The 255,810-nt window shown below is 32.2% G+C and overlaps 25 protein-coding genes and 3 non-coding genes across 40 annotated transcripts; 17 read left to right on the forward strand and 11 right to left on the reverse strand.

The window, feature by feature from the left end:
* Positions 1–5,507: 5,507 nt before the first annotated feature.
* Positions 5,508–25,899, reverse strand: LOC135139760 (hexokinase type 2-like). The gene is made up of 9 exons (XM_064070091.1): positions 25,772–25,899; positions 25,577–25,713; positions 7,599–7,761; positions 7,194–7,549; positions 6,579–6,678; positions 6,325–6,517; positions 6,070–6,278; positions 5,794–6,020; positions 5,508–5,744 (listed from the first exon to the last, which is right to left on the reverse strand). Exons 2-9 carry the CDS (start codon positions 25,601–25,603, stop codon positions 5,652–5,654), a joined length of 1,368 nt encoding a protein of 455 aa, XP_063926161.1. The 5' UTR covers positions 25,604–25,713; positions 25,772–25,899; the 3' UTR covers positions 5,508–5,651.
* A 12,031-nt stretch (positions 25,900–37,930) lies between these two features.
* On the forward strand, positions 37,931–40,243 carry LOC135139737 (BLOC-3 complex member HPS1). Its single transcript, XM_064070064.1, has 8 exons — positions 37,931–38,173; positions 38,220–38,366; positions 38,413–38,525; positions 38,570–38,812; positions 38,859–39,523; positions 39,591–39,736; positions 39,790–39,989; positions 40,036–40,243. Exons 1-8 carry the CDS (start codon positions 38,054–38,056, stop codon positions 40,211–40,213), a joined length of 1,812 nt encoding a protein of 603 aa, XP_063926134.1. The 5' UTR covers positions 37,931–38,053; the 3' UTR covers positions 40,214–40,243.
* LOC135139739 (BRISC complex subunit FAM175B-like) lies at positions 40,230–41,527 on the reverse strand. Its single transcript, XM_064070066.1, has 2 exons — positions 41,315–41,527; positions 40,230–41,267 (listed from the first exon to the last, which is right to left on the reverse strand). The coding sequence occupies exons 1-2, from the start codon at positions 41,396–41,398 to the stop codon at positions 40,395–40,397; spliced, it is 957 nt and encodes a 318-aa protein (XP_063926136.1). The 5' UTR covers positions 41,399–41,527; the 3' UTR covers positions 40,230–40,394.
* A 233-nt stretch (positions 41,528–41,760) lies between these two features.
* Positions 41,761–49,120, forward strand: LOC135139736 (kelch-like protein 5). 2 transcript variants are annotated; one of them, XM_064070061.1, is made up of 6 exons: positions 41,761–41,863; positions 41,911–42,205; positions 42,268–43,104; positions 43,153–43,347; positions 47,830–48,140; positions 48,189–49,120. In XM_064070061.1, the coding sequence occupies exons 2-6, from the start codon at positions 41,940–41,942 to the stop codon at positions 48,425–48,427; spliced, it is 1,848 nt and encodes a 615-aa protein (XP_063926131.1). In that variant the 5' UTR covers positions 41,761–41,863; positions 41,911–41,939; the 3' UTR covers positions 48,428–49,120. The 2 variants fall into 2 exon arrangements, with proteins under 2 accessions (XP_063926131.1, XP_063926133.1); XM_064070063.1 differs by having other exon boundaries at positions 41,779–41,863; positions 41,918–42,205.
* A 5,039-nt stretch (positions 49,121–54,159) lies between these two features.
* LOC135139746 (putative ATPase N2B) lies at positions 54,160–55,158 on the reverse strand. The gene has a single exon (XM_064070074.1). It carries the CDS (start codon positions 55,156–55,158, stop codon positions 54,160–54,162), a length of 999 nt encoding a protein of 332 aa, XP_063926144.1.
* LOC135139734 (helicase POLQ-like) lies at positions 55,058–76,449 on the reverse strand. 2 transcript variants are annotated; one of them, XM_064070058.1, is made up of 14 exons: positions 76,369–76,449; positions 75,964–76,091; positions 68,928–69,847; positions 68,603–68,876; positions 68,339–68,541; positions 59,050–59,195; positions 58,876–59,000; positions 58,153–58,830; positions 57,945–58,102; positions 57,801–57,896; positions 57,328–57,750; positions 57,194–57,282; positions 55,309–55,463; positions 55,058–55,222 (listed from the first exon to the last, which is right to left on the reverse strand). In XM_064070058.1, exons 2-14 carry the CDS (start codon positions 76,073–76,075, stop codon positions 55,158–55,160), a joined length of 3,444 nt encoding a protein of 1,147 aa, XP_063926128.1. In that variant the 5' UTR covers positions 76,076–76,091; positions 76,369–76,449; the 3' UTR covers positions 55,058–55,157. The 2 variants fall into 2 exon arrangements, with proteins under 2 accessions (XP_063926128.1, XP_063926127.1); XM_064070057.1 differs by lacking the exon at positions 76,369–76,449 and having other exon boundaries at positions 75,964–76,274.
* On the forward strand, positions 55,647–57,158 carry LOC135139738 (ribosomal RNA-processing protein 8-like). The gene is made up of 4 exons (XM_064070065.1): positions 55,647–55,774; positions 55,915–56,579; positions 56,630–56,866; positions 56,917–57,158. Exons 1-4 carry the CDS (start codon positions 55,709–55,711, stop codon positions 57,125–57,127), a joined length of 1,179 nt encoding a protein of 392 aa, XP_063926135.1. The 5' UTR covers positions 55,647–55,708; the 3' UTR covers positions 57,128–57,158.
* A 53-nt stretch (positions 76,450–76,502) lies between the features above and the next one.
* Positions 76,503–87,296, forward strand: LOC135139735 (erythroid differentiation-related factor 1). Of its 2 annotated transcripts, none has more exons than XM_064070059.1 (6): positions 76,503–76,592; positions 76,745–76,950; positions 76,993–77,501; positions 77,548–79,478; positions 79,536–79,848; positions 86,586–87,296. In XM_064070059.1, the coding sequence occupies exons 2-6, from the start codon at positions 76,748–76,750 to the stop codon at positions 86,978–86,980; spliced, it is 3,351 nt and encodes a 1,116-aa protein (XP_063926129.1). In that variant the 5' UTR covers positions 76,503–76,592; positions 76,745–76,747; the 3' UTR covers positions 86,981–87,296. The 2 variants fall into 2 exon arrangements, with proteins under 2 accessions (XP_063926129.1, XP_063926130.1); XM_064070060.1 differs by having other exon boundaries at positions 76,506–76,592; positions 76,692–76,950.
* A 60-nt stretch (positions 87,297–87,356) lies between these two features.
* LOC135139811 (alpha-L-iduronidase) lies at positions 87,357–100,547 on the forward strand. Of its 2 annotated transcripts, none has more exons than XM_064070152.1 (10): positions 87,357–87,510; positions 87,603–87,743; positions 87,932–88,098; positions 88,144–88,239; positions 88,288–88,585; positions 88,643–88,846; positions 88,892–89,273; positions 100,024–100,226; positions 100,278–100,390; positions 100,444–100,547. In XM_064070152.1, exons 1-10 carry the CDS (start codon positions 87,392–87,394, stop codon positions 100,545–100,547), a joined length of 1,827 nt encoding a protein of 608 aa, XP_063926222.1. In that variant the 5' UTR covers positions 87,357–87,391. The 2 variants fall into 2 exon arrangements, with proteins under 2 accessions (XP_063926222.1, XP_063926223.1); XM_064070153.1 differs by lacking the exon at positions 87,357–87,510 and adding an exon at positions 87,797–87,846 and having other exon boundaries at positions 87,682–87,743.
* On the forward strand, positions 87,796–87,867 carry Trnah-gug (transfer RNA histidin (anticodon GUG)). The gene has a single exon. It is a non-coding gene; the product is annotated as a tRNA-His (tRNA).
* An 11-nt stretch (positions 100,548–100,558) lies between the features above and the next one.
* On the reverse strand, positions 100,559–120,118 carry LOC135139812 (cytoplasmic dynein 2 intermediate chain 2-like). 4 transcript variants are annotated; one of them, XM_064070155.1, is made up of 8 exons: positions 119,909–120,118; positions 104,946–105,030; positions 104,681–104,902; positions 104,190–104,629; positions 101,237–101,421; positions 101,033–101,187; positions 100,782–100,984; positions 100,559–100,724 (listed from the first exon to the last, which is right to left on the reverse strand). In XM_064070155.1, the coding sequence occupies exons 1-8, from the start codon at positions 119,926–119,928 to the stop codon at positions 100,637–100,639; spliced, it is 1,398 nt and encodes a 465-aa protein (XP_063926225.1). In that variant the 5' UTR covers positions 119,929–120,118; the 3' UTR covers positions 100,559–100,636. The 4 variants fall into 4 exon arrangements, with proteins under 4 accessions (XP_063926225.1, XP_063926226.1, XP_063926227.1 ...); XM_064070156.1 differs by lacking the exon at positions 119,909–120,118 and adding an exon at positions 105,181–105,266; XM_064070157.1 differs by lacking the exon at positions 119,909–120,118 and adding an exon at positions 105,181–105,264 and having other exon boundaries at positions 104,946–105,055.
* On the forward strand, positions 105,418–106,374 carry LOC135139814 (protein ARV1). The gene is made up of 4 exons (XM_064070160.1): positions 105,418–105,572; positions 105,625–105,744; positions 105,788–105,959; positions 106,012–106,374. Exons 1-4 carry the CDS (start codon positions 105,459–105,461, stop codon positions 106,353–106,355), a joined length of 750 nt encoding a protein of 249 aa, XP_063926230.1. The 5' UTR covers positions 105,418–105,458; the 3' UTR covers positions 106,356–106,374.
* Positions 120,119–120,388: 270 nt separating the features above from the next.
* On the reverse strand, positions 120,389–122,270 carry LOC135139813 (probable proline--tRNA ligase, mitochondrial). The gene is made up of 5 exons (XM_064070159.1): positions 122,126–122,270; positions 121,830–122,081; positions 121,330–121,776; positions 121,065–121,280; positions 120,389–121,014 (listed from the first exon to the last, which is right to left on the reverse strand). Exons 1-5 carry the CDS (start codon positions 122,243–122,245, stop codon positions 120,673–120,675), a joined length of 1,377 nt encoding a protein of 458 aa, XP_063926229.1. The 5' UTR covers positions 122,246–122,270; the 3' UTR covers positions 120,389–120,672.
* Positions 122,271–122,316: 46 nt separating this feature from the next.
* Positions 122,317–123,017, forward strand: LOC135139815 (V-type proton ATPase subunit e 2-like). Its single transcript, XM_064070161.1, has 4 exons — positions 122,317–122,522; positions 122,578–122,625; positions 122,684–122,771; positions 122,825–123,017. Exons 1-4 carry the CDS (start codon positions 122,425–122,427, stop codon positions 122,846–122,848), a joined length of 258 nt encoding a protein of 85 aa, XP_063926231.1. The 5' UTR covers positions 122,317–122,424; the 3' UTR covers positions 122,849–123,017.
* Positions 123,018–127,864: 4,847 nt separating this feature from the next.
* On the forward strand, positions 127,865–129,432 carry LOC135139782 (glutamine synthetase 2 cytoplasmic-like). The gene has a single exon (XM_064070116.1). It carries the CDS (start codon positions 128,299–128,301, stop codon positions 129,430–129,432), a length of 1,134 nt encoding a protein of 377 aa, XP_063926186.1. The 5' UTR covers positions 127,865–128,298.
* A 15-nt stretch (positions 129,433–129,447) lies between these two features.
* LOC135139780 (aldehyde dehydrogenase family 16 member A1-like) lies at positions 129,448–138,600 on the reverse strand. The gene is made up of 7 exons (XM_064070114.1): positions 138,361–138,600; positions 138,080–138,306; positions 137,857–138,032; positions 131,137–131,293; positions 130,839–131,088; positions 130,363–130,788; positions 129,448–130,279 (listed from the first exon to the last, which is right to left on the reverse strand). Exons 1-7 carry the CDS (start codon positions 138,451–138,453, stop codon positions 129,494–129,496), a joined length of 2,115 nt encoding a protein of 704 aa, XP_063926184.1. The 5' UTR covers positions 138,454–138,600; the 3' UTR covers positions 129,448–129,493.
* Positions 138,601–138,687: 87 nt separating this feature from the next.
* On the reverse strand, positions 138,688–156,577 carry LOC135139783 (uncharacterized protein). Of its 3 annotated transcripts, none has more exons than XM_064070118.1 (4): positions 156,361–156,576; positions 155,833–156,311; positions 155,235–155,403; positions 138,688–139,162 (listed from the first exon to the last, which is right to left on the reverse strand). In XM_064070118.1, exons 1-3 carry the CDS (start codon positions 156,440–156,442, stop codon positions 155,245–155,247), a joined length of 720 nt encoding a protein of 239 aa, XP_063926188.1. In that variant the 5' UTR covers positions 156,443–156,576; the 3' UTR covers positions 138,688–139,162; positions 155,235–155,244. The 3 variants fall into 3 exon arrangements, with proteins under 3 accessions (XP_063926188.1, XP_063926189.1, XP_063926187.1); XM_064070119.1 differs by lacking the exon at positions 138,688–139,162 and adding an exon at positions 153,606–154,931 and having other exon boundaries at positions 155,833–156,307; positions 156,361–156,577; XM_064070117.1 differs by lacking the exon at positions 138,688–139,162 and adding an exon at positions 153,606–154,931 and having other exon boundaries at positions 156,361–156,575.
* Positions 138,751–153,782, forward strand: LOC135139781 (cytochrome c oxidase assembly protein COX15 homolog). Its single transcript, XM_064070115.1, has 6 exons — positions 138,751–138,906; positions 138,961–139,093; positions 139,305–139,437; positions 139,588–140,042; positions 153,139–153,407; positions 153,457–153,782. Exons 1-6 carry the CDS (start codon positions 138,751–138,753, stop codon positions 153,586–153,588), a joined length of 1,278 nt encoding a protein of 425 aa, XP_063926185.1. The 3' UTR covers positions 153,589–153,782.
* A 3,581-nt stretch (positions 156,578–160,158) lies between the features above and the next one.
* Positions 160,159–173,401, forward strand: LOC135139725 (sulfite oxidase, mitochondrial). 2 transcript variants are annotated; one of them, XM_064070044.1, is made up of 12 exons: positions 160,159–160,305; positions 160,618–160,708; positions 160,761–160,930; positions 160,984–161,104; positions 161,161–161,342; positions 161,484–161,643; positions 161,683–161,872; positions 161,924–162,055; positions 162,100–162,292; positions 162,343–162,543; positions 172,783–172,955; positions 173,231–173,401. In XM_064070044.1, exons 2-12 carry the CDS (start codon positions 160,689–160,691, stop codon positions 173,354–173,356), a joined length of 1,668 nt encoding a protein of 555 aa, XP_063926114.1. In that variant the 5' UTR covers positions 160,159–160,305; positions 160,618–160,688; the 3' UTR covers positions 173,357–173,401. The 2 variants fall into 2 exon arrangements, with proteins under 2 accessions (XP_063926114.1, XP_063926115.1); XM_064070045.1 differs by having other exon boundaries at positions 160,159–160,708.
* Positions 173,402–173,438: 37 nt separating this feature from the next.
* Positions 173,439–174,004, forward strand: LOC135139727 (uncharacterized). The gene is made up of 3 exons (XM_064070048.1): positions 173,439–173,523; positions 173,573–173,707; positions 173,809–174,004. The coding sequence occupies exons 1-3, from the start codon at positions 173,496–173,498 to the stop codon at positions 173,985–173,987; spliced, it is 342 nt and encodes a 113-aa protein (XP_063926118.1). The 5' UTR covers positions 173,439–173,495; the 3' UTR covers positions 173,988–174,004.
* On the reverse strand, positions 173,989–175,445 carry LOC135139726 (protein preli-like). The gene is made up of 4 exons (XM_064070047.1): positions 175,008–175,445; positions 174,747–174,960; positions 174,544–174,699; positions 173,989–174,496 (listed from the first exon to the last, which is right to left on the reverse strand). Exons 1-4 carry the CDS (start codon positions 175,097–175,099, stop codon positions 174,320–174,322), a joined length of 639 nt encoding a protein of 212 aa, XP_063926117.1. The 5' UTR covers positions 175,100–175,445; the 3' UTR covers positions 173,989–174,319.
* A 62-nt stretch (positions 175,446–175,507) lies between these two features.
* On the forward strand, positions 175,508–175,579 carry Trnaq-cug (transfer RNA glutamine (anticodon CUG)). Its single transcript has one exon. It is a non-coding gene; the product is annotated as a tRNA-Gln (tRNA).
* Positions 175,580–186,366: 10,787 nt separating this feature from the next.
* On the forward strand, positions 186,367–186,439 carry Trnak-uuu (transfer RNA lysine (anticodon UUU)). Its single transcript has one exon. It is a non-coding gene; the product is annotated as a tRNA-Lys (tRNA).
* Positions 186,440–186,814: 375 nt separating this feature from the next.
* On the forward strand, positions 186,815–210,765 carry LOC135139728 (insulin-degrading enzyme). Of its 2 annotated transcripts, none has more exons than XM_064070049.1 (15): positions 186,815–187,010; positions 187,064–187,269; positions 187,319–187,696; positions 187,796–187,918; positions 187,964–188,166; positions 189,058–189,396; positions 189,449–189,552; positions 189,599–189,701; positions 200,261–200,356; positions 200,401–200,510; positions 200,569–200,713; positions 200,761–200,871; positions 200,922–201,042; positions 201,091–201,797; positions 210,090–210,765. In XM_064070049.1, the coding sequence occupies exons 1-15, from the start codon at positions 186,934–186,936 to the stop codon at positions 210,318–210,320; spliced, it is 3,054 nt and encodes a 1,017-aa protein (XP_063926119.1). In that variant the 5' UTR covers positions 186,815–186,933; the 3' UTR covers positions 210,321–210,765. The 2 variants fall into 2 exon arrangements, with proteins under 2 accessions (XP_063926119.1, XP_063926120.1); XM_064070050.1 differs by having other exon boundaries at positions 186,817–186,954; positions 187,011–187,269.
* LOC135139729 (probable histone-lysine N-methyltransferase set-23) lies at positions 188,161–188,968 on the reverse strand. Its single transcript, XM_064070051.1, has one exon. It carries the CDS (start codon positions 188,951–188,953, stop codon positions 188,174–188,176), a length of 780 nt encoding a protein of 259 aa, XP_063926121.1. The 5' UTR covers positions 188,954–188,968; the 3' UTR covers positions 188,161–188,173.
* Positions 210,766–211,042: 277 nt separating the features above from the next.
* Positions 211,043–225,293, forward strand: LOC135139748 (uncharacterized). The gene is made up of 5 exons (XM_064070075.1): positions 211,043–211,150; positions 211,198–211,827; positions 224,953–225,024; positions 225,072–225,161; positions 225,243–225,293. Exons 1-5 carry the CDS (start codon positions 211,043–211,045, stop codon positions 225,291–225,293), a joined length of 951 nt encoding a protein of 316 aa, XP_063926145.1.
* A 9,095-nt stretch (positions 225,294–234,388) lies between these two features.
* On the forward strand, positions 234,389–243,267 carry LOC135139768 (dnaJ homolog subfamily C member 10-like). 2 transcript variants are annotated; one of them, XM_064070102.1, is made up of 10 exons: positions 234,389–234,682; positions 234,738–234,950; positions 234,999–235,209; positions 240,667–240,881; positions 240,934–241,362; positions 241,414–241,540; positions 241,598–242,083; positions 242,129–242,402; positions 242,451–242,655; positions 242,711–243,267. In XM_064070102.1, the coding sequence occupies exons 2-10, from the start codon at positions 234,768–234,770 to the stop codon at positions 242,918–242,920; spliced, it is 2,340 nt and encodes a 779-aa protein (XP_063926172.1). In that variant the 5' UTR covers positions 234,389–234,682; positions 234,738–234,767; the 3' UTR covers positions 242,921–243,267. The 2 variants fall into 2 exon arrangements, with proteins under 2 accessions (XP_063926172.1, XP_063926171.1); XM_064070101.1 differs by having other exon boundaries at positions 234,758–234,950.
* Positions 243,268–247,815: 4,548 nt separating this feature from the next.
* LOC135139775 (uncharacterized) lies at positions 247,816–249,141 on the reverse strand. Its single transcript, XM_064070108.1, has 6 exons — positions 248,975–249,141; positions 248,738–248,864; positions 248,483–248,686; positions 248,309–248,417; positions 248,129–248,263; positions 247,816–248,074 (listed from the first exon to the last, which is right to left on the reverse strand). Exons 1-6 carry the CDS (start codon positions 249,072–249,074, stop codon positions 247,955–247,957), a joined length of 795 nt encoding a protein of 264 aa, XP_063926178.1. The 5' UTR covers positions 249,075–249,141; the 3' UTR covers positions 247,816–247,954.
* Between the last annotated feature and the right edge of the window lie 6,669 nt (positions 249,142–255,810).

Genomic DNA, 255,810 nt, shown 5'->3' on the forward strand with positions numbered 1-255,810 from the left:
ATGCATGTAGTTCATAAATCACTAAATTGGCATTGAGGTTTAGAAGGAATTAGAGGAAATTATCGGAGGCGATACAGTTAAAAAAAATAATAAAAGGATTAAGTGGGTGGAAAAATCTGTCACAGTAATATTTTCGAAGCGATTTTGAAGATGTAACGATGTTTCGATCGTATCGGTTTTTTATTGTTGCAAAATACGACGACTTGAATGCGAGATAAGTGTTTAGAGAGGAAATTAGAGGACGCGACACGCATGATAATTTTATTTGTTTTTAAGCGATTATAAACTGTTTCATAATACGGTTGTAAGTGATAGCCCACGATTACCTGGTGGAATTTTAATTCTTACTGTTCCGTTCACAATAATCTATTGATTCCCAGTTGATCAAATATCTATAACTCCCTACGAAAAACTTTGTGGAAGGTTATTTTCCCTTTACTAAATTTTGTGATGATGTCATCATTTTTGCAAGGACATGTACATCAGTTTGGATAACTGCAGTGTGATACTATTAATAACACCTTGAGTTCCCAAATTTTCGGATTGACTCATTCATTAATTTTTTTCGAGTCACTTGTATAAGCAATTCTAAAAATTTTCGAGAGGATTTATTCGGCGAAATTTTTATTTTTTTCACAAAAATTCAACACGGACTCATAAATCACACATACATGTTATTTTATAAAATATTTGAGGATTTTGGTGTTTTTTTGGCGGTTTGTTTTAGGTCTCGTTCCTTCAATAACCCTGGCCGTTTTTCCAGAATTGCCAGATGAAATATCGAAATTTTTAGAGATTTCAAAAAATTCGAATTTCATGTACAATGTTTCGAAAATATTACTTCCATTCCCATAAAAATTGTATATTTTTGGAATTAGCACATCGGGAACTATATTCCTGAATTTTTTGAGAATTTTTGAGGCAACTTTGTCAAAAATGAAATCCATATTCCTAATTGTCTCTCTAGTCACGTTCGATGTTGCTTAATATCCATTACAAATATTTTGATGACTCTAACTTAAAATATTTTTTTTGTGTTTTACTTTCAGTCGTTTATTATTTCAATGTCAAAAGTTTTGTATTTTTGTATGCGCTTCTTATGAGCTAATTTTTAAGTTTAAATCAGTGTCAGGTTCGCAATTTATTCAATTTTTATTTCGTTGCCGATATTTTTTCATTACAGTTTTCAAAAAAATGTTATTTCGTTTGATATTAGGAAAGTGTCGATAGTTCACAATTTTAAAAAATCTAAAAGTTGAAAAATCGTAAAATTGAACAATCGAAAAATTGAAACATCAAAATCTCGATAAATCGAAAAATCAAAAAAAAAGAAAAATCGAAAATCAGCATTTTAAAAATCGAAAAATTCAAAAATCTAAAACCAAGAAGAATTGAAAGGCGCGAAATCGAAAAAAAATGAAAAATATAGATTTTAAAAATTGGAAAAATTGACAAATAAAAAGATCGAAGAACTGAAAAATCGGGAAATCGAAATATAAAAATTCCAAAGATTTAAAATCAAAAAGTATAAAATTTAAAAACCGAAATATTGATAAATCCAAAAACTGAAATATGTAAAAATTGAAAAATCAAAATCGAAAAACTGAAAACTCCAGAAACTGAAAAAAAATCACAAAATTGACATGTTGAAAAATTGTGAAATCGAAAACTTGAACAATCGAGAAATCGAAAATTCGGAAAATTAAGATATTAAAGAATTTCAAAATCACTCGTTTCTTTCGTAACTCCAACCGCTTTGAGGATTTTGATGTATTAAAGATTTGAAGATTGAGGGATTTTGGTATTCTAAGGATTTGAGGACTTTGATGTTTTGATGATGTTGGGATTTTAGTGTTTTAAGAATTGATTACTTTGGTGTTTTGAGGACAAATCCTTCAAAAAGACTGTGGTGTTTTGGAAATTTGAGGATTTGACGATTTTGATATTTTGAGTGTTTGAGGATTTTGGTGTTTTGAGGATTTGAGGATTTTGGTATTTTGATCATTTGAGGATTTGAGAATTTGTGGATTTTGGTGTTTTGACGCTTCAAGAATTTTGATGTTTTGAGAATTTCAAGATTTTGGCATTTTGACGTTTTGAAGATTTTGATGTTTTGAGAATTTCGGGATTTTGGTGATTTGAGGATTATAGTGTTCTGAGGTTTTGAGGATTAAAGTGTTCTGAGATTTGAGGATTTAGGTGTTCTGAGGATTTGACGATTAAGGTGTTCTGAGGATTTTGGTGTTTTGAGGATTTTGATATTTTAAGTATTCGAGGATTTGAAGATTTTGGTGTTTTGAGGATTTAAGGATTATGGTATTTTGACTATTTGAGGATTTTGGTGTTTTGAGGCTTCGAAAATTTTGATGTTTTGAGAGTTTGAAGATTTCGGTATTTTGACGATTTGAGAGTTTTGATGTTTCAACGATTTGACGATTTTGGTGTTTTAACAATTTGAAGATTTTGGTGTTTTAAAAATTTGGGGATTTGAGGATTTTTATATATTGAAGATTTGACGATTGAGGGATTTTGGTGTTTTAAGGATTTATGGACTCTGATGTTTTGATGATGTGAGGATTTTAGTGTTTTGAGGATTTGAACACTGTGGTGGTTTGAGCATTTCAGGATTGTAGTGTTTTGAAGATTTGAAAATTTTTGTGTTTTGAGGATTTGAGGATTTTTGATATTTTGAGGATTTGAGGATGTAAAGTTTTGAGCACTTGAGAATTATGGTATATTGAGAATTTGAGGATTTTGGTGTTTTGCGAATTTGAGGATTTGAGGATTTTGATATATTGAAGATTTAAGGATTGAGGGCTGTTGGTGTTTTAAGGATTTGGGGACTGATGTTTTGATGATGTGTGGGGATTCTAGTGTTTCGAGGATTTGGGGACTTTGGTGTTTTGAGGATTTGAGAATTGTAGTGTTTTGAGGATTTGAGGATTTTGGTGTTTTGAGGATTTTAGGATTTTTAATATTTTGAGCATTTAAGGATTTGGGGAATTTGGTATTTTGAAGATTTAAGGATTTGTGGATTTTGGTGTTTTGAGGCTTCGAGGATTTTGATGTTTTGAGAATTTGCAGATTTTGGTATTTTGACGATTTGAAGATTTTGATGTTTTGAGGATTTGGGGATTTTGGTGTTTTGAGGATATGGTTCCTTTGGTCTTTTGAGGATTTGGGGACTTTGGTGTTTTGAGGACTTGAACACTGTGGTGTTTTGAGGATCTGAGGATTGTAGTGTTTTGAGGATTTGAGAATTTTGCTGTTTTGTCAATTTGACAGTTTTGGTATTTTGAACACTTTTGAATTACGGTGTTTTGAGAATTTGAGGATTTTGGTGTTTTGAAAATTTGAGGATTTGAGGATTTTGATATATTGAAGATTTGAGGATTGAGGGATTTTGGTGTTTTACGGATTTGAGGACTTTGATGTTTTGATGATGTGGAGATTTTAGTGTTTTGAGGATATGATTACTTTGGTCTTTTGAGGATTTGCGGACTGGTGTTTTGACGATTTCAAGGCTGTGGCGATTGAGAATTTAAGGATTGCAGTATTTCGGGGATTTGAGGATTTGGGGATTTTGATATTTTGAGCATTTAAGGATTTGAGGAATTTGGTGTTTTGAAGATTTAAGGATTTGTGGATTTTAGTGGTTTGAGGCTTTGAGGATTTTGATGTTTTGAGAATTTGAAGATTTGGATATTTTGACGATCTGACGATATTGGTGTTTGAGCATTTGAGAATTATGCTGTTTTGAGAATTTTGGGATTTTCGTGTTTTTGGCGATTTTTTAGGCCTCGTTTCTTCAATAACTCTAATCGTTCTTCTAGATTTTCTAAAATTGAAAACTCCAGAAACTGAAAGAATCCCAAAATTAACATGTTCAAAAATCGAGAAATTGAAAACTTGAAAAATCGAGAAATCGAAAATTCGAAAAATTGAGATATTAAAAAATTTCAAAATCATGATATCACTTCCGATTTCATTTCTTCCATAAGTATTTTGAGGATTTTGGTATTTTGAGCACTTGAGGAGTTTGGTGTTTTGAGGCTTCAAGGATTCTGATGTTTTGGGAATTTGAAGATTTTGGTATTTTGACCATTTGAAAATTAAAAATTGAAGAATTGAAAAATCCAAAATCAGAAAATCGAAAAGTTGAAAAACCGTGAAATCGAAAAATCAATTCATGGAGAATCTGAAATTGAAAATTGGAAAAATGAAAAAATCGAAAATTGAGGAATAAAAAATTGAAAAATCGTAGACTGAAATATCGGATAATTGGGAAATCGAAAAATACAAAAATTGAGAAAACGAAAATTTGAAAAATAGACGAATTAAAAATTTGAAAAATCCTAAAACTGAAATATCGAAAAAATGGAGTTATAGCAAAACTGAAAACAGAGAAATTAATAAATTGAAAAACTGAAGAATCAAAAAACCCAAATTCGAAAAATTGAGAAATCGAAAGTTGAAAAATTGAGAAAACGAAAACTCTAAAATTTGAAAAATCGATAAATTGAATAAAAAAACTGAAAAGAAGAGAAATCGAAAAGTCGAAAAATTGAAAAATTGAAGAATTCCAAAACCGAGCATCGAAAAATTGATAATTTAAAAAATCAAAAAATTGAAAAATCAAGAACATGAAAGATCTAAAATTGAACAATTCAAAAATCGGAAAACCGAAACATCGAAGAATCGAGAAATTGAGAAATGGAAAAATAAAAAAATCGAAAAGTTTTGGGAATTTGAAGATTTTGCTATTTTGACCATTTGAAAATTTTAGTATTTTGACGATTTGAAGATTTTGGTGTTTTGAGAATTTGGAGATTTTGGTCATTTGAGGATTTGAGGATTGTGGTATTTTGAGGATTGTAGTGTTTTCAGGATTTGAAAATTTTGGTGTTTAGACGATATGACGGTTTTAGTGTTTTGAGTATTTGAGAATTATGGTGTTTTGAGAAGTCGAGGATATTGGTGTTTTGACCATTGGAGATTTTGACGATTTTTTTCAAGCCTCGTTTCTTCAATTAACTCTAATCGTTTTTCTTTCAGGATTCGAATCTCACACCGAATATTTCGAAAATATTGCTCCGTTACCACAAAAACGCTATATTTTTGAAATCAGCACCTCGAGATCTATATCCCTGAATTTTTTGAGAAGTTTTGAGACAAAAAAAATGAAATTTTCGAAATTTAACTAAATACATTTAGATTCAGAGCCGCAGAATTCACTTCCGATTTCGTTTCTTCCATAATTCTAACCGCTTTGAGGATTTGGGTTTTTAGAGGATTCGAAGAATTTGGGGTATTGAAAATTTGGGGATTAGGGGATTTTGATTTTGATGTTTAGGGGAATCGAGAATTTTGATGTTTTTAAGGATTTAGGGTGACAAAATTTTGATCAGTTTTGTAGGGGGTTGTAAACGGTTAAATTTAAATAATGATCTGATGACCTTAAAAAAGTTTACAATACTACCTTAGATTACGGAATTAAAAAACACCCCAATAATAAATTATCTTTTATTAATCACATAAAAATGATCTACAAAATGGTCTAGACATTAGGAACCTTACTATTACAACGAATCAAGTCATGCCACACAGTTTTCGAATCATCCACAACTAATTCAAACTAACTACAATTCACGTCATTTTTTTTGCTGTTGCTCAATCCGAGACGCCACCGCCGCCACCAGCGCCGCCCCACGTCCACTCCCATCCTCAGACAGCATTAAATCGAACTATAAACAAACCATTAGAACCTCAACCCAATCTAACCCTCAAACCTACATTAATTCCCGGATTAATCATCGTGGAAATCCTCTCCATCATGAGATTATGGAAATGCGGATGGTATCTATACACCGACCCATCGATAGCCACAGTGACCCTCGGCTCGTTGATTTTATTCAAAAGGGTGGCTATCCCACTGGAAACCAAATCCGCAGCCCTCCGACTTACACACTCGCAGACGTACCTCACGTTGTGGCAGTCCTGGTCCGTGGCGTGGGGAATATCTGGAAACCGATTTTAAGATAAACCGGTTGACTGAAACCAAATAATTACCCAATTCTTCTACTAGTATGTCTTTACAACTGGTGATGGTTCCGGGTGGGTCACCCTCGATTTCGGATACGTATTTGGTGTAGAATTTCCCGCGGGTGAATAAGGCTTCGGATCCTTTACCCCCGAACAGGAGACCTTGTTTGGTGAATTTCTCCAGAGCTAGTCGAGTGATTTCTCCCATGTACATTCCAGAAATCATTTTTTCGTGTCTGGAATTTTTCTATTAGTTAGGGTTGTGTGGTGATTAGGGCGTACAATTGTCTCCCTGGATTTACTGAATTTGTGTCTACGTCACGATCGTAGTCGGTTCTTATAAAGTCCAGACTTCCGTCGTCCCCGAAGGCCCCCCATTCCAGGTTTATTAACACGTTTCCAGAGCCTTTGTCTGCGTCGTCGAACAATTCGGCATTTTTTTGTTTTTCTACGTAACACGCGTTGCTCCCAGTTCCTAAAAATTGGTCGAAAAAAAAAATCGTGGGTTGGGGTTGGTGGCGGAGGTAAAAACGTACCCACAATAAGCCCAATTCTGCAATAGGGGTTTTTCCAGGCACAAGACATCAGAGTTCCCGTTGTGTCGTTAAGAATGGCACAGACTTTAATTTTAACGTCCTACAAATCAAGTTCACTTCAAAATTTGCCAAAAACAATACATATTTATCCACAATAATAAAATAAAATTAACTAGAACTTAGATTTAGTTAAACATGTCAGTCCTCATGATTAAAAAAAAGTTAATAGATTTAATAACTGCGTACTTCTCCCAGGCGATATAGTTGAGGTCCGACCGCCAACAACGACCCCACCTTACACCTCTCCTACGTCATCGAGCTGCCTCAATCCGCTAAATTTAAACTTTAAGCGTCAGGTTAATGCTTTGACGTAACAGTAAGCATTTTAAAATTTAGTTTATTTTTACTCATGCAAAGCTGAACCACGTACTAATTCCGACTGACTCACCAACTATAACGCCAATTCGACAGCACGTAGCTACTGACATTAACGTTCCTGTAGAGTGATTTATTCGATTCGCAAATCCTGAAAGATCTACTGTTTACGCAAAGCTCGAATTAGAAGCGGCAACTGACATCGCTGGTTACGGACAAAATTACCCGACGCCGACTCACCCCGCGTCTGGCGATGGCGTCCTTGAGCAGCTGCACCACGTCGTTCCCGACGCAGTTGGAGCAGTTGAAGCCCTTGGTCCAGCGCTCGAGGTAGCCCTTAGTGAGTCCTTTTTGGGTCAAAGGGAAGCTGAAGGTGAAGCCTAGGGGTAGCGTCTCGCTCATGACTTGCTCCTGCTTCATGAACTGGGCTAGACAGTCGGCGATGTGGTCGAAGAGTTGCTCGCCTGAGCCCAGCATGATGTGCTGGGGGATGGCGTAGATTTTTGAGCGCATTTCGAAGTGGTCTTTGCTTAGTTCGATTAAGAGGACGCGGAAGTTGGTGCCGCCTAAGTCGAGGGCTAGGAATTTGCCCTTTTCTGGAAATCGAGGTTTGGCTACGCGGTTGCGAAGGGTTTGGAAGGTTACCTGATCCATTGGGGAGGTCTTGGACGTAGGTCACGAAGCACTTGACGATGGAGCTGGGATGGGTTTGTTTTTTGAGGCCCTTGTGGACGTCGGCGAGGAAGCGTTTTGACAGTTCTTGCAGTTGGGAACTGTCAAAAACCAGTTCTTTGCAGCCATCTCGTATCTGGAAAAATTGGTCGAAAGTTTTTTTGAAAAATTATGAAAATTTTTGTGATTTTTGTAATCTTAAGTAAAGTGCAGTGGCTAAATAATTTGAAACATCGGAAAAATCAAGAAATCAAAAAATTTTTAAAATCGAGAAATTGAAAAATTCTCAAAATTGAAATGTTGAAAAATTGTGATGTTGAAAAACTTGAAAAATCGAACACGAAAAATGTTTAAAATGGAAAAACGGAATTGTCTAGAAATCGAAAATTCGAAAAAACGAAAAATCGAAACATTCCAAATTTAAAAAATCGAAACTGAAAAATTAAAAAATTGGGAAATTAATAAATTGAAAAATTCAAAAATTGAAATGTCGAAACATCGAAAACTTGGAAAATCCAAAAATCAAAAATCCGAAACATTGAAAAACCGAGAAATCGAAATATTTTAAGATTTAAAATTAAAAAAAGTCGAAAAATTGAAAAATCCAAAAACCGAGAAATTAAACAATCGAAAAATCGAAACATCGAAATCTTAATAAATCGGGAAATCAAAAAAATTGAAAAATCGAGAAATTGAACTACCCAATAATTTAAAATCGAAAGTTGAAAAATTAAAAATTCGAAAAATTGAAAAATCGAAAAATTGAAAAATCCGAAATTTAACATTTCGGAAAATTGAAGAATCAAAAAACTGAAAAATCGAGAAATCGAAACTACAAACAACTGAAAAATAAAAAACTGAGAAATAAAAGTCGAAAAATCGAAAAATCCAAGAATAGAAATCAGTATTGAAAAATCCCAAAACTGAAACATCAACAAATTGAGAAATCGAAAAATTGAAAAATCGAAAAAATCAAAATGTCAAAAAAATGAAAAATCGACTAACCAAAAACTTAGAAACGCCAAAAATTGAAAATTGGAAAAGTGGAAAAATTAAAAATTTTTGAAAATTGAAGAATTGAAAAATTGAAAAATTTAGAACGAAACTGATTCTCTGAAAATCGAGAAATCGAAAAGTAAAAAAAATGAGAAATCGAAAATTCGAAAATTTTTAAAATCGTTAAACTGAAGAATCAAAAAACTGAAAAACCGAGAAATCGAAAAATTGAAGAATTTAAAAGATTGACATCGAAAAATTGAAAAGTTGGAAAATCGAAAATTTAAAAAATCGAAACTGAAAAATTAAAAAATTGCGAAATTAATAAATTGAAAAATCCCAAAATTGAAATGTCGAACCATCGAAAAATTGGAAAATCCAAAAATCGAAAATCCGAAACATTGAAAAACCGAGAAATCTAAATATTTTAAAAGATTTAAAATTTAAAAAAGTCGAAAAATTGAAAAATCCAAAAACCGAGAAATCTCAATAAATCAGGAAATCAAAAAAATTGAAAAATCGAGAAATTGAACTACCCAAAAATTTAAAATCGAAAGTTGAAAAATTAAAAATTCGAAAAATTGAAAAATCGAACAACCCAAAAATCGAGAAATTGAAAAATCTGAAATTTAAAATTTCGGAAAATTGAAGAATCAAAAAACTGAGAAATAAAAGTCGAAAAATCGAAAAATCCAAGAATAGAAATATGTATTGAAAAATCCTAAAACTGAAACATCAACAGATTGAGAAATCGAAAAAATCTAAATGTCAAAAAAATGAAAAATCGACTAACCAAAAACTTAGAAACGCCAAAAATTGAAAATTGGAAAAGTGGAAAAATTAAAAATTTTTGAAAATTGAAGAATTGAAAAATTGAAAAATTTAGAACGAAACTGATTCTCTGAAAATCGAGAAATCGAAAAGTAAAAAAAATGAGAAATCGAAAATTCGAAAATTTTTAAAATCGTTAAACTGAAGAATCAAAAAACTGAAAAACCGAGAAATCGAAAAATTGAAGAATTTAAAAGATTGACATCGAAAAATTGAAAAGTTGGAAAATCGAAAATTTAAAAAATCGAAACTGAAAAATTAAAAAATTGCGAAATTAATAAATTGAAAAATCCCAAAATTGAAATGTCGAACCATCGAAAAATTGGAAAATCCAAAAATCGAAAATCCGAAACATTGAAAAACCGAGAAATCTAAATATTTTAAAAGATTTAAAATTTAAAAAAGTCGAAAAATTGAAAAATCCAAAAACCGAGAAATCTCAATAAATCAGGAAATCAAAAAAATTGAAAAATCGAGAAATTGAACTACCCAAAAATTTAAAATCGAAAGTTGAAAAATTAAAAATTCGAAAAATTGAAAAATCGAACAACCCAAAAATCGAGAAATTGAAAAATCTGAAATTTAAAATTTCGGAAAATTGAAGAATCAAAAAACTGAGAAATAAAAGTCGAAAAATCGAAAAATCCAAGAATAGAAATATGTATTGAAAAATCCTAAAACTGAAACATCAACAGATTGAGAAATCGAAAAAATCTAAATGTCAAAAAAATGAAAAATCGACTAACCAAAAACTTAGAAACGCCAAAAATTGAAAATTGGAAAAGTGGAAAAATTAAAAATTTTTGAAAATTGAAGAATTGAAAAATTGAAAAATTTAGAACGAAACTGATTCTCTGAAAATCGAGAAATCGAAAAGTAAAAAAAATGAGAAATCGAAAATTCGAAAATTTTTAAAATCGTTAAACTGAAGAATCAAAAAACTGAAAAACCGAGAAATCGAAAAATTGAAGAATTTAAAAGATTGACATCGAAAAATTGAAAAGTTGGAAAATCGAAAATTTAAAAAATCGAAACTGAAAAATTAAAAAATTGCGAAATTAATAAATTGAAAAATCCCAAAATTGAAATGTCGAACCATCGAAAAATTGGAAAATCCAAAAATCGAAAATCCGAAACATTGAAAAACCGAGAAATCTAAATATTTTAAAAGATTTAAAATTTAAAAAAGTCGAAAAATTGAAAAATCCAAAAACCGAGAAATCTCAATAAATCAGGAAATCAAAAAAATTGAAAAGTCGAGAAATTGAACTACCCAAAAATTTAAAATCGAAAGTTGAAAAATTAAAAATTCGAAAAATTGAAAAATCGAACAACCCAAAAATCGAGAAATTGAAAAATCTGAAATTTAAAATTTCGGAAAATTGAAGAATCAAAAAACTGAGAAATAAAAGTCGAAAAATCGAAAAATCCAAGAATAGAAATATGTATTGAAAAATCCTAAAACTGAAACATCAACAGATTGAGAAATCGAAAAAATCTAAATGTCAAAAAAATGAAAAATCGACTAACCAAAAACTTAGAAACGCCAAAAATTGAAAATTGGAAAAGTGGAAAAATTAAAAATTTTTGAAAATTGAAGAATTGAAAAATTGAAAAATTTAGAACGAAACTGATTCTCTGAAAATCGAGAAATCGAAAAGTAAAAAAAATGAGAAATCGAAAATTCGAAAATTTTTAAAATCGTTAAACTGAAGAATCAAAAAACTGAAAAACCGAGAAATCGAAAAATTGAAGAATTTAAAAGATTGACATCGAAAAATTGAAAAGTTGGAAAATCGAAAATTTAAAAAATCGAAACTGAAAAATTAAAAAATTGCGAAATTAATAAATTGAAAAATCCCAAAATTGAAATGTCGAACCATCGAAAAATTGGAAAATCCAAAAATCGAAAATCCGAAACATTGAAAAACCGAGAAATCTAAATATTTTAAAAGATTTAAAATTTAAAAAAGTCGAAAAATTGAAAAATCCAAAAACCGAGAAATCTCAATAAATCAGGAAATCAAAAAAATTGAAAAATCGAGAAATTGAACTACCCAAAAATTTAAAATCGAAAGTTGAAAAATTAAAAATTCGAAAAATTGAAAAATCGAACAACCCAAAAATCGAGAAATTGAAAAATCTGAAATTTAAAATTTCGGAAAATTGAAGAATCAAAAAACTGAGAAATAAAAGTCGAAAAATCGAAAAATCCAAGAATAGAAATATGTATTGAAAAATCCTAAAACTGAAACATCAACAGATTGAGAAATCGAAAAAATCTAAATGTCAAAAAAATGAAAAATCGACTAACCAAAAACTTAGAAACGCCAAAAATTGAAAATTGGAAAAGTGGAAAAATTAAAAATTTTTGAAAATTGAAGAATTGAAAAATTGAAAAATTTAGAACGAAACTGATTCTCTGAAAATCGAGAAATCGAAAAGTAAAAAAAATGAGAAATCGAAAATTCGAAAATTTTTAAAATCGTTAAACTGAAGAATCAAAAAACTGAAAAACCGAGAAATCGAAAAATTGAAGAATTTAAAAGATTGACATCGAAAAATTGAAAAGTTGGAAAATCGAAAATTTAAAAAATCGAAACTGAAAAATTAAAAAATTGCGAAATTAATAAATTGAAAAATCCCAAAATTGAAATGTCGAACCATCGAAAAATTGGAAAATCCAAAAATCGAAAATCCGAAACATTGAAAAACCGAGAAATCTAAATATTTTAAAAGATTTAAAATTTAAAAAAGTCGAAAAATTGAAAAATCCAAAAACCGAGAAATCTCAATAAATCAGGAAATCAAAAAAATTGAAAAATCGAGAAATTGAACTACCCAAAAATTTAAAATCGAAAGTTGAAAAATTAAAAATTCGAAAAATTGAAAAATCGAACAACCCAAAAATCGAGAAATTGAAAAATCTGAAATTTAAAATTTCGGAAAATTGAAGAATCAAAAAACTGAGAAATAAAAGTCGAAAAATCGAAAAATCCAAGAATAGAAATATGTATTGAAAAATCCTAAAACTGAAACATCAACAGATTGAGAAATCGAAAAAATCTAAATGTCAAAAAAATGAAAAATCGACTAACCAAAAACTTAGAAACGCCAAAAATTGAAAATTGGAAAAGTGGAAAAATTAAAAATTTTTGAAAATTGAAGAATTGAAAAATTGAAAAATTTAGAACTAAACTGATTCTCTGAAAATCGAGAAATCGAAAAGTAAAAAAAATGAGAAATCGAAAATTCGAAAATTTTTAAAATCGTTAAACTGAAGAATCAAAAAACTGAAAAACCGAGAAATCGAAAAATTGAAGAATTTAAAAGATTGACATCGAAAAATTGAAAAGTTGGAAAATCGAAAATTTAAAAAATCGAAACTGAAAAATTAAAAAATTGCGAAATTAATAAATTGAAAAATCCCAAAATTGAAATGTCGAACCATCGAAAAATTGGAAAATCCAAAAATCGAAAATCCGAAACATTGAAAAACCGAGAAATCTAAATATTTTAAAAGATTTAAAATTTAAAAAAGTCGAAAAATTGAAAAATCCAAAAACCGAGAAATCTCAATAAATCAGGAAATCAAAAAAATTGAAAAATCGAGAAATTGAACTACCCAAAAATTTAAAATCGAAAGTTGAAAAATTAAAAATTCGAAAAATTGAAAAATCGAACAACCCAAAAATCGAGAAATTGAAAAATCTGAAATTTAAAATTTCGGAAAATTGAAGAATCAAAAAACTGAGAAATAAAAGTCGAAAAATCGAAAAATCCAAGAATAGAAATATGTATTGAAAAATCCTAAAACTGAAACATCAACAGATTGAGAAATCGAAAAAATCTAAATGTCAAAAAAATGAAAAATCGACTAACCAAAAACTTAGAAACGCCAAAAATTGAAAATTGGAAAAGTGGAAAAATTAAAAATTTTTGAAAATTGAAGAATTGAAAAATTGAAAAATTTAGAACGAAACTGATTCTCTGAAAATCGAGAAATCGAAAAGTAAAAAAAATGAGAAATCGAAAATTCGAAAATTTTTAAAATCGTTAAACTGAAGAATCAAAAAACTGAAAAACCGAGAAATCGAAAAATTGAAGAATTTAAAAGATTGACATCGAAAAATTGAAAAGTTGGAAAATCGAAAATTTAAAAAATCGAAACTGAAAAATTAAAAAATTGCGAAATTAATAAATTGAAAAATCCCAAAATTGAAATGTCGAACCATCGAAAAATTGGAAAATCCAAAAATCGAAAATCCGAAACATTGAAAAACCGAGAAATCTAAATATTTTAAAAGATTTAAAATTTAAAAAAGTCGAAAAATTGAAAAATCCAAAAACCGAGAAATCTCAATAAATCAGGAAATCAAAAAAATTGAAAAATCGAGAAATTGAACTACCCAAAAATTTAAAATCGAAAGTTGAAAAATTAAAAATTCGAAAAATTGAAAAATCGAACAACCCAAAAATCGAGAAATTGAAAAATCTGAAATTTAAAATTTCGGAAAATTGAAGAATCAAAAAACTGAGAAATAAAAGTCGAAAAATCGAAAAATCCAAGAATAGAAATATGTATTGAAAAATCCTAAAACTGAAACATCAACAGATTGAGAAATCGAAAAAATCTAAATGTCAAAAAAATGAAAAATCGACTAACCAAAAACTTAGAAACGCCAAAAATTGAAAATTGGAAAAGTGGAAAAATTAAAAATTTTTGAAAATTGAAGAATTGAAAAATTGAAAAATTTAGAACTAAACTGATTCTCTGAAAATCGAGAAATCGAAAAGTAAAAAAAATGAGAAATCGAAAATTCGAAAATTTTTAAAATCGTTAAACTGAAGAATCAAAAAACTGAAAAACCGAGAAATCGAAAAATTGAAGAATTTAAAAGATTGACATCGAAAAATTGAAAAGTTGGAAAATCGAAAATTTAAAAAATCGAAACTGAAAAATTAAAAAATTGCGAAATTAATAAATTGAAAAATCCCAAAATTGAAATGTCGAACCATCGAAAAATTGGAAAATCCAAAAATCGAAAATCCGAAACATTGAAAAACCGAGAAATCTAAATATTTTAAAAGATTTAAAATTTAAAAAAGTCGAAAAATTGAAAAATCCAAAAACCGAGAAATCTCAATAAATCAGGAAATCAAAAAAATTGAAAAATCGAGAAATTGAACTACCCAAAAATTTAAAATCGAAAGTTGAAAAATTAAAAATTCGAAAAATTGAAAAATCGAACAACCCAAAAATCGAGAAATTGAAAAATCTGAAATTTAAAATTTCGGAAAATTGAAGAATCAAAAAACTGAGAAATAAAAGTCGAAAAATCGAAAAATCCAAGAATAGAAATATGTATTGAAAAATCCTAAAACTGAAACATCAACAGATTGAGAAATCGAAAAAATCTAAATGTCAAAAAAATGAAAAATCGACTAACCAAAAACTTAGAAACGCCAAAAATTGAAAATTGGAAAAGTGGAAAAATTAAAAATTTTTGAAAATTGAAGAATTGAAAAATTGAAAAATTTAGAACGAAACTGATTCTCTGAAAATCGAGAAATCGAAAAGTAAAAAAAATGAGAAATCGAAAATTCGAAAATTTTTAAAATCGTTAAACTGAAGAATCAAAAAACTGAAAAACCGAGAAATCGAAAAATTGAAGAATTTAAAAGATTGACATCGAAAAATTGAAAAGTTGGAAAATCGAAAATTTAAAAAATCGAAACTGAAAAATTAAAAAATTGCGAAATTAATAAATTGAAAAATCCCAAAATTGAAATGTCGAACCATCGAAAAATTGGAAAATCCAAAAATCGAAAATCCGAAACATTGAAAAACCGAGAAATCTAAATATTTTAAAAGATTTAAAATTTAAAAAAGTCGAAAAATTGAAAAATCCAAAAACCGAGAAATCTCAATAAATCAGGAAATCAAAAAAATTGAAAAATCGAGAAATTGAACTACCCAAAAATTTAAAATCGAAAGTTGAAAAATTAAAAATTCGAAAAATTGAAAAATCGAACAACCCAAAAATCGAGAAATTGAAAAATCTGAAATTTAAAATTTCGGAAAATTGAAGAATCAAAAAACTGAGAAATAAAAGTCGAAAAATCGAAAAATCCAAGAATAGAAATATGTATTGAAAAATCCTAAAACTGAAACATCAACAGATTGAGAAATCGAAAAAATCTAAATGTCAAAAAAATGAAAAATCGACTAACCAAAAACTTAGAAACGCCAAAAATTGAAAATTGGAAAAGTGGAAAAATTAAAAATTTTTGAAAATTGAAGAATTGAAAAATTGAAAAATTTAGAACGAAACTGATTCTCTGAAAATCGAGAAATCGAAAAGTAAAAAAAATGAGAAATCGAAAATTCGAAAATTTTTAAAATCGTTAAACTGAAGAATCAAAAAACTGAAAAACCGAGAAATCGAAAAATTGAAGAATTTAAAAGATTGACATCGAAAAATTGAAAAGTTGGAAAATCGAAAATTTAAAAAATCGAAACTGAAAAATTAAAAAATTGCGAAATTAATAAATTGAAAAATCCCAAAATTGAAATGTCGAACCATCGAAAAATTGGAAAATCCAAAAATCGAAAATCCGAAACATTGAAAAACCGAGAAATCTAAATATTTTAAAAGATTTAAAATTTAAAAAAGTCGAAAAATTGAAAAATCCAAAAACCGAGAAATCTCAATAAATCAGGAAATCAAAAAAATTGAAAAATCGAGAAATTGAACTACCCAAAAATTTAAAATCGAAAGTTGAAAAATTAAAAATTCGAAAAATTGAAAAATCGAACAACCCAAAAATCGAGAAATTGAAAAATCTGAAATTTAAAATTTCGGAAAATTGAAGAATCAAAAAACTGAAAAATCGAGAAATCGAAACTTCAAACAATTGAAAAATAAAAAACTGAGAAATAAAAGTCGAAAAATCAAAAAATCAAAGAATAGAAATATGTATTGAAAAATCCCAAAACTGAAACATCACAGATTGAGAAATCGAAAAATTGAAAAATCGAAAAAATCTAAATGTCAAAAAAATGAAAAATCGACTAACCAAAAACTTAGAAACGCCAAAAATTGATAATTGGGAAAGTGGAAAAATTAAAAATTTTTGAAAATTGAAGAATTGAAAAACTGAAAATTTAAAACAAAACTGATTCTCTGAAAATCGAGAAATCGAAAAGTAAAAAAATGAGAAATCGAAAATTCGAAAATTTTAAAAATCGTTAAACTGAAGAATCAAAAAACTGAAAAACCCAGAAATCGAAAAATTGAAGAATTTAAAAGATTAACATCAAAAAATTGAAAAGTTGGAAAATCGAAAATTTAAAAAATCGAAACTGAAAAATTAAAAAATTGGGAAATTAATAAATTGAAAAATCCCAACCATCGAAAAATTGGAAAATCCAAAAATCGAAAATCTGAAACATTGAAAAACCGAGAAATCGAAATATTTTAAAAGATTTAAAATTTAAAAAAGTCGAAAAATTGAAAAATCCAAAAACTGAGAAATCTCAATAAATCGGGAAATCAAAAAAATTGAAAAATCGAGAAATTGAACTACCCAAAAATTTAAAATCGAAAGTTGAAAAATTAAAAATTCGAAAAATTGAAAAATCGAACAACCCAAAAATCGAGAAATTGAAAAATCTGAAATTTAAAATTTCGGAAAATTGAAGAATCAAAAAACTGAAAAATCGAGAAATTGAAACTTGAAACAATTGAAAAATAAAAAACTGAGAAATAAAAATCGAAAAATCGAAAAATCCAAGAATAGAAATATGTATTGAAAAATCCCAAAACTGAAACATCAACAGATTGAGAAATCGAAAAATTGAAAAATCGAAAAAATCAAAATGTCAAAAAAATGAAAAATCGACTAACCAAAAACTTAGAAACGCCAAAAATTGAAAATTTGAAAAGTGGAAAAATTAAAAATTTTTGAAAATTGAAGAATTGAAAAACTGAAAAATTTAAAACAAAACTGATTCTCTGAAAATCGAGAAATCGAAAAGTAAAAAAAATGAGAAATCGAAAATTCGAAAATTTTAAAAATCGTTAAACTGAAGAATCAAAAAACTGAAAAACCCAGAAATCGAAAAATTGAAGAATTTAAAAGATTAACATCGAAAAATTGAAAAGTTGGAAAATCGAAAATTTAAAAAAATCGAAAAATTGAAAAATCCAAACATCGAAAAATCGAAACATGGAAATCTCGATGAATCGGGAAATCGAAAAATTGAAAAATCGAGAAATTGACCTATCAAAAAATTTAAAATCGAAAGTTGAAAATTTAAGAATGTGAAAAATTGAAAAATCGAACAACTCAAAATCGAAAAATCTAAATTTTAAAATTTCGAAAAATTGAAGAATCAAAAAAATGAAAAATATAGAAATCGAAACGTCAAAAAATCGAAAAACAAAAAACCGAGAAATCTAAGTTGAAAAATTGAAAAATTCAAGAATCGAAATGTTAATTGAAAATTCCCAAAACTGAAACATCAACAGATTGAGAAATCAAAAAATTGAAAATTCGAATCATTGAAAATTGGAAAAACCAAACAATTGAAAAATCAAAAAAGCGAAAATTGAAAACTCAAGAACTTGAAAAATGTAAAAATTTAAAAATCGAAAAAATGTCAAAAAACGATAAATCGAAAAATCGACTAACCGAAAACTTAGAAACGCCAAAAATTGAAGATTGGAAAAGTAGAAAAATTAAAAATTTTTGAAAATTTGAAACTGATTCTCGGAAAATCGAGAAATCGAAAAGTAAAAAAAAATGAGAAATCGAAAATTTGAAAAATTCAAAAATTGAAAAGTCGAAAAATGGAAGAACTGAAAAATGGAGATGACGAAAATTCGAGAAATTGAAGAATTTCAGAAATGAACATCGAAAAATTGAAAAGTTGGAAAATCGAAAATGCAAAAAAATCGAAAAACCAAAAACCTGAAAATTCTAAAAGTTGAAAAAAAGGAAAATCGGAAAATTCAAAAAGCGTGAAATCGAAGAAAAATCGAAATTTGTGTGAAATAATAAATAAAATCGTAGAACTCAAATATCCGAAAATCGAGAAATCGAAAATTAAAAAAAAAACTGAAAAAAATTGAAAAATAGAAAAATTGAAGATTTGAAAAATCCCAAAAGTAAAATATCGAAAACATGGAGTAATAGAAAAATTGTAAATAGAGAAATAAATTCAAAACTCGAAAAACTGAGTAATCAAAAAACCAAAAAGTTCCAAAACCGAAATGTCGAAAAATTGAGAAATTGAAAGTTGAAAAATCGAGAACTCGAAAATGAGAAAAATCAAAAATTGAAAACTTAGAAACGCAAAAAATTGGAAAATGTAAAATTGATATAACGGAAATCAAGAAATCGAAAAATAAAAAAATTGAGAAATCGAAAAATTGAAAAATCGAAGAACCGAAAAATCAAGATAACGAATATTCTAAAATTTTAAAAGTCGTGAAATCGAAGAACCAAAAAACCTAAAAAACCGAGAAATCGAAAAGTCGAAAAAATCGAAACATTGAAGAGTTCCAAAAATGAACACGAAAAATTGGAAAGTCGGAAAATCGAAAATATAAAAAATAAAAAAATTGAAAAATCAAAAACCTGAAATTCTAAAAATGGAAGAATTGAAAAATCGGAAAATCGAAAATTTCAAAAAGCGTGAAATTGATTCATTGAGAAATTGAAATCGAAAATTGGAAAAATGGAAAAATCGAAAATTGTGGAAAATAATTGAAAAATCGTAGAACTGAAATATCGAAAAATCGAGAAAAAGAAAAATAAAAAAAATTGGGAAAACAAAAATTTGAAAAATAGAGAACTTGAAAAATTGAAAAACTGAAGAATCAAAAAACCAAAAAATTTCAAAACCGAAATATCAAAAAACTGAGAAATCGAAAGTTGAAAATCCAAAACTCGAAAATAAAAAAATTAAAAATTCGAAAACTTAGGAACACCAAAACTTGAAAATTGGAAAATGTACAACTGATATAATAACGGAAAATCAGGAAATTGAAAAATTTTAAAAATTGACAAATCGAAAAATTGAAGAATCGAAAAATCGGGAAAATGAAAATTCCAAAGTTGAAAAATCGTAATTGAAGAATCAAAAATTGAAAAACCGAGATATCGGAAATTGAAGAATTCCAAAACTGAACATTGAAAAATTGAAAAGTCGGAAAATCGAAAATTTAAAAAATCGCAAAATCGAAAAATTGAAAAATCGAAAAAATTAAAATGTCAAAAAAAAAAAGAAAAATTGACTTACCGAAAACTTAGAAACGCCAAAAATTGAAGATTGGAAAAGTGGAAAAATTAAAAATGTTTGAAAATTGAGGAATTAAAAACTTTAAAAATTTACAACTGATTCTCGGAAACTCGAGAAATCGAAAAGTAACAAAAATTGGGAAATCGAAAATTTGAAAAATTCAAAAATTCAAAAATTGAAAAGTCGAAAAATGGAAGAACTGAAAAATGGAGATAACGAAAATTCGAAAATTTAAAATATCGTTAAACTGAAGAATCAAAAAACTGAAAAACCGAGAAATCGAAAAATTGAAGAATTTCAAAAATGAACATCGAAAAATTGAAAAGTTGGGAAATCGAAAATATAAAAAAATCGAAAAACCAAAAACCTGAAAATTCTAAAAATTGAAGAATCGAAAAATTGGAAAATCGAAAAATTGAAAAAGCGTGAAATCGAAAAATTGAAAAAGCGTGAAATCGAAAAATCGATTCATCGAGAAATTTAAATTGAAAATTGGAAAAATGCAAAAATTAAAAAATCGAAATTTGTGTGAAATAATAAATAAAATCGTAGAACCCAAATATCGGAAAATCGAGGAATCGAAAAATAAAAAAAAATGAAAAAACAAAAATTTGAAAAATAGGGAAATTGAAGATTTGAAAAATCCCAAAACTAAAATATCGAAAAAATGGAGTAATAGAAAAATTGAAAACTCGAAAAACTGAGTAATGAAAAAACCAAAAAATTACAAAAAATCGAAATGTCGAAAAATTGAGAAATTGAAAGTTGAAAAATCGAGAACTCGAAAATGAGAAAAATCAGAAATTAAAAATTTAGAAACGCCAAAAATTAAAAATTGGAAAATGTAAAACTAATATAACAGAAATCAAGAAATCGAATAATAAAAAATTTGAGAAATCGAAAAATTGAAAAATCGAAAAATCGAAGAACCGAAAAATCAATATAACGAAAATCCTGAAATTTTAAAAATGTCGTTAAATTGAAGAATCAAAAAATTGAAAAACCGAGAAATCAAAAAATCGAAAAATTGAAGAGTTCCAAAAGTGAACACGAAAAATTGGAAAGTCGGAAAATCGAAAATATGTATAAAAAAAAAAAAAATTAAAAAGCAAAAACCTGAAATTCTAAAAATCTAAGAATTGAAAAATCGGAAAATCGAAAAATTCAAAAAGCCTGAAATCGACTTATCGAGAAATTGAAATCGAAAATTGGAAAAATGGAAAAATCGAAAATTGTGTAAAATAATTGAAAAATCGTAGAACTGAAATATCGAAAAATCGAGAAATCGAAAAATAAAAAAAATTGAGAAAACAAATTTGAAAAATAAAGAAATTGAAAAATCGGAAAACTGAAGAATCAAAAAATCAAAAAATTTCAAAACCGAAATATCGAAAAACTGAGAAATCGAAAGTTGAAAATCCAAAACTCGAAAATAAGAAAAATAAAAAAATCGAAAACTTAGGAACACCAAAACTTGAAAATTGGAAAATGTACAACTGATATAATAACGGAAAATCAGGAAATTAAAAAAATTTAAAAATTGACAAATCGAAAAATTGAAGAATCGAAAAATCGGGAAAATGAAAATTCCAAAGTTGAAAAATCGTAATTGAAGAATCAAAAATTGAAAAACCTAGATATCGGAAATTGAAGAATTCCAAAACTGAACATCGAAAAATTGAAAAGTCGGAAAATCGAAAATTTAAAAAATCGCAAAATCGAAAAATTGAAAAATTGAAAAATCGAAAAAATTAAAATGTCAAAAAAAAACGAAAAATCGGCTTACCGAAAACCTAGAAACGCCAAAAATTGAAGATTGGAAAAGTGGAAAAATTAAAAATGTTTGAAAATTGAGGAATTAAAAACTTTAAAAATTTACAACTGATTTTCGGAAACTCGAGAAATCGAAAAGTAACAAAAATTGGGAAATCGAAAATTTGAAAAATTAAAAAATTCAAAAATTGAAAAGTCGAAAAATGGAAGAACTGAAAAATGGAGATAACGAAAATTCGAAAATTTAAAATATCGTTAAACTGAAGAATCAAAAAACTGAAAAACCGAGAAATCGAAAAATTGAAGAATTTCAAAAATGAACATCGAAAAATTGAAAAGTTGGGAAATCGAAAATATAAAAAAATCGAAAAACCAAAAACCTGAAAATTCTAAAAATTGAAGAATCGAAAAATTGGAAAATCGAAAAATTGAAAAAGCGTGAAATCGAAAAATCGAAATTTGTGTGAAATAATAAATAAAATCGTAGAACTCAAATATCGGAAAATCGAGAAATCGAAAAATAAAAAAAAATGAAAAAACAAAAATTTGAAAAATAGAGAAATTGAAGATTTGAAAAATCCCGAAACTAAAATATCGAAAAAATGAAGTAATAGAAAAATTGAAAACTCGAAAAACTGAATAATGAAAAAACCAAAAAATTCCAAAAAATCGAAATGTCGAAAAATTGAGAAATTGAAAGTTGAAAAATCGAGAACTCGAAAATGAGAAAAATCAGAAATTGAAAATTTAGAAACGACAAAAATTGAAAATTGGAAAATGTAAAACTGATATAACAGAAATCAAGAAATCGAATAATAAAAAATTTGAGAAATCGAAAAATTCAAAAATCGAAAAATCGAAGAACCGAAAAATCAATATAACGAAAATCCTAAAATTTTAAAAATGTCGTTAAATTGAAGAACCAAAAAATTGAAAAACCGAGAAATCAAAAAATCGAAAAATTGAAGAGTTCCAAAAGTGAACACGAAAAATTGGAAAGTCGGAAAATCGAAAATATAAAAAATTAAAAAATTTAAAAATCAAAAATCTGAAATTCTAAAAATCGAAGAATTGAAAAATCGGAAAATCGAAAAATTCAAAATTTATTGAGAAATTGAAATCGAAAATTGGAAAAATGGAAAAATCGAAAATTGTGTAAAATAATTGAAAAATCGTAGAACTGAAATATCGAAAAATCGAGAAATCGAAAAATAAAAAAAATTGAGAAAACAAATTTGAAAAATAGAGAAATTGAAAAATCGGAAAACTGAAGAATCAAAAAATCAAAAAATTTCAAAACCGAAATATCGAAAAACTGAGAAATCGAAAGTTGAAAATCCAAAACTCGAAAATAAGAAAAATAAAAAAATCGAAAACTTAGGAACCCAAAACTTGAAAATTGGAAAATGTAAAACTGATATAATAACGGAAAATCAAGAAATTGAAAAATTTTAAAAATTGACAAATCGAAAAATTGAAGAATCGAAAAATCGGGAAAATGAAAATTCCAAAGTTGAAAAATCGTAGTTGAAGAATCAAAAATTGAAAAACCGAGATATCGGAAATTGAAGAATTCCAAAACTGAACATCGAAAAATTAAAAAGTCGGAAAATCGAAAATTTTAAAAATCGCAAAATTGAAAAATCGTGAAATCGAAAAATCGATTCATCGACAAATTGAAATTGAAAACTGGAAAAATACAAAAATAGGAAAATTAAAAAGTCGAAAATTGAAGAATAAAAAATTGAAGAATTGTGTAACTGAAATTTCGGAAAATCGAGAAATCGAAAAATAAAATAAATTGAGACATCGAAATTTTGAAAAATCGAAAAATCGAAAAACCGAAAAATCGAGAAAATGAAAATTCTAAAATTTAAACAATCGATTAAATCAAGAATAAAAAAACTGAAAAACCGAGAAATCGAAAAATGGAAGAATTCCAAAACCGAACATCGAAAAATTGAAAAGTCGGGAAATCGAAAATATAAACAATCAAAAAATTGAAAAAAATCAAAAACCTGAAAAATCTAAAAATTGAAGAATTGAAAACTCGGAAAATCAAAACATCGAACAGTCGAGAAATCGAGAAATGCAAAATTCGATTCATGGAGCAATTGAATCTGAAAACTGGAAAAATGGAAAAATTAGAAAATCGTAAATTGAAGAATAAAAAAATTGAAAAATCGTACAACTGAAATATCGGAAAATTGAGAAATCGAAACATTTAAAAAACATTTATTTCTACAATTGTAGAATGACGTCATCAATTTCTGGAGGGGCATGAACGGATAAATTTTGATTCCCGGTTGACCATGCTTCCGATAACCTTAAAAAGTTTGCAGATTTCAAAGCATTCTATTTTCAAAGTTAAATCATAAAATAATGTTACATAATTTTTTCCCTAAAAACCTGGATGCCTAGACAGACAGACAGACAGACAGACGGAAACGTCGACTCGATTACAATATTTCTTTAATTTACGATTGAAAAGTAGAAAAATTATTGACAAATGCATTTAGAAAAAAATCGTGTACAACTTGTAGGGAATGGCGGTCGTAAATTATATAATTAATTAATTAATCAGTACGGTACCTTGACAAATCATTAGGTAATCGCAGTTAATTATAATTATGTCAAATTTACTAAAATTAATTAACATTAATAGCCATTTAATTAACAGTTAACTGTAAATAACTACATATAACCAAATAAAATTTTTCCTTTTTTTTAAACTGGTAAATAAGATGTTTTGCTGTGGTCAACGTTATGTAATTGTTTGTTATGAGTGTTACGACGAATTTATTGTGGTGCTAATTCTGTCATATTTAGCAGTTTAACTGCGAAATTTGTCTCTTGTTGACCTCTCGTGCAAAATACTTTACGATTGATCTTCAGTTTATCTTATCGTAATTTAAAATTAGCTCACTGAATTACTAAAATTTTAGCTTGTCTATGCAATTCTTGATACACCTATAAAAAGTGTGTTGTCTAAGCAATTTCAAAATTTATTTTGTCTATCTTTCATTTTTCAGCGTTCGATTATTAATAAACATGTTTAGGTAAAGACACAAGAGCATAAAATAAATATTAAACAATAATAAACAAGTGGTTACTATTTTTTTGTAACGTTTTATTTTTAGCTTGTTGACACTCGACGAAAACATTTTTCCAAGTATTATTGGGGATTAAGAGCCTAAGATAGCCACGCAAATCCTGTAAAATTGAAGTCTTGATCCATCAATGGATAATCTCGAGCAAACACACCACTCATCCCTATATTGTTTTATTCAATAATAATTGAGATTACATCTAATCTAATCAAAATCAACACAATTATGTCATGTGCAAAATAAAGCTTACGTGGGATGAAACCACCAACTTTATTGCTAAACGCATAAAACGGAATCTTATACAAAAATGACAATAAAAAAATTGCTTTAAATTATACGAGTTTTACGTAACCCATTTTTCGTGCTGTGGTTTAGAAAGACTAAAGATCAATACCAGGAAGTGCGTTCGTATCAGCACCAAAAACACGAGTGCTGGTAAACATTTTCGTAGATAGTAGGGCTTGTTCGGTTTTTATTGTGAGAATCTAAATGAAGTGATTTGTTTGCCCACAAGGGTATCTGCCTATTTTAATAATAATTTGAGGACCAATTTTAGATAAGCCGCATTCTAAAAAACGTTAATCAGGCAACAATGTCGCGTACATAAATATTTATTTTTACCTGAAAATGTAGCAACTGTCTGTCATCGTCGTTACATAATGACGTTTCAACACTTATTTATACAGACTAGAGATTGTTACTGCAAATATCGCTCAGAAATGCGTAAATGAATGCCGCCACAAAGTCAACCACTACGTACGAATTTCGCGTAAATTTCTTGAAATGTTAAAACCACGATAACGATGTTTTCTCAGCCGTGATGCAATTATTTGGACTACCTCCTCCAAACAAAAATAACTCGGAACGTCACACTTAAAAGGTTAAAAATACAAGACAATCTTACTTAGCTTAAGTCAGGTATGAAAACTCACCGCTGGGTCCACCTTTTCAGCTGCCATTGGTCAAACTAAGAACGAAGCGCGTAGTGTGTCTTCGACAAAACATGAAATAATCTCAAAAATGAGTCTCTGTATCAGTATTTATAGTTTGGGGTCGTCTTGTTCACCTTCTGGATATAACAGAGATTAAGTCAGTCAAGAACTCGTCTCCGAATCAAATAAACGCACCGCCAATGCAACCGTTTAGCACAGAGTCGATCTCAGTTGTGTCAAAAATAAATTCCGTTCTTAAAATAACGAACGCGGATTTTCTAGCCTGCGAACTCATTCATTATCACCTAATGTGTATCTGTAAAGTCAGTTTACTACGGTTTTATAGTAGTTAGGGGGTTTATGGGCGGGTTTATTTCAAACCGCGATTTGATTACGTAACGTGTTTGCTTGAGGATTTTATTAGCGGTTGATTAGCTAAATAAGCAAACATTTTGAATCATGATGACGATTTAAATTCATTTTGTAGTTAATTGGAGAAGTTGTAAGGGCGAGATGATCACACTGTTTAATTTTTCAATTGAAGTTGGAAATTCCGTAAAATAATACTTTGATTAGGTGATGATCATTTTCCTGTTTAATGGATGTAAGGAAATGTCTCATAAATAGCAACACTTGTAAATGCACTTATCTCATTGCATGGTACTGATCCATTTGGGATTCCCCAGTGTTTGTTACATGACTACCCAGAAATTTCCAGGAAAATATAGGTAATTACTTATGTAAGTGGCATTAAAGTAAGGACGTAAGACTATTACTTCCCGAGCGTGAGCAATCGTCGTCGGCCGACTCTCTTCTTTTGCATTTTCTCGACCTATCATGACCCCTATACCAAAACCGAAATGTTGGAGATGTTTTAAAGTTATCATAAGCATGGTAAATTTTTTATATTTCCTCATCCCCCCCTAAAACATTGATCACGTCACCCCAAAATTTTTCCGAAAAATGCTATCTTAAGTGTGCATTGCGCAAAGTATGATGAGTCTATAATTGTGGTTTATCACTGCATAAATATTTTTTAGATTTGCTTATACGGGTTATGTGAAAACAATTAATGCCTGAAGTCATTTTATTTTATTGATTAAACCAAGAATTGCAAAAATGAATACTTTGAAATCTTGACGTTTTGAAGTTATCGTAAGCATGGTAACTTTTTAATGAAAATGTATCTGTTTATCAACCCCAAAAAATTGATTACGGCATCTCAAAATTTTGCCGAATAAATTCTTTCGCAAATGTGCAAAATATGACTTTTAATCACTGCATTCATATTTTTTAGATTTGCTTAAACAAAACAGGTGACTCAAAAAAATTAATGAATCAGTCAATTTATTATTGATCAAATTAAGAACGAGCCACCCCATTTTAATAATAACAATAATGTATTTATTGTCTAACAGAACATAATTCCACTAATAAGACAACCAACCCAATATAAATAAATATATACATTAAACTTATAACAAAAACTAAACAAATTTAGCCTAGAACTTTTCCGATTTTTCAAATTTTTCGACTTCTCGGTTTTTCAGTTTTTCGATTTTTCAATTTAATGATTTTTTAAATTTTAGAAATATCGTTTTTGCGATTTTTCGGTTCTTTGATTTTTCGAGTTTTCGATTTTTCGATTTATCACTTATTCAATTTTTAGATTGTTCAAGTCTTGATTTTTAAATTTTTTTGTTTTTTTAAATTTTCTGTTTTCCGACTTTTCAATTTTTTGATGTTCAGTTTTGGAATTCTTCAAATTTTCGATTTTTCGATTTCTTGATTTTTCAGTTTTTTTACTTTTCAATTTATCGATTTTTGAAATTTTAGAATCTTCCAGTTTTTCGATTTACCAATTTTCCGATATTTAATTTTTGGGACTTTTACGATTTCTCAATTTTTTGCTTTTCGATTTCTCTTTTAACCGTTATATTTATTAGTGTTACATTTTTCAATTTTTCGATTTCTCGTTTTTTTGACATTTAATTTTTTTGATTTTCCTATTTCTCCATTTCTCGGTTTTTCGATGTTCCGATTTCCCGATTTTTCGATTTTTCAATAACTCAATTTTTACATTTTTTAATTCTTACATTTTTTCAAGTTCTTGATTTTTCAATTGGTTGAATTTTCTAATTTTCGATTTTTTTGATTTTTCAACTTTTCGATGTTGAGTTTTGAAATTCATCAGTTTTTCGATTTTTTCATTTCTCGGTTTTTCAATTTAATGATTTTTTAAATTTTAGAAATATCGTTTTTGCGATTTTTCGGTTCTTTGATTTTTCGAGTTTTCGATTTTTCGATTTATCAATTATTCAATATTTCACTTTCGAGATTTTTCAATTCTTGAATTTCTCTATTTTCGAAAATTTTGAATTCTCCGTTTTTTTTTAATTTTCAATTTTTCTATTTTCGGATATTTCAGTTATTATACGATTTTTCTATGTATTTATTTATGAATTTTCGATTTTTTTACTTTACCATTTGTCCAATTTTCAATTTCAATATCTCGATGATCGATTTTTCGATTTCACGGTTTTCCAACTTTTCGATTTTTTGATTTTTCCATTTCTCGATTTTTCGACTGTTCGGTGTTTCGATTTTCCGATTTTTCAATTCTTCAATTTTAAATTGTTCAAGTTCTTGATTTTTAATTTTTTTTGTTTTTTTTTTTAATTTTCTATTTTCCGACTTTTCGATTTTTTGATGTTCAGTTTTGGAATTCTTCAAATTTTCGATTTCTTGATTTTTCAGTTTTTTTATTTTTCAACTTATTGATTTTTTAAATTTTGGAATCTTCCAGTTTTTCGATTTACCAATTTTTCGATATTTAATTTTTGGGATTTTTACGATTTCCCAATTTTTTACTTTTCGATTTCTCTTTTAAGTTATATTTATTAGTGTTACATTTTTCAATTTTTCGATTTCTCGTTTTTTTGACATTTAATTTTTTTGATTTTCCTATTTCCCCATTTCTCGGTTTTTCGATGTTCCGATTTCCCGATTTTTCGATTTTTCAATAACTCAATTTTTACATTTTTTAATTCTTACATTTTTTCAAGTTCTTGATTTTTCAATTGTTCGAATTTTCTAATTTTCGATTTTTTTGATTTTTCCACTTTTCGATGTTGAGTTTTGAAATTCATCATTTTTTCGATTTTTCGATTTCTTGGTTTTTCAATTTTTTGATTTTTCAATTTAATGATTTTTAAAATTTTAGAAATATCGTTTTTGCGAGTTTTCGGCTCTTTGATTTTTCAAGTTTTCGATTTTTCGATTTATCAATTATTCAATATTTTATTTTCGGGATTTTTCAATTCTTGAATTTGTCTATTTTCGAAAATTTTGAATTCTCCATTTTTTTTAATTTTCAATTTTTCTATTTTCGGATATTTCAGTTATTATACGATTTTTCTATGTTTTTATTTTTGAATTTTCGATTTTTTAACTTTACCATTTGTCCAATTTTCAATTTCAATATCTCGATGATCGATTTTTCGATTTCACGGTTCTCGATTTTTAAATTTTTTTGTTTTTTTTAATTTTCTATTTTCCGACTTTTCAATTTTTTGATGTTCAGTTTTGGAATTCTTCAAATTTTCGATTTTTCGATTTCTTGATTTTTCAGTTTTTTTACTTTTCAATTTATCGATTTTTGAAATTTTAGAATCTTCCAGTTTTTCGATTTACCAATTTTTCGATATTTAATTTTTGGGATTTTTACGATTTCCCAATTTTTTACTTTTCGATTTCTCTTTTAACCGTTATATTTATTAGTGTTACATTTTTCAATTTTTCGATTTCTCGTTTTTTTGACATTTAATTTTTTTGATTTTCCTATTTCTCCATTTCTCGGTTTTTCCATGTTCCGATTTCCCGATTTTTCGATTTTTCAATAACTCAATTTTTACATTTTTTAATTCTTACATTTTTTCAAGTTCTTGATTTTTCAATTGTTTGAATTTTCTAATTTTCGATTTTTTTGATTTTTCAACTTTTCGATGTTGAGTTTTGAAATTCATCAGTTTTTCGATTTTTCGATTTCTCGGTTTTTAAATTTTTTTGATTTTTCAATTTAATGATTTTTTAAATTTTAGAAATATCGTTTTTGTGATTTTTCGGCTCATTGATTTTTCGAGTTTTCGATTTTTCGATTTATCAATAATCAATATTTTATTTTCGGGATTTTTCAATTCTTGAATTTGTCTATTTTCGAAAATTTTGAATTCTCCATTTTTTTTAATTTTCAATTTTTCTATTTTCGGATATTTCAGTTATTATACGATTTTTCTATGTTTTTATTTTTGAATTTTCGATTTTTTAACTTTACCATTTGTCCAATTTTCAATTTCAATATCTCGATGATCGATTTTTCGATTTCACGGTTCTTGATTTTTAAATTTTTTTGTTTTTTAAAATTTTCTATTTTCCGACTTTTCAATTTTTTGATGTTCAGTTTTGGAATTCTTCAAATTTTCGATTTTTCGATTTCTTGATTTTTCAGTTTCTTTATTTTTCAATTTATCGATTTTTAAAATTTTAGAATCTTCCAGTTTTTCGATTTACCAATTTTTCGATATTTAATTTTTGGGATTTTTACGATTTCTCAATTTTTTACTTTTCGATTTCTCTTTTATCCGTTGTATTTATTAGTGTTACATTTTTCAATTTTTCGATTTCTCGTTTTTTTGACATTTATTTCTTTTGATTTTCCTATTTCTCCATTTCTCGGTTTTTCGATGTTCCGATTTCCAGATTTTTCGATTTTTCAATAACTCAATTTTTACATTTTTTAATTCTTACATTTTTTCAAGTTCTTGATTTTTCAATTGTTTGAATTTTCTAATTTTCGATTTTTTTGATTTTTCAACTTTTCGATTTATCAAGTTTTCGATATTTCACTTTCGGGATTTTTCAATTTTTGAATTTCTCTATTTTCGAAAATTTTGAATTCTCCATTTTTTTAAATTTTGAATTTTCGATTTTTTAACTTTACCATTTGTCCAATTTTCAAATTCAATTTCTCGATGAATCGGTTTTTCGATTTCACGGTTTTCCAACTTTTCGATTTTTTTATTTTTTCACTTCTCGATTTTTCGATTGTTCAAGTTCTTGATTTTTAAATTTTTTTGTTTTTTTAAATTTTCGATTTTCCGACTTTTCAATTTTTTGATTTCTCAATTTTTCGATGTTCAGTTTTGGAATTCTTCAATTTTTCGATTTTTCGATTTCTCAATTTTTGGATGTTGAGTTTTGAAATTCATCAGTTTTTAGATTTCTCGATTTCTCAGTTTTTCAATTTGTTGATTTTTCAATTTAATGATTTTTTAAATTTTAGAAATATCGTTTTTGCGATTTTTCGGTTCTTTAATTTTTCGAGTTTTCAATTTTTCGATTTATCAATTATTCAATATTTCTATTTTCGGATATTTCAGTTGTTATACGATTTTTCTGTTTTTATTTTTGAATTTTCGATTTTTTAATTTTACCATTTGTCCAATTTTCAATTTCAATTTCTCGATGAATCGATTTTTCGACTGTTCGGTGTTGCGATTTTCCAATTTTTCAATTCTTCAATTCTTAGATTGTTCAAGTTCTTGATTTCTAAATTGTTTTGTTTTTTTAAATTTTCGATTTTCCGACTTTTCAATTTTTTGATTTCTCAATTTTTCGATGTTCAGTTTTGGAATTCTTCAATTCTTCGATTTTTCGATTTCTTGATTTTTCAGTTTTTTTATTTTTCAACTTATTGATTTTTTAAATTTTAGGATCTTCGTTTTCTCGGTTTTTTGGTTCTTCGATTTTTCGACTTTCCAGTTTTTCGATTTATCAATTTTTCGATATTTAATTTTTGGGATTTTTGCGATTTCTCAATTTTTTTACTTTTCGATTTCTCTTTTATCCGTTATATTTATTAGTGTTACATTTTTCAATTTTTCGATTTCTCGTTTTTTTGACATTTAATTTTTTTGATTTTCCTATTTCCCCATTTCTCGGTTTTTCGATGTTCCTATTTCCCGATTTTTCGATTTTTCAATAACTCAATTTTTACATTTTTTAATTCTTACATTTTTTCAAGTTCTTGATTTTTCAATTGTTTGAATTTTCTAATTTTCGATTTTTTTGATTTTTCAACTTTTCGATGTTGAGTTTTGAAATTCATCAGTTTTTCGATTTTTCGATTTCTCGGTTTTTCAATTTTTTGATTTTTCAATTTAATGATTTTTTAAATTTTAGAAATATCGTTTTTGCGATTTTTCGGTTCTTTGATTTTTCGAGTTTTCGATTTTTCGATTTATCAATTATTCAATATTTCACTTTCGGGATTTTTCAATTCTTGAATTTCTCTATTTTCGAAAATTTTGAATTCTCCATTTTTTTTAATTTTCAATTTTTCTATTTTCGGATATTTCAGTTATTATACGATTTTTCTATGTATTTATTTTTGAATTTTCGATTTTTTTACTTTACCATTTGTCCAATTTTCAATTTCAATATCTCGATGATCGATTTTTCGATTTCACGGTTTTCCAACTTTTCGATTTTTTGATTTTTCCATTTCTCGATTTTTCGACTGTTCGGTGTTTCGATTTTCCGATTTTTCAATTCTTCAATTTTAAATTGTTCAAGTTCTTGATTTTTAATTTTTTTTGTTTTTTTTTAATTTTCTATTTTCCGACTTTTCAATTTTTTGATGTTCAGATTTGGAATTCTTCAAATTTCCGATTTCATGATTTTTCAGTTTTTTTTATTTTTCAACTTATCGATTTTTTAAATTTTAGAATTTTCCAGTTTTTCGATTTACCAATTTTTCGATATTTAATTTTTGGGATTTTTACGATTTCTCAATTTTTTACTTTTCGATTTCTCTTTTATCCGTTATATTTATTAGTGTTACATTTTTCAATTTTTCGATTTCTCGTTTTTTTGACATTTAATTTTTTTGATTTTCCTATTTCTCCATTTCTCGGTTTTTCGATGTTCCGATTTCCCGATTTTTCGATTTTTCAATAACTCAATTTTTACAGTTTTTAATTCTTACATTTTTTCAAGTTCTTGATTTTTCAATTGTTTGAATTTTCTAATTTTCGATTTTTTTGATTTTTCAAATTTTCGATGTTGCGTTTTGAAATGCATCAGTTTTTCGATTTTTCCATTTCTCGGTTTTTCAATTTTTTGATTTTTCAATTTAAAGATTTTTTAAATTTTAGAAATATCGTTTTTGCGATTTTTCGGCTCTTTGATTTTTCGAGTTTTCGATTTTTCGATTTATCAATTATTCAATATTTCACTTTCGCGATTTTTCAATTCTTGAATTTCTCTTTTTTTTTGTAAAATTTTGAATTCTCCATTTTTTTTTAATTTTCAATTTTTCTATTTTCGGATATTTCAGTTATTATACGGTTTTTCTATGTTTTTATTTTTGAATTTTAGATTTTTTAATTTTACCATTTGTCCAATTTTCAATTTCAATATCTCGATGATCGATTTTTCGATTTCACGGTTTTCCAACTTTTCGATTTTTTGATTTTTCCATTTCTCGATTTTTCGACTGTTCGGTGTTTCGATTTTCCGATTTTTCAATTCTTCAATTTTTAGATGATTCAAGTTCTTGATTTTAAAATTTTTTTGTTTTTTTAAATTTTCTATTTTCCGACTGTTCAATTTTTTGATGTTCAGTTTTGGAATTCTTCAAATTTTCGATTTCTTGATTTTTCAGTTTTTTTATTTTTCAACTTATCGATTTTTTAAATTTTAGAATCTTCCAGTTTTTCGATTTACCAATTTTTCGATATTTAATTTTTGGGATTTTTACGATTTCTCAATTTTTTACTTTTCGATTTCTCCTTTATCCGTTATATTTATTAGTGTTACATTTTTCAATTTTTCGATTTCTCGTTTTTTTGACATTTAATTTTTTTGATTTTCCTATTTCTCCATTTCTCGGCTTTTCCATGTTCCGATTTCCCGATTTTTCGATTTTTCAATAACTCAATTTTTACATTTTTTAATTCTTACATTTTTTCAAGTTCTTGATTTTTCAATTGTTTGAATTTTCTAATTTTCGATTTTTTTGATTTTTCAACTTTTCGATGTTGAGTTTTGAAATTCATCAGTTTTTCGATTTTTCGATTTCTCGGTTTTTCAATTTTTTGATTTTTCAATTTAATGATTTTTTAAATTTTAGAAATATCGTTTTTGCGATTTTTCGAGTTTTCAATTTTTCGATTTATCAATTATTCAATATTTCACTTTCGGGATTTTTCAATTCTTGAATTTCTCTTTTTTTGTAAAATTTTGAATTCTCCATTTTTTTTTAATTTTCAATTTTTCTATTTTCGGATATTTCAGTTATTATACGATTTTTCTATGTTTTTATTTTTGAATTTTAGATTTTTTAATTTTACCATTTGTCCAATTTTCAATTTCAATATCTCGATGATCGATTTTTCGATTTCACGGTTTTCCAACTTTTCGATTTTTTGATTTTTCCATTTCTCGATTTTTCGACTGTTCGGTGTTTCGATTTTCCGATTTTTCAATTCTTCAATTTTTAGATGATTCAAGTTCTTGATTTTTAAATTTTTTTGTTTTTTTAAATTTTCTATTTTCCGACTGTTCAATTTTTTGATGTTCAGATTTGGAATTCTTCAAATTTTCGATTTCTTGATTTTTCAGTTTTTTTTATTTTTCAACTTATCGATTTTTTAAATTTTAGAATTTTCCAGTTTTTCGATTTACCAATTTTTCGATATTTATTTTTTGGGATTTTTACGATTTCTCAATTTTTTACTTTTCGATTTCTCTTTTATCCGTTATATTTATTAGTGTTACATTTTTCAATTTTTCGATTTCTCGTTTTTTTGACATTTAATTTTTTTGATTTTCCTATTTCTCCATTTCTCGGTTTTTCCATGTTCCGATTTCCCGATTTTTCGATTTTTCAATAACTCAATTTTTACATTTTTTAATTCTGACATTTTTTCAAGTTCTTGATTTTTCAATTGTTTGAATTTTCTAATTTTCGATTTTTTTGATTTTTGAACTTTTCGATTTATCAAGTTTTCGATATTTCACTTTCGGGATTTTTCAATTCTTGAATTTCTCTATTTTCGAAAATTTTGAATTCTCTTTTTTTTTAAATTTTGAATTTTCGATTTTTTAACTTTACCATTTGTCCAATTTTCAAATTCAATTTCTCGATGAATCGGTTTTTCGATTTCACGGTTTTCCAACTTTTCGATTTTTTGATTTTTTCACTTCTCGATTTTTCGATTGTTCAAGTTCTTGATTTTTAAATTTTTTTGTTTTTTTAAATTTTCGATTTTCCGACTTTTCAATTTTTTGATTTCTCAATTTTTCGATATTCAGTTTTGGAATTCTTCAATTCTTCGATTTTTCGATTTCTTGATTTTTCAGTTTTTTTATTTTTCAACTTATTGATTTTTTAAATTTTAGGATCTTCGTTTTCTCGGTTTTTTGGTTCTTCGATTTTTCGACTTTCCAGTTTTTCGATTTATCAATTTTTCGATATTTAATTTTTGGGATTTTTACGATTTCTCAATTTTTTTACTTTTCGATGTCTCTTTTATCCGTTATATTTATTAGTGATACATTTTTCAATTTTTTTTCGAAAATTTTTAATTTTTCCACCCTTCCGATTCTCGATTTTCCGATTTTTCGATTTCTCGGTTTTTCGTTGTTCCGATTTCCCGATTTTTCGATTTTTCAATAACTCAATTTTTCGATTTCACGGTTTTCCAACTTTTCGATTTTTTAATTTTTCCATTTCTCGATTTTTCGACTGTTCGGTGTTTCGATTTTCCAAATTTTCAATTCTTCAATTTTTAGATTGTTCAAGTTCTTGATTTTAAAATTTTTTTGTTTTTTTAAATTTTCGATTTTCCGACTTTTCAATTTTTTGATTTCTCAATTTTTCGATGTTCAGTTTTGCAATTCTTCAATTTTTCGATTTCTTGATTTTCCAGTTTTTTTATTTTTCAACTTATCGATTTTTTAAATTTTAGGATCTTCGTTTTCTCGATTTATCAATTTTTCGATATTTAATTTTTGGGATTTTTACGATTTCTCAATTTTTTTACTTTTCGATTTCTGTTTTATCCGTTATTTTATAATTTTCGATTTTTTTGATTTTTCAACTTTTCGGTTTATCAAGTTTTTGATATTTCACTTTCGGGATTTTTCAATTTTTCAATTTCTCAATTTTTAAAATTTTCCATTTCTCATTTTTTTTATTTTTCGATTTCTTGATTTTCCGTTATATCAGTTTTACATTTTTCAATTTTCGAAAATTTTGCACTTTTTCGAATTCTCAATTTTTAGACTTTTCGATTTCTCATTTTTTTGAGTTCTTGATTGTTCAATTGTTTGATTTTTCCTATTTTCGATTTTTCGACTTTTCAATTTTTCGATTTCTCAATCTGTCGATGTTTCAGTTTTGGAATTTTTCGATTTTTCGATATTTCAGTTTTGGAAATTTTCAGTACATATTTCGATTCTTCAATTTTTCAATTTTTTTGACTTAGATTTCTCGGTTTTTTATTTTTCGATTTTTTGAAGTTTCAATTTCTCGATATTTCAGTTTTTTGATTTTTCAGTTTGTCGATATTTTAAAATAAAATTTTTTGAGTTCTGCGATTTTTCAATTATTCGTCTTAAATTTTCGACTTTTCGATTTTTTTAATTTGTCGGTTTTTTAAATGTTAGATTTTCCTTCCTCCTTTGTCCTTCATCCTTCGTCTTTCATCGTTAATCTTTCGTCGTTAATCCTTCTTCCTTCATCCTTCATATTTTATCGTTCGTCCTTTATCCTTCGTCCTTATTTGTCATTCGTCCTTTGTCCTTCGACCTTTGTCCTTCGTCCATTGTACTTCGTCCTTTGTCCTTCATCCTTCGTCTTTCATCGTTAATCTTTCATCATCAATCCTACATCCTTCATATTTTATCGTTCGTCCTTTATCCTTCGTCCTTTATCCTTCGTCCTTTATCCTCCGTCCTTTAGCCTTCGTCCTTTATCCTTCGTCTTTCATCATTAATTCTTCTTCATTCATCCTTCATATTTTATCGTTCGTCCTTTATTCTTTATCCTTCGTCTTTTGTCCTTCGACTTCTGTCCTTCGTCCATTGTCCTTCGTCCTTTGTACTTCGTCATTTGTCCTTGGTCCTTCGTCTTTTGTCCTTTGTCCTTCGTCCTTTGTCTTTCGTCCATTGTACTTCGTCCTTTGTCTTTCGTCCTTTGTACTTCGTCATTTGCCCTTCGTCCTTTGTCCTTCATCCTTCGTCTTTCATCGTTAATCTTTCATCATCAATCCTTCATCCTTCATATTTTATCCTTCGTCCTTTATCCTCCGTCCTTTAGCTTTCGTCCTTTATCCTTCGTCCTTTATCCTCCGTCCTTTAGCCTTCGTCCTTCGTCCTTTGTACTTTATTCTATGTTCTTCGTCCTTTGCCCTTCGTCGTTTGTCCTTCGTCCTCCATCCTTCGTCTTTCATCATTAATCCTTCTTCCTTCATCCTTCATATTTTATCGTTCGTCCTTTGTCCTTCGACTTTTGTCCATCGTCCATTGTACTTCGTTCTCTGTCCTTCGTCCTTTGTCCTTCGTCCTTAATCCTTTATCCTTCGTATTTCAGCGTTAATCTTGCATCATTAATCCTTCATCCTTCATATTTTATCATTCAATTAAAAAATGAAAAATTTTCTGGAAAATGTGAAAATACGCTCGTCTTTATTGCAATAAAATAATGATAAGGTAAGAATTATAATAATAACATTCAGAATATTTTGTTCAATGTAAAACCTTCTTGGGGGCCCCAAATGTATTTTTTTTAAGAATGTGAAACCTTCTCGGGTGTCCAAGTTGTCTTTTTTATAAAAATAAGACCTTCTCGGGGGCGCCAAATGTTTTTTTTTAGAATATGTAAAACCTTCTCGAGTGCCCCAATTGTCTTTTTTAAAAACATAAAACCTTCTCGGGGGTCCCAACAATCTCTTTTAACAATGTAAAACCTTCTCGGGGGCCCCAAATGTATTTTTTTAAGAATGTAAAACCTTCTCGGGAGGCTCCCAATCGTCTTTTTTAACAATGTAAAACTTTCTCGGGGGCTCCAAACATATTTTTTTTGTAGAATGTGAAACCTTCTCGGGGGCCCCAAGTGTCTTTTTTTAAGAAGGCGAAACCTTCTTTTTTTCTATTACACTGTGACTAGTACCTTCTACATTGTTATCACGAAGAATAAAATTCCACTAAATCAAATTTTATAATTTTTCAGAGCAGTATTTTTTCCAAAACCCTCTAGTGTCGTCGTGTATTTTGGGTTGCCTACACCATCTGTCACTCCGCTGTCATCCGTCATCCATACGTCAAAACAAAAAACTCCGGTAATTATGTAAATCCGTCTGTATTTGTGTAATAGACTATTGTTTGATAACAAACATTACAAATTTACTTAGAATGAAGTGTTTATTAGTGTTTGATCACCTCAATGATGTAGTTTACACAAACTACGATAAAGAATTTTCGGAGCACGTCTGCGAATTTGCGTCTTTACAAGGTTTCACAAACGCCCCAGAAGTACGTAAAAATTAGTAAAGTACGTTAAAATAGGCAATAATTGTAGAATGCGGATAAGTCATCCATCGATGATAATGCACTCGTTCAGATATTTTCCCCCATAATCACCTCCCAGAGGATCATGAGTTGCCAATTCGGGAATTCGTACACATCCATACAGTGTGACGATGGTTTGAACATGTGTTTCGATGAAGTAAGTGGAATTAACGCGGAAATAGTAGTCTAAATTTTCGTTGTAGTATATGGGGTACTTGTTTGTAAGTGTAGCAAGAGAAGATATTCCCAGTATAAAAAAATTCCTTAGTATTTGTATAACAACAGTGCGGTATTTATGTGGACCAGATGTGTGTCAGTAAGTATGTATTTTTCGCTCGGTAAAAACTAATCAAAATCCAGGCTTAGATCCAAAGAGAAGAATTCTCTAGCGACAAGATTGATAGACAGTTGGGTGTATTTGCAGAGTAATGATCAAGCTGTGTTTGTCGAGGCTGTGGAGCAACTAGTTGTCAATTCAGACGTTAGTTCCGTCACTCTTCAAATTCTGCGCAAATCAGTGGATAAATTAGTAACAATGACCGACTGTTCAAAAATACATGCAATGGTGCTTGTAAATAACAAGTTCCTGTCTTTATTCTCTAGGTAATTCTATACCAACCTAAACACCACTCTACGTATTTTTTTTTAGTCAAAACGCCAAAGAATTGTCAGCTTCTGACATTCTTTTCTCCACTATCCTGTCTCACAGTAGCAGCCCAAAGTTTGCCGAGTCCGAAAACCCCCTAGACAGTCTCCAAATCCTGCTAGCAGGCTCTGATCAAACCCCCTCGTGTTTATCCCACGTCGTCCATATCATTCCAATCTGCGAAGGCATCAACCTTTTATACCTTTTAGAAGTCGGAAACGTCGCAATTTCCTCCGGTTTATACGAAGTTTTCCACCATTTGCACGCCATGCAGTTCGTCCAAATCCAACGAAATGTAGAAACTTTAAGACCCGCTTTCGAGAATTTAGATTTAGCGATGAAAAGACTGAACGACGCCCTCAAGAGAAATAAAAGCGGCGCGAGCGAGAACTGCGCTAAGCAGCTAATCAAGAAATGGGATATTATTAGGAGGAAATATCTAGATTTTATTAAAACCAACTCTGATGAGGCGCTCTTGAGGGCAGAAACGTTGGCGTTGGGGTTCCTGGAGAATTTGAAGCAGCTGCTAAGTCTGACTTCCATTGATGAGAAGATTATTTCTTTGTCGCAAAAACAGACACTCGAGGTTGCGAAAATGGTGTCTGATAAGCTGAACACTTACAATGAGTTTTTGAAAGTCAAGTCAATTAGGAATTTCACGCTTGGATCATATCCTTTTTGTTGCTGTTGTTTTGATATGACTTAATGTTTGACATAGTCCTTAATCGCGTTGCACTAGAGATTCCCTAACTATTAATAAGTACTTGGAGGAGTTTCCTGGGTTGGTTCATTTTTTGTATGTGGATCGCGTCAGTCATAGGGTGACAGCCCCCACTTTGGACTTCAGTGCAGACGAAACTAACAAACTCACTAAAAACAAAGTAAGTACATAACTAGAAAAACAAAGTCAAATATATGTGTAACTGTGTTGAAGATTTGGGCGATGATTAAATTTTCGCGGAACCACCTACAAGAAGGTAATTTGTCGCTCATGTGGAAGGACACGATTTTCAACTACGCCTACTTTTTGTGGTTTGAAGACACCAGCGGTACCCCCATGAAACCTCTAGTTTATCCAACAAACTCCACAAAAGCTCTTCCTTTACCAAGCCTCTTGGGTAGCGATTTCTACCAGTAAGTAAAACATTGTTTTCACACAAATTTTAATCAATACTTTCAGGAGACTAAAAGAAGTCTGTTTTCCAAAAATGCCATCAAACAAAATCCGGTGTTATGAATTATTCTGTGTACATTTAGGATTAGTCACTGCCTCCTGCGTCTTAGAACATACACGAAGATTAGCGGCCACGATTTGGGAACTGAGAGGACTCAAAGCCCACCCTATCGATCTGTTATAAACTTATTAATAAAACGTTCTTCACGAAAAATGTTGTGAATTTATTGTTAGTAAAAAATGGCCACTGAAGCTAAATTCACCAACTAAAAAAACCATGCATTTATAACAATACAAAAACAAATTTCATTACTTATAATACACCAAGGCATTTACGATTAATATAAACTATTTATATTTGAACTTTAGACTTTTTTCTTTGATCTGGTGAGGATTTCGCGTCCGCCGGGACTCGTCTTCTTCGCCGGACTTTGACTGTTTCTCTTTGGTGTCCTGTTAACGGAGTTCGTCTTCCCTTTCCCGCTGTTTTTCACAGGGGTGGTGACCGGACTCATCTCCGAATCCGTGTCCATCGCCACATCGTTCAACTGGTTCTCGTTCGAGGCACTGAGGTCCTTCTTCGCCGCTTCCTTCCTATGCCTCACTTCGTTCTCCAGCTGAAACAACCGCGCCTCCACTTCGGCCAGCTCGTCCACGACCTGCTCTGTGTGCTTCTGTAAGGCATTTTGTATCTTTGTGATGACGTTGATCCCCTGAGATTTTTTGTAATTGAGTTTGAGCGCGCTCACGATGTCCCTGAACGTCTCTGAAGTCTGCTCTGGAGTTTTGTACGTTTTGCTTTCGTCACTTAGGTTTATTATATGTAGTGGTAACTGTTCATACTTGAGGTTACAATACCTCATGAAAGTTTGGGTGAAAGAATGGGTGGAATTGTTGTCCGAACTCTCACTTATCAGAAGACAACAACTGAAGAACTCTGGTGGTAAATTGAACAATTCCGCCAACTGCCTGTGGATGATTTTCTCGCGGAACGTGATATTGAAACTCGAGGATGGTTTGTACTTATACCACGCCACTACTTTCGGCGCTAGGTCACCCAAAAAGGTGCGGATTTTCTCCACGTTGATTCGACCAACGCCGTCGTAAAAGCGGAAGAACTGGGGGCATGGCACTGCACACTTGATTCGGATTGTTCGCGCGATGTTGATTTGTTGCTGGTCGTTGTCGGTGATGGTTTTAGTTTCTTTCTCGACAAACTCGCCTAAGAGAAAACCCTCCTGTAAAAGCGTCTTCAATGATGTAATCTGGACGTGTCGCAACCTACCTGAGAGAATTTGCTCTTCAGATTTTCGTACAACAGGAAGGAAAACGCTGGACCTTGGAGCGACACCGACAACGTTTCAACCATTTTCGGGGGTGGTAAATATCGTAAAACGTGAATTCCTGAAGAGCGTGAAGCAATTTACAAGCTTGTTATCTCGTTTTCCTCAAAAAACGCATTTATAAATCTGACTCATTTCTGACAAGTGCAACGCTGCATTACAACAAACAGGTAACAGGGGTGCCAACGGTGAAAAATTTAAGCGGGAAGTTACTAACTTAAAATGCGAATTGCGACGATCTCGACTTGTTGTAATTTTATTCACTGCGACCGTCGTCACTTTTACGTTCTTTGAAATAACTCAAACCACTCACTTAGCCCGTATTTGCCGAAAACGCAAATTTCTGGTGACTTTCTCAAATGTCAATGCCCGCCATACGTCACTCCGTCAAATGTCAACAACACCGACTTGTCAAAACTTGTGATTGTTGGTTTCGATGACTGTCCGTTGAGTTATTTATTGTTTACGCTGTGCACGATTTTCCATTCTGTGTAAGTTATTGTGGTCACTCGTGACTGGTCACTATTATCTCCGTCAGTTTTTAGAGACGCAGAAAAAATTCCAGTGATGTCAGTGGTGGGAAATTTGGGAAGCCCCTCCAAAGACACGGTTTCGACTAGCGGAAGTTTAGTCGAAAGCGAGAACTTACCCAGAGATTTCAGCCGCTTGTCTTTGTTTTCGTCGGGCTCGGCCACCTCGCAAGACGAACAATTTCGGTGTGAAGGCCATGCAGAGCACAGTCTTTCTTGTATGCAGAATTATCTACAAGCCGGGAAATTGTGTGACGTCACGCTTATCGCCGGCAGTAATGGAAAAAAAGTGCAGGCTCATAGGTACACCGGTTATCAGACGTTTTTATTTTTATTTTTAGTTACAAACAAGTTGATAATTTCAGGCTTGTGCTATCAGCTGCTAGTGAGTACTTCGCCGCTATGTTCACTGGGAGTTTACGCGAGTCGGGCGAATCTGAAGTGACTCTGGGTGATGTTAGTGGCGACGTTCTCCAGGCAGTCGTAAATTATTGTTACACGGGGGCCATCGACATCCGCGAAGACAACGTGGAGACTCTTCTGGCCACGGCTTGTTTGATGCAACTGCACGAAGTTGTTGAAGCCTGTTCCCGGTTCTTAGCTCACCAACTGCACCCCAGTAACTGTCTAGGGATAGCGGTCTTCGCCGAACACCAAGCTTGTACTAGTCTTCTGCAAGAAGCCAACGCTTACACTAGCCAAAATTTCATGCAAGTGATACGGAATCAAGAGTTTCTCCAATTAACCGTCGACCAGATGACGAGTCTCCTATCAAATGATGATCTTAACGTCACTTCTGAGGAGCACATATTCCACGCCCTCATGAGTTGGATCCAGCACGACCCCACCACCCGTAAACCTCTGGTCGGGCGTCTCCTCGCCTTCGTCAAACTCCCCCTCCTCACTCCCGAATTCCTAACCGACCAAGTGGAGCCGGTGGTGGGGTGCGACCCCGCCTGCCAAAAACTCATAATGGAAGCTTTCAAGTGGCATCTGCTCCCGGATCGCCACCTCCAAATGGCGAGCACTAGAACCCGCCCCCGTAAAGCCACCCTCGGGCGGCTGCTGGTCGTCGGCGGCATGGACAAGAACAAAGGCGCCACTACAATTGAGAGCTACGACCCGCGGTCTGACGCCTGGACTGTGGCTCACCACATGAGCGGGCGGCGTCTCCAGTTCGGGATCGCCCTCCTGGGAGACAAGTAAGCTCTATCCCCACCCCTCACCCACACTCACCCGTTTTGTTTCAGATTACTAGTGGTAGGCGGGCGCGACGGGCTTAAAACCCTCAACACCATGGAATGTCTGGATATGGAAACCGGTACCTGGACGCAGTTATCACCCATGAACACCCACAGGCACGGGTTAGGCGTAGCCGTACTAGGCGGCACGCTATACGCAGTGGGCGGTCACGATGGGTGGAGCTACCTCAACAACGTCGAGCGGTAAGTAGGCGGAGCGAGCGGATAGTTGTAACGGAGCATTGATTAAATACATATAGATAGACCCATGCTATTGTTTGGAGCGAACAAGAGATGGCGCACCAACAGTCGGCCGTCAAACGCCGGCGAAAAGCTTGGACACCAATCGCGCGCGTAGATAACCCAAATCGCAGCAACAATACATTTAATAAAGCTACCACTCGACAGAGGGCGACGAAAAAAATGTGTAAAAATCTCATAGTAACCATTTATATAATTTGCAACGTTGCCAGATGAGCCTAGCACAACTTTGCCGTTATTTCTAGTCGATTAGATTTTATTTCGTTTAAAAGTTTCTGGTGAATAAATGGAATTATTATAATGAATAAACAATACAAACAAATTATTACTTGTTATTTTAAATACTTGTTAGTGTTGATGAAAACATAAATGGTAATTAAAGTTATTCTAAATACGGTCCGGTCCGGTAGCTCAAATTTTAGAGTACGAGTGATATGTTTCAGGACGAGTAGGTAGCCGAGTCTTTAATTTCGAAACGAGTACTGCGAAAAGAGTTACCGGACGTATGTTGTTATGTATTTTATTTCATACTGTCAACATACTTTTTTATTCGATAAAATTATTATTATTTTGAGAAAAAATCCAAATCGAGTCACTTTTTCTGACATCGTTAGCAACCGCTCTTTGGTAAATGTTTTAATTTGTTTATTCGTGCAAATCAGCATCATATGTTTAAACACATAGTACTTATAACACTTTACAGGACTTATTGTTTTGTATAATCCGACTCGATGGACGAATGTTTTGTGCAATCCGTCTCGAAGGACCAATGTTTGTGCAACTCGGCTCGTCCTACCAGTATTTTTTGTAATCTGGTTGATACGACAATGTGATACCGAATTGTACTTTGATATTGCTCCAAGGACCTTTGTTTTCTTGCGTGCGAGATAATAGACAGCGTTCGGTTTCGATGTTTAATACAGGACGGTTACAGAAATACTAAATTTACATTTGTATTTACAATAACAGGTAAAGCAAAAGAGACCCAAAAGTGTCAGTGGCCGCTTCCGGAAATGGAACACTTGTCCTTTTTGGCTCAATTTTATCGGACTTGTCCGTTTTTTTGATTTTACCGGAATCGTTCGATCCAGTAAAACGTCAAACTTGACATAGTATAAAGTAAAATAAATAAATTTTATTCAATTTTGACATGTAAACAAACGTTTATTTTGCCGTCAGTAGGCCACTAAAGCTTTGGTTTATCCGGTAGCACCATAAAATTTTTAAACCGCTAGCGAAATAAAATTTTTATTTTGCTGTTTTAAAACCATGGTTACCATTTCTGTAATTTCTCCAATACCTTGCTGCTCTTTCCATCTAAGGAACTTTTGATACACTTTCTGATTTGCTCTTTTTTGGGAGCAAGTTTTGCCGTTGGAATCTTGCATGATTTTGCAATTTTTCGATAATTTTAGTTTGCTTAAAATAAACAAACACCGTCGCCAGAGTCACATACTACACACACACACCTGATATTGTAACCTAAATTCTACGCATATAAAACTTTTATTTGGTCGCTGTCAATTCTGACGTTTCTCGAATGTGAACTTTGAATCACCAATTTTTTCACAATTTGGGACTTGGGGTTGTCAAAATTGAATAAAAGTTTGTATTACACTCGCGGTTAAAATGAATGTGTAACTCGTGGTCTTAAGGCGCTCGCGGCATACGCCGCTCTCGCCTTAAACTGGCCGCTCATTAAACATTCACTTTAACCGCTTGTATAATAAATAACTATTATGATGTAAATACAATTAAGTATATCGATAATTCGCTACTGAAAATTTATTGAAATATAATTTGTGTTAAAAAAAGATTTTTGTGGTTTTATGGTTTATTAACATAATTTACTTATTTGAAATTAAATATTTTTAATACATAGCACAAGTTCTTGATATTCTTTATTTTTATTCCAAGTAATAATTGTGTTTCCTTTAGTTTTAGTCAAGAAAATTTTTCGGTTATTATCTAACATACTTTTGTACATTAAGAAACTCCATTCCACGTCACAGGACGTTACAGGACAATATTTAAATAAATAAAGAAGTCGTTTTATGTGTTTTAAAATTCACTCTGATTTCCGGACTTTAGACTTTTTGGTGTTTCACTTCGGCACAAGAACTAGTCGTATCTCAAAGAAAACAAACAGTGGAATATACCGTATTGTACCTATATTTCATAGTAAAAATGTCTAAATTTTTTTATGAAGAGACAGACTGTTCTAGGAAACTTTACTAAATCTTTTCATTTACGAGCTATTGAAAGTCCGCCGGTCTCACTGATACTTCTTACTTGGCTCCTACGAATGAAGCGAAAAATGCACAGATTGAAAATATAGTAAATGGGGTAGTATGTATGCGTGATATGTCGTTAGACATTAGGTATTTTGCAAATAAAATTTATTTCATTGAAAACAGAAACAATAAAAAACATATCTGTACAAGTTTGGAATCGATATGGCCAGTTGTTTAGAATATGCAAATATGCTTTTGTTCGTATTTACAATTATTACGAAACAGGTTATCAAATAATCTATTTTCACATGGCGAGACTTTCAAGCGGCCGAAGAATTAAAAACCATAAATTTTCATTGAAGAAACAAACTCTTCCAAGAAAATTACCAAATCTTTTAGTTTACGCACTATTGGACGAGCACTCCTTAAAACGGTCAGTATACCTAATCGCATTATTCCATTGATACCTACCTACCGAAAACGTTGCCAGATGAGCCTAACACAAATTTGCGGATATTTCTCGTCAACCAGATATTATTTCATTTAGAAGTTTCTGGTAAATAAATGGGATTATTGTAATGAACATATAAAACAAATAAATTGTGATTATTATTTGTTGTTTTAACCCATTAGACGCTTATAGGCTTATAAGCATACTTTTCTTGAAAAATCGGTAATAAATTCAGTGAAACATCTTTGTGCCTTAATTCCTATTGGTAAACTGGGATTTTGAATAGAGGTCGCAGGAAAATTTTGTATGGTTTTATGGTTTATTTACATAATTTTCTTATTTACAATGAATGTTTTTGATATATAATACAAGTTCTTGATATTATTTATTTTAATTACATTTAATAAACCATAAAACCACAAAAATCTTTTTTTAACACAAATTATATTTCAATAAATTTTCAGTAGCGAATTATTATCGATACACTTAATTGTATTTACATCATAAAATTTATTTATTTTACTTCATACTATGTCAAGTTTGACGTTTTACTGGATCGAACTATTCCGGTAAAATCAAAAAAACGGACAAGTCCGATAAAATTGAGCCAAAAACACGGAGGTAGAAGAGACACTCTTCTACCTCCGTGGCCAAAAAGGACAAGTCTTCCATTTCCGGAAGCGGCCACTGACCCTTTTGGGTCTCTTTTGCTTTACCTGTTATTGTAAATACAAATGTAAATTTAGTACTTCTGTAACCGTCCTGTATTAAACATCGAAACCGAACGCTGTCTATTATCTCGCACGCAAGAAAACAAAGGTCCTTGGAGCAATATCAAAGTACAATTCGGTATCACATTGTCGTATCAACCAGATTACAAAAAATACTGGTAGGACGAGCCGAGTTGCACAAACATTGGTCCTTCGAGACGGATTGCACAAAACATTCGTCCATCGAGTCGGATTATACAAAACAATAAGTCCTGTAAAGTGTTATAAGTACTATGTGTTTAAACATATGATGCTGATTTGCACGAATAAACAAATTAAAACATTTACCAAAGAGCGGTTGCTAACGATGTCAGAAAAAGTGACTCGATTTGGATTTTTTCTCAAAATAATAATAATTTTATCGAATAAAAAAGTATGTTGACAGTATGAAATAAAATACATAACAACATACGTCCGGTAACTCTTTTCGCAGTACTCGTTTCGAAATTAAAGACTCGGCTACCTACTCGTCCTGAAACATATCACTCGTACTGTAAAATTTGAGCTACCGGACCGGACCGTATTTAGAATAACTTTAATTACCATTTATGTTTTCATCAACACTAACAAGTATTTAAAATAACAAGTAATAATTTGTTTGTATTGTTTATTCATTATAATAATTCCATTTATTCACCAGAAACTTTTAAACGAAATAAAATCTAATCGACTAGAAATAACGGCAAAGTTGTGCTAGGCTCATCTGGCAACGTTGCAAATTATATAAATGGTTACTATGAGATTTTTACACATTGTTTTCGTCGCCCTCTGTCGAGTGGTAGCTTTATTAAATGTATTGTTGCTGCGATTTGGGTTATCTACGCGCGCGATTGGTGTCCAAGCTTTTCGCCGGCGTTTGACGGCCGACTGTTGGTGCGCCATCTCTTGTTCGCCGGCCGTTGGCCTGTTCGCTCCAAACAATAGCATGGGTCTATCTATATGTATTTAATCAATGAACGGAGTCACGCAGGTGGGACCCCGTGGCCCGGTCGTGGAGCTACGTCACACCAATGCAAAGCCAGCGTTGCTCAGCGGGCGTGGCCGTCCTCAAAGGGAAGCTATATGCGGTAGGGGGGCGCGACGGGGCGTCGTGTCTGCGCACGGTGGAGTGCTACGACCCGCATACTAACAAATGGACGATGTGCGCCCCCCTGGCCAGGCGCAGAGGCGGCGTGGGGGTGGCGGTAGCCAATGGGTTCCTGTATGCGCTGGGGGGACAAGACGCGCCCGCCAACAACCCAGCGGCGAGCCGATTCGACTGTGTGGAGCGCTACGATCCGAGTAAGTTCAGTCATTTCCTCAATAAATTAAACAATTAGTTTATTATAGGTACGGATACATGGACGGTGATTGCGTCTCTATCAAGTAAGCGGGATGCGGTGGCGGCGTGCTTATTCGGCGACAGACTAGTGGCAATCGGCGGCTACGACGGCAGCCACTACTTACGCATGGTAGAACAGTACGATCCGAACACGAACGAGTGGAGTTCTTTAGCGCCTCTGATTACCGGGAGAGCTGGAGCTTGCGTGATAGCGGTGTCAAACGCGCATGTGCAATCAGCCGATTAACGAACGACTCACTTTCGCATTTACTGGCTTTAAAAAAATATTCTCATTGTAGTAGTGTAATGACTCGATTTTTGATAAATGGCGCGTGCTTGTGAGCGTTGTCACGAGTGGCAACACTGTTTTTTAATTAGAGTTCGTAAGTTTCAGTATTACATAATAAAGTAGATATTTTCAGAAACGGTTACAGACACTTAAGATAAACTTACTAAGTAATGTGTTCCATATAGTTTGCATATCTGGTTAGCCTAACTCTGAAAACTTTAAATTGAGACTGATATTTCATTTTTACATCTGCTTCAAGACTGACGATCCTTCCATCACGTTGTGAAATTTAATTTTACTTCACTCAAAGGTTTTGATCATAGTTTGCACGAGAAACCGTTGTTTACCAAAATTACAAGTTAAGGTTGCATTTCTCTCTTACCTGTGAATGTGAGTAGGGTTTTAATAGTAGTTTGTAGGACGATCCTATGCATTTGTACTTTGTGATTATTTTTGAAATTTTCTGCAAGGAATAGGGTAAGACTAGTGTAATGTAAATTGTGCTTTCAGAAAACAATCTCAAAAATGTGTCCTGTGATAATGATCGTTATTTAGCGACCTTGCAGAAAAATATTAATGTGAGAACATGTGATAATTGTATTGATACGAAGTGTAACACTTTTTGCAAATAAACTTTCTCAATTTTTTAAAGGTTGTTTTTTATTAAGAGCCGATCTCGCACTTACATCCCCGACGTCGAGAAATCCGGAATTCGAAAAACTGAAAATTCAAAAAAACGTACACATTTTCTTGTAGATTGCGAGCTCTAGAATTCACTTCCGACCTTGTTTCTCTGATAACTCCAACCGTTTTTCTAGAACTGGCCGTTAAAATATTGAAATTTTTAGAATTTTAAAAAATTTTAAACAGAAATTGAATTGTGAACAGACAAGCGGCAGAATCTAAAATTTAAAACAAAGTAAAAACTAGCCCCACCCACCCACCCCCTAGTCCGTTTTCATGACCCATTTTATTAGCTCTGAAGCGGAAGTTGGATTTTATATTAATAAATAATAGAATCCAGGTCTGCATTATAATTGAATAAAAGTTTAATTTTTAATTGAAAAACGACTTTGCCGTATATTTTGTACATTTTAAATAGAATTTATCCGGCAAAATGTTGAAATGACGTCATCAATTTTTTGGAGGGGATAAGCAAATCTATTTTGATTAAAACATTTTTTTTAGGTTTAGTTTTGCTCTAAAACCTAGAAAATCCCTATATCAACCGTCTACAATATCGAAATTTCATAGAATGACCTTTTCTGAAAGAATCTTCTGCCTCCCCTCAATCGTTTCGCCCAAAATCTATTGCATTTCCCATTTTAGATTAGAATCCTCCTCGAATATCACTTTAGATTTTCTTTTACTCCAAAATCCCTATCTTGATCGTCTACAATATCTAAATTTCTTAGAATGATCTTCTTTTCGGGAAGAATTTTCTGCCTCTCTTCAATCATCTCGATCAAAAGCTATTACTTTTCCTGTATTAGATAAGAATTCTTCTCAAAAGTCAGTTTCGATTTTTTTTTGCACTCGAAATCCATCGAAAGTCCCTTATTGGTCATCTACAATATCTCAATTTCTTAGAATGGTCTTCTTTTCGGGAAGAATTTTCTACATTTCTTCAATCGTCGTATGTCATTTGCGAAAATCAGTCTTATCTTACCAAGTACTAGCCCCGCCCACCCACCCCCTATTTTCTCAGAGGATATGTCATTTGCCAAAATCAGTCTTATCTTACCAAGTACTAGCCCCGCCCACCCACCCCCTATTTTCTCAGAGGATATGTCATTTACCAAAATCAGTCTTATCTTACCAAGTACTAGCCCCGCCCACCCGCCCCCTATTTTCTCAGAGGATATGTCATTTGCCATAGTCAGTCTTATCTTACCAAGTACTAGCCCCGCCCACCCGCCCCCTATTTTCTCAGAGGATATGTCATTTGCCAAAATCAGTCTTATCTTACCAAGTACTAGCCCCGCCCACCCACCCCCTATTTTCTCAGAGGATATGTCATTTACCAAAATCAGTCTTATCTTACCAAGTACTAGCCCCGCCCACCCGCCCCCTATTTTCTCAGAGGATATGTCATTTGCCATAGTCAGTCTTATCTTACCAAGTACTAGCCCCGCCCACCCGCCCCCTATTTTCTCAGAGGATATGTCATTTGCCAAAATCAGTCTTATCTTACCAAGTACTAGCCCCGCCCACCCACCCCCTATTTTCTCAGAGGATATGTCATTTGCCATAGTCAGTCTTATCTTACCAAGTACTAGCCCCGCCCACCCGCCCCCTATTTTCTCAGAGGATATGTCATTTGCCATAGTCAGTCTTATCTTACCAAGTACTAGCCCCGCCCACCCGCCCCCTATTTTCTCAGAAGATATGTCATTTGCCAAAATCAGTTTTATCTTACCAAGTACTAGCCCCGCCCACCCACCCCCTATTTTCTCAGAGGATATGTTATTTGCCAAAGTCAGTCTTATCTTACCAAGTACTAAAGCGCCCACCCGCCGCCGTATGAAGTACAAATGTAAACGCCTTCCCTCTTCTCTACACCAATGAAATGGTTTAATGAGGAGGAGCTTCTAATAGTAGGAGGAGCTTCGATAATATTATTTTCTAAATACATATAATTCTCACGTCTGATATGCTGATAATTTGGTTAAATTTATCTATTTTCTCCCCAACGGTTTAACAGATTTGTCCAAGGTTCTAATAAGATAATAATGTTGACATTAATTAACAATATTGGAACTGGTCACTAGAATCAAGAGTGGGGTGGGTGGGCGGTGCAATTGCTTTCTTAGACTCTGAAGAAAAAAGGTAAACTTAGCTCCGCCCATCCCTTCCTTTATTTCACTGACTTCATATTTTATTTAGTGTAAAATAGGAGTTAAATTCTGAATAAACAAGCGGTAGAATCTAAGATTTTAAAACAAAGTAAAAACTAGCCCCACCCACCCACCCCTACTCCGTTTTAATGGCTTATTTTATTGACTCTGACACAGAATTTGGATTTCATATGGACAAATATAGAATCTAGAACTACTTTTTTTTCAATGAAATTTTATTTTTATTCGAGAAACGACTGCTGTATCATCCGAGGTACAAGAGTAAACAATACTCCTCTTCTTCGAACCAATGAAATGATTTATTAAGGTGGAGCTTCTGCTAGTGGGAGGAGCAATATTGCTTTTTAAATATAATTCTCACGTCTGATATGATTATTTAACACGTCCGGAATATTTTCCACACTATTTATTTACAGTTCATCTACTTTTTCAGCAACGGTTTACCAAATTTGCCGAACATCCTAATAAGATAATAACGCAGCCATTAACTAATAATATTAAGGGTGGTCACCAGAATCAAGAGTGGGGTGGGTGGGCGGGGTAAACTTACCTTATAAGAAAAGGTAAACTTAGCTCCGCCCACCTCCTTTCTCAATCTCACTTGTTTAATATTTTATTAACTGCAAAATAGACATTGAATTCTGAACTGATAAGCGATAGAATCTACGATTTAAAACAAAGTAAAAACTAGCCCCATCCACCCACCCCTACTCTATTTTGATGACCCATTTTATTGGCTCTGAAGCGGAAGTTGGATTTTATGTTAATAAATAATAGAATCCACGTCCACATTATAATTAAATAAAATTTTAATTTTTAATGGAAAAACGACTGCCGTATCATGAGGTACACATGTAAACGCCTCCCTTCTTCTCTAAACCAATGAAAATGGTTTAATGAGGAGCTTCTGATAGGGGGAGGAGCATCGAAAATATTATTTTCTAAATACAAATAATTCTCACGTCTGACATGCTGATGTAACAACCGCTTAATTACAATGCCACAAAATTTGTTTAAATTTATCTGTTTTCTTCATAACGGTTTAACTGATGTGTCCAAAATTATAATAAGATAATAATGTTGTCATTAATTAACAATATTGGAAGTGGTCACTAGAATCAAGAGTGGGGTGGGTGGGCGGGGCAATTGCTTTCTTAGACTCTGGCGAAAAAAGGTAAATTTAGCTCCGCCCACTCCCTTCCTTTATTTCACTGACTTTATATTTTATTTAATGTAAACGTGGAGTTGAATTCTGAATGGACAAGCGGTAGAATCTAAGATTTAAAACAAAGTAAAAACTAACCCCACCCACCCACCCCTACTCCGTTTTGATGACCCATTTTATTAGCGGAAGTTGGATTTTATATTAATAAACAATAGAATCCAGGTCTACATTATAATTAAATACAATTTTAATTTGTAATTGAAAAACCAATGAAATCATTTAATAAGGTGGAGCTTCTACTAGTGGGAGGAGCCTTGGTAATATTGCTTTTTAAATATAATTCTCACGTCTGATATGCTTATTTAACACGAACGGAATATTTTCCACACAATTTATTTACAATTCATCTACTTTTTCAGCAACGGTTTACCAAATTTGCGAAGATCCTAATAAGATAATAACGTAATCATCAATTAAGAATATTAAGGGTGGTCACTAGAATCAAGAGTTGGGTGGGTGGGCGGGGCTATTGTTTGCTTCCAAGATAAGACTGTAGAAAAGATAAACTTAGCTCCGCCCACCTCCTTTGTCCATCTCACTTATTTACTATTAACTGTGAAATAGAAATTGAATTGTGAACAGACAAGCGGTAGAATCTAAGATTTAAAACAAAATAAAAACTAGCCCCACCCACCCACCCCTACTCCGATTTGATGACCCATTTTATTGGCGGTGACACAGAAGTTGGATTTTATGTTGACAGTCAATAGAATTTAGGATTATATTTTTTTAAATAAAATTTTAATTTTTATTCGAAAAATGACTTTGCCGTTAGCTTTTACATATAATTCCGGGCCAATGAAATGACTTATCAAGGTGGGGCCTATGCTAGTGGGAGGAGCATCCGTAATATGGCTTTTTAAATATAATTCTCACGTCTGATATGGTTATTTAACACCCACTTAATATTTTCCAAAAAATTTGTCTACAATTTATTTATTTTATCTCTCAGCACGTCGAGATCTACATTCCTGAATTTTTTGAGAATTTTTAGACAACTTTTTCAAAAATGAAATTTTCCCCTGGACAAATGTCGACCAATTTTCGACGAAATTTTGGAAATTTAAGTAAATACATTCTGCAAAAACGATTAAAGTTATCGAAGAAATGAGGTCGAAAGTGACTTCGGAGGCCCGAAATCTACAAGAAAAGTATTTAGTAAAATTTCGAAAATTTTTTCGAAAATTGGTCGTAATTTGTGGTAGGGTTTTTTAAATTCGATAAAAGGTGGTAAATTTACCTAAAATCCTACCTGAACATGGTTTTTCTATGAAAAAATCCAACTCAAACACAACACAGACACCATTTTGAACAAACTTGGTTTTGAAGTTGGCTCGATCTGTCAAAGTTGTTATGTTACCAACCAAAAATAAAAAAATCGAGAAATCGAAAATTTGAAAAATTGTTTACAATTTTGAATTCTTTAGCTTACGCTCGGTAAAAAGACGAAATAAAAAGGCAACATTACTAAAAAAAAGACAGTTTATTTAAATAACTTAAAATAATAATTTCAATTAATAGAGACAACAAAATAAAATATATAGAGTGTACACTTTAAGTACTTAACAATTATGTGAATACTGTGCATCTACCAACGCTCATTTCGTTCACCTCTTGCCATCCTTCTTCCAATAATCATCAGTTTGCATTTCCGTCAATCGCGACAGCGTCCGATCGAACGCAAAAATCTCCTCATCCCCTGTGAAAATATTAGCAGTGGCGTCCTCCTTCCCGATTTTAAGATCGTCCATCAACATCCTGCTTTCGTCGCTAATAACATCGTCGGGGATCTGTCTCAAAAAAAGATCTCTAATGGCAACATCAGCAGTTATTATAACTTTAGTCCTGTGGTCGTAAAACGCATCAATCAACGTGATAAATCGCCTCGCTTGCGACTTCATTTTCAAACTCATTTGGGGCACATCTCGAATGATAATAGTGTGAAAGAACTGCGCCAAGTGCAGATAATCGTTAGCTCCGACGGGCCGATCGCATAGCTCTTCGAACGAAGTCTCCAGCACGCCCCCACAAGCCCTCCTAAAGGTCACGTCCCTGCCTTGGATATTAAAAGTGCGACTGCGCACAACGTCGTTCTCTTTTGAACACAGAAACTTAAAAATCTGCTTAATCGGATCCAGCTTGTGTTCAGACTTGACGAAGTAGTTTGATTTGGTGCTTTGCCCCTTCAATCTGTAGTCAATCCCCGACTCCAGACTGATAATCTCACAATGATCCTTCAGGACTTGAATAAAAGGAACAAAATTCGACCTCTGCAGCCCGTTCTTGTACAAATCGTCCGGCTGCCGATTACTCGTCGCCACCATCATAATCCCGTTCTTGAACAACTCCGTAAACAACCGCTTCAAAATCATAGCGTCGGCAATATCCGTCACTTGAAACTCGTCGAAACAAATCATCCAGGCTTTCTCGCTGATGCGCTCCGCCACCGGCGGGATCGGGTCAAACGGCTTGGAATCCCGATCCGAGAAATCCCTCACCACTTCCTTTTTCGTTTCGTGGATTTTCTGGTGCACGTCCACCATGAATTCGTTGAAATGAACTCGAGATTTTTTCTCAATATCACAGGTCTGGTAGAATAGGTCCATCAGCATGGTTTTGCCGCCCCCCACGGCTCCGTAGATGTACAGACCTTTTGGGGCTCTCTTGCGGCTAGAAAAAAGTTTGCTTAACAAGTTCTTTTCTGGGGGTCGATAGGTTTTCGTTTCCTCAAAGATTCGCTGAAGAGAGTTACCTACTTTGAGCTGGAGCTCGTCGCGGAAGAGGGTGCCGGAGTCGATTTTTTCGTTGATTGCCGCCATGGGGCCTTTGTAGAGTATGAGCGATGTGGAGAAGGGGCAACGGTGGGGCTTGCGGCCGGTGGTGCTCAAAATTCGTAACATATTGACGAACACTGGACAGTTGGAACGGTAAACTAAGCGTCAGTATTTAATTTTCTCTAATGGATTTTTGGTTTTCTTACTGAGTAACTGGTATGGGAACATCGGTTTTTAATTCATTTTTAGTTTCCCTTTACGTAATTCCATTTTGGGGTTAGCTGTCCGGGATTGGTGGCATTTGACAGTTGACAATTGAGTGACTTTAGACACCGCGTGTGTGGTCGATTCTTTTTAAATTATTTATAATTTTGTTTGTACAATGTTCCAAGTGGCAAAGTTTGACCGAAATAATGAAGCCGACTCTGTCTGCAAAGAGTTGTTTAAGGTAAGAAATGTGAAACATCGACGTAAAATTTGTCAAGTTTTGAGGTTATGTAGCACACACGCCGGTGCCTAAAATCACAGAAAATATATACAGCGTGACCCTAAAAATTTCGCGTAACGCAATATGTCAATATTTTACAGGCAAAAATTCAGTCTTCAAAGAAAGAAACGAAAATAAAGAAGGGAAAAATAAGTAAAAAGAGTCCAAAGAAGAAGAATGCGTTTAAAAAGAACGACAAAATTAAAGATGAAATCAAAAACATACTAAATAACAATTCGGGCTTGGTGCATCAAACGAAAATCAAAAGAAAAAAGAAAAAGCCTCAGGTCCACCAAGATAAACGAGTAGAACCAAAAATGAACACACCAATTTTCGCTACACAAAATAAACAAGAGTCAAATACTCACACAGGACGTGTCAAGAAGCAAAAACGAAAAAAGAAAAAGCGACAACAAAAAGAAGAAACAACGACAGATGAGACTAATAAAAAACCACTTACACCAAAACAACGGAAAAATAAAGAATTAAATGAAAAACTTTTGAAAACATTACAAACTCCACCTGAAACAAAGAAACACCAGAAATCAAGGGACCTGTCTTTACGAGAAAGAATGATGCAGCGACTTCAAGCCGCCAGATTTAGATACATCAATGAGCAGATTTATTCCAATGACAGCAAAGAAGCGCAAAAATTGTTTAAAGACGACCCGGACGCATTTACAGCCTACCACGAAGGGTACAGACAACAAGTCAATAAATGGCCGCTCAACCCACTAGACGAAATCATTAAAAACATCCAGCAGTTGTGTGTACACGTCACATATTTTAGAATTCTAACTTATCGCTACTTTTCAGACCTAAAACATTCGTCGTTGCTGATTTCGGTTGCGGCGACGCGAAATTGGCGCAGTCGGTTGTACAAAAAGTCCACTCTTTTGATTTGGTTGCTGCTAATAATGACGTCATACCGTGTGACATGGCACACGTACCTTTACAACCTTCAAGTATCGACGTGGCCGTGTTTTGTTTATCTTTGATGGGGACAAACTTGCACGAATATCTCCTGGAAGCCAACCGAGTTTTAAAACCCGGGTAAATTTCGTTGTTCGCTTTTTAATAAAGTTTAACTTGCGTTGTTTCAGAGGGATTTTGAAAATCGCAGAAGTCGAAAGTCGGTTCGACGACGTGCAACAATTTATCGAAGCCGTGGAACGCTTCCGCTTCAAAAACACTTTCAAAGACCTGTCCCACGACTTGTTCTACTTTCTGGACTTCAAAAAGGAGTCAAATATCAAAAACAAGAAACGTCTGCCAACGCTTAGTTTAAATCCTTGTTTGTATAAAAAACGGTAACACTTATTCTATCAAAAACAGTTATTGCGAAATTCGAAAATACAAAAAAACTAAGATAATACTGACTGGTTGAAGAACGGTTTCGGATTTTCGACACCGTCGAGCACATCCTCTGCTTCCTCCCTCAAGTTTTCCACTTTCTCCAGAAGCAACATCTGCAAACACACGGTTATAAATTGAATTTTTGCAAAACGGTGTACCTTAGCAGCCGCGATCATTTGTTTAGCGACTCTCCTCGGCATGTGCTCTATATTTTCCACTAGACTTTCCACACTTGCTGCCGCTATACTCCGGATGCTTTTATACCCGGCGTTGAATAGCTGCCTCGCCCGACTCTGTTTGACAGCCGGTAACTCCATCAACGGCAGCAACTCCCTGACACAACAGTGCGACAACCTTTGGTTCATACCTTTGAGAAGACTAGCGAAAGTCCAAAACTCCTCCAACTCCTCACAAAAATGTACAACGTTGGACGCAAAAGTGGCAGCACTGGTGATTAGATTTTGCACGATCCCTCGATTAATTTGGAATTTTTCGGAAACCTCAAACACGGGTTTTTCGTTCCATAGGTCGTACAACATCAAAGTTAAATAAAATCGGTTTAAGATGCGTTCAGAAACGTTCTACAAGTAAGTGCGTTAAGTAACTACAATGACAAAACATACTAAGTTACTTTGATTGGTTGATTGGCCAATAGTTTCATGGCTACGGCGTCGTCTATACCCAGAATTCGCGCAGTGTGAAGCTCGTTCGGGCCAAGTTTACAATACTACAACGACAAAACAGTGAAAAAGTCAAAAATAACGTAATAAATTACGATATTGTAGTAGTCGTTCTTATTTGGTTTAATTTGTTCAGCGAGGTCATACGGGGTGACTAGAAACAACAAATGTAGACAATCTAGTAACACGAGATTCTTCTGCGCTTCGTAAAGATCGTCGTACAGTAAGTGTGCCCTTGACAACTCAAAATTCCCTAAAAATGACGTTCACTTGACGTTACAAACCAATGTTGCCACACCTCACCTTTGATGGCCGCGCAACCTAGCTTACTTATAACTAATTTACTATCACTTTTCAGAACAATTTTTCTTTTTTTAGTAGTAAGTTGCTCCAAAGTGTCACAGAAACTGGAATTCCCCGAGGTGTCCATTTTAACTGTGACGTCACAACTGATGTGATTCTCCGACTTCGACAAATCCGCTTCTTGTAGCGCACCCAGTTTAAACAAATCGCTCAGTACTTTGTCAGTTAACTTTTTCAAGTTGACACTTAAACGCTCACTCTGTATATTCAACAAGCTGCATTTTGAGACCGCTTGCAACTCCGCTCTAGTTGTTGCAATCCCCAGACTTATACAACTCAGAAGTAGGTGTCTTAACCCTCTTCCTGTGTTTTCGTGCATGCTGGATAGCGCTTCGTCCATAGGTGACTGCAGCAATTTTTTAACTTTAGGCAAATCCGTGCAACTACAAATTAAAATACTGTCTCCTGTTTCGCCTAGTCCGGCCCTGCCAGCCCGTCCCACCATTTGTTTATACTTCGACAGACTTATAAAGTCCCTACCGACGTAAGGCTGCCTCAAAATAACCCTCTTAGCTGGTAAATTCACCCCCGCTGCTAAAGTCGAAGTGCAACAAATAACAGAAATGATTCCTGCTCGAAAGGCGTCTTCTATAACCTTGCGCTCCTCGTTGGTTAAACCTGAAACCACGAACTACATTGTGTACTCAAACCCCGGCGCAATACCTGAGTGGTGGTACGCAATACCCAGCTGAATCGACACGCTAAATATTTTACACAAAGCCCCTCCTTCGTCCCTCAACGCGTACTTAATTTGCTCCTTTTCCTCTTTTTTGTGGTCCAGCAACTTCCTGAAACCGTCGCTGTTACTAGTAGCCACGCCCAGCCCCGCCCCCTTACTTATCCACCAATCGGGACAACAAATACGCCACGTTTTCGCAATTCTTCTTTGAAGCACAAAAAATGAGACAGGAGTCCTGAGGGATCACTTCCTTGACTAAGGCGCCCAGTTTGTCAGGATCGACGCTGTTGACGCTAGCCGGAAACTGAATTTTGATTGGAAAGTGGGATTTATAAACTTGCAGTGGCTGTTCCCGCTGACGTTGCCAAGTTGCCGTTGATAGTAACTTTTTTTACCATTTTAGATATGTTTTAAGTTTCTTCTTGTCGAAATAAGTCTACACATATTAAGAAAAAAAAGGAAAAATGGAGCCCCGCCCACCCACCCTATCTCTATTGTGATGAATTTTTTATTCGTTGCCAGATCTAGGGGCGGGGCTTAATTGCAGGATCCATTTTTGTCTACTAGACATTTTAAACATGTTTTAAGTTTCTTGTTCTGAAAAGACGACTACGTATATTAAGAAAAAAGGCAAAATATAAGCCCCGCCCACCCGCCCTATTGCAATTCTGATGATTTTTTTTATTCGTCGTGAGCCAAAGGGGCGGAGCCTAATTGCAAAATCCGTATTTCCTGACAAAAATTTACCATTTTAAATGTGTTTCAAGTTTCTAAGAATAAAAAAAATCATCACAATTGAGATGGGGTGGGCGGGCGGGGTTTATATTTTGTCTCTTTTTCTTAATGTACATAGTATTTTTTTAACAACACGATACTTAAAAACGTATTCTTAATTTGTTGTCAAGAAATAATTATTTTGCAGTTAAGCTCCGCCCTCTTGGTTCACGGTGAATAAAAAAAAATCATTAGAATTGAGATAGGGCGGGTGGGCGGTCTTACATTTTGCCTCTTTGTTTTAATACATGTTTAAAATGGTAAATTTATATAGGGAAACATCGATTTTGCGATTACGCCCCGCCCTTCGATCTGACAACCACTGAAAAATTCATCACGAATTGAGAACGAGGCGGATGGGTGGGGCTTCTCTTTTGGTTTTCTTTTTTAATTAATACATTTAGGATTTTTGTTTGTATAACACGATTACTTAAGAACATATTTCACACGGTAATTTCTCGTAGAAAACTAAGAATTTTGCAATTAAGCTCCATCCCTCGGCTTAGGACGAATAAAGAAAAATATCAGAATTGAGATAGGGCGGGTGGGCGGGGCTTATATACATGTATATTTTTTCTTAATATACATAGCCATCTTTTTACAACAAGAAGTTTAGAACATAAAAAAAAATATGGATTTTGCAATTATGGGGCGGAGCCTAATTGCAAAATCGATGTTTCCTTATACAAATTTTTCATTTTAAACATGTGCATGTTTCGATTTTTCGATTCCTCGTTTTTTCTAATTTTTTCACTTTTCGGCTTTTCGATTTTCCGAATTTTCATTTCAATTTTGGAATTTTTTAATTTCTCCATTTTTTAGTTTTTTGATTCTTCAATTTTTCAATTTATCCACTTTTCAAATTTGGAATTTTTCGTTTTTTCTACTTTTCGGTTTTTCAATTTTAAAGTTTTAGATTTTTAATTCCTCGGTTTTTTTATGTTTCGATGTCTCAATTTCTCGAGTTCTCAGTTCCTCGATATATCAATTTTTTAATTTTTCGAATTTTCTATTTTTTTATATTTCAATAGTATTTAATTTTTCAGTTTTTAAATTTAACATTTCTGAGTTTAATTTATTCGACTTGTAAAATTTTGGATTTTTCGTTTCCTCAATTTTTCAACTTCACGGTTTATTTATTTTTCGACTCTTCGGCTTTCAATTTTTCTGTTTTTCAATTTTTTGATGTTTCGATTTTTCGAATTCTCAGTTTTATATTTCTCGAAACAAGTTTCATGTTGTGAAAAGAAGTCAACACATTGAAACAAAAAGGCAAAACGTAGCCCCGCCCACCCGCCCACTCTTAATTGTGATGACTTTTTTTTATTCGCCGTGAACCAAAGGGCGGAGCTTAACTGCAAAATACCTATTTCTTTACAACAAATTAAAAACATGTTTTTGAGTATCGTGTTGTTCAAAGAATACTATGTATATTCAGGAAAAATGGCAAAATATAAACCCCGCCCACCCACCCCATCTCAATTGTAATGATTTTTGTATTCTTAGAAACTTAAAACACGTTTAAAATGGTAAATTTTTGTACGGAAATATGGATTTTGCAATTAGGCTCCGCCCCTAGGTCTGGCAACGAATGAAAACTTCATTATTATTTAGATCAGGGCAGGAATGGGTGCGGTTTTAATGTTTCCTTAATATACATAGTATTCTTCGAATGACACGATACTCAAAAACATGTTTTTAATTTCTTGTACAGAAATAACGATTTGGCAGTTAAGCTCCGCCCTCTTGACTCACGACGAATAAAAAAAATCATCAGAATTGAGATAGGGTGGGTGGGTGGGGCTACATTTTGGCTCTTTGTTTTAATATGTGTAGACTTTTTCATAACAAGAAACAAACCATATTTAAAATGGTAAATTTATATAAGGAAACATCGATTTTGCAATTACGCCCCGCCCCTCGATCTGACAACGATTGAAAAATTCATCACGATCGAGATGGGGGCGGGTATGGGTGGGGCTTCTTTTTTGGTTTTCTTTTTTAATTAATACATCCAGGAGTTTACTTTGTATAACAAGATTACTTAAAAATATATTTCACACAGTAATTTCTCGTAGAAAACTAAGGATTTTGCAATTAAGCTCCGCCCCTCGGCATACGACGAATAAATAAAAAATAATCAGAATTGAGACAGGGCGGGTGGGTGGGGCTTATTTATATATTTTTTCTTAATATACATAGCCATCTTTTTACAAGAAGCTTAGAACATAGTTAACATGTTACATTTTTGCAAGGAAATGTAGATTTTGCAATTATGGGGCGGAGCCTAATTGCAAAATCGATGTTTCCTTATACAAATTTTCCGTTTTAAACATGTTCATGTTTCGATTTCTCGTTTTTTCTAATTTTTCGGCTTTCCGATTTTCCGAATTATCAATTTTTCGATGTTCCGATTTATCAATTATTCGATTTCCCAAATTTTCAATTCAATTTTGGAATTTTTTAATTTCTCGATTTTTTAGATTTTTTATTCAATTTTTCAATTTATCCACTTTTCAAATTTGGAATTTTTCGGTTTTTCAATTTTAAACTTTTAGATTTTTAATTCCTCGATTTTTTTAATGTTTCGGTGTCTCGATTTCTCGAGTTCTTCGATATATCAATTTTTGTGTCGAAAAATCTAAAACCTGAAAAATTGAAAAAAAATTGAAGAATCCAGAAACTGAAAGTTTGAGAAATCGAAAATTTGAAAATATAAAACCTGAAAACACCGAAAATTCGAGAAATCAAAAAGTCGAAAAATTAAAGAAATATCGGAAAATGGAGAAATCGATAAATAAAATCGCGAGAAATCCCAAATTAAAGAAAAAACGCGAAATTGAAGAAAAATTATTACAATACTAACTGTTAGAAGTATTAAATTTTATAAAATAACATACTCCTTCATGTAATTTATCAGTTGGGTTTTTACTCTAGCCAACCAGATTTTTGTAAAAAAAATGTGTAATAACATATTACAATTTAATTTTAAAATTGCAAAATTGCTTTGATGTTCAGAAATTCATACAATTTTTCGTGTTGAATTTTTATCCTAGGCATGGAGATTTTGGAAAAAAATCAAAATTGTCCAAGTGTTTTTCGATTTCCCGATTTTTCAAATTCCGACTTTTCAGTTTTAGGATTTTTCGGGGATATGATTCTTCAATTTTTCAATTTCCGATATTTATTAATTGACTTTTCGACTTTTTGATTTTTCCTTTTTTTGATATTCCCATTTCTCGATTTCTCGAATATTCGGTGTTTCGATTGCTCAACGTCTCGATTTGTCGATTTTTCAGTTTTTCAATTCTTCAATTTTTTAATTTTTCGATTTTTCAGGCTTTATATTTTTCAAATTTTCGATTTCTCGATCTTCAATTTTTTTTTTCTATTTTTTAGTTTTTGATTTTCGATACATATTTTAGTTTCAGGATTTTTCAGTTAATCCATTATTTAATTTTTCAATTTTTCGATATTTCAGTTTTTTGATTTTTCAAATTTTCGATTTTTCGACCTTTCCAGTTTTTTCATTCTTTTTCAGTTTTTAAATTTAACATTTTTGAGTTTAATTTATTCGACTTGTAAAATTTTGGATTTTTAGTTTCCCCAATTTTTCAACTTCACGGTTTATTGATTTTTCGACTCTTCGGCTTTCAATTTTTCTATTTTTCAATTTTTTGAAGTTTCGATTTTTCGAATTGTCAGTTTTGTATTTCTCGAAACAAGTTTCATGTTGTGAAAAGAAGTCAGCACATATTGAAACAAAAAGGCAAAACGTAGCCCCGCCCGCCCACCCAATCTCAATTGTGATGACTTTTTTATTCGTCCTGAACCAAGAGGGCGGAGCTTAACTGCAAAATACCTATTTCTTTACAACAAATTAAAAACATGTTTTTGAGTATCGTGTCATTCGAAGAATACTATGTATATTCAAGAAAAATGGCAAAATATAAACCCCGCCCACCCACCCCATCTCAATTGTGATGATTTTTTTATTCTTAGAACTTAAAACACCTTTAAAGTGGTAAATTTTTGTACGGAAATATGGATTTTGCAATTAGGCTCCGCCCCTAGTTCTGGCAACGAATGAAAACTTCATTATTATTTAGATCAGGGGGCTTAATCTTTGGCTTTAACGTTTTCTTAATATACCTAGTATTCTTTGAACAACACGATACTCAAAAACATGTTTTTAATTTCGCGTAGAGAAAAAAGGATTTTGCAGTTAAGCTCCGCCCTCTTGACTCACGACGAATAAAAAAAATCATCAGAATTGAGATAGGGCGGGTGGGCGGGCCTTCTATATATATATTTTTTCTTAATATACATAGCCATCTTTTTACAAGAAGCTTAGAACATATGCAATTATGGGGCGGAGCCTAACTGCAAAATCGATATTTCGTTATACAAATTTTCCATTTTAAACATGTCCATGTTTCGATTTGTCGTTTTTTCTAATTTTTTCACTTTTCGGCTTTCCGATTTTCCGAATTATCAATTTTTAGATGTTCCAATTTATCAAATATCCGATTTCCCAAATTTTCATTTCAATTTTGGAATTTTTTAATTTCTCGATTTTTTAGTTTGATTAAATTTTTCAATTTATCCACTTTTCAAATTTGGAATTTTTCGTTTTTTCTACTTTTCGGTTTTTCAATTTTAAACTTTTAGATTTTTAATTCCTCGATTTTTTTTATGTCTCGATGTCTCAATTTCTCGAGTTCCAGTTCTTCGATATATCAATTTTTTAATTTTTCGAATTTTCTATTTTTTTATTTTTCAATTTTTTGATTTTTCAGTTTTTAAAATTAACATTTTTGCCTTTAATTTATTCGACTTGTAAAATTTTGGATTTTTCGTTTCCTCAATTTTTCAACTTCTCGGTTTTTTGATTTTTCGACTCTTCGGCTTTCAATTTTTCTATTTTTCAATTTTTTGATGTTTCGATTTTTCGAATTCTCAGCTTTAGACTTTTCGGTTGTTCAAATTTTCGGTTTTTAAAATTTTTTATTTTTCGATTTTTTCAATTTTTCAAATTTCCAGTCTTACATTTCTCATGTTGTGAAAAGAACTCAGCACATATTAAAACAAAAAGGCAAAACGTAGCCCCGCCCACCCGCCCAATCTCAATTGTGATGACTTTTTTTATTCGTCCTGAACCAGCTTAACTGCAAAATACCTATTTCTTTAGAACAAATTAAAAACATGTTTTTGAGTATCGTGTTCTTCAAAGAATACTATGTATTAATGTATATTAAGAAAAAAATAAAGCCAAAGATGAGGCCCCACCCATAACCCGCCCCATCTCAATTCTCAATTGTGATGAATTTTTCATTCGTTGTCAGATCGAGGGGCGGGGCTTAATTGCAAGATCCATATTCGTCTACAAGAATTTACCATTTTAAACATGTTTTAAGTTTCTTGTTCTGAAAAGACGACTACGTATATTAAGAAGAAAGGCAAAATATAAGCCCCGCCCACCCACCCTATCTCAATTGTGATGATTTTTTTATTCGTCGTGAGCCAAGAGGGCGGAGCCTAATTGCAAAATCCTGACAAAAATTTACCATTTTAAATGTGTTTCGAGTTTCTAAGAATAAAAAAAATCATCACAATTGAGATGGGGTGGGTGGGCGGGGCTTGTATTTTGTCTTTTTTTTTTTATATACATAGTTTTTTTTTAATAACACGATACTCAAAAACATGTTTTTAATTTCTTATAAAAAATAAATATTTTGCAGTTAAGCTCCGTCCCCTTGATTTACGTCGAATAAAAAAAATCATTACAACTGAGATAGGGTGGGTGGGCGGGCTTACATTTTGCCTCTTTGTTTTAGTATGTGTAGACTCTTCACAACATGAAACTTAAAACATGTTTAAATTGCAAAAATTTACCATTTTAACCATGTTTTAAGTTTCTTGTTGTCGAAATAAGTCTACACATATTAAGAAAAAAAAAAAAAAGGCAAAATGTAGCCCCACCCACCCACCCTATCTCAATTGTGATGATATTTTTATTTGTCGTAAGCCAAGAGGGTGGAGCATAATTGCAAAATCCTTATTTCTCTACAAGAAATAAAAAAACATGTTTTTTCACTAGCAGCCTGGACGCATGCAAATGTCGACTCATTTAGTGGTAGCAAATTCAACTTTTGCTACCACCGGTTCAAAAAGAAAAATTGAGGTTATGTACGCAATGTTTGATGTGATTATTTCTTAAAAAATGAACAAATGTGTGCTACAAACATTACTTGAGTAAACGCATGGTAGTTGGTAGATGGTACAAGATAAAATGATTAACTCAGCGACAAATATAAACGGTTTTCTTTGTGTTGAAGATTTAGATTAAGTTTGATTAGAAATCAAAACAAAATCATGTTGTGTCAAAAAATGGAACGTTTATTTTTCAGTTTATTGTCTTATGGTTTCTACTAGTGAAAAAAATAGTATATTAACCACGGTTGCAAAGCCACTTCTAGACCTCGCACTTAGAGCCCTCGACGCTGCGCGTCTCGGGTTCTAATTTGTGCTCGGTCTAGAATGCTTGGCTCTGCAACCTTGGCTAATAATATACTATTTTGAGTCTCGTGCTGTTCAAAGAATACTATGTATATTAAGAAAAAAACAAGCCAAAAATTAAGCGCCACCCATATCCATCCCAAGCTTGATTGTGACGAATTTTTCATTCGTTCTCAGACCGAGGGGCGGAGCCTAATTGCAAAATCGATATTTCCCTTTACAAATTTACCATTTTAAACATGTTTTAAGTTTCTTGTCGTGAAAAGATGACTACACATGTTAAGAAAAAAAAAGCATAATGTAGCCCCGCCCACCCACCCTATCTCAATTGTGATGATTTTTTTTATTCATCGTGAGCCAAGAAGGCGGGGCTTAACTGCAAAATCCTTATTCTTCCACGAGAAAATTAATTACATTTTGCCTCTTTGTTTTAATATGTGTAGACTTTCTTTTCACAACAAGAAACTTAAACCATGTTTAAAATGGTAAATTTATATAGGGAAACATCGATTTTGCTATTACGCCCCGCCCCTCGGTCTGACAACGATTGAAAAATTCATCACGATTTGAGAACGAGGCGGATGGGTGGGGCTTCTTTTTTGGTTTTCTTTTTTAAATAATACATTTAGTTTTTTTGTATAACACGATTACTTAAGAACATATTTCACACGGTAATTTCTCGTAGAAAACTAAGGATATTGCAATTAAGCTCCGCCCCTCGGCTTGCGACGAATGAAAAAAAATCATCAGAATTGAGACAGGGCGGGTGGGTGGGGTTTATAATATTTTTTTTCTTAATATTCATAGCCATCTTTTTACAACAAGAAGCTTAGAACATAGTTAAAATGTTACATTTTTGCAAGGAAATATGGATTTTGCAATTATGGGGCTGAGCCTAATCGCAAAATCGATGTTTCCTTATACAAATTTTCCATTTTAAACATGTTCATATTTCGATTTTTCGATTTCTCGTTTTTTCACTTTTCGGCTTTTCGATTTTCCGAATTATCAATTTTTCAATTTATCCACTTTTCAAATTTGGAATTTTTCGTTTTTTCTACTTTTCGGTTTTTCAGTTTTAAACTTTTCGATTTTTAATTCCTCGATTTTTTTTATGTTTCGATGTCTCTATTTCTCGAGTTCTCAGTTCCTCGATATATCAGTTTTTTAATTTTTCGAACTTTCTATTTTTTTATTTTTCAATTTTTTGATTTTTCAGTTTTTAAATTTAACATTTTTGAGTTTAATTTATTCGACTTGTAAAATTTTGGATTTTTCGTTTCCTCAATTTTTCAACTTCTCGATTTTTTGGTTTTTCGACTCTTCGGCTTTCAATTTTTCAATTTTATGATGTTTTCGATTTTTTGACTGCTCAGTTTTAGACTTTTCGTTTGTTCAAATTTTCGGTTTTTAAATTTTTTTATTTTTCGATTTTTTCAATTTTTCGGTATTTAAATTTTTCAATTTTCCAATTTTACATTTCTCGAAACAAGTTTCATGTTGTGAAAAGAAATCTGCACATATTAAAACAAAAAGGCAAAATATAGCCCCGCCCAATCTCAATTCTGATGACTTTTTTTATTCGCCGTGAACCAAGAGGGCGGAGCTTAACTGTAAAATACCTCTTTCTTTACAACAAATTAAAAACATGTTTTTGAGTATCATATTATGCAAAGAATACTACGCATATTAAGAAAAAAAGATAAAATATGGACCCCACCCACCCACCCCATCTCAATTGTCATGATTTTTTTATTCTTAGAAACTTAAAACGCGTTTAAAATGGTAAATTTTTGTACGGAAATATGGATTTTGCAATTAGGCTCCGCCCCTAGGTCTGGCAACGAATGAAAACTTCATTATTATTTAGATCAGGACAGGTCTGGGTGGGGCTTTAATGTTTTATTAATGTACATAGTATTATTTGAATGACACGATACTCAAAAACATGTTTTTAATTTCGCGTAGAGAAAAAAGGATTTTGCAGTTAAGCTCCGCCCTCTTGACTCACGACGAATAAAAAAAATCATCAGAATTGAGATAGGGTGGGTGGGTGGGACTACATTTTGCCTTTTGTTTCTGAATATATGTCGACTTATTTCGACACCAAGAAGCAACGTCAGCGGGAACTTCAACGTCATCAGTAAGTTTTACCTTGCTGTCGTCGATCCTCCTCACCACTTTCAACAACTCGTCCTTTTTGTTGTAGCTGATTTTGGCGATTTCAGGGCCGCACTTGACGTACTCGGTCAATTCGACGGGCCTGAAATTTTGAGTGTAGATTTCGGCGTCCAGAAAAGTACATAAATCTTCAACGTTTCCTATAGTTGCACTCATCCCGACGATTTGTACGTCAGCTATATGGAGAGGGTGAAGCTATTATTATTATTTTTATTATTAATGATACGCGATAATCACCTTTAATGAACATCATCTTCGTGAGGAGGGCTTCCAGAGTGGAGCCTCTGCCTTGCTCTCCCACTAGATGCAACTCATCTACTACTATAAGACCGATTTCGTTTATTCTTCCGGTTTCTATGAGACTGTTCAATAAACCTAAGGCTTTTTCAATAGTGGCTATGTATATGGAATTTTTGCGGCGGCGTTTACGAGGGGGGTAAACACCCTTACTGGCCGCATATTCTTCGACTAAGAAATCTAGAGCGACGGCAAAGGGTGACAACCCCCACACCTACAAAAATCGCATCAAAACAACCCCAAAAAACAATCGTCTCTTATTTACCTTCTCCTGTACTATCGCCACATACGGTAAAATAAACAGGGTGTTCCTTTTATAACAAATCACCTCCCTCAACATCAAAATCTCAGCCACTAGAGTCTTCCCCCCACTAGTTGGCAACGCGTAGATCAAATTTCTGCGATTCTTAACTGCAGGAAGATTCAAACACTCGTCTTGCCAGTCATACAACTCCTCGATTCCTTTATACATCATTATAAGTTCCTTGACTCTCAACGGTAACCCATAGAAGGGTCCCGCTTCCACGAACCTAACACCCCCATCATGCACCACCGTCTCGTTTGAAATTTTCGCGGGAACTTTATCCCTGGACATGTTCGCCAAAAACACCTGCTTCAACGCGCTCACAAAACTGGCGTTAATAGAAGACACAGAAACGTCTTTCTGGGTCGCTTCACGCACACTCTTATCCAAACTCACGTTCTGAGTGGCGAACAAATTCTCCAAAATTTTCGTAATGTTTTCGTCGTTTTCGGCCTCGGTGCCGAGACTGCTCACCGAGTGTTCGATTCGGTTGAAGAAGTCCTCGACTTCGCCTCGGTTGCTCTCGTTGAGGAGGTCCCCCAGGTTCTCCGATTTGATTTTCTGGAGGAGGGTGGACTTTTCGCGTTTTTCGGGTTCGATTTTGAGTGAAGTGTCTTCGAATAATTGGGATAATTGACTGGGGGTGGTTTCTATGGTATCGTTGAAGGGGTCGTCTGGGGATTTGGAACGGATGCTAGTGGAGACGGACTTTTCAGTGGCCATTATGATCTGGGTTAGGTTGATATCGTCAAAAAGAGCGTCTTCTAGGGGGTTTTGCTCGATTTTGAATTTTTTGTCGACGGTGTTAAGGTCTTTAGAGTTTAATCTTTTGAGTGATGTGCTTGCGCGAGTGGGGGAATCGTTGTCTTCGTTTTTTGTTCCTTTAAAACAAAACTTTAACTTATATTTTATTGTACTTTAAAGGCGGGGAAGTTTTGACAGTACAATTATGCTGCGCTCATGTTACAATGTAATGACTCAGTATGTCAAAAAAAACTCTTACGGGTACTGACATAACCTATAAAAACTTTATATGTGACATTGTTTTTCGGTACTTTCTAGCAGTACTACATAGTAATAGCAGAGAACATAGAGAAGCGTCATAGTTTAAATTAAATGACGGTTGAGGACCCCTCGACTTATGTTGACAACAGTGTTTTTTCACTTTAATTCAGGTCACATAAATTACAGTTCGTCGTCTGAGAACTTGTTTGATCTACAGACCAGAGCGCACTCAGGCCAATGTCGACTCTAAGCGTTTCGTGGTCTCATACACATCCTAACCGGTTTCGACCATAATTTCTGGACTCTTCAGTTTACTCCTACTTATTATTCAATTTTTGGATTTTACAATTTCTCAATTTTTCAATTTCTCGGTTTTCAGTTTTTCTCTTCAATTTTACGATTTTTAAATATTTCGATTTTTCAATTTTTGACTTTTATAAACTCTTTATTTGTCGATTTTTCAATTTTTCTATTTTTTCAGGTTTCGATATTTTGACTTCACTTTTTTGATTCTCAGTTTTTCGATTCTTTAGATTCTCAGTTTCTGGATATTTCAGTTTTTCTTTCATTTTTCAGTTTTTCGATATTTCAGTTTTGGGATTTTTCAATATTTCTGTTCTTCGACTTTTCCATTTTTAATTTCTCAATTTTTTGGTATTCTAATTTTTCAATATGTAAAATTTTTTATTTTTCGATTTGTCGATTTTTCATTTCAGCTCTTCCATATTTCAATTTTTCAAATGTTTCGATTTCTTAATCTTTCGATTTTTCGACTTCCCGGTTTTAGGTTTTCAGTTTTTCAATTCTTCGGTTTTTAAATTTTAGATTTTTCAGTTTTTTGATATTTTCATTTTTCAAGATATAAAATTTTCGATGTTTTGATTTCTCGATTTTTCATTTCAGTTCTTCGATATTTCCGTTTTTCATGTTTTCGAAAAATGTTTTGATTTCTTAATCAATCGATTTTTCGACTTCCCGGTTATAGATTTTCTGTTTTTCAATTGTCGTTTTTTCAAATTTTCGATTTTTTAATTTTTCAAATTTGACATTTATAAACTGTCAATTTTTCGATTTTTCAATTAATCGATGTTTTGATTTTCCCATTTCTTGTCTTGACTTTCGAGGGTTTCCATATTCCTGTTCTTCAATTCTTTAATTTTTCGATTTTTCAGGTTTTTGATTTTTTATTTTTTTAAGGTTTCAATTTTTCGACTTCACTTTTTGGATTTATCTATTGCTCAATTTTTCGACTTTTTAGGTTCTCAGTTTTTGGATATTAAAATTTTCGGATTATTCAGGTTTTCCATTTTTCAATATTTTGATTTTTCGACTTTTCAATTTTTTGCTTCTGGATTTTTCGATGTGTCGATTTACTTTTTCGATTTTTCAATTTTTAGATTTTTAAATGTTAGATTTTTAAATTTTTTTAGATTTTTCGATTTCTCGATTTTTCATTTCAGTTTTACGATATTTCAATTTTTCAAGTTTTCGAATTTTTCAAATGTTTCGATTTCTTGATCTTTTGCTTTTTCGACTTCCCGGTTTTAGATTTTGTGTTTTTCAATTGTTATTTTGTCAAATTTTGGATTTTTTAATTTTTCAAATTTGACTTTTATCAACTCTCAATTTTTCGATTTTTCAATTAATCGATGTTTTGATTTTCCCATTTCTTGACCTTCCAGTGTTTCCATTTTCCTGTTCTTCCATTCTTTAATTTTTCAGGTTTTTGATTTTTCAATTTTTCGATTTTTTTAAGGTTTCGATATTTTGACTTCACTTTTTTGATTCTCAATTTTTCGATTCTTTAGATTCTCACTTTCTGGATATTTCAGTTTTCTTTCATTTTTCACTTTTTCGATATTTCAGTTTTGGGATTTTTCAATATTTCTGTTCTTCGACTTTTCCATTTTTGACATCTGGATTTTTCGATGTGCCGACTTTTTACTTTTTCGATTTTTAAATTTTAAATTTCTCAATTTTTTGGTATTCTAATTTTTCAATATTTAAAATTTTTGATTTTTCGATTTGTCGATTTTTCATTTCAGCTCTTCCATATTTAAATTTTTCAAATCTTTCGATTTTTCGACTTCCCGGTTTTAGATTTTCTGTTCTTCAATTGTCGATTTTTCAATTCTTCGGTTTTTAAATTTTAGATTTTTCAGTTTTTGGATATTTTCATTTTTCAAGATATAAAATTTTCGATTTTTCGATTTCTCGATTTTTCATTTCAGTTCTTCGATATTTCCGTTTTTCATGTTTTCGAATTTTTCAAATGTTTTGATTTCTTAATCAATCGATTTTTCGACTTCCCGGTTTTAGATTTTGTGTTTTTCAATTGTTATTTTGTCAAATTTTCGATTTTTTAATTTTTCAAATTTGACATTTATAACTGTCAATTTTTCGATTTTTCAATTAATCGATGTTTTGATTTTCCCATTTCTTGTCTTGACTTTCGAGGGTTTCGATATTCCTGATCTTCAATTCTTTAATTTTTCGATTTTTCAGGTTTTTGATTTTTGATTTTTTTCTTTTTTTAAGGTTTCAATTTTTCGACTTCACTTTTTGGATTTATCTATTGCTCAATTTTTCGACTTTTTAGGTTCTCAGTATTTGGATATTAAAATTTTCGGATTATTCAGGTTTTCCATTTTTCAGTTTTTCTTCCATTTTTCAGTTTTTCGATATTTCAGTTTAGGGATTTTTCAATATTTTGATTTTTCGACTTTTCAATTTTTTGCTTCTGGATTTTTCGATGTGTCGATTTACTTTTTCGATTTTTCAATTTTTATATTTTTAAATTTTAGATTTTTAAATGTTAGATTTTTAAATTTTTTTAGATTTTTCGATTTTTCGATTTTTCATTTCAGTTTTACGATTTTTCAATTTTTCAAGTTTTCGAATTTTTCAAATGTTTCGATTTCTTGATCTTTTGCTTTTTCGACTTCCCGGTTTTAGATTTTGTGTTTTTCAATTGTTATTTTGTCAAATTTTGGATTTTTTAATTTTTCAAATTTGACTTTTATCAACTCTCAATTTTTCGATTTTTCAATTAATCGATGTTTTGATTTTCCCATTTCTTGACCTTCCAGTGTTTCCATTTTCCTGTTCTTCAATTCTTTAATTTTTCAGGTTTTTGATTTTTCAATTTTTCGATTTTTTTAAGGTTTCGATATTTTGACTTCACTTTTTTGATTCTCAATTTTTCGATTCTTTAGATTCTCACTTTCTGGATATTTCAGTTTTTCTTTCATTTTTCACTTTTTCGATATTTCAGTTTTGGGATTTTTCAATATTTCTGTTCTTCGACTTTTCCATTTTTGACATCTGGATTTTTCGATGTGCCGACTTTTTACTTTTTCGATTTTTGAATTTTAAATTTCTCAATTTTTTGGTATTCTAATTTTTCAATATTTAAAATTTTTGATTTTTCGATTTGTCGATTTTTCATTTCAGCTCTTCCATATTTCAATTTTTCAAATCTTTCGATTTTTCGACTTCCCGGTTTTAGATTTTCTGTTCTTCAATTGTCGAATTTTCAATTCTTCGGTTTTTAAATTTTAGATTTTTCAGTTTTTGGATATTTTCATTTTTCAAGATATAAAATTTTCGATTTTTCGATTTCTCGATTTTTCATTTCAGTTCTTCGATATTTCCGTTTTTCATGTTTTCGAATTTTTCAAATGTTTTGATTTCTTAATCAATCGATTTTTCAACTTCCCGGTTTTAGATTTTGTGTTTTTCAATTGTTATTTTGTCAAATTTTCGATTTTTTAATTTTTCAAATTTGACATTTATAACTGTCAATTTTTCGATTTTTCAATTAATCGATGTTTTGATTTTCCCATTTCTTGTCTTGACTTTCGAGGGTTTCGATATTCCTGATCTTCAATTCTTTAATTTTTCGATTTTTCAGGTTTTTGATTTTTGATTTTTTTATTTTTTTAAGGTTTCAATTTTTCGACTTCACTTTTTGGATTTATCTATTGCTCAATTTTTCGACTTTTTAGGTTCTCAGTTTTTGTATATTTCAGTTTTCGGATTTTTCAAGTTTTCCATTTTTCAGTTTTTCGATATTTCAGTTTAGGGATTTTTCAATATTTTGATTCTTCGACTTTTCGATTTTTTGCTTCTGGAGTTTTCGATGTGTCGCTTTTTTCACTTTTTTGATTTTTCAATTTTTCGATTGCTTAATCTTTCGATTTTTCGACTTCCCGGTTTTAGATTTTCTGTTTTCAATTGTCGTTTTAAATTTTTCGATTTTTCAATGTTTTGATTTCCCGATTTAAGTTTCCCATTTTTAAGTTTTCTTTCATTTTTCAGTTTTTCGATATTTCAGTTTTGGGATTTTTGACTCCTGGATTTTTCGATGTGTCGATTTACTTTTTCGATTTTTCAATTTTTAGATTTTTAAATTTTTTTAGATTTTTCGATTTCTCGATTTTTCATTTCAGTTTTACGATATTTCAATTTTTCAAGTTTTCGAATCTTTCAAATGTTTCCATTTCTTGATCTTTTGCTTTTTCGACTTCCCGGTTTTAGATTTTGTGTTTTTCAATTGTCATTTTGTCAAATTTTCGATTTTTTAATTTTTCAAATTTGACTTTTATCAACTCTCAATTTTTCGATTTTTCAATTAATCGATGTTTTGATTTTCCCATTTCTTGACCTTCGAGTGTTTCCATTTTCCTGTTCTTCAATTCTTTAATTTTTCAGGTTTTTGATTTTTCCATTTTTCGATTTTTTAAGGTTTCTATATTTCGACTTCACTTTTTAGATATTTCGGTTTTAGGATTTTTCAATATTTCAATTCTTTGGCTTTTCTATTTTTGACTTCTGGGTTTTTCGATGTGTCAACCTTTTTACTTTTTCGGTTTTACAATTTTTGGATTTTTCAATTTTAGATTTTTCAATCTTTTGATGTTTTAATTTTTCAATATTTTTTAATCTTTCTATTTTTCGACTTCCTGATTTTAGATGTTCTGTTTTTCAATTTTTCGATTTGTTAATTTTTCATTCCCGATTTATCGAGATTTGATTGTTCAGGTTTTCGATTTATCAGTTTTTCAATTTTTTATTTTGGCCTATTTCGGTTTCTCAGTTTTCCAGTTTTCCATTTTTTCGTTTTTTGATTTTTCCGCTTTTCCAATTTTTCTACTTTTAACTTTTTGTTAGTCGATTTCTCTATTTTTCGATTTTTCGACTTATAATCTTTCGAATTTTTAAGTTTTTTGATTTCTCGATTTATCGAGATTTGAACTTTTCGATATTTTGATTGTCAATTTCTCAATTTATAAATTGTTTAATTTTTAACTTTTCGACTCCACGATTTCTTTATTTTTCGTTATTCGGTTTTTAAATTTTAGATTTTTGAGTTTTACTTTTTTCGATTTTCTGATGTTTCATTTTTCGATTATTTTTATTTTTCATTTTTTTTCTCACTGTTAATATCATACAAAAATTGTCACTAAAAACATTTAAAAATTCATAGAAAATAGGACACAGTGTTTACAAAACATTTTCCCGAAAAAAATCCATTGGGTTATTACGATTTCAACAATATTCTTAGTTTAAGACGTTTTGCTAGTATAAAACACAAATAAAGAATTAATTCTTAGTTGAACAAAATATGTAAAATCATCTAAATATGTACCAAAAATATTCACTTAGTCGTTATGAAAACCGACCAAACAACTATTTCCCGCAGAAATTATAGTCCAAACCCAACCGAATCGGTCCTGAACGCTTAGAGTCGACATTGGCCTGAGCGCGCTCTGGTCTGTAGATCAAACAAGTTCTCAGGCGACGAGTTGTAGTGAAACAAGTTTTTTTATTGGCATTGACTATTTAAATTTGGCGCTTGAGGACTCCAATGTCAATAAGAGTGGTTTTGCAAAATCAGCCTGTATGTCGCATCTATATTAATCTATGGTAATAGTTCTCTCACGTCCATTGGTCTATTAAATAAATTTGAGACACCTGGTATATTTCTTACCTGTGTTATATTTCTTCAGTGGCAAGACCGGGACTTTGTCACCAGTGTTTTGAAGCAGTTTGCTTTTGGTAGTAGCTTTCATGGTGCCACTTTGGGGTTGGGAGAAATTCATGGTTCGAACATGTTTCCTAACCATCGACAGAAAAAATATTAAAAGACCGAATTTACACAACCATGCTTCTTATTCATGGTACGAATCATCAAACAACATATTTAATAAAGGTATCACAAAATTATCATGCATTATTATTATTATTATCACACAAACAACTTTTGAAAAGGCACTTTTGACAACTTTGACAGACTTGTGCTGCCAACCTAAGCGCACAAAACAAACATTTTGGCCACCTAGTTAAAACCATTAACGTATTTTTTAACTAAATACAACAATACAACGTTTATTACCTCTATTTCTGTCTCAAAAACAACAATTTAATTTTTATAAACTATTTCGTCCCACTTTCGACTTTCCATCGACAAAAAAGTTGGCAGCCCGACTTTCTGACAGTCGGCGTAGAATGATTTCCGCAAATGTCAAAAAATTTCAAAAGTGTCTCCAAAACATGTTTTTGGTTATTTAAAACGAAAAATACAGACTAATTCACCGAGCCGCAGCCCCCAATATCGAGGTAAGATCAAACCGGACCCGCACAACCGCGCGTCATCGCGCACACTTTCAAAACCGAACCTTCTAGAACTCGGTCTCATGAGTTTGTGTTTTGTATTAGAGCCTCAACAACCCGTGGTCGCACTCTTTACTAACCCACCGCTCCGTTCACAGAAAATGGAAGACGACGAAAACGACCCGACCGAAAACGAAGAAGTCAAATCTACAGCTGTCGTGAAATATTCCGTTCCAAATCCCGCAAAGTACTTGAAACTTAAGTGTAACACCGATTTAAATTTGCCCCCGTCGAACTGGTTGAGTAGTTCGGCGGATTCGTACGGGCTGCAGCATGTTTTGTACCACCGCAAAGGTTTCTCGAGGTGAGTTGTTGCCTTGATTAAATCCGTTTTTATTTGTGTTAGTTTCCGCATGGCGCACATGTTCCCGGACTGCGTCGGCGAAGTCGACGTGGTGTCGGACGCCGAAAACATCAAAAACTTGCTGAAGCTACCATACTCCAAAGCACACATCAGCATGCTTGTGCATAGGGTTGAAAACACCCTCCTTCTGGACGACTTTGACATTTACAAACACTTATTGAAGACTTCGGAGACTGAGTGGAAGTGGCTGAAGGAGTTTTTGTATGACGCCGTCAACCACGAGACCGTCGCTTCGGATAAAAATTTATATACGAAAAGTCGGCGCCGGGAAGCTTTGCAAAAAAAGAGTCTAGTGTCCAAGTTTTTGTACCACAGTTTAGTCGAGGGTGACGTTAAGGACTCACCATTTGAGGCTCAAGGCACGTTGCCGATACCTTTACATGGACCCCCGTTACCTGAAGCCGTGTCTGCAACCCCCGATCCGTCGCCCTTTGACCACAATTACAACAGGAACGTCGTGTGGACCTTTGAAGACATTGAAATGTTGATTGGTAAGACTGTTTTTAGTTGGAAATTTGGTTAAGTGTGGTTGTGCAGGTACGGACTTGCCGATTTTCGGGGGCGGGACTCACCCGTGCATTTCGCTGCGCCTGCGTGACGTCAGCAAACCAATTAACGTGCTAACGGGGATTGACTATTGGTTGGACAATCTCATGTCCAATGTACCTGAGGTGGTGATGTGTTACCACCTCAAGGGGATCGTCCAAAAGTACGAATTAATCAAAACTGAAGACTTGCCCCGGTTGGATAATTCCAAGTTTTCGCCTAAACTAATCCGGGACGTCGCTCAAAGCATTTTATCATTCCTGAAATCGAACGCCACTAAAGCTGGTCACACGTATTGGTTGTTTAAGGGTAAAAACGAAGATGTTGTAAAATTGTACGATTTGACGTCATTGTGTTCGGAGAAGGAGGACGTGAAGAACCCGTTTACCATCCCTGTGGGGATGCTCCTATACAGGGTGGCGCGCAACATGAAACATACGTCTGATCGCCAACCCGGTACTATTCGAATGTTGTTAAAAAACTCAATCAAATTGTTGCCTGAGGGCGAATATCCCGAAATCGTTACATCGTCGCACTATATGTTATCAGATTTGTACGTTCCCGCGGGAACCAACCCCGAAAGTCCCGGTTTAGAACAAATGGAAGTGGACGACGAAAGCATGATGTACGACGACGATGAAGACCTCCTCGACAGCGATAAGGATCCAGGGATGAAGGTTTTAGTTTTGGACCCAAATGGGTGTGTCCAAAAATTTAAAAACCACTACAGGAGTCCTCCACCCATCAACGGGACGGTCGAAGAACGGTGTCTGCAAGCCTTACAACACGTCGCTTTAGGGTTGAAGTGTTTGAAACACTTTCAACAAACCAAAGAGACTTCAAAGCAACAAGAAGAGGAAGTTTTGTTTGCCAAACCGTTCGAACCGATTCCGATGCCGTACGGGACTTTAAACGAAACGAACGACGCTCAAAAGAAAAAGAAAAACAAAGAAAAGAAGAAAAAGGAGAAGATTGGGGATAAAACAGACAGCGCTTTGTTGTTGAAAAATAGCAACGAAGCGCAGACTTGGCAGAACCAACAAAGTAGTAACATTTCGTGGAAAGATCACTTGAAAACTTTGCTTTATGAAAAGGCGGTTTTGGTCTACGCGACGCTGTCTGAGCAACATTTCGTATCAGGTTGTTATGGTAACAGTTTGAGAACTATAGGTTTGTTGGCGAGGTGCCAACTCATCATGAACAAACTCCTCTACAACTATCACGGTTTGGAAGAAAATTGTCTCCTGGGTCGAGCTGGTGACTGCTGCATTATGATGGTCCAACACTGGGATAAAGTCGACCCTTATAGACAACAATTCCAAGCGAACACTGAAGAAGATCTAAAAATGTTGGGACATCTGGAAAAAGACGAACAATCATATAACGTTAGTATCGGCGAATCGAATATGAAAGTCGTTTTTATTTACGACATACGAACGATCGAGCAGATGTTGCTTAAGGGGGTGGAGTGCTACGACGAAGCTCTGAAATCGTGCGAAAACGAAAGCATTCTGCGCCGACTGGGTAACAGCTTGAACGAAGTGGCCTCTTTTTACTTAAACAAAGCCAAGTCTGCGTCGGACGTGACTGAAGAAATGTGCAACAAAGCGGAAGCGTACTTAATCAAGGGACTTAACGTCTTTGAGAAAGTTAAAGATGATGCTAATATAGCGCTGCTGTATACGAACATGGGGCACCTGCATAGGTTGCTCGCGCATGCCAACACTCCACAAAATCGGGGGGAGTTGAGCCAGAAGGAGAAACTACACTACAACAAGGCGTTCATTAATTATAAAAAAGCGTTACAGGTTTTGGGGGAGAGGAAACATTGTCCGGGGATTTGGGACGCGGTGAGGTGGGAACTGTCGACGGCGTTCTTCAATATGGGGACGATCATGCACGAGAACCCGCCGTCGAACATAGTAAGTGTGATTGAGAGTCTTTGTAGTTTTCAATCGCATTTTTCGATTTTGTTTCAGACGAAAACCGAAGCTGAGAGACAAGTCATAGAAGTGCTGCAGAAGGCTCTGCAGTACTGCGATTTCGACGAAGCCAATCCGAAATTTCCGTTGTACCAGTACAGGGCCGCTATGATCCACTATCGCATTGGTTGTCTGTACCATAGCCATATTTGGATGTCCGGGAACGACTCCGCTAACCGGAAAAACGTGATCCAGTTGGCGAAAATCAACTACGAAAAAGCTTCCAAGTACTACCTGCTCTCTCTAGACGTAATCAGCTACTTCACTTCACAGATGCAACGAGTGGCTTTGTCTGAGTACTTAGCAGACAGTACGTGTTAAACTTGCATTTTTTTTTCCTAATTACTAATTACTTTTACAAAGTAATGCAAACTGAAACTTAAAACGTGTTTAAAGTAGTAAATTTTGTGGGGAAATATGGATTTTGAAATTAAGCCCCGCCCTCCGGCTCACGGCGAATGAAAAACCATCACAATTGCGATAGGGCGGGTGGGCGGGGCTTATATTTAGCCTTTTTCTAAATACATGTAGTCTTTTCGTAACAAGAAACTTAAAACACGTTCAAAATGGCAACTTTTATAGAGAAATGGATTTTGCAATTAAGCTCCGCCCCTCCGCCTGACCAAGGCGGGTGGGCGTTACTTAATCTTTGGCTTTATTTTTTAATATGGTTTTCTTTCAACAACAGAATATTTGCTTAAAATATCAACTAGTGAATTTGAGGTTAGAATTACGTCTGACATTTAGTAAAAATTAATATACGTAACAACTTTTACTGTCACACGTGTTCATCATAATCGAGTTCTTCATAAACGGAAAGAATTTTTTCGGAAAAATTCGTCATTTTTACAAAGTCATTGCCTTTTTTTAATATTATTCGGGAGACTTTTTGGTACCTATGGTGTATTATTTTGGAGATTTTTTTGCAAATTATTTAAAACAACGTTAGGGAACTTTGTGTTCTATTTTTTGAGTTAATTTTGGGACATTTTTTTAATTTAAAATAAAACAATCTTGAAGTTCTAGGTATTCCTATTTGGGAAGAATTTGAAAGTGCTTTGGCGCCTCTAGTGTCTTTTCTTATAATAATTTAATTAAATTTCTTAGAGGATACATCGTTTGATAAAACTAATCTTATCTTAGCAGACACTAGCCCCTCCCACCCCCCCTCTCTTTCCTTAAAGGCTATCTCATTTGCCAAAATCACTCTTATCTTAGCGGGAATTAGCCACGCCCACCCACCCCCTCTCATTTTGGAAGATATGTCATTTGCCAAAACACTCTTATCCTAGCAAGTACTAGCCCCGCCCACCCGCCCTCTCTTTCCTTAAACGCTATCTCATTTGCCAAAATCACTCTTATCTAATTTTCGCAATTTTTTATTTTACAATTTTTTGTTAATCGATTCTTTCATTTTTAAGTTCTTGGGTTTTGTTTGACAATTTTTCAAGTTTTCAGTTTTAAATGTAGAAGTGTTTGATTCCAATTTTTCACTTTTGAATTTTGTAATTTTTCGATTTCTTAGTTTGTCGATTTTTTATTTATTTATTTATTTTCAATATATCGAAATGGCATTTTTCTAATTTTCTTTTTTAAATTTTTCAGTTTTACCATTTTGCAATTTTTGGATTTTTAACTTGTTAATTTTAAATTTTTATTGTTCAATTTTTTAGAAATGTTTCAATTTTTACTTTTATGATTTTTAAATTTCTCGTTCCTTCAATTTCTGGATTTTTTATTTTTCGAAGTTTTCGATTTTTTAGTTATTATGCAATTTTTCCTTTTGGTACTTTTCAGATATTTTTATTTGTTTTTTTACTGTTTTTGGATTTTTACTTTGTAATTTTCCTAGTTTTCATTTAATTTTCCAATTATTCGATTTCCCAATTTTTAATTTTTTGATTTTTGCGACTTTCAAAATATCGCATTTTTCGATTTTTACTTTACATTTTTTTTAACTTTTGAATTTTTCGATTGATTAGTTTCTTACTGGTTTAATCGGTAGGTTTTTTTTTTAATAATATTCGCGAGACTTTTTGGTACCCATCTTAGCAGATACTAGCCCCGCCCACCCGCCCTCTCTTTTCTTGGAGGGTATCTCATTTGCCAAAATCACTCTTATCCCGACAGGTATTAGCCCCGCCCGCCCACCCTCTCTTTTCTTGGAAGGTATGTCATTTGCCAAAATCGGTTGTATTTTAGCAGGTACTAGCCCCGCCCACTATTTTCTTAGCGGGTATCTCATTTGCCAAAATCAGTCTTATCTTAGCAGGTACTAGCCCCGCCCACCCACCCTCTCTTTTCTTGGAAGGTGTCATTTGCCAAAATCACTCGTCGTATAAGGTATTAGCCCCGCCCACCCACCCTGTCTTTTCTTAGAGGGTAGATCATTTGCCAAAATAATTCTTATCTTAGCAGGTACTAGCCCCGCCCACCCACCCTCTCTTTTCTTGGAAGGTATGTCATTTGCCAAAATCACTCTTATCCAGACAGGTATTAGCCCCGCCCACCCACCCCCTCTTTTCTTGGAAGCTATGTCATTTGCCAAAATAGGTCTTATTTTAGCAGGTACTAGCCCCGCCCACTATTTTCTTGGCGGGTATCTCATTTGCCAAAATCAGTCTTATCTTAGCAGGTACTAGCCCCGCCCACCCACCCTCTCTCTTGTGTTTTTTTAATAATTTTTGGATTTTTATTCTGCAATTTGTCTAGTTTTCATTAAATGTTTTTCGATTTTCAAAGATTGATTTTTTTTTATTTTTTCATGTTTGATTTTTCAATTGTAAGTTTGATTTTTTTTAAGTTGTTGGGTTTTATTTGGCATTTATTCATGTTTTCAATTTCAAATGTAGAAGTTTTTCACATCGATTTTCCACGTTTGAATTTTCCAATTTTTCGATTTCTTAGTTTATCGATTATTCTATTTATCGCGATGGAATTTTTTTATTTTCCGTTTTTAAATTTTTCAATTTTACCACTTTGCAATTTTTCGATTTTTTTTTTATTGTTCGATTTCTTAGATTTTTTAAATATTTTGCAATTTTTGTAGTTTTTAGTTTTAAACGTTTCAATTTTTCCATTTTCAACTTCCAATTCTTCAGTTTTTCGACTTTTCAGTTTCTCGATTTTTGCTTTTTCGATTTTTTAGTTATGGAATTTTTCATTTTAACGCTTTTCAGATATTTTTATTCATGTTTTTTACTGTTTTTGGATTTTTACTTTGCAATTTTCCTAGTTTTCATTTAATTTTTCAATTATTCGATTTCCCAATTTTTAATTTTTTGATTTCTGCGATTTTCAAAATATCGCATTTTTCGATTTTTACTTTACATTTTTTTTTAACTTTTGAATTTTTCAACTAATTAGTTTCTTACTGGTTTAATCGGTAGTTTTTTTTTTAAATAATGTTCGGGAGAATTTTTGGTACCCATCTTAGCACGTACTAGCCCCGCCCACCCGCCCTCTCTTTTCTTAGAGGGTATCTCATTTGACAAAATCACTCTTATCTTAGCAGATACTAGCCCCGCCCACCCACCCTCTCTTTTCTTGGAAGGTATGTCATCTGCCAAAATCACTCTTGTCGTATCAGGTATTAGCCCCGCCCACCCACCCTCTTTTTTCTTGGAAGGTATGTCATTTACCAAAATTACTCTTGTCGTAGCAAATATTAGCCCCGCCCACCCACCCTCTCTTTTCTTAGAGGGTTTCTCATTTGCCAAAATCACTCTTATCTAGACAGGTATTAGCCCCGCCCACCCGCCCTCTCTTTTCTTGGAGGGTATCTCATTTGCCAAAACCACTCTTATCTTAGCAGGTACTAGCCCCGCCCACCCACCCTCTCTTTTCTTGGAAGGTATGTCATTTGCCAAAATCGGTCTTATTTTAGCAGCTACTAGCCCCGCCCACTATTTTCTTAGCGGGTATCTCATTTGCCAAAATCAGTCTTATCTTAGCAGGCACTAGCCCCGCCCACCCACCCTCTGTCTTCTTGTTTTTTTACAATTTTTGGATTTTTGTTCTGCAATTTGTCTAGTTTTCATTAAATGTTTTTCGATTTTCAAAGATTGAATTTTTTTTTATTTTTTCATGTTTGATTTTTCAATTATAATTTTGATTTTTTTTAACTTTGAATTTTCCCATTTTTCGATTTCTTAGTTTATCGATTTTTTATTCATCGATTATTCTATTTATCGCGATGGATTTTTTTAGTTTTCGTTTTTAAATTTTTCAATTTTACCACTTTGCAATTTTTCGATTTTTTTTTTATTGTTCGATTTCTTGGATTTTTGAAATATTTTGCAATTTTTGTAGTTTTTAGTTTTAAATGTTTCAATTTTTCCATTTTTAAATTTCAATTCTCAGTTTTTCGACTTTTCAGTTTCCCGATTTTTTTTTTATGATTTTTAAATTCTCTTTTCTTCAATCTTTCGATTCTCTAGTTTCTGGATATTTATTTTTTCGATTTTCATTTTGCAATTTTTCTAGTTTTCATTAAATGTTTTTCGATATCCGAAGTTTGAAATTTTTTAATTGTTCGATTTTTCAGTTTTTCCAATTCCCAGTTTTTAACGATTTTGGTGATTTTCAATTATCGCATTTTTCTATTTTTACTTCGCAATGTTTCAGAAGTTTTTCACTCCAGTTTTCCACTTTTGAATTTTCCAGTTTTTCGATTTTTTAATTTATGGAGATGGAATTTTTTTAGTTTTCATTTTTAAAATTTTTCAGTTTCACCATTTTGCAATTCTTCGATTTTTAATTTCTTAATTTTTAACTGTTCGATTCTTTAGATTTTTCAATTATTTTGCAATTTTTGTAGTCCTCGGTTTTAAATGTTTCAATTTTTCAATTTATCAGTTTTTCGATTTCTAATTTTCCGATTTTTCGATTTTAACTTTGCATTTTTCCTTTATAAAATTTTTACAGTTTTTTCATTTTTAGTTTTTTCTGTTTTTTAATTCTTTATTTTACAATTTTTTATTATTCGATTCTTTGATTTTTAAGTTCTTGGGTTTTATTTGGCAATTATTCAAGTTTTCAGTTTTAAATGTAGAAGTTTTTGATTCCAATTTTCCACTTTTGAATCTTCTAATTTTTCGATTTCTTAGTTTGTCGATTTTTTATTTATTGATTTTTCAATTTATCGAAATGGCATTTTTCTAATTATCGTTTTTAAATTTTTCAGTTTTACCATTTTGCAATTTTTGGATTTTTAACTTGTTAATTTTTTAATTTTTCAATAATTTTGCATTTTTTGTAATTTTTAGTTTTAAATGTTTCAATTTTTACTTTCATAATTTTTAAATTTCTCGTTTCTTCAATTTCTGGATTTTTAATTTTTCGAAGTTTTCGATTTTTTAGTTATTATGCAATTTTTCCTTTTGGCACTTTTCAGATATTTTTATTTATGTTTTTTTCTGTTTTTGGATTTTTACTTTGTAATTTTCCTAGTTTTCATTTAATTTTTCAATATTCGATTTGCAAAAATTTTACTTTACATTTTTTTTAACTTTTGAATTTTTCGATTAATTAGTTTCTTACTGGTTTAATCGGTAGTTTTTTTTTAAATAATATTCGGGAGACTTTTTGGTACCCATCTTAGCAGATACAAGCCCCGCCCACTCACCCGCCCTTTCTTTTCTTAGAGGGTATCTCATTTGTCACAATCACTCTTATCTTAGCAGGTACTAGTCCTGCCCACCCACCCTCTCCTTTCTTGGAAGGTATGTCATTTGCCAAAATCACTTTTGTCGTACCAGGTATTAGCCCCGCCCACCCACCCTCCCTTTTCTTGGAAGGTATGTCATTTGCCAAAATCGGTCTTATTTTAGCAGGCACTAGCCCCGCCCACTATTTTCTTAGCGAGTATCTCATTTGCCAAAATCAGTCTTATCTTAGCAGGTACTAGCCCCGCCCACCCACCCTCTCTCTCTTTTTGTGTTTTTTTTTACAATTTTTGGATTTTTATTCTACAATTTGTCTAGTTTTCATTAAATGTTTTTCGATTTTCAAAGATTGAATTTTTTTTATTTTTTCATGTTTGATTTTTAAGTTGTTGGGTTTTATTTGGTTATTATTCAAGTTTTCAATTGCAAATGTAGAAGTTTTTCATTTCGATTTTCCACGTTTGAATTTTCGATTTCTTAGTTTATTGATTTTTTAATTATCGATTATTCTATTTATCCGGATGGAATTTTTTAAGTTTTCGTTTTTAAATTTTTCAATTTTACCACTTTGCAATTTTTCGATTTTTAAATTTTAATTGTTCGATTTCTTAGATTTTTCAAATATTTTGCAATTTTTGTAGTTTTTAGTTTTAAATGTTTCAATTTTTCCATTTTCAAATTTCGATTCTCATTTTTTCGACTTTTCAGTTTCCCGATTTTTACTTTTATGATTTTTAAATTTCTCGTTTCTTCAATATTTCGATTCTTCAGTTTTTGGATGTTTATTTTTTCGATTTTTCAATTATTTTTCCTTTTAGACTTTTTAGATATTTTCATTTGTGTTTTTACAGTTTTTGGATTTTTATTTTGCAATTTTTTTAGTTTTCATTAAATGTTTTTCGATATCCAAAGTTTGGAATTTTTTAATTATTCGATTTTTCAGTTTTTCGATTTCCCAGTTTTTAACGATTTTGTTGATTATGATTTTCAATTATCGCATTTTTCTATTTTTACTTCGCAATGTTTCAATTTTAAATGTATGTTTTTCATTCCAGTTTTCCACTTTTGAATTTTCCAGTTTTTCCATTTTTTATTTATCGATTTTTTAATTTATGGAGATAGAATTTTGTTAGTTTTCTTTTTAAAATTTTTCAGTTTTACCATTTTGCAATTCTTCGATTTTTAATTTCTTAATTTTTAATTGTTCGATTTTTTAGATTTTTCAATTATTTTGTTTATTCTCTACTGGTTAATCTTCTTTTGAAAACTACTGCATTACATTACTCATTACTTAAAAAGTAATTGAATTACAGTAATGAATTACTTGTAATTTAATTACTTCCAGCCACTGCTAATTACTAATTACACTCCAATTTTCCAGCCGCCAATGCACTCAACGTCAAAATCAAGCACCTGCAATACTGTTTGGATATTTTTATCGAGATTAACGACATGATGAGACTGATCGACGAGAAAAAAGTCGACGTTCCTGAAGGCGAAGACGAAGAGAACGAAACTAAGGGTTTCAAGACTTGCTTGTCGCTCCTGAACTTGATAAAGCAACGACTACAACACGTCCTAAAAATATTGGTCAAGTTGTGCTTAACGAAGCCGTCGCCGAGCAAAGACTGTCCGAGATTAGCCGAGATTTACAAATATTGCTATATGTTGTCGCTGAGTTTACAAGACGGCGTCAAATGTGATGAGCTTATGAATAAACTGCACCTTGTCATCACCCAGATCGGGGACAAAGTAGCAGAGAAAAAATTGGATTAACTGTGTGTAAAGTTCGTTCTAAGCCTAAAAGTTTTAAGTTTAATGTTACAACCACGTGCGGAGTTTGACACGTGGTCATATTAAAACTGTTTGTTCGAAGTTTCAGTTTGTCTTTACTGTTTTATAGATCTCGAATTTTCAAGATGTTCATTTAACTTTTCCACTTGTTGCGTTCGAATTAAACACAAATGGTGGAGCGATGCGATGAAAATCTTATGGTTGATCCAATCAGCATGTCTGTGATAGATCAATGTATTTATATAAATATTTTTAAGTGTTTGTTTTTCTATTTCTAATAAACTATCTATTATCAAAATTGTGCACAATTATTTTATTCGTTTGACAAGTGACAAGATAAGTCAATACGTCACAGCCTACTTCAGTTTATGTGTGGTCATCCATCAAGTGAAAATGCATACTATAATCATTTTCCTCGTCATTTTAGCATACAGTGATCAAACTGAAATAACCGTCGATACAAAAAGCGCGGCTACCAATTTCGACCATTTCTGGGAAAGCACGGGTTTATGGTAATTTTCGCACAACCATATTTCGAACCAATAGCAAGTCGCGTCACTTGCTATTGGTTCCCCGCCGTCCAATTAACGATAAAATTCCGCAGTCCACCTGACCCGAAAGAAGACATTTACAAATTTTTATTAAGCGAGGATGAAAAGTTTAACTTGGCTTTGATTGGAGCGTTGCCTAATCAGGGCATAAAGCAGGTTAGAATCCACTGGCTGTTCGATTTAATATTTTACAGGTTGGTAGCTTGTATATCCGATGTAGAACGCACATTGACAAGTCCTCTGATAGCCGTGATCGTCTAGTGGTTAGGACCCTACGTTGTGGCCGTAGTAACCCAGGTTCGAATCCTGGTCACGGCAATGTGCGAACATTGTCACGGTAGAGGCTTTTTTGCTTTTTTTTACGTTTTTTTTTAATTTCAAGTGAAAATGGATACAACTTTACGTATTTGGACGACTTATTGGATTTTTTGGTTACACATAATTTGAAACCGCGGTTCGAATTGATGGGTTATCCTATTTTAGTTGAGTTAAATAAAGAGAGGGATTTTTGGCACAATTTGGTTGAAAATATTGCAACTAGATACATCTGTGAGTAGAAAACAATGTTAACACTACTAAAATAGTAATTTTTAGCAAAGTTTGGGGCTTCTGAAGTTTCTCAATGGAAATTCGAGCTTTGGAATGAGCCAGATTTGACCAACTACAATCTTTTAAATTTCACCCTATCAGGTATAATTTTGTTTAAAGCAAACTTTTTCACTAAGTACGCTAGTGTAGAATATCTGGAGTACGTGACTGGGTGTGCCGAAGGGTTAAAGGGTGCGTTTGGTGGCCAAAACATGGCCATCCTGGGTGGACCAGCTGGGTTATTTAGGGAAGAAAATCACCCTTTGTGTTGGGGTTTGCTGGAGGCGTGCTCAAACAGTTCCGAGACTTTCGAGTGTCCCATACAATTCCTCTCTTTCCACAGAAAGGGTGATGGTACCGCCCAAGGAGTCCTAAACGGAACCCTTGAACTTCTGGACTCCTTACGCAGCAAATTTCCTTCTCTTGTCGACATACCCATAGCAAACGAGTGAATCATTAAAAAAAAAACACACAACTAAATTTTATTTAATTGTTATATTTTTAGTGAGTCTGACATCATCACCACTTGGTCCCACAGCTGGGAGTGGCGCGGTGATTCCCGATACGCAGCAATGGTAGTAAAAGTGATCTCCGACCATTACAAGTCGGTGACTCTGGACAGAAAAACCAAAATCGAGCTCTTAGGCAACGACAACGGTTTCTTGAATTATCACCCGTTTTACTTTACTCAGAGGACACTTTTTGCCCGGTATTTCAAACTTAAATAAGAACGTTTCTCCTATTCTTAAAGTAGTTTCCAGATGAACCACACTCACCCTCCTCACAACCAATTTATTAAAAAACCGGTTTATACCGTCATGGGTTTGCTATCTTTTCTGGGTGACGGTTGGCTACAGGCTGACGTTAACCCCCAGGATCCGCTATTAACTGTTCTAGCCACCAAGACTGTGACCAATGGGTCAAATTTGGCAATTCTTTTAGCGTACGGTGACGATGATTACGTTAATGATACAATCAAACCGGTCCAAATTGTTGTTAAAAATGTGCCTACTGGGGGAAGATTTGTTGTTTATTTACTAGACAATGTGGAGACGAATCCCTACAAGTTTTGGCAAGATGTAGGAGGGCCGGTTTTCCCCCAAAGCTCTGTCAGAGAGGAGATGAGAAAGCGTGAGGTGAGAATTTTTTTAACAACACGATACTCAAAAACATGTTTTTTATTTCGTGTAGATAAATAAGGATTTTGCAGGTAAGCTCCGCCCTCTTGACTCACGACGAATAAAAAATCATCACAATTGAGATAGGGCGGGTGGGCGGGGCTACATTTTCCTTTTTTTCTCATAACATTTTTTCACAACAAGAAACTTATAATATGGTTAAAATGGTACATTTTTACAAGAAAATATGGATTTTGCAATTAAAACAAAAAGGCAAAATATAAGCCCGCCCACCCGCCCTATCTCAATTGTGATGATTTTGGGCTATTTCGATTTCTCAATTTTTTGATTTTTTGAAATTTCAATTTCCCCATTTCTCAATTTTTCGATTATTTTCATGTTTCAATTCTGGGATTTTTCATTATTATTTCTTCGATATTTTAATTTTTCTCTTTATGAATTTATCAAGTTTTTTTATATTTAAGTTTTTGGATTTTTCAATACATATTTTGAGTCTTCAATTTTTCGATTTCTCAATTAAAGTTTTTCAATGTTTCCCCATTTTAATGGTTCGATTTCTCGATTTTTTTAAATCTAAAATTTTTCTTTTTTTCAATTTTGGATTTCCAATTCTCGATTTTTCAATTTTTTAATCCTACAGTTTTTCATGTTTTAATTTTCCGATTTTAAAAATTTTACAATTGTTCGATTCTTCTATTTTTCAATTTTTCTGATTATTAAATTTTAGATTTTTCCATTTTTTGGATCTCTTTGTCGTTCGATTTTTTGGCGTTTCGAATAAATTTTTCCGTTGTTTCATTTTCGATTTTAAATTTTTAAATTTTTTGACTTCAATTTTTTAATGTCTCGAGTTATCTTTGTTCATATTTTGAATTGCCGTTTGTTCAATTTCCCATTTTTCGATTTTTCAATTGTTCTTCAGTTTTTAATTTTTCGATTTTGGGCTACTTCGATTTCTCAATTTTTTGATTTTTTGAAATTCCAATTTTGGAATTCATCAATATCCCCATTTCCCAATTTTTCGATTCTTCAATATCTTCATGTTTCGGTTTTGGGATTTTTCATTATTATTTCTTCGATATTTTAATTTTTCCCTTTATGGATTTATCAAGTTTTTTATATTTAAGTTTTTGGATTTTTCAATACATATTTTGAGTCTTCAATTTTTCGATTTCTCAATTAGTTTTTCAATGTTTCCCCATTTTAATGGTTTGATTTCTCAATTTTTCGATATTTTAATTTTCCGATCTATCAATTTTTTGAAATTTCATATTTTGGATTTTTCAATATATTGATTGTTAATTTTTCGATTCATCCCTTTTTTAAATCTAAAATTTTTCTTTTTTTCAATTTTGGATTTCCAATTCTCGATTTTTCAATTTTTTAATCCTACAGTTTTTCATATTTTAATTTTCCGATTTTAAAAATTTTACAATTATTCGATTTTTCTATTTTTCAATTTTTTCATTATTAAATTTTAGATTTTTCCATTTTTTGGATCTCTTTGTCGTTCGATTTTTTGGCGTTTCGGATAAATTTTTCCGTCGTTTCAATTTTCGATTTTAAATTTTTCAATTTTTCGACTTCAATTTTTCAATGTCTCGAGTTTTCTTTGTTCATATTTTGAATTGCCGTTTGTTCAATTTCCATTTTTCGATTTTTCAATTGTTCTTCAGTTTTTAATTTTTCGATTTTGGGCTATTTCAATTTCTCAATTTTTTTGATTTTTCGATTCAATATTTTCATGTTTCGGTTTTGGGATTTTTCGTTATTATTTCTTCGATATTTTAATTTTTCCCTTTATGGATTTATCAAGTTTTTTTATATTCAAGTTTTTCGATTTTTCAATACATATTTTGAGTCTTCAATTTTTCGATTTCTCAATTAAAGTTTTTCAATGTTTCCCCATTTTAATGGTTCGATTTTTCAGTTTTTCGATATTTTAATCTTCCTATTTTTCCATTTTCGATTTATCAATTTTTTTAAATCTAAAATTTTTCTTTTTTTCAATTTTGGATTTCCAATTCTCGATTTTTCAATTTTTTAATCCTACAGTTTTTCATGTTTTAATTTTCCGATTTTAAAAATTTTACAATTATTCCATTTTTCTATTTTTCAATTATTTTGATTATTAAATTTTAGATTTTTCCATTTTTTGGATCTCTTTGTCGTTCAATTTTTTGGCGTTTCGAATAAATTTTTCCGTTGTATCATTTTTCGATTTTAAATTTTTCAATTTTTCGACTTCAATTTTTCAATGTCTCGAGTTATCTTTTGTTCATATTTTGAATTGTCATTTCTTCAATTTCCCCCTTTTCAATTTTTCAATTCTTCTTCAGTTTTTAATTTTTCGATTTTGGGCTATTTCAAGTTCTCAATTTTTTGATTTTTTGAAATTTCAATTTTGGAATTTTTCAATTTCCCCATTTCTCAATTTTTCGATTTTTCAATATTTTCATGTCTTAGTTTTGGGATTTTTCATTATTATTTCTTCGATATTTTAATTTTTCCCTTTATAGATTTATAAAGTTTCTTTATATTTAGGCTTTTGGATTTTTCAATACATATTTTGAGTGTTCAATTTTTCGATTTCTCAATTACAGTTTTTCAATGTTTCCCCATTTTAATGGTTCCATTTCTCAATTTTTTGAAATTTCAGATTTTGGATTTTTCAATATTTTGATTGTTAATTTTTCGATTCATCGATTTTTTAAATCTAAAATTTTTCTTTTTTTCAATTTTGGATTTCCAATTTTCGATTTTTCCATTTTTCAATTTTTTGATTATCAAATTTTAGATTTTTCCATTTTTTGGATCTCTTTGTCGTTCGATTTTTTGGCGTTTCGAATAAATTTTTCCGTTGTATCATTTTTCGATTTTAAATTTTTCAATTTTTCGACTTCAATTTTTCAATGTCTCGAGTTATCTTTTGTTCATATTTTGAATTGTCATTTCTTCAATTTCCCCCTTTTCAATTTTTCAATTGCTCTTCAGTTTTTAATTTTTCGATTTTGGGCTATTTCAAGTTCTCAATTTTTTGATTTTTTGAAATTTCAATTTTGGAATTCTTCAATTTCCTCATTTCTCTATTTTTCGATTCTTCAATATTTTCATGTTTCAGTTTTGGGATTTTTCATTATTATTTCTTCGATATTTTAATTTTTCCCTTTATGGATTTATCAAGTTTTTTTATATTTAAGTTTTTGGATTTTTCAATACATATTTTGAGTCTTCAATTTTTCGGTTTCTCAATTAAAGTTTTTCAATGTTTCCCCATTTAAATGGTTCGATTTCTCAATTTTTCGATATTTTAATTTTCCGATTTTTCCATTTTCGATTTATCAAATTTTTGAAATCTCAGATTTTGGATTTTTCAATATTTTGATTGTTAATTTTTCGTTTCGTCCATTTTTTTTTAAATCTAAAATTTTTCTTTTTTTCAATTTTGGATTTCCAATTCTCGATTTTTCAATTTTTTAATCCTACAGTTTTTCATCTTTTAATTTTCCGATTTAAAAAATTTTACAATTATTCGATTTTTCTATTTTTCAATTTTTTGATTATTAAATTTTAGATTTTTCTATTTTTTGGATCTCTTTGTCGTTCGATTTTTTGGCGTTTCGAATAAATTTTTCCGTTGTTTCATTTTTCGATTTTAAATTTTTCAATTTTTCGACTTCAATTTCTCAATGTCTCGTGTTATCTTTGTTCATATTTTGAATTGCCGTTTGTGCAATTTCCCCTTTTTGATGTTTCAATTGTTCTTCAGTTTTTAATTTTTCGGTTTTGGGCTATTTCGATTTTCCAATTTTTTGATTTTTTGAAATTTCAATTTTGGAATTCTTCAATTTCCCCATTTCTCAATTTTTCGATTCCTCAATATTTTCATGTTTCAGTTTTTCGTTATTATTTTAATTTTTCCCTTTATAGATTTATCAATTTTTTTTATATTAAAGTTTTTGGATTTTTGAATACATATTTTGAGTCCCCAATTTTTCGATTTCTCAATTAAAGTTTTTCGTATTTTTCCATTTTCGATTTATCAATTTTTTGAAATTTCAGATTTTGGATGTTTAAATATTCTGATTGTTAATTTTTCGATTCGTCCATTTTTTTTTAAATCTAAAATTTTTCTTTTTTTCAATTTTGGATTTCCAATTCTCGATTTTTCAATTTTTTAATCGTACAGTTTTTCATGGTTGAATTTTCCGATTTTAAAAATTTCACAATTATTCGATTTTTCTATTTTTCGATTTTTTTTATTATTAAATTTTAGATTTTTCCATTTTTTGGATCTCTTTGTCGTTCGATTTTTTGGCGTTTCGAATAAATTTTTCCGTTGTTTCATTTTTCGATATTAAATTTTTCAATTTTTCGACTTCAATTTTTCAATGTCTCGAGTTATCTTTTGTTCATATTTTGAATTTTCGTTTCTTCAATTTCCCCTTTTTCGATTTTTCAGTTGTTCTTTAGTTTTTAATTTTTCGATTTTGGGCTATTTCGATTACTCAATTTTTTGATTTTTTGAAATTTCAATTTTGGAATTTTTCAATTTCTCCATTTCTCGATTTTTCGATTCTTCAATATTTTCATGTTTCAGTTTTGGGATTTTTCATTATTATTTCTTCGATATTTTAATTTTTCCCTTTATGGATTTATCAAGTTTTTTATATTTAGGTTTTTGGAATTTTCAATACATATTTTGAGTCTTCAATTTTTCGATTTCTCAATTAAAGTTTTTCAATGTTTCCCCATTTTCATGGTTCGATTTCTCAATTTTTCGATATTTTAATTTTCCTATTTTTCCATTTTCGATTTATCAGTTTTTTTAAATCTAAAATTTTTCTTTTTTTCAATTTTGGATTTCCAATTTTCGATTTTTCAATTTTTTAATCCTACAGTTTTTCATGTTTTAATTTTTCGATTTTAAAAATTTTACAATTATTCCATTTTTCTATTTTTCAATTATTTTGATTATTAAATTTTAGATTTTTCCATTTTTTGGATCTCTTTGTCGTTCAATTTTTTGGCGTTTCGAATAAATTTTTCCGTTGTTTCATTTTTCGATTTTAAATTTTTCAATTTTTCGACTTCAATTTTTCAATGTCTCGAGTTATCTTTTATTCATATTTTGAATTGTCGTTTCTTCAATTTCCCCTTTTTCGATTTTTCAGTTGTTCTTTAGTTTTTAATTTTTCGATTTTGGGCTATTTCGATTTCTCAATTTTTTGATTTTTTGAAATTTCAATTTTGGAATTTTTCAATTTCTCCATTTCTCGATTTTTCGATTCTTCAATATTTTCATGTTTCAGTTTTGGGATTTTTCATTATTATTTCTTCGATATTTTAATTTTTCCCTTTATAGATTTATCAAGTTTTTTATATTTAGGTTTTTGGATTTTTCAATACATTCAGTCTTCAATTTTTCGGTTTCTCAATTAAAGTTTTTCAATGTTTCCCCATTTTAATGGTTCAATTTCTCAATTTTTCGAGATTCTAATTTTCCAATTTTTCCATTTTCGATTTATCAAATTTTTTAAATTTCAGATTTTGGATTTTTCAATATTTTTATTGTTAATTTTTCGACTCATCCCTGTTTTAAATCTAAAATATTTCTTTTTTTCAATTTTGGATTTCCAATTGTCGATTTTTCCATTTTTTAATCCTACAGTTTTTCATGTTTTAATTTTCCGATTTTAAAAATTTTACAATTATTCGATTTTTCTATTTTTCAATTTTTTGATTATTAAATTTTAGATTTTTCCATTTTTTGGATCTCTTTGTCGTTCGATTTTTTAGCGTTTCGAATAAATTTTTCCGTTGTTTCATTTTTCGATTTTAAAGTTTTCAATTTTTCGACTTCAAGTTTTCACTGTCTCGAGTTTTCTGTGTTCATATTTTGAATTGTCGTTTGTTCAATTTCCCCTTTTTCGATTTTTCAATTGTTCTTCAGTTTTTAATTTTTCGATTTTGGGCTATTTCAATTTCTCAATTTTTTGATTTTTCGATTCTTCAATATTTTCATGTTTCGGTTTTGGGATTTTTCGTTATTATTTCTTCGATATTTTAATTTTTCCCTTTATGGATTTATCAAGTTTTTTATATTCAAGTTTTTCGATTTTTCAATACATATTTTGAGTCTTCAATTTTTCGATTTCTCAATTAAAGTTTTTCAATGTTTCCCCATTTTAATGGTTCGATTTTTCAGTTTTTCGATATTTTAATCTTCCTATTTTTCCATTTTCGATTTATCAATTTTTTTAAATCTAAAATTTTTCTTTTTTTCAATTTTGGATTTCCAATTCTCGATTTTTCAATTTTTTAATCCTACAGTTTTTCAAGTTTTAATTTTCCGATTTTAAAAATTTTACAATTATTCGATTTTTCTATTTTTCAATTATTTTGATTATTAAATTTTAGATTTTTCCATTTTTTGGATCTCTTTGTCGTTCGATTTTTTGGCGTTTCGAATAAATTTTTCCGTTGTTTCATTTTCGATTTTAAATTTTTCAATTTTTCGACTTCAATTTTTCAATGTCTCGAGTTATCTTTTGTTCATATTTTGAATTGTCGTTTCTTCAATTTCCCCTTTTTCGATTTTTCAGTTGCTCTTTAGTTTTTAATTTTTCGATTTTGGGCTATTTCGATTTCTCAATTTTTTGATTTTTTGAAATTTCAATTTTGGAATTTTTCAATTTCTCCATTTCTCGATTTTTCGATTCTTCAATATTTCATGTTTCAGTTTTGGGATTTTTCATTATTATTTCTTCGATATTTTAATTTTTCCCTTTATAGATTTATCAAGTTTTTTATATTTAGGTTTTTGGATTTTTCAATACATATTTTGACTCTTCAATTTTTCGATTTCTCAATTAAAGGTTTTCAATGTTTCCCCATTTTAATGGTTCGATTTCTCAATTTTTTGAAATTTCAGATTTTGGATTTTTCAATATTTTGATTGTTAATTTTTCGATTCGTCCATTTTTTTAAATCTAAAATTTTTCTTTTTTTCAATTTTGGATTTCCAATTCTCGATTTTTCAATTTTTTAATCGTACAGTTTTTCATGGTTGAATTTTCCGATTTTAAAAATTTTACAATTATTCGATTTTTCTATTTTTTTTATTATTAAATTTTAGATTTTTCCATTTTTTGGATCTCTTTGTCGTTCGATTTTTTGGCGTTTCGAATAAATTTTTCCGTTGTTTCATTTTTCGATTTTAAATTTTTCAATTTTTCGAATTCAGTTTTTTAATGTCTCGAGTTATCTTTTGTTCGTGTTTTGAATTGTCGTTTCTTCAATTTCCCCTTTTTCGATTTTTCAATTGTTCTTCAGTTTTTAATTTTTCGATTTTGGCCTATTTCGATTTCTCAATTTTTTGATTTTTTGAAATTTGAATTTTGGAATTCTTCAATTTCCCCATTCTTCAATATTTTCATGTTTCGGTTTTGGGTTTTTCATTATTATTTCTTCGATATTTTAATTTTTCCCTTTATGGATTTATCAAGTTTTTTTATATTGAAGTTTTTGGATTTTTCAATACATATTTTGAGTCTTCAGTTTTTCGATTTCTCAATTAAAGTTTTTCAATGTTTCCCCATTTTAATGGTTCGAATTCTCAATTTTTCAATTTTTCGATATTTTAATCTTCCTATTTTTCCATTTTCAATTTATCAATTTTTTTAAATCTAAAATTTTTCTTTTTTTCAATTTTGGATTTCCAATTGTCGATTTTTCAATTTTTTGATCGTACAGTTTTTCATGTTTTAATTTTCCGATTTTAGAAATTTTACAATTATTTGATTTTTCTATTTTTCAATTATTAAATTTTAGATTTTTTTTCCATTTTTTGGATCTCTTTGTCGTTCGATTTTTTGGCGTTTCGAATAAATTTTTCCGTTGTTTCATTTTTCGATTTTAAATTTTTCAATTTTTCGACTTCAGTTTTTCAATGTCTCGAGTTATCTTTGTTCATATTTTGAATTGCCCTTTCTTCAATTTCCCCTTTTTCGATTTTTCAATTGTTCTTCAGTTTTTAATTTTTCGGTTTTGGGCTATTTCGATTTTCCAATTGTTTGATTTTTTGAAATTTCAATTTTAGAATTCTTCAATTTCCCCATTTCTCAATTTTTCGATTCTTCAATATCTTCATGTTTCGGTTTTGGGATTTTTCGATATTTTAATTTGTCCCTTTATGGATTTATCAAGTTTTTTTATATTTAAGTTTTTGGATTTTTCAATAGGTACATATTTGAGTCTTCAATTTTTCGATTTCTCAATTAAAGTTTTTCAATGTTTCCCCATTTTAATGGTTCGATTTCTCAATTTTTCGATATTTTAATTTTCCGATTTTTTTTCCTTTTCTTCAATTTTGGATTTCCAATTTTCGATTTTTCAATTTTTTAATCCTACAGTTTTTCATGTTTTAATTTTCCGATTTTACAATTGTTCTTCAGTTTTTAATTTTTCGATTTTGAGCTATTTCGATTTCTCAATTTTTCGATTCTTCAATTATTAGATTTTTTATTTTTCAATTTTTTTGATTATTAAATTTTAGATTTTTCCATTTTTTGGATCTCTTTGTCGTTTCGAATAAAATTTTCCGTTGTTTCATTTTTCGATTTTAAATTTTTCGACTTCAGTTTTTTAATATCTCGAGTTATCTTTGTTCATATTTTGAATTGCCGTTTGTTCAATTTCCCTTTTTCGATTTTGAGCTATTTCGATTTCTCAATTTTTCGATTCTTCAATATTTTCATGTTTCGATATTTTAATTTTTCCCTTTATGGATTTATATATAAGTTTTTTTTTATATTTCAGTTTTTGGATTTTTCAATACATATTTCGAGTCTTCAATTTTTCGATTTCTCAATTAAAGCTTTTCAATGTTTCCCCATTTTAATGGTTCGATTTCTCAATTTTTCTATTTTTCGATATTTTAATTTTCGTATTTTTCCATTTTCGATTTATCAATTTTTTTAAATTTCAGATTTTGGATTTTTCAATATTTTGATTGTTAATTTTTCGATTCATCGATTTTTTTAAACCTAAAATTTTTCTTTTTTTCAATTTTGGATTTCCAATTCTCGTTAGACTCCGCCCCTAGGTCAGCTAACGAATGAAAACTTCATTACAAGATTAGAGCTGGTACGAGTGGGGCTTAATCTTTGGCTTTAATTTTTTCTTAATATAAGTACGTACATAGAATTCTTTGAAGAACACAATACTCAAAAACATGTTTTTATTTCTTGTAGAGAAATACGGATTTTGCAATTAAGCTCCGCCCCTTTAGCTCACGATGAATATAAAAATCATCACAATTGAGATAGGGTGGGTGGGTGGGGCTTATATTTTTCCTTTTTTTTTAATATACACAGCCATCTTTTCATAACAAGAAACTTAGAACATGGTTAAAATGGAATAGAGAAATATCGATTTTGCAATTATGCTCCGCCCCTCGGTCTGACAACGAATAAAAAAATCATCACAATTGATAATTGAGATGGGGGTGGGTATAGGTGGGACTTCTCTTTTAGTTTTCTTTTTTAATTAATACATCTAGGAGTTTTCTTTGTATAACACGATTACTTAAGAACATATTTCACATGGTAATTTCTCGTACAAAAATAAGGATTTTACAATTAAGCTCCGCCCCTCGGGCTTCTGACGAATAAAAAAAATCATCAGAATTGAGATCGGGTGGGTGGGCGGGGTTTATATTTTGCGTTTTTTTTCTTAATATACATAGCTATCTTTTCACAACAAGAAACTTAGAACGTGGATAAAATGGTACATTTTTTAAAGAAAATATGGATTTTGCAATTAAAACAAAAAGAAAAATATAAGCCCGCCCACCCGCCCTATCTCAATTGTGATGATTTTTTTTATTGGTCGTGAGTCAAGGGGGCGGGCCTTAACTGCAAAATCCTTATTTCTTTACAAGAAATTAAAAACATGTTTTTCAATATTGTGTTCTTCAAAGAGTACTTTGTATATTAAGAAAATAAGACATAATATAAACCCCACCCACCCACCCATCTTCATTCTGATGATTTTTTTATTATTAGAAACTTTAAACAAATTTAAAATGGTAAATTGAGAATTGTGATGGGGCGAGTATTGGTGGGGCCTAATCTTTGCCTTTAATTTTTTATAATACATATACAAAGTATTCTTTGTACAACACGATACTCAAAAACATGTTTTTAATTTCTGGTAGAGAAATAAGGATTTTGCAGTTAAGCTCCGCCCCTTTGGCTCACAACGAATACAAAAATTCATCACAATTGAGATAGGGCGGGTGGGTGGGGCTACATTTTGCCTTCTTTTTCTTAATATGTGTAGACTTATTTCGACAACAAGAAACTTCACGACAAAAATGACTTTTTTGTTAAAAAAAAAAAAAAAATGTGGGGTGAAACGCACCACTTTACTTTCTACTGATTTCAGTTTAGAAATTTCTTCTAAATCGTCCGATAATCCAATCCTTAAATCCGAGTCATTCAAATGAGAATTGGGTTGGAAATAATAAACAATGCTTTTGGAATTACCAAAAATTATATTTTTTGGTTTTTAAGTTAAATTGCAAGATGTTGTAATTTTGATTTTTTTCTCCAAAAATCTGGATGTCTAGGATAAAAATTCAATAGGGGTTCATATACCAGATCTGCCTAATAAAAATCCAGACAGACGGAAAAAATATGACACTGGGTTGGTAAAAATAACGTTAAAAGTAGTGTTGTCTTAGGGACCATTGCGTTTGTTTCCACCCACACCACTAACATCCGAAAATCTCACACTGACTCTGAATTTAACCATTCCAAGCGTTGCCTTAGTTCACGTCTGTCCAAAACCAACTGAACCTCCAGGACCTGTAACAAAGTTATCAGTTTTCAATGTAACCAGAAGCGAAATTTTTTTAACTTGGAGTGACTCGGAAATTGCAACAAAGTGAGTGATTTTTGCTTAGTTTTATTTTAAACAAAAATATCACTGTTTTAGATGTGTCCGCACGTATGAAGTTGAATTTGAAGCCCAGTGTTCCAACAGTTTGCAGTTCATAAGGATAAACCCAGACGACGGCGTGTTTCTTTCGTACCATTACGCACCTCCAGGTAAATTAATTTTGATGGATTTATCGATTTTTTAAATTCATTTCTTTTAATAGATAATGAAGAATGTGAGTCCACTGTGGGTAGATATAGGGTTCGCGCGATAGATTACTGGGATCAGCCAGGGAATTATTCCCAAGTTGTTGTTTTCCCTTATTAAAATTTATGCCGTAATATTTGAATATTATATTTGGTTTTCAATGAATAATAATAATTTCAATAAATTAGTACAAAAAAGCGTATTCGTTTTTATGATGCCATGTTACCAAATAAAGCCCAAGGTACCCTCCACATTTGCACATGGCCGTTTTCAGTCCCAACAGCCACAATATTACTCCTAAAAATTAAAACAAAAACAAAAAAATTGTATTGTGTTAAAATCAAACTGATTTACTTTGTCCTATTTATCTCGATTTGTGTCAAAATTTCTGTCTTTACTTTATCTCTGGTGGTTTTCTCAATCGCCTTTCCTTTAACCAACTGGAAAATCTCTATAACCCCATTTTTACCACACCCACACACAATCCTCTCCTCGTACGGAACCCAAGCGACACAATTTAAAGCACTTTTCAAAAAAATCACTTGCGCCGGATCCTCCTACAAAAAACGTCACTAACAACCAGAATTATCAAAAAACACCAGTACTTGTTCAATTAAGTAAATTCTAATTTCCAAATCGGACCCGCTAGTCATGAACATGTCTTTTCGATTTGGCGAAAAACTAATCGAGTTGACTTCGCCCTTATGGGGTTGGTGGTACTTGAACACGGAATCCAGAACAGGAGTCTCCTCTGATTTCCCTATTCATCACAAACAATTAACAGTTAAGACACGATTTTTTTGTCGTACCCGGCAATTTTTTGGTACCGAGTAAAGAACACTGAACCACCCAGCCTCCTTCAGTTCCTACTACAAACATTTCTGGAGAGTGTACAGAAAAGTTGAAACAAGTTATGGCTCTGGTTGCTTTTTTTACAGCTTCTTCTGAAGATAGTTCTGAGGGTTTTGGAAACAGTGGTGACCGAATTTGATGCCTAAAAATACAGAAAAAAATTGGTCTAAAGAGTTTAGACAGTACTTCCCTCGCTGTCGGAAACTTGACGACTGCATGCCTATTGTGTTTTTTTTCTCATTACATTTTTGTAGTGGGAATTTAAAAAAAAATTGCGATGACGTCATCAACATTTTTGCAAGGACACGTATATCAGTTGGGATAGATGTAGTCTAATACTAAGAATAAAATTATTATATTCTCAAATTTTCGGGAAAATGAATTGGGTCGTTTTGAATATTGATTTGTAATAATCAATAAAATAACGAAACAATTTACTCACGTATACGTATCAGAGGCAACTGAAAATCGTGTATGTATAAACATTCTTAATTTAAGATGACAGGCGTAACAGCATACGTGAGAGTCAAACAGAGAAACTGTAAACAAAACGACCATCGGTTTTATTGCTTCGACTTCCGCTTATTATATAAAACATTGGGTTTTATTTTAATTCTTGACGGTGAAATTCACAATTGGTTGATTATAAACATGTCTATTTCACATTCGCGGAACCAAGTGAGCGCATAAAACAAATGCAGGTCTGTAATGTTAAAGTCGATGTAAATAAGCGTGCTACCCTTATGTTTCAACCGAGTTTTTCCTTTAACAAATTTTGTGTCTACCAAATTGGGTTGGTTGGGGTGTAATACTAATAATAAGTGTTGCCTTTAATTTAATCAATAAAATAAATTGACTTCATTAATTTTTTTGAACCACCTCTTAAGAAAATCTAAAAAATATGAATGGAATGATAAATCACAAGTACAAACTCATCATATTTTTTGCATTTTAGACAGGATTTATTCAGCAAAATTTAAGGGTGGCGTCATCAATTTTTTTAGGAGGGATGAACAAATACATTTTGAACAAAAGTTTACCATGCTTATAATAACTTTAAAATATTCCCAAGATTTCAAAGCATTCGGTTTTGTAATTCCTGATTAAATCGATAAAATAAATTCACGCCTTCATTAATTTTTTTGAGTCACCCTGCATATGCAAATCCAAAAATATGAATGGAATGATAAATCACAAGTACAGACTCATCATATTTTGTACATTTTAGATACGATTTATTCGGCAAACTTTTGAGCTGACGTCATCAGTTTTTTGTAGAAGATAACCAAATATATTTTGACTAAAAATTTATTATGCTCTTTATAACCTTAAAACATCTGCAAGATTTCAAAGCATTCGGTTTTGTAGTTCCTGATTAAATCAATAAAATAAATTTACGCATTCATTAATTTTTTTGAGTCACCCTGCATATGCAAATCCAAAAATATGAATGGAATGATAAATCACAAGTACAAACTCACCATATTTTGTACATTTTAGATAGGATTTATTCAGCAAAATTTTGTGGTGACGTCATAAATTTTTTAGGGGGGACGACCAAATACATTTTGATCAAAAATTTACTATGTATATGATAATTTTAAAATATCTTCAAGATTTCGAAGCATTCGGTTTTGTAGTTCCTGAGTAAATCAGTAAAATAAATTTACGCTTTAATTTATTTTCTTGAATCACCCTGTATATGCAAATCCAAAAAATATGAATGGAGTGATAGATCACAAGTACAGACTGGCCATATTTTGTACATTTTAGATATGATTTATTCGGCAAATTTTCGAGCTGACGTCATCAAGTTTTTGGAGGGGATAAGCAAATATATTTTGACTAAACATTTATTATGCTCTTTATAACCTTAAAACATGTGCAAGATGTCAGAGCATTCCGTTTTGTAGTTCCTGATTAAATCAATAAAATATATTTACGCATTCATTAATTTTTTTGAGTCGCTCTGTATATGCAAATCCAAAAAATATGAATGGAGTGATAAATGACAAGTACAGACTCATCATATTTTGTACATTTTAGATATGATTTATTCCACAAACTTTTGAGCTGACGTCATCAAGTTTTTGGAGGGCATAAGCAAATATTTTTTGACTAAAGATTTATGATGCTCTTTATAGCCTTAAAACATCTGCAACATTTCAAAGCATTCTGGTTAGCAGATTAAAAATTAAATTTCAAAATGTTGTTTTATAATTTTGATTTTTTTTCCAAAAATCTGGACGTTTCGGGTGAAAAGTCGATTCGGAGTTGTAAACTACATGTGTAAGACTATGTTATTTTATACAATTGAAAACCCATTTACTATGTACAATTTTGAAGTGACGTCATCGCATTAGTGGTGGGGATGATTAGACAAATTTTGGTTAGCGTTTTACCATCTACATGATATTCTTAATATAAGTACAAAATTTCACAACAATCGGTCGAGTACTTTCGGAGATTATCTGTCTAATAAAAATCCGGGACGGCAGACAGACGGACGGACAGACGGACAGACAGACGGAAATGGGGGACCTATTTCTTCGTCTTCTCGGGGTCAAAAAAGCAAAAAGTTCTTCCAGAATGGGCCCCGTTTTGTTGTCACACTGACCCTAACATTCCCTGTGCTATGACCAACAACACACACCTGCCGCTCTACGGATAGCCTATCCTGAAACAGCGTGACGTGTGTCTGACTGAACCATTCAGCGGTACTTTCTACCACAGATCCGGGGACCTTCCACAAGGTTAGTGAGTTATGAAAACTCTGTACGTACCCTCGTAGGTTAGGCTTGGAAGAACCAAGGACAAGTCTAACACCACCCGTATATCTACTTACACCCAGACGTTGAACGGTAGTGAGATGTAACAATTACCACAATCAGTACCAACTTAACAACTTACCTTTCTTTCAAACTTAACCCAAACTCAACTGGGCTAAAATTCCACAATGATAAAAGCCCGTCGAGACCAGCTGACGCCAAAAGTACGAGTTTCACGGAATTAATATCAGCAATCCACGACAGTTGGGTTATACCATCTCCATGACCGTCAACTTTGGCCACAATTTGCTCATCATCTCTTTGTATATTCCACACAACAATGCCGCCTGAGAATAACCCAGCGGCCACTATAGCCGGAAGCACTGAATGAAATCGGAGATCCGCGACGCACGATTCCGTCGTCAATTTCATTCTGGGTGCTTCTGGTAAATTATCATCGTTATCCAACGTGTAAAAAACCACCACGCCTTCATGGTAACACCACGAGTTGTGTTTATAGGTGTAGGCAACCCCCAGAGTTTTGTTAGTGGAGTTCCAGGACAACGCCGAAACGTGGCAACCCTTATAAAAGCACAATTTTTATTTTTGTCTAACCTGAAGACACCAACTTACAACTGCTGCGTCTTTAGCATGCGTTGACACGTCCAGCGTTTGCACCAGTCGACAATTGGCATCTGAGTTATCAGTCGATAGTTTATAGCCCCTGAACGCCCGCGAGTGGGCATTATCATCCAACTCCTTCTTAACACTAGGGTAGATTTTTTTCAACCACGCCGCTAGTTTCTCTTCGTCGACTTCGCAAGTGGGGGCTGACGCTTGACTTTCGGTTTGAACCTAAATTACTAGTGTCATAGTGGAAACGAAAACACGAACTTACCTCAATGTCTTTCTTGTCAGACGTGTTCGTATCCATGTCCGTTTTCGTGTACTCGGTTGTCTGAGTGGAGCCAACCAGAGACACCCTAGAAAAAGTTTCAAGTAGTTGCGCTAAAACGTAAAATTGTCACTGCGTGATACTTTTTGACTTTCCAACGCGACTCAAAACCGACGCATTCGTTGTGTTTGAGCCCGAACATGGTGACAAGAGTCTGAAAATCGATATGGGGGCTCACCTTGTTTAAATTTGGTTACTAGGCAACGCTGACAGTCACTGACAGTCAGGGCGACAACACGAACACGGACAAGCTTAAAACTATAGTTATAAATTTGTATCTTTATTATTAATGCGTAATTCAAGATCTATCACCTTAAAAAATAATGGTAATAAACACGTAATAAAGTTACAAAATTGGATCGATTACACACTTTTATTAATTATCAATTATGTTGGTAGCACTGCAGTACTAAGTGAGGTTATGCCACTCTCTTGTTTACAAAAATATTGAAAAAAATGTTCGAAAACGCCCCCGAAAAAGACAAGTGCTACATTTGCGTGAACTGCGGTAAGAAAGTGAAGAGTTTGTTCAAGAAATACAGCGCGAGCGTGCTAAAATTAACCGATTGTGTAAATATACATGTTTTTCGAAATTCCTTCTCTTACGACCGCTTTTCATCAGGAAAGCTGCCATAACGTAGCCGACAAGTACGTAGAGTACGATGTTGTGATAATTATCATCGATTTAGTGCTTCTGCAGAAAACGGCGTACCGACATGTCTTATTTAACGTTGATTTTAAGGTAAGGCGGCTCATTTTTTCGTTCGATTATTCACGACTTGTAGAATTTCTGGAAACTCTCTGTGATTCTTCTGTTAATGGAAGCGTACTCCGAACTCATGCGAAGTTCGCCTGAACGGGTCATAAAAACCAACGAAGATGAGAAACCGTTTTTGAACGAGTTTAACGAAATGGCGGACTTTTTGTTCTACAAATTGAGTCTCAACGTAGCTATAAGTATTGTTTCTATGTAGCATTGTTTATTTCAGAATTGAAACGTCTGTTGTAGAAACCAGCTGTTTTATGTTGGTTTTGTACTTCCTGACAAAAATGTATTGCAAAGTCTTAAGGAGAGATGTGATTGATTTTGTGTCAGTTTGGAAGACTTTGACCATATCTAGTTTTGGTACGTTTCTGCTTCTACCGTCGCTTATGTGGGACACTAGCGTCCAAGAATTCCATCTCTGTGTTGTGTCCTTGTACACCACAATGTCGCAACTTTTGGCATACACGGCTCTTTGCAACTGCCAAAAGTTCTGGAGCATCATCACCATCTTCAGCGCCTATTATTGCAAAACGTTCTGTTTCGACTTTTTAGACGCAGTGTACACAAACATTGTAAACAATATTTAAAATAAATCTAGAACGCGTCTTTCGTTTCACTAATTGTCACCCAAAATGGCCAAAGACAGCGTTAATCCGCCCTTCACCAACGGGTACTGGATCTGGGATGACCACGTCAACAGTCTCGCGTTTATAAGGTACACGCAAATGTTTTGAGCCTATGGACGGGTCATTTTTGCCTGCCCTCACCGAAGAAGGCGGTCCAAATCCTTCAAGGGCAGAATTTGTAGGTAGGCTCAAACTACAACGAAATTTACATTTGGTAAGAAGTATTTATGGCTCACACCAGTTCTCTCGAATTTGTCGGAGAAGATTTAGCAGGTAGTTATTCCCATAAAATAATGGTCACTTTCGTTCGTGAGTAACGATGGTCCGGACAGGAATTATTTTGCTTTCTAACATCTTTCGACCGTATTTTCCGTATAAAAAATTTCATCACTTTTTCCAATAAAATACTCTTAAATGTTCATAATAAATAAATAAAAAACGATATTGTTGAGTGTCCCCTCTAAAAAATTTATGACGTCACCTCAAAATTTTGCAGAATAAATCCTGTCTTAAATGTATAAAATATGATGAGTTTTTATACTAGTGATTTATCACTGCATTAATATTTTTTAGATTTGGTTATACAGGGTGTCTCATAAAAGTTAATGACTGAGTCAATTTATTTTATTGAAGAAATCAAGAATAGCAAAATTGAATACTTTGAAATATTGTAGATGTTTTGAAGTTTTTGTAAGCATGGTAACTTTTTCGAAAATTTGATTAATATGCGCAAAATCAAAAATCAGAAAAAATGAAATTCACAAATGCAAAAAACAGAAAATCGAAAAATACGAATCGTAAAAATCAAAAAAATAAAATGGCTAATTAAAAATCGAAAATTCAAAAATTGAAAAACGGGAAAACCAAAAAATCGAAAAGTAATATTGAAAATTAAAAAAATCAAAAACAAAAATAAAAAAAAATCGGAAATTAAAATAATCAATATATATGAAGTAGAAAAAATTTGCAAAGCCTAAAAACTGAAACGAACAGAAAAATCGAAAAAGTGGAAAATCGAAAATCTGAATAAAGAAAATTGGAAAATCGAAAACCAAAAAATCGGGAAGTAACAAAATTGAAGTCTAACAGTTGAGAATAGAAAAATTGAAAAACCGAAAATTATAAAAATCGACAATGGACAAACTGAAAATCGCAAAATTTAAATTGAAAAATTGATCACGGAAAAATCGATGAATTGAAAAATCGAAAATTCGACTACTCAAATTTTCCAAAAATCTAAAAATCATAAAACTGAAAAATCCAAAATTCTAATGATCGAAAGTCTGAAAACTGAAAATCGAAAGTTCTGAAAAGCGGAAAATAGAATATCGAAAAATTTAAAAGAAAGAAAATTGAAGTCTAAAAACCGAAGAATGGAAAAATTAAAAATCAAAACCGAAAAATTCAAGGATTTAAAAAGAAAATCGAAAAATCAAAAATCTGAAATTGAAACTCGAAAATTTGGAAAATCGAAAAGTAAAAAAATTGAAGTCTAAAAGCTGAAAAATGGAAAACTGAACAATCGAAAATCCGAAAATCAAATATCGAAAAATCGAAAAGCCGAAAATCGAAAATTTGATAAATCAGATATGCGAAAAACAGAAAATCTGAAAATACAAAACTGGAAAATCAAAAATCCAAAAATGGAAAAACCGAAAATCGAAAATTCAATGAATCTAATACGTAGGTCGATCGAAAAACTGGAAATTCACAAATCTGAAAAATCGAAACTTTGCAAGATTGAAAAACCGAGAATTGAAAAATCAAAAATCGAAAAATAGGAAAACCGAAAATTCATAATATTGAAAACTCTAAAAGTCGACAATTCAAAAATCAAAAAATTGGAAAGTAAAATAATCGAAAAATCGAAAAGTAAACAAATTGCAAAGCCTAAAAACTGACGAACAGAAAAATCGAAAAATCGTAAAATCGAAAATTGAAAAACGGGAAAACCAAAAAATCGAAAAGTAATATTGAAAATTAAAAAAATCAAAAACAAAAATAAAAAAATCGGAAATTAAAATAATCAATATACCGGGTGTTTCTTTTATTTGATACAACCCCTGTAAATTTTTTATTTTTAAAGATAAATCTGTAGTTCTTTGAGCAAATTTGTATCATTTTAAAAGATCTAGTGATGGCAACAATTTTTCAACTGTTTTTCAAGCAACTAGATTTTGAAATAAATGGAAAATTTTGAAGATATTTTACTCAATAACTTTTTTATTATTGATTTTAGAATATTGGTTGCTTGTGATTTTTTGTAGTGAAAAAATCAATCTTTCCATTTATGAAAAAATATACCTAGTGTTCCATTAAAAAAAATAAGTTGACGTCATTTCCGGTTCTACCGCCAGTGATAATAAAAATGTGTGCTTACCATCATATAAATCTTTGAGAATGATACAAATTTGGTTAAAGAACTACGGGTTTATCTTCAAGAATAAAAAAGTTATAGGGGTTGTATCAAATAAAAGAAACACCCTGTATATGAAGTAGAAAAAATTGCAAAGCCTAAAAACTGAAACGAACAGAAAAATCGAAAAAGCAAAAAATTGGAAAAACAAAAATTCGAAAAATCTAAAATCGAAAAAGTGGAAAATCGAAAATCTGAATAAAGAAACTTGGAAATTCTGAAAATTGGAAAATCGAAAACCAAAAAATCGGGAAGTAACAACATTGAAGTCTAACAGTTGAGAATAGAAAAATTGAAAAACCGAAAATTATAAAAATCGACAATGGACAAATTGAAAATCGCAAAATTTAAATTGAAAAATTGATCACGGAAAAATCGATGAATTGAAAAATCGAAAATTCGACTACTCAAATTTTCCAAAAATCGAAAAATCATAAAACTGAAAAATCCAAAATTCTAATGATCGAAAGTCTCAAAACTGAAAATCGAAAATTCTGAAAAGCGGAAAATAGAATATCGAAAAATTTAAAAGAAAGAAAATTGAAGTCTAAAAACCGAAGAATGGAAAAATTAAAAATCAAAATCGAAAAATTCAAAGATTTAAAAAGAAAATCGAAAAATCAAAAATCTGAAAATTGAAACTCGAAAATTTGGAAAATCGAAAAGTAAAAAAATTGAAGTCTAAAAGCTGAAAAATGGAAAACTGAACAATCGAAAATCCGAAAATCAAATATCGAAAAATCGAAAAGCCGAAAATCGAAAATTTGATAAATCAGATATGCGAAAAACAGAAAATCTGAAAATACAAAACTGGAAAATCAAAAATCTAAAAATGGAAAAACCGAAAATCGAAAATTCAATGAATCTAATACGTAGGTCGATCGAAAAACTGGAAATTCACAAATCTGAAAAATCGAAACTTTGCAAGATTGAAAAACCGAGAATTGAAAAATCAAAAAACCGAAAAATGGAAAAATCAAAAATCGAAAAATAGGAAAACCGAAAATTCATAATATTGAAAACTCTAAAAGTCGACAATTCAAAAATCAAAAAATTGGAAAGTAAAATAATCGAAAAATCGAAAAGTAAACAAATTGCGAAGCCTAAAAACTGACGAACAGAAAAATCGAAAAATCGTAAAATCAAAAAGTGGAAAATCGAAAACTGGAAATTGAAAAATCGAAAAATCGAAAATCGGAATATCGAGAATCGACAAATTAAAAAACCGAAAAATCGAAAAATTAAAAAATCGGAAATCGAAAAATGAAAAAAAAAAACAATTCAAAAATCGAATAATCCAAAACTAAAAAAATAGAAAAGTGGAAAAGTAAAAATTGCAAAGTCTCAAAACTGACGAACAGAAAAATCGAAAAATCAAAAAAAATCGAAAAATATCTAAAAATGGAAAAACCGAAAAATCTAAAATCGAAAACTCGAAAAATCGAAAATTCGATGAAACAAATACTCGAAAAAGCGAAAAGTAATAAAAATTGCAAGGCCTAAAAATTGAAAAATCAAAAAATCGGAAAAATGAAAATCGAAAAAACGACGATCGAAAAAAAATAAAAAAATCGAAAAGTGGAAAATCGGAAAGTAACAAAATTGAAATCTAAAAGCTGAAGAAGGGAAAATTCTAAAAAGCAACAATCGAAAAAAGTAAAATTAAAAATTGAAAATTTGAAAAATGGAAAATCGAAAACTTTTGAAGATTTTGAAAAATCGCAAAAATGATAATCGAAAAATCGAAATGCTAAAAAATCGAAAATTCGATTAATCAATATTCTAAAAATCGAAAAAACGGACACAAATCCACAAATCTGAAAAATCGAAAATCGAAATATGAAAAATTAAAAAACCGTAAAAAATTGAAAAATCCCAAATCGATAAATGGAAAAACCGAAAATTCAAAAATCAAACTATCGGAAAGTAAAATAATCGAAAAATGGAAAAATAAAACAAATTGCAGAACCATAAAAACTGAAACAAACAGAAAAATCTAAAAACCACAAAAGCGGAAAAACGAAAATCGAAAAATCGCAAATCGAAAAATCGTAAAATCAGAAAATGGAAAATCGAATAATCGAAAGTTGAAAAATCGAAGGTCAAAAAATAAAACAACCGAAAAATGGAAAATTTAATGATTAATGGAAAATCGAAAAATCGAGAACAGAAGAATTAAAAAACCGGAAAATTGAAAAATCGAGAATTCAAAAATCAAAAAAATCGGAAAGTAAAATATAATCAAAAAATGCAAAAAAATTGCAAAGTCTAAAAGCTGACGAACAGAAAAATCCAAAAATCTAAAAATGGAAAGACGAAAAATCGAAAATTGAAAGAATGGCAAATCAAAAAATCGAAACATCGAAAAATCAAAAAAACGAAAAATTAAAAAATCGAAAAACGAAAAAACTGAAAACTCGAAAATTCAAAATACCGCAAACTTGAGAAATCAGAAAATTGGAAAGTAATAAAATCGAAAAGTTGATAGAAAAATGGAAACTGAAAAATCTAATTCTATGAAACTGTTGGTCGATAAAACGAAAAATCGAAAATCGAAGTGACCTTTTTTTGAGACAGGCTGTATAAGTAAATCTAAAAAATATTACTGCAATGATAAATCACAGGTATAGACTCATCATATCAAATTTTACGATGACGTCATGCATTTTTTGGCGAGGATAAGCAAATACATTTTGATCGTGGCTTTGAAAGTATTCTTCGACTTTCGTTCCATTTCAAAATTTACTCTTTGTATATTTCAGTGGTCACAACGAGTTCACTAACTACGCTGAAGTATGCGAAGATCAAATTTGTCACCGAAAAGATGTCGGAAATAATAAATTATCCTATCGTTCGAAGAACGTTCGGTCCGGTGTTATACCTCGACCCAAGAGAGACCGCAGTAAAGGATAACAAATGGAACGGATAAAATAAAGCGTCAAATATGATTGATAAACTTTAAACCAAAATTATGAAGTTTATAAACTGAACATTTTTTTTGCTTTTTGAAATGTAATACACTTCAAAAAATGTCCGTGACTTACTTTAATGTGAATTTTATAACTATGGTCGACACAATTAGACCTAATATTAGTGTGATTTTGAGCATATTCTCGATGTTATTAGAGCAGGACAGGTTTTTTTTTTCTAACTAATTGACAAGATTTCTATGTATTCAGTTTTGCAATTCTTGATTTCTTCAATAAAATAAATTGACTCAGTCATTATTTTTTTTGAGTCATCCTGTATGTATAAACAAATCCAAAAAATATTAATGGAATGGTAAATCAAAAAGTATAGACTCATCATATTCTGAACATGTTAGATAGGGTATTTATAAAATTAAAACTAATTTAGAGTAAGTATTTATAAAATTAAAACTAATTTAGGGTAAGAATTTGGTCAACACGTAAATTTCGTTGTAGTTTGAGCCTACCTACAAATTCTGCCCTTGGACGAATTGGACCGCCTCCTTCGGTGACGACAGGCAAAAATGATCCGCCCATAGGCTCAAAACATTTGCGTGCGATTGTACAACCCCTTCATTCCACACGCAATCTAACCCTTCTCAGCCGAGACGTGAAAGAAGTAGCTCCAGGACTCCCAGCCCTCGGAACCGGTGGCCAACCCAGCAAGAAGGACCTACGAGGAACGATCCGGTTCAAAGACACCGTAGACAACTTGGGTTTGGTGCGTACTTATCATCCTAAGACCCCTCATAAAGCAAAATTCAGGCACAATTCCGGCGCCAGTACCAACGCAGAGTCAAACCCACCGAGCCCAACATCGTGACCCTGCAGGACATCAAAGACGTGGCGATTTTTACAGCCGAGCGCACCGACCTTACTCCAGAGTTCATCCAGTTTTTACACACGCGAAGAATGGACGAGTTCCTGCGGGCTTTGATCGTGTACTTCCAGTTCTACTTTCAGGTGTGGGACAACCTGATTTTGAGACGCGAGGAAGCCAAGAGGAAGCTGCGACAACCCATCGTTACAGTCCTGGAGGACGTGGTACGGGATAACCTGGCGGATTTACGTAGCATGGTAGCCAGGAACTACGGGTACATCATCCTGGGGTTCAACGACACGTTCAGGTATTACCACATGAGCAACCGGAACAACGTGTCTCTGTCGGACAAAGACCGGCATCTACACGAGTGCTTACTGAGCATCGCTGTCAGAATAGTCTGGATCGCGTTATTAAGGAAAAATTTCACCGTGATAGGTACAATCGCACGCAAATGTTTTGAGCCTATGGGCGGATCATTTTTGCCTGTCGTCACCGAAGGAGACGGTCCAAATCGTCCAAGGGCAAAATTTGTAGCCACGATCAAAATGTATTTGCTTATCTTCGCCAAAAAATGCATGACGTCATCGTAAAATTTGATATGATGAGTCTATACCTGTGATTTATCATTGCAGTAATATTTTTTAGATTTACTTATACAGCCTGTCTCAAAAAAAGGTCGCTTCGATTTTCCATTTTTCGTTTTTTCGACCAACAGTTTCATCGAATTAGATTTTTCAGTTTCCATTTTTCTATCAACTTTCCAATTTTCTGATTTTTCAAGTTTGCGGTATTTTGAATTTTCGAGTTTTCAGTTTTTTCGTTTTTCGATTTTTTAATTTTTCGTTTTTTTGATTTTTCGATGTTTCGATTTTTTGATTTGCCATTCTTTCAATTTTCGATTTTTCGTCTTTCCATTTTTAGATTTTTGGATTTTTCTGTTCGTCAGCTTTTAGACTTTGCAATTTTTTTGCATTTTTCGATTATATTTTACTTTCCGATTTTTTTGATTTTTGAATTCTCGATTTTTCAATTTTCCGGTTTTTTAATTATTCTATTCTCGATTTTTCGATTTTCCATTAATCATTAAATTTTCCATTTTTCGGTTGTTTTATTTTTCGACCTTCGATTTTTCAACTTTCGATTATTCGATTTTCCATTTTTTGATTTTACGATTTTTCGATTTGCGATTTTTCGATTTTCGTTTTTCCGCTTTTCTGTTTGTTTCAGTTTTTATGGTTCTGCAATTTGTTTTATTTTTCCATTTTTCGATTATTTTACTTTCCGATAGTTTGATTTTTGAATTTTTTTTATTTCGATTTTCGATTTTTCAGATTTGTGGATTTGTGTCCGTTTTCTCGATTTTTAGAATATTGATTAATCGAATTTTCGATTTTTGAGCATTTCGATTTTTCGATTATCATTTTTACGATTTTTCAAAATCTCGATATTCGAGTTTTCGATTTTCCATTTTTCAAATTTTCAATTTTTAATTTTGCTTTTTTCGATTGTTGCTTTTTAGAATTTTCCCTTCTTCAGCTTTTAGATTTCAATTTTGTCACTTTCCGATTTTCCACTTTTCGATTTTTTTATTTTTTTTCGATCGTCGTTCTTTCGATTTTCATTTTTCCGATTTTTTGATTTTTCAATTTTTAGGCCTTGCAATTTTTTTTACTTTTCGCTTTTTCGAGTATTTGTTTCATCGAATTTTCGATTTTCGATTTTTCGGTTTTTCCATTTTCCGATTTTCCATTTTTAGATATTTTTCGATTTTTTTGATTTTTCGATTTTTCTGTTCCGTCAGTTTTGAGACTTTGCAATTTTTACTTTTCCACTTTTCTATTATTTTAGTTTTGGATTTTTGAATTTTGGTTTTTTTTTCATTTTTCGATTTCCGATTTTTCGGTTTTTTAATTTGTCGATTCTCGATATTCCGATTTTCGATTTTTCGATTTTCAATTCTTCGATTTTTCAACTTTCGATTATTCGATTTTCCATTTTCTGATTTTACGATTTTTCGATTTGCGATTTTTCGATTTTCGTTTTTCCGCTTTTGTGGTTTTTAGATTTTTCTGTTTGTTTCAGTTTTTATGGTTCTGCAGTTTGTTTTATTTTTCCATTTTTCGATTATTTTACTTTCCGATAGTTTGATTTTTGAATTTTCGGTTTTTCCATTTTTCGATTTGGGATTTTTCAATTTTTCGGTTTTTTAATTTTTCATATTTCTATTTTCGATTTTTCAGATTTGTGGATTTGTGTCCGTTTTCTCGATTTTTGGAATTTCGATTAATCGAATTTTCGATTTTTGAGCATTTTGATTTTTCGATTATCATTTTTACGATTTTTCAAAATCTCGATATTCGAGTTTTCGATTTTCCATTTTTCAAATTTTCAATTTTTAATTTTGCTTTTTTCGATTGTTGCTTTTTAGAATTTTCCCTTCTTCAGCTTTTAGATTTCAATTTTGTCACTTTCCGATTTTCCACTTTTGGATTTTTTTATTTTTTTTCGATCGTCGTTTTTTCGATTTTCGTTTTTCCGATTTTTTGATTTTTCAATTTTTAGGCCTGGCAATTTTTTTTACTTTTCGCTTTTTCGAGTATTTGTTTCATCGAATTTTCGATTTTCGATTTTTCGGTTTTTCCATTTTCCGATTTTCCATTTTTAGATATTTTTCGATTTTTTTTGATTTTTCGATTTTTCTGTTCCGTCAGTTTTGAGACTTTGCAATTTTTACTTTTCCACTTTTCTATTATTTTAGTTTTGGATTATTCGATTTTTGAATTTTGGTTTTTTTCATTTTTCGATTTCCGATTTTTCGGTTTTTTAATTTGTCGATTCTCGATATTCCGATTTTCGATTTTTCGATTTTCCAATCTTCGATTTTTCAATTTCCAGTTTTCGATTTTCCACTTTTTGATTTTACGATTTTTCGATTTTTCTGTTCGTCAGTTTTTAGGCTTTGCAATTTGTTTACTTTTCGATTTTTCGATTATCTTACTTTCCAATTTTTTGATTTTTGAATTGTCGACTTTTAGAGTTTTCAATATTATGAATTTTCGGTTTTCCTATTTTTCGATTTTTGATTTTTCGATGTTTCGATTTTTTGATTTGCCATTCTTTCAATTTTCGATTTTTCGTGTTTCCATTTTTAGATTTTTGGATTTTTCTGTTTGTCAGCTTTTAGACTTCGCAATTTTTTTGCATTTTTCGATTATATTTTACTTTCCGATTTTTTTGATTTTTGAATTCTCGATTTTTCAATTTTCCGGTTTTTTAATTATTCTGTTCTCGATTTTTCGATTTTCCATTAATCATTAAATTTTCCATTTTTCGGTTGTTTTATTTTTCGACCTTCGATTTTTCAACTTTCGATTATTCGATTTTCCATTTTCTGATTTTACGATTTTTCGATTTTCGTTTTTCCGCTTTTGTGGTTTTTAGATTTTTCTGTTTGTTTCAGTTTTTATGGTTCTGCAATTTGTTTTATTTTTCCATTTTTCGATTATTTTACTTTCCGATAGTTTGATTTTTGAATTTTCGGTTTTTCCATTTTTGGATTTGGGATTTTTCAATTTTTCATATTTCGATTTTCGATTTTTCAGATTTGTGGATTTGTGTCCGTTTTCTCGATTTTTAGAATATTGATTAATCGAATTTTCGATTTTTGAGCATTTCGATTTTTCGATTATCATTTTTACGATTTTTCAAAATCTCAATATTCGAGTTTTCGATTTTCCATTTTTCAAATTTTCAATTTTTAATTTTGCTTTTTTCGATTGTTGCTTTTTAGAATTTTCCCTTCTTCAGCTTTTAGATTTCAATTTTGTCACTTTCCGATTTTCCACTTTTCGATTTTTTTATTTTTTTTCGATCGTCGTTTTTTCGATTTTCATTTTTCCGATTTTTTGATTTTTCAATTTTTAGGCCTTTTTTTTTTCGATTTTTCGGTTTTTCCATTTTCCGATTTTCCATTTTTAGATATTTTTCGATTTTTTTTGATTTTTCGATTTTTCTGTTCCGTCAGTTTTGAGACTTTGCAATTTTTACTTTTCCACTTTTCTATTATTTTAGTTTTGGATTATTCGATTTTTGAATTTTGTTTTTTTTTTCATTTTTCGATTTCCGATTTTTCGGTTTTTTAATTTGTCGATTCTCGATATTCCGATTTTCGATTTTCAATTCTTCGATTTTTCAATTTCCAGTTTTCGATTTTCCACTTTTTGATTTTACGATTTTTCGATTTTTCTGTTCGTCAGTTTTTAGGCTTTGCAATTTGTTTACTTTTCGATTTTTCGATTATTTTACTTTCCAATTTTTTGATTTTTGAATTGTCGACTTTTAGAGTTTTCAATATTATGAATTTTCGGTTTTCCTATTTTTCGATTTTTGATTTTTCCATTTTTCGGTTTTTTGATTTTTCAATTCTCGGTTTTTCAATCTTGCAAAGTTTCGATTTTTCAGATTTGTGAATTTCCAGTTTTTCGATCGACCTACATATTAGATTCATTGAATTTTCGATTTTCGGTTTTTCCATTTTTGGATTTTTGATTTTCCAGTTTTGTATTTTCAGATTTTTCTGTTTTTCGCATATCTGATTTATCAAATTTTCGATTTTCGATTTTTCGATATTTGATTTTCGAATTTTCGATTGTTCAGTTTTCCATTTTTCAGCTTTTAGACTTCAATTTTTTTACTTTTCGATTTTCCAAATTTTCAAGTTTCAATTTTCAGATTTTTGATTTTTCGATTTTCTTTTTAAATCTTTGAATTTTTCGGTTTTGATTTTTCGAATTTTTGATTTTTAATTTTTCCATTCTTTCAATTTTCTTTCTTTTAAATTTTTCGATATTCTATTTTCCGCTTTTCAGAATTTTCGATTTTCAGTTTTCAGACTTTCGATTAGAATTTTGGATTTTTCAGTTTTATGATTTTTCGATTTTTAGAAAATTTGAGTAGTCGAATTTTCGATTTTTCAATTAATCGATTTTTCCATGTTCAATTTTTCAATTTAAATTTTGCGATTTTCAATTTGTCCATTGTCGATTTTTATAATTTTCGGTTTTTCAATTTTTCTATTCTCAGCTGTTAGACTTCAATTTTGTTACTTCCCGATTTTTTGATTTTCGATTTTCCAATTTTCAGAATTTCCAAGTTTCTTTATTCAGATTTTCGATTTTCCATTTTTTCGATTTTAGATTTTTCGAATTTTTGTTTTTCCAATTTTTTGCTTTTTCGATTTTTCTGTTCGTTTCAGTTTTTAGGCTTTGCAATTTTTTCTACTTCATATATATTGATTATTTTAATTTCCGATTTTTTTATTTTTGTTTTTGATTTTTTTAATTTTCAATATTACTTTTCGATTTTTTGGTTTTCCCGTTTTTCAATTTTAGATTTTACGATTTTTCGATTTTTCTGTTCGTCAGTTTTTAGGCTTTGCAATTTGTTTACTTTTCGATTTTTCGATTATTTTACTTTCCCATTTTGTGATTTTTGAATTGTCGACTTTTAGAGTTTTCAATATTATGAATTTTCGGTTTTCCTATTTTTCGATTTTTGATTTTTCAATTCTCGGTTTTTCAATCTTGCAAAGTTTCGATTTTTCAGATTTGTGAATTTCCAGTTTTTCGATCGACCTACGTATTAGATTCATTGAATTTTCGATTTTCGGTTTTTCCATTTTTGGATTTTTGATTTTCCAGTTTTGTATTTTCAGATTTTCTGTTTTTCGCATATCTGATTTATCAAATTTTCGATTTTCGGCTTTTCGATTTTTCGATATTTGATTTTCGAATTTTCGATTGTTCAGTTTTCCATTTTTCAGCTTTTAGACTTCAATTTTTTTACTTTTCGATTTTCTAAATTTTCGAGTTTCAATTTTCAGATTTTTGATTTTTCGATTTTCTTTTTAAATCTTTGAATTTTTTGGTTTTGATTTTTCGAATTTTTGATTTTAATTTTTCCATTCGTCGGTTTTTAGACTTCAATTTTCTTTCTTTTAAATTTTTCGATATTCTATTTTCCGCTTTTCAGAATTTTCGATTTTCAGTTTTCAGACTTTCGATCATTAGAATTTTGGATTTTTCAGTTTTATGATTTTTCGATTTTTAGAAAATTTGAGTAGTCGAATTTTCGATTTTTCAATTCATCGATTTTTCCATGTTCAATTTTTCAATTTAAATTTTGCGATTTTCAATTTGTCCATTGTCGATTTTTATAATTTTCGGTTTTTCAATTTTTCTATTCTCAACTGTTAGACTTCAATTTTGTTACTTCCCGATTTTTTGGTTTTCGATTTTCCAATTTTCTTTATTCAGATTTTCGATTTTCCACTTTTTCGATTTTTCTGTTCGTTTCAGTTTTTAGGCTTTTCAATTTTTTTCTACTTTATATATTTTGATTATTTTAATTTCCGATTTTTTTATTTTTGTTTTTGATTTTTTTAATTTTCAATATTACTTTTCGATTTTTTGGTTTTCCCGTTTTTCAATTTTCGATTTTTGAGGTTTGTGAATTTCCACTTTTCGATCGACCTAGGTATTTGATTCATTGAATTTTCCATTTTTTAATTAGCCATTTTATTTTTTTGATTTTTACGATTCGTATTTTTCGATTTTCTGTTTTTTGCATTTGTGAATTTCATTTTTTCCGATTTTTGATTTTGCGCATATGAATCAAATTTTCGAAAAAGTTACCATGCTTACAAAAACTTCAAAACATCTACAATATTTCAAAGTATTCAATTTTGCTATTCTTGATTTCTTCAATAAAATAAATTTACTCAGTCATTAACTTTTTTGAGACACCCTGTATAACCAAATCTAAAAAATATTAATGCAGTGATAAATCACAAGTATAAAAACTCATCATATTTTATACATTTAAGATAGGATTTATTCTGCAAAATTTTGAGGTGACGTCATAAATTTTTTAGAGGGGACACTCGACAATATCGTTTTTTTTTTATTTATTTATTTATTATGAACATTTAAGAGTATTTTATTGGAAAAAGTGATCAAATTTTTTATACGGAACAACTGGTCGAAAGATGTTAGAAAGCAAAATAATTCCTGTCCGGACCATCGTTACTCACGAACGAAAGTGACCATTATTTTATGGGAACAACTACCTGCTAAATCTTCTCCGACAAATTCGAGAGAACTGGTGTGAGCTATAAATATTTCTTACCAAATGTAAATTTCGTTGTAGTTTGAGCCTACCTACAAATTCTGCCCTTGAAGGATTTGGACCGCCTTCTTCGGTGAGGGCAGGCAAAAACGATCCGCCCATCAAATTACGATCAAATTACACTAAAATTTGAGACACCATTTTGTAGAAATCGAGCTTAATCGGATATTTCGCACTGAAGTGTTCAATATAATGAGTCGCTTGCGGCAGGCCACGTTCCAAACTAACGCGTTAGAAGATCGCGTTCTTCTCGGCAAAGCGTACACTCCAGAAAAAAAATTAAAACACCGATCTCCCGCCATCCAGGAGCTCATTTTCGACAACCACTGCTACAAAATGCTTGCCATTGGTCTGCTCCTAGTCAAACCGTGCGTACTCGCTTTACCCCCCACCAAAACTAACCCAGTTTCGCAGAGTCGAGGAACGCGTAGCCTACTTAGAAGTAGCGTACACCGCCCCCGAAGAACTCCTCTTCGAAATAGAAATCGGAGTCGGCATCCTGGGGCTTTCGCGCGACTTCTTAAACCCCATCCTGATGCCGAAAGAGGGGATGGGTAAGCGAATCCACATCCCGCCGTTTAAACTACCCGTAATGCAAACCCTCAGGTATGTGATTTTATTGAATTAAGTAAAAATTAAATAAATAAAAAACAGCGGCGCCTACGTCGGCGAGACGTTGCCAGCGGATCCCCCGAAGTACACCGAGACGGAGCAGTCGAGGAAAACCAGGTTCATACAGTGCAAGACTTGGCGGAGATACGTCGCTGGGTTGCGGACAAAACCTGACGATGTGCTCAGCGTTACGATGGATTCGGCTTCCAGTCGTTTGTCCGGGTCGGATGATGCAGATGAAGCCGGCGGAACGAAGGAAAGAAGTGGCAGCTCTCAAATGGGGGTGGAAGAGCGCAAAAAAGCCAACCTGTCAACTGCACAAGTTTCTTTTGGAGAAACGTAGTCCAATAAAGCGGATTCCTCTAGATGTAGTTGTTCGTCGGTTTGTAAATTTGTAACTTCGAGTTTAGACGGACTTTCGGTGATTTTCTTCCCCAGTGCTATGATGTAAGGGTAGCCGGTTTTTTTGGCTTCCAGAAACCGGCGACCTATCGTTAGATTAATTCTATCGTCGATTATGACGTTGTTTTTTAAAGTATCGACCTGTTCAAGTCTGGCGTAAAGCGACTGCACTAAGTTTGAGTTTTTTAAATGAATTTCTTCCTTACTTCCACCCTAAAAACACAGATTAAATAAGAGTGGGAAATAATAATTAAAGGGGGTACTTTTGGTGGGAGAATGATGACTTTGTAGGGGGCTAAAAATGGGGGCCACCGAATTTCGTCGTCGCTTGACAATACTTCAAGTGCGGCCGCTAAAATGCGCGACAAACCTAATCCATAACTCCCCATTTGTAACACTGTGGGTTTTCCATCACCAGATAAGTACGTGGCATTGAGGGGTTTGGTGTATTTTTCACCAAGCAAGAAAGTGTGGCCAACCTTAAAACAACAAAAATAAAGCAAAGTCTAGTGGACTGAGTCATAGTACTTCAATTCCAGAACTAATTTCGACAGACGTGTTACCACACTTTGGACATTCTTGTTCACCTGAGACTTCCACATTGGCAAAATAGTTACATTTTGGACATGACAAAATTTTATCTTCACCCACGTCAGCTTTATAGTGATATTCATGGGATAAGTTTCCACCCATATGACCTGAACTACCCAAAACTTTGACGAAATTAATCCCAATTTTTTCAAAAATACGATCATAACAGTGACATATTTCTTTATAGCTAACTAAAGCACTTGCTAAGTCAACATCAAAACAGTACATATCTTTCATCAAAAACTGCCTGCCCCTCATTAACCCAAACCTTGGTTTTATTTCATCCCGGAATTTACTAGTGATTTGGTATAGCCTCAAAGGCAACTGTTTATGCGAAATTGGGGCCAAAGATGCCACCAAACTACTAACAGCCTCTTCACATGTCTGCAATTATCCACACAACAATAGGGCCAACTTTTCCAAAAATATTTACCTACGGGACTTAAAATATACCCGTGGTTGTGCCTATCCCTAACTTTGAAAAGCTCAGACGACACAGTCTCCAATCTACCTGAAACTTCCCACAACTTTGAATTAGTTAGAGTCGGAAGAACGACTTTTTGCCCCCCTATTTTCCTCATTTCGGTGTCCACCAAATCCGTTAGTTTTTCCAACGAACGCACCCCCAGTGGCAACAAATGAAAACACCCGGGACTGGCCTGCCTAATAATCCCTCGTTCTAGCATCAACTACAAGCCAAACATCACAAAATTTATAGGTTAGGTGCACTCACTCGTTGGCTTCGGGATGTAATGTCCACTTTTTTGACTTCCGCGTTTTTCGGAACCACTGAAATGGGCTGGAAAATCGTGGAAAGGCGGTGGAAAAACCGCGCGGAGGTTTTTGAAACCATGACAAAAAACCGTGCACGATTTTTGGGGTATTTGGTGATAAAATTGGTACGCGTGCTTGGTCATATCGATCATATGACTTTTGACGTTTGTGGTCCTTGTAATCCCGTGATACTCAAAGGGGTTTGCCACTTTAACAAAGTCGTTCGATTTTTCGCGTTTATTTAACGAAAATCGAAAAATGGGTGCGTCGGCTCTGCCTTTCATCGTTTTCACTGTGTTGTGGGGCGGGGTTGGTATTGTTCTACCGATAATTGTGCCCAAAGGACCTAATCGAGGGTAAGGCTATGGGGGTGTAACTAAAGTTAAGTTAAAATAATTGTAACAATTTCAGCATTATTCAAGTAATTCTGATGTTGACGGGGGTGACTTGTTGGTTGTTGTAAGTATTTTGTGTAATTATTGGCATTGAATAGAAATCACATGATTATTATTGTTAGCTGGTTGTGCTGCTATGTAGCACAGATGAATCCCTTAATCGGTCCTAGATTGGATAAGCACATGTTGTTAATAATGGCCAAAGAATGGGTAAGAGTTCGTGTTTGATTGATTTTCATAGTAAATAACGTTTGTGCTTCTAGGGAAATCCACTCATCTCAACATAAACAAAATACATTCCACACTAATTTTAATTTAATGTTATTGTGTTTCTGTACATAAAGAATTGTCGCCCCTTATGTTGTTGATAGGTTTATTCATTTGATTGAGATATTATGATAAATCTGGTTTCGTTCTATTGTAACTAGAGGTGTTAATAAATAATATTAATATTCACTTTTTAATTTTGTTTCGTTGAGGCTTTAGTTTTCAATTGCTTTCCAATTTTGACAGTAATAATAGACAATAATTTCGGACTTTGAAGTCAGATCAGGTCAGGTCATAATTACGTCGAAAATGGGTCGAAATTGGCATTCATGGTGGGAAATTTCATTTTTGAAAAAGTCCTCTAAAAGTTCTCAAAAAATTCTACTACTCTTAATTTTGTTCAGTTCTATGTTGGCAAAGCACTAGCCCCGCCCACCCACCCCCTCTTTATTCCAACGACTACTCTTAATATTGTTCAGTTCTATCTTAGCAAGTTTTAGGCCCGCCCACCCACCCTTTATTTTCTTGGAGGAAAATTTGAAAATCGTCTAAAAATTTAAAAAAAAATCAGAAATATAGATCTCGACGTGCTAATTCCAAAAATGCTGCGTGTTTAGGGTCACGGTGCAACATTTTCGAAATATTCGAAGTAAAATTCGAATTTTTTGAAATTTTTAAAAATTACGATATTTCAATGAGCAATTTTGGAAAAAAAACGTTGGAGTTATCCAAGAAATGAGGCCTGGAGTGACTTTTGCGGCCTGAAATCCACCAGACAATGTATTTAGTTAAATTTCGTAGTCGAAATTTGCATAAGGGGGGTATAATAGTGGAAAATTTCATTGTTTAAAAAGTCCTCTAAAAATTCTCAAAAAATTCTACTACTCTTAATTTTGTTCAGTTCTGTCTAAGCAAAGCACTAGCCCCGCCCACCCACCCCTTCTTTATTCCAACGACTACTCTTAATATTGTTCAGTTCTATCACGGCCAACTGTATTAATACATATGGCCATCCCAATTCGTATAAAAAGTTGATTCTTTGACGTTTCCAAAATCGTTAATCAGGCAACGACATCTGTTGAGTACAATTATGAACTTGGTTGGCAAATAATTGTCAAAATGACATTTTAAAATATCACGTTTTTCTGAAAATGTAGATAATGGCACAAGAACATTAATGACATTACTCCTACTATTTAGTTTTGAAATAAAAGATATATTTTTACAAAACGAAAATTATTTAACAAAAAGGAAGGTACATATTCATAATTTTAAAACTTTTCTGCTGGTAGGTTTGTTACAGATCGTTATTTTCTTCAAACAGTCTGTTTGTTCCAAACAAATATTATCAATAACTGGTTTCACCGTTGCTCGAATAATTATATCACAAACTCTTGATTTATGTTCCAAGCAACAAAATAATGGATTTTGGTCCAAAGAAGGATGGAGCAGATTACATATTTGTTGACATGTCTTTTTAGAGTTTAAAAACGGTGGTATTAGAAAGTTTTTTAAAAAGGGTAACATTTAGATTCAGTTATTTGAAGACAAATCGTGAAAAATATTTTAGATTCGTAATCTGCGAAAAATTATCTATAAGCCAACTATTTTCCGTTGGATCAGATCGTCTTTTAACTGTTTCAGACAAAAAATTTTTGGAAATTACAAAAAAATGTCTTCAAGTAATGTTCTGAAATAGTTGAAAATGTCAAAAGTGCGAAAATCAGTTTTATCTTATCAAATACTAGCCCCGCCCGCCCACCCTCTATTTTCTTGGAAGGTATGTGATTTGCCAAAATCAGTATTATCTTAGCAAGTACTATTTAATTATTGTTTAATCATTTATTTTTCCATTTCAATATACAATATAGTACTTGCTAAGATAATACTGATTTTGGCAAATCACATACCTTCCAAGAAACTAGAGGGCGGGTGGGCGGGGCTAGTACTTCCTAAGATAAGACTAATGGTGGCAAATGACATATCCTACAAGGTAAGAGAGGGCGTGTGGGCGGGGCTAATATTTGCTAAGAAAAAAACTGATTTCAGTAAAAAACATCCCTAAGAAAATACAGGGTGGCTGGGTGGGGCTAATACTTGCTTAAATAAGGCAATTTTTGGCAAACGACATACTCTTTAAGAGAATGGAGGGTGAGTGGGTGGGCGGGGCTAGTATTTCATAAGGTAAATTTGCGATTAGTATTCTATAAAACTAGAAAGTCAATGTTTTCCTCTCAAATAAAGCCATTTGGAACGGTTTTAGAATTTTTTGGAAATGTTGGGAATTTTTGGACTCCTTTTCTCGCATTTCTCAGTTATTTGAAGAGAAATCGTGAAAAATATTTTAGATTCGTAATCTGCGAAAAATTATCTATAAGCCAACTATTTTCCGCTGGATCAGATCGTCTTTTAACTGTTACAGACAAAAAATTTTTGGAAATTACAAAAAATGTCTTCAACTAATTTTCTGAAATAGTTGAAAAATAGTTGAAAATGTCAAAAGTGCGAAAATCAGTTTTATCTTAGCAGATACTAGCCCCGCCCACCCACCCTCTATTTTCTTGGAAGGTATGTCATTTGCCAAAATCAGTATTATCTTAGCAAGTAGTATTTAATTATTGTTTAATCATTTATTTTGCCACTTCAATATACAATATAGTACTTGCTAAGATAATACTGATTTTGGCAAATCACATACCTTCCAAGAAACCAGAGGGCGGGTGGGCGGGGCTAGTACTTCCTAAGGTAAGACTAACGGTGGCAAATGACATATCCTACAAGGTAAGAGAGGGCGGGTGGGCGGGGCTAGTATTTGCTAACAAAAAAACTGATTTTAGTAAATAACATATCCCTAAGAAAATAGAGGGTGGGTGGGTGGGGCTAGTACTTGCTAAGATAAGACAATATTTGGCAAATGACATACTCTTTAAGAAAATGGAGGGTGAGTGGGTGGACGGGGCTAGTATTTCATAAGGTAAATTTGCGATTAGTATTCTATAAAACCAGAAACTCAATGTTTTTCTCTGAAATAAAGCCATTTGGAACGGTTTCAAATTTTTTGGAAATTTTTTGGAGTCCTTTCCTCGCATTTCTCAGTTATTTGAAGACAAATCCTCAAAAAATATTTTATCTATAAGTCAACTACATATTTTCCGGTGGGTCAGATCGTCTTTTAACTGTTTCAAACAAAAATTTTCTGGAAATTACGAAAAATTGTTGTCACTTTTTTCGCTAATTTCACTGGTCAACAGCTAAGCTCTAACTTTTATTATAGCAGCCAATTATTATTTAATTAACAATTTTAAATGATATTATAAACGGCTAAACCAAAACTTAGCTCTCATTTAAAAGTAATCTTAAAATATTATCCTTTGAAAAATACAAAAATCGTACTATCAAGTAATAGGAAACTTTCTACAGTTAAATCCATAAGGTTGTAACCACTCGTTAAATTGTAAGGTTGGCATTACAGCCAATGGTGTTTTTCACATGAACAGATTGGTAACGGCGCATGTGTCAAAATTTGACAATTACGCATGAGAGAGTTTTATTTAAATATCTCACAGTTTGTTATTAAACCATATCATTGAAAAATGGTACCAACACGGCATATTGTGATAAATAAGCAGATGAAAATGGCACTTGCCAACTGCCACAATGAATTGAAACTTGCTTATCCCTAAGCATCGTCCCGAGAACTTGAATTCAAGCTTGCAAAATTTTTTCAGTATGTAGTTATTCTTATACCATGGAAAGAGAGTACTATACTATGAGAGTAACGTATCGACATTCGGAACTTTTTCCATGTTATTACAACACGGTGGTCTGTCGAAGGACTTTTAGTTTTAACTACCTCAAGTTGAAAGTGTATATCTCGCTTTTTAGTACAACATTGTCTTTTCAAGTTTTATACCCACTCTTTATATCCTACACAATACAACTAAATGTCCCTCATTAAATTCAAACACTGCATAAACTTTCCGACTTTCCCTGTAAACTTATCATTAATTCGTATCCTTTTCATAGTGTTCCCGATGTCAAGCCCACAAAATTATAACCCAACACCAATCTGGAGAACCGTTACAAGAAGCAAAGTGGAAACCAAAACAAAAATCGCAGTGGTATTCAAATTTGGAATTTAAAGATCTAACCTACCGTATATTTGACAAAAACAAAAAAAAAATGAGTTTTTTACTCTTCAGGATTTGTTTATTTTTGCGAAAGAACATCCAGAATATACAGCAAGTTTAAATACTTTACATTGAGTATTAAAATCCATGGGATCCAGATCTAAGAAAGTTAACAACAGAAAAATAATTGCTTTTTGGTTATTTGGTCTATGTGTTCCCAATGTTTCTAACCACTCCTGTAACAGTTAGTTTAAATAAGCAGTCAAATTATTTTCAACATACGTATTATTTTAGCCTCTGAATTTTGTGAAGTTCCATTTTGTTCATTATTACCACTAAAATCCTCAGGACGGAGGAGCATAGCCAGACCTATTGCCTTCAACCAAATTCCTTGTACACTTTGTAAATAATAAGTAGTACCAAATATTAGAGTTATTAAAGATAACGTTAAAGACTTGTTGGTGTCCCATTTTTTTGATGAAAAATTGGTCATCCGTTGCGACTAATTAAGGTGATCTACCCATTATAGACAATTTTGGTGTTGCTCGCGAAATTGATCATTTCAGCCGAGAGAGCTGGTCCTTCGAGTCATATCATATCATAGTTAGCCACACATATAATTATCACGTATACTCATGTACAATAATTTAAACAAATTCTGAATATCTCAGTTATTCCCCATCTGTAAAGTAATTTTTATGAAGCAGCAACAATAAATAAATCAATTCACCTTGTTTTTTTACCAACCCAACATTTGATTTCATTCGTGACCACAATATTTTTGGCTTCATTTTATCGTAATTCGTAAACGTATCAACTGCAAGTCTAAATTACAGGAGGTGGCATTCTTCTTTCTACAAATGAAAGATAAAACACGTTTCTATTTATCGTTGCTCTTGTATCATAATTACCATGAAGACTCAGGTTATCCTGTTTTCACTGAAAATTGTTTATCAATTTTTACAATATTGCGACAAGTTACAATGATAATTATGAAATAACCTGTGCAGGAGTGCAAGAATTGCAGTGAAGTCGAACGTAATCATGTGTCGCGAATACATGAATGAACTGACATTATATTGACAGGTCACCAGATATGTCACCAGGCTACTAAAAGACAGATTTACACTGAATAATTTTTTAAAATTTACACTAGGGAGTGGTTACAACCTTATGGATTTGAGTTTATAAGGTGTATTTTTTTGTGATCAAATTGCTACAATTAATACAGTTGGCCGTGGTTCTATCTTGGCAATTTTTGACACAATCAAAGAAACCTGGCTTTTTCTTGACACTGACATGACTAGACGTGACATTTTTCAATTTACTGTACACTCAGGATGAAATTTCTAAATCGCAACATCCAAATCGTGTGTAAACTCCTATCCCGGTCCATCCATCTAGAATGGTCACCCAATTGGAAAATCAGCAAAAAAGTCTGGGACAGGTTCTCAAACCTCCCCATCGCTAACTGTAAAGTCCAGGCTACATACATCTGGATCGACGGAACCGGCGAAAACTTACGAGCCAAAAACCGAATTCTCGATTTCACCCCCAACTCGTACAAAGAGTGCCCTAACTGGGACTTCGACGGCAGTACCACCTTCCTCGCCGACGACCCCAAACACTCCGACATCATCCTGTGCCCCATCGCCCTCTACAACGACCCTTTTCAGCGCGGCACCAACAAACTCGTCCTGTGTGAGACCTACACCAGCGACGGCAAACCCACGAAAAGCAACTCCCGCCACTGTTGCATGACATTCTTAAACCAAGTCTGCGACAAAGAACCCAGGTTCGGGTTCAAGCAGACGTGCATGTTCATGGACGCCGACAAACGGCCCTTCGGCTGGCCCAAACAGCTGGGCTACCCTTGTCCTACCGAGTCCCACTGTTACTCCGTAGGAGCCGATAAAGCCCTCGGACGCGAACTCATCGAATGCGTGTGCAGATGCTGCTTGTACTCCGGGTTAGAACTGGGGGCGTCACACCCAGCCGTGGTACCTTCGCAATGGCAAGTTGGGTTGGAACCCACGGCGGGAATCAGAGCCGCGGACGAGCTCTGGATTCTAAGGTACTTTTTGCAGCGGATTGGGGAGATCTTTGGTGTTGTTGTGTCGTTTGAGCCTAAGTTGTACCCGAGTTGGAAGGGGTCTGGTTGTCATACGAAATTTTCCACGAAGGAGATGAGGAATGAAGGTGGGTACAAGTTTATGGAAGAGGCGATGAAGAAGTTGGCGACTGAGCACGAAAAACATATGGATGTGTACGACATTCGGGGGTGTCATAATAAGCAGCTGGATGGAGACCATTCGACGTTTAGGTGGGGGGTTGCCGACAGGACTGGGTGTGTCCGAATCCCTAAGAAAGTGGAGATGGATAAAAAGGGGTACTTTGAAGACATGCGCGTTCCAGCCAATGCAGATCCCTATAAAGTAGTCAGTATTTTTGTGCGCACTCTATGTTTGGAATAACGAGTCAATAAAGCATTAACACACAGAAAAGTCTTTTATATTCTTGAAAGATTAACATAAATCAAATGAACGATTGCCCCTTGTTCAGCCACACGTTCTTAGTCAGGGTGACTTTATCACGTACGTCGTTCCAACTACCAGAACCAGCCATTTTGAATTTGCTCGAGGTTTTCAAAGGTAGCGAGAAAAACACTCGATTGTGCTTCTCTCCAAAGTACACACTCAACTCCTTGTGTAAAGCTGCGACCTTCGTCGCCTCTTGACTGTGACTAAGCACCGTAAGTACTCCTTTCGGCAGCAATTTCGAAACCTTACTATAAAACTCGCTCGTTTCGCCACAATCATTCAAAATAATCACCGCGTTCCCTTCATTCAAAGCAGCAACAATCAGTCGTTTGTTGTGGTCATCTTTACCTTCCGGAGTTTCAATAGCGATGACCCCGCACGGTTCCCGAGTCGCCGCGACGTTGAAATTTCTAAACTTGATGAAGTTCTCTCCGGAATTACTTAACCCGCAGTCGTAGATTAAAGTTACCCACTGATCCGTCCACTTTTCCAAGCTCGAGTTGGTGGTGATATTGTGGGGTACGACTTGGAGAAGCTTCGTTCTTTCGAGTCGACTGAGCTTCGACCAGCTGTCTTGAGCCTTCTTTGCTTCGGTGATGGCTTGCTCCATAGCGTTCTTGTTCTGGATTTGTGACCCGCTTTCAGTTTTCAGCGATTTGGTTTCGACGTACTCGTAAAAGCCTTCGTTGCCTCCGAAAAAAGCGTTTCCGCTGGTTTTGTAAGGCGACGTGGCGATGTTGGGGGCGAAAAGACCGTGCGAGTTGATCCATACATTTCCGGCCTTGAGTACAAATACAAAAGTAGCATAATAATGATGTTGACGTCACACTCAACCAAATTAAGCGCCAAATTTAAACTACTTACTTTCAATTTTCCGATGATTTCGTTGATAAGACTGGTGCTCTCGCTCCAAACGGATACCCCTAAGCCTTGTCGTGTATTGTTGGATAAATTCACCGCTTCGTTGACAGTTCTAAAAGACACTACAGTAACGACTGGAACATTAATAAAATCTTCTTTGATAACGTTATTAGGGAAGACGTTGGCACCGATTAAAACTGTAGGAATGGCGTTATCAGGGTCTGGTTGAAACACCTCGACTCCCTGATTTTGTGCTTCAACCACGACTCGCTTAACTTTATCCAGAACTGTGTTGTCTGGGATTGAAATATCCACATTTCTTTCGTTAGATTTGCCAATTTTTAAGGACGCCACGTTGTGTTTGAGCTTGTGGATAAAACTGTCGAAAATATTCTCTTGAACGAAAATATTTCTTACAGACCACGGGAGCTACAAATTTTTTATTCTTATTTATATACAAGTGATAAATACTGAAATACCGTTCCCTTCGTTCCAAAAGCGGCATCTGCAACACTGTGACAAGCCGAATCCAAGTCACAACCGTCAAAAACCACCATTGAAGCACCTGAAGCACCAAAATGGAGAAGTTTCTTGCCAAAATGGTTGGCAAATAAATATCGTTCCTTGTGTAGGTCATCAAAAATAGAGACCGTGGACACGCTAGAGTGGACAAAGAAGTTGTCGGGGTTGATCTTTCCCGGTATTAGCCTTATGGTACCTTCAGGGACACTAAAAATCCCCATTATAGAATCTCAACGTCTATACATGGTGTTATACCCTAATTGACCAGCCATTTCTATCAATACAGTTGCGACTAAACTGAATCGCGGCCCGGTTTGAAGAACAATCTGACGACCCGCAGCCAAACAAGGCCCCAGAATGTAACCCAAAGTCCATAGTGCACTGGAATCTGGGAAAACACCCACTGCTAGTCCTGAAACATTCAAATCGAATTAAGGCGCGTTCAGTGCTGCCAACCACCATAACCCCAAAGTAATACAACTAGCCACAAATTTAATCACTCAATCAGAGAACATAGAGAAGCGTCATAGTTTAAATTAAATGACGGTTGAGGACCCCTCGACTTATGTTGACAACAGTGTTTTTTCACTTTAATTCAGGTCACATAAATTACAGTTCGTCGTCTGAGAACTTGTTTGATCTACAGACCAGAGCGCACTCAGGCCAATGTCGACTCTAGCGTTTCGTGATCTCATATTATTCAATTTTTGGATTTTACAATTTCTCAATTTTACAATTTCTCAATTTTTCAATTTCTCGGTTTTCAGTTTTTCTCTTCAATTTTACGATTTTTAAATATTTCGATTTTTCAATTTTTGACTTTTATAAACTCTTTATTTGTCGATTTTTCAATTAATTGAGTTTTTTGGTTTTTCAATTTTCCTATTTTTTCAGGTTTCGATTTTTCAACTTCACTTTTTTGAGTTTTCGATTTCTCAATTTTTTAGTTTCTCAGTTTTTGGACATTTCAGTTTTGCGTTTTTTCAGTTTACTTATTATTCGGTTTTTCGATCTTACGATTTTGCAGGTTTTTGATTTTTCAATTTTTCGATTTTTTTAAGGTTTCGATATTTTGACTTCACTTTTTTGATTCTCAATTTTTCGATTCTTTAGATTCTCAGTTTCTGGATATTTCAGTTTTTCTTTCATTTTTCACTTTTTCGATATTTCAGTTTTGGGATTTTTCAATATTTCTGTTCTTCGACTTTTCCATTTTTGACATCTGGATTTTTCGATGTGTCGACTTTTTACTTTTTCGATTTTTAAATTTTAAATTTCTCAATTTTTTGGTATTCTAATTTTTCAATATTTAAAATTTTTTATTTTTCGATTTGTCGGTTTTTCATTTCAGCTCTTCCATATTTCAATTTTTCAAATCTTTCGATTTTTCGACTTCCCGGTTTTAGATTTTCTGTTTTTCAATTGTCGTTTTTTCAAATTTTCGATTTTTTAATTTTTCAAATTTGACATTTATAAACTGTGAATTTTTCGATTTTTCAATTAATCGATGTTTTGATTTTCCCATTTCTTGTCTTGACTTTCGAGAGTTTCCATATTCCTGTTCTTCAATTCTTTAATTTTTCGATTTTTCAGGTTTTTGATTTTTGATTTTCTTATTTTTTTAAGGTTTCAATTTTTCGACTTCACTTTTTGGATTTATCTATTGCTCAATTTTTCGACTTTTTAGGTTCTCAGTTTTTGGATATTTCAGTTTTCGGATTTTTCAGGTTTTCCATTTTTCAGTTTTTCGATATTTCAGTTTTGGGATTTTTCAATATTTTGATTCTTCGACTTTTCGATTTTTTGCTTCTGGAGTTTTCGATGTGTCGCTTTTTTCACTTTTTTGATTTTTCAATTTTTCGATTGCTTAATCTTTCGATTTTTCGACTTCCCGATTTTAGATTTTCTGTTTTCAATTGTCGTTTTAAATTTTTCGATTTTTCAATGTTTTGATTTCCCGATTTAAGTTTCCAATTTTTAAGTTTTCTTTCATTTTTCAGTTTTTCGATATTTCAGTTTAGGGATTTTTGACTCCTGGATTTTTCGATGTGTCGATTTACTTTTTCGATTTTTCAATTTTTAGATTTGTAAATTTTAGATTTTAAAATTTTTTAGATTTTTCGATTTCTCGATTTTTCATTTCAGTTTTACGATATTTCAATTTTTCAAGTTTTCGAATTTTTCAAATGTTTCGATTTCTTGATCTTTTGCTTTTTCGACTTCCCGGTTTTAGATTTTGTGTTTTTCAATTGTTATTTTGTCAAATTTTCGATTTTTTAATTTTTCAAATTTGACTTTTATCAACTCTCAATTTTTCGATTTTTCAATTAATCGATGTTTTGATTTTCCCATTTCTTGACCTTCCAGTGTTTCCATTTTCCTGTTCTTCAATTCTTTAATTTTTCAGGTTTTTGATTTTTCAATTTTTCGATTTTTTTAAGGTTTCGATATTTTGACTTCACTTTTTTGATTCTCAATTTTTCGAATCTTTAGATTCTCAGTTTCTGGATATTTCAGTTTTTCTTTCATTTTTCAGTTTTTCGATATTTCAGTTTTGGGATTTTTCAATATTTCTGTTCTTCGATTTTTCCATTTTTGACATCTGGATTTGTCGATGTGTCGACTTTTTACTTTTTCGATTTTTAAATTTTAAATTTCTCAATTTTTTGGTATTCTAATTTTTCAATATTTAAAATTTTTGATTTTTCGATTTGTCGATTTTTCATTTCAGCTCTTCCATATTTCAATTTTTCAAATGTTTCGATTTCTTAATCTTTCGATTTTTTGACTTCCCGGTTTTAGATTTTCTGTTTTTCAATTCTTCGGTTTTTAAATTTTAGATCTTTCAGTTTTTGGATATTTTAATTTTTCAAGATATAAAATTTTCGATTTTTCGATTTCTCGATTTTTCATTTCAGTTCTTCGATATTTCCGTTTTTCATGTTTTCGAATTTTTCAAATGTTTTGATTTCTTAATCAATCGATTTTTCGACTTCCCGGTTTTAGATTTTTGTGTTTTTCAATTGTCGTTTTTTCAAATTTTCGATTTTTTAATTTTTCAAATTTGACATTTATAAACTGTCAATTTTTCGATTTTTCAATTAATCGATGTTTTGATTTTCCCACTTCTTGTCTTGACTTTCGAGGGTTTCCATATTCCTGTTCTTCAATTCTTTAATTTTTCGATTTTTCAGGTTTTTGATTTTTGATTTTCTTAGTTTTTTAAGGTTTCAATTTTCGACTTCACTTTTTGGATTTATCTATTGCTCAATTTTTCGACTTTTTAGGTTCTCAGTTTTTGGATATTTCAGTTTTCGGATTTTTCAAGTTTTCCATTTTTCAGTTTTTCGATATTTCAGTTTAGGGATTTTTCAATATTTTGATTCTGCGACTTTTCGATTTTCTTCTTCTGGAGTTTTCGATGTGTCGCTTTTTTCACTTTTTTGATTTTTCAATTTTTCGATTGCTTAATCTTTCGATTTTTCGACTTCCCGGTTTTAGATTTTCTGTTTTCAATTGTCGTTAAATTTTTCGATTTTTCAATGTTTTGATTTCCCGATTTAAGTTTCCAATTTTTAAGTTTTCTTTCATTTTTCAGTTTTTCGATATTTCAGTTTTGGGATTTTTGACTCCCGGATTTTTCGATGTGTCGATTTACTTTTTCGATTTTTCAATTTTTAGATTTTTAAATTTTAGATTTTTAAATTTTTTTAGATTTTTCGATTTCTCGATTTTTCATTTCAGTTTTACGATATTTCAATTTTAAGTTTTTCAAATGTTTCGATTTCTTGATCTTTTGCTTTTTCGACTTCCCGGTTTTAGATTTTGTGTTTTTCAATTGTTATTTTGTCAAATTTTGGATTTTTTAATTTTTCAAATTTGACTTTTATCAACCCTCAATTTTTCGATTTTTCAATTAATCGATGTTTTGATTTTCCCATTTCTTGACCTTCCAGTGTTTCCATTTTCCTGTTCTTCAATTCTTTAATTTTTCAGGTTTTTGATTTTTCAATTTTTCGATTTTTTAAAAGTTTCGATATTTTGACTTCACTTTTTTGATTCTCAATTTTTCGATTCTTTAGATTCTCAGTTTCTGGATATTTCAGTTTTTCTTTCATTTTTCACTTTTTCGATATTTCAGTTTTGGGATTTTTCAATATTTCTGTTCTTCGACTTTTCCATTTTTGACATCTGGATTTTTCGATGTGTCGACTTTTTACTTTTTCGATTTTTAAATTTTAAATTTCTCAATTTTTTGGTATTCTAATTTTTCAATATTTAAAATTTTTGATTTTTCGATTTGTCGATTTTTCATTTCAGCTCTTCCATATTTAAATTTTTCAAATCTTTCGATTTTTCGACTTCCCGGGTTTAGATTTTCTGTTCTTCAATTGTCGATTTTTCAATTGTTCGGTTTTTAGATTTTAGATTTTTCAGTTTTTGGATATTTTCATTTTTCAAGATATAAAATTTTCGATTTTTCGATTTCTCGATTTTTCATTTCAGTTCTTCGATATTTCTGTTTTTCATGTTTTCGAATTTTTCAAATGTTTTGATTTCTTAATCAATCGATTTTTCGCCTTCCCGGTTTTAGATTTTCTGTTTTTCAATTGTCGTTTTTTCAAATTTTCGATTTTTTAATTTTTCAAATTTGACATTTACAAACTGTCAATTTTTCGATTTTTCAATTAATCGATGTTTTGATTTTCCCATTTCTTGTCTTGACTTTCGAGGGTTTCGATATTCCTGTTCTTCAATTCTTTAATTTTTCGATTTTTCAGATTTTTGATTTTTAATTTTTTTATTTTTTTAAGGTTTCAAATTTTCGACTTCACTATTTGGATTTATCTATTGCTCAATTTTTCGACTTTTTAGGTTCTCAGTTTTTGGATATTTCAGTTTTCGGATTTTTCAGGTTTTCCATTTTTCAGTTTTTCGATATTTCAGTTTAGGGATTTTTCAATATTTTGATTTTTCGACTTTTCGATTTTTTGCTTCTGGATTTTTCGATGTGTCGATTTACTTTTTCGATTTTTCAATTTTTAGATTTTTAAATTTTTTTAGATTTTTCGATTTCTCGATTTTTCATTTCAGTTTTACGATATTTCAATTTTTCAAGTTTTCGAATTTTTCAAATGTTTCAATTTCTTGATCTTTCGCTTTTTCGACTTCCTGGTTTTAGATTTTGTGTTTTTCAATTGTTATTTTGTCAAATTTTGGATTTTTTAATTTTTCAAATTTGACTTTTATCAATTCTCAATTTTTCGATTTTTCAATTAATCGATGTTTTCATTTTCCTGTTCTTCAATTCTTTAATTTTTCAATTTTTCGATTTTTTAAGGTTTCTATATTTCGACTTCACTTTTTTAATTTTTCGATTTTTCAGTTTTTAGATATTTCGGTTTTAGGATTTTTCAATATTTCAATTCTTTGGCTTTTCTATTTTTGACTTCTGGGTTTTTCGATGTGTCAACCTTTTTACTTTTTCGGTTTTACAATTTTTGGATTTTTCAATTTTAGATTTTTCAAACTTTCGATGTTTTAATTTTTCAATATTTCTTAATCTTTCTATTTTTCGACTTCCTGATTTTAGATGTTCTGTTTTTCAATTTTTCGATTTGTTAATTTTTCATTCCCGATTTATCGAGATTTGATTGTTCAGGTTTTCGATTTATCAGTTTTTCAATTTTTTATTTTGGCCTATTTCGGTTTCTCAGATTTTCCAGTTTTCCATTTTTTCGTTTTTTGATTTTTCCGCTTTTCCAATTTTTCTACTTTTAACTTTTTGTTAGTCGATTTCTCTATTTTTCGATTTCTCGTTCTTTTGATCTTTCAATCTTTCAATTTTTCGATCTTTCGAATTTTTAAGTTTTTTCATTTCTCGATTTATCGAGATTTGAAATTTTCGATATTTTGATTGTCAATTTCTCAATTTATAAATTGTTTAATTTTTAACTTTTCGACTCCATGATTTCTTGATCTTTTGATTTTTCGATTTCTCGGTTTTTCGATTTTCCAGTTTTTCGATGTTTCGATTTTTCAGTTACCCGATTTTTTAAATTTGGGAGTTTCGATTTCTTTATTTTTCGTTATTCGGTTTTTAAATTTTATATTTTTGAGTTGTACTTTTTTCGATTTTCTGATGTTTCATTTTTCGATTTTCAGTTCTTCGATATTTCGATTTTTCAATCTTTCAGTTTTTCTATTATTAGATTTCTCCATTGTTCGAATTTTCGATTATTTTTATTTTTCATTTTTTTTTCTCACTGTTAATATCACACAAAAATTGTCACTAAAAACATTTAAAAATTCATAGAAAATAGGACACAGTGTTTCCAAAACATTTTCCCGAAAAAATTCCATTGGGTTATTGCAATTTCAACAATATTCTTAGTTTAAGACGTTTTACTAGTATAAAACACAAATAAAGAATTAATTCTTAGTTAAACAAAATATGTAAAATCATCTAAATATGTACCAAAAATATTCACTTATAGTCGTTATAAAAACCGACCAAACAACTATTTCCCGCAGAAATTATAGTCCAAACCCACCGAATCGGTCCTGAACGCTTAGAGTCGACATTGGCCTGAGCCCGCTCTGGTCTGTACATCAAACAAGTTCTCAGACGACGAGTTGTAGTGAAACAAGTTTTTTAATTGGGATCGACTATTTAAATTTGGCGCTTATCTTTGGCCAATGTCAATAAGGGTGGTTTTGCAAAATCAGCCTCTATGTCGCATCTATATTAATCTATGATACTACAACCAGCCACAAATTTAATTTTAAACACTCAGTGAACGCCTTTTTCATAACATATGCAACGACAGCGCCTATTTATAGACGTTTTTTCACATTTCTACCCCAAAAATCCGTAAATTCATCGCTAGATGTCATTCAACAAGTGCGCTCTGAAGTGAGGTTATGTCTCCCGAATGCTGAACCGGCCACACAAAAAACGCACTTTTTGCTCACCTGTGGCACTAAATGAGGGGTTTTCGACGCTGTACTTCACACTAAAGCCTGAATAGTACACCAAGCAGTCGGTAAGTAGTGGCAATTTATTTTTCGTGTCTTTGCTCAGAATCCCCCGGGCTGCTACTTCAATCAGTGTGATCAGTTCTTGTTTTTTCTGTATCTCGTTACCCAATCTGATAAAAATTATTATAGCTCGATTATCGCTTCAAGTACCACTTACTTGTAAATAATCTCGGCTCTTTTTGCAGCTGGTATATCTTTCCATGTATTTTTCGCATTGGCTGATTTTTTTAAAATTGTGTCTACTGTGGTTGCGTCGGGGACGTGGACGTCGCATAAATGCTGGTCGTTCGTCGTGTTTTTAACGGGGACTATTTCGCCAGTCGGGGTTTCGTTTTTCTTGTCAATGTAGGCGAAAATTCGGTTTTCGCGTTTTTTCAGCCATTCCTACACAGTATTAGTTGGGGGTGTTGTTGAAATAATGAAACCAATGAGACTTACGGTCACTGGGGCGACGCTTTCGAAGTCGTTGCCGTATTCCATAGTTTCGAAAATTTGTCTAATTGAGGTTTTGGAAGTGTTTGTTTCACCCATGGTTTGAACACTATTTTAAGCACGAAGTTAGACGTTGTAGCTCTTTATCATTATCAGGTTATGTTATCAGTGGAAATGTTGCGATTTATTTTCATGCGACGAAAAACATTGATATCGGATATAACCCCACTTATGAGTAAACAAACTTAAGTCGGCGTTACTTATTACTTAACCTAAGACACGTATTACTGTTATTGGTCAGAAGTTACTTTTAAATTATTGTGAAATCTGATGATTCATTTAGTCATACTTTAATAGTTGAGGTTACATTTTTTGTTTCAGTAAATTATTAGCAATATGTTGAGTCTGGCTAGACAGTGTCGGTCGGCGATGTTTCTCCCCCAAACGAAACAACTTCTGGGGGTTACCACTCGGAGTTTACCACGAAATGGCGTAGTTAGAACGTACATGAATCCAGTGTGGAGACGACAGCCACTTGCCAATGTGATTAAGGTACTATTTATTTTTCCCACAATCTCGTTTTAATCTTGAATAATTTCGTTTCAGAATGCCAATTTTTTTAAATCCTGTGGTTCCGTAATTGTGAGACTGAGTTCAAACATTCCTCAGAAGGGAAAAAAGGGGATCGGGTACTGGTTGGTTTCGTGCAGCGGGATGATCTTCGTCGCAGTAGTCCTAGGTATTACAGTCATTTATTTTTTTATCCTAAATAGCATCTATACAATTCTGGAGGAACTTTTGAAGAACGCTGGAAAATAAATTAAGTTTATTTCAAACGAACTGAACTATTTATTACGCAAATGGCAGTATTTTAAACTAATAAAATATTTAATGTAGTAAGACGTATTTTATTTATAAATTTTGAAAAAGTTTTCAAAGTTGACTTATAGGTGGCGTTACGCGTCTTACTGAGTCCGGGTTGTCCATGGTCACGTGGAAACTGCTAGGAGAGAAAATGCCCACGAACGAAAAAGAGTGGGAAGAGGAATTTAAAAAGTACCAACAGTATCCAGAGTTCAAAATGTACGTAATTTTGTCGATTTGCTTGTGCTGTACATAAAACACGAAGCTTTGCATAGAACTCCAGAGAGGAAAACAACGCAGTTGTTTTTTATTTTATTGAAATTCTGCAACTATCTTTGTTTTCCTCTCAATCAAACCTCGCCTTTGCAGCAAAAACAAAGAAATGACGCTGTCCGAGTTCAAGTGGATCTGGTACATGGAATTCGGTCATCGGATGTGGGGGCGCGCCATCGGCGCCGTTTTTCTGCTACCCGCTGTATATTTCTGGTCCCGTGGCATGTTCACGCCAGCGATGAAAAAGCGGGTGGTGGCCTTCGGTGCTTTAATCGGCGCTCAAGGTCTCATGGGTTGGTACATGGTAAAGTCGGGGCTTGAGGACCGCTTTCACGGCGAAAGCGACGTGCCCAGAGTGTCGCAGTACCGGCTAGCGGCCCATCTGAGTCTCGCTTTTGTCCTGTACACGCTTTTCCTGTGGTCCGGTCTCGACCATCTTTTACCAGCCGAAACCATTACTAACGCCAGTAAAAATGCGATCAAGGCGTCGAGGAAGTTTCGGATGGTCGCGCACACGTGCAAGGGGTTGGTGTTCCTGACCGCTGTGTCTGGTAAGTTTTTGGTTTGCGAGGGTAAGCTAAGGAAGTGTTGTAATCCAGTCCGTCGGGTGTTTTTCGACCTTTAGTAATAAAAAATTGGTCGAAAGTTATTTCGATAGAACGTTCTTAAAAAAGACAGTTGGTATCCCCGAGGTTTCATTGTAAAAAAAATATATTTGGGGCCCCCGGGAAGGTTTACATTTTTAAAAAGACAGTTGGGGTCTTCGAGAAGGTTTTACATTCTCAAAAAAAATACATTTGGGACCCCCGAGAAGGTTTTACATTTTTAAAAAAGACAGTTGGGGCTCCCGAGAAGGTTTCACATTCTTAAAAAAATACGTTTGGAGCCCTCGAGAAGGTTTTACATTTTTAAAAAAGACAGTTGGGACCCCTGAGAAGGTTTCATATTAAAAAAAGGGCATTTGGGGACCCCGGGAAGGTTTCACATTGTTAAAAAAAGACCTTTGGCGTCCCTGAGAAGGTTTAACATTTTTAACAAAGACAGTTGGGACCCACGAGAAGGTTTTACATTAAAAAAAATATACATTTGGAGCCCTCGAGAAGGTTTTACATCTTTAAAAAAGACAGTTGGGACCCTAGAGAAGGTTTCACATTGTTAAAAAAAGACCTTTGGCGCCAACGAGAAGGTTTTACATTTTTAAAAAAGACAGTTGGGGCTCCCGAGAGGATTTCACATTCTTACAAAAATACGTTTGGAGCCCCGAGAAGGTTTTACATTAAAAAAAACCTTCGGTGCCCCCGAGAAGGTTCTACATTAAAAAAAAAAAAAACAGTTGGGACACCTGAGAGGGTTTCACATTAAAAAGAAAGACATTTGGGGACCCCTAAGAAGGTTTCACATTAAAAAGAAAGACAGTTGAGACCCCTGAGAAGGTTTTACATTAAAAAAAAGACAGTTGAGGTCCCCAAGATAAAGTTTTGCATTTTTTAAAAAAGACAGTTGGGACCCCAGAGAAGGTTTCACATTGTTAAAAAAAGACCTTTGGCGCCAACGAGAAGGTTTTACATTTTTAAAAAAAGACAGTTGGAGCCCCCGAGAAGATTTTACATTTTTAAAAAGACAGTTGGGACCCCGGAGAAGGTTTTACATTGTTAAAAAAAAACCTTCCGTGCCCCCGAGAAGGTTCTACATTAAAAAAAAAAACAGTTGGAACACTTGAGAAGATTTCACATTAAAAAGAAAGACATTTGGGGACCCCTAAGAAGGTTTCACATTAAAAAGAGAGACAGTTGAGACCCCTGAGAAGGTTTTACATTAAAAAAAAGACAGTTGAGGTCCCCAAGATAAGGTTTTACATTTAAAAAAAAATACGTTTGGAGCCCCCGAGAAGGTTTTACATTTTTAACAAAGACAGTTGGGGCCCACGAGAAGGTTTTACATTAAAAAAAATATACATTTGGAGCCCTCGAGAAGGTTTTACATTTTTAAAAAAGACAGTTGAGGTCCCCGAGAAGGTTTTACATTTTTTTAAAAATACGTTTGGAGCCCCTGAGAAGGTTTTACATTAAAAAAAAATACCTTTGGCGCCCCTGAGAAGGTTTTACATTTTTAAAAAAGACAGTTGGGGCCTCCAAGAAGGTTTTACATTTTTTAAAAAATACGTTTGGAGCCCCCGAGAAGGTTTTACATTTTTAAAAAAGACAGTTGGGGCCCCTGAGAAGGTTTCATATTTAAAAAAAAGGACATTTGGGGACCCCGGGAAGGTTTCACATTGTTAAAAAAAGACCTTTGGCGCCCCCGAGAAGGTTGTACATTTTTAAAAAAGACAGTTGGGGCTCCCGAGAAGGTTTCACATTCTTAAAAAAATACGTTTGGAGCCCCCGAGAAGGTTTTACATTTTTAAAAAAGACAGTTGGGACCCACGAGAAGGTTTTACATTTTTAAAAAAGACAGTTGGGACCCCAGAGAAGGTTTCACATTGTTAAAAAAAGACCTTTGGCGCCAACGAGAAGGTTTTACATTTTTAAAAAAGACCGTTGGAGCCCCCGAGAAGATTTTACATTTTTAAAAAGACAGTTGGGACCCCGGAGAAGGTTTTACATTGTAAAAAAAATACATTTGGCGCCCCCGAGGTTTTACATTTTTAAAAAGGACAGTTGGGGCTCCCGAGAGGATTTCACATTCTTACAAAAATACGTTTGGAGCCCCGAGAAGGCTTTACATTAAAAAAAACCTTCGTTGCCCCCGAGGTTCTACATTAAAAAAAAAAACAGTTGGGACACCTGAGAAGGTTTCACATTAAAAAGAAAGACATTTGGGGACCCCTAAGAAGGTTTCACATAAAAAAGAAAGACAGTTGAGACCCCTGAGAAGGTTTTACATTAAAAAGAAAAATACGTTTGGAGCCCCCGAGAAGATTTTACATTTTTAACAAAGACAGTTGGGGCCCACGAGAAGGTTTTACATTAAAAAAAATATACATTTGGAGCCCTCGAGAAGGTTTTACATTTTTAAAAAAGACAGTTGGGAACCCAGAGAAGGTTTCACATTTTTGAAAAAATACATTTGGAGCCTTCGAGAAGGTTTTACATTAAAAAAAAAGACAGTTGAGGTCCCCGAGATGGTTTTACATTTTTTAAAAAATACGTTTGGAGCCCCCGAGAAGGTTTTACATTTTTAAAAAAGACAGTTGGGACCCCAGAGAAGGTTTCACATTGTTAAAAAAAGACCTTTGGCGCCAACGAGAAGGTTTTACATTTTTAAAAAAGACCGTTGGAGCCCCCGAGAAGATTTTACATTTTTAAAAAGACAGTTGGGACCCCGGAGAAGGTTTTACATTGTAAAAAAAATACATTTGGCGCCCCCGAGGTTTTACATTTTTAAAAAGGACAGTTGGGGCTCCCGAGAGGATTTCACATTCTTACAAAAATACGTTTGGAGCCCCGAGAAGGTTTTACATTAAAAAAAACCTTCGGTGCCCCCGAGGAGGTTCTACATTAAAAAAAAAAACAGTTGGGACACCTGAGAAGGTTTCACATTAAAAAGAAAGACATTTGGGGACCCCTAAGAAGGTTTCACATTAAAAAGAAAGACAGTTGAGACCCGTGAGAAGGTTTTACATTAAAAAAAAGACAGTTGAGGTCCCCAAGATAAGGTTTTACATTTTTAAAAAAATACGTTTGGAGCCCCCGAGAAGGTTTTACATTTAAAAAAAATACGTTTGGAGCCCCCGAGAAGGTTTTACATTTTTAACAAACACAGTTGGGGCCCACGAGAAGGTTTTACATTAAAAAAAATATACATTTGGAGCCCTCGAGAAGGTTTTACATTAAAAAAAAAGACAGTTGAGGTCCCCGAGAAGGTTTTACATTTTTTAAAAAATACGTTTGGAGCCCCCGAGAAGGTTTTACATTTTTAAAAAAGACAGTTGGGGCCCCTGAGAAGGTTTCATATTTAAAAAAAAGGACATTTGGGGACCCCGGGAAGGTTTCACATTGTTAAAAAAAGACCTTTGGCGCCCCCGAGAAGGTTGTACATTTTTAAAAAAGACAGTTGGGGCTCCCGAGAAGGTTTCACATTCTTAAAAAAATACGTTTGGAGCCCCCGAGAAGGTTTTACATTTTTAAAAAAGACAGTTGGGACCCACGAGAAGGTTTTACATTTTTAAAAAAGACAGTTGGGACCCCAGAGAAGGTTTCACATTGTTAAAAAAAGACCTTTGGCGCCAACGAGAAGGTTTTACATTTTTAAAAAAGACCGTTGGAGCCCCCGAGAAGATTTTACATTTTTAAAAAGACAGTTGGGACCCCGGAGAAGGTTTTACATTGTAAAAAAAATACATTTGGCGCCCCCGAGGTTTTACATTTTTAAAAAGGACAGTTGGGGCTCCCGAGAGGATTTCACATTCTTACAAAAATACGTTTGGAGCCCCGAGAAGGCTTTACATTAAAAAAAACCTTCGTTGCCCCCGAGGTTCTACATTAAAAAAAAAAAACAGTTGGGACACCTGAGAAGGTTTCACATTAAAAAGAAAGACATTTGGGGACCCCTAAGAAGGTTTCACATAAAAAAGAAAGACAGTTGAGACCCCTGAGAAGGTTTTACATTAAAAAGAAAAATACGTTTGGAGCCCCCGAGAAGATTTTACATTTTTAACAAAGACAGTTGGGGCCCACGAGAAGGTTTTACATTAAAAAAAATATACATTTGGAGCCCTCGAGAAGGTTTTACATTTTTAAAAAAGACAGTTGGGAACCCAGAGAAGGTTTCACATTTTTGAAAAAATACATTTGGAGCCTTCGAGAAGGTTTTACATTAAAAAAAAAGACAGTTGAGGTCCCCGAGATGGTTTTACATTTTTTAAAAAATACGTTTGGAGCCCCCGAGAAGGTTTTACATTTTTAAAAAAGACAGTTGGGACCCCAGAGAAGGTTTCACATTGTTAAAAAAAGACCTTTGGCGCCAACGAGAAGGTTTTACATTTTTAAAAAAGACCGTTGGAGCCCCCGAGAAGATTTTACATTTTTAAAAAGACAGTTGGGACCCCGGAGAAGGTTTTACATTGTAAAAAAAATACATTTGGCGCCCCCGAGGTTTTACATTTTTAAAAAGGACAGTTGGGGCTCCCGAGAGGATTTCACATTCTTACAAAAATACGTTTGGAGCCCCGAGAAGGTTTTACATTAAAAAAAACCTTCGGTGCCCCCGAGGAGGTTCTACATTAAAAAAAAAAAACAGTTGGGACACCTGAGAAGGTTTCACATTAAAAAGAAAGACATTTGGGGACCCCTAAGAAGGTTTCACATTAAAAAGAAAGACAGTTGAGACCCCTGAGAAGGTTTTACATTAAAAAAAAAAATACGTTTGGAGCCCCCGAGAAGATTTTACATTTTTAACAAAGACAGTTGGGGCCCACGAGAAGGTTTTACATTAAAAAAAATATACATTTGGAGCCCTCGAGAAGGTTTTACATTTTTAAAAAAGACAGTTGGGAACCCAGAGAAGGTTTCACATTTTTGAAAAAATACATTTGGAGCCTTCGAGAAGGTTTTACATTAAAAAAAAAGACAGTTGAGGTCCCCGAGATGGTTTTACATTTTTTAAAAAATACGTTTGGAGCCCCCGAGAAGGTTTTACATTTTTAAAAAAGACAGTTGGGACCCCAGAGAAGGTTTCACATTGTTAAAAAAAGACCTTTGGCGCCAACGAGAAGGTTTTACATTTTTAAAAAAGACCGTTGGAGCCCCCGAGAAGATTTTACATTTTTAAAAAGACAGTTGGGACCCCGGAGAAGGTTTTACATTGTAAAAAAAATACATTTGGCGCCCCCGAGGTTTTACATTTTTAAAAAGGACAGTTGGGGCTCCCGAGAGGATTTCACATTCTTACAAAAATACGTTTGGAGCCCCGAGAAGGTTTTACATTAAAAAAAACCTTCGGTGCCCCCGAGGAGGTTCTACATTAAAAAAAAAAAACAGTTGGGACACCTGAGAAGGTTTCACATTAAAAAGAAAGACATTTGGGGACCCCTAAGAAGGTTTCACATTAAAAAGAAAGACAGTTGAGACCCGTGAGAAGGTTTTACATTAAAAAAAAGACAGTTGAGGTCCCCAAGATAAGGTTTTACATTTTTAAAAAAATACGTTTGGAGCCCCCGAGAAGGTTTTACATTTAAAAAAAATACGTTTGGAGCCCCCGAGAAGGTTTTACATTTTTAACAAACACAGTTGGGGCCCACGAGAAGGTTTTACATTAAAAAAAATATACATTTGGAGCCCTCGAGAAGGTTTTACATTAAAAAAAAAGACAGTTGAGGTCCCCGAGAAGGTTTTACATTTTTTAAAAAATACGTTTGGAGCCCCCGAGAAGGTTTTACATTTTTAAAAAAGACAGTTGGGACCCACGAGAAGGTTTTATATTTTTAAAAAAGACAGTTGGGACCCCAGAGAAGGTTTCACATTGTTAAAAAAAGACCTTTGGCGCCAACGAGAAGGTTTTACATTTTTAAAAAAGACAGTTGGAGCCCCCGAGAAGATTTTACATTTTTAAAAAGACAGTTGGGACCCCGGAGAAGGTTTTACATTGTAAAAAAAATACATTTGGCGCCCCCGAGGTTTTACATTTTTAAAAAGGACAGTTGGGGTTCCCGAGAGGATTTCACATTCTTACAAAAATACGTTTGGAGCCCCGAGAAGGCTTTACATTAAAAAAAACCTTCGTTGCCCCCGAGGAGGTTCTACATTAAAAAAAAAAAAACAGTTGGGACACCTGAGAAGGTTTCACATTAAAAAGAAAGACATTTGGGGACCCCTAAGAAGGTTTCACATTAAAAAGAAAGACAGTTGAGACCCCTGAGAAGGTTTTACATTAAAAAAAAAGACAGTTAAGGTCCTCAAGATAAGGTTTTACATATTTTAAAAAATACGTTTGGAGCCCCCGAGAAGGTTTTACATTTTTAACAAACACAGTTGGGGCCCACGAGAAGGTTTTACATCAAAAAAAAATATACATTTGGAGCCCTCGAGAAGGTTTTACATTAAAAAAAAAAGACAGTTGAGGTCCCCGAGAAGGTTTTACATTTTTTAAAAAATACGTTTGGAGCCCCCGAGAAGGTTTTACATTTTTAAAAAAGACAGTTGGGACCCCAGAGAAGGTTTCACATTGTTAAGAAAAGACCTTTGGCGCCAACGAGAAGGTTTTACATTTTTAAAAAAGACAGTTGGAGCCCCCGAGAAGGTTTCACATTAAAAAAAATATTTGGTGCCCCCGAGAAGGTTTTACATTTTTAAAAAAGACAGTTGGGACCCCAGAGAAGGTTTCACATTGTTAAGAAAAGACCTTTGGCGCCAACGAGAAGGTTTTACATTTTTAAAAAAGACAGTTGGAGCCCCCGAGAAGATTTTACATTTTTAAAAAGACAGTTGGGACCCCGGAGAAGGTTTTACATTGTTAAAAAAATACATTTGGCGCCCCCGAGGTTTTACATTTTTAAAAAGGACAGTTGGGGCTCCCGAGAGGATTTCACATTCTTACAAAAATACGTTTGGAGCCCCGAGAAGGCTTTACATTAAAAAAAATCTTCGGTGCCCCCGAGGAGGTTCTACATTAAAAAGAAAAAAAACAGTTGGGACACCTGAGAAGGTTTCACATTAAAAAGAAAGACATTTGGGGACCCCTAAGAAGGTTTCACATTAAAAAGAAAGACAGTTGAGACCCCTGAGAAGGTTTTACATTAAAAAACAAGACAGTTAAGGTCCTCAAGATAAGGTTTTACATATTTTAAAAAATACGTTTGGAGCCCCCGAGAAGGTTTTACATTAAAAAAAAAAAATACGTTTGGGGCCCCCGAGAAGGTTTTACATTTTTAACAAACACAGTTGGGGCCCACGAGAAGGTTCTACATTAAAAAAAAAAACAGTTGGAACACCTGAGAAGGTTTCATATTAAAAAGAAAGACATTTGGGGACCCCTAAGAAGGTTTCACATTAAAAAGAAAGACAGTTGAGACCCCTGAGAAGGTTTTACATTAAAAAAAAGACAGTTGAGGTCCTCAAGATAAGGTTTTACATATTTTAAAAAATACGTTTGGAGCCCCCGAGAAGGTTTTACATTTAAAAAAAAAATACATTTGGAGCCCTCGAGAAGGTTTTACATTAAAAAAAAAGACAGTTGAGGTCCCCGAGAAGGTTTTACATTTTTTAAAAAATACGTTTGGAGCCCCCGAGAAGGTTTTACATTTTTAAAAAAGACAGTTGGGACCCCAGAGAAGGTTTCACATTGTTAAAAAAAGACCTTTGGCGCCAACGAGAAGGTTTTACATTTTTAAAAAAGACAGTTGGGGCTCCCGAGAAGGTTTCACATTCTTAAAAAAATACGTTTGGAGCCCCCGAGAAGGTTTTACATTTTTAACAAAGATAGTTGGGGCCCACGAGAAGGTTTTACATTAAAAAAAATATACATTTGGAGCCCTCGAGAAGGTTTTACATTTTTAAAAAAGACAGTTGGGACCCCAGAGAAGGTTTCACATTCTTGAAAAAATACATTTGGAGCCTTCGAGAAGGTTTTACATTAAAAAAAAAAGACAGTTGAGGTCCCCGAGATGGTTTTACATTTTTTAAAAAATACGTTTGGAGCCCCCGAGAAGGTTTTACATTTTTAAAAAAGACAGTTGGGACCCCAGAGAAGGTTTCACATTGTTAAAAAAAGACCTTTGGCGCCAACGAGAAGGTTTTACATTTTTAAAAAAGACAGTTGGGGCTCCCGAGAAGGTTTCACATTCTTAAAAAAATACGTTTGGAGCCCCCGAGAAGGTTTTACATTTTTAACAAAGACAGTTGGGGCCCACGAGAAGGTTTTACATTAAAAAAAATATACATTTGGAGCCCTCGAGAAGGTTTTACATTTTTAAAAAAGACAGTTGGGACCCCAGAGAAGGTTTCACATTCTTGAAAAAATACATTTGGAGCCTTCGAGAAGGTTTTACATTAAAAAAAAAAGACAGTTGAGGTCCCCGAGATGGTTTTACATTTTTTAAAAAATACGTTTGGAGCCCCCGAGAAGGTTTTACATTAAAAAAAATACCTTTGGCGCCCCCGAGACGGTTTTACATTTTTAAAAAAGACAGTTGGGACCCCAGAGAAGGTTTCACATTGTTAAAAAAAGACCTTTGGCGCCAACGAGAAGGTTTTACATTTTTAAAAAAGACAGTTGGGGCCCCCAAGAAGGTTTTACATTTTTTAAAAAATACGTTTGGAGCCCCCGAGAAGGTTTTACATTTTTAACAAAGACAGTTGGGGCCCACGAGAAGGTTTTACATTAAAAAAAATATACATTTGGAGCCCTTGAGAAGGTTTTACATTTTTAAAAAAGACAGTTGGGACCCCAGAGAAGGTTTCACGTTCTTGATAAAATACATTTGGAGCTCTCGAGAAGGTTTTACATTAAAAAAAAAGACAGTTGAGGTCCCCGAGATGGTTTTACATTTTTTAAAAAATACGTTTGGAGCCCCCGAGAAGGTTTTACATTAAAAAAAAATACCTTTGGCGCCCCTGAGAAGGTTTTACATTTTTAAAAAAGACAGTTGGGGCCCCGGAGAAGGTTTTACATATTTTAAAAAATACGTTTGGAGCCCCCGAGAAGGTTTTACATTTAAAAAAAAAATACGTTTGGAGCCCCCGAGAAGGTTTTACATTTTTAACAAACACAGTTGGGGCCCACGAGAAGGTTTTACATTAAAAAAAATATACATTTGGAGCCCTCGAGAAGGTTTTACATTAAAAAAAAAAGACAGTTGAGGTCCCCGAGAAGGTTTTACATTAAAAAAAAAATACCTTTGGCGCCCCTGAGAAGGTTTTACATATTTAAAAAAGACAGTTGGGGCCCCGAGAAGGTTATACATTTTTTAAAAAATACGTTTGGAGCCCCCGAGAAGGTTTTACATTTTTAACAAACACAGTTGGGGCCCACGAGAAGGTTTTACATTAAAAAAAATATACATTTGGAGCCCTCGAGAAGGTTTTACATTAAAAAAAAAAGACAGTTGAGGTCCCCGAGAAGGTTTTACATTAAAAAAAAATACCTTTGGCGCCCCTGAGAAGGTTTTACATATTTAAAAAAGACAGTTGGGACCCCGGAGAAGGTTTTACATTGTTAAAAAAAAAACCTTCAGTGCCCCCGAGAAGGTTCTACATTAAAAAAAAAACAGTTGGAACACCTGAGAAGGTTTCATATTAAAAAGAAAGACATTTGGGGACCCCTAAGAAGGTTTCACATTAAAAAGAAAGACAGTTGAGACCCCTGAGAAGGTTTTACATTAAAAAAAAGACAGTTGAGGTCCCCAAGATAAGGTTTACATATTTTAAAAAATACGTTTGGAGCCCCCGAGAAGGTTTTACATTTTAAAAAAAAAATACGTTTGGAGCCCCCGAGAAGGTTTTACATTAAAAAAAATATACATTTGGAGCCCTCGAGAAGGTTTTACATTAAAAAAAAGACAGTTGAGGTCCCCGAGAAGGTTTTACATTTTTTAAAAAATACGTTTGGAGCCCCCGAGAAGGTTTTACATTTTTAAAAAAGACAGTTGGGACCCACGAGAAGGTTTTACATTTTTAAAAAAGACAGTTGGGACCCCAGAGAAGGTTTCACATTGTTAAAAAAAGACCTTTGGCGCCAACGAGAAGGTTTTACATTTTTAAAAAAGACAGTTGGAGCCCCCGAGAAGGTTTTACATTTTTACAAAAGACAGTTGGGACCCCGGAGAAGGTTTTACATTGTAAAAAAAATACATTTGGCGCCCCCGAGGTTTTACATTTTTAAAAAGGACAGTTGGGGTTCCCGAGAGGATTTCACATTCTTACAAAAATACGTTTGGAGCCCCGAGAAGGCTTTACATTAAAAAAAACCTTCGTTGCCCCCGAGGAGGTTCTACATTAGAAAAAAAAAACAGTTGGGACACCTGAGAAGGTTTCACATTAAAAAGAAAGACCTTTGGGGACCCCTAAGAAGGTTTCACATTAAAAAAAAAGACAGTTGAGACCCCTGAGAAGGTTTTACATTAAAAAAAAAGACAGTTGAGGTCCCCAAGATAAGGTTTTACATTTTTTAAAAAATACGTTTGGAGCCCCCGAGGTTTTACAAAAAAAAAAAAAATACGTTTGGAGCCCCCGAGAAGGTTTTACATTAAAAAAAATATACATTTGGAGCCCTTGAGAAGGTTTTACATTTTTAAAAAAGACAGTTGGGACCCCAGAGAAGGTTTCACGTTCTTGAAAAAATACATTTGGAGTTCTCGAGAAGGTTTTACATTAAAAAAAAAAGACAGTTGAGGTCCCAGAGATGGTTTTACATTTTTTAAAAAATACGTTTGGAGCCCCCGAGAAGGTTTTACATTAAAAAAAAAATACCTTTGGCGCCCCTGAGAAGGTTTTACATTTTTAAAAAAGACAGTTGGGGCCCCCGAGAAGGTTTTACATTTTTTAAAAAATACGTTTGGAGCCCCCGAGAAGGTTTTACATTTTTAAAAAGACAGTTGGGACCCCGGAGAAGGTTTTACATTGTTAAAAAAATACATTTGGCGCCCTCGAGGTTTTACATTTTTAAAAAGGACAGTTGGGGCTCCCGAGAGGATTTCACATTCTTACAAAAATACGTTTGGAGCCCCGAGAAGGTTTTACATTAAAAAAAACCTTCGGTGCCCCCGAGGAGGTTCTACATTAAAAAAAAAAAAACAGTTGGGACACCTGAGAAGGTTTCACATTAAAAAGAAAGACAGTTGAGACCCCTGAGAAGGTTTTACATAAAAAAAAAGACAGTTGAGGTCCCCAAGATAAGGTTTTACATTTTTTAAAAAATACGTTTGGAGCCCCCGAGAAGGTTTTACATTTAAAAAAAAATACGTTTGGAGCCCCCGAGAAGGTTCTACATTTTTAACAAAGACAGTTGGGGCCCACGAAAAGGTTTTACATTAAAAAAAATATACATTTGGAGCCCTCGAGAAGGTTTTACATTTTTAAAAAAGACAGTTGGGGCCCCTGAGAAGGTTTCACATTCTTGAAAAAATACATTTGGAGCCCTCGAGGTTTTACATTAAAAAAAAAGACAGTTGAGGTCCCCGAGGTTTTACATTTTTTAAAAAATACGTTTGGAGCCCCCGAGAAGGTTTTACATTAAAAAAAAAATACCTTTGGCGCCCCTGAGAAGGTTTTACATTTTTAAAAAAGACAGTTAGGACCCCTGAGAAGGTTTCATATTAAAAGGAAAGATATTTGGGTACCTCGAGGTTTTATATTTAAAAAAAAATACGTTTGGAGCCCCCGAGAAGGTTTCACTTTAAAAAAAAATACATTTGAGCCCCTGAGAAAGTTTTACATTTTTAAAAGACACTTGGGACCCCCCAGAAGGTTTTACATTCTTAAAAAAATACAGTTAACGCCCCCGAGGTTTTAGATTTTTAAAAAAGACAGTTGGAACCCCTAAGGTTTTACATTTAAAAAAAATTGGTCGAAAGTTGTTTCGACAGAACTTCCCTCGCTCCTGAAGTATAATGAAACATATCCAGCATTTTCGAGTTGAGGTTTTTACACATTTTTTTTTTACTGAGTCATTAATTTTTTTGAGTGACTCATAAGTATAAGCAATCCAAAAAATGAGGTTCTTAATTTGATCAACAAAAAAATTGATCGAAAACTGGAAGTATAATCCGTCAAATTTAGCTCTTTAAAAAAACTATAAAATGTGTTTATTTATGTTTATACATCTAAAGAATCTCATGTAGAAGTTAGTTAAATTTGAATGAGTTTGTCTCCTCAAAACAGGACTAAAATTATTAATTAAACCACAATCAACTGGCGAGTCTGGGAAAAATAGTAAAACAATCCTCACATTTTGATGGAGTTATAATGATTTAATTATATAATTGTTTTTTTTTTGCTACATTTAACAACTAAATAACATATTCATTTTCACAACTAGTAATAAAACTCTATAATATTTCTCTCGCCCACGACCATGTTTAATTACCATTTCAGTTAGAATGTACAAAGATATGGTTGAGTTGTTTTTGTAATAATTTGATAAAATTCCATTTGACCACAATGTTTGCCTGATATAAAGCGAATGTACAAATCAGCAACAATCGACTAAGCAGTTAAAAATGTTTGACGTATCAAAAATTGTCAAAGTTTTCAAAACCCTACGTTTAAAATGTTCGCAGTTCATTTTAGGTCCCCTTGTGTTTTATTTTCGGATAAATTTAAAAGAATCTGGTATTTTGTTGCTGGCTGAACTTGCAAAAATTTTTTGAGCTTTTAGTGTTTTATTTTTTATGAACTTGAGTGCCGTAGTGTTTTTTTTTCTGGAGACTTGAGTACCCATGGTGTATGTCTATTTTCTTAGAAGGATTTCATTCGCCAAAACCAGTCTTATCCTAGCTAGCAGCTGCTAAGATGAAACAGATTTTGTCAGGGTTTTTGTGAAAATTTGAACGTTTTCGTACTGTAGGGGTCATGAAACGTCGAGAAAAATAAAAGTGGTCATTCGTCCGATGTACTCGCTCACTACATTTTCTTAGCTTACGCTCGGGAAGTAAATACCGAAACGAAAAATTTAAAAATTGAAAACTCGAAAAAACAAATGAAAAATTGTTTGTAGGGGCGTTTGTGGCGGGTTTGGACGCTGGTTTAGTGTACAATTCTTTCCCGAAGATGGCGGATAAGTGGATCCCTGACGACTTGTTGGCCCTCAACCCGAACATCGTCAATGTGACTGAAAACCCCACCACGGTTCAGTTCGATCACAGGATTTTGGGGACGGTGACTGTGAGTGTCATCAGCGCTTTGTATTTAATGTCGAGGAAGCGGATTTTGCCGAGGAGGGCTTACACGGCGGCTGCTGTCCTCGGAGCTGTGGCTTGGTTACAAGTAAATATTTAATTGTTCAAATCAGCAAAATTTTTAATTAATTATTTAGGTTGCTTTGGGCATCACGACGCTCCTAACCTACGTCCCGACGGCGTTGGCAGCCAGTCACCAGAGCGGCTCCTTGCTCCTGCTGTCGTCCGCCGTGTGGTTAACCCACGAACTCAAAAGACTGCCAAAGTAGGTTATAAAAATCCAGCGGATGTAACAAACTTTTATTGTAAGATTATTGATATTTGATTGATAATTAGTATCGACACTACCATTTCATTTAGTTTAAAACAAAATATACATTATTATCACGTGATCCACCATAAAACAAACTGTTATTGTAATAATTATTTGGTGCGTATTTTTTAAAAAACACTTGTTTTCAAACTTATTGCGTTTTATTTACATTACATTGCCTAAAATCTCATTATTGGTTAATTTTTGACGGTGACGATGTTGACGTGGGAGTCGTCAGGTTGACCAACTTGAGGAACGAATTTTCTCTCCCACGTAACATCGTCCACTACAGTCTTTTATTGTATATTAATTAGTGAGTATTGAACGGACTTTCCTTGTCATTTTCCTTCTCGTCGATAACTACACTGATATGTGTATAGTTAGTGTCGTTTCAACTAGGCCTAAATCCTAATAGAAAAGAACTTTTGATTTTCTAAATTGCACGTTTGATTTTCGCTAATTATCATCATATAATCTCACCGTTAGTTCTATTGTCAACTTGCGCTACAGCGGAGCAATCGATCCGTGTTGTTATTAAAGGAAATAAGCAACAGTTGTGCGCAAGAGTTCGGACGGACGTTACACTTGACTTAAGCAAAAGGGACGAAAAACAACAAGGAAAGAACGCCGATGAAGTTGACACCGAAGTGTACAAAAATAGACTTTCCGGTCACATTATCGACAGCTGATCTAACAAGTGATCCAGTCATGGAATTAAAATAAAATATATTATCTTACTTAAAACTTACACAATATACAAAATATCATCGCGCAAGAGATGAATTTTTACAGTGTGTATAGTACGTCTTTTTCAGTAACCGGATATGCTACGTATTAGTACAGCGACATCTGGCGCCACTACTTTGAGTCAAAAGTTGGACTGCGCAAAATTCATCCCTTCGTGTGACGCTGCGTAAAAAAGTTAATTTTAATATTAGCAAATTAAATTATATAATACAAAAAGCAATCCAGTCGTAAAGCAATATAAATTCTAAACTGTACAAAAACTAAAACAATTACAGTCAGTCAAAAAATAATAAATGCATACAACGAGAAGCCCTTTTGCGCCAACTGTGTATGCAAAGAACAAGAGTGGATGAAGTGTGGCGGAATTTTTTTTGCTGTTACTGTAATATAAAAACTTCACTCTTTAAATCAACCTCTAATTCTAGTAATGATATGAATTGAGTCTTTTTTGGAATATCATGAAACTAGCACTGCATTACGTTGGTTCCAAGAATAACGCTAAAAATAACCCACTTCTTTAGCAGGAATCTTCTGTAGTTGACAGTGAGGTTACTATGGAAGAAAACGAATAATAATCAATAAGCAATTCCTCAGTGAAAACAACATGAAGGTTGTTGGACTTAATCGCTCAACACTTTATTAAATATTCAACGGCTACGCCCCCGTCCTAATCACACACATTTCTGAATTTCGTGATTTGATTTTATTTACGCAACGAAATTCGCGTTATCGCTCGTCGTTACTGACAATCACGGGCTCACCTTTCGTCATTGTTTTAATCAACTGTTACGCGATCGCCCTGTATTCGAACGTCAATAACGACAAAACGTTTACTATCAAGGGCGATTGACTTACTTTATCAACTTTATAAGGCTTGCTTAGAAACAGGCGAGGTTTCCATATTGACAATAACTTGAACAACGTAGCCTGGAGGTATTTTGGCTTCTTCTACGTGTAGTTTATCACCCAGTAATTTCCCCCCGTAGAACCACCTTTGCCTCGAAGATTCGATGCCTTCTTGACTCTGCAAAAGCAAAAATTAATTCCGCTGCCGCCAGATTTACCTCGTTTTTACCGAGAACAAATTTTTACTTTTTTGACAAACAGATTAGTCTATCTGCAAGATTTACGAAATAAAACTTTGACGCAATCAATGATATTAACTTAAACCTTGGTAGTATTAATCCCAGATAAAAAGTCCTACTTTGTTGGAGTGGTTATTTTGCAAAAAATCATTTATTTGTTGAGTTTTGAAACTTTCAATGTCTTAAAATCTTTGCAAAGGTAAAAATTGTAATGACCTCATTTCCTTTATCGCACGATATTTGAGATCAGCGTAAAAAATTATTCATTTTAATGGGCTAATATTTAAAAGAAACACATTTGACGGAGAAATCAGTTAATAATAATCAAGTTTTGGGTGAAATTTGGACCCCGGCGCCCCCTCACTCACCTGCAGCTTCTTTTTACACATACTAATAGTATCAGTCGAGTAAACCGCCAACTTAATGTCAGTACAATTGTGCGATAATCTCAATTTGAGCACAGTTTCGGTCCCCCCGTCGACCGGCTCGGAGCACTCCGCCGGCGAGTCCCGCCCGTTGTCCTCCTTGACTATGTTGATGGGGTAGGAAAGGCAATATATGGGGACCTGGTATCGCGCCCCCAGCTCGTCGTAGCACTCGGTCAGGTACCCGTTGGGCACGGAGACGCTGGCGCCGTCGAGTATGGCCTGCGCCAGCTCGTAGTCCATGGCCTCGGCCGCCACCGCGGCGGCCCTGAGCGCGTCCCAGATCTCCTTGCGGCCCTCGAAGGCGGGCGCCGTGTCCCAGAACTCATCCCTCTTGCTCCGGAGCTGGCCCTCGGTCAATGGCACGTCGGACTTCCAGCGAATGGTTTCATGGCACAGCGGGTGGTTTTTGCGCGTACTACCTGCGGTGGGGGCTTTATTCGGGGAACGCTGCCAAGGTTGTTGGGTTACCTGAATTGGGCCTCGAGATGGACCCCGACGAATCGTCGATCGCGCCGCTCCGGGAACGACTCACTCCTATGCATCCACCCATGTTGCGAAGACCGCTATTTGCGGCATTTCATTGAGGATTGACTCTAAAACACGGAATTTTTCGAAAAAACCTGCCATTTTACACCCATCATTCACGCACTGCGATCCATTGACAACTGACAAGTGCGGGCAGGGTCGATGCGTGGGGCGAAACGACCACGGTGCAGATGTGTCAAATCTGGGGACTTTGCGGAAAAGGGACTAGATGGTCGGCTTGGCCGCCAGAAGCACTCAAACTTTACCCATCACCCATTCCACCTCCATGACAAGGGTATACGGTATACCCACTTATTGTTATTATTATTAGTATTATTATTATTAGAATCGACAGTAAAAGTTTTCCTTCAAGAGTTTATATTGTTTTTTATGGGTTGGTAATTGTGATGATAGTGCCAGACTTGTTAGATATTTGACAATAGACAAAAAAAAAACAAAGAGGAGACCAAACAAATTCCAAAAACAACAAAAATTAAATATTTATAAAAAAAGACGCCAAAATGAGAAGGAATTTCTTTGTGGCTTTTTTTTGTTATCTTTTTCCGAATTGACTTTCTCGAGTTTTCAATTTTTAATTTTTTCATTTTCAGATTTTCATTTCTTCAGTTTTGCGACAAAAACGAGAAGGTACAAAAAAAGCACTACGTGGCTTACATTAGAAGTAGAGTCCAAAATTATTGAGTAATATATTGTCACTATGTTTTTATTATAATATCTCTTATTCTTTGTGCCAAAAAATTGTTGAAAGAAAACGATGTACATAAAGAAAAAAAAACAATAAAGATTAAGTCCCACCCACCCGCCCTATCTCAATTGTGATGAGTTTTTCATTGCTAATTAGACCGAGGGGCTGAGTTTAATTGTAACATCAAAATTTTTCTAGAAAATTTTACCCTTTTAAAAACATATTTCATATCGTAATTTCTAGAAATGAGCCCACGATGAATAAAAAATTTATCACAATTGAGAAAGGGTGGGTGGGTGGGGCTTATATTTGGCCCATTTTTTCATAATTTACGAAGTTTTTTTTTCCAACAAGAAACTGAAAATGTTAACTATCATCCTGTTATTGAAATAAAACTCTACATAAAAAAAAAAACAAAGATTATTAAAAAAAAAACAAAGATTATTAAACAAAAAAGACGACTTCCTATAATAAGAAAAAGGGTAAAATATAAGGCCCGCCCACCCGCCCTATCTCTATTCTGATGATTTTTTCAGTCCTAATCAGACCGAAGGGCGGAGTTTAATTGCAACATCAAAATTTTTCTAGAAAATTCTACCCTTTTAAAAACATATTTCGTATCGTAATTTCTCGAAATGTGCCCACGATGAATAAGAAATTCATCACAATTGAGAAGGGGTGGGTGGGTGGGGCTTATTTTTTGTCCATTTTTTCTTAATATACAAAGTTTTTTTTTCCAACAAGAAACTGAAAATATGTTAACTATCATCCTGTTATTGAAATAAAACTCTACATTAAAAAAAAACAAAGATTAATCAAAAAAAGACGACTACCTATATTAAGAAAGAGGGTAAAATATAAGGCCCGCCCACCCACCCTATCTCGATACTGATGATTTTTTCATTCCTAATCAGACCGAGGGGCGAAGTCTAATTGTGAAATTAATTTTTTTCTAGAAAATTCTACTCTTTTAAAAACATATTTCATATCGTAATTTCTAGAAATGAGCCCACGATGAATAAAAAAATGATCAGAATTGAGAAGGGGTGGGTGGGTGGGGCTTATATTTTGCCCATTTTTTCTAAATATACGAAGTTTTTTTTTTCCAACAAAAAACTGAAAATTGTCAATTATCATCCTGTTATTGAAATAAAACTCTATATTAAAAAAAACAAAGATTAAACAAGAAAATACGACTACCTATATTAAGAAAAAGGGAAAAATATAAGGCCCGCCCACCCACCCTGTCTCGATTGTGATGATTCCTTCATTCCAAATCAGACCGAGGGATAAAGTTTAAAACTGTAATGTGAACATTTTTCTAGAAATTTCTACCCTTTTAAAAACATACTTCATATCGTAATTTCTAGAAATGACCCCACGATGAAAAAGAAATTCATCACAATTGAGAAGGGGTGGGTGGGTGGGGTTATATTTTCGTCATTTTTTCTTAACATACAAATCCTTTTTTCCCAACAAAAAACTGAAAATATGCTGACTATCATCCTGTTATTGAAATAAAACTCTATATTAAAAAAAAAAACAAAGATTAAACAAAAAAAAACGACTACTTATATTAAGAAAGAGGGTAAAATATAAGGCCCGCCCACCCTATCTCTATTCTGATGATTTTTTCATTCCAAATCAGCCCGAGGGGCGAAGTTTAATTGTAAAATCAAAATTTTTTTTTTGAAAATTCTACCCTTTTAAAACAATTTTTCACATCGTAATTTCTAGAAATGAGCTCACGATGAATAGGAAATTCATCACAGTTGAGAAGAGGTGGGTGGGTGGGGCTTATATTTTGCCCATTTTTTCTAAATATACGAAGTTTTTTTTTTCAACAAGAAACTGAAAATATGTTAACTATCATCTTGTTATTGAAATAAAACTCTACATTAAAAAAAACAAAGATTAAACAAAAAAAGACGACTACCTATATTAAGAAAAAGGGCAAAATATAAGTCCCGCCCACCCACCCTGTCTCGATTGTGATGATTTCTTCATTCCAAATCAGACCGAGGGATAAAGTTTAAAACTGTAATGTGAACATTTTTCTAGAAATTTCTACCCTTTTAAAAACATATTTTATATCGTAATTTCTATAAATGAGCCCACGATGAATAAAAAATTCATCACAATTGAGAAGGGGTGGGTGGGTGGGGCCTATATTTTACCCATTTTTTCTAAATGTACGAATTTTTTTTTTCTAACAAAAAACTGAAAACATGTCAATTATCATCCTGTTATTGAAGTAAAATTCTACATTAAAAATAAACAAAGATTAAACTAAAAAAGACGACTACTTATATTAAGAAAAAGGGCAAAATATAAGGCCCGCCCACCCACCCTGTCTCGATTGTGATGATTTTTTCATTCCTAATCAGACCGAGGGGCGAAGTTTAATTGTAAAATCAAAATTTTTCTAGAAAATTCTACCCTTTTAAAAACATATTTCATATCGTAATTTCATGAAATGAGCCCACGATGAATAAGAAATTCATCACAATTGAGAAAGGGTGGGTGGGTGGGGCTTATATTTTGCCCATTTTTTCTTACATACGAAGTCTTTTTTTTTCAACAAAAAACTGAAAACATGTCAACTATCATCCTGTTATTGAAGTAAAACTCTATATTAAAAAAAACAAAGATTAAACAAGAAAAGACGATTACCTATATTAAGAAAAACGACAACGGTGTAGTTTGAGTACTTCTGTTCCGAGTCCTCAAACCATTTAGTTCATTACACTGATGTTTAACTTAGGGGGTACTACGGTTCGCTCATGACGCATGTCCGCCAGGCAGCGTTGGGTTCGAGGACAGCGAAAAAATCACTAAATCCGACTAACGAATCCCTCGTAACGTCCAAGTTACGCCACAAAAATTCCCACAATGATATATTAAAGCACGTTGAATCCGAATTATGCCTCTACATTCGCTAACGCAATTTATTTCGCCCGTTTTTTTTCGATTTATCAATTAACAGCGCCGCCAACCCCCAACCGCAACGTCCCTAAACCCCCCAAGGCCGCCAATGTTGTGACTGTCACCGTGATAATTTAATTAATTTTTCACGAGTTCAAATAACATCAGTCTTTACAAATATGGGTGTGTGAAATGGCAAGCATTGGCTAAAACGAGTTCTTACACGTTCATTTTTGTGTTTGGAGCAGCACTTTTGCGTACGTTCTTGACCTTGTTAACTACTTTTCACCACTGGGTGAATTAAGTCATTAATATTCTTTCGATTGATGATAGATGGGTTCTAGTTAGGTCAACAGCAATTTCTCTGATACATTAACAAATTAATTTCTATTATTAACCGACCTCAATACGAAATCGATTATTCTACTGTTTATCTGTACAAAGTTGTTCACGGTATTGTTAATAAAATATTAACTGTTTTGAATGTCGGTGCTTATCAGATGGGGCAAATCTAATCGTTTGTAATCAGGTTTTACACGAGAATATGTCACGAAGTTGACCTTTTTCAGGTCACGTTTTTATTGGATTTGTATTAAGTTGTGACAATTTGTAGTATCTACAAATCAGTGAAGATTGCGCGATGAAATATATAGGTCCAAGGTTACATTAGTTTAGCATATTTTGGTAAAATGTTAACACGTTTTCGTTGCAGAGTCATGTACCATAGGCTTTTAAGCCGCAGATTTGTCAATCAGTTTTCAAGAAGTTGTTACCAGTTTGGTCATGAAGAAAATCAGGAGAGTGGAGCCCCACGCGCTAGGAAGTACACCAAAATGTTGCTTGGAGCGTCTGTGGGGACTTTACTAGCGTACAAATTTTACGGTAATTACGAAAAAAAAAAAAAAAGAAAAGAAATGCGTTTAAAGAAAATTTAGATTATAGAAACAATGCAGTTGTGTTAGCTGAGTCACCAGAGATGAAAATGGGAAACGTTGGTGTGGCCAAAGCAGATTTACCAGTTTATACCCTCCACGAAGTCTCAGAGCACTCCACAAAGTAAGAAAAAAATAAATAAATAAATAAAAATTAATTATTGAATATGTGATCTGCAGAGAAAAACGAATCTGGGTTACCTACAAAGAAGGCGTGTACGACATCACCGACTTCGTGACTGAACACCCAGGCGGTGACCAGATTCTATTGGCTGCTGGAAGTTCCGTGGAACCATTTTGGTTGTTGTATGCCGTCCACAATAATCCGCACGTGCTGCAAATTCTTGAAACTTTGAGAATAGGTGTGTAGATTCAAATTCAAACCACTAATCACGTGACATCGGCACCACTTGCTATTGGACGGTTGTAACATCCGTAACAACGTAAACCAATAGTGAGAGAGAAGTGCATCACGTGACTTTCTCCCCCAATCGTTGTTCAAGGAAACGTTTCAAAGGAGGACTCCCAACAGTTGGTGGCGGACATGTCGGACCCCTACTCCACCGACCCGCAGAGACACGCAGCCCTCAAGCCCGCCTCCGTGAAGCCTTTCAATGCCGAAACGCCCCCTTTTCTCCTAGTCGAACAATTCATAACCCCAAAGTGAGTTGTCGTCCGGAAAATTATTTTAACCCTTCTTAGTGAATTGTTCTATGTCCGGAATCACCTTCCCGTGCCTCAAGTAGATCCAGAAACGTACGAATTGGAGGTAGAGGTTGAGGGGCGAAAAAAGTGTCTTGTTTTGACTCTAGACGAAATAAAAAAACTCCCTAGACACACTATCACAGCGACTATCATGTGCGCTGGTAACAGGAGAAGCGAAATGGTCAAGGTAAATAGAACGGCGTAGCTGCAAAGTGTACAAATGTGATTATTTGTAAAGGTGAAACCCGTTAAAGGTTTGAATTGGGGGGCTGCCGCTGTGGGGACTGCGACTTGGACTGGGGTTAGGTTGAGGGACGTTCTTATCAAACTAGGAGTTGACGAAGACGACAAGAAATTGAAGCACGTCCAAGTAATGTAAATTTTTTGACTTGAGTGTGGTTAACAGAGAAATAGTTTGAAGGACTGGATTTTGACCCAACTGGTAAAACCTACGGGGCGTCGGTGCCTCTATGGAAGGCGATGAGTAAAAGAGGCGACGTGATTCTAGCGTACGAAATGAACGGAGAGGCGATTCCGAGAGACCACGGGTTTCCCATACGGGTCATCGTTCCAGGGGTGGTGGGTGCAAGAAATGTCAAATGGTTAGGTATTGTCGGAAAATTTGTAGAAATTGTCAAAGTTGATTGATTTTTGAAGGGAGAATTGTCGTTTCGGAAAACGAGAGCGATTCGCATTGGCAACAAAACGACTATAAGGGTTTTTCTCCCAGTACGGATTGGGATACCGTGGATTTTACTAAATCGCCAGCTATCCAGGAGCTCCCGGTTATTTCCGCCATTTGTAAACCTTCAGAGGGCGAAAAAGTCAAAGTGGAAGATGGACACATAGTGGTCAAAGGTATGAAATTCGTAAAAGCTAAAAGAGGTTCAACAATTTTTAATTTTTTTTTGATAACATGACAATATAGGTTAACCTTTTCTTTCGCAAGCAATAGCCCCGCCCACCCACCCCCTCTTCATTCCAGTGATTACTCTTAATATTGTTCAGTCTTGTCTTAACAAATACTAGCCCCGCCCACCCGCCCTCTATTTTCCTGGAAGGTATGTCATTTGCCAAAATCGGTCTTATTTTAGCAGGTACTAGTCCCGCCCACAATTGAGAAGGGGTGGGTGGGTGGGGCTTATATTTTACCCATTTTTTCTTGATATACGAATTTTTTTTTCCGACAAGAAACTGAAAATATGTTAATTATAATCCTGTTACTGAAATAAAAGTCTGTATTAAAAAAAAAACAAAGATTAAAAAAAGACGACTACCTATATGAAGAAAAAGGGGAAAATATAAGGCCCGCCCACCCACCCTATCTCAATTGTGATGATTTTTTCATTCCTAATCAGACCGAGGGATGAAGTTTAATTGCAACATCAAAATGTTTCTAGAAAATTCTACCTTTTAAAAACATATTTCATATGGTATTTTCTTGTAAAGAAATGAGCTCACGATGAATAAAAAATGATCACAATGGAGAAGGGGTGGGTGGGGGGTCTTATATTTTGCCCATTTTTTCTTAATATACGAAATATTTTTTCCCAACAAGAAACTGAAAATACGTTAACTATCGTCCTGTTATTGAAGTAAAACTCTACACTAAAAAAAACAAAGATTAAACAAAAAAGACGACTACTTATATTAAGAAAGAGGGTAAAATATAAGGCCCGCCCACCCACCCTGTCTCGATTGTGATGATTTTTTCACTCCTTATCAGACCGAGGGGTGAAGTTTAATTGTTATATCAAAATTTTTCTAGAAAATTCTACCCTTTTAAAAACATATTTCATATCGTAATTTCTAGAAATGAGCCAACGATGAATAGGAAATTCATCACAATTGAAAAGGGGTGGGTGGGTGGGGCTTATATTTTACCCATTTTTTTCTTGATATACGAAGTTTTTTTTTTCCAACAAGAAACTGAAAATATGTTAATTATAATCTTGTTATTGAAATAAAAGTCTATATTAAAAAAAAACAAAGATTAAACAAAAAAAGACGACTACCTATATTAAGAAAAAGGGTAAAATATAAGGCCCACCCACCCACCCTATCTCGATACTGATGATTTTTTCATTCCTAATCAGACCGACGGGCGAAGTTTAATTGTGAAATTAAATTTTTTCTAGAAAATTCTACTCTTTTAAAAACATATTTCATATCGTAATTTCTAGAAATGAGCCCACGATGAATAAAAAAATCATCAGAATTGAGAAGGGGTGGGTGGGTGGGGCTTATATTTTGCCCATTTTTTCTAAATATACGAAGTTTTTTTTCCAACAAAAAACTGAAAATTGTCAATTATCATCCTGTTATTGAAATAAAACTCTGTATTAAAAAAAAAACAAAGATTAAACAAAAAAAGACAACTACCTATATTAAGAAAGAGGGTAAAATATAAGGCCCGCCCACCCACCCTATCTCTATTCTGATGATTTTTTCATTGCTAATCAGACCGAGGGGCGGAGTTTAATTGCAACATCAAAATGTTTCTAGAAAATTCTACCTTTTAAAAAAATATTTCATATGGTATTTTCTTGTAAAGAAATGAGCTCACAATGAATAAAAAAATGATCACAATTGAGAAGGGGTGGGTGGGTGGGGCTTATATGTTGCCCATTTTTTCTTAATATACGAAATATTTTTTCCCAACAAGAAACTGAAAATTCGTTAACTATCCTCCTGTTATTGAAGTAAAACTCTACATTAAAAAAAAAACAAAGATTAAACAAAAAAAGACGACTACCTATATTAAGAAAGAGGGTAAAATATAAGGCCCGCCCACCCACCCTGTCTCGATTGTGATGATTTTTTCACTTCTTATCAGACCGAGGGGTGAAGTTTAATTGTTATATCAAAATTTTTCTAGAAAATTCTACGCTTTTAAAAACATATTTCATATCGTAATTTCTAGAAATGAGCCAACGATGAATAGGAAATTCATCACAATTGAGAAGGGGTGGGTGGGTGGGGCTTATATTTTACCCATTTTTTCTTGATATACGAAGTTTTTTTTTTTCCAACAAGAAACTGAAAATATGTTAATTATAATCTTGTTATTGAAATAAAAGTCTATATTAAAAAAAAAACAAAGATTAAACAAAAAAAGACTACCTATATTAAGAAAAAGGGGAAAATATAAGGCCCGCCCACCCACCCTATCTCGATTGTGATGATTTTTTCATTCCTAATCAAAATGTTTCTAGAAAATTCTACCCTTTTAAAAACATATTTCATATGGTATTTTCTTGTAAAGACATGAGCTCACGATGAATAAAAAAATTATCACAATGGAGAAGGGGTGGGTGGGTGGGGCTTATATGTTGCCCATTTTTTCTTAATATACGAAATATTTTTTCCCAACAAGAAACTGAAAATACTTTAACCTCCTGTTATTGAAGTAAAACTTAAAAAAAACAAAGATTAAACAAAAAAAGACGACTACCTATATTAAGAAAGAGGGTAAAATTTATTTGCCAAAATCAGTCTTATCTTAGCAAGTACTAGTCCCGCCCACCCACCCTCTCTCTTGTGTTTTTTTTTTTAATTTCTGGATTTTTATTCTGCAATTTATCAAGTTTTCATTAAATGTTTTTCGATTTTCAAAGATTGATTTTTTTTTATTTTTTCATGTTTGATTTTTCAATTATTATATTGATTTTTAAATTGTTGGATTTTGTTTGGCAATTATTCAAGTTTTCAATTTCAAATGTAGAAGTTTGTCATTTCGATTTTCCACGTTTAATTTTCCAATTTTTCGATTTCTTAGTTTATTGATTTTTTATTTATCGATAATTCTATTTCTCGCGATGGAATTTTTTTAGTGTTCGTTTTTAAATTTTTCAATTTTACTACTTTGCAATTTTTCGATTTTTAAATTTTAATTCTTCGATTTCTTAGATGTTTCAAATATTGTGCAATCTTTGTAGTTTCTAGTTTTAAATGTTTCAATTTTTCCATTTTCACCTTCCGATTCTTCAGTTTTTCGACTTCTCAGTTTCTCGATATTTGTTTTTTCGATTTTTTAGTTATTATGCAATTTTTCATTTTGACACTTCAAATATTTTTATTTAAGTTTTTTACTGTTTTTGGATTTTTACTTTGTAATTTTCCTAGTTTTCATTAAATTTTTCAGTTATTCGATTTCCCAATTTTTAATTTTGCGATTTTCAAAATATCGCATTTTTCGATTTTTACTTTACATTTTTTTTAACTTTTGAATTTTTCGATTAATTAGTTTCTCACTAGTTTAATAGGTAGTTTTTTTTAAATAATATTCGGGAGATTTTTTGGTACCCATCTTAGCAGATACTAGCCCCGCCCACCCACCCTCTCTTTTCTGGGAAGGTATGTCATTTGCCAAAATCGGTCTTATTTTAGCAGGTACAAGCCCCGCCCACTATTTTCTTAGCGGGTATCTCATTTGCCAAAATCAGTCTTATCTTAGCAGATACTAGCCCCGCCCACCCTCCGTCTCTCTTTTTGTGTTTTTTTTACAATTTTTTGATTTTTATTTTGCAATTTCTCTAGCTTTCATTAAATGTTTTTCGATTTTCAAAGATTGAATTTTTTTTGTTTTTTCATGTGTGATTTTTCAATTATTTTGATTTTTAAGTTGTTGGGTTTTATTTGGCAATTATTCAAGTTTTCAATTTCAAATGTAGAAGTTTTTCATTTCGATTTTCCACGTTTAATTTTCCAATTTTTCGATTTCTTAGTTTATTGATTTTTTATTTATCGATTATTCTATTTATCGCGATGGAATTTTTTTAGTTTTCGTTTTTAAATTTTTCAATTTTACCAGTTTGCAATTTTTCGATTTTTAAATTTTAATTCTTCGATTTCTTAGATGTTTCAAATATTGTGCAATCTTTGTAGTTTCTAGTTTTAAATGTTTCAATTTTTCCATTTTCAACTTCCGATTCTTCAGTTTTTCGACTTCTCAGTTTCTCGATATTTGTTTTTTCGATTTTTTAGTTATTATGCAATTTTTCATTTTGACACTTTTCAAATATTTTTATTTATGTTTTTTACTGTTTTTGGATTCTTACTTTGTAATTTTCCTAGTTTTCATTAAATTTTTCAGTTATTCGATTTCCCAATTTTTAATTTTGCGATTTTTGCGATTTTCAAAATATCGCATTTTTCGATTTTTACTTTACATTTTTTTTAACTTTCGAATTTTTCGATTTATTAGTTTCTCACTGGTTTCATAGGTAGTTTTTTTTAAATAATATTCGGGAGATTTTTTGGTACCCATCTTAGCAGATACTAGCCCCGCCCACCCACCCTCCCTCTCTTTTCTTAGAGGATATCTTGGATTTTTATTTTGCAATTTGTCTAGCTTTCATTAAATGTTTTTCGATTTTCAAAGATTGAATTTTTTTTATTTTTTCATGTTTGATTTTTCAATTATAATTTTGATTTTTTTTTAAGTTGTTGGGTTTTATTTGGCAATTATTCAAGTTTTCAATTTCAAATGTACATAGAAGTTTTTCATTTCGATTTTCCACGTTTAATTTTCCAATTATTCGATTTCTTAGTTTATTGATTTTTTATTTATCGATTATTCTATTTATCGCGATGGAATTTTTTTAGTTTTCGTTTTTAAATTTTTCAATTTTGCCACTTGCAATTTTTCGATTTTTAAATCAAATTTCGATTTTCAGTTTTTCGACTTTTGAGTTTCCCGATTTTTACTTTTATGATCTTTAAATTTCTCGTTTCTTCAATCTTTCGATTCTTCAGTTTCTGGATATTTATTTTTTCGATTTTTAAATGATTTTCAATGATTTTTATTTTGCAATTTTTCCAGTTTTCATTAAATGTTTTTCGATATCCAAAGGTTGAAATTTTTTAATTATCGATTTTTCAGTTTTCCCATTTCCCAGTTTTTAACAATTTTGGTGATTTTCAATTATCGCATTTTTATATTTTTACTTCGCAATGTTTCAATTTTAAATGTAGAAGTTTTTCATTCCAGTTTTCCACTTTTGAATTTTCCACTTTTTCGATTTGTTAATTTATCTTAGAGAGTAGGTCATTTCCCAAAATCAGTCTTACCTTAGCAAGTACTGACCTGACCTGACTTGAAAAAAAAAAATTGAAAACTTGGGAAATTTTAAATCAGAAAAATGAAAAAAGAAAAAATTGTAAAAATTAAAATTGAAGAAACAAAAGTGATAAAATCGACTAATTGAAAAAATTAAGAAATTAAAAAACCGAAAAGAAAAACTGAAAACTGGAGAAACTCTCGTATCTACTGAGTATAAGATTCATATTTCATTCTGACGAGATAAAATGAATATAATTTCGGAGGCTTCCACGGTCGGAGTCAATACATGATCGTTTTCCGGGTTGGGATCGTGTTAATTAGAGTTAGGAATATTCCTAATTTCTTAAGCCTGCTCCTGAAGATGCCACTTACGAAAGTGTGCGAAACGTTGAGTGCAAAATCGCAATTGCCACGGTCCCGACCCGGAAAACGATCACATATGAAATGAATAATTGAAATAGAGGCGGGGTGGGTGGGTGGAGTTAATTATAAATATGTTCTTTTGTACACACACACATTCAATTTATTTTACAGTATTTCCATACCTCGGTCCGTCACACCCTCTCTCATCCTTCTCCTTTTTTTAAACGCACTTTCCGCAAATCCCATTAATTTCTCATACATCTCCTTTGATTCTGGAGAACGGGTGGGTGGGCGGGGCTAAGTTAAATTTTTTCCTATAGAGTCTTTTATAAGTAAACAATAGCCCTGCTCGCTCACCCCCTCTCCATTTCAGTGATTACTCTTAATATTGTTCGATGTTCATAATTAGTCTTATCTTAGCAAGTACTGACCTGACGTGACCTGAAAAAATAGAAAACTCGAGAAATTTTAAATCGAAAAAAGAAAGGAAAAACTGAAACAACAAAAAAATAATAAAACCGAAAAATTGAAAAATAAGTATGTAATAAATTGAAGCGAAAAATTGAAACATCGGGAAATTCAATACTAAAAATTCAAAATCTAAAAATTGAAAAATTCAAAAGTGGGAAAATTGAAAAACTGAAAAATAAAGTAACAGAAAAATGTAAAAAAAGGGCCACTGCCTTCAGGTTTTTCTTCTTTTTTTGTTGTTAAACATCATGGAATAAATATAAATCGAATAATTGAATAAATTAAGAAAATTAAACCCGAAACGAAAAACTGAAAATTCGAGAAATTAAAAAATCTAAAAACTGAAAAATTTCACATTGAAAAAAGAAAAATTATAAAATCAAAACATTGAAAACCCAAAAAATTGGAAAATAAAAAACCGAAACAAAAAATAGCAAATCGAAACTTTGAAGAACTGGAAAATTTAAAAATCGAAAAATTAAAAACTCGTGAAATTGGAAATCGAAAAACCAGTAGTCCCGCCCACTCAACTCCTCTTCATTCTAACGATTTTATTTCTGGTGAGTATAAGATCCACCTTTCATTGTGACTAGATGAAATTAATTACTGAAATCGAGACGGGGTGGGTGGGCGGGGTTAATTACATGTTCTTTTGTAGAGTGGGAATGGCGAAACCGAAACAAAAAATTGCAAATTGAAAAATTCCAAGCAGTAGCCCCGCCCACTCACGCCCTATTCATTCTAATGACCACTCTTAATATTGTTGGATCTTAGTAATTTTAGCATTTTAGCAAGTATTAGCCCCACCCACCCACCCTTTATTTTCTTGGGGTATGTTAATTATATGTTCTTTTGTAGAGTGGGAATGGAAACTAATAAAACGTAGGCTGTTAAAAAAGACAAAAAAGTGTTAATCTTAATTTTTTGTTATACTATATGTTATAAGATTAATTCTTATTTAAGAAAAAAAGCAGAACGGGTGGGTGGGCGGGGCTAAGTTTAACTTTTCCTATAGAGTCTTTTATAAGCAAACAATAGCCCTGCCCACTCACCCCCTCTCCATTCCAGTGATTCAAAAATCTGAAAACTGAAAAATTTCACATTAAAAAAAGAAAAATTATAAAATCAGAACATTGAAATCCTGAAAATTTGAAAAAATAAGGAAAATAAAAAACCGAAACTAAAAATTGCAAATCGAAAATTTAAAGAAATGGAAAATTTAAAAATCAAAAAATTGAAAAGTCGTGAAATTACAAATTGAAAAATTCCAAGGAGTGGCCCCGCCCACTCACCCCCTCTTCATTCTAATGACTACTCTTAATATTATTGGGTCTTATCTTAGCAAGTTTAAGCCCCGCCCATCCACTCTTTATTTTCTTAGAAGGTATGTCATTTGCTACGATCAGTCTTATTTTAGCAAATACTAGCCCCGCCCACCCACCCTTTATTTTCTTAGGGTATGTCATTTACCAAAATCAGTTCTACCTTAGCAGGTGCTAGCTCCGCCCACCCGCGCTGTTCTCATTCTAACGATTTTATTTCTAGTGAGTATAAGATCCCCTTTCATTCTGACTAGATAAAATGAATCACTGAAATAGAGGCCGGGTGGGTGGGTGGGGTTAATTATATGTTCTTTTGTAGAGTGGGAATGGAAACTAATAAAACGTAGGCTGTTAAAAAAGACAAAAAAGTGTTAATCTTAATTTTTTGTTGTACTATATGCTATAAGATTATTTCTTATTTCAGAAAAAAAAAAAACAGAATGGGTGGGTGGGCGGGGCTAAGTTTAACTATTTCCTATAGAGTCTTTTATAAGCAAATAATAGCCCTGCCCACTTACCCCCTCTCCATTCCAGTGATTACTTTTAATATTGTTCAGTTATTTACGAAAATCAGTCTTATCTTAACAAATACTAGCGAAAAAACGAAAAAAGGAAAACTGCAAACATTAAAATTGAAGAAACAAAAATGATAAAATAGAATAACTGAAAAATTAAGAAAATAAAAATCGAAACGAAAACCTGAAAACTCGAGAAACTCAATATGAAAAATTCAAAAATCTAAAAACTGAAAAATTTCACATTAAAAAAAAGGAAAATTATAAAATCGGAACATTGAAACCGCGAAAAATTGAAAAAAATAAGTAAAATAAAAAACCGAGACAAAAAATTGCAAATTGAAAAATTCCAAGCAGTACGCCCCGCCCACTCATGCCCTCTTCATTCTAATGACCACTCTTAATATTGTTGGATCTTAGTAATTTTAGCATTTTAGCAAGTATTAGCCCCGCCCACCCACCCTTTATTTTCTTGGAAGGTATATAATATGCCGAAATCAGTCTTATCTTAGCAAGTACTAGCCCCGCCCACCCACCCTTTATTTTCTAAGGGTATGTTAATTATGTTCTTTTGTAGAGTGGAAATGAAAACTAATAAAACGTAGGCTGTTAAAAAAGACAAAAAAGTGTTAATCTTAATTTTTTTGTTATACTATATGCTATAAGATTAATTCTTATTTAAGAAAAAAAAAAACAGAACGGGTGGGTGGGCGGGGCTAAGTTTAACTTTTCCTATAGAGTCTTTTATAAGCAAACAATAGCCCTGCCCACTCACCCCCTCTTCATTCCAGTGATTAAAAAATCTAAAAACTGAAAAATTTCACATTAAAAGAAGAAAAATTATAAAATCAGAACATTGAAACCCCGAAAAATTGAAAAAATAAGGAAAATAAAAAACCCAAACAAAAAATTGCAAATTGAAAAATTCCAAGCAGTAGCCCCGCCCACTCACGCCCTATTCATTCTAATCACCACTCTTAATATTGTTGGATCTTAGTAATTTTAGCATTTTAGCAAGTATTAGCCCCACCCACGCACCCTTTATTTTCTTGGAAGGTATATAATATGCCGAAATCAGTCTTATCTTAGCAAGTACTAGCCCCGCCCACCCACCCTTTATTTTCTTAGGGTATGTTAATTATATGTTCTTTTGTAGAGTGGGAATGAAAACTAATAAAACGTAGGCTGTTAAAAAAGACAAAAAAGTGTTCATCTTAATTTTTTGTTATACTATATGTTATAAGATTAATTCTTATTTAAGAAAAAAAAAACAGAATGGGTGGGTGGGCGGGGCTAAGTTTTACTTTTCCTATAGAGTCTTTTATAAGCAAACAATAGCCCTGCCCACTCACCCCCTCTCCATTCCAGTGATTCAAAAATCTGAAAACTGAAAAATTTCACATTAAAAAAAGAAAAATTATAAAATCAGAACATTGAAACCCCGAAAAATTGAAAAAATAAGGAAAATAAAAAACCGAAACTAAAAATTGCAAATTGAAAATTTGAAGAAATGGAAAATTTAAAAATAAAAAAATTGAAAAGTCGTGAAATTACAAATTAAAAAATTCAGTGGCCCCGCCCATTCACCTCCTCTTCATTCTAATGACTACTCTTAATATTATTGGGTCTTATCTTAGCAAGTTTAAGCCCCGCCCATCCACTCTTTATTTTCTTGGGGTATATCATTTATCAAAATCAGCCCTATCCTAGCAAGTACTAGCCCCGCCCACTCGCACAGTTCGCATTCTAACGATTTTATTTCTGTTCAGTATGAGATCTACCTTTCATTCGGACTAAATAAACTTAATCACTGAAATGTGGGCGGGGTTAATTAGATGTTCTTTTGTAGAGTGGGAATGGAAACTAATAGAACGTAGGCTGTTAGAAATAGGCAGGAAAGTGCTACTCGTAATTTTTTGTTATACTATTTGCTATGCTTTAAGATTATTTCTTATTTCAGAAAAAAAAAATGGGAGAACGGGTGGGCGGGTGGGGCTAAGTTTAATTTTGCTATAGTTTTATAAGCAAACAATAGCCCTGCCCACTCACCTCCTCTCCGTTTCAGTGATTACTCTTAATATTGTTCAATCGTTTACCAAAATCAGTCTTCCGTTAACAAATACTAGCCCCGCCCACCCGCCCTCGATTTTCTTAGAGGATATCTCATTTAAAAATTGGAAAATTGTTATTATACATCAAAGTGCAGCTTTTTTCATGTTCTAAGCCCCTGAAAATAGTTCAATCAACCAAAAAAGTGTGACAATTTATTTAAATAATAATGTCTTTATTAAAATCAAAATATACCATTATTTAATTAAAAAATAAGAAGAACGTTCCACTTTGACGCCTTTTTTTTGTGAAGGTTATGCCTGGTCCGGGGGCGGCCAGAAAATAGCTCGAGTTGACGTGACAGCCGACGGCGGAAGCACGTGGTTTGTGGCCAACCTAGACCACCAAGACTCCGCCGAGCCGCCCCAGCACTGGAGTTGGACTTTGTGGTCGGCACGAATCCCAATCCCATCAGGAACTAAACAGGTACCTACTCTTTATGGCCAATATAAAACATACAATGAGCAAAAAATGCGGATGCGTTCGCGGGAATAAATAAGATTTATTATTATTTGACACGTTTTTATTAATAGTTTTACGAACTGATAATGCCTCATTGTTCCTTTTTTATATTTTTGTCGCACAGCCGAATCAATCGCAACATGAAGCCTCATTGTTTGGTTTTTTCTAATTTTTTGTCGCTGAGAAAAATTGGATCATTTTTTTGTAAAGCCACTAAAATTTCTGCTTGTATTTTGTAGGTTGAGTTGTGGGCCAAAGCCGTGGACTCTTGCTATAACACCCAGCCAGAAACATTTAAAAACATCTGGAACCTCCGCGGGGTCTTGAGCAACGCCTACCACCGCATTAAAATTAAATTAGTGTAACTTTTTTAACCCACCTTAATGAATAAATTCTGTAGACAATTGTGACTAGTGTAGCATAAAATTGACCTGTTTGGATCAATCACCAGTGTGTGTACTTACTTTGTTAGCTTCACAGGTAAAACCACGGTATTTGATAAAAATGATTTACGCTTTTTTAATTGGTTTGGGTATGGGGAACACGCGAGGGTGTTTTTCGGGCTAAGTTTATGTTTTTAGTTGTGTTGGTGGCGTCGGCAGCTGCTTCTAATTGTCCTGTTTGCGACTCCAACGACTATAACCCGGTTTGCGCTTCAGGTAAACGCTTCATGAACCTTTGCCAGCTCAAGAGACAAGTATGTTTGGGAAAAGTAGGTAAGTTAAACCTTAACCTTAAAATAACTTATAAATGACATTCATGGACCAGAATAGCCAACTTTGAAGTCGTAGTCAACTCTGATTCACTTTGTTTGCAGTACTCGAGGACGGAAAATATGAAAAGTGTCCCCCAGCCCTATCCCAGTCTCACGAGAAAACCATGCGCATGGGACACATTGAGTGTGCAGAGCCCCAAAACCAAAACTTTGACCATTTTTCATCAACTCACCCGGTGTTACGATTTTTCCAGCGTCTGTTTACATATCTAACCCAATAAATTTTGCTTCTGCCGAATGTTTATTAGTTTTTAATTACAACTCGTACAATACTCAGTACCTCATAGTACGTAACGCGAGTCTAAAAATAATTACACCTTCCATGAACATCCTACACACAAACAACTTTCAACTGGTAGTCATATGTACATCCATAATAAATTTCGCTTAAGTTAATTACACTATACATGTTTTTTTTTTTTGAATAAAAAAGTATCAAAAATCGAAATTAATTTATAATTAAACGATGGAATACTTTAGCGAGTGAATCTTAGTAGTTTAAAGTGAACAAGTAACGTGACCAGTTTTTTTTTAATTATTTAATTAGTACGTATTAGGATTGATTAGGATGCAGGGACGCATATATGGGAACCGCTTTTGACTTGGCGAGTTCGGACGCATTTATCGCTGCATCTTTCAATTTACTGGTGGCCGTTATTGTGGCATGTGTCGTTGTGACGGTGCTCTGCAGGGGGAACATGTTAGCTAGGACGTAATTAAATCCGCCCACCTAGAACAATTATACCAACAATCATACCATTAAAAATAAAGTCTCACCATTTTATTGCAGTTTTTCTTAAACCTTTCGTACCCGAAGGCACAGATCGCTCTGCTGAAGCCTCTGATCTGAGAGTCAATCCACGCCGATCGCACCGCCACGGTTTTCCCAGGCTGCTCGTCGCTTTGTCGGTAGACCACTTTCTCGGTCACACTCTACAAACCAAGTGACAAACCAGCCACTTATCAACCCCAACACTTACCATGACTTTCGTGTAGCCAAGATTCCTCGTGTACGTAATTAATACTTTGTTCACTGGGTCGACTATCGACTCCTCGATGATGTGGACGTGCTTCGAGGTTATGAACCTTTCCGCCCACTTCGGTATCGGGTTAGTTTTGCTGAGGAGCCTCGTCGAAAACAAGCGGCCTGAACGCACATTCCGACACACTGTGTCTTCAGACAGGACGTGTTTGCTGCAAAGCTAACCTTACAGGAGCGTTCGGGAGCACCGCACAGTTACCTGTTCGGGTTGGGGTATCTCTTCCAGAATCCCTGCGCTACTTGGTCCCAAGTATAGTTAAAAATCGTGGTGTGTTCGTAGAACCTGGTCATGATTTTGGAATTTCAGAGTAGAGGTGCGAATGTTTCAAGAGATTTATGTAACGAGTGGAATGAACAGTTTAAGGTCATTTCACGCAGTTCCGGCTTTGATCATAGGTCTTAAGGGATTATCGGATCATGTTTCGTTCGCACCTTTGCCCTATGTCAAACCGAACCACGAACTGTCAATTTCGGATCATAACCTTTTACGGAGTTTTGTAAACAAGGTAGAATTGACAGGGAACGTGACTTATGACGCGTAGGCAGGTTGTTGTGTTTGGCAAAGGTCGGAAATGATTTGTAGCGGGTTTGTCATGGAAGAATTGGGCGGTGGAGGCGGTTTCGGGAGAAAACATGTTTTTGGGAGAGGTTAGTGGGGTGTGGGTTTTTCACACGATTGGTAACCGGTGCTAACAAGCAGGTCCCATGGTGTAATGGTTAGCACTCTGGACTCTGAATCCAGCGATCCGAGTTCAAATCTCGGTGGGACCTTGTCTGTTACTTTTTTTTTTGAACTTCAATTCCGAGACAATGTTTTGTTTTTTTTTTTGTAATTTAAGGAGACAGTTCAGTTTTAAACAACAATAAATAATTTACTTACTCGTTTTTCCGTTGGTTTTTCATTGCATGTGCAGTAACTTTTGTACTATTTATGGGTTAAGTATTGTTTTTAAATACCAAGTGCGCACCGTTTGTCATTAACGTTATCGTCTTTTGCACTAAAATAGCGTTGATAAGATACTTAAAACAATTACTGACGAACAATGAAAACTACGTTAATAAAAGTTTTTTGCTTAAAAGTACAAATCTGAATAAAATATTTTGGAATTTTATTAAGATCTTAGATTTCTAGCTGCATTGTGTGTTTTTTTTTAATAGTCACACAGCAACAATGCCGTTTATCAATTTATCAGTCATTCAAGTAATTTAAGTTTGACCTTCAGACTTGTCAAAAAGAAAAGATAATTTTTTGTTATCAAGTAAACTATCTTATTTTATTAGTTATTAGAGTCAAATGTAAGTATTAGTTTTTGACTTGTGGTATCCGATTTTCCAATTTTTCTATTTTTAAGTTTTCGATTTGTCGTTTCTTGATTTTTCACTTTTTCGATATTTTAATTTATTGATTTCTCGATTTACGACACAGAGGTTTCATATTCATCTTCATTTCATAGTTTATAATTTTTCGAAGAAGCTGGATTCATTGGGCTGCACTTTAGGGGCGAGGAAAGTTCAAATCTCAAAGTCAGCAGTTTCTATATGGATCCGCCGAAATCATGGTCAAAATCTTTAGAAATCCACAACTTTTTAAAAAATAATCTTAAAAATGGGGTGAAATGTTAAATTGCTTGCTTGAAATATAAAATAAATTTTTATACAAGAAATTACTTTTCCTTTTTTATGGAAAAAAATTACGATTAGCGCTTTTTTAGGTTTTCCTTATCCTAGATTCTATTAGTTTCCACTCCCCTTTGAAAAAAGAATATAATTAGCCCCGCCCACCCACCCCGCCTCCGTTTCAGTGATTTATTTTATCTGGTATGAATGAAAGGTGGATCTTATAGTGAACAGAAGTAAAATCGTTAGAATGAAAACAGCACAGGTTAGCAAAACAAAACTGATTTTGGCAGATGATAGAACCTCAAAAAAAATAAGGGTGGGTGGGCGGGGCTAGTACACTAATGCAGTCACTACAAGATCTTCTAATATTCTTTAAAAAATACAACACGAGGCTTCCGAGATTTGTCCAAACTTTTTTAAATAAGTACCAGAGACCACTACGAATTTTTTCAAATTATTTTAAAATTAATAAAAACATAAGGCGTCCCAATTTGAATTTTTTTTTCGTCCATTCGACAGAGTAGAATTCAGTCTTCATCTAAGACTAAATAAAATAAGCCAATGAAATTCAAAAGCCGAAGTGGGTGGGGTTAATTTTACATTTTTGTCAAGATTCCACTTTTTATTAATAAACCTAAAAACAACCAACTTTTTTCCAATAAAATGAGTGATTCTGATTAGAAAGAAAACCGGGTGGGTGGGTGGGGCCATTTTTTTTCCAACTTTCGACAAAAAATACCAGGGACTACCCGAGATTTTTTCTTTTTTTTTCAAAATTAAAAAACATAAGAGGTCCCAATATGCTTTTACATTCTTAAAAAAATATATTGGGGCTCCTGAGGATTTGATCTCTTTTAAAGATAAATCACCAGTAGCCCCCGAGATCTTTTCACATTCTAAAAAAAAAGAAAACACTAAGAACACCTAAGATTCTTTCAAATTTTATAAAAAAAATACCAAAGACGACCTGAGATTTTTTCAATTTTTTTCAGCATTAATAAAACATAAAACGATCCCACCATGTCTTCTAATATTCTTTAAAAAATGCAACACGAGGTTTCCAAGATTTTTTCAAATTTTTTTTAAAAAGTACCTACTACGAATTTATTCAAATAATTTCAAAATTAATAAAAACATAAGAAGTCCAAATTTGAATTTTTTTTTCGTTCATTCGACAAAGTAGATTTCAATCTTCATCTCAGAGTAAATAAAATAAGCCAATGAAATTCAAAAGCAGAAGTGGGTGGGGTTAATTTTACATTTTTGTCAAGATTCCACTATTTATCAATATATCTAAAAACAACCAACTTTTTTCCAATAAAATGATCGATCGGAATGAAAACCGGGTGGTGGGCGGGGCTACTTTGATCTTTTTCAAGTGTAGATTCTACCACTTGACAATAGAATTCAATTTTGATCTCAGAGTACTTAAAATAAGCCAATAAAATTCAAAATTCCACTGCTTATCGATTGAAAATCCATTTTAATCCAATAAAATGGGTGATTAGAAAGAAAACCGGGTGGGTGGGCGGGGCCATTTTTTTTCGAACTTTCTACAAAAAATACCAGGGACTACTCGAGATTTTGTTCTTTTTTTTTTCAAAATTAAAAAACATAAGAGGTCCCATGATGCTTTTACATTCTTAAAACCGTACACTAAGGTTCTTAAGGCTCTTTTAAATTCTTTTAAAGACAAAACACCAGTAACCCTTAAGATATTTTAATTTCTTTAAAAAATACAACACGAGGCTTCCAAGATTCTTTCAAATTTCCTAAAAAAAAAAAACAACATCAGGGACTATACGGGATTTTTTCAAATTCTTTCAAAATTAATAAAAGATAAATAGTCGCAAGGTGCTTTTACATTCTTAAAAAAATATATTGGGGATCCTGAGGATTTGATCGCTTTCAAAGATAAAACATCAGTAGCCCCCGAGGTCTTTTCACATTCTAAAAAAAAGAAAACACTAAGAACACCTAAGATTATTTCAAATTTTATAAAAAAATACCAAAGACGACCCGAGATTTTTTCAATTTTTTTCAGAATTAATAAAACATAAAACGATCCAAATGTCTTCTAATATTCTTTAAAAAATGCAACACGAGGTTTCTAAGATTTTTTCAAACTTTTTTAAAATGGTACCAGAAATCACTACGAATTTTTTCAAATTATTTCAAAATTAATAAAAACATAAGGCGTCCCAATTTGAATGTTTTTTTCGCCTACTCGACAGAGTAGAATTTGGTCTTCGTCTAAGAGTAAATAAAATAAGCCAATGAAATTCAAAAGCAGAATTGGGTGGGGTTAATTTTACATTTTTGTCAAAATTCCACTATTTTTTATCAATATAACTAAAAACAACCAACTTTTTTCCAATAAAATGATCGATCAGAATGGAAACCGGGTGGGTGGGCGGGGCTACTTTGAATTTTTTGAAGTGTAGATTCTACCACTTGGAAATAAAATTGAATTTTGATCTCAGAGTACTTAAAATAAGCCAATAAAATTCAAAATTCCACTGTTTATCGATTGAAAATCCACTTTAATCCAATAAAATGGGTGATTAGAAAGAAAACCGGGTGGGTGGGCGGGGCCATTTTTTTCGAACTTTCTACAGAAAATACCAGGGACTACCCGAGATTTTGTTCTTTTTTTTTCAAAATTAAAAAACATAAGAGGTCCCATGATGCTTTTACATTCTTAAAACCATACACTAAAGTTCTTAAGGCTCTTTTAAACTCTTTTAAAGACAAAACACCAGTAACTTCCAAGATCTTTTAACATTTTTTAAAAAATACGACACAAGAGGCTTCCAAGATTCTTTCAGATTTCCTAAAAAAACACATTAGGAACTATACGGGATTTTTTCAAATTCTTTCAAAATGAACAAAAACGTAATGCTTGTACACTGTTAAAAAATACAACAGGGGCTCTTGAGGCTCTTTCAAATTCTTTTACAGATGAAGCACCAATAGCCCCCAAGATCTTTTCACATTCTCTAAAAAATAAAACACGAAGGGTCCCTAAGATTCTTTCAAACGTTCTGTAAAAATGGACTTTTCGGGATTTTTTCAAATTCTTTCAAAATTAATAAAAGATAAAGAGTCGCAAGATGCTTTTACATTCTTAAAAAAATATAATGGAGCTCCTGAGGATTTGATCTCTTTTAAAGATAAAACACCAGTGACCCCCGAGATCTTTTCATATTCTAAAAAAAAGAGAGAAAACATTAAGAACATCTAACATTCTTTCAAATTTTATAAAAAAATACCAAAGACGACCCGACAATTTTTCAATTTTTTTCAGAATTAATAAAACATAAAACGATCCAAAGGTCTTCTAATATTCTTTAAAAAATGCAACACAAGGCTTCTAAAATTTTTTAAAACTTTTTTAAAATGGTACCAGAAATCACTACGAATTTTTTCAAATTATTTCAAAATTAATAAAAACGTAAGGCGTCCCAATTTGAATTTTTTTTTCGTCCATTCGACAGAGTAGAATTCAGTCTTCATCTAAGACTAAATAAAATAAGCCAATGAAATTCAAAAGCCGAAGTGGGTGGGGTTAATTTTACATTTTTGTCAAGATTCCACTATTTATCAATATACCTAAAAACAACCTACTTTTTTCCAATAAAATGATCGATCAGAATGAAAACCGGGTGGGTGGGTGGGGCCATTTTTTGGAAGTTTCTACAGAAAATACTAGGGACTACCCGAGATTTTTTTCTTTTTTTTTCAAAATTAAAAAGCATAAGAGGTCCCAAGATGCTTTTACATTCCTAAAACCATACACAAAATTTTTTAAGGCTCTTTTAAACTCTTTTAAAGACAAAATACCAGTAACTTCCAAGATCTTTTAACATTTTTAAAAAAATACAACACAAGAGGCTTCCAAGATTCTTTCAAATTTCCTTAAAAAAATATATCAGGGACTATGTGGAATTTTTTCAAGTTCTTTCAAAATGAAAAAAACGTAAGGGGTTCCAAAATGCTTTGACACTGTGAAAAAATACAGGAGGGGCTTTTGAGGCTTTTTAGAACTTTTTTAAAGACAATGCACCATTAGCCCACAAAATCTTCTAATATACTTTAACAAATACAACATTAGGCTTCCAAGATTTTTTCAAACTTTTTTAAAATGGTACCAGAAATCACTACGAATTTTTTCAAATTATTTCAAAATTAATAAAAACATAAGGCGTCCCAATTTGAATTTTTTTTTCGTCCATTCGACAAAGTAGAATTCAATCTTCATCTCAGAGTAAATAAAATAAACCAATGAAATTCAAAAGCCGAAGTGGGTGGGGTTAATTTTACATTTTTGTCAAGATTCCACTATTTATCAATATACCTAAAAACAACCAACTTTCTTCCAATAAAATGATCGATCAGAACGAAAACCGGGTGGGTGGGCGGGGCTACTTTGAATTTTTTGAAGTGTAGATTCTATCACTTGACAATAAATTTTTTTTTTCGAACTTTCTACAAAAAATACCAGGGACTACTCGAGATTTTGTTCTTTTTTTTTTTTAAATTAAAAAACGTAAGACATCCCAAGATGCTTTTACATTCTTAAAAAAATATATTGGGGCTCCTGAGGATTTGATCACTTTTAAAGATAAATCACCAGTAGCTCTCGAGATCTTTTCACATTCTAAAAAAAAGAAAACACTAAGAACACCTAAGATTCTTTCAAATTTTATAAAAAAGTACCAAAGACGACCCGAGATTTTTAAATTTTTTTCAGAATTAATAAAACATAAAACGATCCCAATGTCTTCTAATATTCTTTAAAAAATGCAACACGAGGTTTCCAAGATTTTTTCAATTTTTTTTTTAAAAGTACCAACTACGAATTTATTCAAATAATTTCAAAATTAATAGAAACAGAAGACGTCCCAATTTGATTTTTTTTGTCGTCCACTCGACAAAGTAGAATTCAATCTTCATTTTAGAGTAAATAAAATAAGCCAATGAAATTCAAAAGTGGAAGTGGGTGGGGTTAATTTTACATTTTTGTCAAAATTCCACTAGTTATCAATATACCTAAGAACAACCAACTTTTTTCCAATAAAATGATCGATCAGAATGGAAACCGGGTGGGTGGGAGGGGCTACTTTGAATTTTTTGAAGTGTAGATTCTACCACTTGGCAATAAAATTCAATTTTGATCTCAGAGTACTTAAAATAAGCCAATAAAATTCAAAATTCCACTGTTTATCGATTGAAAATCCACTTTAATCCAATAAAATGGGTGATTAGAAAGAAAACCGGGTGGGTGGGCGGGGCCATTTTTTTTTCGAACTTTCTACAAAAAATACCAAGGACTACCCGAGATTTTTTTCTTTTTTTTTCAAAATTAAAAAGCATAAGAGGTCCCAAGATGTTTTTACATTCCTAAATATATAATAAACTTACTTACTAAAACCATACACTAAAGTTTTTAAGGCTCTTTTAAACTCTTTTAAAGACAAAACACCAGTAACCGCTAAGATCTTTTAATTTCTTTAAAAAATACAACACGAGGCTTCCAAGATTCTTTCAAATTTCCTACAAAAAAATAATCAGGGCCTATGCGGGATTTTTTCAAATTCTTTCAAAATGAACAAAAACGTAATGCTTTTACACTGTTAAAAAATACAACAGGGGTTCTTGAGGCTTCTTCAAATTCTTTTAAAAACGAAGCACCAGTAGCCTCCAAGATCTTTTCACATTCTCTAAAAAATAAAACACGAAGGGTCTCCAAGATTCTTTCAAACGTTCTGTAAAAACAGACTTTTCGGGATTTTTTCAAATTCTTTCAAAATTAATAAAAGATAAAGAGTCGCAAGATGCTTTTACATTCTTAAAAAAATATATTGGAGCTCCTGAGGATTTGATCTCTTTTAAAGATAAAACACCAGTAGCCCCCGAGATCTTTTCAGATTCTAAAAAAAAGAAAACACTAAGAACACCTAAGATTTTTTCGAATTTTATAAAAAAATACCAAAGACGATCCGAAATTTTTTCAAATTTTTTCAGAATTAATAAAAGATAAAACGGTCCCAATATCTTCTAATATTCTTTAAAAAATATAACACAAGGCTTCCAAGATTTTTTTCAAACTTTTTAAAAAAGTACCAGGGATTACTACGAATTTTTTCAAATTATTTCAAAATTAATAAAAGCATAAGGCGTCCCAATTTGAATTTTTTTTCGTCCACTCGACAAAGTAGAATTCAATTTTCATCTTAGAGTAAATAAAATAAATCAGTGAAATTCAAAAGCAGAAGTGGGTGGGGTTAATTTTACATTTTTGTCAAAATTCCACTATTTATCAATATACCTAAAAACGACCAACTTTTTTCCAATAAAATGATCGATCAGAATGGAAACCGGGTGGGTGGGCGGGGCTACTTTGAATTTTTTAAAGTGTAAATTCTACCACTTGACTATAAAATTCAATTTTGATCTCAGAGCACTTAAAATTAGCCAATAAAATTCAAGATTCCACTACTTGTTGATATAAAATCCACTTTAATCCAATAAAATGGGTGATTAGAAAGAAAATCGGGTGGGTGGGCGGGGCCACTTTTTTTCAAACTTTCTACAAAAAATACCAGGAACTACCCGAGATTTTCTAATTTTTTTATCAAAATTAAAAAACCAGAGGCTCCAAGATACTTTTAGATTCTTAAAGCCATACACTAAGGTTCTTAAGGCTCTTTTAAACTTTTTTAAAGACAAAACACCAGTAACCCCCAAGATTCTTTCAAATTTCCTAAAAAAAAAATATCACGGACTATATGGGATTTTTTTCAAATTCTTTCAAAATGCTTTTACACTGTTAAAAAATACACCAGGGACTCTTGAGGCTCTTTTTATTTTTATTTTTTTTTTAAGAAAGCATCAGTAACCCCCTAGATCTTTCCACATTCTCAAAAAAATTAAACACTAAAAACCTCTAAAATTCTTTCAAATTTGATAAAAATGTACCAAGAACTACCCGAGATTTTTTCAAATACTTTCAGAATTAATAAAACATAAAAAACTTGCACATTCTGAAAAAAATACACCTTAAAATAGGTGAAAAAACAGTTAAATATTAAAGTTTTATGATATTACCTCTTTTTGTAAAAGTTAAGTTCCTTAACAATGGATTACTACTGCCGGTGATGGGACAACCATAAATAAGGATTTAACCACGCCCGTACCCATTATAATGGTTTAATCCGTATTTATGACTGTCTCATCACCGGCAGTAGTAATCTGTTGTCAAGCGAGATTTTTTCAAATTTTTTTAAAAAGTACCAGAGGCCATTACGAATTTTTTCGAATTGTTTCAAAATTAATAAAAACACAAGGCCTCCCAATTGGAATGTTTTTTTCGTCTTCATCTCAGAGTAAATAAAATAAGCCAATGAAATTCAAAAGCAGAAGTGGATGGGGTTAATTTTGCAATTTTGTCAAGATTCCACTATTTATCAACATACTTAAAAACAACCAACTTTTTTCCAATAAAATGATCGCTCAGAATGGAAATCGGGTGGGTGGGCGGGGCTACTTTGAATTTTTTGAAGTGTAGATTCTACCACTTGACTATAAAATTCAATTTTGATCTCAGAGTACTTAAAATAAGCCAATAAAATTCAAAATTCCACTGCTTGTCGATTGAAAATCTACTTTAATCCAATAAAATGTGTCATTAGAAAGAAAATTGGGTGGGTGGGCGGGACCATTTTTTTTTTCGAACTTTCTACAAAAAGTACCAGGGACGACCCCACATTTTCTCTTTTTTTTTTAATTAAAAAATATAAGAGGTCCCAAGATGCTTTTACATTCTTAAAACCATACACCAAGGTTCTTAAGGCTCTTTTAAACTCTTTTAAAGATAAAACACCAGTAACCCTTAACATCTTTTAATTTCTTTAAAAAATACAACACGAGGCTTCCGAGATTCTTTCAAATTTCCTAAAAAAAACATCAGGGACTATACGGGATTTTTTCAATTTCTTTCAAAATGAACAAAAACGTAATGCTTGTACACTGTTAAAAAATACAACAGGGGCTCTTGAGGCTCTTTCAAATTCTTTTACAGATGAAGCACCAGTAGCCCCCAAGATCTTTTCACATTCTCTAAAAAATAAAACACGAAGGGTTCCCAAGATTCTTTCAAACGTTCTGTAAAAACTGACTTTTCGGGATTTTGTCAAATTCTTTCAAAATTAATAAAAGATAAGTTGTTAAATTGAAAATTCCAGTGCTTATCGATTGAAAATCCACTTTAATCCAATAAAATGGGTGATTAGAAAGAAAACCGGGTGGGTGGGCGGGGCCATTTTTTTTCCAACTTTCTACAGAAAATACCAGGGACTACCCGAGATTTTTTCTTTTTTTTTTTTTTTCAAAATTAAAAAACATAAGACATCCCAAAATGCTTTTACATTCTTAAAAAAATATATTGGGGCTCCTGAGGATTTGATCTCTTTTAAAGATAAATCACCAGTAGCCCCTGAGATCTTTTCACATTCTAAAAAAAAGAAAACACTAAGAACACCTAAGATTTTTTCAAATTTTATAAAAAAATACCAAGGACGATCCGAAATTTTTTCAAATATTTTCAGAATTAATAAAAGATAAAACGGTCCCAATATCTTCTAATATTCTTTAAAAAATATAACACATGGCTTCCAAGATTTTTTTCAATTTTTTTTAAAAAAGTACCTACTACGAATTTTTTCAAATAATTTCAAAATTAATAAAAGCATAAGGCGTCCCAATTTGATTTTTTTTTTCGTCCACTCGACAAAATAGAATTCAATTTTCATCTCAGAGTAAATAAAATAAATCAATGAAATTCAAAAGCAGAAGTGGGTGGGGTTAATTTTACATTTTTGTCAAAATTCCACTATTTATCAATATACCTAAAAACAACCAACTTTTTTCCAATAAAATGGTCGATCAGAATGGAAACCGGGTGGGTGGGCGGGGCTACTTTGAATTTTTTGTAAGTGTAGATTCTACCACTTGACAATAAAATTCAATCTTGATCTCAATAAGCCAATAAATAAAATCCACTTTAATCCAATAAAATGAGTAATTAGAAAGAAAATCGGGACTATATGGGATTTTTTTCAAATTCTTTCAAAATGAAAAAATGTAATGGGTTCCAAAATGCTTTTACACTGTTAAAAAATACACCAGGGACTCTTGAGACTCTTTATTTTTTTTAAACAAAGCATCAGTAACCCTGTAGATCTTTCCACATTCTCAAAAAAATTGAATACTAAAAACCTCTAAGATTCTTTCAAATTTGATAAAAAAGTATCAAGAACTACCCGAGATTTTTTCAAATAAGTACTTTCAGAATTAATAAAACATAAAAGAACTTACCTATTCTGAAAAAAATACACCTTAAAATAGATGAAAAAACAGGTAAATATTAAAGTTTTATGATATTACCTCTTTTTGTAAAAGTTAACTTACTACTGCCGATGATGGGACAGCCATAAATAAGGATTTAACCACGCCCATACCCATTATACAGTATAATGGTTTAATTCGTATTTATGACTGTCTTATCACCGGCAGTAGTAATCTGTTGTTAAGCAAGTTAACTTTTATGCATCATAAAACCCAATTAGAACTGGAGAAACTATAAACGTGAATTAAATCGGCAAAATTGGAAAATCATGTCATTATTGTTTTAGGGGCATAAACGAAGAAAATTTGATTAACGATTTAACATGCTTACGATAACCAAAACCGATTCCAAAATTTCAAAGTTAAATGCAAGATGTTGTAATTTTGATTTTTTAAATTTGGATTCATTTTAACAACACATTAAATTTATTTCTAATATCATTTAAAACAATTTTCCTAAACAAATTTATCAATTTTTGAGACTTTTCAAACGTGACAGGCATATTAACTCGAGGCACGACAGATAAGAAGCCCGGGTAGCTCAGTCGGTAGAGCATTGGACTTTTAATCCAAGGGTCCAGGGTTCAAGTCCCTGCTCGGGCGGCCACTTTTTTACTTTTTTTTCAATCAACATGCAACTCTTGCGTTAAATACATTTAATTTTTGCAAAAATGCATTGTGTAACAACAAATAAAAGCTTTCCAACGAAAAATATTAGGCGATATTTACTTGAAGACATTTTTATTTTTGACAGATGATGCCATACTACCAATGAAGTATAAACTATAGAGATGGTTTAACTGGATTTTTTTTATCCTATGCGCTATACATTTATTCATTACTATCACATACGTGGATAAATTTTACAATGTGAACATTTCAGTGGGTCGATTTCACGCGATCGAATTTTTCCAAGACGATTGAATGGAGCTCCATCCGCCTATCCGCTCTATGATCGTGGCCGTCGTGACGTCATTGACAGTTCAGCCAGTTTGACAGTTCGATCTTGGAAGTCAAGTGGGCTCTGTGGTCACCAAAAACCCAACGTTTTACTAGTATTTAAATGAGTTAATTGTTACAAATTAAATTAAGTCTGGATGCAGTTCATAAAACACAGTGTAGTGTTCGTCAAGAAGTTAACTGACAACCGCTTGAAAACATTTTACTTTTACAGGTGGGTAGACTGTAACCACAAACTGACGAAACCCCATTAACACCAATTTGTAGTACCATAAGTTTAACCGCAAACAAATCCACCACCACGAACAAAATGGACACACCAAACCTAGTTGTACGGAGAGTCGAAAATATCATCAAATCGCAAGAGGACAAACGGCTGTACCGAGGCCTGGAGCTCGCCAACCACATGAAAGTGCTGCTGGTTAGCGACCCCACGACCGACAAGTCTGCAGCGGCTCTGGACGTAAACGTTGGTAATGACGTTGCATTGAGTGTAAGCAGATGTTTCATGGGGTTTTGTAGGGTACATGAGTGACCCCAAGGAAGTCCTAGGGCTGGCGCATTTTTGCGAACACATGCTTTTTTTGGGTACCAAGAAGTACCCAAACGAGAACGACTACAGCAAGTTTTTGAGTGAGCACGGGGGCAGCAGCAACGCCGCCACTTACCCGGATCACACAATATACTATTTTGACATAGTACCTGATGAACTGAATAATGCTCTGGATAGATTTTCGCAGTTTTTCATCGCCCCGTTGTTTACTGAAAGTGCGACTGATCGAGAAGTGAACGCTGTTAATTCCGAACACGAGAAAAATATACCCAGTGACGTTTGGCGGAAGGACCAGTTGGATAAGCATTTGGCGCACCCCAACCACTCCTACCATACTTTTGGAACGGGTGAATAATAATTTTTATAATTATTATAGTTTAAATATAAACATCTTTATTGAAATACATAGTGTAATAAAAAATAATAATAATAAATGTGAATTTTAGGTAATAAATATACTTTGGACACGTTACCAAAAGAAACTAACATCAATGTCCGTGATGAGTTATTAAAGTTCCATGAGAAATGGTATTCATCTAATATAATGTGTCTGGCAATATTGGGAAAGGGTACGTTTTTTGCTTGATTGGAGAGTGTGTAAAATCCACTTTTAGAAACTCTTGATGAACTGGAAGAAATGGTGGTCAAACTATTTTCAGAAGTGAAAGATAAGTCTGTAGAGTCCCCCAGGTGGGAGGAGCACCCATTTAAAGAAGAACACTTCGGGACGTGCGTGTACATGTACCCCATTAAAGATGTCAGGAACTTGAATATAGTTTTCCCATGTCCAGATCTTCAAGAGTATTACAAGTCTTCAGTAAGTATTAAATGGTACCATCAAAGGGCAAATATTTCCTGCACTTGTGGGACATACACAGGCACTTTTTTTTCTCAGAGATGTTACCATCACCTTCGCCATAGTCGAACGTGAGTTCGTTCATCACCTCAATTTTTTCCTTCGCGAAGATACATAGTTTGGGCACTTCATCTTCGACTCTCACCGGGACTAGTAGACAATTTGGGTCACAACTGTGATTAATATAGCGCCCAATGTTCCCGTAGAACGTCGGATCGACAAAAGTTTTAATATTTCTATCGCCGAAATTCTCATTAATGCAGAAAATATAGTTGTGGTTGAAGTTCATTTCTTGATATTTTTTGAACCGTTTGTGAGCGTCATCGCGCGTTATCACTTCACCTGCATACTCACATATGAAATTGCCAGTCTCGATGTCTCTCTCCGTACTTAAACCCAACCCTTTGGGTGTTGTTACAATTTTTAGGTTGCTTCGTGGCCCAAAACTGACCAATCTGTTACCACACCTCGATGGTTCGCACTTGCAATTGGGGCTGCACTCATAAACGGGTTTATTCTTGTCGGTGATAACTAAACTGTAGTTTTGAAGTTGCGATTTGTCTTCGTACGAATAGTGACCCCCACTTCGTAGTAAACACGAACAAGTCTCCGGGATACATTTATCTTCACAATTACAACCCAAATATTCGTGCGTAATCGACTTTTCAACCCCGCTTGACCTCAAACTTTCCACTACGTAAGTTATTTGATCGTCGGGGTGATCGTATTCGTCCCACAAATCGGCCATTTTGTTGTAGAGTGAGGTTAGATCACCGATTTCGCGCTTAATTGACGTTTTTGTTGACGTTTCCAACCGCGCGAAATTCAAATTTTAAACTGTTTTTGTTGCAGCCGTCGCACTATATTAGTCACTTGATGGGGCACGAGGGTCCTGGGAGTATTCTGTCGACGTTGAAGGCGCGCGGATGGTCGAATAATCTGGTAGCTGGTAGTAGACCGGCGCCTCGAGGTATGGGTTTCTTTGGGGTGACTGTGGATTTAACCGAAGAAGGAATTAAGCACATTGATGACATTGTCGAGTTGATTTTTCAGTATATGAACATGTTGAAGGAGCAGGGTCCGCAGAAATGGGTGCAGGACGAAAATAGGGACATCGGGAACATGCTGTTCAGGTTCAAGGATAAAGAGTCGCCGAGGAGTTACATTTCGGGGTTGGTTCACACGTTACAAGTAATAGTTTGGTGGTGGGTTTGGTAAAGTTTTCATTGTGGGTTGTTGGTAGGACTACGCGATGGAGGATGTGTTGAGTTGTATGTACTTATTTTCCGAGTGGAAACCCGACATTATTGAGAGTATATGGAGCGATTTTGTGCCTGAAAAGATCCGGTAATGACGAGTTTTGTTGAAATTGGGGGTAATGATGAGGTTTCAGAATCGTGGTTTTGGCCAAGCAGTATGAGAGTCAGTTGGATGAGGTTGAGCCGTTTTATGGGACAAAGTATAAAGTGAAGAAAATCCAGGAGAGCACGTTACAGGTAAATCGTGACACTCAGTTATTTTTAATCGCTGAGCGTAAGCTAAGTGTTGTAAGCGAGTTTCATGACGTTTCGTGGCCCCTAGAGTAGGGAAAAATAAAAATATAATTACAATTTTTCGTAATTAATTAATTTTTAATGGTTTTCATCGCGTTTATTTACATTTGTTAATTTAATTTGATTAGTACTTGTTAGGATAAGACTGACTGGGGCAAATGACATATCCTCTGAGAAAATAGAGGGCAGGTGGGCGGGACTAGTATTTGCTATGATAAGACTGACTTTATGAGCAGTCCAAATTATGTCAGGTCAAAACATGGCAAGTCAGGTTATGTCAGGATAGATCTAGACATAGTGACAGAATAAGTCACATCAACCTGGGTCACGTCAGGTTGAGCAAAATCCATTTATTGTAAGGTGAGTCATGTCAGGTCAGAACTTGTCAAGTCAGGTCATGTCAGGCCAGCACTTTATTTTTGTAAAAATTTTGAAAATGGATTTTGTGTTTTTTAGGAATTTGAAATTTTGAACTCCCCTAATCTCTCTGTTTTAAGTTGAAAGATTATTCGCAATTCTTTGTGTTTAATTTAAAAAAAAAAAAAAATATTTGGAATAATCTGTGAGAACAATGGCGTTTTATTTTTGAAAAATGTTGGAAAATATTTGAACGAAGTTTGAGGGTCATTAATGTATTTTTTTTGGAAAAGAACCCTTGAGTAAAAAGTTTGAAAATATCAAGTGGGTCCCTAGTATTTTTTTCATTAGTGAAAACATCTTTGAAGCTTCTTGGGTGTTTTTATTTTTTTTTTCAATTTTTGTATTTAATTTTTTTAGCCCAATTTGTCAATTTCTACATCGTTCATTCAGTTTTTGGATTTTACATTCTAGTTTCTCGATTTTTAATATTCCGATTTTCATATTTTCCATTTGTGACTTTTTGTTTCTTTAATTTTTCGATTTTAGCTTTTCGTGTTTTCAATTTTTAATTTAGCTTTTAATTTTTTTAAGTTCTCATTTTTTTAATGTTTCGTTTTCCCAGATTCTAATTTTTAATTTAATTCAAAAAGAACAAATTTATTAAAACCGAAATTTTCGCGATTTTACAGTTTTTAGATTTTTCGATTTTTATATTAAAATTTTTCTTTTCTAACTAATTAATTTTTAATTGCTTTCACCGCGTTTATTTATATTGCGTTGACAGCATTTTTTTAATAGCCATTTTTGAGTATTTAAAAATCCTTTAGTTTTCCGATGTTGCAATTTCCTGATTTAAAATTTTTCGATTCAGAATGATTAAATTTTTCATTTTCAAGTTTTCTAGGTTTCAATTTTTCGAATTTTTAGATTTTCGATCTTGCAAATTTTTGTTAAACATATTTTACGTTTCATGTTGTGAAAAGTCTACACGTACCATAATAAAAAGGCAAAATGTAAGCCCACCCACCCACCCTATCTCAATTGTGATGATTTTTTTATTCGCCGTGAACCAAGAGGGCGGAGCTTAACTGCAAAATACTATTATTTCTTTATAACAAAGAATACTATGTACATCAAGAGTCAAAATATAAATATAAATCTGTGCGGTGTGAGCATTTTTTTTTAATTCGCAAGTTTTTAACATTCTTAGCTTTTCGATTTTAGGATTTGTCAGTTTTTCGATTTTTATTTTCGTCAGTTTTTTCAGGTTTCAACGTTATAATTTTTAGATCTGACAGTTTCTCGTTTTTTCGATTTTTCCATGTTAAGAAATTTTTAATTGTTGATTTTTTCGTTATCCGATTTTTTAATTTCGCTATTTTTTCAACATTTCGGTATTTCAATTTTTTATTGTTCAATGTTTTGTCTTTTTTTAAATTTTTCAGTTTTCGATTTTTTAATTTTTCAGTTTTTCGATGTTTATTTTGACATTTTTGGATTTTCCAATTTAAATTTTTTGTATTTTTCGTTTTTTTAGTGCCTAGATATTTTAATTTTTCGATTCTTTACTTTTTGAATTTTACAATTTGTTAGTTTTTGTATTTCTAGAAAATTTTGTTTTCCGTATTTTTCTATTTCTGGGTTTTTATAATTAATCAGTTTTTCGATTTTAGTTTCTTTTTTTTCAATGATCGAAGTTTTCAGTTTCTCAAGTTTTAAGATTACAATTTTTAAATTTCTGGGTGTTTGAAGTTTCGTTTTTTCTATTTTTGATTTTCAATTTTGCAATTGTGCGATTTTTCTGTTTTTTAAATTTTCAGTTTTTTCATTTTTAAGCTTACAATTTTTCCTTTTCCAATTGTTGACCTATTAATTATTCGATTTTGAGTTTCTTTATTTTTTTCAATTCTTCGATATCTCAATTTTTAAATTGTTCGGTTTTTCAATGTTTCTTTTTTGATTTTTCAGTTTTTAATTTATTGATTTTTCAATTTTTCAGTTTTACAATTTTTCGATGTTTCAGTGTTACAATTTTCCGATTTCTTGATTTTTTAAAATTTTACTTTTAATAAAAAATGAAAAATTCGAAAAATTGAGAAAATAAAGTACTTCCAGATTATTTTGTTTCTTCAATTTTTTCTTTTCTCAATTCGATATTTTTAATTTTTTAGTTTTTTTAACTCTTAATTTTATATTTTTCCGTGTTTCGTTTTTACATTTTTCGATTTCTCGATATTTTAGTTTTTCGATTTTCATTATGATTTTTATTTTTTAGTAAAATTTTTGTATTTTTCGATTTTTTAATTTGCAGATATTTTAATTTTTCGATTTTCCAAATTGCTTTTTAATTTTTAGATTTTCCATCTTTTTACAATTTTTCGTTTTTTTCACTTTTTCGATTTTTAATTAAACAGGGTTTTCAGGTTTCAATGTTACAATTTTTCGATTTTTCAATTGTTTTTTCAATTATTCCATCGTTCAATTTCTCAATTTTTTCATTTTTCGATTTTTCAATTTTTAAATTTTTCGATATTTCAAGTTTCATTTTTCAGTTTTTAAGTCTCATTTTTCGTTTTTTTCAAGTTTTCTTTATTTTTTCAATTCTTCGATTTCCCCGTTTTTTGAGTTTTCAATTCAATTCAAAATTTCGGTTTGAATAAATTTGTCCAATTAAAAAATGACAAATCGAGAAAATGAATAAACAAAAATCGAGAATTTGAAAAATTTTATGTAGAAAAATTGCAGAATTGCTTCGTTTTGTCGATTTTTCAATTTCTCGATTTTTAATGAATCAGGGTTTTCAGGTTTCAATATTACAATTTTTCGATTTTTCAATTATCCAATTCAATTTCTCAATTTTTTCATTTTTCGATTTTTCAATTTTTCGATATTTCAAGTTTCCTTTTAAAATTTTTAGATTTTGACATTAAACATTTTTGTATTTTTGATTACTTAATTTATAGAAATTTTTGTTTTTCATTTTTTCAATTTTTCAATTTCTCGATTTTTAATTAATCAAGAGTTTTCAGGTTTCTATATTACAATTTTTCGATTTTTCAATAGTTTTTCAATTATCCACTTGTTTAATTTCTCATTATTTTCATTTTTCGATTTCTCAGTTTTAAATTTTTCGATATTTCAAGTTTCATTGTTCGATTTTTGATTCTCATTTTTTCGGTTTTTTCAATTTTTAATTTTTTTGATTTTTCAATTTTATAATTTGTAGATGTTTCAATGTTACAATTTTCTGATTTTTAAATTTATCAAAATTTCAATTTGAATAAACTTGTCCTTTTGTTGAACAACTAAACAATGAAAAATCGAGAAAATAAAGAATTAAAAATTGAGAATTAGAAAAATTTTAGATCGAAAAACTGCTAAATTGTTTCGTTTTGTTGATTTTTTCAATTTTTAATGTTTTTCAAAAGTTCAGTTTGAATAAATTTGTCGTTTTGATGAACAATTAAAAAATGAAAAATCGAGAATTTGAACAATTTTATAAGGAAATTGTCGATTTTTCAGTTATTCGATTTTGCAGAATTTCATTTTGATTAAAATAGAAAATCAAGAACTTGAAAACTTTAAAATTGCAAAATTGTTTCGTTTTTCGATTTTTTGATGTTTCACTTTCGGGATATTTTTTTAATTCTATCCGATTTTGCAGTTTTATTTTTTCCATGTTTTTAGAATTTTTCAATTTTTTGGTGTCTCGATTTTTTAGTTTTTTGATTTTCTTTTTGAAATTTTTGGATTTTTCATTTTAAAATTTTTGTATTCTTCATTCTTTCAATGATAGAATTTTCCGATTTTTCAATATTGTAGTTTGGATAAATCTGTTCTTTATATTTTGCCTGTTTTTCTTAATATGTGTAGACTTATTTCGACAACAAGAAACTTAAGTATGTCTAAAATGGTAAATTTTTGTAGTAATCAACTTAAATCCTCCACATTTCTTCTACAACCCCTTTTATTTCTCGTAGAGAAATAAGGATTTTGCAATTAAGCTCCGCCCCTTTGGCTCACGACGAATAAAAAAATCATCACAATTGAGATAGGGCGGGTGGGCGGGGCTTAAATTTTGCCATTTTTTCCTAATATGTGTAGTCATCTTTTCGCAATAAGAAACTTAAAACATGTTTAAAATGGTAAATTTGTATAGGGAAATATCTTTTTTGCAATTACGCCCCTCGGCTTACGACAAATAAAAAAACATCGTCAGAATAGAGAGAGGGTGGGTGGGCGGGGCTTATATTTTCCTTTTTTTTCTTAATATACATAGCCATCTTTTCAACACAAGAAACTGAGAACATGGTTAAAATGGTACATTTTTGCAAGGAAATATGGATTTTGCAATGATGGGACTGAGCTTGATTGCAAAATCAATATTTCCTTATACAAATTTTCCATTTTAAACATATTTTTGTTTCATGTTGCGAACAGAAGTCTGTATATGTTAACACAAAAAGGAAAAATATAAGCCCCGCCCACCCGCCCGATCTCAATTGCAATGATTTTTTTTATTGGTCGTGAGCCAAGGGGGTAGAGCTTAATTGCAAAATATTTATTTTGTTAAAAGAAATATATATAGTATTCTTTGAACAACACGATACTCTAAAACATGTTTTTATTTTTTGTAGAGAAATAAGGATTTTGCAGTTAAGCTCCGCCTCCTTGGCTCACGACGAATAAAAAAAATCATCACAATTGCGATCGGGTGGGTGGGCGGGGCAACATTTTGCCTGTTTTTCTTAATATATGTAGACTTATTTCGCCAACAAGAAACTTAAAGTATATCTAAAATGGTAAATTTTTGTAGTAATCAACTTAAATCCTCCACATTTCTTCTACAACCCCTTTTATTTCTCGTAGAGAAATAAAGATTTTGCAATTAAGCTCCGCCCCTTTGGCTTACGATGAATAAAAAAATCATCACAATTGAGATAGGGCGGGTGGGCGGGGCTTACATTTTGCCACTTTTTCCTAATATGTGTAGTCATCTTTTCGCAATAAGAAACTTAAAACATGTTTAAAATGGTAAATTTGTAAAGGGAAATAAAAAAAAATCGTCAGAATAGAGAGAGGGTGTGTGGGCGGGGCTTATATTTTCCCTTTTTTTTTTCCTAAATATACATAGCCATCTTTTCAAAACAAGAAACTTAAATCATGGTGAAAATGATACATTTTTTGCAAGGAAATATGGATTTTGCAATTATGCGGCTGGGCCTAATTGTAAAATCAATATTTCCTTATATAAATTTTTCATTTTAAACAGGTTTTTATTTCATGTTGCGAACAGAAGTCTACATATATTAAAAAAAAAAAGGAAAATTATAAGCCCCGCCCACCCGCCCGATCTCAATTGCAATGATTTTTTTTATTGGTCGTGAGCCAAGGGGGCAGATCTTAATTGCAAAATGTTTATTTCGTTACAAGAAATATATATATAGAATTCTTTGAACAACACGATACTCTAAAACATGTTTTTATTTCTTGTAGAGAAATAAGGATTTTGCAGTTAAGCTCCGCCCCCTTGGCCCACGACGAATAAAAACAATTATCACAATTGCGATCGGGTGGGTGGGCGGGGCAACATTTTGCCTGTTTTTCTTAATATGTGGACTTAGTTCGGCAACAAGAAACTTAAAGTATGTCTAAAATGGTAAATCTTTGTAGTAATAACTTAAATCCTCCACATTTCTTCTACAACCCCTTTTATTTCTCGTAGAGAAATAAGGATTTTGCAGTTAAGCTCCGCCTCCTTGGCTCACGACGAATAAAAAAAATCGTCACAATTGCGATCGGGTGGGTCGGCGGGGGAACATTTTGCCTGTTTTTCTTAATATATGTAGACTTATTTTGCCAACAAGAAACTTAAAGTATATTTAAAATGGCAAATTTTTGTAGTAATCAACTTAAATCATCCACATTTCTTCTACAACCCCTTTTATTTCTCGTAGAGAAATAAGGATTTTGCAATTAAGCTCCGCCCCTTTGGCTTACGATGAATAAAAAAATCATCACAATTGAGATAGGGCGGGTGGGCGGGGCTTACATATTGCCATTTTTTCCTAATATGTGTAGTCATCTTTTCGCAATAAGAAACTTGAAACATGTTTAAAATGGTAAATTTGTAAAGGGAAATAAAAAAAATCGTCAGAATAGAGAGAGGGTGGGTGGGCGGGGCTTATATTTTCCCTTTTTTTTCCTAAATATACATAGCCATCTTTTCAAAACAAGAAACTTAAATCATGGTGAAAATGATACATTTTTTGCAAGGAAATATGGATTTTGCAATTATGGGGCTGGGCCTAATTGTAAAATCAATATTTCCTTATATAAATTTTTCATTTTAAACAGGTTTTTATTTCATGTTGCGAACAGAAGTCTGCATATATTAAAACAAAAAGGAAAAATATAAGCCCCGCCCACCCGCCCGATCTCAATTGCAATGATTTTTTTTATTGGTCGTGAGCCAAGGGGGCAGAGCTTAATTGCAAAATGTTTATTTCGTTACAAGAAATATATATAGTATTCTTTGAACAACACGATACTCTAAAACATGTTTTTATTTTTTGTAGAAAAATAAGGATTTTGCAGTTAAGCTCCGCCCCCGTGGCTCACGACGAATAAAAAAATCATCACAATTGAGATCGGGTGGGTGGGCGGGGCAACATTTTGCCTGTTTTTCTTAATGTGTGTAGACTTATTTCGGCAACAAGAAACTTAAAGTATATCTAAAATGGTAAATCTTTGTAGTAATCAACTTAAATCCTCCACATTTCTTCTACAACCCCTTTTATTTCTCGTAGAGAAATAAAGATTTTGCAATTAAGCTCCGCCCCTTTGGCTTACGATGAATAAAAAAAACATCACAATTGAGATAGGGCGGGTGGGCGGGGCTTACATTTTGCCATTTTTTCCTAATATGTGTAGTCATCTTTTCGCAATAAGAAACTTAAAACATGTTTAAAATGGTAAATTTGTAAAGGGAAATAAAAAAAAATCGTCAGAATAGAGAGAGGGTGTGTGGGCGGGGCTTATATTTTCCCTTTTTTTTTTTCCTAAATATACATAGCCATCTTTTCAAAACAAGAAACTTAAATCATGGTGAAAATGATACATTTTTTGCAAGGAAATATGGATTTTGCAATTATGGGGCTGGGCCTAATTGTAAAATCAATATTTCCTTATATAAATTTTTCATTTTAAACAGGTTTTTATTTCATGTTGCGAACAGAAGTCTACATATATTAAAAAAAAAAGGAAAAATATAAGCCCCGCCCACCCACCCGATCTCAATTGCAATGATTTTTTTATTGGCCGTGAGCCAAGGGGGCAGAGCTTAATTGCAAAATATTTATTTCGTTACAAGAAATATATATAGTATTCTTTGAACAACACGATACTCTAAAACATGTTTTTATTTCTTGTAGAGAAATAAGGACTTTGCAGTTAAGCTCCGCCCCCTTGGCTCACGACGAATAAAAAAAATCATCACAATTGCGATCGGGTGGGTGGGCGGGGCAACATTTTGCCTGTTTTTCTTAATATATGTAGACTTATTTCGCCAACAAGAAACTTAAAGTATATCTAAAATGGTAAATTTTTGTAGTAATCAACTTAAATCCTCCACATTTCTTCTACAACCCCTTTTATTTCTCGCAGAGAAATAAAGATTTTGCAATTAAGCTCCGCCCCTTTGGCTCACGACGAATAAAAAAATCATCACAATTGAGATAGGGCGGGTGGGCGGGGCTTACATTTTGCCATTTTTTCCTAATATGTGTAGTCATCTTTTCGCAATAAGAAACTTAAAATATATTTAAAATGGTAAATTTGTAAAGGGAAATAAAAAAAAATCGTCAGAATAGAGAGAGGGTGGGTGGGCGGGGCTTATATTTTCCCTTTTTTTTCTTAATATACATAGCCATCTTTTCAAAACAAGAAACTTAGAACATGGTTAAAATGGTACATTTTTACAAGGAAATATGGATTTTGCAATGATGGGACTGAGCTTAATTGCAAAATCAATATTTCCTTATACAAATTTTCCATTTTAAACATGTTTTTGTTTTATGTTGCGAACAGAAGTCTGCATATGTTAACACAAAAAAAAAAAATATAAGCCCCGCCCACCCGCCCGATCTCAATTGCAATGATTTTTTTTATTGGTCGTGAGCCAAGGGGGCAGAGCTTAATTGCAAAATGTTTATTTCGTTACAAGAAATATATATAGTATTCTTTGAACAACACGATACTCTAAAACATGTTTTTATTTCTTGTAGAGAAATAAGGATTTTGCAGTTAAGCTCCGCCCCCTTGGCTCACGACGAATAAAAAAAATCATCGCAATTGCGGTCGGGTGGATGGGCGGGGCAACATTTTGCCTGTTTTTCTTAATATATGTAGACTTATTTCGCCAACAAGAAACTTAAAGTATATCTAAAATGGTAAATTTTTGTAGTAATCAACTTAAATCATCCACATTTCTTCTACAACCCCTTTTATTTCTCGTAGAGAAATAAAGATTTTGCAATTAAGCTCCGCCCCTTTGGCTTACGATGAATAAAAAAATCATCACAATTGAGATAGCGGGTGGGCGGGGCTTACATTTTGCCATTTTTTCCTAATATGTGTAGTCATCTTTTCGCAATAAGAAACTTAAAACATGTTTAAAATGGTAAATTTGTATAGGGAAATATCCATTTTGCAATTACGCCCCTCGGCTTACGACGAATAAAAAAAATGGTCAGAATAGAAGAGGGTGGGTGGGCGGGGCTTATATTTTCCCTTTTTTTTTTTCTTAATATACATAGCCATCTTTTCAAAACAAGAAACTTAGAACATGGTGAAAATGGTCCATTTTTGTAAGGAAATATGGATTTTGCAATGATGGGGCTGAGCTTAATTGCAAAATCAATATTTCCTTGTACAAATTTTCCATTTTAAACATGTTTGTGTTTTGTGTTGCGAACAGAAGTCTGCATATGTTAACGCAAAAAGGAAAAATATAAGCCCTGCCCACTCGCCCGATCTCAATTGCAATGATTTTTTTTATTGGCCGTGAGCCAAAGGGGCAGAGCTTAATTGCAAAATATTTATTTCGTTACAAGAAATATATATAGTATTCTTTGAACAACACGATACTCTAAAACATGTTTTTATTTTTTGTAGAGAATTAAGGATTTTGCAGTTAAGCTCCGCCCCCTTGGCCCACGACGAATAAAAAAAATCATCACAATTGCGATCGGGTGGGTGGGCGGGGCAACATTTTGCCTATTTTTCTTAATATGTGTAGACTTATTTCGCCAACAAGAAACTTAAAGTATATCTAAAATGGTAAATTTTTGTAGTAATCAACTTAAATCATCCACATTTCTTCTACAACCCTTTTTTTTTCTCGTAGAGAATTAAGGATTTTGCAATTAAGCTCCGCCCCTTTGGCTCACGACGAATAAAAAATCATCACAATTGAGATAGGGTGGGTGGGCGGGGCTTACATTTTGTCATTTTTTATTAATATATGTAGTCATCTTTTCGCAACAAGAAACTTAAAACATGTTTAAAATGGTAAATTTGTATAGGGAAATATCCATTTTGCAATTACGCCCCTCGGCTTACGACGAATAAAAAAAAATCGTCAGAATAGAGAGAGGGTGGGTGGGCGGGGCTTATATTTTCCCTTTTTTTCTTAATATACATAGCCATCTTTTCAAAACAAGAAACTTAGAACATGGTTAAAATGGTACATTTTTGCAAGGAAATATGGATTTTGCAATTAAAACAAAAAGAAAAATATAAGCCCGCCCACCCGCCCTATCTCAATTGTGATGATTTTTTTTATTCGTCGTGAGTCAAGGGGGCGGAGCTTCACTGCAAAATCCTTATTTCTTTACAGGATTTTGCAGTCAAGGTTCGCCCTCTTGGCTCACGACGAATAAAAAAAATCATCACAATTGAGATAGGGTGGGTGGGCGGGGCACTTTATAAATCCCACTTGACAATAATTTTTCATATTTATTTTTAAAGATTAGAAAAAAATGGTCAGAAATATATTGGTGAGAAATAATAAAAATTCAAATGATTATCGACCGTAATCTCTATCGAAATAAATTTAATCGATTTTTTATCGATTTGTGCAGAAGTGGCGCGACGCTGGTCTCTCAGACAACCTGAAAATGCCCGAAAAGAACGAATTCATCCCCACGGATTTCCAGTTGTTCACAATCGACAAGGATGTAAGTTTCCCGACCCGTTTGACTTTTCCCACGTATTTTTTAAGATTACAGAACACCCGACAATTATTCAAGACACTGCGTTAACCAGAGTGTGGTTCAAGCAAGACGATACGTTTCTCTTACCCAAGGCCAACGTCATGTTCGATTTTGTCAGGTATTTACTCACACATAATTTTTTCTTTGTTAATTTTAAAAAATATGCTTCTGCGTAGTCCTTTGGCTTATTTGGACCCCCTCAACTGCAACCTCACCCACATGTTGGTACAATTATTCCGAGACGCTTTAAATGAGTACGCGTACGCAGCTGAACTCGCTGGCTTAAAGTGGGAGCTTATCAACACAAAATACGGGTTAATTGTAAGATAGCCCTCTGGAAATTTTCGTTTTTCAAATGATTGTTATAGCTCGCGATTGGTGGCTACAGCAATAAACAACACATTTTGTTGGATAAGGTGATGGAAAAATTGACGCATTTTAAAGTGGACCCCAAACGGTTCGAAATTTGCAAAGAAAACGTAAGTTAGACTGTTACGTGGAACGGACTTTGTAATTTTGTGTCTTGTAGTACATCAGGAACTTGAAGAACTTCGCCGCCGAGCAACCATATCAGCACGCCGTCTACTACTTAGCTGCCTTACTAACTGAACACTCGTGGACTAAACAAGAGCTTTTAGCCGCCACAGACCGTAAGTTCGTTCTATAAATCTCGCCCCTTTCTCACTCGCAAAACTTAGAGCTGACTCTCGACAAACTGGAAGCTTTCATTCCGCAAATCCTCTCCAAGATGCACATCGAATGCCTCATCCACGGCAACGCCAACAAGGAAAAAGCGCTCCAGCTCGTCCAAATCGTGGAAGACCGCCTCCTTTCGGCCCTCAACATGTCGCCCCTCCTCCCCAGGCAGCTCCTACTTAACCGCGAGCTCAAACTCGAAGACGGCTGCAACTACGTGTACGAAGTCCAGAACGACGTGCACAAAGAGTCGTGCATCGAACTCTACTACCAGTGTGGGCTGCAATCAAAAGAGAACAACATGAAACTCGAACTATTTGCTCAAATCATCCAAGAACCGTGTTTCGATATCTTGCGAACCAAAGAACAGTTGGGGTACATCGTTTTCAGCGGGATCAGGAGGTCGAACGGGGTGCAGGGGTTGCGGATCATCGTGCAGTCGGACAAGCACCCGACGCACCTGGACGACCGGATCGAGGAGTTCTTGAAGAACATGTTGACGCACTTGGTGAACATGCCGGAGGACGAGTTCGCGAGGCACCGGGAGGCGCTGGCGGCGCAGAGGCTGGAGAAACCGAAGCAGTTGTCCACGCAGACGAATATTTACTGGGGGGAGATCACGGCGCAGCAGTATCATTTCGACAGGGCGAACGTGGAGGTGGGGTATCTGAGGACGTTGACGAAGGAGGATATCGTCGAGTTTTTTAAGGTGAGTGTTTAATCGGGAATTGTTTTTGAGCATACGTTAATTTCTGCACCAAATTCAAACCGACGCCGATTTTACAATTTTTTTGAGTTTTAAACTTTCAGTTTTTTAATTTGTTTTCTGTGTTTTTCTATTTCTGGATTTTTAATGAATCAGTTTTTCGATTTTACAGTTTCTTTTTTTTCAATTGTTCAAATTTTCAGTTGTTTTTTTAATTATCGAAGTTTTCAGCTTCTCAAGTTTTAAGATTACAATTTTTAAAATTCTTCGGTTTTTCAATGTCTTTCATTTTTTAATTTTTTGATTTTTCAATTTTACAACTTTTCAGTGTTACAATTTTCCGATTTTTTGATTTTTTAAAATTTTAATTTTAATAAGTTTGTCCTTTTGTTGAAAAATTAAAAAACGAAAAACTGAAAAAATGAAATATTAAAAATAAAGTACTTCCCAGTAGATAATTCCAAATTATTTTGTTTCTTCAATTTTTTGATTTCTCAATTCGAGATTTTTATATTTTTCGTTTTTTTAATTGATAATTTTTTGATTTTTCCATTTTTTAGTTTTTCGATTTTCATTATGAAATTGTCGGATTTCTCAGTAAAATTTTTGTATTTTTCGATTTTTTAATTTGTAGGTATTTTAATTTTTCGATTTTCTAATTTGCTTATTAATTTTTCGATTGTCTGTTGAGTTTTACAAATTTTTTCAATTTTTCGATATTTCAAGTTTAGTTTTTCAATTTTTGATTTTCAATTTTTCCATTTTTAATTTTTCACTTTTTTCAAATAATAATTATTAGGGTTTTATTATTCAATTGTACAATTCTTGGCTTTTCCATTATCCGATTTTTCAGTTTCTGTATTTTTTCAATTCTTCGGTTTCTCAACTTTTGAATTTTTCTTTTTTTCAGTGTTTTCTATTTTCGATGTTACAATTTTAAAATTTTTCCATCTTTCGTTTTCGAAATTTCCTAATTTTTTAGTTTAAAATTTTTGGATTTCGAAATTAAATTTTTGTTGTATTTTTGATTGTTTAATTTATAGAAGTTTCTGTTTTTCGTTTTTTCAATTTTTTACTATCTCGATTTTTAATTAATCAGGGTTTTTTCAAATATCCCATTGTTCAATTTCTCAATTTTTTCATTTATCGATTTTTCAATTTTTAAATTTTTCGATATTTCAAGTTTCATTTTTCAGTTTTTAGGTCTCATTTTTTCGGTTTTTTTAAGTTTTCTTAATTTTTTTAATTCTTCGATTTCTCAGTTTTTTGAGTTTTCAATTCAATTCAAAATTTCGGTTTGAATAAATTTATCCTTTTGTTGAACAATTAAAAAATGACAAATCGAGAAAATGAAGAAGTAAAAATCGAAAATTTGAAAAATTTTATATCGAAAAATTGTGGAATTGTTTCGTTTTGTCGATTTTTCGATTTCTCGATTTTTAATTAATCAGGGTTTTTAGATGTCTAATTACAATTTTTCGATTTTTCAATTGTTTTTTTAATTATCCACTTGTTTAATTTCTCATTTTTTTCATTTTTCGATTTTTCAATTTTAATATTTTTCGATATTTCAAGTTTCATTTTTCGATTTTTGGTTCTCATTTTTTCGGTTTTTTCAATTTTTATTTTTTTTTTCAATTCTTCGACTTGTCAATTTTTAAATTTTTTGATTTTTCAATTTTATAATTTTTAGACGTTTCAATGTTACAATTTTCTGATTTTTAAATTTTTAATTTTTGAAAATTTCGGTTTGAATAAATTTGTCCTTTTGTTGAACAATTGTTGTTAAAAAATGAAAAATCCAAAATGTGAAAAATTTTATATCGACAAATTGCAGAATTGTTTCGTTTTGTCGATTTTTCAGTTTTTCTCGATTTTTAATTGTCGCATTTTTCAATGTTTCGGTGTTACAGTTATTCGATTTTGCAGAATTTCATTTTTCATTAAAATTGAAAATCAAGAACTCGAAAATTTTGAAATAGAAAAATTTCAAAATTGTTTCGTTTTTCGATTTTTTGATGTTTCAATTTCGGAATTTTTTATTTTTTCGTTTTTCCAATTTCTCAATTATCCGATTCTGCAGTTTCATTTTTCGATTTTTCCTTGTGTCGTTTTTGCATTTTTCGATTTCTCGATTTTTAGTTTTTCGATTTTCATTATGATATTTATTTTTCAGTAAAATTTCTATATTTTTCGGTTTTTAAATTTGCAGATATTTTAATTTTTCGATTTTCCAAGTTGCTTTTTAATTTTTCGATTTTCCGTCTTCTACAATTTTTCGTTTTTTCGATTTTTCAATTTCTCAATTTTTAATTTATCACTTTTTCAGGTTTCAGTGTTACAAATTTTCGAATTCACGTGTCTATTTTTTTTCAAATTTACAACTTTGTAATTGTTTCATTTTTAAATTTCCCGATTTTTAATTTTTAACTTTTTTTAAATAATTATTAGGGTTTTTTTCAAGTGTACAACTCTTGGCTTTTCAATTCGATTTTTCAGTTTCTGTATTTTTTCAAATCTTCGATATCTCGGTTTTTAAATTTTTCGTTTTTTCAGTGTTTCGTTAACTTTTAGTTTTTTAATTTTTCAATTTCGTGTTTTTTTTGTTTTCCAGCAAAAGAACAAATTTATCCAAACTGAAATATTGGAAAATCGGGAAATTGTATTATTGAAACAATGAAAAATCCAAAAATTTCAAAATGAAAATCGAAAAACTAAAAAATCGGGACACCGAAAAATTGAAAAATTATAAAAACATGGAAAAATTAAAAATGAAACTGCGAAATCGGATAACTGAAAAATTGGAAAAACGAAAAAATAAAAATCTCGAAATTGAAAAATCAAAAAATCGAAAAACGAAACAATTTTTAAAGTTTTTAGGTTCTTGATTTTCGATTTTAATCAAAATTAAATTTTGTGAAATCAAATAAATCGAAACGTTAAAAAATGCAACGATTAAAAATCGAGAAATTGAAAAATCGACGAAACGAAACAATTCTGCAATTTTTCAATATAAAATTTTTCAAATTCTCGATTTTTCATTTTTTAATTGTTCAACAAAACGATAAATTTATTCAAACCGAAATTTTGAAAAATTTAAAAATTTAAAAATTAGAAAATTGTAACATTGAAACGTCTAAAAATTACAAAATTGAAAAATAAAAAAATTGAGAAGTCGAAGAATTGAAAAATGAAACTTGAAATATCGAAAAATGAAATAAATGAGAAATTAAACAAGTGGATAATTGAAAAAACAAATGAAAAATCGAAAAATTGTACTATAGAAACCTGAAAACCCTGATTAATTAATAATTGAGAAATTGAAAAACGAAAAACAAAAATTTCTATAAATTAGATATTCAAAAATACAAAAATTTTTAATTTCAAAATCCAAAGATTTTAAAATGAAACTTGAAATATTGAAACCTGAAAACCCTGATTAATTAAAAATCGAAAAACTAAAAAATTTAAAAAACGAAAAACAAAAACTTCTATAAATTAAATAATCAAAAATACAAAAAAAAAATCAATTTAAAAATCCAAAAATTTTAAAATGAAAACAGGAAAACTAAAAAATTAAGAAATTGTAAAAACGAAACATGGAAAAATTGAAAAATTGTAACATCGAAAAAACGAAACACCGGAAAACCGAAATATTTTAAAGTTGAGAAATCGAAGAATTAACAAAAAAAAAACAAACTGAAAAATCTGGTAATGGAAAAGCCAAGAATTGTACAATTGAGTAATAAAAACCCTAATAATTATTTGAAAAAAGTGAAAAATCGGCAAATTTAAAAATGAAACAATTACAAAATTGTAAATTTGGAAAAAAAATGGAAAAATCAAAATCAAAAATTGAAAAACCAAAGTTGAAATATCGAAAAATTGAATGAAACCTGAAAAAGTGATAAATTAAAAATCGAGAAAACGAAAAATTGTAAAATTCAACAGATAAAAAATCAAAAAATTAAATCTGACATTTACAAATTAAAAAAATATCAAAAATAAAAATCATAATGAAAATCTAAAAACGAAAAAACTGAAAAAGTGATAAATTGAAAATTGAGAAATTGAAAAATCGAAAAATCGAAAAAACGAAAAATTGTAAAAAGATGGAAAATCGAAAAATTAAAATATCCGCAAATTTAAAAGTCGAAAAATACAAAAATTTTACTAAAAAATCAAAATCATAATGAAAATCGAAAAACTAAAAAATCGAGAAATCGAAAAAATGTAAAAACGAAACACGGAAAAATTGAAAAATTAACAATTAAGAAAACCAAAAAATCGGAAAATTCTAACACTGAAACACCGAAAATTGTAAAACTGAAAAATTGAAAAATCAAAAAATTAAAAACTGAAAAATCGAAAAAGAAACAAAATAATTAAAAATTCAGAAATTTAAAAAAATTAATAAAAAGAAACAATTTTGCAGTTTTTGGATTTAAAATTTTTCAAATTCTCAATTTTTAATTCTTTATTTTCTCGATTTTTGATTTTTTGATTGTTCAGCAAAGGGACAAATTTATTCAGGCCGAAATTTTGAAAAATATAAATATTTAAAAATCAGAAAATTGTAACATTGAAACGTCTAAAAACCATAAAATTGAAAAATCAAAAATGTAAAAATTGAGAAGTCGAAGAATTGAAAAAATGAAGAAAAATTGAAAAAACCGAAAAAACAAAAATTCCTATAAATTAAATAATCAAAAATAAAAAAAAAATAATTTCAAAATTCAAATATTTTTAAATGAAACTTGAAATATCAAAAAATGAAAAAATTGAGAAATTGAATTGGATAATTGAAAAATCGAAAAATTGTAATATTGAAGCCTGAAAACCCTGATTAATTAAAAACCGAGAAAGTGAAAAATTGAAAAAACGAAAAACATAATTAGACAATCAAAAATACAAAAAAATTTCAAAATCCAAAAATTTTAAAATGAAAAAATTAAGAAATTGTAAAAACGAAACACTGAAAAATCCAAATATTTTAAAGTTGAGAAATCGAAGAATTGACAAAAAAAACTGAAAAATCTGATTGAACCCTGAAAAAGTGATAAATTAAAAATCGCGGAATTGAAAAATCGAGAAAACGAAAAATTGTAAAATTCAAATGATTAAAAAATCGAAAAATTAAATCTGATACTTACAAATTAAAAAATCATCAAAAATAAAAATCATAATGAAAATCGAAAAATTAAAAAACTGAAAGAGTGGTAAATTGAAAAATCGAAAAAACGAAAAATTGTAACAAGATGGAAAATCGAAAAATTAAAAAGCAACTTGGAAAATCGAAAAATTAAAATATCTGAAAATTTAAAAACCGAAAAATGCAAAAATTTTACTAAAAAATAAAAATCATAATGAAAATCGAAAAACTAAAAAATCGGGAAATCGAAAAACTAAAAACGAAACACGGAAAAATAGAAAAATTAACAATTAAAAAACCAAAAAATCGGAAAATTGTAACACTGAAATACCGAATAATATCTCAATTTTTAATTCTTTTTTTTCTCGATTTTTAATTTTTTAATTATTCAACGAAAGGGCAAATTGATTCAAACCGAATTTTTGAAAAATTAAAAAAATTAAAAATCAGAAAATTGTAACATTGAAACGTCTAAAAATTATAAAATTGAAAAATCAAAAAATATTAAAATTGAGAAGTCGAAGAATTGAAAAAATAAAGAAACATTGAAAAAACTGAAAAAATGAGAATCAAAAATTGAAAAATGAAATATCGAAAAATTTTAAAATTGAAGAATCGAAAAATGAAAAAAATGAGAAATTAAACAAGTGGATAATTGAAAAAACAATTGAAAAATCGAAAAATTGTAAATAGAAACCTGAAAACCCTATTTCAAAATCCAAAGATTTTAAAATGAAACTTGAAATATCGAAACATTGAAAAATCGAAAAATGAAAAATTTGAAATTTTTCAAATTCTCAATTTTTATTTCTTCATTTTCTCGATTCGTCATTTTTTAATTGTGCAACAAAAGGACAAATTTATTCAAACCGAAATTTTGAATTGAATTGAAAAATCAAAAAATTGAGAAATCGAAGAATTGAAAAAATAAAGATAACTTGAAAAAACCGAAAAAATGAGACTTAAAAACTGAAAAATGAAACTTGAAATATCGAAAAATTTAAAAAATGAAAAATCGAAAAATGAAAAAAATGAGAAATTGGACAATGGGATAATTGAAAAAACAATTGAAAAATCGAAAAACTGTAACATTGAAACCTGAAAACCTTGATTAATTAAAAATCGAGAAAGTGAAAAATTGAAAAAAAACGAAAAACAAAAACTTCTATAAATGAAACAATCAAAAATACAAAAAAATTTAATTTCAAAATCCAAAAATTTTAAAATGAAAACCGAAAAATTAAAAAATTAAGAAACTGTAAAAACGAAACATGGAAAAATGAAAGAATTGTAATATCGGAAAAACGAAACACTCAAAAACCGAAAAATTTAAAAATTGAGAAATCGAAGAATTGAAAAAATGCAAAAACTGAAAAATCGGATACTGGAAAAGCCAAGAATTGTACAATTGAATAAAAATCCTAATAATTATTTGAAAAAAGTGAAACATAAAAAATGGAAAAATTGAAGAAATGAAAAATTGAAAAACCAAACTTGAAATATCGAAAAATTGAAAATATTGACAAACTGAAAATTGGGTAACGAAAAAGCAATTAAAAAATGGAACAACTGAGAAAAAGCTAGAAACTGGAAAATCGAAAATTTGTAATATTGAAACCTGAAAAAGTGATAAATTAAAAATCGAGGAATTGAAAAAATGAAAAAACGAAAAATTGTAAAATTCAACAGATAGAAAATCTAAAAATTAAAAATAAAATTAGAAAATCGAAAAATTAAAATATCTGCAAATTAAAAAATCGAAAAATACAAAAATTTTACTGAAAAATCCAACAATTTCATAATGAAAATCGAAAAACTAAAAAATGGAGAAATTGAAAAATTATCAATTAAAAAAACGAAAAATATAAAAGTCTCGAATTGAAAAATCAAAAAATTGAAGAAATAAAATAATTTGGAATCATCTACTGGGAAGTAGTTTATTTTTAATTTTTCATTTTCTCAATTTTTCGTTTTTTAATTTTGCAACAAAAGCATAAATTATTAAAACTGAAATTTTAAAAAATTAAAAAATCGGAAAATTCTAACACTGAAGCATCGAAAAATTGTAAAACTGAAAAATTGAAAAATAAACACTGAAAAACCCAACAATTTAAAAATTGATAAAAAAAGAAACTCAAAATCGAAAAATTAAAAGGTTAACAGTTGGAAGAGGAAAAATTGTAACCATAAAAATGAAAATACTGAAAAAATTCCTATAAATTAAATATGTAATAAAAAATAGAAAAATTTTTAATTTCAAAATTCAAGAATTTTAAAATGAAACCCGGAAAACTAAAAAATTAAGAAATTGTAAAAAAGAAACATGGAAAAATTGAAAAATTGTAACATCGAAAAGACGAAACATTGTAAAACCGAAAAATTTAAAAACCAAGAAATCAAAGATTTGAAAAAATACAGAAATTGAAAAATCGGATAATTGAAAAGGCAAGAATTGTACACTTGAAAAAAAAACTAATAATTATTTGAAAAAATGAAAAATTAAAAATCTGGAAATTTAAAAATAAAACAATTACTAAATTGCAAATTTGGAAAAAAAATAAAAACGTAAAATCGAAAATTTGTAACATTGAAACCCGAAAAATCGAAAAATTAAAAATCAGTTTGGAAAATCGCAAAATTAAAATATCTGCAAATTTAAAAATCGAAAAATACAAACATTTTACTGAAAAATAAAAATCATAATGAAAATCTAAAAACTAAAAAAGCGAGAAATCGAAAAATGTAAAAAGGAAACACGGAAAAATCGAAAAATTAACAATTAAAAAAACCAAAGAGTTAAAAATCTCGAATCGAGAAAATAAAAAATCGAAGAAACGAAACAATTTAAATATTGAAAAATCGAAAAATTAAAATATCTAGACACTAAAATATCGAAAAATACAAAAAAATTGTAATTAAAAAATCCAAAAAATGTCAAAATAAACACCGAAAACGGTAAAATTAAAAAATCGAAAACTGAAAAATCCTAAAATCGATGTACTTGGTTGTGATTGGTCGGCGCGGTAGCGGAAATTAATGTATGCTTTGTTTTTGCGTTTCAATTGGTATCACGGATTTCAAATTGACAATTAATAAATAATAATAAAATAAAATCGAAAAAGTCACACCAAATGGTCTTTTAGAACTTGCTCGAAGAAAACGCGCAACTGCGGAAGAAACTCTCGGTCCATGTGGTTTCCATGGCGGACGGAGGCGCCGGTACTCTATCCGAAAAAGAATTCACTGCCACAGACCGGCAAAACAAACCCTCAGTAGTGTGCGACATCACCGTCTTTAAGAGCTCTCACGAGATGCATCCTCTTGTTCAGCCTTACATCAACATAACACGCAAGGGAAACAAGTGCAAACTTTGATTAGAAATTTCAACTAGGAAGTGAATAAATACTTCAACAAGCTGTGTGCATTTTACACTTAGGTGATTGTAGCGTAAAGGGTTCACTAATAATGTTTTAATGTGTGATAAAGTTAGTTCAAGTCTACGTGTGGAATACGTCGTGTTAACAAAATCCATTCAGTATTTCAATGTCAAACACGCCATAATTTTGCACGTGGATTTGAATTAGCGGTGGGGGTTTTGGGGCAATAACTGTTAACAGAGACACTCTTCACTCATCTTTCAAGTTTTAAAATGTGATTACGAAAATCAAAACCGAAACAGAAGCACCACAGAAACGAGAAATGCAGTCGATAAATAGGTTTCAAAATACTAATTGTGATTTTTTTTACTACAACAGTGAACTGTTATTTCTCCAAGGACCTGAATTGTAGTGCATATTTAATAAATCACTTTTGATTTAAGCGCTTTTTAATAACCGACTCCTTTGTTCTTTATTTCTAGTCGTTAGAACAATGTTCTATTGTTCGTTCTTTGTTCATATAGGAAGTTGCTGTTTTTTGAAAAATGGGTGGCAACGAGAACATGAAAAAATTGTTCGTGGTTTTAAAAATGTTCGGTTTAGCGCCGGTTCGTTTTACGAATAATTCGTGCGTTGTGGATAATTTTGCCCTGTTGTGGAGTTGTGTGGTTCTAGGGTTGCTGATAATTTTTGGAATTTACGTCGTGAGTTTCAAAACCATGGGGAAATATAGCGTGATTGTGGAAATTATGGAGAGCGTAGAACAGGTTTTGTATAGTGTTATTAGTGTGATTATCGTACTTCAGATGATTATCAGCAGCCGCAAAGTAAGCAAACTGGAAACAATTGACCCGATTTAAATAAATCGTTTTAGGTGGTTTATCTGCTAAGACAGTTGAGTCTGTTCGATGTTAAAGCAAAGTCGACGTTCAAGCAACCAAAAATTAAAACAACCAACTCAAAAATTTATCGTTTTATAATTATTTCAGGCGTAGTTCTAGTTATTTTGGCAGTTCTCAAACATGGTGTATTTTTCTACTTTGTTAACCCTATAACAACTATAATTTTTTTGTACAATGTTCGTGGTCTCGTCGCACTTATAATTTACTCTTTAGTTCTGATAGAATTCAGCGCTTTAGCGTTCACGTTGAAGCAAAAATTCGAACTTATAAATAAGTTTCTCTTGTCGCTTAATTTCCAACTGAAAAGTGGCCACAATTGTAACGAAGTGACCCAAAAAGTGAAATTTGTGTCTCAAATTTACAACCACCTATGTGACTTAAGTAAAATTCTGTGTCAAATTTTTTCAGTACCGATTATCTTCCTAACATTCGCGCAAGTTTTGATTTTAATATCAGCGATTTTTTCGCTAGTGGAATTTGGTTTTGTGAATGAAGGACCCGTGGAGTCTCCAGGAAGCGTCGGCCAAGACTTCGCCGACATTCTCATTTATTTTACCCTGACATTCCTACTCATCTCTTCGTCGTCGAAAACCATGAACGAAGTACGATTTTTTTCTATATAAAATTTTACAATATTATCCGTTCACGATCTTTATATAGTAGGGTTGGCCATGAAAGTCTAGTGAGTTGGTTGGTATTCGATGCAGAAGAATAAAAATTCCCTGAACTTTTTTCATTAGCAGTGGCGTAAATAGCACCCCCGCAGGGGTTTTCAGGTTTTCTAATTTTCATTTTAGATATGTAATAATAATTATAATTTTAATTAGAGTTGTTCACTTTTTCAATTTTTCGTTTTTGGAATTTTTTAATTTTTCGATCTTTGAATGTTAGTTTTTGGACTTTACGAACATTTTTCGATTTAATTCGTTTTTTGATTCATTAATTTTTTCTCGATTTCTAGTTTTTCAATGTTTCTATTTTTCGTTTCTTCAGTTCTACAATTTTGTCAAATAAATGTTACATAAATTAAAAAAAAAGTAACAGTGTACCTATGGTCTATGAATCCGTGTTCAATTTTTATCTTCGACATCGAAATTTTTGTGGAAAAATAAAACAAAATTGAATTACAATTTTTCGATTTCTTGATTTCTCGATTTTTAGTTTACTTAATTTTTCGATATTTCAGTTTTACAATTTTTGCAATTTAAAAAAAAATTCATTTTTACATTTCTCAATTTCTCTATTAATCAATTCTTTGATTTTTCGATTTTTCCTCTTTCCAATTTATCGATTTTTCAGTTTTTCGATTTCTCAAGTTTTCGTTGTTGCAATTTTGGGATTTTTCAATATCTCCAATTTTTTAATTTAAAATTTTTCACTTTTTTGATATATCGATTTATCGTTTTTTTTTAAGTTTAAATATGTATTTCAGTTTTAAATTTTCCGGTTTTTCGATTTCTCCATTTCTCGGATCTTTTGATGTCTCAATTTTTTAATTTCGATTTCTCGGCTTTTCCATTTGTTAATTTTTTATTTCTTCAAGTTTTTAGATTTTTAAAATTCTCCATTTTTCGATTTTATATTTAGTTATGCTTCGATCTCCCGATTTTAACCTTTTTAACGTGTATTCCAATTTTTCGATTTTAGAATTTTCGATTTCTTACATCTCGATTTTTCGTTTTTTCGATTTTAAAATGTTTTTACTTTTCGTTCTTTTTTTCAAGTTTTCGATTTCTCAATTTTTCAACATTTCAATTTTGAGAATGTCTATATTTTTCAGTTTTTTGATATTTTCATTTTTCAACTTTTTAAATTTTGATTTTTCGACTTACCGGAAATCGATTTTTGGGTTTTTCAATTTTTCGACTTTTCAGTTTTGGGATTTTTCAATTTGTCGATTTTTTAGTTTTTCGTTTCTTCAGTTTTTCGGTTTTTCAAGTTTTCGAATTTTTAAATTTAAAATTTTTCAATTTTTCGATTTTATTCTTTTTACGTTCCGATTTCCCGATTTTAATTTTTTTTATGCTTTTCAATCTTTGGTTTTTCTAAATTTTCATTTTTCCATTTCTCAATTTCTCGATTTTTCGACTTTTTGATTTTGTGTTTTTTTTAATGTTAAATTTTTCGTTATTGTAATTTTTCTATTTTTTAAATTTTAGATATTTAGATTTTTCGACATCTTGAATTCCCGATCTTTTTTCAGTTTGAATTCCTCGGTTTGTCGATTTTCCAAAATTTCGATTTTTCAATTTTTCGACTTTTCAGTTTGAAAATTTTCGATTTCTCGATTTTCCAGTTTTTGATTTTCCAACTTTTAGATGTTTCAAATTTTAGAGTTTGCAAATTTCACGAGTTTCCAGTTTTTAATTTCGTCAATTTGCAATTTTTCGTGTGGGTTTTTAATTTTCTTTATTTTTTCAATTTTCGGCTTTCAATTTTCCGTTTTTTTAATTTTTCATTTGCAGTTTTTCTAGTTTTCATTTTAATTATGTAACACTCGTAATAATTATATAATTTTTAAAGTTGTTCACTTTTTGAGTTTTTCGTTTTTGGAATTTTTCAATTTTTCGGTGTTTGAATGTCACAGTTTTTGGACTTTACAATTTTCAAGATTCTATAATTTTTCGATTTTACAATTTTTGCATTTACCAATTTTTCAATTCGAATGGTTGAAAGCTTCGAAATATAAAAAAATTGGAAATCAAGAACTTAAAAAATCAAAGATTGAAAATGTAAAAAATTGAATAAACAAAAAATTATAAAATCCGAAGAAACATTGAAAAAATAAAGGTAATGGAAAAATGAAAAATTGTGATATAAAATCAAGAAAATGAAAATTACAAAATCGGGAAAATGAAAATATCGAAAATCTGAAAAATATAGAAATTGAAAAATTCCCAAAATTGAGATAGCGAAAACTTAAAAATCGAGAAATCGAAAAATTTTTAAAATTGGAAAATTGAGATATGAGAAATCGAAAATTCCAAAAATGGAAAAATTGAAACACATTAAAAAATTAAAATCGGGAAATCGAAACATAAAGATTATAAAAGGGAAAAATGAAAAATTTTAAAAATCGAAAATTTAAAATATATACTAGAAAAATCGAAAATTTTGAAAATCGAAAAACCAAGAAATCGAAATCGAAAACTTGAGACTTCAAAAGATCGAGAAATCGAAATAGGCCGAAATCGGAAAATTCAAAATTGAAATATTTATTTAAAAAAAAGATAAACGGAAAAATTTCCCAAATTTTATTTTTTCGATTCAGAAAAAAATGGTTCGAATTTTCAAAGGACTAAAACCGCAAAAAATCTTCTGGAGGTCGAACTTAGCACAAGATTTTTTTTCGGCGGCTTGGAAAAAAACCTTCAAAATTTCACAGATCCAAGATATTAAAAAAAAATAGCTTTTTCAGGAAGTTGCTAACAAATCCGCAAAAATTCTGACAAATAAAATTCAATGAGCTGAGTCGAAAAACACAGCGTGTTGACGGTCCTAGACCAAGATTGGGCCCGACAGTCAAAAATCCGGAAGCAATCGCATCATTTTTGTTGAAAGAAATATTTAATGCAATTCCGGAAAAGCCCAATGGCCAAAAATTATGAAAAAAATCGTGTACATACAGAAAAGTTACATCTATCAATGAAAGAAATTCAAAGTGGATATTACAATTGGTTTTTGAAACATTCCAATTCAAGGTTTTTAAAAATATCTCAAAATTTCCCAAATTTCATTTTTCCGATTCAGAAAAAAATGGTACGAATTTTCAAAGAACTAAAACCGCAAAAAATCTTCTGGAGGTCCAACTTGGCACAAGATTTTTTTTCGGCGGCTTGGAAAAAAACCTTCAAAATTTCACAGATCTAAGATATTAAAAAAAAAATAGCTTTTTCAGGAAGTTGCCAACAAATCCACAAAAATTCTGACAGATAAAATTCAATGAGCTGAGTCGAAAAACACAGCGTGTTGACGGTCCTAGACCAAGATTGGGTTCGACAGTCAAAAATCCGGAAGTAATCGCGTCATTTTTGTTGAAAGAAATATTTAATGCAATTCCGGAAAAGCCCAATGGCCAAAAATTATGAAAAAAATCGTGTACATACAGAAAAGATACGTCCATCAACGAAAAAAATTCAAAGTGGATACTACAATTGGTTTTTGAAATATTCCTATTCAAGGTTTTTAAAAATATCTCAAAATTTCCCAAATTTCATTTTTCCGATTCAGAAAAAAATGGTACGAATTTTCAAAGGGCTAAAACCGCAAAAAAACTTCTAGAGGTCCAACTTAGCACAAGATTTTTTTTCGGCGGCTTGGAAAAAAACTTCAAAATTTCACAGATCCAAGATATTAAAAAAAATTAGCTGTTTCAGGAAGTTGCCAACAAATCCACAAAAATTCTGACAGATAAAATTCAATGAGCTGAGTCGAAAAATACAGCGTGTTGACGGTCCTAGACCAAGATTGGGCACGACTGTGAAAAATCCGGAAGCAATCGCATCATTTTTGTTGAAAGAAATATTTAATGGAATTCCGGAAACGGCCATTGGCCAAAAATTATGAAAAAAATCGTGTACATACAGAAAAGATACGTCCATCAAAAAAAAAATTCGAAGTGGATACTACAATTGGTTTTTGAAATATTCCAACTCAAGGTTTTTAAAAATATCTCAAAATTTCCCAAATTCATTTTTCCGATTCAGAAAAAAATGGTACGAATTTTCAAAGGGCTAAAACCGCAAAAAAACTTCTGGAGGTCCAACTTGGCACAAGATTTTTTTTCGGCGGCTTGGAAAAAACCTTCAAAATTTCACAGATCCAAGATATTAAAAAAAAAATAGCTTTTTCAGGAAGTTGCCAACAAATCCACAAAAATTCTGACAGATAAAATTCAATGAGCTGACTCGAAAAATACAGCGTGTTGACGGTCCTAGACCAAGATTGGGCCCGACAGTCAAAAATCCGGAAGCAATCGCATCATTTTTGTTGAAAGAATTATTTAATGCAATTCCGGAAAAGCCCAATGGCCAAAAATTATGAAAAAAATCGTGTACATACAGAAAAGATACGTCCATCAAAGAAAAAAATTCAAAGTGGATACTACAATTGGTTTTTGAAATATTCCAACTCAAGGTTTTTAAAAATATCTCAAAATTTCCCAAATTTCATTTTTCCGATTTAGAAACAAATGGTACGAATTTTCAAAGGACTAAAACCGCAAAAAACTTCTGGAGGTCCAACTTGGCACAAGATTTTTTTTTCGGCGGCTTGGAAAAAAACCTTCAAAATTTCACAGATCCAAGATATTAAAAAAATTAGCTTTTTCAGGAAGTTGCCAACAAATCCACAAAAATTCTGACAGATAAAATTCAATGAGCTGAGTCGAAAAATACAGCGTGTTGACGGTCCTAGACCAAGATTGGGCCCGACAGTCAAAAATCCGGAAGCAAACGCATCAGTTTTGTTGAAAGAAATATTTAATGCAATTCCGGAAAAGCCCAATGGCCAAAAATTATGAAAAAAATCGTGTACATACAGAAAAGTTACATCTATCAAAGAAACAAATTCAAAGTAGATACTACAATTGGTTTTTGAAATATTCCAATTCAAGGTTTTTAAAAATATCTCAAAATTGCCCAAATTTCATTTTTCCGATACCAGAAAAAAATGGTACGAATTTTCAAAGGACAAAAACCGCAAAACATCTTCTGGAGGTCCAACTTGGCACAAGATTTTTTTTTCGGCGGCTTGAAAAAACCTTCAAAATTTCACAGATCCAAGATATTAAAAAAAAAAAATAGCTTCCAGGAAGTTGCCAACAAATCCACAAAAATTCTGACAGATAAAATTCAATGAGCTGAGTCGAAAAATACAGCGTGTTGACGGTCCTAGACCAAGATTGGACCCGATAGTCAAAAATCCGGAAGCAATCGCATCATTTTTGTTGAAAGAAATATTTAATGCAATTCCGGAAAAGCCCAATGGCCAAAAATTATGAAAAAAATCGTGTACATACAGAAAAGAAACGTCCATCAAAGAAAAAAATTCAAAGTGGATACTACAATTGGTTTTTGAAATATTCCAATTCAAGGTTTTTAAAAATATCTCAAAATTTCCCAAATTTCATTTTTCCGATTCAGAAAAAAATGGTACGAATTTTCAAAGGGCTAAAACCGCAAAAAAACTTCTGGAAGTCCAACTTGGCACAAGATTTTTTTTCGGCGGCTTGGAAAAAAACCTTCAAAATTTCACAGATCCAAGATATTAAAAAAAATTAGCTTTTTCAGGAAGTTGCCAACAAATCCACAAAAATTCTGACAGATAAAATTCAATGAGCTGAGTCGAAAAATACAGCGTGTTGACGGTCCTAGACCAAGATTGGGCCCGACAGTCAAAAATCCGGAAGCAATCGCATCATTTTTGTGGAAAGAAATATTTAATGCAATTCCGGAAAAGCCCAATGGCCAAAAATTATGAAAAAAATCGTGTACATACAGAAAAGATACATCTATCAAAGAAACAAATTCAAAGTGGATATTACAATTGGTTTTTGAAATATTCCAATTCAAGTTTTTTAAAAATATCTCAAAATTTCCCAAATTTTATTTTTCCGATTCAGAAAAAAATGGTACGAATTTTCAAAGGGCTAAAACCGCAAAAAAACTTCTGGAGGTCCAACTTGGCACAAAATTTTTTTTCGGCGGTTTGGAAAAAACCTTCAAAATTTCACACATCCAAGATATTAAAAAAAATGAGCTTTTTCAGGAAGTTGCCAACAAATCCACAAAAATTCTGACAGATAAAATTCAATGAGCTGAGTCGAAAAATACAGCGTGTTGACGGTCCTAGACCAAGATTGGGCCCGACAGTCAAAAATCCGGAAGCAATCGCATCATTTTTGTTGGAAGAAATATTTAATGCAATTCCGGAAAAGCCCAATGGCCAAAAATTATGAAAAAAATCGTATACATACAGAAAAGTTACATCTATCAAGGAAACAAATTCAAAGTGGATATTACAATTGGTTTTTGAAATATTCCAATTCAAGGTTTTTAAAAATATCTCAAAATTTCCCAAATTTCATTTTTCCGATTCAGAAAAAAATGATACGAATTTTCAAAGGACTAAAACCGCAAAAAATCTGCTGGAGGTCCAACTTGGCACAAGATTTTTTTTCGGCGGCTTGGAAAAAACCTTCAAAATTTCACAGATCCAAGATATTAAAAAAAATTAGCTTTTTCAGGAAGTTGCCAACAAATCCACAAAAATTCTGACAGATAAAATTCAATGAGCTGAGTCGAAAAATACAGCGTGTTGACTTTCCTAGACCAAGATTGGGCCCGACAGTCAAAAATCCGGAAGCAATCGCATCATTTTTGTCGAAAGAAATATTTAATGCAATTCCGGAAAAGCCCAATGGCCAAAAATTATGAAAAAAATCGTGTACATACAGAAAAGATACGTCCATCAAAGAAAAAAATTCAAAGTGGATACTACAATTGGTTTTTGAAATATTCCAATTCAAGGTTTTTAAAAATATCTCAAAATTTCCCAAATTTCATTTTTCCGATTCAGAAAAAAATGGTACGAATTTTCAAAGGGCTAAAACTGCAAAAAATCTTCTGGAGCTCCAACTTAGCACAAGATTTTTTTTTTCGGCGGCTTGGAAAAAAACGTTCAAAATTTCACAGATCCAAGATATTGAAAAAAATTAGCTTTTTCAGGAAGTTGCCAACAAATCCACAAAAATTCTGACAGATAAAATTCAATGAGCTGAGTCGAAAAATACAGCGTGTTGACGGTCCTAGACCAAGATTGGGCCCGACAGTCAAAAATCCTGAAGCAATCGCATCATTTTTGTTGAAAGAAATATTTAATGGAATTCCGGAAAAGCCCAATGGCCAAAAATTATGAAAAAAATCGTGTACATACAGAAAAGATACGTCCATCAAAGAAAAAAATTCAAAGTGGATACTACAATTGGTTTTTGAAATATTCCAATTCAAGTTTTTTAAAAATATCTCAAAATTTCCCAAATTTCATTTTTCCGATTCAGAAAAAAATGGTACGAATTTTCAAAGGGCTAAAACCGCAAAAAATCTGCTGGAGGTCCAACTTAGCACAAGATTTTTTTTCGGCGGCTTGGAAAAAAACCTTCAAAATTTCACAGATTCAAGATATTAAAAAAATTAGCTTTTTCAGGAAGTTGCCAACAAATCCACAAAAATTCTGACAGATAAAATTCAATGAGCTGAGTCGAAAAACACAGCGTGTTGACGGTCCTAGACCAAGATTGGGCCCGACAGTCAAAAATCCGGAAGCAATCGCATCATTTTTGTTGGAAGAAATATTTAATGCAATTCCGGAAAAGCCCAATGGCCAAAAATTATGAAAAAAATCGTGTACATACAGAAAAGTTACATCTATCAAAGAAACAAATTCAAAGTGGATACTACAATTGGTTTTTGAAATATTCCAATTCAAGGTTTTTAAAAATATCTCAAAATTTCCCAAATTTCATTTTTCCGATTCAGAAAAAAATGGTACGAATTTTCAAAGGGCTAAAACCGCAAAAAAACTTCTGGAAGTCCAACTTGGCACAAGATTTTTTTTCGGCGGCTTGGAAAAAAACCTTCAAAATTTCACAGATCCAAGATATTAAAAAAAGTAGCTTTTTCAGGAAGTTGCCAACAAATCCACAAAAATTCTGACAGATAAAATTCAATGAGCTGAGTCGAAAAATACAGCGTGTTGACGGTCCTAGATCAAGATTGGGCCCGACAGTCAAAAATCCGGAAGCAATCGCATCATTTTTGTTGAAAGAAATATTTCATGCAATTCCGGAAAAGCCCAATGGCCAAAAATTATGAAAAAAATCGTGTACATGCAGAAAAGATACGTCCATCAAAGAAAAAAATTCAAAGTGGATACTACAATTGGTTTTTGAAATATTCCAACTCAAGGTTTTTAAAAATATCTCAAAATTTCCCAAATTTCATTTTTTCGATTCAGAAAAAAATGGTACGAATTTTCAAAGGGCTAAAACCGCAAAAAAACTTCTGGAGGTCCAACTTGGCACAAGATCTTTTTCGGCGGCTTGGAAAAAACCTTCAAAATTTCACAGATCCAAGATATTAAAAAAAATTAGCTTTTTCAGGAAGTTGCCAACAAATCCACAAAAATTCTGACAGATAAAATTCAATGAGCTGAGTCGAAAAATACAGCGTGTTGACGGTCCTAGACCAAGATTGGGCCCGACAGTCAAAAATCCGGAAGCAATCGCATCATTTTTGTGGAAAGAAATATTTAATGCAATTCCGGAAAAGCCCAATGGCCAAAAATTATGAAAAAAATCGTGTACATACAGAAAAGATACATCTATCAAAGAAACAAATTCAAAGTGGATATTACAATTGGTTTTTGAAATATTCCAATTCAAGTTTTTTAAAAATATCTCAAAATTTCCCAAATTTCATTTTTCCGATTCAGAAAAAAATGGTACGAAATTTCAAAGGGCTAAAACCGCAAAAAATCTTCTGGATGTCCAACTTAGCACAAGATTTTTTTTTCGGCGGTTTGGAAAAAAACCTTCAAAATTTCACACATCCAAGATATTAAAAAAAATTAGCTTTTTCAGGAAGTTGCCAACAAATCCACAAAAATTCTGACAGATAAAATTCAATGAGCTGAGTGGAAAAATACAGCGTGTTGACGGTCCTAGACCAAGATTGGGCACGACAGTCAAAAATCCGGAAGCAATCGCATCATTTTTGTCGAAAGAAATATTTAATGCAATTCCGGAAAAGCCCAATGGCCAAAAATTATGAAAAAAATCGTGTACATACAGAAAAGATACATCTATCAAAGAAACAAATTCAAAGTGGATATTACAATTGGTTTTTGAAATATTCCAATTCAAGGTTTTTAAAAATATCTCAAAATTTCCCAAATTTCATTTTTCCGATTCAGAAAAAAATGGTACGAATTTTCAAAGGACTAAAACCGCAAAAAAACTTCTGGAGGTCCAACTTGGCACAAGATTTTTTTTCGGCGGCTTGGAAAAAACCTTCAAAATTTCACAGATCCAAGATATTAAAAAAAATAGCTTTTTCAGGAAGTTGCCAACAAATCCACAAAAATTCTGACAGATAAAATTCAATGAGCTGAGTCGAAAAATACAGCGTGTTGACGGTCCTAGACCAAGATTGGGCCCGACAGTCAAAAATCCGGAAGCAATCGCATCATTTTTGTTGAAAGAAATATTTAATGCAATTCCGGAAAAGCCCAATGGCCAAAAATTATGAAAAAAATCGTGTACATTCAGAAAATATACATCTATCAAAAAAACAAATTCAAAGTGGATATTACAATTGGTTTTTGCAATATGTATTTCTATTCAAGGTTTTTAAAATATATCTTAAAATTTCCCAAATTTCATTTTTCCGATACAAGAAAAAAATGGTACGAATTTTCAAAGGGCTAAAACCGCAAAAAATCTTCTGGAGGTCCAACTTAGCACAAGATTTTTTTTTCGGCGGTTTGGAAAAAAACCTTCAAAATTTCACAGATCCAAGATATTAAAAAAAATAGCTTTTTCAGGAAGTTGCCAACAAATCCACAAAAATTCTGACAGATAAAATTCAATGAGCTGAGTCGAAAAATGCAGCGTGTTGACGGTCCTAGACCAAGATTGGGCCCGACAGTCAAAAATCCGGAAGCAATCGCATCATTTTTGTCGAAAGAAATATTTAATGCAATTCCGGAAAAGCCCAATGGCCAAAAATTATGAAAAAAATCGTGTACATACAGAAAAGATACGTCCATCAAAGAAAAAAACTCGAAGTGGATACTACAATTGGTTTTTGAAATATTCCAACTCAAGATTTTTAAAAATATCTCAAAATTTCCCAAATTTCATTTTTCCGATTCAGAAAAAAAATGGTACGAATTTTCAAAGGACTAAAACAGCAAAAAATCTTCTGGAGGTCCAACTTAACACAAGATTTTTTTTCGGCGGCTTGGACTATTTTTTAGCGCTGTTTTATCTATTGAGACTTGTTCAAGCGCAAAAACGATGCTCTGGATTGTTAACAACACGTAAAACAACTAATTAGTCCAGGTAGTGACAAAACTGATCTCGAATTGACCAATAGGAGTTCCTTTTTTTAATTGACACTTTGGGTTATCGAAAATCGTCAAAATAAAATGCTCCTATAGCCCTATAGGTGTGGTTTATGAATCCGTGTTAAGTTTTTTCCCGAGATATCCGAGGATTTTTTAGTGTCCAAAAAATTAATCTTGAAAATTTTTGTGAATATAAAACGTTAACTTTTTTTTTGCGAACTTTTATTTATGATAAAGTTGAAAAATCGAGAAATTTGGAAACCCGGATATTCTAAAAATTTTGAGATCTAAAAAATTCTGTAATTGAAACATCGAACAATTGAAAAATAGAAATAGTTAGAAAAATTGTAAAACTGTAAAACTGAGAAATCAAAAACATATAAAATTGAAATTCGAAATTTTCAAAAATTAAGGCTCGAAGCATTGGAAAATTGAAACAATGAAATTCGGATGTTGAAAAATCAAAAAAGTGTAAAATCGATACCTTCAAAGAGAAATAATTGTTAAATACTTACTTATTAAACAAAAAAATTTTAACTGAAATTTTGAACAAATGAAAATTCAAAAATTCAAAAATTGTGATACGTATTACAAAATTGAAAATTTTGATAATTGTAAATTTTAAAATTTATTAAACTGGGGTAATTGAAAAATCAAAAATTTAGAAATCGTACAGCTTTGAAAATGGAAAATTGTAAAATAGTGAACTGAAAAATTGAAAATCTGGATGAAAAAGGACGAAAAAGGACGATAAGTCGGGAAAAGGACGACAAAGGACGAATAAAGACGAAAAAGGACGAAAAAGCATAATAAGGACGAAAAAGTACGAATAAGGACGAAAAAGGACGAGAATGGATAATAAGGACGATAAAGGACGAAAAAGGACGAAAAGTAGGAAAAAGGACGAAAAAAGAGGAAAAGGTCGAATAAAGACGAAAAAGGACGAATAAGGACGAAAAGGGACGAAATTGGAAAATTTAAACAACGAAATTCGCATACGTAATAGAAAAAACAAAAATTAATTAATTGAAAAAACGAAGAATCAAGATTGAAAATTAAGAAACTGAATAATTAAAAACCGAGTATTCGAGACATCCAAAAATTTTAAATGTAGAACTGAAAAATCAGAAAAATGTAAAATCAAAAAATTGAATAACTGATACCTTTAAAAAAATTATGAAATATTTACTTATTAAAACAAAAATTAAAATAGAAATTTTGAACAATTTAAAATCAAAAAATTCAAAAAATACATATTACAAAATTGAAAAATTTTATAATTGTAAACTTTTAAATTCACTAAACTGTTAAAATGAAAAATTGGAAAATTATTAAATTAAATGTAATTGAAAAAACAAAAATTCAATAAGTGAAAAAACGAATAATCAAAATTGAAAATTAAGAAATTGAATAATGAAAAACCGAATAATTGAGACATCCAAAAATTATAAAAATGTACAGCCGAAAAATCAAAAAAGTGTTAAAAAATTTCACAGATCCAAGATATTAAAAAAAAAATAGCTTTTTCAGGAAGTTGCCAACAAATCCACAAAAATTCTGACAGATAAAATTCAATGAGCTGAGTCGAAAAATACAGCGTGTTGACGGTCCTAGACGAAGATTGGGCACGACAGTCAAAAATCCGGAAGCAATCGCATCATTTTTGTTGAAAGAAATATTTAATGCAATTCCGGAAACGGCCATTGGCTAAAAATTATGCAAAAAATCGAGTATATACAGGAAAGATAAATCCATCAAGGAGAAAAAATCAGAGTGGATACTGCATTTGGTTTTTGAAATATTCCAGTTCAAATTCAAGTTTTTAAAATATCTCAAAATGTACCATATTCATTTTTCAGATTTTGGAAAAATGGCACAAATTTTCGAAGACCAAAGTCCGTAAAAAACTTCCGGAGGTCGAATTAAGATGGGAAATTTTTTGGGTAATTTTCTACGGTCTTCAGGAAAAGGTCAAAATTTCAATACCTCCAGAACACCAAAAAAATTAAACTTCTTGACGAAGTATCCGAAAAATCTACAAAAATTCGGGCAGATAGATTTCAACAAGCTCATTCGAAAAATATGGTGTGTTAATGGTCCTGGACCAAGGTTGGAGCCGAAAATCAAAAATCCTGGAGCAATCGTATCAAAAATTTTTTTAAGGAACTATTTATCGCAATTCCGGACTCCGACACTATGTTTAAAGAGCCATTCCTGCATTTCACATTTTTTACTAGAACCGAATGATACGGTCTAAAACCACACAATTTTGAAAAATTCTCCCGTCCATCGTTTGATGCCTATGAGAAAAAAAATTAAAAAATATTTCCCAGTGTATTTTTACATTACAGGAAATATGTTCGAGACCCTCATAGTTAAAGAAATATCGAAACTGCAAAAACATGTTTTTATTGGGATTTTTTGTTGGGTGTAATAATTCTGATCCAATAAATGAAGTAGAAAAGTGGCAAGCTCAAACCTGGACTACTGACAGACATAAAACTAAATCAGTTTATCCAACTTAACGAAAAAATATCAAAGCCTACTTTACTATATAAAGATCGTAAATGGATAATAAAATCACAATCGTAAAATTTCAGGCAAGAAAAACCGCCATTCTAGCCCACCTGCTAATCGCCGATAATCACTTATCACAAGAGCTGCATTTCACGGTACTTTGCAAATTCTTACAACCCAGAAATTAATCCCGTTGTTACAGGTAGTAAATTTCTCTCTCCAATTAGCCCACAACGACGTCCGTTTTACAGCTTGCAATTTTTTCGCAATCGATGAATCACTAATTCGCTCGGTAAGAAAAACCGGAATTGATTCGTAATAGTTGTGACAGGTTTTAGCCACAGTGTGCTCGTACTTGGTGATTATATTCCAGTTCGAGTTCGACGTAAAAAAACACCATAAAAACAAACTTCAAGTACAATAATTTATTTGCTACTTTTGCAGTGTCGCTCCGAATTGCAATATTATAATACTGAACGTAGCCACAGCACCTAGAATCTACACCACAATGACACCATTACCGCATTGTTGCTACTCACCGTGCGAAATAAAGCCTCGTCGATCGTGAACAGGTTAAAACACGTGAAATTAAGCTTGTCGTGTTTGGAGTTGAGCACGAAATTCCACACCTAAAATTAAGTTTGATTTGTGGGTAGTTGGTTTGAATGCTTACCCTCATGGCGACAAGCCGCGACTTTAGTGGGAGTTGGAGTTGGAGGGTGGCCAGTCGATTCGCCTCGCGAGCAGTCCAGGTACAAGTTAAAGTGAGTAGTGCGATATACACGACGTTAGTGAAAGCACTACTCACTTCTTTGACTTGATCAATCAATTTTTTGTCTTCGTGCGAATGTATAAAGTGACCATCGAGCATCAAGTGGACTGTAGTCGTCAAAGAAACCGCTGCTTTCAAAATTATGATTAAATTCATCGGTGCGTAGTTTTTTTGTAGTGTAGTAGCGATATTACGAATTTTATTGTGGATTGTACTTAATGCGTCTATGTAGTGAGTTGCAGATTTTTCCTTAGTTCTGAAACAACACGCAATGTAAGGTTTGTTTAACGACTTAAGTAAAGTGTACTTAAATAAGTGATCCTTTTTGTATTTGTTGTAAAATTCGATAAAGTCTTCATTAATCCACTGAAATCGTAGTTTTAATAGCCACGTCACGAGTGAGAATTGGTGTAAAACAATCCCCGAATTTAGTGTAGCTACTGTAGTAACAACAAGAAAACAGACATCGTGCAGTTGTACGTAGTTAATAATCAAGTAGTAAATGTAGTGTATAATTTGACACACTACAACTATTTTAAAATATTTGTCACACTTGTGCGACTTTAGTTTCACGTTGACTGTTTTCAAGCGTTTGAGATCGTCGTCAATTTCTGAGATTCGTTGCAGGAGGCAGATGTTCTAGAAAATGATCGTCAGTCTGCAGTCACACTCGATTCAAACTAAAACTTTTTGACTGGTTGACAGTGTGGTAACCGTGAGCAACACTAGCGTTGCTACTCTTGTAAAAGTGTTAAGAGTGGTCACAGTTTCCACCATCCATTGCTCCTTAGTAATGACAACGGTACTTGACTGTGATAAATAAAAAACGAGACAAAGTAGGTACAAAATGAACAAACTAAAGCACCAAAGCCACCCCCACACACTTTTCGTGTACCCCTTTCTAGTGTCTAGGTTTAGCCCGCACAAACCGAGGATTTTAGACACCAAAAAAATCGGATACGCGGACTTGTAGACGTAATGGCTTTCCATATTGTAAATACGTTACAAAATTGACAGAAAGATTAGTAATCGTTATTATAAATGAACATAGATAATTACAGTCGGGGAAATCTTTATCAAATAACTAAACAATACATTGTGTGTGTGTTTATAATCGATTTAATACTAGTCTTGATACTGAAATTGTACCACAATGACCAAGTAGGTGGTAATTGCCCCAATTACCTACAAAAACACGTAAAACAAAATCGCTATTTTTTCCACTCACCGAAAATAGCAGCGTTTCGTCTAGAACGAAAACGTGACAAGCGGAAAACTCGACGTTGTACTGCAACAACTGAAAGGAAAAGTGCATCATCTACAAAACACAATTAAAAATAGTTTTTTTGGGGGCGAAGTCGTACGAAAGTTTCCACTTCGTCGGTCCTGTCCCGGATTGCGTGCAGCACCTCGCTCGTGAACTTTGCCTACAACTTTCAAAATTAGACCGAGTGTCGACGTCCGCTAAGTCGAATTTCATACTTCGTTGGTGGCGCGGGACGCCGCCACCACCATAGTCAGCAAAATTGCGCAGTTGATAAGCCCGTTTAAACCATAGTAAACGGAGTACAGGACCGGCTTTTCCCCTTTTCGTTTCGAGTTACTTACAAAATAAAAGTACATGGTGAAAGTAATCGAAATGAAGAGGTTCAAAGACGTGGTTAAAATCGGGAGGTTGTAGATGTGGTTGAGGTTCTCGCTAATTCCGCACAACTCGTAATGACGTCGACGCAGACTTTCCAAATTTTGGGAAGTTTTTTCCGAAATTAACATGTTCCGGGAGATGAAGGGGGATATAGACCGGACTTTTGGTGGCGTCTCGACGGGGTTTTCTTTGTTAAAGTCGTGCCAAGTTTCCTGAATTTGTCGCAATTTGAGGTTGATCCACTTGAATTTTTGTTTGATTAGTAGCGCCATCGTGGCGAATTGCAAAATCATGATGATCATGGTGATCAACGGATAAACGTAGGCGACAATTTCGGAACCTACACTGGAAAAAGTCACTTCTTCGACAAACAAAACAACATCTATAACAACGTAAGTGACTATTAACAAAATCGCTACTAGAACCGCTATAATTGTATATTTTTTTGAAACGGCGTACTCTTTAGTAATGTCGAAGGGTCCTCCCACTTGGTGAATTTTTTTATCAAAGTGGCACAACTTCTGGAGAAGATTGTCAAACTAGAACAAAAAAAATATATAAAAGTTGATTTTTCGTGTCACGTTAGTACTTTATTTCTTGTAAAAGTACTGGTCAAAGCGATGACGACGCTGTTGATTATCGAAACCGACATATATATCAAATCGCCAACTTCCATGATCAACTCAGAAGTGACTGTAGGTGTAGCAGCTATCTTTATCGTACAACAGGCATAAGTTGTAAGAAACGTCACAATGAAAAGAGACCACACTAAACCCAACGTATTCGACAAAGAATGTTGGACGGGTTGTTTCTTCGGGGCGTTTTCGATTTTGTTTGTGTGAAGACCGAAGATTTTTGAAAAAATTAATAGTGGTTGGACGACCCCATACACGTTTGGTGTTGTCGCAGACATGATTAAATATTTTAATGAAAAATGTTCTGCGTCGTTACTAATAATTCATCGAACGTGACACTTTTTTTCATAGTAAATTAAAGGGTCAGAATATTTGAAAAGATTTATTATTTGGACAACAACCCAACGTTCTCTAATTGGAAAATAATATCTATTTGTGTAAGTTATTTACCGAGTTGGACGGAAATTACGGTGATTGCGGGTGTGCTTGAAAATTTCCGTCTGTCAATAGAGTTTGTTATTCATTTAATTGTAGCTGGATAACGATGAGCAAATATGTAGATATTGCACTAACCATCTGAAACAAAATTTATATTGGTACTTGGAAAAAAATTGTTGTTGTTGTAATTACCGAAAAGAGTAAAGTTTCGTCTATTTTGAACACCCGGCACGCGGAGAACTGGAAGTCGTTGTCCATCAGTTGTATCGAAAAAAATTCAATCTAGAAACGTACAATCACAAACGAAAATATTGTCACAAGAGTCATACAAAATCGTCCAATTTTGAAGACGTTTTTTGAAAAGTGTGTAAAATGGATCCTGTTTCTTTGGCCTGGTCTCTAGTTCGTGACGACGTTTTCGTGATGGCTACAATTTTACAACAGTTCAGCAAAATCACGATTACGTCGAACACGTTGTACAAAACTCTAGAGTGACCATCTTTCAAGGGTTTGGAGTCCTCGATGTGCAAAAAAGACGTGACGATGACCACTATGAAAATTTGGAGCGTCGTTAGTAGCAGTGGAAGCGAAAAAACTTTGTTCAGGGTTGACCCCAAAGTGCACAGGGTGTCGTGTTTGCGTCTTAAGTTATCCAAAAGGGTGACAATAATGTCGCTATCTTTGGAATTAGGTTCTCTGAAATAATACACTTAAATAATAAAAAAGTAGTGAAAACTGGTCTTACTGTGTATGCAGTCCGTTTAAGTGTTGCTGTACTTCAATCAATTTTGTGTTTATCCAGACAAATCTGTGTTTTAATAGATTAGTGAAAACGCAGAACTGCGTCGCTATTAAAAGCCCCGTTATGAACGGGTAGCAATAAGCCACTGCATCCCCAATCAAAATAAAGCTAACTTCCTTCATGTACAACGAAGAGTCGAACCAGACGTACAAACAAATCACAACAATAACCAACAGCGTTAAATACTGCACCAGAAGTTTGTTCCCTCTGTACGTTTCCTCTTTCAAATTTGAATCAACCTTTTGAAAACTCTTATCAAATCGGTTTAGCTTCTCCAAGAACACCGACATCTACAACACTATGTACCGCGTGTTCGGTTTCCAAAATCTACTCACCCTTTTCCGCATCAACACCAGAAACAAGTTGGAAATCGCGCAATTTATGAACGAAACGCAAATTTGTAAAAAGTCTGCGATTGTGAGAAGTTCGCTTTTGAAGTTCACTTTTCGGTACGAAATGCCATAACTTGCGTGGGAGATGCAGTAAATTACCACGAAGACGCTCCAGAGGGTGCCGATTGTGCTGCATCTGTCGCCTTTTTTGGGGTTGGTTCGTAGAGAATACGTGCCGAAAAATTTGAACAGGTAGGTACAGGGTTTTAGCGTGTCGTCGATGGTGTGGAACATGTTGGGAATAACAAGGACTTGTGTATGGTCGATTCGGTGTTTTGTGGATGAATTATAAATGAACGTGGGTTTAGTTAAGTAGTCAAGGAAGTAAACAGTGGTCAAGTTGTAATAAATAAAATAAAACAAATATTCGAGTTTTATATAAGACTTTCCTCCTATTCTCTCAATTCTTCACATTTTTCATCTCCCTCGTTCAAACATATCCTAGACTTTCTGTCAGTTTCATCCATCCAAAAATTATTCTCTTTCTCTCTCTGTGTACTTTTTTTCGTTTCTTCAGTTCTATAATTTTGTCAGATAAATGTTATATAAATTAAAAAAAAAGTAACAGCGTACCTATGGTCTATGAATCCTTGTTGAATTTTTATCTTCGACATCGAAATTTTTGTGGAAAAATTGAATTACAATTTTTCGATTTCTTGATTTCTCGATTTTTAGTTTACTTAATTTTTCGATATTTTAGTTTTACAATTTTTGCAATTTAAAAAAAAATATTTTTACATTTCTCAATTTCTCTATTAATCAATTCTTTGATTTTTCGATTTTTCCTCTTTCCAATTTATCGATTTTTCAGTTTTTCGATTTCGCAAGTTTTCGTTGTTCCAATTTTTTAATTTAAAATTTTTCACTTTTTTGATATATCGATTTCTCGATCTTTCGATTTTTAAAATTTCTGATTTTTCGAATTTTGAATATTTTGATTTATCGTTTTTTTTTAAGTTTAAATATGTATTTCAGTTTTAAATTTTCCGGCTTTTCGATTTCTCCATTTCTCGGATCTTTTGATGTCTGAATTTTTTAATTTCGATTTCTCGGCTTTTCCATTTTTCAATTTTTTATTTCTTCAAGTTTTTAGATTTTTAAAATTCTCCATTTTTCGATTTTAGGTTTTGTTATGCTTCGATCTCCCGATTTTAACATTTTTAACGTATATTCCAATTTTTCGATTTTGGAATTTTCGATTTCTTACATCTCGATTTTTCGTTTTTTCGATTTTAAAATGTTTTTACTTTTCGTTCTTTTTTTCGATTCTGGATTTTTCAAGTTTTCGATTTCTCAATTTTTCAACATTTCAATTTTGAGAATGTCTATATTTTTCATTTTTTTGATATTTTCATTTTTCAACTTTTTAAATTTTGATTTTTCGACTTACCGGAAATCGATTTTTGGGTTTTTCAATTTTTCGACTTTTCAGTTTTGAGATTTTTCAGTTTGTCGATTTTTTGGTTTTTCATTTCTTCAGTTTTTCGGTTTTTCAAGTTTTCAAATTTTTAAATTTAAAATTTTTCAATTATTTTGATTTTATTTTTTTTACATTCCGAATACATACCCGATTTTAATTTTTTTTTTGCTTTTCAATTTTTGGTTCTTCTAAATTTTCATTTTTCCATTTCTCAATTTCTCGATTTTTCGACTTTTTGATTTTGTGTTTTTTTTTAATGTTAAATTTTTCGTTATTGTAATTTTTCTATTTTTTAAATTTTAGATATTTAGATTTTTCGACATCTTGAATTCTCGATCTCTTTTCAGTTTGAATTCGGTTTTTCGATTTTCCAAAATTTCGATTTTTCAATCTTTCGATTTTTGAAAATTTTCGATTTCTCGATTTTTCAGTTTTTGATTTTCCAACTTTTAGATGTTTCAAATTTTAGAGTTTGCAAATTTCACGAGTTCACAGTTTTTAATTTCGTCAATTTTTCGATTTGCAATTTTTCCTGTGGGTTTTTAATTTTCTTTATTTTTTCAATTTTCTGCTTTCAATTTTCCGTTTTTTTAATTTTTCTTTTGCAGTTTTTCTAGTTTTCATTTTAACTATGTAACACTCCTAATAATTATAATTTTTAAAGTTGTTCACTTTTTCAGTTTTTCGTTTTTGGAATTTTTCAATTTTTCGGTGTTTGAATGTCACAGTTTTTGGACTTTACAATTTTCAAGATTCTATAATTTTTCGATTTTACAATTTTTGGATTTTCCAATTTTTCAATTCGAATGGTTTTTCTTCTTTCCCATTCTTCGATTCATTAATTTTTTTTTTAGATTTTTTAAGTTTCTCGGTTTTTAGTTTTTCATTGTTTCAATTTTTCATTGTTTCGAGTTTTTAACTTTTTAACGAATAAGCAAAATCGAAAAATTATAAAATAGAAAAATTGTAAAACTGAAAAAGTACAAAATGAAAGCTTCGAAATATAAAAAAATTAGAAATCAAGAACTTAAAAAATCAAAGATTGAAAATGTAAAAAACTGAATAAACAAAAAATTATAAAATCTAAAGAAACATTGAAAAAATAAAGATAATGGAAAAATGAAAAACTGTGATATAAAATCAAGAAAATGAAAATTACAAAATCGGGAAAATGAAAATATCGAAAATCTGAAAAATATAGAAATTGAAAAATTCCCAAAATTGCGATGTTTAAAATTGAGATAACGAAAACTTAAAAATCGAGAAATCGAAAATTCCAAAAATGGAAAAATTGAAACACATTAAAAAATTAAAATCGGGAAATCGAAACATAAAGGTTATAAAAGGGAAAAATGAAAAATTAAAAAAATCGAAAATTTAAAACATATACTAGAAAAATCGAAAATTTTGAAAATCGAAAAACCAAGAAAACGAAATCGAAAACTTGAGACTTCAAAAGATCGAGAAATCGAAATTGGCCGAAATCGGAAAATTCAAAGTTGAAATATTTACTTAAAAAAAAGATTTTTCTAATTTCCGAATAAACAAAATGGAAAAGTTATAAAATAGAAAAATTGTAAAATTGAAGAAACGGAAAATTCAAAAATCGAAAGATTAAAAATTGAGAAACTTAAAGATCGAAAAATTGCGGTCGAAAACACGAAAATTATTGTAAAATCTAAATATTGAAAATTGGAAAATCGAGGAATTGAAAATGTGAAAAATTGAATAAACGAAAAATTGTGATATCAAATCCAGAAAATGAAAATTAAAAAATCGGGAAAATGGTATAAAAAAAAATGAAGAACTTGAAACAACATCATTACGCCGAATATGTTCATTGCGCTACACATAACCTCAATTTAGTCCTTAATGATTCTGTTAAGAATGTACCAGGAATTTCCACATTTTATGATTTAATAAATGCTATACGTCTATTTCAGTGAGAGTTTACCGAGATGGCAACAACAACAGCAACATTGAGATGAAAGAAAATGATAAGTGTGTTATAAAAAAACTTTAAAAAAGTTATGCCCCACCAGATGGTCATCGAGATTTGATTCTCTAATTGCCATTAGATATAATCTCGCAACAGTTATGAGCTGAAATTATTTTAACATCAAAAAAGAAAAGTGAAATAGACGAAGCTGTAGCTCTTCGTAAAAAAATGGATTCATTTGAATTTGTTGCTCTTTGCAAAATTTTAGAAAATGTTAATTTGGTCTCTAAAACTTGACAGAGTTCAAATATTACTTTAGATGAGGCTTGTAAATGGATGGAACATCTAAAAGACAAATTTCAAAGTATACGTGACAATTTTGAACAAATAATGGAAGAATCAAGGAAATGTGCCGATACCTGGAAAATTAACAATTCTTTTTCAAATAAACGTATAAAAAAAGTAAAACTGTTTCATGACGAATTATGTGAAGATACCGTTTTCAAAGATCCCAATGACAAATTTAAAACAACCGTTTTCTATCCTTCTTTTGATATTTTAAATATTCAAATTAAAGATAGGTTTGAAAGCATGAAAAACGTCAGAAACTATTTTTCTTTTCTGGAACCACAGGAAATGTTGAATAGTACAGACGAAGAATTTGTGGAGGCAGCATCAAAGTTGGCAAATAAATACGAAGAAGATATTTCTAGTGCAATCTGTGGGCAAATCGTTAGTTTTAAAAACATTGTTGTTGGTGAAATTATTCAGCAAAAAATAACTAAAATTACTGATATTGCTAAGTTTCTGTTTATGGACAATAATTTTTTAACGGCAGAAAGATCTTTTTCTAGATTAAAATTAATTAAATCATATTTGCGAAGCACGATGAGTCAAAAACGATTAACTAACTTAGCTGTGTTGAGCATTGAGTATAATCAATTAACAATTTTCTAAAATTATTATGTGTATAAATTATTATTATTTGTAAATCTGTGTTATTCGGCGCCACTACTGGTAAACCAGTAATTTCATATTAATTTTATATTACTTTTTAAATTTGGTGTACGAGAGCGCTTACTATAAACTGTCTCTGCAATTTTGTACGCGCTTTTAACTTTACTCTCTACTTTGACTTTCTCTTCTAAAAATGTTGTCACCTTTTCAATTATCTGGTTCTGCTCTAAAATAAATTATATTGTATGTTTTTTGACCCGGTTTAGTCAAGGGCTACTACAAGTCAAAAGGTTTTCAAACTTCATGTATTACTGGTTGCCGCTACTGCTGAGTCATGAATGACCGGCTGACAAATCAGTATTATAATTAAAGTAATTGAAGCTTAAAAAAAATCCGTTATTATTGAAAATTTGTATTTATGTTACGTTGTTTTGAGTGTTTTTGTTTATATAAATGTTTTAATTGAGCAAACAGCTGACTGTATTTTGGGTTGCATATCTTCCGGCAATTGAAATGTCAAATGTCATTGCCTTTGTAAACACTCATTTCGTGGGCATTACTTGCCAATTACTTAATTTTTAGCTGTATTAAGTAATCATTTATCCAGTAATACACTTTTTTAGTAACTGCGTAAGTTTTACTTCGTATTATTGCTTTAACTGTGGGCTGAAAGAAGCGTGGGAGTTGTGATGATGTACATAAATTTGAACATGTTATCAAAAACCGGCACTGATAAGCGTAAATAAATTCGCGTTACTGTTTTAAACGTAAAATCTGTGATCTAGTTTATCAATTTTTTTAAGAAATCACAATGTAAGTATTTTTTTTTTGTGTAGCCAACACAACCTATAATTTTGGGACACGTCAGTCTTTTTTTCTATATTCCAGACTCGTTACCATGAAGACTTACAAGAACTTGATGTTTTTATCGGTTTTTATTTTCTGTTATTGTTTAAAATCGTCGGCGGAAGAAAATGACGACTTTTACAAACTGTTGGGTGTACCTAGAGATGCCACCACTAAAGAAATTAGAAAAGCTTTTAAAAATTTAGCGGTAAAATTGCACCCTGATAAAAACCAGGTACGTTTTAAAATCGTATTTTTAAAATTTTACAGGTGTGTGTTGTAGGATGATGAAGAAGCCGACCAGAAATTTATTAAAATCGCTAGAGCCTATGAAACGCTGAAGGATCCAGATACACGTAAACACTATGATGTGCATGGAGATGCAGGGTCTTCTGATAAAAAACAACAATATCATAGTTACACATATTATCGAGACCAGTTTGGTATTTATGACGACGACCCGCTCATTGTAACTCTGAGCAGAGCAGACTATGGCAAGTTTATTGTTTATTTTATCAATTATTGAAAAAATGTTTCGCTAAACTGGTAAAAAGTGTATTCGCAGATGACCAAGATTTAGTTTAAAGCAAAAACCGGTTTTAGTTATTTGGGTTGGTACCGCTGCACGTGGGCGGGGCTTACATTAGTAACGTCATTGTTTAAGTATATTATAGTTGGACAACCTAATACAAATTTTACTTCGGCTAAATAGTGAGCTTTAGGACAAGGAATCCAGGGGGCGTGGGACAAATTTTTCGTCAACGCGCATTTTCACTACAGTGAGCTAACGTATTAGGTTTATTTTACTCTAAATCAGATGGCGCCATCAAACATTAGCAAAGGCAAACACCCTTTACTCTGCTCTTATACGAGGAGTTATCCATAAATCCATAATTAACATTGTTCCGTAAACAGTAATGTGTATAAACATATATGTACAAAATATGAAAATATACTTGACATAAAAAATATGAAGCAACGCGTTGTAACGTGATAAGAAAGAATTGAATTTAAATGAATTTGACGCATATTTTTATTTGACTATATCTGAAGACTGACAGAAACTTTCCAAGGGTTTTTAAACTGGTATAATTGTTTAGTTTTACAAGATTTAGTAAAATTTAGATTCGTGGTGTTACAAAAATATTAACACAAAATGAAAATATATGTTCAAAGTAAATAACACAATGACATAAACTTTCGGCGTTAACATTACAAATAATTACAAGAGAGAAAAAAACGCATAAAGAACTTAAGAGGCATGTTTGTAATATCGAGTTGTTAAAGGCTGCTTTGAAGACTGTTTGTTTCTATGAAAAACAATTGCTGTTATCGGACATTTTGGTAGATTTTGTTCCAAAAATCCGAGATAACTAATTGTTTCTTGAACTAGTTTCCGTAACTTCTAAAATTTAAAAAGGATACGCCGTTCTGCTGTAATAAAATCTAGAATAAGGTCAAAATCACACTAATATTACATCTGATTTTGTTAACCACATGAATATAATTTACATTAAAGTAAGTTACAGACATTGTTTGAAATGTTTATTATAGTTCGAAAACAAGATAAAATAAATAAATAAATAAAATGTGCAGTTTATAAACTTCAGAATTTTAGTATAAAAATAATCATGTTTGAAGCTTTATTTTGTCTGTTCGATTTTATTGGGTGTATTGGGTCCCTCTCGGGATATAACACCGACATCAGTGCACCGACCCAACGTTCTTCAACCGATGGGATGATTTATTACTTCCGTTATGCTGGCCCTACACACAGCGATTTGGTTTTCGGATTTTCGGCTAGATCTGCACAGTTAACTCTTTGCCCACTGCACACTGACATAGAGTATTTTGTTCAAGCGAGCATCAAAAATATTACGCCGAAAGCACTTCTTCAAGTGTTATTTTTTTTAAGATGTCATATTTGTCAGCGTTTCCAAAATTTTCATTTTTGCACAGGTCAACTAATTTTTCGTAAACCGCATTTTAAAATTTTTGTTATTGTATTTTTTACTTTTTAATTTTCTAAGGCATGAAAAAATCCCATATAGGTTTCTATGAATTTATTAACGAAATCAACTGATAACTTGCGCGCCATTTTGTGTTAATTAACACCAATAGTGATTATGATAATTTTATAATTATCATTTTAATGAAATTGTGTTCTTCACTTCGCGAACGACAGCAAACAATTTAAAATTACCGCTAGTCAAGCACCTGAAAATCCATCTCTCCCAAATATGAGAACTTGTTTGATCTTATGTATAAACCGATATTCGTTAGAGTTGATCTGATACACATCCACTACGAAGAACTAACTCATTTCGACCATTGGACTTTACAACGAAAGTTCTTGAACATCTTAACGATTTAATACATAATGTTCCCGAATGACAAAATTTACATTTCAAATTGTATTATCAAATTACACTCTCCAAAATTTGTCACGAACAATGAAATGACGCAATCTCCAAATTTTACAATAGTAAAATTGTAGTTTCGCCCCGTTTACGGTTTATGCATCCGTGTCGAGTTTTCACCTTAGACGTCAAGATTTTTGAAAAAAAAAATCAACATTTTCCAATTTATAATGTTATTTAAATTTTAAAAAGTAGAATAGTCCTGATCTTGTGATTTATACCTAAATACGCTATTGGGATTTTTCGGCTTGTCGATTTCTCGATTTTTCAACTTTAAATGTCTCAATTTTTCAATATTTCAATTTTGGGCTTTTCCGATTCCTCCATTCCTTAAATTTTCTATTTCTCAATTTTTTTATTTTTCGATTTCTCAATCTTACGATGTTTCAATGATACGATTTCTCAATTTTTGTCCTCTTCAATTTTACGGTTTTTAAATATGTCGATTTTTCAAATTTTCAAATTTTCACGTTTCTAAATTTTCAGTTTTCGATTTCTAAAGTATTTTTTTTATTTGTCCATTTCTGGATTTCCTAAAGTTTCGATTTTTCACATCTTCAATTCCTCAATTTTTCGATTTTTTAAGATTACGATTTTCCAATTTTGCTTTTTTAGATTTTCGATTTCTCAATTTTCGAATTTTTTAAATTCTCAATTTTTTGAATATTTCTTTCAGTTATGAGATTTTTCAATATTTCAATTTTTCGACTTTTCGATTTTTGAATTGATGGATTTTTTTTGATTTCTGGCTTTTTTCCTTTTTGGATTTTCAATTTATTGTAAACTTTAGATTTTTCAATTCTGGGACTGTTTAATGCTTCGATTTCTCAATTTTTAAACTTTTCGATGTTTTAATATTTCATTTTTTTAAATTCTAGGTTTTTCGATATCTCGAGTTTTCAGTTCTTCTATATTTCAATTTTTCAATTTTTCGATTTTTTGAATTTTAATTTTTGATTTTCCAGTTTTTCTTTTTTAAAATTTTTCGATTATTCAATTTTTTAATTTCTCAATTTATCGAATTCAGATGTTTCGTTGTTTTGATTGTTCAATTTCTCAATTTTTAACTTTCCTTTTTGGCTTCCGCCTCCTCAATTTCTCGATCCTCCGATTTTTCGATTTCTCGAAGTCTCAGTTTTTGAATTTTTCGATGTTTCGATTTTTGGATTTCTCGGTTTTTCGATTTTTTTCTTTCGAGCTTTTCAATTTCTGGATTTTCCAATTTTTCAATGCCCCGATTTTTCAATTTTTCAAATTGAATTGGATCTCTCGATTCTTCAATTTTGCGATATTTTAATTATTCATTGTTTTAAATTTTAGTTTTTTCGATTTCTCGATTTTTTGACTTTTCAGTTCTTCAGTATTTAAATTTTTGAATTTTTCAAATTTTTGCGTTAAATTTTCAGTTTTCTGATTTCTCAATTAATCTATTTTTGATTTTCCCACTTCTCAAAGTTTCGATTTTTCAGTTCTTCAATTCTTCGATTTTTCGACTTCGCTTTATTGGTTTGTCGATTTCTCAATTTTTGGATATTTCTTTCAGTTTTGATATTTTTCAATACTTCGATTCTTTCATTTTTCGACTTCTAGATTTTTCTATTTTTTATTTTTGGATTTTCAGTTTTTTGTTTTTTATTTCAATTTCTCAATTTTTCAACTTTTTCATATTTTAATTTTTAAATTTCTAGATTTTTCGGTTTCTGGAGTTTCCAGTTCTATATTTTAATTTTTTAAATTTCCGAATGTTTAAATTTTTTGAGTTCTCAATTCATTGAGATTCGGATGTTTCGATGTTTTGATTATTCAATCTCCCGCTTTATCAATTTTTCCATATTTAAGTTTTCGATTTTTCGATTTTGGCCTACTTCGGTTTCTCAATTTTTTGATTTTTCGACTTCTCCATTTTTCGACTCCTCGATTTTTTTTGTCTTTTGATTTTTCGATTTCTCGATGTCTCAATTTTTGAATTTTACAATGTTTCGATTTTTCGATTTGTTGGTTTTTCGATTTTTTGCTTTTCGGTTTCTCGATTTTTCGATGTTTCGATTTTTGATTTATCCGATTTTTCAATTGTCCAATTTTTTAAATTCTCGACTTCTCGATTCGTTGATTTTTCAGTTTTTCGATTATTAAATTTTAGATTTTTATTTTTATTTTTGATTTTTTGATGTTTGGATTTCTCCATTTTTCAGTTTTAGGATATTTTAACTTTTCAATGTTTTAAATTTTAGATTTTTCGATTTTTCAGTTCTTCAATATTTTTTTATTTTTCAAATTTTGACGTTTCTGAATTTTTAGTTTTCGGATTTCTCAATTAATCTATTTTTTATATTCCCATTTCTCCACTTCCTAAAGTTTCGATTTTTCAGTTCTTCAATTTTTCGATTATTCAGGATTTTGATTTTTCAATTTTTCGATTTTTTAAGTTTGCGATTTTTAGACTCTGCTTTTTTGACTTTTCTGTTTCTCAATTTTTTAATTTCCTAATTTTTTGATATTTCGTTCAATTTTGTGATTTTTCAGTTTTTCGATTTCTCAATTTTAACTTTTCAATTTTTGAAATGATTAATTTTTTTCGATTTTTTGAGTTTTCAGTTCTCTATATATTTCAATTTTTCAATTTTCGGAATTTTTAAATTTTCGATTGTCCAATTTTTTTTTATTTTTCGATTTTCCAATTTTTCGATGTTTCGATTTTTGAATTAACCGATTGTTCAATTTCTCGATTTTTAAATTTTAGATTTTCCAATTTTTATTTTTTTGATTTTTTTATGTTTCGACTTCTCGATTTTACAATTTTCCCATATTTGCATTTTTCAGTGTTTTAAATTTTCGATTTCGAGGATTTACTGTGTTACAGTAGTCATCAGTCATTACTCATCAAGAACGATTATTGCTGTGCGTTAAAATGCCGACATACTGATAAGCACGTACATACAAGACACATTTAAGGCTGTTTTAGTATAATTTTTGCAATTTTAGATTTATTTCTTGACGTCTAAATCGTATATATTTAAATGGTGATGAATATTTTGTGATACAATCTTAGGATAAAATGCATTTTAGTTTCAAAAATAATATGTATTTAATGATTTGACTACTGTTAATAAAAAAAATACGTACGAAGATGTTCATATTGAATTAATTTGGTGTTCATAGTTTGATGATAACTCATAGATATATTACATATATGTAAAGTCTTCAACACGTACGTTTGCTTATTTTGTGACTGCTCCCCGTACAACGTACTGATTAATACGTCCGTTTACTACCTTATCGACATCACGTGCTTACGGACTATTTTTACCCCCTTTCGTAAGGTACCGCCACTTCATAGTGAGGCGAGTGAGATGTAAAATATATATTCATTCTTTTCTACATGGGAAAGTGATTGTCCGTATAGGCTGTCCAACTATAATATACTTAAACAATGGTAACGTCATTAACGTCAAAAGTGCGGGAAATTTAAATCAAATTGAATAAATTCGCGTTTTCAATATATAAACAAGTGACGACTTTTTCAAATTTAAGAGGTCAACATCCTGGATGACAGTCAAGCTTGGTTTGTCAATTTTTATTCGCCGAATTGCCACCACTGCCACGAACTAGCCCCCACGTGGCGGAAATTAGCCTCGGACTTGGAGGGTGTTGTTCGCATCGCTGCGGTTAACTGCGAAGACGACTGGTCGCTATGTTACCAACTCAGTATAGAATCTTACCCAACTTTACTATATTACGAAAAACAGGTACTCTAGTAATTTACATTTATACTCACTATATTGACACGAAAATACCTAGGCGCATCTTCACGAAGGGCAGCGATATCGTGGCCCTAGAACGTTCGATCGTTTGAAAGACTACGTTCTATCACAACTCACGGTCGATGTTAAAGACATCACGACTGAGAGTTGGTCGGACGGGGATTCCCACAAACAGTGGCTTTTGTTTTTGTGCTCGGAGGACGGCTTCGACTGTCCCGAGCACGAAACAAGGCTAAAAATGGCGGCGATTTTGGACGGGTTAATGTCAGTGGGACTTGTAACGTCGCCGCAACTATGTAATAAAATTTATGAAAGTCATAAAACCAACCCCGTCGTTTTGTGGGACAAAAAAAGCGAGTCTGAAGGGAAAGTTCATAATATCGCAGGTTCTGATAGTAAGGAAATCCTCGAAAGTGTGTTGAACGTCTTGCCGAATCCACCCTCTTTGGACGAGCAACAGTTTCAAGTACATAAATATGTCGGTTGTGAAAAGAGGGTTATTTTATTGTGGTTTTAGGAAATAAGGGCTAATTTGAGAAACGGTAACGAGAAGCCGTGGCTTCTTTGTTTTTATTTGGGTACCGCTACTGACCTCAACCTCCAACTGAAGCGTCTTCCAGGCTTAATTCCTTCCATAAACATAGGTACTTTTAAAATTTTCATTTAGTTGAAACTTAGTTCTTTACGATTCTTATAAAAAGGTTTAATCCACTGCGGCAAAAACTCCCCCCTCTGTTCGAGTCTACACATATCCCGGTATCCCAGTTGGGCCGTTTTGAAAGTAGGCGGCGCCTTTGAACTCCACCACGGTAGAGACGTCCTCCACGAAGTCTCCGCGTTTGCCCGCGACAGCGCCAAATCCACCAATCTTCACGCTCTATCACCAGCCGACATCGCCAACATCATGAATGAAGATAGCGCTTGGTTCGTCGACTGGTACGCCCCCTGGTGTCCCCCTTGTCGCAAACTAATGCCAGAACTGCGTCGCGCCAGCCAACATTTCGACCCCGAACAAATCCAATTCGGGACCGTTGACTGTACTTTACACAGACAGTTGTGTTCGCAGCACGGAATCGGCTCGTACCCAACCACCATTTTGTACAATGGTACCCGGACCCAGCGCTTCCATGGCGTGCCCAACGAAGACGGGATTGTCGAATTTGTGAACGATATGCTCACACCGTCTGGTAAATTCTATTTTTTTTTAAGTAGTTGGTTATACTGTTTCGTAGTGATCAGTTTAGATGAGTCGTCGTTCGGATTGTTGATGCGCAAACCCGAAGATGAGTTGTGGGTGGTCGATTTTTTCGCACCTTGGTGTGGACCGTGCCAGAGGTTAGGTCCGGAGTGGCGAAAATTGGCGAAACAGGTAGCCGAGTTCTCTGAAGTTAAAGTAGCCCAAGTGGACTGTGTCGCCAATTCGGAGATATGTAGTGCCCAAAACGTACGAAGCTACCCTACGATAAGATTATACCCATTGGGTAGTAGAGGCTTGAACACTGTGGCGTACGTCCGTGTTCGTGGTTTGTCGACTTTTCTAATTTTGTGTTTTAGAATGTATAACGGCAATCGTGACGTCGTTTCTATGAAGAGATGGGTTTTGAGTTTGCTACCGTCGCCCGTGATTTCAATGAACGCAGAGATGTTTAGGGATCAAATTCTAGCAAAGCAGTCGGTTTTGCCGTGGCTTGTCGAATTTTACGCCCCTTGGTGTGGCCACTGCACGCATTTCGAGCCAGAATTTATGAAAGTCGCTAACGTAAGTCAAAATTGGTGTCATTTCCGGCAAAACTGACTTTTAAGTTTTGTTTTAGAGGTTGGAAGGTTACATTAGGAGCGTCAAAGTCGACTGCGAAGCCGAACGAGTTTTTTGCGCCACGCTGTACATCAATAGTTACCCATCGTTGTTTCTCTACTTGTCTCCAACCGAAAGACATGAAATTTCAACCCAAAGCGCTAAAGAGATTGTCAGTCGTGTCAAGCAGATCGTAAATGATAGACACTCCAAACACGACGAGCTTTAAAAAAATTGATGGTCGTTTTGCTGGTTTTTAGCGAAATTGGTGCCTTTTGGGTGGTTTATTAATGGTTGGTGCTCCTATTTTTAATTTAGGTCGAAAAAAAAAAAATGGAGAAGTTCCTGATGTGTAATTTTAAAATAGTCGCAGAAAAGGACAAGCGTGTGTTTGACAAAGGTGTGTTTTTGTGGAGTAGATGGCCTTGTTGAACTGGCCAACTAGGATCTGGGGTAAAGCATGTTCAAAATGGGAAATTTTTGTAGAGAAATGTGAATTTTGCACTTAAGCTCCGCCTCCCCGGCTCACGACGAATAAAAAAATCATCACAACTGCGATAGGGCGGGTGGGCGGGGCTTATATATTTTTTTATGTGGAGCAAAAACTGGTAGTTATTCAGCTACTAAAAATATTTGTTCACTTGAGAAAAATAATTTACATAGTAGTAGTAAGTACATAATTGATCTATTTTGAAGTTTTCTGATTTTGTAAAAAAATATACGCTGTTCAAAAAAATTAGCGATTAAACCAGTAAGAAACTTAACAAGAAAACATTTATAAATGACGAATTTTTACGAAAAAAAATGTCTTGTAGAGTTTTTATCTGGTTTTGAGCTTTTTGAGGTGGAATTTCAAATGAACCAATGAATTTTGGTTTCAGAAAATTTTCGTTAATTTAAGATTCGATTTCGATGGTTTTTCATTTGTTTTTGTTGCTTGAGAATTTATTACGTATGCAGATTTTGAATTTTAATTTCAAAAATCGGGAAAAAAAAATGTGTTTGCGCTGGTAAGATACATGTGATGAAGTTGAAATAAAAAAAGTGAACTCTTTCGTCAATTTTTCATCTCATACTCGAGAATATTGAAAATTGAAACTTTTGGAAAAATTGTCTAAAAATCCACAAAAATCTGGGATGTAGATCTCGGCAAGTTGAATCGAAAACTATACGATTTTGGCGGTCCCGGACCAAAATTTTCAAAATATGTGCTTTTAAATTCGGATTAAAAAAAAACAAGGCTAAATATAAGCCCCGCCCACCCGCCCGATCTCTTAATTGCAAAATCCATATTTCTCTACAAAAATTTACCATGTTTTAAGTTTCTTGTTTTTTTTAAATATATGTAATCTTTTCATAACAAGATATTGTAATCTCTTCTTTGAACAACACGATACTCAAAAACATGTTTTTTATTTCTTGTAGAGAAATAAGGATTTTGCAGTTAAGCTCCGCCCTCTTAACTCACGACGAATAAAAAAATAATCACAATTGAGATAGGGTGGGTGGGCGGGGCTTATATTTATCTTTGTTTTTGTTAATATTTGTAATTTTCTTTTCATAACAAGAAACTTAAAACATGTTCAAAACGGTAAATTTTTGTAGAGAAATTTGGATTTTTCAATTAAGCTCCCCCTCACGGCTCACGACGAATGAAAAATTCATCACAACCGAGGTTGGGGTGGGTGGGTGGGGTTTAATTTTTACATTTTATTTTAAGATCCCGTTTTCTTTCAACAACAGAATACTTAAAATATCAAATGGTGAATTTGAGGTTAGTAGACTATTTGATATTTCAAATATTCTATTATTGAGAGAAAAGTGCATATAAATATAAGCCCCGCCCACCCGCCCGATCACAATTGTGCTGATTTTTTTTATTCTTTGTTGGCCGGGAGGAGGAGCTTAATTGCAAGATCCATTTTCTCTACAAAAATTTACCATTTTGAACATGTTTTAAGTTTCTTGTTTTTTTTATATATGTAATCTTTTCATAACAAGATACTTTGTAGGGAACTATTGATTTTGCAATTAAGCTTCGCCTGTGGTTCACGATGAATAAAAAAACCATCACAACTAATATAGGGTGGGTGGTGCCTATATTAATGCCCTGTTATTTTTAAATATATGTAATCTATTCTTTGAACAACACGATACTCAAAAACATGTTTTTTATTTTTTGCAGAGAAATAACGATTTTGCAGTTAAGATCCGCCCCCTTAACTCACGACGAATAAAAAAATAATCACAACTGAGATAGGGTGGGTGGGCGGGGCTTATATTTTTCTTTGTTTTTGTTAATATTTGTAATTTTCTTTTCATAACAAAAAACTTAAAACATGTTCAAAATGGTACATTTGTGTAGAGAAATTTGGATTTTGCAATTAAGGCACGCCTCCCGCCCCACTACGAATGAAAAATTCATCACAACTGAGGTTGGGGCGGGTGGGTGGGGCATAATCTTTACGTTTTTTTTTAATACAGTTTTCTTTCAACAATAGAATGCTTTAAATATCAAATGGTGAATTTGAGGTTAGGATTATGTCTGACATTGTATTTTTTCGAAATGTTGGATATAATTCTATCCTCAGATTCTCCATTTGATACCTCAAATATTCTATTGTTGAGAGAAACCTGTCTATAAAGATTAAGCCCCACCCACCCGCCCCTGTCTCAATTGTGATGAATTGTTCATTTGTTGTCAGACGGAGGGGCGGAGTTTGATCCATATTTCTCTGAAAAAGTTTACCATTTTGAACATGTTTTAAGTTTCTTGCTATGAAAAGAAAATTAGATATATTAAAAAAACAAGACCAAACATAAGCCCCGCCCACCCACCCGATCTCAGTTGCAATGATTTTTTTTTTCATTCGTCGTGAGCCGGGAGGAGGAGATTAATTGCAAAATCCATATTTCTCTATAAAAATTTACCATTTTTAAATTTCTTGTTTTTTTTAAATACATGTAATCTTTTCATAACAAGATACTTAAAACGTGTTCAAAAGGGTCAATTTTTGTAGGGAAATATGGATTTTGCTATTAAGCTCCGTCCCCCGGTTCACGATAAATAAGAAAATCATCAGAATTGCGAGAGGGTGGGTGGGCGGGGCTTATATTTATCGTTGTTTTTTAAACATTTCTAATTTTTTTTTCATAACAAGAAACTTAAAACATGCACTTGTTTTTTTTACAAAATGTTGGACATAATTCTAATCTCAGATACACTATTTGATATTTCAAATATTCTATTGTTGCGAGAAAACTGTATATAAAGATTAAGCCCCACCCACCCGCCCCGATCTCAGTTGTGATGAATTTTTCATTTGTTGTTAGACGGAGGGGCGGAGTTTGATTGCAAAATTCATATTTCCCTATAAACATTTATCATTGTAAATATGCTTTAGGTTTCTTGTTAGGAAAAGAAGATTACATGTATTTAAAAAAATCTAGGCTAAATATAAGCCCCGCCCACCCGCCCCTGTCTTAATCGTGATCAATTTTTCATTCGTCGTGAGCCGCGAGGCGGAGCTTAATTGCAAAATTCGTATTTCTTTAAAAAAACTTGAACATGTTTTAAGTTTCCTGTTATGAAAAAAAGATTACATGTATTTAAAAAGAACAAGGCTAAATACAAGCCCCGCCCACCCGCCCTATCGCAGTTGTAATGATTTTTTTTTATTCGTCGTGAGCCGGGGGTGGAGCTTAATTGCAAAATCCATATTTCTCTATAAAAATTTACCATTTTTAAGTTTCTTGTTTTTTTAAATATATGTAATCTTTTCATAACAAGATACTTAAAACATGTTCAAAAGGGTCAATTTTTGTAGGGAAATATGGATTTTGCTATTAAGCCCCGTCCCCCGGTTCACGATGAACAAGAAAATCATCAGAATTGCGAGAGGGTGGGTGGGCGGGACTTATATTTATCTTTGTTTTTTTAATATTTCTAATTTTCTTTTCATAACAAGAAACTTAAAACATGCACTTGTTTTTTTTTACAAAATATTGGACATAATTCTAATCTTAGATACACTATTTGATATTTCAAATAATCTATTGTTGAGAGAAAACTGTATATAAAGATTAAACCCCACCCACCCGCCCCGATCTCAGTGATGAATTTTTCATTTGTTGTCAGACGGAGGGGCGGAGTTTGATTGCAAGATTCATATTTCCCTATAAACATTTACCGTTTTAAATATGCTTTAAGTTTCTAGTTAGGAAAAGAAGATTACATGTATTTAAAAAAATACAGCTAAATATAGGCCCCGCCCACCCGCCCCTGTCTTAATTGTGATGATATTTCTCTTCAAAAATTTACCATTTTTGTAAGTTAATAATAATAATAATAATAATAATAATAAGTTTCTGTTTTTTTTTTTTAATATATGTAATTTTTTCATAACAAAGTACTTAAAACATGTTCAAAATGGTCAATTTTTGTAGGGAAATATTGATTTTGCAATTAAGCCCCGCCCCCCGGTTCACGATGAATAAAAAAATCATCACAATTGCGATAGGGTGGTTGGGCGGGGCTTATATTTATCCTTGTTTTTTTAAATATTTGTAATTTTCTTTTGATAACAAGATACTTAAAACTTGTTCAAAATGGTCAGTTTTTTTAGGGAAATATGGATTTTGTAATTAAGCTCCGTCTCGATTCACGATGAATAAAAAAAATCATCACAATTGAGATAGGGTGGGTGGGCGGGGCTTATATTTATCCTTGTTTTTTTAATATTTTTTGTATTTTTTTTTGATAACAAGAAACTTAAAAAAATGTACTAACAAACCGTAATACAAAATCCATTTTTATCTGTAGTAACCATAAGCACACGATTTCTAAAGTTATTATTCAAAATTTAATAAAACCAGTTCTGAATAGCATCCAAAAACAGATACAACAGATCTTAGTAGGTCATGGCCAGGAAGTCAGACTTGACAGATAAAAACGGCCTACTATGTTTCACGCTGTGAAAGCACAATTTGTCAAACCACACTTGCTGTCAGTATTTGTGTTTGTAGTTAATTAGCGAGCTTTTTCATTTAAAAGCGAACGAGCTTTCACTCTTTTGCCCTCTGAAGGAATCTCAACGCGAATCTCAACCAGTGCTTAGAATAATATACAAAGCTAAAACCAAATATATTTTTGATGTGTTTTATACCGGCTATGTACATAGACTAACTCGAAGTATATAGGTATTATAAAAACGTATGTAGCGAATGTGCATGAAAAATAAATCGATGAGAATGAGATTTTTGGTCACTCTGGGTAACAGTACGACTTTGACTTGGGTTTCCCGTTTTGGGCGTCGTTGAAAGTAGTGACGAGGGAGGCAGGAAAGCCACCACCAAAAATAGCGTTAATAATATCTTGAATCTCCTGTGAAAAAACAAAGAGGTGTGAAATCCAACTAATGTCTTTTGGAGTACGTACATCTTGTAGCGCTGCATCGAACATGTCCTCCAGTTCCCGCCAAACAATCTTCAGAGCTTCAGGAACTATATCTGTTACGACTCTGTTGAATAGGTCCTCCAGCTCGTCGTCGCCCATAAGTCCAGAGAAATGGTTCTGAAACTATCCCGTAGTTAGATTTCTATGGCGCTCGCTACTCACTCGTATCTCTTGTAGGTCGATCTCTAAATTCACAGGGAGGCATATTCCATCCGACGTTATGTTAATAGTGCAGTTGACCATCGCGAGCGACAAATTATGTAGTTCGACCCTGCGAAAATCAAACAAGTATACATATTTGATGACTAGTAACCAGTGATGAGTTTGTATACCTACCAGAAATTTCCGTCTCCGTACACGTCAAAGATGTCCGCCAGGTCCCCGGTTACATTGTAAACACCTTCCACTCTTACATTGTGGAACGTGAGATTAAAAACGTCAAATTGGTAGTGACCAGGGTCGGGAATTATATTTTCCAAAAAACATATTCGAAAATCGAGCAAGTTGTAGATTTTGACGTCATCGATGGGCCCCACTAGCCTACAACGGGTTTGTGTGGTATTTTAACTTAGGTATTGTGAATTTGCGTACCTAATAGCAGGATGGGTGATATTAAGGTCTACGTGTTCGATTACCGCATTAGGCTCGTCTGCATCAGCTTTGATTTTTTTTGAAGCATCGTTTACAATGCTTTTAAATACGTCATCAGCGCTTGCACCTGCAATAAGTTGGTAATTAGGTTAAGTGTTTTAAATAGCAATTATTGTACAAGTACATATTTTATCAAACGAAGGCTAGAGTATAGTAAAAGTACGTTGTACCACTTACTTGTTGCGTCAGACGATTGTGTGGGAATACACACATAAATTGTGGCTTCTGCTGTAGCCAGCGCACCCAAAAAGAACAACAACAACTTAACGTTATTCATTTTTTAATTAATTCCAGACGGTGACAAAATGCGCTTTTATATCACACTATTTTGTGATGAAGTGCTGATAATGATAACAGACAATGATAAACAGCATATTTAACTGACATATTGTAGTGCTTTAGATATCAACATTTACATAGAAATACAATGAGGAGATGCTCAAGCAGTTTTAGCAATTTCCTCATTAGTATCTACATATTATAAATAGCGATTCTGACGTAACCACAACTGCACTTTGTTCCGATGCTTGTTATTCTTTGTTGTGTCACAACAAATGTTCAGTTGATTCCACGTACATTTCGACTTCCAGTAGTTATTTCTTTAAAGATAGCCACCATTTATTTTTCCACAATTTACTATATGAAATATAACAATTTTTTAGAATTTCAATATTTACAACGAATAACATCATTATGATTGAGATGGACTTTTTTTTCTGGATATACGTAACAATCTTTTCACGACAATGTATTTAAAACGTTTAAAATGGTAAATTTTTGTCGGGAAACATCATTTTAGAGCGAAGCTCCGCCCTTCGGTCTGACAACCAATGAAAAATTCGTCAGAATTGAGATTGGGGTGGGTGGGTGGGGCTTATTTTTTGCCTTCTTTTTTCTTGACATAATATAGTCCCCTTTCAAAAAAAATGAAAAATTAAAATAATCGAAAAATTGAAAATCTGAAAAATCGAGAAATCTAAAAATGGACAAATTTAAAAAATCGAAAAACAAAGATGTCAAGAAATCGAAACAAAAAAGTCGTAAAACCGAAAAATTGAAAAATAGAAGTACCGAAGAACTGAAAATCCAAAAAGTTAAAAAAAAATGAAAAATTTGAAAATCTAAAAACGAAAAATCGACTTTTCAATTTCTCTATTACTCCCATGTTTCAGTTTTTTAATTTTTGGATGTTCCGATTTTTTGATTTCTCGCTTTTTCGGCTTTGCAGTTATTAGATTTTTCGATTTTTCAGTTATTCAGGTTTTCGATTTCCCAATTTTTCGTCATTTTGGTTTTGGAATTTTTCAATTTATCCATTTTTAGTTTTTTGTCTCCTCAGTTTCCCAAATTTTTCAAATTTTCGATTTTTTTATTTTGAATTTTTCGATTTCTCGATTTTTTGATATTTTCGTTTTTTATATTGCATCAATTTTTTTTAATTTAAATTTATCAGTTTTGTATTTTTAAATTTTCAGTTTTTGACTTTTCGATTTTTCGGTTTTGGGTAATTTCTATTACTTCTCGACTTTCCAATGTCTCTATTACTCGATGTTTGAGTTTTTTCAATTTTTGGATGTTGCGTTTTTTTGGTTTATGGCTTTCTCGATTTTTCGATTTTTTTTTCAGTTTTTCCATTTCTCAATTTTTCGTCATTTCAGTTTTGGACTGTTTCAATTTATCGATTTTTTAATTTAAAATTCTTTAATTTTTTACACTTTTTGTTTTAAAATTTTTCATTTCCATCTTTTCGATTTCCCGAATTTTCGATGTTTCAGTTTTTCAATTTTTCGACTTTTCGACTTTTCAAATTTTAGATTTTTCAATTTTCTAGTTTTTCGATATTTCGATTTTTCATTTTTTAAATTTCCCAAATTTTCTTGGTGTCAGTGTGGAATTTTTTAATTTCGCGATGTATCAGTTTTTTGATTTTTCAATTTTCCGATTTTTAGGTTTCCCAATTGGGATTTTTCAATTTTTAGATTCTTCAGTTTTTCTCTATTTTCCACTTTCTGGATCTTCCGATTTTTCGATTTTTTTGATATTTCATTTTCCCGATTTTTCGATTTTTCAGTTCTTCAGTGCTTCTATTTCTTCATTTTTCTAATTCTTAAAATTCAGATGTTTCAGTTTTTTGATGTTTCGATTTCTCGATCTTTCGATTTTTCAATTTTTCGTTTTCTCTTTCACGCTTTCTCTATTTATCGATTTTTTTTAAGTTTTAAATTTTCAATTTTTCAATTTTTAACTTCTGGATTTTTCGATTTTAGGTTATTTCTGTTTTTCGATATTTTTCGGCTTCTCGACTTTTCTGTTTCTCGATTTCTCGACATTTCAGTTTTTCAATTTTTGGATGTTTCGATTTTGATTAGGTACTCGCTTTTTTCCATTTTTCGATTTTCGGGTTCAAAAAACTTTAAAATCTAAAATTGAAAAACTAAAATCGAAAAATTGAAAAATAGAAGTATCGAAGAACTGAAAATCGAAAAAGTTAAAGAAAAATGAAAAATTTGAAAATCTAAAAACGAAAAATAGACTTTTCAATTTCTCTATTACTCCCATGTTTCAGTTTTTTAATTTTTGGATGTTTCGATTTTTTGATTTCTCGCTTTTTCGGCTTTGCAGTTATTAGATTTCTCGATTTTTCAGTTATTCAGATTTTCGATTTCCCAATTTTTCGTCATTTTGGTTTTGAAATTTTTCAATTTATCCATTTTTAGTTTTTTGTCTCCTCAGTTTCCCAAATTTTTCAAATTTTCGATTTTTTTATTTTGAATTTTTCGATTTCTCGATTTTTTGATATTTTCGTTTTTTATATTGCATCAATTTTTTTTTAATTTAAATTTATCAGTTTTGTATTTTTAAATTTTCAATTTTTGACTTTTCGATTTTTCGGTTTTGGGTAATTTCTATTACTTCTCGACTTTCCAATGTCTCTATTACTCGATGTTTGAGTTTTTTCAATTTTTGGATGTTGCGTTTTTTTGGTTTATGGCTTTCTCGATTTTTCGATTTTTTTTTCAGTTTTTCCATTTCTCAATTTTTCGTCATTTCAGTTTTGGACTGTTTCAATTTATCGATTTTTTAATTTAAAATTCTTTAATTTTTTACACTTTTTGTTTTAAAATTTTTCATTTCCATCTTTTCGATTTCCCGAATTTTCGATGTTTCAGTTTTTCAATTTTTCGACTTTTCGACTTTTCAAATTTTAGATTTTTCAATTTTCTAGTTTTTCGATATTTCGATTTTTCATTTTTTACATTTCCCAAATTTTCTTGATTTTAGTGTGGATTTTTTTAATTTCGCGATGTTTCCAATTGGGATTTTTCAATTTTTAGATTCTTCAGTTTTTCTCTATTTTCCACTTTCTGGATCTTCCGATTTTTCGATTTTTTTGATATTTCAATTTCCCGATTTTTCGATTTTTCAGTTCTTCAATGCTTCTATTTCTTCATTTTTCTAATTCTTAAATGTTAGATTTTTCAGTTTTTTGATGTTTCGATTTCTCGATCTTTCGATTTTTCAATTTTTCGTTTTCTTTTTCACACTTTCCCTATTTATCGATTTTTTTTAAGTTTTAAATTTTAAATTTTTCAATTTTTAACTTCTGGATTTTTCGATTTTAGGTTATTTCTGTTTTTCGATATTTTTCGGCTTCTCGACTTTTCTGTTTCTCGATTTCTCGACATTTCAGTTTTTCAATTTTTGGATGTTTCGATTTTGATTACTCGCTTTTTTCCATTTTTCGATTTTCGGGTTCAAAAAACTTTAAAATCTAAAATTGAAAAATTAAAAACGAAAAATGGAAAAATCCAAACTCGAAAATTTTAAAAATCGAAAAATTGAAAAATCAGATAATTGAAAAATCGAAACATCGAAAAACTGGAAAATCGCAAAACCGAAAATCCGAAAAGTGAAAAATCGAAAAACCGAAAAATGAAAGAAAAACTGAAGAATGGATAAACTGAAAAATCTCAAAACTGAAATGTCCAAAAGAGTGAAGTCGAAAAATCGAAACCTTAGAAAAAATCGAAAAATTGAGAAATCAAAAAATCAAAAAAGTGAAGTCGAAAAATCGAAACCTTAAAAAATAGCAAAAAATAGTAAAATCGAAAAATTGAATAATAGTCTGAAAAATCCCCAAACTGAAATTTCGAAAAATTGAAAAATGAAAGAAAAACAGAAGAATGGAAAAACTGAAGAACCTCAAAACTGAAATATCCAAAAACCGAGGAATTAAAAAATTGAAATATTGAGAAATCAAAAAGTCAAAAAAGTGAAGTCGAAAAATCAAAACTTTAAAAAATTGTAAATCCAAAAACCTAAAAAATTGAAAAATTGAAGAAATGAAAAATCGAAAAACTGGGAGTTATAAAAGTAAAATTTGAAAAATTGAAAAATCAAAATATTTAAAAATCGTAAAATTGAAGAGGAGAATAATTGGGAAAACAAAATTGAAAACTCGGAAAATTGAGAAATCGAAAAATTGAATAATAAATAAACTAGAAAAATTCCAAAACTGAACTATCCAAAAACTGAAAAATTGAAAACCTGAGAAATCTAAAAATCAAAAAAGTGAAGTCGAAAATTGAAAAATCAAAAATCTGAAAAGTAAAAAATCGAAAAACCGAGAAACCGAGACACCGAAATAGGCCAAAATCGAAAAATCCAAAAGTCAAACAAAAAAACAAACATCCAAATCCCGACAAATTGAGGAATCAAAATATATAAAAATTCGAAAAATATAAAAAGTGAAATATCGAGAAATCGAAAGATCATAAGATCGAAAAATTGAGAAACCGAAATAGGCAAAAATCGAAAAACTGAAAAGTTGAAAGTTAAATCATTTGAAAATCGAAAAATCCAAAATCGGAAAAATAGAAAAAACTAAAAACTTTCTGATCGAAAAATTTACAATTTAAAAATCGAAAAGTAAAAAAATCGACACATCGAAAAATCCAGAAGTCAAAAATCGAAAGTCGAAGAAACGAAATATTGAAAAATCCCAAAACTGAAAAAGGAAAGATAAACTGAAGAATGGATAAATTGAAAAAACTCAAAACTGAAATATCCAAAAGATCGAAAAATTGAGAATTTAGAAAAGTCTAAAATTAAAAAATCGAAAAATCGAAATATTTAAAAATCGTAAAATTGAAGAGGAGAAAAATTGAAAAAACGTGAAACGAAACATTGGAAAATTGAAAATGGAGAAATTGAAACATTGAGAAATTGTAAAATCGAAAAATTGAAAATAAATAATTTGAAAAATCCCAAAACTGAAATTTCGAAAAATTGAAAAATGAAATAAAAACAGAAGAACGGATAAACTGAAGAATCTCAAAACTGAAATATCCAAAAACCGAGGAATTAAAAATTGAAATATTGAAAAATCAAAAATCTGAAAAGTAAAAAATCGAAAAACCGAGAAACCGAGACACCGAAATAGGCCAAAATCGAAAAATCCAAAAGTCAAACAAAAAAACAAACATCCAAATCCCGACAAATTGAGGAATCAAAATATATAAAAATTCGAAAAATATAAAAAGTGAAATATCGAGAAATCGAAAGATCATAAGATCGAAAAATTGAGAAACCGAAATAGGCAAAAATCGAAAAACTGAAAAGTTGAAAGTTAAATCATTTGAAAATCGAAAAATCCAAAATCGGAAAAATAGAAAAAACTAAAAACTTTCTGATCGAAAAATTTACAATTTAAAAATCGAAAAGTAAAAAAATCGACACATCGAAAAATCCAGAAGTCAAAAATCGAAAGTCGAAGAAACGAAATATTGAAAAATCCCAAAACTGAAAAAGGAAAGATAAACTGAAGAATGGATAAATTGAAAAAACTCAAAACTGAAATATCCAAAAGATCGAAAAATTGAGAATTTAGAAAAGTCTAAAATTAAAAAATCGAAAAATCGAAATATTTAAAAATCGTAAAATTGAAGAGGAGAAAAATTGAAAAAACGTGAAACGAAACATTGGAAAATTGAAAATGGAGAAATTGAAACATTGAGAAATTGTAAAATCGAAAAATTGAAAATAAATAATTTGAAAAATCCCAAAACTGAAATTTCGAAAAATTGAAAAATGAAATAAAAACAGAAGAACGGATAAACTGAAGAATCTCAAAACTGAAATATCCAAAAACCGAGGAATTAAAAATTGAAATATTGAAAAATCAAAAAGTCAAAAAAGTGAAGTCGAAAAATCAAAACCTTAAAAAATTGTAAAATCAAAAACCTAAAAAATTGAAAAATTGAAAAATTAAAGAAATGAAAAATCGAAAAATTAAAGAGGAGAAAAATTGGGGAAACAAAATTGAAAACTCGAAAAATTGAGAAACGAAGGCAAAACTAGAAAAATTCCAAAACTGAAATATCCAAAAACTGAAAAATTAAAAAAACTGAGAAATATAAAATCAAAAAAGTGAAGTCGAAAATTGAAAAATCAAAAATCTGAAAAGTAAAAAATCGAAAAACGGAGAAATCGAGAAGTCGACAAATCGAAAAATTGAGACACCGAAATAGGCCAAAATCGAAAAATTGAAAAGCTAAACAAAAAACAAACATCCAAATCCCTATAAATCGCGAAATCAAAATATTAAAAAATTTGAAAAATTGAAAAATTGAAATATTGAGAAATCGAAAGATCAAAAGATCAAAAAATTGAGAAACCGAAATAAGCTAAAATCTAAAAACCAAAATCTTGAAAGTTAAAAAATTTGAAAATCGAAAAAAAAAATCGGAAAAATAGAAAAACGAAAAACTTTCCGTTTTCCGTTTTTTCGTTTTTTTACATTTAAAAGACGAAAAATTGAAAAACAGAAAATCTAAAACCAGGAAGCCGAAAAATCGGAAGACTAAAAAATCAAAACATTTGAGAAATCGAAAAATCTACAATTTAAAAATCGACACATCGAAAAATCCAAAAGTCAAAAATCGAAAAGTCGAAAAATCGAAATATTGAAAAATCCCAGAACTGAAAATGAAAGAAAAACTGAAGAAACTGAG

The sequence above is a fragment of the Zophobas morio genome, unplaced genomic scaffold (assembly GCF_036711695.1).
Source record: "Zophobas morio isolate AGI-343-1 ecotype UQ-CSIRO unplaced genomic scaffold, CSIRO_AGI_Zmor_V1 ptg000033l, whole genome shotgun sequence".
In the NCBI taxonomy this organism is placed as follows: Eukaryota; Metazoa; Arthropoda; class Insecta; order Coleoptera; family Tenebrionidae; genus Zophobas; species Zophobas morio.

Coding starts and splice junctions, on each gene's coding strand:
- LOC135139725 (XM_064070045.1), top strand. CDS start 160,689: ATGAAATATATAGGTCCAAG. Junction 160,709..160,760: donor ATGAAATATATAGGTCCAAG/GTTACATTAGTT, acceptor TTTTCGTTGCAG/AGTCATGTACCATAGGCTTT. Junction 172,956..173,230: donor TCCCATCAGGAACTAAACAG/GTACCTACTCTT, acceptor TGTATTTTGTAG/GTTGAGTTGTGGGCCAAAGC.
- LOC135139739 (XM_064070066.1), bottom strand. CDS start 41,398: ATGGTTGAAACGTTGTCGGTGTCGCTCCAAGGTCCAGCGTTTTCCTTC. Junction 41,268..41,314: donor TGAAGAGCAAATTCTCTCAG/GTAGGTTGCGAC, acceptor ACGCTTTTACAG/GAGGGTTTTCTCTTAGGCGA.
- LOC135139735 (XM_064070059.1), top strand. CDS start 76,748: ATGGAAGACGACGAAAACGACCCGACCGAAAACGAAGAAGTCAAATCT. Junction 77,502..77,547: donor AGACATTGAAATGTTGATTG/GTAAGACTGTTT, acceptor GTGGTTGTGCAG/GTACGGACTTGCCGATTTTC. Junction 79,479..79,535: donor AGAACCCGCCGTCGAACATA/GTAAGTGTGATT, acceptor ATTTTGTTTCAG/ACGAAAACCGAAGCTGAGAG.
- LOC135139775 (XM_064070108.1), bottom strand. CDS start 249,074: ATGAATAACGTTAAGTTGTTGTTGTTCTTTTTGGGTGCGCTGGCTACA. Junction 248,865..248,974: donor ACAATCGTCTGACGCAACAA/GTAAGTGGTACA, acceptor AACTTATTGCAG/GTGCAAGCGCTGATGACGTA. Junction 248,075..248,128: donor TCGATGCAGCGCTACAAGAT/GTACGTACTCCA, acceptor GTTTTTTCACAG/GAGATTCAAGATATTATTAA.
- LOC135139736 (XM_064070061.1), top strand. CDS start 41,940: ATGTCAGTGGTGGGAAATTTGGGAAGCCCCTCCAAAGACACGGTTTCG. Junction 43,348..47,829: donor TACCTCAACAACGTCGAGCG/GTAAGTAGGCGG, acceptor GGAGTCACGCAG/GTGGGACCCCGTGGCCCGGT. Junction 48,141..48,188: donor TGTGGAGCGCTACGATCCGA/GTAAGTTCAGTC, acceptor AGTTTATTATAG/GTACGGATACATGGACGGTG.
- LOC135139781 (XM_064070115.1), top strand. CDS start 138,751: ATGTTGAGTCTGGCTAGACAGTGTCGGTCGGCGATGTTTCTCCCCCAA. Junction 139,094..139,304: donor CTTCGTCGCAGTAGTCCTAG/GTATTACAGTCA, acceptor GTTGACTTATAG/GTGGCGTTACGCGTCTTACT. Junction 140,043..153,138: donor GTTCCTGACCGCTGTGTCTG/GTAAGTTTTTGG, acceptor AATTGTTTGTAG/GGGCGTTTGTGGCGGGTTTG.
- LOC135139814 (XM_064070160.1), top strand. CDS start 105,459: ATGTTCGAAAACGCCCCCGAAAAAGACAAGTGCTACATTTGCGTGAAC. Junction 105,573..105,624: donor TGCTAAAATTAACCGATTGT/GTAAATATACAT, acceptor GCTTTTCATCAG/GAAAGCTGCCATAACGTAGC. Junction 105,960..106,011: donor GAGTCTCAACGTAGCTATAA/GTATTGTTTCTA, acceptor CGTCTGTTGTAG/AAACCAGCTGTTTTATGTTG.
- LOC135139734 (XM_064070057.1), bottom strand. CDS start 76,099: ATGGTTAGGAAACATGTTCGAACCATGAATTTCTCCCAACCCCAAAGT. Junction 58,103..58,152: donor AGGTTGCGCGGCCATCAAAG/GTGAGGTGTGGC, acceptor CGTCATTTTTAG/GGAATTTTGAGTTGTCAAGG. Junction 57,897..57,944: donor AGAACGACTACTACAATATC/GTAATTTATTAC, acceptor TTGTCGTTGTAG/TATTGTAAACTTGGCCCGAA.
- LOC135139729 (XM_064070051.1), bottom strand. CDS start 188,953: ATGGCCGATTTGTGGGACGAATACGATCACCCCGACGATCAAATAACT.
- LOC135139782 (XM_064070116.1), top strand. CDS start 128,299: ATGAAATTTCTAAATCGCAACATCCAAATCGTGTGTAAACTCCTATCC.
- LOC135139746 (XM_064070074.1), bottom strand. CDS start 55,158: ATGGACCTATTCTACCAGACCTGTGATATTGAGAAAAAATCTCGAGTT.
- LOC135139760 (XM_064070091.1), bottom strand. CDS start 25,603: ATGGCAGCTGAAAAGGTGGACCCAGCG. Junction 7,550..7,598: donor AGACCTCCCCAATGGATCAG/GTAACCTTCCAA, acceptor CTCGATTTCCAG/AAAAGGGCAAATTCCTAGCC. Junction 6,279..6,324: donor GTAAATCCAGGGAGACAATT/GTACGCCCTAAT, acceptor GAAAAATTCCAG/ACACGAAAAAATGATTTCTG.
- LOC135139727 (XM_064070048.1), top strand. CDS start 173,496: ATGATTTACGCTTTTTTAATTGGTTTGG. Junction 173,524..173,572: donor CGCTTTTTTAATTGGTTTGG/GTATGGGGAACA, acceptor TTATGTTTTTAG/TTGTGTTGGTGGCGTCGGCA. Junction 173,708..173,808: donor AGTATGTTTGGGAAAAGTAG/GTAAGTTAAACC, acceptor CTTTGTTTGCAG/TACTCGAGGACGGAAAATAT.
- LOC135139783 (XM_064070118.1), bottom strand. CDS start 156,442: ATGGGTGGATGCATAGGAGTGAGTCGTTCCCGGAGCGGCGCGATCGAC. Junction 156,312..156,360: donor CATCTCGAGGCCCAATTCAG/GTAACCCAACAA, acceptor CCCCCACCGCAG/GTAGTACGCGCAAAAACCAC. Junction 155,404..155,832: donor TGTGTAAAAAGAAGCTGCAG/GTGAGTGAGGGG, acceptor TTGCTTTTGCAG/AGTCAAGAAGGCATCGAATC.
- LOC135139728 (XM_064070049.1), top strand. CDS start 186,934: ATGCAGTTCATAAAACACAGTGTAGTGTTCGTCAAGAAGTTAACTGAC. Junction 187,919..187,963: donor TCTGGCAATATTGGGAAAGG/GTACGTTTTTTG, acceptor ATCCACTTTTAG/AAACTCTTGATGAACTGGAA. Junction 189,702..200,260: donor TCCAGGAGAGCACGTTACAG/GTAAATCGTGAC, acceptor CGATTTGTGCAG/AAGTGGCGCGACGCTGGTCT.
- LOC135139726 (XM_064070047.1), bottom strand. CDS start 175,099: ATGACCAGGTTCTACGAACACACCACGATTTTTAACTATACTTGGGAC. Junction 174,700..174,746: donor TTGGCTACACGAAAGTCATG/GTAAGTGTTGGG, acceptor CTTGGTTTGTAG/AGTGTGACCGAGAAAGTGGT. Junction 174,497..174,543: donor AGAAAAACTGCAATAAAATG/GTGAGACTTTAT, acceptor TAATTGTTCTAG/GTGGGCGGATTTAATTACGT.
- LOC135139768 (XM_064070102.1), top strand. CDS start 234,768: ATGAAGACTTACAAGAACTTGATGTTTTTATCGGTTTTTATTTTCTGT. Junction 234,951..234,998: donor TGCACCCTGATAAAAACCAG/GTACGTTTTAAA, acceptor TGTGTGTTGTAG/GATGATGAAGAAGCCGACCA. Junction 241,541..241,597: donor AATTCCTTCCATAAACATAG/GTACTTTTAAAA, acceptor TCTTATAAAAAG/GTTTAATCCACTGCGGCAAA.
- LOC135139748 (XM_064070075.1), top strand. CDS start 211,043: ATGGGGAAATATAGCGTGATTGTGGAAATTATGGAGAGCGTAGAACAG. Junction 225,025..225,071: donor CACAAGAGCTGCATTTCACG/GTACTTTGCAAA, acceptor CCGTTGTTACAG/GTAGTAAATTTCTCTCTCCA. Junction 225,162..225,242: donor ATGAATCACTAATTCGCTCG/GTAAGAAAAACC, acceptor ATTATATTCCAG/TTCGAGTTCGACGTAAAAAA.
- LOC135139780 (XM_064070114.1), bottom strand. CDS start 138,453: ATGGGTGAAACAAACACTTCCAAAACCTCAATTAGACAAATTTTCGAA. Junction 131,294..137,856: donor CCCCTCATTTAGTGCCACAG/GTGAGCAAAAAG, acceptor TGAATGTTTCAG/GACTAGCAGTGGGTGTTTTC. Junction 130,789..130,838: donor CTTTTGGAACGAAGGGAACG/GTATTTCAGTAT, acceptor AAAAATTTGTAG/CTCCCGTGGTCTGTAAGAAA.
- LOC135139811 (XM_064070152.1), top strand. CDS start 87,392: ATGCATACTATAATCATTTTCCTCGTCATTTTAGCATACAGTGATCAA. Junction 87,511..87,602: donor TGGGAAAGCACGGGTTTATG/GTAATTTTCGCA, acceptor AAAATTCCGCAG/TCCACCTGACCCGAAAGAAG. Junction 88,240..88,287: donor TTTAAATTTCACCCTATCAG/GTATAATTTTGT, acceptor ACGCTAGTGTAG/AATATCTGGAGTACGTGACT.
- LOC135139813 (XM_064070159.1), bottom strand. CDS start 122,245: ATGGTTTCAAAAACCTCCGCGCGGTTTTTCCACCGCCTTTCCACGATT. Junction 121,777..121,829: donor ACGGGTATATTTTAAGTCCC/GTAGGTAAATAT, acceptor GGATAATTGCAG/ACATGTGAAGAGGCTGTTAG. Junction 121,281..121,329: donor AAATTAGTTCTGGAATTGAA/GTACTATGACTC, acceptor TGTTGTTTTAAG/GTTGGCCACACTTTCTTGCT.
- LOC135139738 (XM_064070065.1), top strand. CDS start 55,709: ATGTTCCAAGTGGCAAAGTTTGACCGAAATAATGAAGCCGACTCTGTC. Junction 56,580..56,629: donor ATTAAAAACATCCAGCAGTT/GTGTGTACACGT, acceptor GCTACTTTTCAG/ACCTAAAACATTCGTCGTTG. Junction 56,867..56,916: donor AACCGAGTTTTAAAACCCGG/GTAAATTTCGTT, acceptor GCGTTGTTTCAG/AGGGATTTTGAAAATCGCAG.
- LOC135139812 (XM_064070154.1), bottom strand. CDS start 105,144: ATGTTCGGGCTCAAACACAACGAATGCGTCGGTTTTGAGTCGCGTTGG. Junction 104,903..104,945: donor CTGACAAGAAAGACATTGAG/GTAAGTTCGTGT, acceptor CTAGTAATTTAG/GTTCAAACCGAAAGTCAAGC. Junction 104,630..104,680: donor ATGCTAAAGACGCAGCAGTT/GTAAGTTGGTGT, acceptor TGCTTTTATAAG/GGTTGCCACGTTTCGGCGTT.
- LOC135139815 (XM_064070161.1), top strand. CDS start 122,425: ATGGGTGCGTCGGCTCTGCCTTTCATCGTTTTCACTGTGTTGTGGGGC. Junction 122,523..122,577: donor CCCAAAGGACCTAATCGAGG/GTAAGGCTATGG, acceptor TAACAATTTCAG/CATTATTCAAGTAATTCTGA. Junction 122,626..122,683: donor GGGGTGACTTGTTGGTTGTT/GTAAGTATTTTG, acceptor TATTATTGTTAG/CTGGTTGTGCTGCTATGTAG.
- LOC135139737 (XM_064070064.1), top strand. CDS start 38,054: ATGAAGTGTTTATTAGTGTTTGATCACCTCAATGATGTAGTTTACACA. Junction 38,367..38,412: donor TGAACATGTGTTTCGATGAA/GTAAGTGGAATT, acceptor TTTTCGTTGTAG/TATATGGGGTACTTGTTTGT. Junction 38,813..38,858: donor TTCCTGTCTTTATTCTCTAG/GTAATTCTATAC, acceptor ATTTTTTTTTAG/TCAAAACGCCAAAGAATTGT.